This window comes from Peromyscus californicus, unplaced genomic scaffold (genome assembly GCF_007827085.1).
Source record: "Peromyscus californicus insignis strain IS unplaced genomic scaffold, ASM782708v3 Scaffold_11__1_contigs__length_118956290, whole genome shotgun sequence".
Lineage (NCBI taxonomy): Eukaryota > Metazoa > Chordata > Mammalia > Rodentia > Cricetidae > Peromyscus > Peromyscus californicus.
The window spans coordinates 73882154-74170511 of NW_026294402.1; the positions used below are offsets into that span (position 1 = coordinate 73882154).

The window sequence follows — 288358 nt, forward strand, 5'->3', positions numbered from 1 at the left end:
GAAAAAAAGGAGCTATGCAAGCATTTGGGCGTCTTCAATAGACTAAGTTGATATTTTATATCCAAGACTGAGTTTTTAAAATAGTTGATTTATCCTTTTCAAATTACTGGTGACCATAATAAAATAGGAGATTATTCTATTTTGGAAAAGTATTATGTGTTGGTCAGTATACTTTTAGTTGAAACTAACAGAAATATACATCCAAGCAGTACAAACTAGAAAGAAACTTTTGTGGATAAATACTAGGCATTTCACTGAATCCAAGATGACAGGACACAGGAGACTCATTCCACGAGTAGGTGTTGCTTTAGAGCCTTCATTACTGCATTTCCACTGGCCTAGCTAGGACATGGGATTATCCTAAAGCCACCAAAAATGTGACTGGTCTCTTACTGAGAGAAGTTAACTGTTTGCTGAGAAATGCCTAGGAGGTCTGTGCTACAGCATGTTTCTGAAAAAAAAAAAAAGTGAAATATAATGTCAAAATAGACAATCTTCCCATGACATTTCTTTAAAGGAAAATAATGCTCATTTAAAAATATTTTTAAATTAGAAAATTTATATTACATTTATGTTACCCCACTCCTGTGTATATGTGTGTGTAGTGTGTGTGTATATGTGAGTGTATATGTGGGCATATGTCCATTACAGTATGTGAGCAGGGGCCAGAGGACAATTCCAGGAGTTGATTCTCCCCTTCTGCCATTTGCATCCAAGGGTTCCATCTCAGGTCATTAACCTTGGCATTAAGCACCTTTATCTGGTGAGCCTTCCTATAGTCTCAAAATATTCATTTTTAATTGCATGTGTGTTGATTATATGCCATACAGTATTTGCAAAGTGGGGATACTTAACATTATTTCCACATTCCTGTATACTTCTTGATAAAACAAAAACAGCAACAAGATAACCAGAAAAGTGAAAATAATTCTAGATGCAGTTAACGTGTAGTTGATTCAAAATTTAAAGGACTCATTTGCTTCCTGACTAAAAACACTGAGGTTTTGACATGCTTTTTAAATAGGATACTTAATACTGTTAAAGCCAAAGAACTTAAAATTATTTGAATTTCAAATGTGGGCAAGAAAACCATGAGTGAAAAAGTCCTTATACTTGTGAAAACTCTGTTTCAACTTGGTCTTCCAGGTAGAATTTGGGCTAATGTAATACCTATAATAATTCACTCATGAACTTGCCTCTCCACATTTCAGTCTGTCCCCAAATTGCTTTTGGAAGCGTTGTAATCTCCTCTGGCTTGAGGAGCTGGCCGACAAGGTGGCATGGAGCTATTGGGGATTTGTATGCTGATTTTGAGCCAGAGCCCTTGCTTCTGTCTTGAATTAAGCTCACTGACAACATTCCATCCTTTCCCCTTTCCTCTTTTCTAGGATTTATTTTAGGACACTAAAGGTTCAGTTGGTTGGAATTAGCATAGGCTTGGGAAATGGTAAGGAGCTTGAGATCTGGGAGGATGAGTGAGAAGAGGAGAAACGCTAACAGAAATATAATAAGGTTTTGGATTTAGTTACCCTTTCCTTGCTCAGACAATGGCTGGGAAGTTTTAGTTCACAGGCTAGAAAGCTGTGAATGTATGTAGTTTGAAAGATACTTGAGTACTGCCATGCATGAGTAAGCAGATGATATTTTTCTTGCATGGCTTTCAGTGGCACTTAGGGTGTGCAAAGAAATAATAGTATATGAAGTTTCTGGCTAAAGCTACTAACTATAATTTGGAGATGTTCATTAAAACATATGTTTAACGGGTGAGCAGGACACTGAAAAAAATCAGTGGGCAGAGTTTTACAACTGCTGATTGTGCATACTGATTTAAGCCCTGGTTGCTATTGGAATAGCACACACAATTGATGGTGACAGCAGTACAGGGCACACTTCAGGAAGAGTTTTCTTACCAGGCATTTAAACAGAGAAGTGAACATTTGGAGACATCCAAGTAGTCCTGGAAGAATGACCACATCCACTGCTTTTCTTTAGGTTAGACCAAGAAGGAGAGATTTCAACAGTCTATTCCAGGATGTCATGGCCTTTGTCAATACTGCATGGGACTTCAGAACTTTACAGGATCATTTCCTTAAGTTCCCAAGTCTTTCTGGACAAAAGCTGAGCCTCTGTGGGATACCACTTGAAAACTGAGCTTGCTGACCTTTTGGTGTTTGATAACCAGTTGGTGTACTCTTCCTGCTCTCAGCGTTCCTTGGGTGCCTGTAGGTCTTTGTGAAGACACACATACAAGTAAACGTTATACAGATTGAGAAGGTTGCATTTATGTATTTAGGACTATGTATGTATGTATGTGTGTATGTATGTAAGCACAATTAATGAAAAAAGGACATGAATTTGAAAGAGAGTAAGAAGGGTTATATGGGGGGTTGGAGGGAGAAAAAGGAAGAAAGAAATGCTATAATATAATCCTCAAAAAAAAAGAAGTAGGCCGGGCGGTGGTGGCGCACGCCTTTAATCCCAGCACTCGGGAGGCAGAGCCAGGCGGATCTCTGAGTTCGAGGCCAGCCTGGTCTACAGCGCGAGATCCAGGAAAGGCGCAAAGCTACACAGAGAAACCCTGTCTCGAAAAACCAAAAAAAAAAAAAAAAAAAAAAAAAAGAAGTAATAAAAATAAATTAAAAAAATGAGCATGCTGAAATGAAATGATCAATAATCTTCAAACAGGATGCTTTCCAGACCAAGAGCATTTAAACATCTCTGAGCAGTGATTAGCCTGCCCACAAAGGTGTACCGACAGGACCCTTGATTTCCTCACATGTAGCTGGAGAAGCCCAGCATGCTACACGGAACCGTAACAGCTGACATAAGCAAGACAGCTCCGGCAAAGCAAAGGCCCTGGAAACTACAAAGCATCTCTTTGGTCTTTACCCTTGTGTTGTCTCTTGTTTTCATTACCCGTAAGCTTTTCTAATCTTGGGATTAACACAGACTGTGAACTTCTACTTTTCGTTTTGTTCAAGGCTTTCTTTGATACCAAGTTTATCCTGAGTTTGTTTAGATTTATAAAAGCCAATGTGAGCATTTTCTTAGAAAGAGTCGGTGATGAAAAAGTAATAGTTTTGGTTACTTCAGCAAATCCTTGTTTTTTCTCCTGCAACTGGTAAATTAGTTTAACCAGGTCTCTTTGGCACATAGTAAGTACTCTAAAATGACTGGCTGTAATAATAGACAAGAGAAGTAAGGCTTAGTATTTTATAGAAAAGTAGGATGTCAATTGTTAACAATAATTTGTTATCTATTTCAAATATCTAGAAGAGAGGATTTTGAATATTCCTAATATAAAGAAATATCTGACATGCTTTTCTGTGAAGCAGAGAATTTTGAAGGACTGTCCTGCCTTGTCTTTATAAAGTTCAGCAGTCACCTTGCTTACATCCTGTTGGTCTAGTTTCGACAGTAACTGTCAGCAACTGAGGCAAGGGCAGTTTCTTCGTCCACATGACTAGCTTTTTCCATAAAGAAAGCAAACTCCATATGGGGTTTCTTCGATGCCCATCATCTTCTCTGAAGTAAATTGTTGCTGCCAGGAACAGACATGTCTCACTGTCGAGAAAAGTCTAGGTGCTTAAAACATTTTAAATGCCATATTCTGTAGGTCTTTGAAGTATTTGAACACCATCTATCTATCTAAATATATGTTTAACCTTGGAAACATACCTAATATGACTCTCTAAGTTTGACTATTATAGATAGCTATTCATTTGTATTTCTTAATTATACATTAAAATTTTAAACAAGTTGTATAAACAGAATACTCCAAGCAAGAATAGAAATATACATACAGTATAACAAAATTAACTTTAAATGTGTATCAATATACCAATATCCATACCAATGTGAAATATTTAAGACAAGTAGTTGTTTTTTTGGTTTTTAAAGTAGATCCAATAATCTATCCTTTTATCCTATCATATCTATTGTCTTTTCAGAAGAAGATCCTTGAATCTAATCTCCTTTGTTCATCTTTTTTTCTAATCATTATCAATAATAAGTTGTAACTAACCCCCCTTAAGTGATAATAAATATCTATAACTCATCTTTTGGGAATGTGGGCATAGTCCTCTAGACTACTTTCTGTTGTTTGTGGGTGCTGTTATCTTTGAGGGATCCTGAGAAAATTTAGGATTATGGTCAAGTCCTAACTGGAGTATTTTGTGAGGCTGTATCATCTCAGCCAGCAGCCTTGAAGCTGTTCTGGATACAGAATTCTGAGGAGACTGTAACCTAGGCATTTTGAGATGCTGGATCACCTGCACCATCTGTTTTTATTGGTGTTTGATCCTCTTGCTCTAAAAATACATAAACGTTTAAAGGTAGCATACATATCTGTATTAATACAAGTATAGATGGTGCATTGTACATAAGTCAAGAAAAGATGATTTTTTTTTTATGTTTGAGCAGGTAAAATATACATCACATGTCTTGTAGTTCTTCTAGGTTTATTTCTTTATGTTTGTAGTCAGATTTTTCAGGGGGTCTTCCTCGATCAAACCTGATTTTCTTTAACTTGGAATGAATCCACAGCCTCTCATTTCCTGTAGAAATATAAGCATAATCTCTTCCTCAAAGAAACATATCTTTTGACTTAAATTTTGAAGTAAAGATATATTTAAAATATATAGATTGGTTGAATATAGTAGTTTTCATAATCCAGTGTCTCTTAGCAACCACAAAATTCAAAGACAACAAAATAACATACAGGATCCAGACTTACTGTGTTTTTTCAATCTGGCTCTCCCATCTAACTTTATCTTGTTCAGCCATTGGCCAGTCAGCTTCTTTAATAAAACCAATCACAGTGACACATCTTCACAGTGTACAAAAGGATTATTCCACAGCAGTCCACAGTTAGCTCCTCCTCCTCTTGTCCTCCTGCTCCCTCTTATTTTCCTTCCCCCCCATCTCCTTCCTTGTTCCATGGTACCATGCTTTCTCTTCTATTTTCCTGTTACTCCTAATGTTGTCCTCTTTTTTAAGGATTTGTAAAATGAAATTGATATTTAAAAACAATCTTTCTGTGTGTGTGTGTGTGTGTGTGTGTATGATGTGTATGTGTGTTCATATGAGTGATTTCATGTATGTGATGTGAGTGTGACATACACATAAAGAACAGAGGACAATCTCAGGTGCTGAGTCTCAAGTTCCTCCTTGTTTGGAATTTCCTGTCATTTGCACCATGCACACTAAGCTAGCCGGCCTGTATGCCTCCAGATCTTCTATTTTTACCTTCCCCTCTTGCTGTAGGACCACTAGGATTACAGATGCACACGACTATACCAGATCCACTTGGGTTCTAAACATAAGATTTCACATCTGTGTGGCAAATGCTTTACCCACTGTTACCCACTGGGCAATGGCTACAGCCTCCCCAAAGGCATTTTTGAAATATCTTTTGAAAATATTGGGGGGGAGCATGCTGGGAGGAGAGGAAGGAGGGGAAACAGTGGTTGGGTTATAAAATAAATAATTAAAAATATTTTTAGAAAAGATAAACATGGTATAGTATAAACTTTATAAAAGTAACATTTTTATTATCCTAACACCCTGATAAATAAAAATTTCTTGGCCATGAAAAAATGAAAGAAAATTTTACTTCTTCTAACAAGTATTAATTGAGTTTTGCTTTTTAAAATAGCATGTAATCAAAATAATCCCCAAGTAAAAACTTCTTTCCTAATATTTGACTTTTGAATTAGTTAAAATTTTAGTGTTGGCAAGTTAGAACTATTTAATTAGAATATATGTTATGGAGACTTTAACAATTATAATTATTACTCAGGAAAATGCCATAGAACAGATTCTTGAATCTAGGAGTATATAATTTGAGAACAAGAGATGCCTATGAAACTACCAACTATGCTAAAACTTTGTAAGTCATCTGTCTTAGGGTTTCTATTGCTGTGAAGAGACACCATGACCATGGCAACTCTTATAAAGGAAAACATTTAATGGAGTGGCGTACAGTTTCAGAGGTTTACTCCATTATCATCATGGTGGGAAACATAATGGCATGCAGGCAGGCACAGTGCTGGAGAAGGAGCTGAGAATCCTGCATCTTGTTCTGCAGGCAACAGGAAATGAACTGAGACACTGGGTATAGCTTGAGCATAGGAGACCTCAAAGCTCTCCCCCAACAGTGACACGATTCCTCCAAAAAGGCCATACCTCCTAATAATGCCACTCCCTATGAGCTTATGGGGGCCAATTACATTTAAAATACCACATCATCTAAGCTCTCAAGTTTCCAAGGTGTTTTATAGTGGAATAATGTTTAGTAAGTTTTTGACACTAGTTCAGATATAAATTGTAATTGATTAAATTATATTAAAATGTATCAATTGTAACTAAGTAAATCCATCACTGGCCAGAAATTACTTAGTATTGTTCTGTTATAAAATATCTTGGCAACTTTGGAGCTGAAGAGACTTATAAGGTCATTATTTCACTTTCTAATAGTAATTCTTAGTAAGTAGGAAACAAGAAATGTCAGTCAAGGAGAGAAGAAATACAGTGTATTCTTGGGTGCACATAAGGTTTGCTCCCTCAACTCAATACAGTGGCAATCCACATCTATATAGCCCTGGCTCCTAGGACTCCTGACCACCCATAGCCTACTGCAGAGGGAGGGTCAGGATTTTGCATGTTAAATTTTTCTCATGACTGATGAAATTCAGAACCTGTGACTAATAATTGTAGATTATATGGAGAGATAGAGCATGACTCTTTTTCTATACTACTTCCTGAAGTTAGACAGGAAATAATCATTTGTGGGGCAGGAATTCACTTTTTAAAAAGCAGTCCATCTTCTAAATGCTTGCCCCTTATATTCTGTTATGTAAAACTCTCTTCATTTTCTCTTACTGTTCTTTGTATTTTACAAATAAATTCATGTTGGCTTATGTGAATTTTAGTGTACACAGATCAATTAGCTTTCATTAAGATAAAATTCTCATTTGATAGTTGTTTGATTTTGTTAGTAATAGGATTAACTTCTTCCTACTAGATATGTGAGTATGTGATGAATTTTATACTCATTAAGTTACTGCAAGGATGCAGGGGACCAGGGATGAGATAAACAAGAGTGGTGGTATAGTGTAAGTTAGAAGCAGTTCTAAGCAATGCTGCTTGATAAGAGCTAGTGAAAACTTAAATGGTTAAATATTTCAATAAAATAAAAATCAAAGTTTTATGTGAAATCTATGAAATATCACTTAATATGATACTTAATTCTCTTAGAAGAGGAAAAAGTTAGAAGGGAAACATTTAGATGAAACCATTTCCTTTTTATGCTGGTGAAACCCTGCATATGTGAAATGAGTATTATCAAGGAATAATATTCCTGCATGGCTTTGTTTGGCAGTGATAAACTGAAGTGGATTTCTAAGGTATGATCATTTTCTAGGTTGTATGTGTGTCTGAAGGGGGTCAGGTTGATGTTGTTTTTCCTATTCATTGATATTATCTGAAATCTCCCTAGACTTTTTTTCATTCCATCATAAAAGCTGTTACTCTTACACAAAATTATGATTTTAATGAATAGGTATCAGGTGATAAAATAAATGGAGATAGTTAGAAGTTATAGATAGAAGTAAGTGGTTGTAGTTGAAAGAGTGATTTAGAATTCAGCTACAGTTAGTTAAATATTATGTGGAAAAACTTGTGCTTTAATGCATCCACACAAATTGTCCCATTAAGTACAAATGAATATTTGTATGAAGACATCATCCACTGTATTATTACTTTTACCCTATTTTTCAGATGGAGAAATTGAGCTATGAACTGGTTCAGTATCTTTCCTGAGGATACAGCTCCTAGACAATGGCCAGGATTGGAATCTCAGTACTGACATTTAACTAACATTTATACACTATAGATGAATATCATCACCCAACTAATTAAAACCTGATAACCTTGGAACTGTGATATCTCTTGTAAATACTTCTATTTCTGCTGAAATGTTGCCAGTGATTTGAACATGGCCTGTGAGAACTCTAAGCAGCAGTAGGGATAGGGAACAGCCAACCCTTCTCCTCTCTTCACTTCCTTACCCATCCTCTGTATCCTCTTATGTTTCTTGCCTCAAATGTTCTTTTACAATTTTTTATTTTCTCATTTTCCTCAACTTGTCTTACTCCCCTCCTTTTCTCTTGACTTCATTCCCCACTTCCGTTGATTCTACATAAAACGTATAATACTTTCTGAAGTATTTTACTTAGTAGCTTCACACTTATAATTTGACCAATACTCTCTTAGAGAGCAATGTAGACATGATTACAGGATATTTAGGATTTTCAAACTGAATTGCTCTTCTGTTTAACTAGATTCAATTACATTTGTTTGGAATATAAAAAAATTGAAATGTGAGCAATAATAAAGAGTTTGTCTTTTTTTTCCTGCTGCTTCTTATGTCTTTGGGAAGAAAGAGGATGTAATTTCGTGCAGTTGGTCTTGTGTTCTAGAAGGAGCTGGACTTGATTTGGATGAACAAGAGTGAAGTTAGTGAAGGGAAACACTGAAAATGACCTCCTCTGCCAGGTTAGGTATGTCCATTGTTAGGTTGCCACGGTCCATTGCTCTCCTCTCACCCTTCTCACTTTCCTAGTCTTGGTGAAAAGACAGGTTTCCTTGAGGGTTAACTACACTAGTTCTCCAAATAAGCTTTTTAAAAATGCAATGGAAATAACTCTGTTCATCAACAGAAGGTCAATAATTTTTTTTTTAAAGAAATTTTTTTTTACGTGGCGTGTGATGAAAAGAAGTTCTGGTGTTTTCCACCAGGTGGCAGCCATCCTTTGAACTTGGTGAGTGTCTGAGGGTTAAGGAAAACCACTCTCATTTCAGAAACAGGAGTGGCTGTGGAAAAGAATTCCAACTACTGGGATTGAGTTAATAGAAAACAACACGCCCAAACTGTTCTAAAATGAGTCCAAAGTAAAATTCATGGTCAAATACATTTACACTTAGAAAAGTAAAATCCATATGAATAAAGCTAATCATAGTTTAACTTACCTCTCTGGGTCCATAGGTACCTATTTTGAGGCTCTTGCTAGTCTTCAGATAGAATCGGTACATATTTAGCAACTGAGTGTCTTATAGTATGACTTGACCTATTTTGTAAATCAGTCATCAACTTGCTAGTTAAAGATTTCTAGTTAAGCACTTTAGTGCTTTGTCTCAAACTGTGGGATAAACATTGTAGACCTTCTGAGTTATGCAATGTGAGGCTAGTTCTGTTAGCCACATGCTTCCCCAGGCACATGGTACTTACTAAGCATGTGGCTGAACTATCACACCAACCTTGATGCACTTTTCAGTGGCCTTATCATGTGCATTAGGACATAACAGGCCTTACTAGATGTCACCTCAACAGTCAGGGGAAAAGCAACCCATTCACAGCTCAGTATTCATTAGTAATTAAGTTTCAAACTGAATGACGCCTCTGACTGCTTTTGGAGATTTATCTGCTAATAATACACAGCTCTGCTGAGAAACCAGAGAGTTCTGAAGAAACCAAAGAAACAAAAAGGAGAGAGGGAAATAAATGAAAGACATTTATCTAAAAATTTTCATTGAGGCTTCATGGCACAACTTCCTGGACCTCCCAATGCTAATATGTGATGAGTGTGCACCCTGACCTTAGCAATTTCCATACAGGTCATGAAGACAGTCAGAGGAAGAGATTACAGAGCCCATTGTAAGACTGGCTGGATTATCTGGAAACAAGAAGGGCTTTTAGAAGCAATTTCTATGAAGCTTGTTATACACTTGCTTAAAAATGTCATGGCTGGCCCTGTTTACCCCTATCAGGAAGGGACCCCCACCCTGCCTCTACCTGAAGACCACATGTCTTCTCCACATAGGGACTCACTACCCTGATGTGACTCTATTCCTATGTGAGAACATGGAGTCCTATGTACCTCCCCTAGGTAACACCATTAGCTTTTTCTATGAGGCATGTATGTTGTGGGATATTTGACTGAACTGTGAGAAGATGTATCTGTCCTTCCTCACTTGCCTAAGGCATCTTCTGATTGATTTAACATAAAGGGAAGAATGGCCAGTAGCTAGGCAGGAAAGGATAGGCATGAATTCCAGGGAGAGAGAGAGGAATTTGTGAGAAGAATCTGAGAGGAGGAGGTTCACCAACCAGACATGGACGAAATCAGATACACTGTACTGAGGAGAGGTAATGAGCCATATGGCAGAACATAGATTAATATAATCAGGTTATTTTAAGTTTTAAGATCTAGTTGGGAATAAGCCAAACTTTCAAAATTAATAAAATGTCTCTGTGTCATTATTCAAGAACTGGTGGTCCAAATTAAGTCTGACTACCTTTGGCATCCAACATGGAGGTTTGTAATATCCAAGCATAGGGCCTGTGACCGACTGGTACACTACCTGGCTGTAAACTAGATTTAAACGCTTGCCACAGTGCATTCCAGCAGCTTCCCAGAGCTCCCTGCTGATGCCTGCAGGCTTGAGGTTCATCTCTCATGGACCCAAGGTGGGCAGAACCAGGTGCCAGTGCCATGCGCTAGGCAGAGCTGCAAAAGGAGACAGCAGATTCACAGAAGGGCTTTTAAAAACATTTTTGCAATATTTTTCTGAAGCCACAGTGCATAGATGCCGCAGTCTGGAAAGCTTGTAAATCCTTGCTGCCTGCAACTGCCCCTTCCTGTCCAGCTGGTGTGGGTGGGTGGCCTGGCCCTTTAGGAATTGGTTCATGTGATCAGAGAAGGCTGTAGGTGCTCAGAACTCCAGGTTCAGACTGAAAAAGTCTCTGAACAGGTACACTATGCTTTAAATTGTCCTTAGGTGTGTAAAAAAAAAAAAAAAAGAAAAGAAAAGAAAAAAGGTGTAGACTGTCCTAAAAAAGTAAGTAAGTAGTTGAAAATAATAAAATGCTGTCTTCAAAAAGAGAGTAAAGTAATATAAAGAGAACAAGCCATATAAGGATGGGAAATACCATGACACAAGGCATCTGGATCCTATATAGTGCTTTATTAACTTTAAAATTTTTAAATGCTAATGAACAAAAAATGGCAGCTGCTGAGAGACATTGGATTGTGGAAAAAAAAAAAGCAAACCCCTGCTGAATCAAACCAGCCCATATATCTTAAGGTTTTCTTAATTTCAGAATGGAAGTCAGGAAATGTGTTATTTTGGGGGAGAGGTTATGCCTTTGATTCCACAGGAAATGAAAAGCTATGGATTCCTTCAAAATCAATGAAGATCAGTTGTGACTGGGGTAGACCTCCTGAAAGTCTTGGCTGCAGACATGAAGGAAGAAACCAAGAAAAACTATAAGGCAAGTGACATATATGCTGATCTCCTTACATGGGAGTAGCTCTGAGACTGTATGAGACATATAAATCTTGCTGGCTAGAGAGTCCTCATGACTTATTACATGCCATCCTTTCATATGTCATGGATGGAGATTTATACTATAGTTTGGTCATGCAGTACAAATGGATTATTATTTTACCTGCTTAAACATAGATCAGAAAATCATCTTTAGCTGACTTGTGCACACTGCATATTACATACTTGTGTTAATGCAGATATGTATGCTACCTTTAAAAGTTTGTATGCTTTCAGAACAAAAGGATCAGACACCAATGAAGACAAGTAGCCCAGGTGATCCAGCCTCTCAGAATGCCTCTGTTGCAGTTTCCTCAAAAATCTATATACAGGGCAGCTTCAAAGATGCTAGCTGAGATGGTCCAGCCTCACAGACTACTCTAGCCAGGACTTAAGTAAATCCTTGCACTTTCCCATCATACAGAGACTGGACAACAAATAATACAACTACTTCTCCCAGGACTTGACCATTGTTCCAATTTTCTCAGGGTCACCTAAAGATGTTGTCACTCCCAAGAGGTGGGATGGGTGTTTTTTGGTCCTTTGGTGGGTTATGGATATTTGTAATTATTTGAGGGGGTTAGTTACAAGTTGTTACTGGTCATAGTCAGGGAGGAAACTAAACAAAGGAGGTTAGATTAAGGAATTTCTTTCTTATTTACTTACTTATTTACATCTTTTTTTTTCTCACATTTATTCTTCTTTCTCTCCTATCTAGTGAAAAAAGGAAGGATATAGGAATGATAGGATAAAAAGGTAGATTGTTGAATCTATTTACTAAAAAGCAACTACTAGTCTCAACTATTTTACATTGGTATAGATTTTTGTATATTGATACAACTTTGTATATTTTTGTTACAGCATACTCTCTATATTTCTACTCCTGTTTAAGATATTGTGCTTATGCAACTCATTTAAAAATGTAATGTAAAGTTCTAGTCCTTGAAAGCTACTATTACAAACTGTTTAAGATAATTAAGAAATGCAGGTTAGTCATCTATAACAATCAAACGTAGTCATGTTAGGTATGTTTTCAAGGTTAAACAGCAATATTTTAGATAGATAGGTTATTGTATTGGATGTGGATTCATGTGGATCCATGGAGTGAAGACACAGAGGCACTTTAAGGATGATTTTTTTTAGCCTTTCCAGATGCAGAGGGGTCAGCCTCTGGTGAACTGACTCACTGTAGCTTAGCAAAGGTTTTTTTTTTATTGTTATACAATTCGTACCTTTAGCAAGTCAATTTCCATATATCAAAAACTCTTATCTAAGCTCCCCAAAGAGACAATGCAAATGCATATTCTCAGTTAAGAGACATCTTGATTTGCCAGTGCTCCTGCAACCAATTTTTGCATAGGCTTTTTTTTTTTTTTTTTTTTTTTGGTTTTTCGAGACAGGGTTTCTGTGTAGCTTTGCGCCTTTCCTGGAACTCGCTTTGGAGACCAGGCTGGCCTCGAACTCACAGAGATCTGCCTGGCTCTGCCTCCTGAGTGCTGGGATTAAAGGCGTGCACCACTAGGAAACTCTCAGATAAGATTTACATACTTCAAACAGAAGATACTGGGCACAAAAGGTAGTAGTCACAAAAGGCAAATCAAACCAAGTGCAGAATTCCGCAGGAATTCCTCTAGCATATCCCCCTTTTGTTTAATGTTATAATTAATTATGCTGAATATTTATGTAGCCTTACTGCAAATACAGCCTTTTTTCTACCTCTTTGTTTTACAATGTAAGTAAGTAAAATGACTTACTTATGTAAGTAAGTCATTTTAAAGCCAATAAGTTTACTATTGCTAGAAGATGAGTAACACTTGTTAAAACAAGAAATCTATTAAAGTGAGTCACAGGGTTGAATGAGGCTATAGTATCTGCAAGGCTTTCTGTAACTTCCATTCCTGTCATATCAGGTAACTTTTTGTAAAAGTTTTCTTAATTTCTTTCTGTAAATCATAAATCATTTGAGAAGAATTAGGGTGACCCATCAAATGCATCTTATCCTTTTCCTAGTCATACTTGCTATTACTGAATTTTAAAGATGTAATACAATAGGATGTAACACTCCAACCACACTTTGATTTTATCTACTTCTTTAATATTTCTAACGGATCTCCCTACATTATAGAAGCTTGTCTCAAATCAGCTACTTTATTAACCTCCTTATTATCTATTTTATCTTGTTGAGTCCAAAATTATATAGAATGCTTATGCCAGTCTCTAACAAACTCAGCAGTTTGAATTTCTTTATAAAGTGCCAGTCCAAGTTTTACATAGGCTTTGAACCCTTAGGAAACTCTCAGATAATATTTACATACTTCAAATGGAAGGTACTGGACACAAAATGTAGCAGTCACAAAAGACAGGTCAAAGCTAGGCACTAACACTCCAAAATCAAACCAGCTATGTGCAAGAGCTTCACTAACATAGGTGGTCTTCAAACACTTCAGAGACCTACAGAATATGACATTTAAGATGTTTTAATAACATAAGGCTTTTCATGATAGTGAGATACATCTGCTTCTGGCAGCACCAATCTATTTCAAAAAGGATGATGGGTATAAAAAAAACTTCCATATGGAGTTTGCTTTCAATGTGGCAAAGGTAGCCACTGGGCAAGAAACTGTCCTTACCTCGACTGCTAGTAGTATGCTGTCCAAATTGGACAAGCAGGATGCAAAGGAAGTCAGCTGACAAACTTTGCCAAGAGAAGGTAGGTCTGCCTTCCAAGATTCCTGCTTCATAGAAAAGACTGTCAGTTATTCTATGCCTATAGGCAAGAAATGGATGCTCCAATATTGCAGAGGAACCTTGGTTGACTGTCAAGGCAGCCAGATGTCTCTGTCATTTCTATAGTTTTGGAAGTTGCTTGCTCTGCACTTCTTATTCAGGTAAGATTTTTATCCTTCTCAGGTCTCTGATGGGGTTGAAAACTGGATAATTATAGGATTGCCATATTTCTTTGTTACCAATTTTAAAAAAGAAACTCATAAAAAACACATAAAGTTTGTAAAGGTTGAGAGACATAAAAACTTAAGGTCTTTATCTAAGAAAATGTTTTAAGTTCTAAAAGGATATTTTTAGGCTGGTAATACAAGTTATGATGGAAAGTGGTTTTAGGTATACAACTTTGAATTTACCTTTAGGAATTTGATGAGATTTTTAATCTCAGGGTCCTGGGTTTGTGCCCCACATTGGGCACTAGATGTAACTTGAATTCCTAAAGGTCTTCCTAAAGGAGAGCCAGATACTGGGGTAAATACTGAGAGATCAGAGAAAGACAAAGGAACAAGGCACTGCCATGTCTCACCTGGCCAACTCCACAACTCCTCTGACTGAATGTCTCTGAGTTCTCAGTCAAAAGGTTTCAGTCCTTAGCCAAAAGGGCCTCCAACCAAAAAGGGACTTCTAGCCAAAGAGGGCTTTAGTTCCTGTCTCCTCATGCCTTATATACATTTCTCTGCCCAGCCATATTACTTCCTTCCTAGTGGTAGAATTAAAGGCATATGTGCTTCCCAAATACTGTGACTAAAGGTGTGTGCCACTACTGCCTGGCTCTGTTTCTTTTCTAGACTGAATCAATCTCATGTAATCCAGGGTAGCTTTGAACTCACAGAGATCCAGATGGATCTTTGCCTCCTGAATGCTAGGATCTATGTTTAATCTAGTGGCTTGTTCTATTCTCTGATCTTCAGGCAAATTTTATTAGAGTATACAATATATCACCACATTTCCCCTTTTTTGTCTAAAATAATAAAAGAAAAACTATATACAATATATACAGTCAAGAATTACATTAACAATGTTCAGTCCATTAACATTTGACAGATTCAGAGAAAATAGTCCATTATTTATCCTATTTTGGTGAGTCCAAAATGTACCTAATTCACTTTCTATCCTAACTTATATTGCCAACTAAAAACTATATTTTAATGTCTTTCAAACTTATACATTTTACACCTCTTTAGTGAGTTTATTTTCTGAATTTTTTTAACAAGAAAAACTATAACTATCTAGTCTTCAACTTCCTCAGAGACACAAGAGGGAAATAAATATTACTGAGTAAGCAGGAAGTGCAAATAAACGACTTCCAAAAAATGTGAGAAGTGACAGAAATACCTGGCTGCTTGAATAGTCACTCAAGGTTCTTCTGCAACACTGGGGCATCCATCTTTGGCCTACAGGCTCAGCATATCTGACAGACTTATGTGTGAAGCAGGATTTTCTGAAGGGCTGTCCTACTTTGTTTTGGCAAAGTTTGGCAGTCCTTTCTTTTGTTTCTTGCTTGTCCCATTTGGACAGCATACTGTCAGCAGTCAAGGCAAAGACATATTCTTGTCCAGTGGCTAACTTGCCACAAAGAAATTAAACTATATAAGGAGTTTCTTTGATGCACATCATCTTATCTGAAGTAGATTAGTGCTGCCAGGAGTAGACATGTCTTGTCATTAAAAAAAATTAAGAGCCTATGTTATTAAAACATCTTAAATGCCATATTCTGCAGATCTCTGAAGTGTTTGAAGATGACCTTTCTATCAAAAATACAGCTGTTTGACCTTGAAAACATACCTAATATGACTACAAGTTTGATTATAATCACTAACTACTAATTTTCATTTCTTTATATCCTAATTAATTGGTAATAGTAAGTTCAAGGACTAGCAATTTGCATTACATTGTTAAATAAACTATATAGGTACAATACATTGAACAAGGGTAGAAATATACGTACAGTATGTTCCAACAAAAATAATCTCAAATTTGTATCAAAGTACATAATTTGTATACAACATATAGAAATCCAATCCAATGTAAAATATTTTAAACAAGTAGTTGCTTTTTAAAAGTAGGTTCAATAATCTACCTTTTTATCTTATCATTTCTATATCTCTTTTTTAGAGAAGATTCAATAATCTATTCTTATCCTATCATTTCTATATAATATATTTTATATCACATGTAGAAAACCAAATAGACAAGACCAGAAAACAGACTCCCTAAAACATGTCATATTCAAATTATTAAATGTTTTGAACAAAAGGAGGCTATTGAAAAATGAAAGAGAAAAGAACCAAGTCACATATGAAGGTAGGCGCATTAAAATTTCAGAAGTTCTGAAGGACCACAGATATTGACCCTGAGTAATATGCCCAGTGAAACTATCAGTTGTAATCTAAGGAGTAAGTAAAACTTTTGAATGAACATAACAGATTAAATTTATGATCACTAATATAGCTTTACATAGGATATTGGAAGGAGTACTTAGTTCTAAAGAGAAGGATATGCACCCAAGAAAGCACATAGAATAAACACACAACAACAAAACAGTTACTAAAAAGAGATCTTAAATTACAGGAATTAATACATTATTTGATGATAATAACTGTTAATATTAGTGATTTCTGTTCCCCAATAAAGACAGGCAGATGAGTAGATTGGATCAGAAGACAAAATTCATCTTTTTGCCACCTCTAAGAAACATACCTTACCACTTATGATAGATAAACCATCTTAGGGTAAATAGATGGAAAATAACATTCCAAGCAAATGAAATTAAAGATAAGAAGGTATAGGTATACTAATATTTAACAAAATAGACTACAATCCAAAACTAGTCAAAAAAGATAAAGAAGGACATTTCATTAAGATTAGCTGCTCATTAAGATTAAATCTACTAAGAAGGTATAATTCTAAACATATACGCATGAAACACAAGGGCACTCAATATCATAAAAAATACTATAATATCTTAAATTACAGATTAACTTCAGTGCCACACTGTTACCATTAGGTAGACTGCATAGAAAATAAACAAAAACAAACAAACAAACAAAAACTAAACAGAAATCATGGAAATAAGTCAAATGGACCCAATAGACATTTATAGACTATTCCACCCAAACTGTAAGGAATACAGCCCATGGGACTTTCTTCAAAGTTGATCATGTATTAGAGCTTAAAGCAAATCTCAACAAATATAGGAAAATTAAATTGCACCCTGAATTGTATCTCGCTACAATAGAATAAAGCTGGCTATCCTCAGCCATGGAAACTAGAAAATATACAAACTAACAGCATAATTACTACTGAAGCAAAATTCAACCAAGGAAGAAATCAAGAAGGGAAATTAAAGCCTTCCTAGAACTGAATGAAACTGATAACACAACATATCAAAATTTATGGGACATGATAAAGGCAGTCCTAATAGTTCACTAAGTGCATGAATCAAAAAATTTTCGGAGATCTCAAGTTAATAACATTATGATACACATGAAGATCTTGGAAAAACAAGAACAAACAATACCCAAAATGGTAAAGATGGAGTCTAGTAACCAAAATCAGGGTTGGAATTAATAAAATGGAAATAAAAAATTAAAAGAACCAATGAAACTCTGTTAGTTCTTTAGAAAGATTAGCAAGGCAGCCAAACCTTTAGACTAATGAGCAATAGAAAGAAAGAAGATCCAAATTAATTAAGTTAGAGGTAAAAAGGGAGTCATTACAATAGGCACAGAGAATTATGACTCAGAGAATCATAAGGACATATTTTCAATACCTAGGTGCTTCTAAACTTAACAATCTAAAAGAAATGAATGAATTTCTAGTTGTAGATTACCAACCGAAGTTAAATTAAGAGGAAATGAGCAATTTAAACAGACACATAATAACCAAATAAGTAGATGTAATAACTAAATATCTCCCAACTAAACAACAAAAAATACCAGGGTCAGATAAATTTGGCATAGAATTCTACCAGAGCTTCAAATAAGAACTAATTCCTATGCTCCTCTAATTCACCAAATATAAAAGGAAGGAATATTTCCAAATTATTTTTATGAATTCAGTATTACCCTGATATGAAAACCAAATAAAAACACAAAATAAAGAAAACAGTAGTAGAGTTTGTCTGATAAACACAAATACAAAAATTCTCAGTAAAATACTTGCAAACTAAATTAAGAAGTGCAACAAGACCATACAAAATAATGAAACAAGTTTATCCTGGCAGTTCAGAAATGATTCAACATCAATAAATGTAATCATCTTATTAGATGTAGAAAAAAGCCATTGACAACATTGAACTTCCCTTCAAGATAAAAGTTCTAGAGAGTTTAGGGATACAAGGAACATATTTAATCATAATAAAGGCAATATAAAATAATTACATAGCCAATATCATGCTCAAAGGAGAAAACCTCAAAACCTGTCCAGCAAAATTTGGAACATGAAAAGAAAGTCAACACTCTTCATTCCTTTTCAATATAGTACTTGGAGTGCAGAACAATGAGAGAAGTGAAGGAAATAAAGGGTATGGCAATAAGAAAAGAAGAAATCAATGTGTCTTTATTTTCAGATGACATAATTCTTTCTATAAAAGACCCTAAAGACTCTACCACAAACATATGACAAATATTGCTGTGGGATGGTCTGTATGTCAAATGTGTTGCTGATTGGTCAATAAACAAATCACTGATTGGCCAGTGGCCAGGCAGGAAGTATAGGCGGGACTAACAGAGAGGAGAATTGAGAGAACAGGAAGCTGGGTGAGAGAGACACTGCCAGCCGCCATCAGGACAAGGAAAATGTAAAGTACCTGTAAGCCACAAGCCACGTGGCAAGGTATAGATTTATAGAAATGGATTAATTTAAGCTGTAAGAACAGTTAGCAAGAAGCCTGCCATGGCCATACAGTTTGTAACTAATATAAGTCTCTGTGTTTACTTGGTCGGGTCTGAGCGGCTGTGGGTCTGGCAGGTGAGAGAGATTTGTCCTGAGGTGGGCCAGGCAGGAAAACTCTAGCTACAAAATATGCTAAGAGAGAAATCAGAGAAGCAATGTCATTCAAAGACCCTCCAAAATATATAAAGGAATAAATCTAACCAAAGAGCTCAATGATTTATACAATAAAAAGTTGGATATTGAAGAAAATTCCAGAAGATGGGATGATCTTCCATGCTCATGGATCTGTAGGATTAATATTGTGAAAATGACTATCCTATCAAAAGCAATCTGTAGGTTAAACGTAGATTCCTATCAGAATTCCAAATAATTATTCACAGAAATTAAAAAAAAACTTAATTTTAATATGGAGACATGAAAGATGCATGATAGTCACAGTAATCTTGGACAATAAAAAACTTGCTAGGGATATAATCATCCAAGATTTCAAGTTATACTTGAGAGCTAAAGTAATGAGAACAGCATAATACTGCTACAGAAAACAGACATACTAAATAGTGGAAGAAATCAAGGACCTGGATATAAACCCACTCTCCTAAAGCCATATGACTTTTGAGAAAGAGCCAATAATACACACTGGAGAAAAGAAAGCATTTTCAAGAGATGGTGCTGGTCAAACTGGATAGTTATATATAGAAACAGGAAACTAGATCCCTGTCTCACAGCATGCATAAACGTCAACTCCAAATCAATCAAAGACTTCAACGCAAAATCTGATAACTTAGATCTGTTAAAAGAGAAAGTAGGAAATATATTTGTACTTCCAGGCAGAGGAAAGAACTTTCTGAACAGGAATCCAGTAACATAAACATTAGCACCAATAATTGATAAATGGGACCTTATGAAACTAAAAAACTTCTGTGCAGCAAAGGACACCATCATTTATGTGCAGAACCAGACACGGAATGGGAAAACAATCTTTACAGCCAATCAATGGACACAAGGTTGGTGCCTGTCACGGACAAAGAACTCAAAAAACTAAACAGCCCAGTTAAGAACTGGGGCATGGAACTAAACAGAGAGTCCTCAGGAAAAAATACAAATGGCTGAAAAATACTTTTTTAAAATGTTCTATGCCCTTAGGCGTAAGAGAAACTGAAACTGAAACTATTTTGAGATTTTTATCTTCCCCAAGTTGGAATGTCTAAGATCAAGACCACCACCACCACCACCACCACCACCACCACCACCACCACCACCACCACCGACAACAACAACAACAACAACAACAACAACAAACAGCAGCTGCATAGTGTTAAGAAAATTTCCTAGTAACTTCTTTTAGAATTGTAGAGCTAAAGAGACTGAAAGCTATTGTGTGGTAGCTGGCCTCCCTGAAGATGGGTCTCCTAATAAGATCTATGTAGGGAGTGATTCCCCAAAGAACAGTTCACAGGGTTACATTCCATAACAGCCAATGAGCCTGGCTTGTAAGGTTTCTGACAAATTTCATTTCACTCTTTTCCAGCAGAAATCCGGGAAATCGCTCCATCTAGCATGATGATTATTTTGCCTTGCCCCACCCACTGTGACCATTCTTTGTAATGAGAAGCCACTCTTGAGAGTAGAAATGTGCCTTGTAGCTACAGAGTTTGTCTGAGAAAGGTTGTGACACAAACCATGTACCATTCCTTTCCTTATCAGCAGATAAAAATCATGGGTTCCAGGTATTCACTCAGAGGAAAGCTTACTTCTCATGTGTTTACTGTTTTGTTTTTTTAAAAATATTTTTTCATGTTTATGTGTGTGGTGTGTGTTCATGTGTTTAGATGTGTTTGCACATGTGTGGGATGCATATACCTGTAGAGGTCTGAAATCGATATGGGGAATCTTTGTTGACTACTCTTCTATCTTATTGTTTGGGTGGGGTCTCTCAATCAAGCCAAGACCTGGTAGGCTCCTTGTTCCAGTGATCTTTTTGTCTTTTCTGGTAGGCTAGAAGTACAGGGAGGGCACCCCCAATATTCAACATTTATGTAAGCTTCGTGGGTCTGAATTCCCATATTCTTGTTTGTGATACAAGTGCTTTAACTGTTGAGCTATTTCTCTAGTTCACATATATGTATTCCACCTAGGCTAACCCATAAACCTTATTTCAGAAATAGTAAAGATACTAATTGGGCATGAGAAAAAAGGAAAATTACCAGATTAAAATTTCCATTATAACACACTTGAAAATATTTGCCTTTAGTACATACATATTAAAACTCTTAGTTATATCAACAAGATGTTCAGCAGTAGGAGGTACAATGAACATAATAAAGACAACAAATCTGAAGTCTTAAGCCACCTGAGACTGCATTCTGACAGAGGAGTCTCACATATGCTTAAAAATCAGCTGAGTAAGATGCAAAGTAGTGATTGATGAAACACTGTAACCAGTGTAGCTTGAGTTTTCTTGCCTGGCCCACAGTCAGGACAAATCTCTCTCACCTGCCAGTCCCACAGCCACTCAGACCCAACCAAGTAAACACAGAGACTTATATTGGTTACAAACTGTATGGCCGTGGCAGGCTTCTTGCTAACTGTTCTTACAGCTTAAATTAATCCATTTCCATTAATCTATACCTTGCCACATGTCTCATGGCTTACCGGCATCTTTACATGCTGTTTCTCATCATGGCGGCTGGCAGTATCTCTCTGACTCAGCCTTCCACTTCCCAGCTCTATTCTCCTCTTTGTCCCGCCTATACTTCCTGCCTGGCCACGGGCCAATCAGTGATTTATTTATTGACCAATCAGCAACACATTTGACATACAGACCATCCCACAGCACTTCCCCTATTTCTAATTGTACTTATACCGTTCATTTAACAATGCAATTTTCTGATCCTTGAATGTTATTATTACCAACTATTAGGATATAAAGAAATGAAAGTTAGTAGTTAGACATTACAATAGAACTTGTAGTCATATTAGATATGTTTTAAAAATTGAGCAGATATATTTCAGACAGGTCATCTTCAAACCTTTCAGAGATCTACAGAATATGGCATTTAAAATGTTTTAATAACTTAGAAAATTTTTCTTTTTTGTTATGACTATGAGACATGTCGGCTCCTGGCAGTACCAATCTACTTCAGAGAAAATATGGGCATTGAAGAAACTGTGTATGGAGTTAACTTTCATTGTGGCAAAAGTTAGCCACTGGACAACAAAGTATCCTCGAATCAACTGCTGACAAAATGGACAGACAGGCCATGAAACAAAGGACTACTGATTCTTGCCAAAACAAGTGTGATCATGGCTTTATCAAAAGGCATCTTCTGAGGCCAGGACAATATGGCACCATCCCTGAAGTGGCCTTCGCAATTCAGAAAAGGTACAGTGCCCTTTTCTTCGAAGGCAGCTGAACAGGCAGTGGGCCGATGGCTTCTGATGTGCAATGGAACAGCAGCTGAAACAGTTATTCTTGAAGAGTAACTAAGCTCATGCCTCTCAATAGTAGACTGGCATTTGATAGAGGGATGTGGAGAAGAATGGAATGCTGAGATGAAGCCATATATACACAGCCAAAAAGAATGGACAGTTAAATTAAAAAACCATCCACAATTTCCAGAATTTAATATCCTGAATCATGACATGACACTAGTGGAATTCAGGTGTTTCTGGTACATGGACTGCTCTCACCCAATGTGAGGTTGAACTGTTGACCTTGTGTACATCCTACTTCACAAATTAGTCTGTCAGATATGCTAAGCCTGTAGGCTGAAGATGATGCCCCAGCATTGCGGAGAAACCTCAGGTGACTGTCTAGGCAGTTGGCTCTTTCTGTCAACTCACAAATTTTTTTTTGGAAGTTGCTTGTATGCACTTCCTGTTTTTATTTTTGTTAGCTAATATTATTTCCTTCTTGGGTCTCTGAGGGAGTTGAAGATTAGTTAGTTATTGTTGAAGGTTAGTTAGTTATAGTTGAAGCTTAATTAGGATAGAAAGTAAATTAGATACATTTTGGACTTAACAAAATAGGATAGATAATAAAATTATTTTCTCTGAATTTGTCAAATATAAATGGACTAGACATTGTTTAGACATTTATTACTTGTATATATTGTATATAGTTATTGTACTTTTGTATATAGTTTTTCTTTTGTTAGTTATAACCTTTTTCTTTTTTTTCCTTTTTATTAAAATAGAAAAGGGGAAATGTGGTGGTATTTTACTTGTACTGAAATGTGATTTAATTGTATATTAATAAATAAAGTTGCCTGTGGGTCAGAGCTATTAGAGCCATAGCAAGTGCGTGGCGGTGGTGGCGCACGCCTTTAAGGACCTGGAGGGCGGTACATACAGGCAGTGACGAGGCAGTCACATGTTTGGGTTTACAACCAATGAGAAGGCAGAACAGCTAGAGTATATAAAGACATACACACAGGAAGTAGGTCCCTTTCGGAGAGCTCTCTTGGCTGAAGAGGATCCCTGAATCAGGAAGGGTGAGGCTCTTAGCTCTGACCTCTTGACTTTCTTCTCTGAATCGGCTCTGTGTTTCTTATTTAATAAGACCGTTGGTTACATCTACAAACCAGGGCTGGTTATAGAAAGAACAAGTCCATCAGAAGAGTAAGACATCCACGTGGTTTTCAGTGCATCCTAAGAATGACTCCATTTAGATTAACAAAGGATACAAGAACCAGCATGACAGAAAGATGAGCAAGAGAAACCCCAAAGAGAAGATCCTTGATAGGGCAAAGGTGGGGATAAATTTATGTGAAGTGAATGATACAATGTTATGACACCTGTGGAGATTAAATGAAGAACACAGGGAGTTATTGTAAACTTTTGAATTATAAAATGACACAATGAATGTGTTCTGGCAACTATCTGCAAATTATACAACATAGAAATATTACTGTTGTAATTTAATTTGAGTTGGTTGTAGTCATTCACTGTAAATGTGAAAGATTTCTCCAGGCTTATATGTCACTGAGTATAAACACCACAATAATACACACAGATGCACACAATATGTATATATAGCATCGCCATTGCTCTCTGTTTCCTTATGAGAGAGTTTTCCTTTACTAACATGCAGGCCCCTGGAGCAACACACTGAGAATGAAATGAATTTCCCATCCTACCTCTGGTTTTTGTTATGACTTTCTAGGCTGAGCTGCACATTGTGTTCATTTTCTTTCTTGGTATTGCACTGTCACTATGCTACAAGAAGGGAAGGGTGGGAACAATAGTCTTCATAGCCAGGAAGACATTTTATAATTAAGATTCATGATTATAAATATATTAAAACCAGAAAGTGTGGTTTCTTTTTACCACACAATTAAAAGTCTTTCAAATAATGTCTTGGTGCTAAAGGGAACTCCAACATGAGCCAGTTCCAGAACAGTTTTTTAAGACCTCAGGAATGAGAAGTCATTTGTTATAGGCAAATGGAAAATAAGTTCTTAAAGAACACACATTACAAGGGAAAAGCACATAAATATAGATAGTATATTGTACAAAATAGAAAGTGTACTGTAAAAAATTATATAGGGATTCATACCTGGGGCCCATCCTCAGACCACAGCTCTCAAAGTAGGGATTCCTGAGTCATGCTGACATTTCCACCCACCCCCATAGCCAACCTGAGAACTATATGTCTTGTGTCCACTTTCCAGGTACCCTTTTGGTCGATCTTTCCAGGAAGAGGACCTAGGTTCATGTCAGCCCCCAGATGAGCTACACAAGCTATACCCTCCCCACTTTCTCTGCTCCCTTCTCTTCAGGGAGCCAAGACTCATTCAGTTAACCCTATCTGCCCTTGTCCATATTCAACAGATCTCACTATCTAGGTAAGGACCCCAGAGTCACATCACTAACTCCATTCATGGCCTGCCTAAGAAAAACATTTTCTTCTCCCCCACCCCTTATTCATCAGGTTGGGGTTTCAGACTCCTGTTGTCTACTATATCTACCCAAGGTGCCTGAGGAGAAGTCTTAAGTACCTCTGCCAGTCTCCCAAGGATTGGCTATGAGGTTTTTCTAGCTCTACAGAAGGTCTGCTCCTGGGCTTAGAAAAGTCACCTAGCTATGGATAAGAATTTCACAATCACTTGTTTTCTGTACTTTGGCCAGTTGTGGATCTCTGTGTTAATTGCTGTGAGAGCTTTGGCTAATCAAGGAGTCACTCTGCATGGCCTTAGTGCATACATAGATAATTCAAACATGAAGCTAATAAATCTTCTTCAGAAGAGATTTAACAATTACTCTGTTCTTGAACAACATTCTCTTTTATTCAGATTTATATTGGAGAGTGTGAGGAGGACCTTGAAGAATCAACTAGATAACCATTGGTGTTTCTACTACTCTAAAAATTGCTGTGAAGGAAAATTTGAAAATGATAGTAAAATGAATGCATTGGACTGAGGAATATTGTGTTATATGAAAGAAACCATACATGCAAATACAAATACTGCATGTTTTTGTCCATATCTGGATGTTAATGTCATTGAAGAGAGAAGATTGGTCATGGGACCTGAGAAGTGTAGGGAGAGAGAGGGAGATTGAATGATAAGGACAGTAGTGTTTATAGTTCATCAGAATGATCATAGCTTATGACAATTTACTACATATTTTATAAGGAACTAGAGGAATGAATTTGAAGAATTTAAATACATATAAATGATAAATGTTTATGGAAGTAAAAATGATAATTACTCAGAATGCACTGCATACATATATTAAATTATCACATCATATACCACTAATATGCACAACTATTCTATATTAATTAAAATAGCAAACATTGACTAATTTTTCATAAGTGGAAGGTAACAAAAGACATAGTCTGAGCTACAGTAGAGGCCCCAGGATGTTGAAGGTCCTGGGACTGTTGATATTTGCCAAAGAAAAGCTTCATGTAGGTAGTACAGCCAACCACACAGAGAGGCTACATGGGCTGGTGGCTTGCAAAATTCAAGAGTCAAGTCTTTTCAGACCACTGGAGCCCAGATATTATCATTAAAATCCCCAGATGCTGAATGTGGAGATGTAGGGATTAGTGCTTACTCTAATGGGCTTCAACTTTGCTTTGGTCTGATATTTCCTTGCTACTCTTCTTTTTTTTTTAAAAAAAATTTTAATTTATTTTGCAATACAATTCAGTTTTACATATCAGCCACGGATTCCCTTGTTCTCCCCCCTCCCATCCCCCTCACCTTCCCCCCAACCCCCCCCCCCCCCCCATTCCCATCTACTCCAGGGCAAAGCCTTCTCCACAGCCACAGACTGAGGTCAACCTGGTAGACTCAGTCCAGGTAGGTCTAGTCCCCTCCTCCCAGGCCGAGCCAAACAATCCTGCATAGGCCCCAGGTTTCAAACAGCCAACTCAAGCAATGAGCACAAGATCTGGTCCCACTGCCTGAATGCCTCCCAAACAGATCAAGCCAATCAACTGTCTCACCCATTCGGAGGGCCTGATCCAGTGGGGACCCCTCAGCCATTGGTTCATAGTTCATGTGTTTCCATTTATTCGGCTATTTGTCCCTGTGCTTTATCCAACCTTGGTCTCAACAATTCTCACTCATATAAACCCTCCTCATTCTCGGTAATTGGACTCCCAGAGATCCACCCAGGGCCTTGTCATGGATCTCTGCATCCAGATCCCTCAGTAGTTGGATGAGGTTTCTAGCACATCAATTAGGGTGTTTGGCCATCCCATCACCAGAGTAGGTCAGTTCGGGCTGTCTCTCGACCATTGCCAGCAGTCTGTTGTGTGGGTATCTTTGTGGATTTCTGTGGGCCTCTCTAGCACTTTGCTTCTTCCTATTCTCATGTGGTCTTCATTTACCATGGTCTCCTATTCCTTGTTCTCTCTCTCTGTTGTTGATCCAGCTGGGATCTCCCGCTCCCCCAAACTCTCTTTCCCACGACCCTCGCCTTTCATTACCCCCACTCATGTCCAGGCTGTTCATGTAGATCTCATTCCATTTCTCTGTCATTGGGCGATCCCTGTGTCTTTCTTGGGGTCCTGTTTTCCAGGTAGCCTCCCTGGTGATGTGAGTAGCAGACAAGTCATCCTTGTTTCATGTCTAGTATCCTGCTATGAGTGAGTACATACCATGTTTGTCTTTCTGAGTCTGGGTTACCTCACTCAGGATGATTTTTTCTAGATCCATCCATTTGTCTGCAAACCTCATGATGTCATTGTTTTTCTCTGCTGAGTAGTATTCCATTGTGTATATGTACCACATTTTGTTTATCCATTCTTCAGTTGAAGGGCATCTAGGTTGTTTCCATGTTCTGGCTATTACAAACAATGCTGATATGAACATAGCTGAACAAGTGCTCTTATGGTGTGGTTGAGCATTCCTTGGGTATATGCCCAAGAGTGGTATAGCTGGATCTTGGGGGAGATGGATTCCCAACTTTCTAAGAAAGCGCCATATTGATTTCCAAAATGGTTGTACAAGCTTGCATTCCCACCAGCAGTGGAGGAGAGTTCCCCTAGCTCCACATCCTCTCCAGCATAAGGTGTCTTCAGTGTTTTTGATCTTAGCCATTCTGACAGGCGTAAGGAGGTATCTCAGAGTTGTTTTGATTTGTATTTCCCTGATGATTAGGGATGTTGAGCAATTCCTTAAATGTCTTTCGGCCATTTGAGTTTCCTCTGTTGAGAATTCTCTGTTGAGTTCTATAGCCCATTTCTTAATTGGACTGTTGGACATTTTGATGTCTAATTTCTTGAGTTCCTTATATATTCTGGATATCAGTCCTCTGTCAGATGTGGGGTTGGTGAAGATCTTTTCCCATTCTGTAGGCTGTCGCTTTGCCTTGTTGACCGTATCCTTTGCTCTACAAAAGCTTCTCAGTTTCAAGAGGTCCCATTGATTGATTGTTTCTCTCAGAGTCTGTGCTACTGGTGTTCTATTTAGGAAGTGGTCTCCTACGCCAATGCATTCAAGACTACTTCCTACTTTCTCTTCTAGCAGGTTCAGAGTAGCTGGATTTATGTTGAGGTCCTTGATCCACTTGGACTTAAGTTTTGTGCACGGTGATAGATATGGATCTATTTGCAGCCTTCTACATGTTGATATCCAGTTTTGTCAGCACCATTTGTTGAAGATGCTTTCTTTTTTCCATTGTGCACTTTTGGCTTCTTTGTAAAAAATTATATGTTCATAGGTGTGCGGATTAATGTCAGGGTCTTCAATTCGATTCCATTGGTCCACATGTCGGTTTTTATGCCAGTACCAAGCTGTTTTTATTACTGTAGCTCTATAGTAGAGCTTGAAGTCAGGGATCGTGATGCCTCCAGAAGTTGTGTTATTGTACAGGATTCCTTTGGCTATCCTGGGTTTTTTGTTTTTCCATATGAAGTTGAGTATTATTCTTTCCAGGTCTGTGAAGAATTGTGTTGGTATTTTGATGGGGATTGCATTGAATCTGTAGATTGCTTTTGGTAAGATTGCCATTTTTACTATGTTAGTCCTGCCTATCCATGAGCATGGGAGATCTTTCCATTTTCTGACATCTTCTTCAATTTCTTTTTTCAGGGACTTAAAGTTCTTGTCATATAGGTCCTTCACTTGCTTGATTAGTGTTACCCCAAGATATTTTATGTCATTTGTGGCTATAGTAAAGGGTGATGTATCTCTGATTTCCTTCTCCGCTTCTTTGTCCATTGTATATAGGAGGGCTACTGATTTTTTTGAGTTGATCTTGTATCCTGCTATGTTGCTGAAGGTGTTTATAAGCTGTATCAGATCCTCGGTGGAATCTTTGGGGTTGCTCAAGTATACTATCATGTCATCTGCAAATAGGGAAAGCTTGACTTCTTCCTTTCCAATTTGTATCCCCTTAATCTCCTTATGTTGTCTTATTGCTCTGGCTAGAACTTCAAGTACTATATTGAATAAGTATGGGGAGAGCGGACAGCCTTGCCTCATTCCTGATTTTAGTGGAATTGCTTTGAGTTTCTCTCCATTTAATTTGATGTTGGCTGTTGGCTTGCTATAAATTGCCTTTATTATGTTTAGGTATGTTCCCTGTATTCCTGATCGCTCCAATACCTTTATCATGAAGGGGTGTTGGATTTTGTCAAATGCCTTTTCTGCATCCAGTGAGATGATCATATGGTTTTTTTCTTTGAGTTTGTTTATATGGTGTATTACATTGACAGACTTTCATATGTTGAACCACCCTTGCATCCCTGGAATGAATCCTACTTGATCATGGTGGATAATTGTTTTGATGTGTTCTTGGAGTCTGTTTGCCAGTATTTTATTGAGTATTTTTGCATCAATGTTCATGAGGGAGATCGGTCTGTAGTTCTCTTTCTTTGTTGTATCCTTGTTTGGTTTAGGAATTAGGGTAATTGTAGCCTCGTAGAAGGAGTTTGGTAATGTTCCTTCTGTTTCTATTGTGTGGAACAGTTTAGAGAGTATTGGTATTAACTCTTCTTTGAAGATCTGGTAGAATTCTGCGCTGAAACCATCTGGTCCTGGGCTTTTTTTGGTTGGGAGACTTTTAATGACTGTTTCTATTTCGTTAGGGATTATTGGACTATTTAAATAGTTTATCTGGTCTTGATTTAACTTAGGTATGTGGTACCTATCCAGAAAGTTATCCATTTCTTTTAGGTTTTCCAGTTTTGTCGAATAGAGGTTTTTGAAGTATGACCTGATGATTCTCTGGATTTCCTCAATGTCTGTTGTTATGTCCCCCTTTTCATTTCTGATTTTGTTGATTTGGATGCTCTCTCTCTGTCTTTTGGTTAGTTTGGATAAGGGCTTGTCTATCTTGTTGATTTTCTCAAAGAACCAACTCTTTGTTTCATTAATTTTTTGTATTGTTCTCTTTGTTTCTATTTTATTGATTTCAGCTCTCACTTTGATAATTTCCTGGCGTCTATTTTTCCTGGGAGACTGTGCTTCTTCTTGTTCTAGAGCTTTCAGGTATGCTGTTAAGTCTCTAGTGTGAGATTTTTCCAACTTATTTATGTGGGCATTTAGTGCTATGAATTTCCCTCTTAGTACTGCTTTCATAGTGTCCCATAAATTTGGATATGTGGTGTCTTCATTTTCATTGATCTCTAGGAAGTCTTTAATTTCTTTCTTTATTTCTTCTTTAACCCATTGGTGATTCAGTTGGGTATTATTCAGTTTCCATGAGATTGTAGGTTTTCTGTAGTTTTTGTTGTTGTTGAAATCCAACTTTAGACCATGTGGTCTGACAGAACACAGGAGGTTATTCCAATTGTTTTATATCTGTTTAGATTTGTTTTGTGGCCAAGTATGTGGTCAATTTTAGAGAAGGTTCCATGGGGTGCTGAGAAGAAGGTATATTCTTTTTTGTTAGGATGGAATGTTCTGTAGATATCGATTAAGTCCATTTGAGTTATGACATCAGTTAAGTCCTTTATTTCTCTGTTAAGTTTCAATTTGGGAGATCTGTCCAGTGGTGAAAGTGGGGTGTTGAGGTCTCCCACTATTAATGTGTGGGGTTTTATATGTGATTTAAGCTTTAGTAATATTTCTTTTACATATGTGGGTGCCCTTGTGTTTGGGGCATAAATATTCAGAATTGAGACTTCATCTTGGTGGATCTTTCCTGTGATGAGTATGTAATGCCCTTCTTGATCTCTTTTGATTGATTTTAGTTTGAAGTCTATTTTGCTGGATATCAGGATGGCTAAACCCGCTTGTTTCTTAAGACCGTTTGATTGGAAAGTCTTTTCCCAGCCTTTTATTTTTAGGTAGTGTCTATCTTTGAATTTGAGATGTGTTTCTTGTATGCAGCAGAAAGATGGGTCCTGCTTTCGTATCCATTCTGTAAGCCTATGTCTTTTTATAGGTGAATTAAGTCCATTGATATTGAGGGAAATTAATGACCAGTGATTGTTCATTCCTGTTATTTTTTGGTGGTGATGTGTGTGTACTTCTATACGTTGGGGTTTACTGCTGTGGCTTTATCTGTTGCCTGTGTTTTCGAGGGTGTATCTGACTTCCTTGGGTTGGAATTTTCCTTCTAGTCCTTTCTGTAGGGCTGGGTTTGTGGATAAGTATTGTTTAAATCTGGCTTTGTCATGGAATGTCTTGTTCACTCATCTATGGTGATTGAAAGTTTTGCTGGGTATATTAGTCTAGCCTGACATCCATGGTCTCTTAGTGTCTGCATTACATCTGTCCAGGTTCTTCTGGCTTTCAAAGTCTCCATTGAGAAATCGGGTGTTATTCTGATGGGTTTGCCTTTATATGTCACTTGGCCTTTTTCCTTTGCTGCTCTTAATATTCTTTCTTTATTCTGTACGTTTAGTTGTTTAACTATTATGTGGTGAGGGGACTTTTTTTGGGGGTCTAGTCTGTTTGGTGTTCTATAAGCTTCTTGTATCTTCATAGGCATTTCCTTCTTTAAGTTGGGAAAGTTTTCTTCTATGATCTTGTTGAATATATTTTCTGTGCCCTTGAGTTGGTATTCTTCTCCTTCTTCGACCCCTATTATTCTTAGGTTTGGTCTTTTCATGGTGTCCCAAATTTCTTGGACATTTTGGTTCATGACTTTGTTGGCTTTAGTGTTTTCTTTGACTGATGAATGTATTTCTTCTACTGTATCTTCAACGCTAGAGATCCTCTCTTCCATCTCTTGCATTCTGTTGATTATACTTGCATCTGAAGTTCTCAATCATTTTCTCAGATTTTCTATTTCCAGCATTCCCTCTGTTTGTGTCTTCTTCATTTTTTCTATTTCCCTTTTCAGGTCTTGGACTGTTTCCTTCATTTGTTTCATTGATTTTTCTTGATTTTCTCTCAGTACTTTATTGTTTTCTTCCAGGACTTTATTGATTTCTTCTAATTTGTTTGCCCTTTCCTCTAGTTGTTTACAGCGTTCTTCACATTTTTTTGTCTTTTCCTCTACACAAGCCTCTAGCTTCTTCATGATGTCATTCATAAGGCTGTTTTCTTCTTCTTCTTCCAATTTCTGATGTTCAGGTCTAGGTGTTGGAGGAGGGCTAGGGCCTGGTGATGCTGTATTGCTATTCATTTTGTTGTATATGTTTCTGCCTTGATGTCTGCCCATCTCCTTGTGGTTCGTTCTTGGCCTTATCCACACACTTGGTTCAGACAGACCAGTGTTCCAAAAGGGAAGTCTGGAGCAAGATGGGAGCTGGGGGCCGGCCTCTAAGTCTCAGGCAGAGGCTTGGGGCTCAGGCGGATGGGCGTGGGGGCAGGGCGTGGAGACTGCAGGGTCTGCCAGGGGTCTTGGAGAAGGGGATCCTTCCCGGTGGGGCTAGCAGGGAACCTGCCTGGTGGCCAGAACCTGGGGCCAAGTTGGGCAGGTCTTCCCTGGAGTGGCTGGTGCCCAGGGATGGGGTCCGGGGCAAGGAAGGCCACTCACCAGTGTTCCAAAAGGGAAGTCCGGAGCAAGATCCCTTGCTACTCTTCTGATCTTCTCTTTGAAATGGGAATGTGTTCTATATGTCATTATATATTGGAAGTATATAATTTGTATTTTAATCTTACAGGGTCTCACAATTAAGAGTTTGTCTTGAGTCTCAGAAGAGTCTGAGCTTTTGGATTAGTGTTGAAACTTTTAAAATAATGATAGTCTTGAAGTTGGACTGAATGTATTTTTCATTATGAAATGAACATGTAACTTCAAGGATTATGGGTTCAATGTAGTAATTTTAAAGTAGTGTGCTTACGTGTCAAATTGATAAGGCATGATTGTGATTGTTAGACTAGTTAGGGTTTGGAAGACACACATCTGCTCAGGTCTGTGAAGGTGTTTTCAAAGAGGTCTAATGAAATGAATATGAGCTATACTGTTGTATGGGCTGGGGCCGCAGATTGAATTAAGGAAGGGAGTGAGCCGACCATCAGTATTCATCTTTCTTTGCCTACTAACTATGGATGTGATGTGACCAAATAACTCGTGCTCTTGCTGCCATGCTCCCCACCATGATGGGCTGTACCATACGACCACAAGCTGAAGTAAACCCATCCTTCCTGAAGTTGCTCTTCTAAGTATTTTCTTAAAGTAACAAGGAAATTACCTAATACAGGAGCTAGCTCATTCATGAAGAAACTACTCCTGACTTAATATGTTCACTAATGCCTGATACACTCCACATTGATGGCTAGTTTTCAAATATGAATGTGAAGTATCACAAAAACTCAAGCCCTAGCTGAATGTTATCAATTTTACTGACATTGCACCTGAATTAAGTGGCATGCCTAAAAAATGGAACTGTTTGGTTTTACCTGAGGGATGTAGAGGAGGGATGGATTAGGAGAGGAGATTAAGTTGTTTAAGTGATGCTGACAGATGTTTATGATCTCAGGACTTGAGTTTTGAATGGCTAGAGGAGATGAGAGAGTGGGGGAGTTCAAAGATGACTTCCAAGTATGTGAAATGGATAATGCACAGAGCTGGGTGTAAAAATGGAGAGGTTCTGAATTGAACTTATCAGCTGCTTGAGAATAGCAGTACTGGAAAATAAATAAAAACTTTTATTTTCCCTGAAAAATTTTGGTGAAATAAGGTAAGTTCTGAATTGTAGTATTTGTGCTTCTCAAAATAAAAGAACATCTGTTTGTTTCTCAAAACAATTGATTCACTTATTTTTGCTTACTCCCATCTCCAAAACAAAAGACAAAAGAAGAGGTTGTACTGACCTAATATGAGAGAGATTCCAGTGTCAGAGTTAAGAGGAGTGAACAACAGAATTAATAATGCAGAATTGGCATTAAAAATGCAGAGAAAATATGTCTGTGGTGTGTTTAGTCATAAATGAAACATCTGTATTACACCTCCTACCAACAAGACTCAGAGACTACCTTGGAATAAGGGACAGATATTGTAATGGCCAGAGTTTGGGGAAGATATAAGTTGAACAGAATCTTCTAGACAAGAATGTCTGCTGAATTCAAGAATCCAGGGCAGCTGTGGTTGCCTGCACAAGTCCATCACAAAATCAAGCCAGTCAACAATCTGGTCTGGAGAAGAGAGATCACCATTCCTGCCTCTAAGGGAAGGAGCTATTGACAGTTGGTGGCTATTGGGGGAGGAAGAATCAACTTTTCTTAAGGGTGTGATCCCTGGGAGGTCAATCATGCCTAGTGAATGGTCCCATACCCATGAGAGTATGAACAGCTCTAATTTTAATATGTGGATTATAAAAAATATAGGACATGAAGTTGGGAAGTGTTGGAGGTAAATTTAGGAGGAGTTAGGGAAATAGTGGGGTGTGATTAAAATAAAGTACATTGAGTGTGTGTGTGTGTGTGTGTGTGTGTGTGTGTGTGTGTGTGTGTACATATACCTATATGAAAATTTTAAAGAATTGATAGAAATACATTTAAAAATAATGACTCTGGGCTCTGGATGACCAGCACAATTCTGCCTAGGTCCCTAGATGTGGAGCAGGAAGAATTCACCCAGGAATTGCTCTTTTCTCAAGAGTAGTGTTTAAAACAGGGAGAAATTGTTACTTTACAGTAAGAATGCAGTACAACTGATCTTATTCATGTGACTGAGACACCATGACCACTGATGAGTCATGTACTTCTGTTCGGATCTTATGAGAGGGACATTTTACTTTTAGGACAGAAGAGTCTCATAGATACAACAAGTATATGCAAAGTAAAATTCTGTGTTGGGTACTGAGGCAGAAATCTGCCATTAAAGACAAAGCTGGTGCAATCTGAATGAAGGCGAGGTTTAATGAATAGAAACATAGGTGTGTTGGTTTTTAGTCTTACAACTAATAAAGTCAAATGATGCACAGAAGAAAGGGGTACCTGCTGTGTAAGAATCGCCTGTACTGTCTTTATAATTCTGCAAATCAAAATTATTCTAAAATAACAAGTTATTTAAAGCCGGTTATAGTTTCAAGGAAATTCTTGTGTTCATGCAAGTGTCTGCAAGTGCATGTGTCTGTATGTTAATCTGTAGAGTGTGGCACGTGGTGGACAATTCCAATATTAAGTGACAACATTTTAGTTTAATGTTTCCATTAGATGCTGCCTACCTTTGTGTGTGTTCATAAACCCTCATGACTATCTAGGCACAGCATAGTTTTTGCATATACTACCATCTTTGTGTTTATTTTCATCCAGCTATAAAACACAAGTGTTTTAATTAACAACTCTTTTGAGCATTGAGGAGTTCACCACCCAGTGACATTAGCAAATGAGAAGCCGGTGCACGCATGCTTTAATTTCATACAGTGATGAATGCAAATCACTGTTCCAAAGCTCAAACCAGAGGCAGTTGTAATTAGTGCTCTACTGATGGGATGGCACTGGGTTTGTGGCATCAGCGAAGGAAGAAGTCTCAGATCAAAGAACTTAATTCCTCCCAAAGCCTCCAGACCACACGCAGATTAGGTGTGGTCTCTGGTGATGATTCAACCATAGAGTCATCATCATGGCCAATAGTAATCGCTTGCTCTATCAAAATTAACTTGGCATGTGTCACTTTATTGAATGATTAAGGGTTTTTTATGAAAGTAAGAGTGGCTGTTTAATGAAATGTATATAAGCTGTGTTTTTGCAAAGCTTTGAGGTTCATCAAGTTCAGTTTTGTATTCCTCGGAAGAAAGAAAAAGAAAGAATTAATGAAATTACCTAACATTAAACTTTAAATCTATCAGTAGCACCATTGACATGTGGCTTAATTTACATCTTTAATGCTAATCTGGCCTGATATGAGGAAGCTACTGATCCATTTTTCATGTCTAAATAATTCTAAAATGACTCAAGTTTTTTGTTTATATTCCAAGATTGTCTCAGTCAATTCCCTAGACTTTCAGACTGTGAGCAAAGGATGCCTATCCAACTAGTAAATTCAATGAAAAAAATACCTCCCCCCCAAAAAAAAACATATCCATCTTACTGTTGGGTGTTGTTGTGACAAAATGAATGTTGACTGATGATGGCTCTCACTTCATTCCACTGAAGTGCTGCACAGTCACAATTCTTCATTCTGCCAAATACAAGTTTGGGAAACTTTTTAAACTATGTTATTTGCCAGCATCATAATAACATTAAGCTTCTAGATAATTGTAGAAAAATTAACTTCCAGCTTTCTTGTATCTGAAAACATTTTGACAATTTGTTGTCTTTTTTTAACTTTAAATTCAATAGTTTCACACTGTTTGAATGGTTGTATATTTTAGTAAATGTAATTACATATATTAATGTTATATAAAATATAGCTGGCCTTGAATTAAACTAGACTTTTTGAGCTTGAATAATAAACTTGAAATCATTGAAGTAATAACATGTTGACAGCTTTTCATGCTGTAAAAATGAACCATTAAAACTAGAAAATAATTAAGATAATTATTTATAACTATTGCTCTTCAGATCCAAACAGGTTCCTGATAAAATTTTAAATTGGCAATTTTGGTTTCTTATTTGATATATGTATTTCCTTAGAAGATTACAAAAATCAAAGATAGTAAGATTTACCATAACTTATTATTTTTTAAAAAAACATTTTTGATGAAAAATGTTTTCTATGAAGAATAGTAATTTACTTCCTGAGGATGTGTTTATGCAACTTTTATTTATTGATTTTTTTTATTGCTTTCTTCTTTTTTCTTTTTCTGTATTCTTTTCTCATGGAATACATCCAAATCATAGCCTTCCCTCCCTCCCCTCCTCTCCTCCCAGCCCTCCCCCCACATCTCTCCTCTCACCCAGATCATTGACTTTACAATATGGTGAGGTTTTCTTCCTTCCTTCCTTCCTTCCTTCCTTCCTTCCTTCCTTCCTTCCTTCCTTCCTTCCTTCTATTCTTTCTCTCTCTTCTCTCTCTCTCTTTCTCTCCTTCCCTCCCTCTCTCTTTTTTGCCCTCTCTCTTTCTCTCTCTCCTTCCTTTCTCTTCTTCTTTCCTTCCTTTTTCTCCTCCTCCTCTTCTTCTGAGTTCTTATTTCTTTATCTACACTTCCAGAAGAAAAAGTCTGCTGAGCTAGGGTTCTCTTCATGATATTCTGGTGGAGAGGGGAAAGCCACTCATCTTAATCCAGTGGAACCAACTTTGGGGTATATAAACAAAGGAGAAGAGATAGAATGGAAATTTCCAAGAATTTATTAGCAATAAAAGGTTTTGACCAGGATGTTTTCCAAGTATCTGATTCTGGTTGTAGAAACTGTCTTACGGGATTCTGTGGAAAACAGTCAGCACCTTGTGTTCGTGGGCTCTGGGACGGAGGTGGTGAAATGTTCTTTCTCAGTCTCTTTTTTGTTCGTCCCAAGTGTAATCTTTAGTCAGAATTCTTGCCTCAACATTAACTCTGAGTCTCATTTGGATTGAATGTTTCATCTTGTAGCTGCATTTTTGAAAATTGGAGTTTCTGATGGTAAATACATTTTAAAAGCAGAAATTTAAAGAGTAAAACATCAGTTCTTAGTTTTATGTAAACAAGAAAATGCCTTTACTTTTTGCAGGCATTAGTCAGTATCAGCTCTAAACACACTGCAGACTTTTCTGGATATTTTAAAATAAAAATCTATCATGGTTGTTGGACAGTGGTGTCTGAGAACATCAGATGCAAGTGTCTCAGTCCTTGCTCCTTGGGAATATGAGTAAGAGAAAACAGAGAATGAGTCACTTCGACAGCAAAAGACTGAAATGTCCTGAGTATTTGTTAAATAGCAAATGCCATTACAATTTCTCAAAATATCTGACGGAATTTACATGTTGTGGTTTTCAACTTAATGTGCATGTTATGTATACATATTTAGAAAAAAGAAATATAAAAACAAAAACAAAAATTCTAGGGAAAAAAAAGCTTGACATTTTTCATTTTTCATTACTTTCTTTCACAGTTTTAATACTTATATATTAAAGATCCCAGAACAAAAATATTTTGGGGGAGTAATTTATTTTTTTGTTTTTTATTGAAAATTAAAATAAATGGTTTTTGTATTGCTAACTCTATTTTGTGGCTACCTTACAAATAAGGATTTTCAAATAATATTTTTGTTTATTTTTGAAAATTCAAAAAAATGTGTATAATGTATCTTGATCATATCCACCCCTCACTATCTCCTCCAAGTCCTTCTGTGCTTCCCATATAGGACACACCTGCCTCTCAACTTCCTGTCCTCTTTTTAAAATGGTTCTATTATGATCAATTGAGTTCAGTCTATGCCATCCACATGCACATGGGTGTGGGGCCATCCCCTGGGGTATGGGCAACCTACCAGTGACTACATCCCCAACCTCCCCTAGCAGCCATCAGCTGGCAAGAACTCAGCAGGAAGTGGGGCCTTGGTAACCTCTTCCACATCCATGCTGCACTTCTAAATGTGTACTTTTAACTTGTGGAGATGACCACAGATGCTGAGTTCATGCATCAACAGTCACATCATTTCAAAGCACCAATCCCCATTCCTCCAGCTCTTACGTTCTTCCCTCCTCCTCTTCGTTGATGTTCTCTGAGCCTTAGGCTGGGGTAGGTTGACACAGACATTCTATCTGTGGTTGAGCCTGACAGTGGCTTTAGTCTTTGTATTTTGAACAGTTATGAGTCAGTATGGTTAGAGTAAGCACTAAACACTACAAAAAGAAGCATCTCTGACGTTTAAAGAAAAAAAAAATCTAAACTTAAAAAAAAACTTTTTCAAATGTTATACATTAAAAGATTTGTATCCTGAAAAATGTAAAAACAAAACTACATAACTGAAACTAAAAACATAATCCAACTGAAATTGGAAGCCATTTTTTGAGTGACTACTTTTATCACGTAAGAGATCAAATGGCTAATAAACAAATTATCAGGTATATATAAGTCAAAGATAAGATACAATTTCATATCCATTGAAAGGTGATGATTTAAGAACTGGGACAAAACAGGTAAAACAGCCATAATTTTCTCAATAATGTAGAAAAATAGAACTCTCAAATATTGCTCACTAAATTGTAGAGGGATATCATTCCTCAGGAAAGGGTCTCAAAATGTGCAACATAGCATTTCCATAAGACTCAATAATTGTCCTCCTGTCTATACATCCAAGATTTGAAGCAATGGGTCTACAAAGAATAAATGTTTATAACAGAATTATTTGTATTATGTCAACACACAAATAAACAGTTACATAAACTTTTTAAAAGGTATGCAATGTCTTTGGATAGGGCATTGTAAATCTATCCAATCATTATCTTCAACCTAGAGCTAAAAAGACAAATTTCTCCGATATTCATCTTCTTAATAGTAGTAATACAACGATGAATCAAATTAAACACTTATATGAACTAGAGACAGAGTACTGAATAAATAATCTGTAGTCAAAAGTTATTTCATAGACTACTATTTTGCTTAAAATCAGCACAAATCTGAGACTTAACAGGATGATTCAAGACATTAGCTTCTTCACCATAAGTATGAAGAATGTTGATAGAGTTGACCCAAGGCTTCTACTCCTTTTTCTCTTGGACAGGTGAGGGACAAGTGGGAGGAGAGGCAAAGGGCCATGGAGTCCAGTACTTTGGTCAAGGTATCATTAACTTTCTCTGTGACCACAGATTGAACTTCTGATGCAGCCAAGTCTCTCCAAAGACTTGTTTTTAGTCACAAAGGGAAATGAAGAGGGTGCATGAGTCATTGAACATTCTTTACAGCTCTTTGCAAAACACTTTCCTGAGGGGTGAACAGCAGTGTCATCTTTGTCTTGGAAGCACATAGCACACATAGTTGAATAACGTGAAGAAACCATAATAATAGATGATGCAGGCATTTACATTTCATTGAATGTGATCAGTTTCGTAGCTAAGACCAGCATAGGAAAGGAGAATGTCTGCCCTTTACTGGAAACCTCTTGAGAAGAAAAGCTTCCCCGGGGCAGCTTGATTTTTTTTGTACTGGAGCACAGCTGCTAGCTGCCACCCTGAAGTAGAATTTTCTAGGGTGGAATTAGTTGAAAGAACACTACTTTGAGATGAGGGCCAGAAACTTTCTCTCAAAAAAAGATTTGCAAAAGTTGGGTCAGAGAGTAGTAGAATTTATTGGAAATGCTTCATCAAAAAGCTTGGTAAGTCAAGCCAAGCTGCTCCCTCATTTCTCTAAAGGAATGGCCCTCAAAGGAGAGGCGATCTTGTGGATTTTAGGAATGTCTCTTTTGAATTGGGCTCAGAACATACTGTGCAGGACATTCAACGAACAGCTTCCTTTTAAAAACTGTCACTTTTAGCTGGTGTAATTATTTATGTGACTTATCTATCTAACAAGTACCAGAACGTAATAAAAGTGTCAGAATATCACAAATTAAAGAATTAGATCCACTTCTGATTGTTTGTGTGTAAAGTAAAGATATGTAATTAAAAGAGGATAAAGCTAAAATGCTTTGTTTAAAGGCAGAGAATAAATTAAACTATCAGAGAATATCTGTTTGGATTTCCATTTAAATTAATATATAAAAATCAGAAATTCCATATCACAAGAAAGGGATTAGACCTTGGAATAAGATAATATTCATGGTGGCAAAATTTTAAAAGAAAGGAGGAAAAACAAAGCTGGTCTTTTTATCATATAAAATAAGCCCCCTCCCACCATTGTTTATATTTAGAAAATGTGAGAACTATTTTAAAATATGTTTAATTAAATTCTGCACAAATTTAATATCGGATCTTTTTCATACCAGACAACTGTTAGCCATTAAAATAATGGAGTTTGAACTCCAACCTTTAAAAATGTACATTTTTTATATAGTTTCAATTTAACTTTTCTCAACAGTATTTAACAAAAAATTAATCTTACTTAATTTGCATATTATTATAATATTGAACACACACACTTATATCGCATCCAGCCAATCTGAAGTAGCTGTAGATAATTCAGTAAAAGCTGATTGGTATGTATACAACTGTTTAATCTTTTGGAGTACATTTTTAACTGTACCTTCATTTATTCCTAAGTAATTATAAAGTGCTATGTCATTAACTGCAAACTTTACATTTTCTTTGAAATAAAAATTCTGTAAATCACCTTATTATCTTAATTTGACTTGGGAGGCAACAGAAATTGTCCATTGCTTTTTGTGTCATATGTTGATTAGTGTGTATCAGAATTGGGCTTGGAAAAATCATGAGCTGATTCTTGACTCTAAGTAGTTGAGGAAAAATTGCATCATAAATGTTATAATGACTTTCACAGGTTACCACGAGAGAGTAGGCATGAGAGACCAAATGTCTAGTGCAGCCTGAGCACATCCATAAGGACACACTTCTCAGACAAGTTAATAGTTAGCATTTGAAGGCTGAATTCAACTATTTGTCTTCTGGCCAAAAGTTAAACTCAAATTAATCATATGACAGAAGGATCATTCACACCTGTGCTTTGACCATTCCTGACTACCCTCCTTTGATTACTTTCCCTTATAAGCCTTCATTATATGATCATGGATTAAACAATATTTATTCATTTCATTACTAATAGATATTTTATCCACCATCTGTCTCAGTTGTTTTCCGATCTGAAAAACTGTAGCTAAGTTTCATTGCTATGACATACAGCAGACATTTTTTTTTCCCCAAACAGTCCTGGTGAGTGAGGCCTAAGGTTGGATGCCAGCTGGATGAAATTCTTACTAAGACTCTTCTCGGTTAGTGATGCCCATTGTCTTCATGTTTCTCCACATGGTGGAAAAAGAGCTGATTACCCACTGGCTACTTCTTATAAGGTTGCCAATCCTCAAAATGAAGGTCCTACCCTAATGACCTGAGTACCCTCAAATGCCCTACCTCCCAATTCCATCAACTGGGACTAGGGTTTTAGTGTGTGAATTGGGATGGGGCACACAGATATACACATCTGGGAATGTGTTAGAAATACAGATGCCTTTGACTTCAAACTGAGTTGAAATTGGTTGATAATAAGAAACCTGCATTTTCATGTCTCTCTAATGAGTCTGCTTATCAATGATACTTGAGCACCGCTGTCTCTGTCATTCTAGATTTTTGGAAGTTGCTTACAATGTACTTCCTGTTTACTTAGGTAATATCATATCCTTCTGGGGGTCTTTGATGTAGCTGAAGACTAGATATAATTTTCCTTGGTTAAAATAAAAGATAAATTAGATATGAAACTTTAGACTCACAAATATAGGGTAGATAGAATATTTTCTTTAATTTTGCCAAATACAAATAGACTAGATATTCTAACTGTAATTCTTGCTTGATAATTGTTCTATAATATGTAATTTTACTATGTTAAAGTTAAAACCTTCCTTTTTGATTAGACAGAAAAGGGGAAGTGCTGTGGGATGTTGTTCTGTATGCTGTGAATATATGTTGCTCTGATTGGTTGATAAATAAAATGCTGATTGGCCAGTAGCCAGGCAGGAAGTATAGGTGGGGTAAGCAGACGAGGAGAATTCTGGGAAGAGGAAGGGCTGAGAGAGGAGTCACCAGTCAGAAACAGAGGAAGCAAGATGTCAAGGCAGAACTGAGAAAAAGGTACCAAGCCATGTGACTAAACATAGATAAGAATTATGGGTTAATTTAAGTGTAAGAGCTAGTTAGTAATAAGCCTGAGCTAATGGCCAAGCAGTTATAATTAATATAAGCCTCTGAATGATTACTTTATAAGTGGGCCACGGGATTGCGGGTACCTGGTGGGACCTGAGAAACCTTCCTACTACACCCTGTGGGATTCACCCCCTCTGTGTCAGCATGTCTATTGGTGTTATATATTTTTGAGGTATCACGGAAGAAGGTTCCTTGTCATTTCTCGGATAACTAATCCCACAGGAGCTCTTTTGCTCCTCTGGCTCCTACAATCTTTCTGTCCCCTCTTCTGCGATGTTCTCTGAGCCTTAGGTGTAGAAATTGTTTTGTAGAGGAATCAATTGGGGCTGTAATGGTTCACCTTCAGTTGCAAAGAGAGGTTTCTTTGATGAGGAGTGAGAGTTACCCATCTATCTGTGGGTCTAAGAATAGATATTTAGAATGCAGTTAGGAATTATGCTTATTTAGTAAAGTGATGGCAATAGGGTCTCCTCTAAGATTCTTGCTAAGTTTCTGGTATCAGACATAATTTCCCTCCTGTTGAGAGGGTCCTAAGTCTAATAAGAGAGCTCTTAGTCATACCAAGATATTAATGCTACTTATCCAATCATGCTGTTCATCATATTGGTTCATAGACATCACATCTGGTTAGACCATTAGTTGATTCTCTCCTTTGGAAGCTTTCATAGCAACTTTGTGGAGTGCAAAAGCTAATTTTAGGGAAGAAGTGTTCAGGTCACATGCAGCTAAACTCCTCCAGGTCTTGTGTCTGAAGTGTATGGTGTCTTCAGTAATAGGAACTTACCTTCAACCTATGAAAGGAAACCAAGGGAAACAGGCATAGCCTATATTGTTTTGGAAGTCTCTTGGCACAAATTTTCTCATACATGTATTATGCCATGTACCAAAAGATAGCTTGCTTCTTTTATTTTTAAGATTTTATTATTATTATTATGATTATGATGATGATGATGATGATGATGATGATGATGATGGTTTACATGGCCTCATTCTGTAACACTAGCTGACCCAGAATTCACTGTGTAGACTAGGCTAGTCTCCAACTCACAAAGTTCCATTTTTCTTTGACTTCTGAGTGCTGGAAATTAAAGGTGTGCACCACCACATACTGTTTTTTTTTCTCATTATGATAGAAAAAAATGCATTTGAAGAAATCAGAGGCAGAAACATGGTTTGAATGTGTGTATTTTATCTGAGATCTTACTAGATTAAATTAAAAGTTTTAATATCAACCTTTCAGGGATAAAAGACACCTAATTTGTCTACGTATCTGGTCACCATAACCAAGGAATGTCATTTGGAGTATGGCAGGCAAACAAAACAAGCAACCATGTTTGTTGGGATTGTACAAAATGGGAACTTCAAATGAATGAATGACCCTTTAAGACTATGTTTATTCCTCCATAGTTCATTAATCAAATTGAACTAACTTTTTCAAATTGCATAGGTGTCAACCCTATCGGCAAAGTCAGCATGTCTAAACCATCCTTACAGGACATGAAGGACATGGTGACCATTTTTTCCCACTGTAGTTTGAAGTGCTGAGCATTTGATCATTGCAGCCACACAGCTTCATGTGGGTGTGCAACATGGTTAAAACAGTTGATGACTTGTTTTTCTTTGACCATTCAGTAAGCATTTTTAATGAATAAGGTTTGAATTACTTCTCATACCCACAAGCCATAATGAATTCATCATTACACAAAACAAAGTATTTTTATTTCTGAGACACTATGTTCTGAAGAGTCAACCCAAGCTGTCTACTGAATTACATCGAACTGGATTGGGACTTTATTCCTAGGCATTCATTCCATTAGCTCAGAGCTGATGTGACTGAGAGAACTGTGTTTGCTCAAATACCTTGGAAAGGAAAGAAAGAAATAACCACAAGGTGATGACATTGAAAATATCTCTCACTATTTTTTCCTGAAAGTGACAGAGATACTCCCCACCCCTCTAGTTATTTAATGAGAGGAAGTTTAAATATAGATGATACACAAGAACTAACATTTTGAGATTACTATATAGAGGGTAAAGTATACCATGCCATTTCAAGATCTGGTGTTTAAACCACAGCATATATGAAACTCAACTCCCCTCTATTCAGAGTCTGTGCTCTTCATCTTACCATGTAAAAATGTTATGAATATCAGATATCATATTTCCATGTCAAATTTTAGAATAAGGTATACTGTGTCATCTATATTTGGTAGCTAAGATGAATAACTTGAAGAACACTATGTATTTATGGGTAATATAACGCCTTATATATAAACTTAAAATACTGCCTGATAAGTGTGTGGTGATGAATATTGAAAAAACGACGGACGAATGTCACAGTGCCCCTCAGATAATAAGTTAGGAATAGATAATGATTCTCATAAATAGCCTTAAATAAATATTATTGCTGCCTCTATTTTACAAAGAACTTGACATAGAGATGAAATGATTTGTCAAAGTTGAAAAACTGACAGAACTGGTATTTGAACCTAAACCATAGGTTCCAGGCTCTGTGATCTTTAACACTGAAAGAATCACATTTGTAATTAATTCATTACAGGTGTGATCACATATGATCAGCTTCAATACATGTAAACTGATCTCAGTCTAATATGATTGAGGCTGAGAGTAGGAAAGTCCCTTATAAGGTATAAAGGTAAATTCTGCAGTTATATAATATGAACAAATTATTTTAGTGTTTGTCTTAGTGGTACTATGCCTGTTTCATGAGAAATTAATTGCTAATTTGCTCAAGTAGAAATTAACTACTAATTTGCTCAAGTAGGAAAGTGAATGTATTTAAAAAGAACAAAAATTACCTCTAAATTTGGATATAGAAAAGAAAACATCACATTTGAAATCAGGAATTGTGAACTCTGATCATCTTTGGCTGGATAGCTCTGTGGTCCTCTGCACCAAGCCCAGCAGACCTGGTAGTGAGCTCACAAATGCACTGGGACCGAGTTTCTTCAAGTTTTAGTGTGACCCTTGGCATTCACTGGATGTCCTCCAGTTACTAGCTCCAAGTAGCTTACGATTTTGATATTGACTCATACTGCATTCCCTTCAATTGTATCATAGTTTTAAAAGTTGTTTTTGATAGCTACTGTGATAAAAAATGGGGAGCACTTGAAAAATCAGTGTGGAAGAGGAAATGAGTGGGCAGTGTCCAGCGATTCTGGGACTTGGGATATCATGAGAATCTATAGGAGAGTGCACCTCTGATTAAACAATGATGGTTTTTCTTTGAGTATATGAATACATGCATACATACATATATATATATATATACATACATATATATGTAGTGTAAATTACATATACATGTAGTTTTCAAATGGTTACTATTTGAAAGGCATATTGGATAAATACTTTGATAAACATAATAATAAAATCTTTCACATTACTTGGATGTAGCTACTTAACGAAGGAAACTGTCAACTGTTTATTTTGTACTAGGAACATCCTGAAAACTAGGAGTATTGAGTATACATCAGGGGCCTGTGAAGAAAGAATGTTTAGGAAATCTTGGAATAGAAGATTAGTTTGGGGTACAGCAGGACATTTTTAACTCTAGTATTTATTTGATAACCATAAGAGATGCAGTAAAATTCTAATGTGACTCTAATAGTTAATGAGCCTCTGGCCAGGCAGGTAGTAATTAAGGTAACTTTCCACTATCACATATCTTTAACCGGTAGTACTTAAGTGTGTCTATCTATTTATTGATCCTCACATTTTAAACTAAAGTTCTAAACAAATTAATCATTAGCTATAAATGAGTCAATCATTAACAAGAGTTAATTTTTCTATTTTTGTTTATTTTTTATATTTTGTGGGACTCACAACTCATACCTTGCATATGCTAGATTTACTATTTACCAATGAGCTACACCTCCAAGGGAAATCAGCAGGCCACAACAGAAGGAGCAAGCCAAAGTCCCTGCTGCGTGGAAGACGTGGCTCTTGCGCAGCTTTCAGATAAAGGCATGACTCGTTTATAGAGTTGGCTCTTCTGCATGTATTCCACCTTTACACGTAGTCTTATGCACAACTTCATGTAGTGAATGTTTCTTTAACTTCTTAAATTGCTATCCAGGGATGTGAGTTTCCATATTCTAATAGACCCAGATAACTTTCAATTACCCTGGTGATTTTCTGGGCCACTGCAAGTGGTAGGGCTGGTTTTAGGTGATCTTGGTCCAGAATTTCCATCCTTCCCTTTTGCTGATTTCTTTTTCTCATACCTCATTTTTCAGTCTTCATGTGGGCTTTCAAATGCTCCCTCTCTGCCTTGTTTTCCTGCTTCATCTCCCCCTCAGTCCCAGAAGACTTTTGAGGAAGCAGAAGGACCAAGATTGATTTTGTGCAACTGCCTTCTGCTAATGAGGAATGAAGTCCCTTATTAGAGACGGGGAGTGAAACTCATTTCCTATCCTAGCTAACAGCCAGAGAAAAGGATTTAAATCCCCAGTAGTAGTGATTGGCTGCAATTCCTTCAGCATAAGGAGTTTATCCTGAAGTTGCTGTCTCCTAGAAGTCAATTCACAAGGGGTTTGAAATACAAGGTACAAACAAAAGTAACCTGATCACAACAATCAGTGGGTCCCCCAAAAGGCAAGAACCTGGGAAGCCACTGCCATGCACTACCCCAGGAAAGCCATTCTTGTATAGCTTGACCCCAGAAGTGAGGTTCTTGGTTATTTGTTTCCTAATACTTTTTTGGACTTGTTCCAACCTGTTGACAAAGAAATAGCATCCCTCTTTGAGCATTAGGCAGACAGGTACCTGTTGAACTGCTCTTAGTCTATTGTCTATCTTGTTTGAAAAACAACTGCTGCTAAGGAATATATTTGTTGTTTTAGGTCAGTCTTGCCTTTGTTATGGCACCTAGGCTATCTGCAAGTTCTAGGGACATATGCTAGTAAACTGCTGTGGTGGTCAGAGTTCCTCCTATTCCAATGCCCACACCATCAGATATCCCTAGACTAACCAGGAGGGGATGAGTTGGATGGCCATATCAGTAGATGTTTTATGGTAAATCTAAAGAGAGAGAGATAGAAATACAGTTGGAGAGAGAAAAACAGAGGTATAGGTCCCAGTCCAATAGGCAAGAAGGCAAAAATGACCACAGTAAAGATAACCCTAGGGATAGTCAATAATATTTTTAAAAGTAAATTGAAGTAGCAATAATAGTCATCTTGTTTTCCTTGTGAGTAATCTTTTCAAATATTATATGCATTTGTTTTGAGTGCTACAACATTAAATAATTAAGGATATTATTTTTCAGTTGTTGCAGCAATTATGATAAACTTAGTAGCTCAAATTTATGGAAATTTATCATCTTTTATTTACTGAACTGGGGAGATTGCTCAGTGAGTAAAAATACTTGCTATACAAGCTTGAGCACTTCAGTTCAAATCCCCAGCACCCATGTCAGAAATCTGGAAATAGTGACCCTGCCTGTAACTCAAGAATTGGAGGACAGAGACAAGTAGGTCCTGGGAATTTACTGGTTAACCAGCCTAGCCCAAATAAGAAGCTTCCAGTTCAGTGAGAAACAAGTGCATATGCATACAAATTTATGTGCATACAACACACACACACACACACACACACACACACACACACACATACACACACACAAAGGGGGGTGAGAGAGAAAAGAGAGAGAGATCACACATGTGTGTACTACAAACCCCTACCAAGCCGTATAAAGAATTTTGTGCCGGGCAGTGGTGGCACTTGGTAGGCAGAGTCAGGCAGGTCTCTGAGTTTGAGGCCACTCTGGTCTACAGAGTGAATTCTACAAGTGTATGGCAGGCATTAGAACTTCCTTGTCCTAAAAGCTAGTGATTGCTATTCATCCGATGTTTCCCATTTCTAACTACCACCCACTGGCTTTATGGAGTTCTGGTTCTGGCAATGTGCTAAATAAAATCAGGTATCCATCTCTTTTCCCTAACAAATTCATATGTTGAAGTTTTGAACACTCACACTGTTTTATTGGAGACAGAGACCCTAAGGCGATTAACTAAGGTCCTAAGAGCAGGCCCTACTCCAGTGTGTCTCTTGTTCTAGAAAAGGACATCAGGGCAGCACATGCAAGGGACAGAGAGCATGTGAGGACAGAGTGAGCAGGCAGCCATTGGAAACCCAGAGACACAAGATGCAGGACAAGAGAAGTTGTTGACATCTTAGTATTAGATTTCCAGACTACACAATTGTGAGAACATAATTTCTTTTGTTTAAACCAGCCAGTATTTTGTGTGAACTGGAGTTCCCAGAATAAGGCCACACCTTTGCTAAAAATTCTACTAGACCAATTGACTAAAAACTTCAGGATTGTGGACAGTTGGGGTGTATCACAGCTACAGAAAGATTATCTTGGGCTGTCTCTAGTACCCTTAATGGACATTTACTGCCTACAACTGTGTCTAATATAGTGTCCCTCCAATAAGTAGGGAACACATTTGGAATGTATTCACTGACCTCTGGCTTTCTCCAATTGAAAACTCCAAGATGTCATCAGTCACTATCTAGAACATATAACAGCATTTTTCTTGCTTTTAAGCAACTCATCGAAGTGGTTTTCTATCAGTGTATTTGGGAAATGCCTTGATTTATGTTTTTCTTTTGTTCTGTGACTATGGACTTTCATTTAAACCACTTCTATCTTGGAACATGTTATCATGGTATGATAGTTAGCTTTAACTGTCAATCTGACACAATCTAAACTCACCAGGGAAAAGGATCTCAATAAAGAAGTAGCTACATTGGGTTTTCTTGCAGGCATGTTTCTGGAGGATGATTTTCATTAAGTTACTTGATATAGGGAGATCTAGCCTGGTGTGGGTGGCACCACTCCCTAGGCAGGAAGTCCTGAACCATATTGTATGAGAGTAGGAAGATTGAGCTGAGCACAAGCAAGCAAACAAGTGCGTAATGATGCATTTGTTTCTCTCTGCTCTTATCTATGGATGTTAGGTAGTTCCCCTCTCTTGACTTCTCTGTTATGATGGGCTGTAACTTGTATATAAAATAAAACCTTCATTTTCTAATTTGCTTTTTTTCAGAATATTTTATTACAGAAAATTACATGAAACCAGAACAGTGAAACATAAGGAATTTTAAGAAAAAAAAGCCTCTGTATGGCTTTTGTAGCCTAATAGGCCAGGCTTGGCTACCTGTCCTAATATACCAAGTAAAGAGATAACTAATGAAATGAACAAAGAAAGGAACTTTGATTACTGTGGCTGTGTTAGGAAGGACAAATGAAGATGATCAGTAACTTTAAGTCCATTATAGTTATCAGCATCAGATTTAACTTTAGATATATTAAACAGAATAGAATGAAGAAAGGGATATACATAATTAAAAATCTTAGTCAAAGTATGATCCTGTTCACGGAGTTCTATTTCTTCAGGGTGGCAGTAAAAAGTCCTTATAGCTTGAATGGGTTATGGCTCATGCTCCACGTTGCATAATATGGGTTATTGCTCTCATCTAGGGGCGGTACTGCAGATTCACAGAATATAAGGTTACAAAAGGTTCAAGACAGTGACCTGTCTCCCTGTCTTCAGCCTTGAAGGGGCTTGAGACGAATGGAGTAGACAGATATGTTTTGAATAATTAATTTGCCTAAGTAGAGTCATGCAGGGGTGTGGCTCAGTGCAAAAGAGACAGACAGAATGAAGACAGAGATGCCAGACTTCCATTCTGCTTTGGTTTCTTTGTGGGCACAGATGAGAAGTTGGTGCTTTACCAAGGGCAGTTTCTAAATGCCTATTGTAATAAGACAAATCTTGAACAAATTAGCTAATTTAAATTTGCTGGTAAGAGAGAACTAAAATGGCTTCAGGACTGTTAACGTGTTGTGTCTGTGTTTCGTGTGTAACTTCCTGGGTCTTTATTAAAATATAAAAATCTATTTTATTTAGTTAATAAACTATATAAATAAAAAATTTATAAAGAAAAGTAAGATGGGAGTCATCAAACACAGAATACAAATAGTTGCAGAGACTGAATATGCTTTTAGTAAAGGAAGTTAAAGGAAACAAGGAAGTGCTTTTAGATGAGAAAAGGTTTTGTTTGTTAAAATGAGTTGCCCTAAGATAGAAGAATACATTTGAAATGAAAAAGGAAAGAAGCACAAAATATGTCACAGGAAGGCTTGTGAGAATCAAAACTTTAGAATGATGATACTGGTGTGACTATGGTGGCCCTAACAAAGTACATGAAAATTCCCCAAATCAAAATTTAGTACGCTGACTAGAACTGAAGCTTGGATCTCTGTTTACCCCAATAAGGGTTTCTAAGAACATTGACCTTCTTTTAGTAGATTTTATAAAAATCTGACTTAGCAAGAATTTTGTGTTTTCTCCCTTGACTGAAATGAGTCAGTCAATTTGACCTGATGATTAAATTTTATCTAACCCTCCAACATGAGGATCAAAACCTATCTCATTGCTGGTTGGGTGCTCTCATGCTTCGTTAAAGTCTTCCTTTGTCAGAAAGCCACTTAGCAGTAGGCAAAATTCTAATAGACAAAAATGATCCATATTTGAGGAATTCCTGATAAGTTACATAGTGACTGTGCAACTCAGTGGACACTTGTAAAACACTGGTGTGTTGAAGAAAATTTTCATTGTTCCTACAATCTTCAATCATCTAGATTTTTTGGTCAAAAGAATGTCATTGGATAATTCCTAAACCCCCCAGTAAAACTTTTCTCACTCATCTGGACACTGTCTTCTTGATGGTCTTATCACTGCATTAGAAGTTGTCTTCACTTATGACTTTGTTATGTTCATGCAATCACTTATATGTGGAATATACTATTGAGGGCAACATAGATCTGTTTTCTTGGCTATGATCACTACTGTTCCCTGTGAAGAAAGAGCCATTCTGCATTGGCATTTGTCATGGAAGCCTGAGTAGACTAATGTCCTATGTATTAGTTACTTTTGCTGGTCCTGTGACAAATTATCTGACCAAAACAACTTAAGGCATAAACAGTGTATTTTGGCTCACAGGTTAAGGCACATTCCAAACTCTATCCAAGTGGGAAAAACATGACAGTCGGAGTTTTATAAGGTTCATTACAAGAAGAAATAACAATAAACATATATATATATATATATATATATGTGTATATATATACATATATATCTTTTCAAAGATGCACATGTATGCACAGATATACAAAAATATGTACACATACATAAAAACATGCACACAAATACACATATATACACATAAACACATGTATATACACACACAAACACATATACTTTGGACATATGCATAGACACACATATATACACACAGAGACACACAAACATACACAGATAGGCAGACAGACACACACTCATGGTCACACACACACAGAGACACTTCTATAGACACAGACACAATCACATTTTCTTGCTCAGACAGCTGAGAGGGTTTAAAAGGAATGACACTTCGGTACCAGCAAGTACATCTTGGGCTCAGCTCTTAATTTCTAATGCCCCTTCCCCTTTTGTCTCTTCCTTTTCTTTTTCTCCCCTGCTTTCCTTTTTTTCTTTCCTCTTTTTTGCTCTTTTAGGAGAGTCTCATATTGTAGGATAGAATGGCTTCAGACTCACCATGTAGCTCAAGGTGGCAATTTTTTTTTGCTTCAGAATTCCAAGTGCTTGACTTATACCTAGCTCTTCTAAGTCTATATTCTAATTCAAGAAAACAAGGATCTTTGGAGAAGGTGAATGATTCTAGAATTAGACCAAAAATATTCACAATGATCCTAGAGCAAGTTAACAGTGTCAGAAACTAATACAGTACTAAAAAGAGATAAAGGAAGGAAGGAAGGGAGGGGAGAGGGAAATAGGGAAGGGAGACGTATTTCTACTCACTACCCATAACCCCAGTCTAAACAAAAATAAGAGAAAGAAAACATGAGGAGAATCCTATATTAAGCCTGAGCTCTTGTGCAAAACTTCCGCAGCCGAGAGGAACCCCAAAGTCGTAGAAATTAAGGTAATGTGGAATCTTGGATGGGATCCTAGAAGATGAAAGGACATTAGGTAGCAATCAAGGAACCATAAAAATCTTTAGACTTTAGTTACAATGATCAATAGTTAATAATGATCTACTAATTATAATGAACGAATATCTTTTTATTTTTAATCAGATTATAATTATATCACTTACCCCCTTCCCTTTCCTCCCTCCAATGGCCCCATGTCCCCTCTCTCCAACCCCTCCCATGTCCTCCCATTCACTCCCTCTCAAATTGATGGCCTTTTTTCTTTTATCTTATAAACACACACACACACACACACACACACACACACACACACACACACACACACACGCACACGCACACACATACACACATAAATGCAACCTATTGTGTCTGTTTTTGTTGTCTGTTTGCATATGATTTCAAAGCAACAATGACCAGCATGGCAAGACATCCTTAAAAGTACAACAGTAACACTTATATGTTGGTGGTAACCAACAGCTGTCTAAAATCTACTCAATTGGAGGGAAATCATGAGTGGTTCTAGAAGGGTAGCCATCTACCCAGGGATAGTGAAGTCATGGATCTGTCACTCTAGTCTAGCATGATCCCTAAACAGATTTTTAAAACTCACAGAGACCCACAACTATACAGTGCAGTGGTCAATGGGTGGTGGGTGACTCCATTAGATACATCTATAACACAACTCCTGCACCTAAGGCTCAGGAAACATCATGGAAGAGAAGGTGTAAAGATGGTAAGAACCAGAGGACCAAGAAATCTGGGGTGAGACTATCTCCTAGAAATGTCTCGCTAAACAAGATCTGAACAATGACAATATTAATAGACGTACTAACATAGAAAGAAGAAAATATCATGAGATTCCCACCCCTCGACAAAGAACTAAAGGTAACTGGAGTCTACTGAGGGATGGAGAATTAGCTCTCCCCTGCCTCCCTATTGGGATGAGTTTCCTAATTGGTTAAAATAAGTATCTTAATGTAAAATGCTAGCAATGGGGTCAAATTGTATCTCCTGTGTTGTCAATTCAAGTTTTCTTTTCATTTAAATATTTTAAAATGTGTATTAATAGTAAAATAATGATTGGGAGGGAGAATTTCTGTACTAATAATCTGAAGTGGAAGGTGCCAAGCCAGATCAAGCCAAATTAAAAAGTAAAACATAAGGTTTATTATTAGGTTTATTCTGAGCAACATAAGCGATCTTGTTTAGCGAGACATTTCAGATCTTGTTTAGCGAGACATTTCTAGGAGATAGTCTCACCCCAGATTTCTTGGTCCTCTGGTTCTTACCATCTTTACACCTTCTCTTCCATGATGTTTCCTGAGCCTTAGGTGCAGGAGTTGTGTTATAGATGTATCTAATGGAGTCACCCACCACCCATTGACCACTGCACTGTATAGTTGTGGGTCTCTGTGAGTTTTAGTTTATTCTGAGCGAAGCAATGCCCGTGTTTTGGCACCAAGCTAACAGGTTTTCTGTACCCTGATAATAGGTTTCTCAACTGATGCAGTAAGCCAGATCAAGCCTAATTAAAAAGTAAAAGACCAGGTTTGTTCTTAACAAAGTAACTTTCAGGTAACTCCTCCAGGCCCGAGATTGAGATAGGGGAAGGGCAGGAAAAAAAAATCACATGACTGATCTAAGGGAGGGAGCTTAAATATTCTGTAGAAGTCGGGTGATGACATGTCCACCACAAGCTGAGTTTGGGCCCAATTATGGTTCACTTTTAGGTGGTGTCTTGGGCCTCTGGCAACTTCAGTGGGGAGAGCTGCCAGTTGCCAAGAATGCAGAGCTGGGCTTTTTGGTGGTCTCTGGTTGGAGATTCTCTGAGATGGCCTGGTTTGGAAAGAGAGAAATGGAGGCTTTCACAGGCGCGAGCTGGAAATCCCAATCAAACAGAAGGTACTTCTGTTAATCTTAGCTAAGGGAATGTATCTGTACTCTAAGCAAATCTTCTAGAATGTTGCTAAAGGGGATATTTATGTTTGAGAACAAAATGCTATGTACTCAAAACTCTAGGATCCTTTATTCCTTTGCCAAGCGGCGAACTGATGTTGGTTTTGATAAGAATAGGTGAAACAATTTAATCTTTTCTGATGTTAAAATTATGAATTTTAATTACTTGCTAAATACATTAGAAACTTAATTCTGATACTGATTTAGTAAAATTAAATATTACCACGATGTGCCATGACATTTTGCTAAAGCTGATGCCAATTTTTTTAGACACCTGGTCTCAATCTGAATTTTATGTATCTTCAGTGCAGCATCAGTTGACGTCATAATTTTAGGGGCTCTAAGACTAGGATTAGCAGTGTTTCTGCTATCTCTCATGCCTAAAGAATAAATATTAACAAGGGATAAATGAATTCCCTTGGGCCATTCATGAGCTAGCTGTGCAAGTCAAAGTGCAAAACAAAAAACACCTGGCTAGCTTAACCTATGTGCAGATAAATTAATGTTTGGCAGCAGCCAAGCACTCACAGTATCTCTCAGAACACTAGTTACAAGTTATTAAACAGACATCCCGGTGAAAACGGTAGGCATGTAAGTTTGAAAAGAAAATACAGAATTAACCAAGGTAGATGAGAAATGTCTCTAAGATTCTTTATAACAGGCCAATGAATTTTGTGATTCCTTGAGTATTTATAATTTCCTGATCTCTTTTTAAAATCAAAAGTCTAAATTCACAAATGACGCATTCTCCCAAGAAATAAGTTTCGATAGAACTGAGTAAACATTGATGTGAATTCCTCAGAGTCTGGTCTGGTCATGTCACTGTTGTAAGTATTATTTATGACACTGTCAGAAACATCAGTTCCTGTATAGTACTCAAGACCCGCTGAGTCATAAACTCTTGGGTTAGAGGCCTGAAATCTGTATTGAGAAGCTCTTGCACATCTTTTTTTCTTTCTTTCTTTCTTTTTTTCTGGAGCTGAGGACCAAACCCAGGGCCTTGTGCTTGCTAGGCAAGCGCTCTACCACAGCTAAATCCCCATGTTTCTTCTGATGTGTGCTGTGGTTGGACCACCACCAACTAGGAGTTCCTGTGATCTTGGAGAACGATGTATCTGAGGCTTGGCTTTATGTTTACCGTGCTTGTCTTATTGGACCGATAGTTTCAAACAGGCTGAAAACCACTGCTCATCTAAGGAGCTCCACGTGCGTTCCTGGTACTCAGAATTACTCCTGTAGGATACATTGATTAAAAAGTCTAAGATGAGAAACAGAAGGGTTCTTTGATTCAACAAGTGTCTGGTTTGTGTTCCACTCGGTGTAATTGAGGAGTCCCTGTATCTTTAGAGAGCATAGGAAGTCAGGAAGCCATTACAGAAAAAGAGGCAGAAATACATTGTTGTGGACTACGAGAAACAGCTGCACTCCAGGACCCTGACTTAATAAATGTAATGGTGCTGCTGTAGGTTTTCAATGTGAAGCATGCAGTGAGGGAACATTTGTAGAGTTCTTAAGATCATGGATTCTGGATCCAGAGTACTTGAGTTATAACTTTAGCTTTCTGTTGGAAAGGATTCCTGTTTGAGTACTTCTGGCTCTTGCTTGTGAAATAGAGATTAAAAACGGTACGCACCTCATGGAAAACCAATCCAGTGAAACAAGTGAGTTAGTACTGCAGACATTTAAACCAGCATATACTTCAGAATACATGTTACATTAGTCAAATCCAAATATAAGTAGTGTTGATGCCACCCTTCTATCTGTGAAAACCTGATGGTGGTCTTGGTGATGACAATAAAAGTGAAATTTTAAAATGTCTGTTAATTTAATACATTGTACTTAAGCAATTGAGACAATATAATTTCATATTTTAAGCTAAGAGTTTCATTAATTCATCTCATATTAAGTTCTGTTTAAAGATTAGTTTTCTTCAACTTAAATTGATTAATTAAGACTGATTATTTTTTTTTTAAAGACAAGATCTCACTATGTATTACTGACTGGCTTTGAACTCTATATATACCAGGCTGGCCTTAAACTTATAGACCTAACTGTCTCTGCCTCCCAAGTGCTGAGATTAAAGGCATACATCACCACGCTCAGTCTGATTTTTTTTAATTAATTAGATCTAGATTTAATGCATTTATTTTTCTTCTTAGTCTTGTTTATTGTTATTGTGTGAAATCACAGAGGGGGTTATATTTCTTTAACTATATATGTTTTTGCATGCTTTGGTCAGAGAAGGACAAATTACTATTTTTTATTTATTTAAAAGAAATTTTTATTCATTTTACATACCAACCACAGATTCCCTCTCATCTCCCCTCCAGATCCCCCCAGCCACCCCCCTTACCCACTCCCTACACTCTCCTCCAAAAGGGTAAGGCCTCCCAAGGGGAGTCAGCAAAGTCTGGTACATTCAGTTGAAACAGGTCAGGCCCTCCCCCCTGCATCAAAGCTGAGCAAGGTGTCCCATCACAGGTAATGGGCTCCAGAAAGCCAGCTCATGCACCAGGGATAGATCTGGATCCCAGTGCCCGAGACCCCTCAAACAGACCAAGCTATACAACTATCTCCTGTATGCAGCGGGCCTATTCTGGTCCCATACAGGTTTCACAGCTGTTGGTCTAAGTTTCTGAGTTCCTACATGCTTGGTTTAGTTGTCTCTGTGGATTTTCTCATCATGATCTTGGCACTCCCCTGCTGTGGGATGTTCTGTATGGCAAATGTGTTGCTAATTAGTCAATAAATAAAACACTGATTGGCCATTGGCTAGGCAGGAAGTGTAGGCGGAACAAGGAGGAGAATAAAGCTGGGAAGTGGAAGGCTGAGTCAGAGAGACACTGCCAGCCGCCATGATGACAAACAGCAAGTGAAGATGCTGGTAAGCCACAAGCCACGTGGCAAGGTATAGATTAATAGAAATGGATTAATTTAAGCTGTAAGAACAGTTAGCAAGAAGCCTGCCACGGCCATACAGTTTGAAACCAATATAAGTCTCTGTGTTTACTTGGTCGGGTCTGAGCGGTTGTGGGACTGGCGGGTGGCAGAGATTTATCCTGACTGTGGGCCAGGCAGGAAAACTCTAGCTACACTCCCCAACCCCCACCCCGATCATATAATCCCTCTCTTCGACTGGACTCCCGAAGCATGGCCTGGTGCTTAGCTGTGGATCTCTGTATCTGCTTCCATCAGTTACTGGATGAAGGTTCTATGATGATAGTTAGGGTAGTGACCAATCTGATTACCAGGGTAGACCAGTTCAGGCCCCCTCTCTACTATTGCTAGTAGTCTAATTGGAGTTGTTCTTGTGGATTCCTGGGAATTTCCCTAGCACTGGGTTCTCCCTAACCCCATAATGTCTCTGTCTATCAAGATATCTCTTTCATTGTTCTCCCACTTCATTTTTCCTCCAGCTTGACCATCCCATTCCCTCATGTTCTCCTGCCCCATTCCCTTTCCTCTATTGCACCCTCTCATCCCCAGTTTACTCATAGAGATCTCATCTGATTCTTCTTCTCAAGACTATCCACGCATCCCTCTTAGGCCTAGTCCTCCTTGTTTCCTAGCTTCTCTGGAGCTGTGGGTTGTAGTCTGGTTATCCTTTGCTTTATATGTAGTATCCACTTATGAATGAGTACATACCATGTTTGTCTTTCTGAGTCTGGGTTACCTCACTCAGGATGATACTTTTTAGTTCCATTCACTTGCCTGCAAATTTCATGATGTCGTTGATTTTTACGGCTGAGTAGTACTCCATTGTGTATATGTGCCACATTTTCTTTATCCATTCTTTGGTTGAGGGGCATCTAGGTTGCTTCCAGGTTCTGGCTATTACAAACAATGCTGCTCTGAACATAGTTGATCAAGTGTCCTTGTGGTATGATTGGGGCATTCCTTGGGTATATGTCCAAGAGTGGTGTCATTGAGTCTTGAGGTAGATTGATTCCCAATTTTCTGAGAAGTTGGAAGGCCAAATTGTTAAGAAAATGTTGAAAAATACAGGGGGAAGTATGATGAATTGCAATTTAATAATCAATAGAGATGGCCACTAAATAATAATTGGAGAACAACCTCATTCTTGATCTGGAGCTCAAATTTAAAAGATACTTGGAGATACACACTTAGTTTGCTCATGCACCTTTAACTTAAAATTTGTATATCCACTATACAGCTAGTCACTTATTGAAATTTCTTTTTGAGTACAGGACTGGAAAATCCTAAAATGAAGCTGGTATAGTAAAGTAAATACAGCACACAAGTTATATATAGTTTTCATTAAATTTTAGTCTTTTATTGGGTTCTAAATTTAAATGTAAAATTTACAGATAAATGAACTAACTTTACATTCAATGGAAAACACATTTTACTTAACTAATGATTGAATCAAAGCAATGTAAAACCAAAGTGTATTTAATTTATTTAAATTTCTATTTTTATTTTTGGAATTTGACTAAAAGCTCATGATTTGCACATTGCCTGAGTAATAAGTCTGTTTACATTATTTCATTGGCCCACTCTATGCTTTTGGGTTCATGACTCTTAGTTTTTAATACCTTTATTCTTTTTACTTTAAAGATCCTAAAAACACCCTCATGTATTCCATGCTCCTTCACTGTTCGTAAGTAGTCCTGTACTCAGGTACTGTTGGCAGCGTTGGTTTCAGGTTCGTCTGTGTGGCAGCACAGACAAGGGACTAGTGAGTGCTGTGTCCAGTCTGGACTCCTGTGAACACATCTCTTCTCCATTCATTGCTATGTAATTGAATCTCCAGAGCTCTCTGCTCGTCCTTCATCTCCAAAGAGTGCATGCTCATCAAGCTCTTCATGAGACCAATGATTAGTATTTCCTGGCACAGTGTCTTCCAGAGACAGAGAATTGTTTCAGGTCTGTGTGCTTCACCTCCAAATGTGTTGCTGAGCTCCAGGTAGGCAGAGAGTTGTGCCATGTGCCTTGTCTCTGCAGGTGAGTTTTGTAGAATACATAGGCGGGCTAATGAACAGGAAAAATGCAACGACTCAAAGAAGTACTGAGCTGTGAGAGACTCATGACCTTTTATAATTTACATAGCAGCCCTCTTCCAAGGTTTTATGCTGCAGGCTTTTCTTAAGAATGTTCTGTTTGTTGCCTGTATCCCAGGTAGGGGAGAATTTCTAGCCCTTCTCTGCCAATTTCTTTCTTTTATATGTTAATCTTGAGAGAAATAATGGCTGCCAGAAGCTAGAAGAAAAAGTTAGAAATGAGAGTCTACTGTAGAGTCTTGATCATTCAAAGAATGAAGACATCCTAAGAAGGCTCTTCAAGATAGAATGTGGGGGATAAATGTCTAGGCACCACTTTCCCCTTCATCTTTTTCTGGTGGTTCCCATTGACTCAGCCCATAGGCAGGCAGTGGCAGCAGCAGAGTGGAGAGGCCATGTGGGTGGATCTGGAAGGGACAAGGAGATATCTAGCAGGAGATACCAGCATAATTTTTTTTTTACTGTTGCACTAGGATTAAGCAAAGTCTTTGTTTTTCCTTGTTTGATTTGCTAGGCTTGCCATTATCCCTGGGTTCTATTTTAGGAAAAGCAAACCAGTTCCCTCCTTATAGACCTTTCAGACCTATCTGTGGTTTTCCTTACATTCTAGGTGGGTTAAGAGGGATCCATACCTCTTAAAGACAAGCACACATCTAAAGCTCATTTACTCTGGTCCTTTCTCCTCACTGTGTATTTATACATTTTCATTTTTAGTCATTTATTACAAGGTTCTGATGGTTCTTTGAACAGTAGGCATGCATCAAAATTTTCTAGACGTATACATTGCAGTCACACCAGAGGACATGACAGAGTTGATAAAACAGACTATAGTGGTGACAGAGGTGGGAGCGCTAACTACAGGCTTCATGAGAAGCGGGACCTAGGCCAGAGCACTGAGGACCTGTACCCTGGCTCCGGCATTTGCCACCTGAGTTCAGGATGCTCAGCCTCAGCCCTGGCAACTTGAGTTTAAGCTAATATCCTATCCTTCATTTTTTTACTTTATTTTATTTTATTTTGCAGTACAATTCAGTTCTACATATCAGCCACGGATTCCCTTGTTCTCCCCCCTCCCGCCCCCCTCACCTTCCCCCCAACCCCCCCCCCCCCATTCCCATCTCCTCCAGGACAAAGCCTTCCCCACAGACTGAGGTCAACCTGGTAGACTCAGTCCAGGCAGGTCCAGTCACCTCCTCCCAGGCCAAGCCAAGTGACCCTGCATAGGCCCCAGGTTTCAAACAGCCAACTCATGCAATGAGCACAGGACCCGGTCCCACTGCCTGGATGCCTCCCAAACAGATCAAGCCAATTAACTGTCTCACCCATTCAGAGGGCCTGATCCAGTTGGGGACCCCTCAGCCATTGGTTCATAGTTTATGTGTTTTCATTCGTTTGGCTATTTGTCCCTGTGCTTTATCCAACCTTGGTCTCAACAATTCTCACTCATATAAACCCTCCTCTTTCTTGCTAACTGGACTCCCAGATACCACCTTACGCCTGTCAGAATGGCTAAGATCAAAAACACTATCCTTCATTTTTAATTCCTACTACTCTTTTATTTTTCATAGTGACCTCTCTTTTGATTGGTTGCAAAAACCATGTTACCTGTGTTTCAAACCCAGACTCTTGAATGTCTGATAGCAACAGAAAACTCAACAGGAGGGAGGACTCACTGGAGACGCCAAGACTTCAGGAATGAAGGTTTGTGTCATCCCATCGTCCAAAGAATCAAGTGCTGCATGCCATCTTGATGGTACAGAAAACCCAGAATGGACAATGAAGAGGAAAACCACAAATGTGAACAGCAGCTTTGTACTTTCCCACACCAGTTTCAATGTTCCTGCTTCATTGTACACAAGTGGAGTGTTGGGCAGAAGTGGCCGTAGCCATAGAGGCCAGAGCCTCTCTTCCCAGATCCTAAAAGTGAGCTGTTGAAAATACATTACTATCAAAAGTTTTTCCTAAGAACAGGAAAACTCTCATTTGTTTCTAGTTTTTTAAGGGATTTTTATAATGAATGAGTATGGAGTTTGGTAAAAAAAGAATTATTTATTTAAATATTTATTATTTTTTCTTAATTATTTGTATATGTGTACATCTCCATGTGGGTTTGTTTCCATGAATGCAGATTCCCACAGAGGCCAGGAAAGGTGTCAGATCCCCTACGGCTGGAGTTACAGATAGTTGTGAGTTGCCTGACATGGGTTCTGGAAACCAAAATGGTCCTCTGCAAGAGCCGTACATGTTCTTAACTGCTTAGCTGTCTTCCCAGGCCCTTGTCAAACATTTGAAAACATCACTCATTTTTTAAAAATGTTTGTACAGTAAATTATGTTGGGTGTTTTCTGAGTGTCAATCTATTTTTGAATTCCTGGGCTAATTCTTAGGTAGCTATAGCATGCATACTCTTTCTGTCTCTGTCTTTCTCTATATATACATGTATGTGTGTGTATACTTATGTAATGCAGATTTTGACTTGCTAATATTTTGCTTAGCATTTTACTGATGATGTTTATATTAAGAGATGAATATGAAACTTTTATATTGAATTTCTCACTGTGTTTTGGTATCAATATTATGGTAGGTTCATAAAATTGGTGGAAAATGTTTGTATTATTTCTGTTCTGTGACAATTCTGAAAGGTCATGAATGAGTGTTGTTTTTCCCTTTACATGAAAGAGATCTATGCTCAAACTTGTCAGTGATAGCACCTGGGTCTCAGGCATTTTAAGTATAGGCTCTGTTTTGAGGTGGTATTGTGTTCCCCAAAATATTGTGCACCCTAATAAACTTATCTGGGGTCAGAGACAGAACAGCCACAATATTAAACATAGAGGATAGGCAGTGGTAGCACATGCCTTTAATCCTAGCATTCCAGAGGCAGAAATCCATGTGTTCAAGGATACAGCCAAGCATGGTTACTCATGCCTTTAATCCCAGAAAGCGAGCCTTTAATCCCAGGGAGTGAGGCAGAAAGCTGAAAGATATATAAGGCATTTGGCCTGGTTAAGCATTTGGCTGGTTAAGCATTTGTCTGGTTAAGCATTTGGCTGGTTAAGCTTTTAGCTGGTTAAGCTTCAGGCTTTCAAGCAGCAGTTCAGCTGAGAGTCATTGGGATGAGGACATAGAAGCTTCCAGTCTGAGGAAACAAGACCAGCTGAGAAGTTGGCCAGGTGTGGCTTATTCTGCTTCTCTGACTTTCCAGCATTCACCCCAATAACTGGCCACAGGTTTGATTTTATTAATAAGACCTTCTAGGATTCCTGCTACACTGTTTCTTTACTCACTGTTGGACTAATCAACTATTTTAGTTTTACTTGCTTTGGAAATTTATATTTTAAAATAATTTTCCCATAGTATAAATTTTTACATTGGCACAAAGTTGTTCATGATATTTTCTAACCATTTTTAATTTCTGCATTATAAGCTCCTGGAATTTATGTTACATTTCTGTTTTTCCCAGTCAGTATTATTAATTTTTGAAAGAAAATTCTGAAAGTTTGGTTTATTTATACATTGATTCCCATTCTTATTTTATTGATTAGTTCTTCTTTGGATTTGGTGTAATGTTCTTTGGGAGAGTGTTTAATTGACATTAGACCTAAAGCAATGCATTTTTTTTCCAGCAATACTTTAGGGCCATCACAACATTTTTAGTGTAGTCTATTATCTTTATAATTAAATTCCAACTCTAGGTAAAGTTTTGCTTTTATATATTCATTTAAACAATGGTAATTTTTTATTAGTATTTAGTATTTTTTAAAAAGATTTGTTTTATTTTTAATTATGTGTATCTCTCTGTGTGGGTATGTGCACATGGATGCAGGTGCCTGCAGAGGCCGGAGGCATCAGATTTCCCTAGTGCTGGAGACATATAGGCAGTTGTGACCCACTCCATATGGGGGTTTGGAATCAAGCTCGGGTACTCTGCAAGAACAATATATATTTATTATTAAATGCTGAGCATCTCTCCAGTTCTATATTAGTGTTTCTTAACCACTGAACCATCTCTCCAGCCCTGCTCTTTATTAGTGTTTCTTGAAAGAATCGGTTATACATAATGCACGTTTTTCAAACATGTAAAGAATCTGCGCACTGCTAATATTAATTAATTATTCAGGCTTACATGGAAGTTAAATCTGTCACCAGTAGCAGCAATGTTCAAGGGATATAAACTAGGACAAAATCATATGAAGGCTGGAGAGGTGACTCAGTGGTTGAGTGTTGCACAATCCAGAATATAGACTTAGGATCCCCGTACCCATGATCATCCTGCAAACACTTGTAACTACAGCTTTGAGGGATGTAATGCCCTCTTCTGGCCTCTACTCACACAGCCCCTCTCCGCCCCCCCCCCCCATACACACCTCAGCTGAATGAAATAAGTCTTTTTTCCCCCCCAGTTTTTCTTAGTTTAAAAAACAATGATGCATTAAGACAATTACATGAAAACAATTACCATGAGGTTAAGGTGCAGCCAGACAATAAATAAAAAGATCAAGGTAAAACGTTTACGTCAAAGTTTACACTGAGGATCTGGACTCCATCATGGTGCGGAAGGCAGGGCGGGCGGCAGGAGCGGAGGCGGCTGGTCGGTCATATTTCGGGGCAGTGAGGAAGCAGAGTGAACCGGAAGTGGGGCTGGGCTACACAGCCTCAGTGCTTGCTTCCAATCAATCATTTCTCCTAACAGTGAGCGATGCTCTACCTTATGAAGTTTTCACAGCTTTCCCAAACAGAATCAGCACCCGGGAAACACATGTTCAAACACATGAGCCTAAGGGAGCCGAGACATTTCACATCTGAGCCACAACTTGTTTTCTGCTGTTTCCTTTTTTTGGTTTGGCAGTATGCATTCTTTTTTTTTTTTTTTTTTTCTTACTGTTAATCTACTACTGACATCCTTTTACTACTTTTTGTACTATTTTATATTAAATGATCACATTTCCATTTGCAAAATCATGTTAGAACCCCAAAACACGTTTTCTCCGTTGCTTTCCTGGCTCTGTGATTAAATACTGTGACAATATCAAATTGAGGAAGAAAGCTGAGTTTAGCTCACAGTTCCAGGCACAGTCCATCACGGAAGGCAAGTCACAGCAGCAGCAACTTGAAGCAGCGGGTCACAGAGTGTAAGCTGCTTCTCCATTTGTTTTCTCTATTTTATATAGTATAGGATTCTCTGCTTGGAGATTGAACTACTCTACAGTTAACATCCATTAATGTAATCAAGATAATCTCTCAAAGATTTGCCCAGACACCCATCCACCCATCTCCCAGGTGACACTAAATTCTCAAGCTGACAACTCAGAGTAAATATCACACACATCAGCTCCTTTTATGTCAATTCTGTTATTTGCATCATTAGTGGCATACCTCCCCCTTCTCTCTCTCTCTCTCTCTCTCTCTCTCTCTCTCTCTCTCTCTCTCACACACACACACACACACACACACACACACACACACACACACACTCACTCACACACACATACACACACACAAAGTATATTCAAGTACTTTGGGCATCATTATTCTATATTTTAAAAATCAAGGCCATTTATTTTAGCCCACACATTTATTCTTCCTCTTTTTATGATTCTTTCTTACAATCCTGTGTTAACTTCTCTTTAAAATGCTTCATTTAAGGATGGCAGATATAGCTCAGTTGCTGTAGTACTTGTACAGCACGGTTGCCCAGCACTGGATAATGCAGGCATAGTGGTGGCCACCCATAATCCCAGCAATAGGGAGATGAAGCTGGGAAGGTCAGAAGTTTAAGTTAATCCTTGGGCGCACAGAGAGCTTGAGGCAAGTCTGGGCCGTCAGCAACAATACAAACCATGAGCACCACCAAAGAAATTCGTCTAATACACCTTTTGATGTATGTCACCTGGAGACAAATTCTATTCGTTTTTGTTTGATGTAAAACATTGTCCATTTGTTTTCATTTTTTGATTTTTTTTTTAAAAACTGGAAATAGAATCAATATGTCAAGTTATTTTGTATCTATTTCTTAAGCACTTGCTTTCATTCCTTTCCTTCTCTGAACTTACTTGGAAATCATTTAATAACAATTTCATGCTTTTTCTTTGTTCATATGGCTTGATATTTTCCCTAATGTTTAGCCCTGGGGTCTTGGGGAATTTTTGGCATAATTATAAGTTTTGGTTGAATAATTCCATATGAAGTAAATGCAGTCAATGCAGTTTGTTTTAAGGAGGATTGCACCCCTCCACTGGGCAGACTGGGTGGGGTGTTGTGACCACCAGTAGGGAGTCTTTTCTTTGGAACATGGATCAAATTACCTTTTTTTCCCTCTCAGGACCAAGAGAGTGGAAGGCATTGCCATCTCTTCAGTACAGAGTTTAGCTTCATTATGTGACCTTTTAGATTATCTGGGTTCAAAATGCACCGTGTACATTTTAGGGAATACAGATCATATCTTGAGACATTAGAATTGTCCCCTTTTTTTTCTTTTCAATTCTCATTCCAAATGATTCATAAACATCTGCTGGTTTCCTTAGGCCCCACAGGAAAACTCCCTATTCTCAGGCTCTGTCTGCATTCAGAATCCTCAAGTAACCACAGCACAAAGGGCGATTGCTGTCAGCTCTCTGTTTCCCCAGGACTTTCTGGTTTATTTTTGCTTTACTCACAGGGCCCCTCCCTGCAGAATGTGTGTCTACTCAGAATGAGGGGAAAAATAAGGGGAAAAATACATTGAAACTTCAGCTTTATCAGATGTTTTGTGTTAGTCCTTTATCTTTCCATCCTTGGGTGCCTCAGCTCTGGAAAGTAGTTGTGAGGGGGGAAACCCTCTGAATACAGGCCCCAAAACTTGTTGATTTTGACTACATCAGAAGCACACCAGGAGCTCTGTTAGCTTCCTAGTCTGCACCTGAATTTCTCCCTAAACAGAAATGTTCAGACACAAACTGGTCTGTAGTTAGTATCTCTCTCCCTCAGATCCCTTCTGAGCCTACTTGCCTTTCTGACTTAAGAGTTCTTCTATTATAATGTTACACTCTTTGCAATTCCTTTCAAACACATGAATTCTGCATTTCATCCAGCTATTATTTGTTCTCTGTTGGCGATGTGAGTCTTCAACAAGCTGCTCTGAACTTAGCATTAGACATTTCCTTCATTGGATTTCTATTTTTACCCTGTAGCTATTAAACAGCATCCATTTTCAAGGAGTTTTCCAAATGACGGCTTCTTCTGGGTGGATATGAACATCTCAGCCAGTTTGCTACTCCATATATCTCTACCAGCTCTCTGGTCTGCAGGGATCACATGAAAAATACATGTGTTCATTGCAAGGTTTCCAATATGTCAGTCTACTAGAGTTTAAAAAGGTTTCCATACTAAATTAAAAAACCTCATTTATACTTCATCAGGTCAGAGGATCAAATCTTATCATCTGCCATGTAAATCAGATATGGATGGGGCTCCAGTTTCAATCCATCCTAAAGAGAGTTTTGTCTCTGTCTCTAAAATGAGAAAATAAGTCATTTACCCCAAAGGTACCACACTGAGATAAGAAACCAGCATTGGATAGTAGTTGCGGTTATTCCTGTTTAAAACAGAAAAGCATAAATGTTATTGAATTCATATTATCTTTCCCTACAATGTAGCAAAACTAGAAATCAAAAGGACACGTTTAGAACCATAAAACCACATTAAATGGAACAACTTACTTTCTTACTATTCACGATTGAATCAAGGCATGTCATTTGCTGAGTTGTATACTCGGCATGCCTCTTTTTATTTTGAGACCCAGGCTATTTGGATTTGCACACGTGGGTCTTGAATATCTGATCTTCCACCTCTGTAACACGAATCTTCAAAGGTCTTATTAAATAAAAAACCTAGAGCCAGATATTAGGGTTAAAACCTGAGAGATCAGAGGAATAGGAAAAGCCACAGCTAACCTCACCTCATCAACTCTGCAGCTTCCAAAAGAGACCTTTTTCCTGTATACCCATGCTTATATGCCTTTCTGTTCTGCCAACTCATTTCCTCTCCACCCAGCTACATCACTTCCTCTTCCAGCCCAGCTTTGTCACTTCCTGTCTGTCTATACAGACCTCCAGACTTTTATGGTTAACTACTGTTGGAATTTAAGGTGTGTGCCACCACTACTGGCTCTGTTCCCAGTGTGGCCTTGAACTCACAGAGATCCAGACGATCTGGAGCATGTGCTACCATTGCCTGACTTCTATTTTAATGTAGTGGATGGTTTTGTCCTCCGATCCTCAGATAAACTTTATTGGGGGACACAGATAAAGTATCACCACACACCTCAGCCTTCCTTCCAAGTAGCTGGAATTGCAGGCTTATGCAGGGAGGCCCTGCAAACAGTTTAACTTTTAATAACAAAGGAATCAAGGAAGAAACTGGGTGAAGACAGAGGTCATTATCTGTGGCAATCCTAATCTTTCCACAGAGTGTCCTGAGGGAATAAATGTTTTGATCTGTTGATCTGAGGCAATGGCAAAAGGTTTCACACCCTTGAGTTTCTCTGAAGATGCTTTCTTAACAACCTGTTCTTTGCATCTTTTGGCATCTGAACAGGCCAAGGAGTTCCTTATTATCAAGCTTAGCTTCACTTTTACTGAGGAGTTCTCCCCTCAGTCTACCTTTTTCTTCTCTTGTTTTATTGTTTGTGGAATGAAGAACCTGGACTCATCCACTAAAAGTTTACTTTCTACATAACTGCAAGAAAGAAGTCATGTGACATTTTCTACCCTGTACAATAAAGGCCCCAACCCCCCAGCTTCTGAGCAATGTTTTTTGTTTTCTTCTCAGTCTTCCCAGGAGATTTTGAGTGTTCCTATTTCTAGCTGCAGAGGAAATACGCAGGCATGTGGGATGATACAAGGTTTCTCTACCATGCACTTCACTTCATTCTGACTCTTCCCAGCCAGGCCTTTAACCAAGTCACTATGTGCTCAAAGCAAGCTCACATTTTTTGGGATTCTCACATTCTTGGCATTCTCCCAGCCTGCACCTGTTCCTCAATTTCAAAACCTCTCCTGCATATTTACGAATTTGTTATAGCAGTTCCTCTGCATTCATTATCAAAAATCGGTGTTATCTATTGCACTGACAATAAATTTAGTGGATTAAAATGACTTAGGTTTATTATCTGGGGGTACGGAGTCCAAAATGGATGAGTAGAGTTTCATTCCTTCTGGCGATTTTAGAAGATGATGTGTTTCTTTATCCTTTCCACCTTCCAGAGGCCACTTAAATTTAGAGTCTCCTAAAATGCTCTTCCAAGTTCTAAGTCAGAATCACAGCATCTTGAATCTCTGGTTCTGATCCTCAGTTTATGTCTTAAAATCTCCCCCTTTCTGGCTCTGATCCTCCTGTCTCCCCTTATTCACAAAGGTTTTGTTATTAAAGTATACCCATCAGAACAATCTTCCCATCTCAATATCAGTTTTTTGTCATAAAAAGGTAATACATTTGCAGATCCTGGGGATCACATACACATCTTTGGATGACTTTTATTCTGTCATATATACTTTACAGCCATAGATTTCAAGTCATTAATTCTGTAGGATTTTGGATTTCTAAATTATTTTCTCATTTACATATTATGTAAATATTACATATTACATATTACATTTATGGTCTCCAACACTAAATCATAGACTGACTATTTTCCTTAGTGTTTCTGTTGTGACATCCCTTGCTTTATGCAGAAATAGTAAGATGCCCCAGGTGTTAGAAGAGCCATGAAGTATAATGGACATGAGTATTAGACATATCTTTTGATTTTTTTAAAACACGTATCCCATTATATTTGTATTTTAAATATGCCACTCTTTCCAAACTACCTATTCTTTACTTTTTGTTATGGATAAGAGAAAAGACTTTAGAACATTGTTAGCTAAGCTAATAGAATATCACAGTAGGTTACTTTTTGTTAGATATCGAATGAAATGAAGAGAATTAATGGTGTCATTTAAGGGTGGCACTAGAACCTTGGAAAAACAACCTTTCAGGGCAAGTGAATCTCTGTGTAGTCTGCTCTGATGACATCCTTAAGATACACATGAAGCGTAACTTTGGGAGCTGATGTCTCCATTAACTTACATTACTATTGGTTAATAACTCAAGCTTTTATTTAGACTTCAGCCTGAAAAACTGGTTAAGATGCAATGAAGTTGTTTTTCCCATTCTAACAATTGCATTTGGATTTTTGGAAAACATAGTTTCTGGAAGAAATGTTCTCAACTAAAGAGAACTTCTTTGCAGCAAAATGAAAATAAAATGTGGACTTTTTTCTTCATTTAAGTTATTTAAAATGATTGTTTAAGAATGTTTTTGGGAAAAGTCAACTGGGTGAGGGTGTATATCTAAAAAAAAGTATTTTAGGCCATCTAGAGCTCATAGGGTTTGGCAAAGATGAAGATACACACACACACACACGCACACGCACACGCACACGCACACGCACACGCACACGCACACGCACACGCGCACACACACACACACACACACACACACACACACACACACACATTCCATGCCTATTTTGCTCTGTAATCCAGGGAACTGTGGGAGTTCTAAAGGTAGGCTTTACAGATTGCTGCAGAGGGAACAGGCCAGCAGGCAAGTGTTCAGTCCGTGCCTTCTCTTGGGTCTGGATATTGTGCTGGTTCTGCATATCCTTTGTTAGAACAGCTTCCACTCCCCTGCTGCCTCACCCCCTGCCCCCAATGCAGTTGGCTAGAAATTGCAACAGATAATTTGATGTAAGTTCCATTCAAAGAGACAAGGCCAGGACTAAATTACAGTCACTTCATATCTTTGCTTCAACCCCATCCACGATTCCTTATCAGTCTGAAAATAAAACTTTGATTATTTAACTGTTGCATGAACATTCTTCCTGAGCTGACTGGTGCTCATCCCTCCTGCTTCCTTCTTTCTTGTAGTATTCTCAGTGTCCTGAAGGTTCTTTCCATGAGTTTCCCTCCATGCTCACTCACCTGCCAATTTTCATAACTTGTTTATATGAATATCTTTAGAATGAAGGTCATCCATCATCACTTAACTCATTCCTTAAGCTTTCTGCTCTCTGGATCCTATGAAGATATTCCTTTGGGTGGCAAAATGAATAGTTTATAAAATAAAAAATGAAATGACATAACCTAGCTCATCAGAAATTACAGCTTACCAAAAGTTCTCATATAATTTTGACTGTGACCCATTTGAACCACGAGAATACTTCATTGGTTACCTAATCTTTTGATCTTATTTTCAAGTGAGGAAAAAAAAACTTGATAATAACACAGACTTTAATACAATGGAAGATGGTAAATATGAGGCCACATAAGTAGTATTCTACGATTCCTGTTTGCAATTAATAACTGCTGACAATAAGAAATATAATGAACCACCCACAGGAATACCCATTGCTTCTTTTTTTTGTCCCCCATCAATTCCACTTCTTTTTCATATTTTAAAAAAGAAAATGGCAGCTACTGGCTTTGGTCACTACATGTTTGTGGATTGTTTTGACTTCCCACAAGCTAGTTCACATGAGCATCATGCAGAATGTTACTCTGAATGGTGAGGAAGAGTACCTTCTGAAAGTGATCCATAAAACCGTTGCAAACTCTCTGGTAAGAGACATTCCTCGGGGAAACTGTCTGTTCTTTTCCCTTGAAAATGCCTCCCAAAGAATGTTGCTCTTCAGGTATGCCAAAATCCACTGACAAGCTCATATCCGAGATTCAAAGACTAAATCTAATTAATTTGGGTTAAAAATGTTACAATGCAGCAATTATACCTAACTCAATATAGGATGAAATAAATTTTTTGGTTTCTTTTCTGAAAGTTTTTTAATGACTAAGTTATGTGGACACTTGTTTCTATAAAGAAATATAATTCTATAAAATCATTTCAAATGTTTAGGCCATATGGATAGAAATAATAGCCTTGTTTCCTAGGGTCAGATTGAGTAGGACATATCACAGAGCAAGCTAAGTAGCAATAAGGAACACTTTATTTAGTTCCTCTTCTGACCTTACGAAGCACTGTAACTTCATCTCACGGGTAATTACTGCAGACACTGACTGCTGATTGCAGTCACTTGGTATCTATCCAAGTTCATACTGAGAACTTAAGAATAATATCCTGGCCATTTTGAATCATAGGAAACAACTCTGCTTCATAAAAATTATTAAATGTGGTCTTCTCAGGTTGAAAATGTATAGAAAGTTTCACATTGGCTAACATACACGCCACAAACTTTTCTTAAATGTCGCCAGTGTTTGTCTAAGATATTAGCATTTGAGTGTTCAAAGAGACTCTAGTAATCTGCTAGACCGCAGTCAGCAGCTCTGGCTTATTGAGAAGGCCAGAGGGGGTGTAGTATAGTCCAGGTCAGATTAGTTATGTGTCTGAAATGAAATTCTAGAATTGAGCACATAAAATGGGAATGCTTGCTCTAACTTGGGCATGGTAGGGCACAGCAGTAACTTTAATGCTCAGAGACAGAGGCAGGAGAATCCCAAGTTCAAGGTTATCCTTGTCTACATAGTGAGTTCAAACCTAGGCTAAGTGAGATCCTGTCTGAAAAAGAAAGATCCACCCCAACAATGATTAAATAAAATAAAAAAGTCCCAGTCTTTATCTGTGATGTGGGACAGGTGTATGAACAGTTAACCTTAAACAGCCATGATGAGAGCAAGGAAGCTTTATTAGGAGAGTGTGGAACTGGAGCCTGCTTACAGCTTTGGGAGAGTGGAAGTTGCTGTTCAGGAAAGAACATCTGGGAGATGTTCAGAACCTGAACTAGAGCTTGAAGCATTAACTGAGTGCAAAGAATAGAGTGGAAAAGGGCAAGGCAGGGCAGGATAGGAACCACATAGAGCATGAAATGAAAGTGTATTTAGAAAGTGAAGAGCAATTCTGTGCAGCTGAGCTATAGAATGCAATGGAAGGATGTGATGCAGGGTTCTCGGAATGCTGGGACCTTTCATGATCCAGTGGTATATGACCCCTTAGCTACTGGACACTCACAGTTATCAACAATAGATCCAGGAGAGCTGTTCTGAGTCCACTGTCTCACCATGAAGATTATGAGACACCCTTCTTGGGGTGTGCAAATCAGAAGCATACTTTTAAAGAAAGATTACAGAAAAGTGAGAAATAGAGGGAAACTGAGTGAAACTCTGAAGAATCAAGGAAAGTTGCTAAAAGAGGAAAAAGCTGCTGAATTTCCTTTGGAGTTTTTATAGGGCAAGACAGAAGTCATTTGTGTTTGGTTGTTGAAAATAGGAGGGAAATACTCATCTTGAAAGGAGATTCCAAGAAAGATAAGAATGTGGGAAAGGGGGAGATACAAAAACTGGGACATCAGAAAACGTCTCCCTAAAAGCCAAGCTCATCTGGATATTCTGTAGGGTGTTCCTCCAGACAATGCAGGACTACATGTAGACAAGTTTAAAAATAATTCCGTTAATTAAAGTGTTTAACATATATGTGTATATATAATCCATTCTGCAATATATTGTGGATAATATACATATATCTGAACTGAAAATCAAAAGATGTTAGAAAGGCTTATCTTTGTGTTATTTTCTGGAAATCTATAAATCTAATTTCATTTTGTGATTTTTTTCGTTACATGCTCCTTTGTTTTCTCTTTTGCCAGGTTACAATGTCTACATATTTCATTCTGTCACAATTACTTTTATTGTTTACTCATAGAGAGGTGTATAAAAGGAATATGGGCTAGCAAATAAAGACTGTTTCCCAGTGCATCAGGAGTGCTTGGGATGAACAGTGCCAGAATCAGGAAAGCAGCATTCACAGGCATGCTGCTGTCTTTTCAAAACTGGAATTACTAGAGTCTGAGTTTCAAAATTGATGTCTGACTGTTTTCTTTGTTTTTAATTAATAAAAGATCAAGAGAGATTTACTCTACTGTGTGTTAGTCTCTCTCTCTCTCTCTCTCTCTCTCTCTCTCTCTCTCTGTGTGTGTGTGTGTGTGTGTGTGTGTGTGTATGTGTGTAATACAGGGAATAGTGAACTTCTCTTTAACAATAAGCATATGAAGTCATTGTTGGTTGAACAGTGAGTAGTAAAGATGTATAAATAAATGAAGATATAAATTCCAGTTAGCTGGAAACGACTTGGCAATATGTTGAAAAGCACATTTTAAAAATGTTAATAAATGTTAATAAAGTTAATACATATGTCTTTTTCTTTTGGAAATATTCAAAATGTTGGGATATTGATTATAATATATAATCATCTTCCTTATAAAAATTAGGATAAGAAGTGGATTCTTTCATTCTCTTATATGAGAAAAAAATGAAATATCTACTATCTTCAGAAGTACTGACACACTGAAGACTAGCTGATATATCTTCTGTCCAGTAGAGAGCAGTCACAGTCCATGAAGAGATCTCAGAATTCAGGGCATGACTGAGCTCTGAACCTTATGTTCTGAGTCTGGACTTTGTAGAACACAACTAAGTATTCCCTCTTGTGTTCAGGATTCCTTCTCATATCTGTCCTTTATATTTAAGTGTTTACATATGAATTTATATGAACACCAACTTGTATACAAAGACTTGTGACTAGCTTGTGTTCACTTTAAGGTAAGTACTTTAAAAAAATCTGTAGGAACACACACTGTGTAGTAAGAAGAAATCGATAGACACTAATGTCAAGCATGAAGGTGGGGAAAGCTTAACATTCCTGGAAAGATGGACTTAATTTTCAGTAGGCAGGCAATCTTCGTAGTAACCAGCCCCAATGACTAGAGGACAACATCCTCAAGGAAACACAGTGAAATGTAAGGATGTGTGTGCGTGCGTGTGTGTTCATATGTGTTTAGGTATGTATGTGCATTTGCATGTGGTTGCCAGAGGTCAATATCCAGTGCTGTTCTTTGAGAGCTGTTCATCTCGTTTTTTGAAATAGGCTTTTACTAGGATTTAGGTTAATCAATCAGACTGAGGTGGCTGGCCAGCTGGCTCCAGGGATCCGCCTGTCTCCACTTCCCCAGTGCTGGGATTACAAACACCTATCACAACTTTCAGATTTTTTTAAATTGGAAATGGGGATTTAACTCAGGTCCTCACACTTTCATAGCAAACCCTTGACCAACTGAGCCATCTTCCCAGCTTTGGAATGTAAAGATTTTTAACTAGCAGGCAAATGAAATTGAAATAAGATTCACAAAGAGAACTTTAGATGACATAATAAAAGAATATGCAGCAAGGGCCATGAATTCAAATGTTATTGCTTGTTTCATATTTCTTTTTCACTGTTCTGAAATGTTTTGTGCTTGCATGAAGTACTATATGGTAATGATTCACACACACACACACACACACACACACACACACACACACACACACACACAATCTTTGGTGATCACTCTTTGGTAAGTTGCTTTTCCATCTCTTCTAACATTAATAATTTTTATATGTGGAGATCTTTTATACTCTTCCTGTTATCTTGAAGTATATCCTAGCTTGTTAAAGAAAATTGTTCTTGGAGTGTGGACGAGAAAGCCAGAACTAATTTCTCCTGCCTATCTGGGTTTTTCTTTCCCTTTATTCTGTGCCTTCTTAGATTCTAGTGACAAATATTCTACTCTGTTGTCCCATGAAACTGTATTTTGCATCAGTGAGTGAGGATGTGTGGTATTTGTCTTTCCATGCATGCTTCATTACATTTAACACTTCAGTCTTGTTGATAATAGCCATTCTTACTGAGGTGAGACAATATCTCACTGTGGTTCTGACTGTGGTTAATTTCTGTGATGATTAATGATGTCCTTTTTAAATTTACTTGTTGGCCATTTATATATTTCCTCTTGAGAAATATCTATTCCAACCTTTGGCCTATTTTAATTTTATTATTTGTTGGGTTTATGTGGAGATTTTTTTTGGTATTTTATATATTCTGAGTATTGGGTCCTTGCTGTAATTGTGATTTATAAATATTTTCTACAATTTTATAATCTGTCTCCTAACTGTTGGCTGTCAGAGCTTTTCGTTTGATAGATTGCCATTTACTTTTTATTTGCTGCCTGTATTTTGGGGATCCTGCTGGAACAGATCTTTCCCCACTGATACCTTGAAGTGATTTTATGGTTTTTAAGCCAAACATTTAGGTCTTTGATCTCTTTTGTGTTGTTTTTTGTGTATGGTGAGAGGTGTGGCTCTGGTTATTTTCTCAGCATACAAATGTGCCATCTTGTTTGGATTGATCTTTTAACATGCCAGAGGCAAGTAAAGCGTGGGAAGACAGTGTCTAGTTCTATGCTGGAAGGCCCATCTTGCCGTCTTCTTAGTTATCCATGGGCTTCGAATGCTATAATATGAAGTCTTTGAGTGTATGAAACTCTGCTTCTGTGTTATAGGATATTCCTGTAAAATAGGACTGAGGGATGAGGTGGCATCAGGAAAATGCACAGACTGTCCTGATCCTCTGTTTGGTCTTGTTCCCAGAAGTCAGTCTGCAGCTGAATAAATGTAATGGAAAATGAAGAGTAAGACCCACTGGGAAAGGTACAAAGTGAAGAGTGTTCGCAGGCCCTCATAAACAGTCATTTCTATGAATGTGCACTGACAGGAGGTTCATTTGGTACATTAAAATGCTACCTTCTTTTATGTGTTAATGACACACTGATTTATCATCAACCAGGCATAACTTAAGGTGGTTTTACCCGGTGGTGACATTACCAGAAGACAGCCACATTCTTTTTTTTGGCCATCCTCACAACCAAAGTCATACAATTTAATTGGTAGACAAGAGTTAGGTATGTAATTTGTGGCCCGGAAACTGACTGGAGCTCACTATCCCACAGGCAGTGGACTTGAATACCAGCCTGTGAGCTCCTCTCTTGCCTTCTGAGCTACTGAGCCTCACAGATTACTGCTGAAGTGGTATCATTTCAGTCTATTCATAGATTGTTATAATTTCCTGTAAAGTGCTTCTTTTCACTGAAGTTTAAATTATTGCTGAAGAGTACACAATATGCTTGAGTTAATTTCAATTTTTCCCTTAACTTACCAAGGCTTCTCAACAAACGAAATACCTGTTCTGAGCAAATCGATGGGTTTCCACCTATTGTGAAATGTACTTTCATAATTTATTGGACAGCATTATTTAGTTAAAAGTAGCTACTTTACGAATTATAGTTTAGTCACACTTTAGGATGATTGGTTACTCACTTTAGTTTTATGTTGGAAACAATATAGATACATGTCACCACATCTCCTAATATTTACACTGGGCTCTGGCCATGTACTATGGTATTTAGAACTTATACATCTAGAGCTAGAAGACATGCTTCTTAACCTCATCCTGTGACCTACAGGTCTCACACTGTGAACGTATCTTACTATTTATTCTACAAGGAAAAAGACCTTGGAAAACACACATTAAAAATAGCATCAACTGGGTCCTGAGTATCAGTAGCAGCAAGAGGTTTCCTGGTAGAACTTTGGCCCTCCATCCCCATTCAATGTCTATGAGTCCTTCAACACCCTCTTTTATTTAGATAAAAGAGATTTTCCCTAATGTTATTTGACATACTAAGCACATATATCAGCAAAAGTTCTCTGGCCACTTTATCCCTTCATATTGGTATCCTAGGCCATTTCTAGAGATAAACAGTTCTGAAGATAAAAATGATGAGAGAGTTTAGTAGGCAAGACCTTATTCTGAACCTTGTTGAAGGTTTAGAGGGTTTTGGTGAGATCAACCCGCCTCAAATGGGATGAGTGCACAGCCTTGATGAGAGGCGACTTGGAAGGAAGATTGGTGAGGGTTCTGGGAATCCGTTATCAGATAAGGCCTACAATCAAAGGTCTGGTGAGCTGAGTGGGATTTGTGCATGAGGACATGTGTCATAGAGACGGGAAACAGGAAAGAGCATTTCACATTCCTGCTCTGTGAGGAGATGAGTTTGCAAAGGAACAATAACTCTAACTGCATGCGTATCGAGGACTACGTCTTGTTCCATAGGATGTTCTTGAGAGATTTTTCAAGTATGGGTTGAAATTCAGGTCAGAGATTGTGTCTAAGTGCAGCTGGAAAGCAGTTCTGCTTTTCTTATCCTCTTTCTTACACTCACACTTGAAAGTCTTTTTTTTTTCTTTTTCTTTTTTCTTTTTTTTTAACTTTGACTGCACCAAGGGCTAGGATTTTAGCCATTACCTTTACTTCTATCTCTCACAAAGTTTTGATAATTATGAAGAGTCCACTATCTTCCCCACCCAAACAAGTGTAAGCCTACATCTGACTCAAGGAGCCATATTCCTACCGATTTCACAAAGACTATGCTGGCCTATACATCCCAAGAGTTCTTGCAAAATCTCATTACAAGTTTGACTGATTTTATAATTTTCAGAGGGAATAAAATATGGGAAAAAAGTAAAAAGACCAAACCCAAACCCAGTATTTTACATATTATATAGGCAAAACAAATAATTAAAAGCCATATATATATATGTGTGTGTGTGTGTGTGTGTGTGTGTGTGTGTGTGTGTGTGTGTGTGTGTGTGTTTGCAGCAGGAATTTATGCAGTAATTCAGTTTATAATTCATTTCCTCTGAGAGACTACATTTTGTTCATAAAAGATACAGGTATCCTAAAAAATATTTGATAGTCTCTTCTATGTTCTATGCAGTTCTCTAGGGAAATAACAGAAAAGAGTGGAAACTAAAGCTAATCCCCAATAGTATTCCAGGAAAGGAGACAGGCAAAACATGTCAACTAATACATGGACAACAGGTTTTAGAAGGTGAAGGCTATGAAAAATATACTAGGAGTTAAAGAGAGAAATCCATGGGAGTCTGCTTAAGGAGTATTAGAGAATTTATTAGGATATAAATTTAGGAAATACACTCATGAATACAGAACCTAGTAAACAGCTGAAGTCGTCTTCTGTTCTGACCGGGAGTGAATCCACCTAGCCTGGCCATTTGAACACACTAGGAAACAGGGTTAGGAGGTTAGGGGGTTGGGGGGAAGGGCCTTGAGACCCCTCTCCCTTTCTTTTTAAGAGGTCAGCAAGAAGCACCGCCTCCTTCGGACCATATACCCAAGGTCATGGGCGGAGCAAATGCCACTACAAGGAGTTATTTTAAATTAGGGTTTCAGAATATTAGATTCAATTTTGGGAAAGATTGTAAATAAACAAGTAAATTGTAAGTTGTAAATTGAGAGCTGAATAAGAATATGTTAGCAATGTTGAAATTCCAACTGTAAGGAAAGTGCAAAGAGGCCTCCAAGGCAGAGATAAAGTTGCTGCTCAAGGTGCGTAAAGGATAATTTTAATTGGAAGAAGAGTGAGGTGGACAATGTGATGGGAGAGTTTCCTGGAGACAAGTCAGGTAGAGGTCCTTGTGGGCCAACAAGGGTTATCTGGATTTTATTCCTAGTACAGTCGATTTATGCAGAGAAGACGATGCTAATTATTCACCCTTTGTGATAACATTTTTAGCTGTATCATCTGTGTTTCAATTTTAGAAGGCTCCAAAGCTTCCATATGATAATGTTTCTAGCATAGAAATAAACGTATACACTCCAGTGTGTTGAAATACATAGGTAAGAAAGTGAAATGGGCCCTATTGTTTGTCATGGTCAATGTAAGCTCCTGCTTCACTGTGTAACTGTTGACTCAGTGGGAGATCATTCTCCTCTGCCAGGCCAAGCCACACTACAGCACATGGACAAGTCAAGAAGAATGTGCTTTAACTGAACAATGAATTGCTGACAAACTCTTCACATGCATACATTTGAGGTTTAAAAATGGATATTTAAAAAACTGTAACATACAAGTGACTGTGGAACAAAATATGCTTTTTAATGTGAGCATCAGAAACTATAAAATTCCTCAGGATTTCCATTTGATTTCACTTCACTTTGATGGACTCTAGTACAATTTCCATCAAAATACACTCCGCCTTTTAACTAACATTTCTTTTGGGCACTGGGTGGGAGCTGACATCTGACAATATTAATTTTGGGGAATAAAGATTTTTGTTTCAAAGCCAAACTGTGTGCAGAGACTGAATTGTCTACTTTTGCGGGTTCCTTTGATGAGGGTGTGTGTGCTCCTGGGCTGCTGAGAGAAGTGCTATATAACTTCTGAGTAGGAAGGCTGTTCTATGCCCAGTTCTCTGATTTCTCACACTTAGTGAAATCAGGTGAAGGTCAACCCCTGGAAGATTTGTCTTCGTGACTTCTCCAGAACCCTGAGTTTAAAAGATTAAAGAACTGGGCGGTGGTGGTGCTCACCTTTAATCCCAGCACTCAGGAGGCAGAGCTAGGCGGATCTCTGTGAGTTTGAGGTTAGCCTGGGCTACCAAGTGAGTTCCAGGAAAGGTGCAAAGCTACACAGAGAAACCCTGTCTCAAAAAAAAAAAAAAAAAAAAAAAATTAAAGAAAGAAAGTGACTTTAAAAAAAAAAAAAAAAACTTCCACTTATTCTTAGCAGTGAACTCTAGTGGAATACTAAAGATTGAAAGTACACAATAAGGAATACGTTGTAAATAATCTTTCCTAAACTTCTCTACTTCTCTCTCTCTCTCTCTCTCTCTCTCTCTCTCTCTCTCTCTCTCTGTATGTGAATTTTAGTTATTGTTCTCACTGCTGTACCTGACAAAAACAACCATTAATGGGATTTATTTTGGTTTTTGTTTGAAAAAGTGATCCATTGTATCAGGGAAGGCAGGGGGATGGTACTCAGGTAGCATTGCGTATAAAGATAGGAGGCAGAAAGGTAGACGCTGGTGCTCACTTGCTTTGTCCTTTTGTCCTTTTTATTCAGTCTAGAAGCCCAGGACATAGAATGGTGCTACCAATATTCAGGGTGGATTTCCCCACCTTGGGTAAACCTCTCTGGAAACAGACTCACAGTTACACTTAATGAAGGCATGTCTCCTGGGTAATTCTAAATCTCATCAAGCCAACAATGAAGATTAACTACCACAAGTCTATCTCTTGCCGACACCAAAACACACCCATCCCTTTTAAGTTACGGCATCTCATTACTGACCCCCAAAGTCTCATGATCATCTCAGAGTAAAAAATGCATTCAGTTTACCTACAAAGCTCTACATAGTTTTAGTAGTTTCAACACTATTCAAAAACCAAAAATCACTACTGAGATCAGAAAGAAAACTCTTAACTTGTAAAATAACAAAAAAAGTCACACACTTCCAATGTACAATGACACAGAATAAGCATTCCTATTATCCAAGGGCTGGGAAATAATGAGGGAATGTTTGACCAAAGCAAGACAGAAACCCAGCAGGGCAGTTCACAAACACTGCAGCTCCATGTTTAGTGCTTGGAGCTTGTGGTAGCCTGTATCATCTGGACTCCAGTAGGCTCAGGCAGCCCTGCCCCTTTAGTTCTGCAACCTGCCACAAACACAGCCTCTCTCTTGGCTTGGCTTCACTCTACGCTTTCTTTTTACCGCTTCACCCATTCAATGATCCTAACTTCTGAAACATCCCGAGGTTGTCATGGTAACCTAGAGTTTACCTTCACAACTTTAAACAATAGCCTCTTGGGGCCTTCTTTCAGGGAACCCCAATCCTGACAAACATTCCCTGGACTCCGTGGTTTTCTGGAACCATGGTACAAGCTTTCATGCCTCCATATCTCTGCTATCCTTGCATTCTGCATGACTGCTCGATTACAGAGACAGTGCTACCAAGTTTTTCTTCCAGCTTGAGATACAGTATTGTCCCGTCTCCTACTTCTATTGGAAAAACACTCCTTTAGGTTGTTATGGAGCAGGGAACATTTTTAGTGGAACTCTCAGTTCAGGCTCTCTCATTTCCAGTGGTTTTGCATTATTGCAAGTTGGAACCTAGGATAGATAGGATTTTGTCCTCAGAGTTCTTCTCCTGTTGTCTTGGGGCAGAGCATGAGGTTCCCCTTAACACTAATAATTTTTTAAAACATGTATAGCTTTCTTTGTACTTGTTTTCTCTACAACACTTCAAATCCAGGTGCCCCTCCTCATTAAAATGCACAGTCTTTCATATACCTCTATTTCTGTTTTCTCTCATTCATGTTATTAAGATCAGTAGGAAATGATCACACTACAGCCTGGATGCTGTACTGTCTTGAAATTTCCTCCAGCAAACAACTGGATTATCCTTGAATTCAGCGTCACCTGGCTAACAACTGGATTATCCTTGAATTCAGCTTCACCTGGCTAACAACTGGATTATCCTTGTATTCAGCTTTACCTTACTAACAATTGGATTATCCTTGAATTTGGCTTCATCTTACTTCTCATGAAACAGACAGAAAACAGCTAGATTCTTCACTGGAATTCAGCATGAAGGGCCTGTAAGACCATTTCCCAATACATACCTTGTAATCAGACTTCATTGCCTGCATTTCTTTCAAAATATTGTCTTCCACACATCTATGAGAATGGCCCCTTGAACTCAGCTTACATTATGCTAGGGTTTTTGTAGCCTGCAGCTTAAAACTCTTCCATGTTACTCCCACAAATCAGTCTCAAAGGCCTACAAACCTCACGATGAGGCAATCAAAGCAACAGCCCTACTCACTACAAAGTTTCTGGATTTGTTGCTTTTCTGGTTGCTGTGACAAAACACCTAAGAACAGCAACTTGAAGAAGAGTTAACTTTGACATGGTTTAAGGGTACAGCCCAGCAAGACAGGGAAGTTACGGCAGTAGGAGGATGAGGTAGCAAGTCCCTCGGCATTAGTAGTCAGGAAGTAGAGAGAGATGGATGCTGCCACTCAGCTCGCTTTTTCTCCTTTCCTTTTTATTCAGTCTAGGGTGTCAGTGCATGGAATGGTGCAGCCTACGATCAAGGTAAGTCCTCTCTTCTCTATTAATCTTCTCTGGAAATACCTTCAGACAATCATGGAGGTATATATATGTCCTAGGTAATTCTAGACCTATTCAAGACAACAATGAAGATCAGCTCTTACAATTATATGGTCAATCTCCATGGATATTGGTTTTATTAAATTACCATATATACTGAATTAACAAACACTAAGCTGTTTATTCTTAGACAAATGTTGGGCTAGAGTCTCATAAGGCTTAGTTATAAAACTGGTTAGTCAATCAATGCATAATCTTGTTTTATGTTTGTATGCCTCATGTAAAATATGCTGTTGATTCATGAATAGTGAACTCGTGATCAACAGTGTTGAAAGTCCTGTTTGAAAGAAGGTGCTCTGATATATGTATCTACCTATGTATGGTGCAGTATAGCATTTTTTTCTACTTAGAAACAACAGGTAATATTTTGTCACTACTCATGGATTCTAATTTAAATAGTGAAATCATTTGGAGTCCCCCAAATGCAAAAAACAAACAAAAGCACTATCACAAAACAAAACAGAAAGACAAGAAAAAAATCAACAGTAGCAAACAAACCTCAAAAGAGAGTTGTTTACATTAAGAGCTAAAACAAGAATACTAAATAGTATTTTGCAAACCCCACTGGCAGCATAAATATGTAGGGATTTCATTTTCTACTACCTGCATGCCTGTGAATGAGCACCAACTGCCTTCACTGTTGATTTTGGAGTTAAAACAAAACTTTAATGAGTAGATGAGTTAAAATATAGAGAATCTGAATAATGATGGAAAGGATTTAAAATACACACACACACACACACACACACACACACACACACACACAGTTTTTTGCATCCAGTGAACCCATTAATGGCAGCAGGAAAAAACTTACCATTTTCAAAAAGTAATAATGATAATGATAGTGGCACACACATTCTGAGGCGAGTTTTAATCTGTAAGTGGGAAGTGGCATGTTACTACTGTCTTTAGCACATATGGAGATTGTCAAATGATTCATGAAGGGGGACCCACACAATGTCTGTTCTCATCAACAAATACTGAGAGCATGCAATCTTTTTCTCTCTTTTTTTTTCTGGGAGAAGTTCAGAAATGTCTCAAATAAATTTTATGACGGAAAATAGGAACATATTGATTTTTGAATCTTCAGACACAGATGTTGAGAACTGTAACAAATTGAAGAAAACTCATTTGTTTTACTTGGTGGTTATTTTACCTCTTGAAACATGGATATGACTTCATTCTCCATAAATCAATAAATCTTGAGTTGGTGATTTCTTTGTTTTGTAGAAAGGAAATTACATCATAATAGTAGTCTTGGGATAAATAAGATCAGCTCATTTCCTAATGTCAGCATTGAAACCACAAATTGAATGTCAAGACCCTAAATTGTTATTTTCATTTAATTTTAAAAGTATGGAAAAAATTCAAAATGATTCAAACCAAAAAGACAAAAACCTAAATCCAGAAAAATATATACTCAGTTATGCTTTCTTTCTTTTTCTTTTTCTTTTTTTAAATCAGGACAACACATGAGAAAATCCTTAGGAAGAAAGAAGTTGGCAGAAACACGTGATTTTTGACTTGTAAAATTGTGGAGTTCAACTAGCATACCGTTTAATATAGCTATCTCTGCTCTGAAGTTTCCTAAGTCTCCATTACAGAACACCTATGTTAGTTTGATTTTTCAGAACATATCTTAAGGGATTTTCTTGTGAACAGAAAGGAGTAGCAGAAAGTCCTCGAGCCAATAGTAGTGATGATGGAATTGATGCAATTCAACACAGAAGCAGGATAGGTTGGAGAACCAGAAATGTTCCCCCAAAAGGTAAATTCATAAAACATTTAAACACTGCTTATACAAATGTATGTACTTGTTTGTAATGTGCTGATGAACTCACACATTTTTTCTTTACAGAAAATATATTTATAAACAAAGTTTTGTTCAAAGTAATATTTTACATGAAGACAATGTCAAACAATTATTTTTGTATCTTTTACCTTTATTTTTAAATTTTGTAATATTTATTATAAAAAACTTGCAAATAAATAAAACACCACACCCCAAAATGAATCAAATCAAATTCTCTCCAGCTCTGTGAACTTCTAGGTTAGAATAGGCATCTGGAACAAAGGCACAGAGCTTTACAGTAAATTTTTTTTTTTTGAGACAGGGTTTCTCTGTGTAGTTTTGGTGCCTGTCCTGGATCTCGCTCTGTAGATCGACAGACAGAGATCCACCTGGCTCTGCCTCCAGAGTGCTGGGATTAAAGCATCCAGCCAGGATCTTTACTCACTGAACTATCTGGCCAGCTTTTATTTGCAATTTGTAAAATGCAAAATAGAAGCTACTTATCTACAGATAGCTCCTCAAATATTTGGTGTTTAATTTTATTTTAGACAAGTATTTTCTAAGAAAACAATTAAATTGTCTACTTATACCCCTTTTTATCTTTGCAAAATTTTGTTGCTGCAAGACTATAAAAACATAGTTTACCGACCTGAATATTTAAATGATTTCATGCCAAGACATTTTACAACAAATTATTAAATTTCTTACACTTTTGAGTTGTCACTATTTAATCTATACAAATTCTCCTCCGTTTTCTTGAGGAATAAATTTTGATATCTTTGACACTAGAAGCTTGGTTTTCAATAAATACAATGAATGAAAGCTTTAAATGCTATTTTTAAATATTTCATTTATTGAATAAGTAGATTAAATGTTGTCAACAAATTTTGAAAAAGTGGTAGACACATAAAGAATTCATTAATAATATATTCCATCTGAAATATAGTATAGTTTCATTGGTTTACAAAATAGTTCTTCAGTGATTTAAAAGTCTGATTAATTAAAAGCAAAATTTAGTGAAAGTATTTTTTTATTCTGAATATTTTTCATTTTGTACTCAAGAATTTCTTTGCTACAAATTTCCAAGGTACACTCTGAAAACACATGCAAATGCTGTAATTTTTATAAATGCAACCTCTATTTTGATTAAACATTTCATCTTGCTTGTATACAGCAGTGATTTATGCATGCTCTTCAATCAATTCCATGTATATTTTTATTTATTTATAGTAAAAGTACATAGTTCTTATACCACAATGCATTACTCTGACACAATTAATGCTAGTATTATCATTGAAAAAATTTATTTTGGGGTTGGGGATTTAGCTCAGTGGTAGAGCGCTTGCCTAGCAAACACAAGGCCCTGGGTTCAGTCCTCAGCTCCAAATTAAAAAAAAATATATTTTGTTAAGCCTTCTAATTCAATACATTTCATCAGTTACAATAATGTCAGATACTTTTCCTTCAATAGGATGTTTGCATATGCTCATACATTAGAAAAATGGCTAATTACTAATAGAATCGATACTCAATAACTATGTTTTTTAAAGAAAAAAATTCTGATTTATCTAAGAGTTTTTATTCTGTTATGATGTTGTTAAAAATTAAGAGCACTTGTTTAACTTTTTATATGTCCAAAGAATTCAATTTGGAACTTAAAATTCATAAATTTTATTTAGAAGTGAGTGAAAATCATACTTTAGAAAGCTATGTAAAGATATTTTATACAGTTACGAACTTCTGCTATGGTTATCCTTGTGCCCTTGAAAACACATTGCTACTTCTTTGGTGTTTTTTCTTCTTTTCTTTACTGAAGTTGTAATACTGTGCTTTCACACCAGACAATATCTGTCAATAAATATTTTATTATATGATATTCATAAAATGTCTTGAGAATATGAATGTCTACTTCCTTTTGTTAAGCTCATTGTTACAGAATAATTTATTAAAAATAAGTAAATGTTATCAAACTATGAAATAGTTTTAGATTTATACCACACAGTATATGAAGCAACATGGCTAAAACATTCCAAATACTCTTTCGTTTATGGAGAAGTCGGCTTTTTTTTTTGTGTGTGTGTGTGTGTGTAGTTAGGTATACATATCTTATAATTATCCTGTGGGTTCCCAGTGACATCTGTATAGCAGCCTGAGGAATTCATTCATCCCAAAAATTATTCTGCTAATCATGTCACACCTGATTGACACACCATATTGAACTCTTTACCATCATTGCCTGAGGTGAGGAGTGAGCAGTACCTCCGTACTCTTAATGCATTCATCTTCTATGTCAGCCTCCTGAAAACTGCCCTATAAAGAGAGCTGTTACTTACATAAGAAAATAGGTGATAAAAAGGATGGTGAACAAAGGTAGTCTTGGAGAAACCTGTGTATTCATGTGTATTGTATATACAGCAAGAGAAACCTCACAGAAGTGAGAACCAGTCAATAATAGGATGTATGTTCCCAATAAAGTTACTTCTAATGCAATTGCTAATGTAATTTTGTTGTTTTCAGTTATTAGACACACACACAGTATAGCTGTTTACCTGCATGTATGTCTGTACACCACTTGCATATCTGAGAGCAGAAGAGTGTGATGGATCCCTGGAAACTGAAGCTGTGGACAGTTATGAGTTGCCATATGGGTGCTGGGTATTGAACCTAGGTTCTCTGGAAGATTATCCAGTACTCTTAACCTCTAAGCCATATCTTCAGAGCCCTAAAAGCATATTCTTCCAAAAAACAAAAATGGAAAAAAGAAAATCTTTTATTTATTTGAGCCAGAATTTTTCTAGATTTTGAAAGTTATCAGCAATTAAATTATTTATACAAATAACATAAAATGATGATATCTTGGAAGCAAAACTGGATACTCAGCACAGTGCGGGAAGATTCTTTTTAGAAAGATCACACCTATTTCTTTTCAGAAACAATGTGACACACTAAATTAACAGTAAAAGCAGTCATAGCTGCTACTTTTCTATTTTCTTTTTTGTTTATTTTTGAAATTGTAATTTAATTATAACATTTACCCATTTCTTTACTTCTCTTCAAGCCCTCCCATATACCCTTCCTGCTCTCCTTCAAATCCATGGCCTCTTTTTACGTTAATTATTGTTGCATGAATCTATAAAGTGTATGTACATATATATCTTCATTATAGTATGTTGAGTCAATATAATGTTACTTGTATGTATGTTTTCAGGACTGATGGTTTTGTACGGTACAACCAATTGGTATGCTTTTCTTTGGGGAGGACCACTGCTATCACTCCCAGATTTCCTTAGTTTCCTATAGTTCTCTGTTAAGGATTGAGGACCTCATGGGCTCCTCCAACCCTATCCAGTTTGGCATGCTTATTGGTGTCCTGTGGTAACCAACAGCAGCTCACTAATTCTACTTAAGATTCACTGAACAAGAAGGACACCATGCCTGGGACTGGAACCCAGCCAGCTACTCAGTGCTAGTAAAATCATGGCTATTGGAGGAGAATCTACAACCACTAATTTACTAAACCGGCCCAATCCCTAACAACAGTCTGTAAACATTTGTCCTTAAACCCATAGATAAGTGCGGTTTTCACCAGTCATCAAGGAAATATCACTTTGCAATAGACAGAGGCCGTTACAGAAAATCACAACCAATCAAAATGCAGAGTTGTGGAGCCTGGTCCCAAAGGATACTTCTATAAAACACTCCGAAACCTAAGACTCAGGGAACATTACAGATAAGGGATGGAAATACTTAAGATACGGAGGATCAAGGACTTTGCTGTGAGATTGTGTCTCCTAGCAACATCATAAGATGTACCCATAAACTCTCACCAACATGACTGTTCAAAAGCTACTTCTTTTCAAATTGCTTCTTTTTCTGTTTACTATTTGCAGTAAAGACATTAGATTTTTAGTATAATAAATAGTTATTAAGCCAGTGTAAATTAAGGAAATTGAAAACATGCTTCCTTTTTTTAACAAAATGCATTTAATGTTTTTTTGAGAAAAAAAGTTCAGAATTTTATAGGACCAAAAATGCTTGGAAGATGTCTTAAATTGTTCCATAGATCACGTATTTGATTTCTACTTTCCTTTAGTGCATCCAAAGTACACAATATTTTCTAAATAACCAAGTAGTAATTTTTAGAATAAATGTATAAATAAGAATATTTTAAAGCTCTAGACCAAGGACTGATAAGAAGGGAGATAAAACATCAAATTTTGCTTTGCAATATACCCAAAACAATGACAACACACTAATCTTTTGTAAATTTTTTAAAGAAAAATATTTAGACTTGTTTTTAAATTATGTTTTTGGGAAAGAACTTCATAAATGAGTACTTTGTCAGCATCGTTCCTGTCCTCCTCCTTCTCAAGCTCCTTCCTTTTCCTCCCCTCCTTCCCAGATTCATGTCTTCTTTAATGATCACACACACACACACACACACACACACACACACACACACACACACACACACCCCATACTGAATCTTTTATAGTATTTCTGGTATGTATATGTTTCCAGAGGTGACCCCTTCAAATGGGACAGTGTCTATGAGAGCTCATCCCTGGAGAAAACTGGTTCTCCTGCTCAGCATCCATTGACTATGTGCAACCCTTCATTTATAGCAGTTGTTCTCAACCTGTGGGTCGAGAACCCTTTGGGGGTAATATCAGATATCATGCATATCAGATATTTACATTACAATTCATAACAGTAGCAAAATTACAGTTATGAAGTAGCAATGAAAATATTTACATAGTTGAAGGTCACCACAACGTAAGGAACTGTATTAAAGGGTTGATAACCACTGATCTAGAGGAAAGACCTTGTAGAATTTCTCCCACCCATATTGATATGACAACTGGAGTTGTGATTACAAAGGTCTTGTTCAGGTAGCCATATTGTTGAGAATTTATGGGTGCATTATCCCTTACCTAGAAGGAGATATCCTGGTCTTCTGGATCTTACAAACTCTCTGCTTATTCTTTTGTCATGTTTCCTGAGCACTGAAGATGATCATTTAGGGTTGGGCACCCCATGAACACTTACTACTGTCTGCATTTTGACTACTTATAGATCTCTGTATTAGTCTCCAACTCTTGAAAAAATAAACTTCTTTGATGAGAGGTGAAAACTACCCTTCTCTGTGGCTATAAAGATAAGTATTTAGAATAGAGTTGTAAATTACACTAGTTTAGGGAAATGACAGTATTAGGTTCTCCTCTAGCATCTAAATGACTGCAAGTAATTGGTTAGGTTTACAGCACAGGCATGAGTTTCTACCTGTTGAGTGTGTTTTAAGTCTAGTTAGATAGCTGTTGATTACCTCCAAGATAAAAGTAAAGTGAGAAATCCACGGAGTCTGCTTAAAAGGCAAAGGAATTTATTAGGGGAGAAAAACTCACAGTACAGAACAGAATTGTCACAGGTTCTAGAATGCTGGGGCACAGTCTCATGCTGTTCCAGCTGTCTCAGTCAGTCCTGCATCCAAGCCTACGAAGGAGAGAAGAGAGCTGCATATGTACATCTCAGGTCTTAAGGGGAGCAAGAGGCCATGCCCCAAGGGAATGTACTTCAAGGTCATAAGCAGGTAGAACAGTTACCTGCTACATCTTTTTTTTTTTTAATTTATTTTAATTTATTTTGCAATACAATTCAGTTCTACATATCAGTCACGGATTCCCTTGTTCTCCCCCCTCCTGTCCCCCTCACCTTCCCCCCAACGCCCCCCCCCCCATTCCCATCTCCTCCAGGGCAAAGCCTTCCCCACAGACTGAGGTCAACCTGGTAGACTCAGTCCAGGTAGGTCTAGTCCCCTCCTCCCAGGCCAAGCCAAACAATCCTGCATAGGCCCCAGGTTTCAAACAGCCAACTCATGCAATGAGCACAAGATCTGGTCCCACTGCCTGGATGCCTCCCAAACAGATCAAGCCAATCAACTGTCTCACCCATTCGGAGGGCCTGATCCAGTGTGGACCCCTCAGCCATTGGTTCATAGTTCATGTGTTTCCATTCATTTGGCTATTTGTCCCTGTGCTTTATCCAACCTTGGTCTCAACAATTCTCGCTCATATAAACCCTCCTCATTCTCGTTGATTGGACTCCCAGAGATCCACCCAGGGCCTAGTCATGGATCTCTGCATCCAGATCCCTCAGTAGTTGGATGAGGTTTCTAGCACAACAATTAGGGTGTTTGGCCATCCCATCACCAGAGTAGGTCAGTTCGGGCTGTCTCTCGACCATTGCCGGCAGTCTGTTGTGTGGGTATCTTTGTGGATTTCTGTGGGCCTCTCTAGCACTTTGCTTCTTCCTGTTCTCATGTGGTCTTCATTTACCATGGTCTCCTATTTCTTGTTCTCCCTCTCTGTTGTTGATCCAGCTGGGATCTCCCGCTCCCCCAAGCTCTCTTTCCCTCGACCCTCGCCTTTCATTACCCCCACTCATGTCCAGGCTGTTCATGTAGATCTCATTCCATTTCTCTGTCATTGGGCGATCCCTGTGTCTTTCTTGGGGTCCTGTTTTCCGGGTAGCCTCCCTGGTGATGTGAGTAGCAGACAATTCATCCTTGTTTCATGTCTAGTATCCTGCTATGAGTGAGTACATACCATGTTTGTCTTTCTGAGTCTGGGTTACCTCACTCCAAATCCAGCTACTCTGAACCTGCTAGAAGAGAAAGTAGGAAGTAGTCTTGAACGCATTGGCATTGGAGACTACTTCCTAAATAGAACACCAGTAGCACAGACTCTGAGAGAAACAATCAATCAATGGGACCTTTTGAAACTGAGAAGCTTTTGTAGAGCAAAGGATACGGTCAACAAGGCAAAGCGACAGCCTACAGAATGGGAAAAGATCTTCACCAACCCCACATCTGACAGAGGACTGATATCCAGAATATATAAGGAACTCAAGAAATTAGACATCAAAATGCCCAACAGTCCAATTAAGAAATGGGCTATAGAACTAAACAGAGAATTCTCAACAGAGGAAACTCAAATGGCCGAAAGACATTTAAGGAATTGCTCATCATCCCTAATCATCAGGGAAATGCAAATCAAAACAACTCTGAGATACCACCTTACGCCTGTCAGAATGGCTAAGATCAAAAACACTGAAGACACCTTATGCTGGAGAGGATGTGGAGCTAGGGGAACTCTCCTCCACTGCTGGTGGGAATGCAAGCTTGTACAACCACTTTGGAAATCAATATGGCGCTTTCTTAGAAAATTGGGAATCAATCTCCCCCAAGATCCAGCTATACCACTCTTGGGCATATACCCAAGAAATGCTCAACCACACCATAAGAGCACTTGTTCAGCTATGTTCATATCAGCATTGTTTGTAATAGCCAGAACATGGAAACAACCCAGATGCCCTTCAACTGAAGAATGGATAAACAAAATGTGGTACATATACACAATGGAATACTACTCAGCAGAAAAAAACAATGGCATCATGAGGTTTGCAGACAAATGGATGGATCTAGAAAAAATCTACCTGCTACATCTTTATGGCTGCACTTCAGAGTCTTAGAACAGATATCCACTACATCTCCCCCTTTTGTCTAAATAAGGAAGTTCTAACTTAATATAAAACTATATACAATAGGAATGATTATCATGTATTGTCCAAGAGAGGGGAAATGTAATAACTTAAACAAAAATAAAAATACAACCAGCAAGAACAACATTAACAAGAGACACATACTAAAATCCAGAGATATCCAGAATGTAGGTAAATGGCATGTTACAGAGATTACTTCAATAGCTGTCTTATTTTAAAAAATCTAACTTTAGTATCTGAAATGTTCTTAGCTAAGATATGGAGGATTATAACTATAATTATCTAGTATTCAACTCCATCAAAGACCTGATAAGGAACATGATGTAATACCTGAGAAAACAGGAAATGCAAGCAAGCAATTTCCGAAAAATTGCGAGAATACACAGAGATGGCAGGCAGCCTGGACAGTCACCTAAATTTTCTCAGCACCATTGGGGCATTCATTTTGGCTACAGGCCTAGAATATCTGACAGACCATTTTCAGAAGCAGGAATTTTGAAAGACCATCTTACCCTGTCATGGCAAGGTTCAGTAGTTGCTTTTCCTTGGGTTCTGCTTGTCTGTAAAGGACAGGATTCATACTCTTAGCAGCTGAGGCAGGGCTGTTCTTTGCCCAGGAGGCCAATTTGTGCCAAGAAGACAAACTTCCAAACAGAGTGTCTTGGAAGCCCAACATTCTCTCAGGAGCTGATCGATGCTGTCAGAAGCAATCGTGTCTCCTGTCAACAGAATTCTACGTTATCAAAACATTTAAATGCCATATTCTCTAGGTCTATGAAGTGTTTGAAGATTACCTATCCATATGACATATGTTTCTGTAAATATGGAAAGCCTAACTAACGTAACTATAGATATGACAAGCACGTGTGACTATTAATCTGTAAGTCTTATCTACCTAAACAATCTAAGGACTAAGGCTTCACATAAACAAGGTAAATAGTCTGTAAACAGATGTACAATGACCTCAAAACTGTGACAATATACAAAATATCTTAAATGGAGGTAGAAATGCACAGTGCAATATGATAACAATATCTTATATATGTATCAATTTACAAAATATCCTAAACAAAGGTAGAACATACATACAGTATGGTGAATGTAATAATACATTTGTATCAATATACAAAATATTTCAAATAGGAGTAGAGACATGTGTACAATATGACAACTATAGTTTTGAATTTGTATCAATACACAAGTTGTCTCAAGTAGGAGTAGAAAAATAGCTTGCATTTGTATCAATATATAAGAATCCACATCAGTGCAAATTATCTAGGCTATAGTTTGTTAAATTAGTTTACTAGTAGATACAGTAATCTACTTTAATATACTATACCTATTCATTCCCCTTTTTTCTTTTCTGAAAAAAAGAATCTTGAGTCTAAATTTTATTGTTCCACTCACAACCCTATAACAACTTATCCATAACCCTGAGAAAATTAAAACTTTTGGGAGAGGGGGTGTCATTTTCTTAAAATTGCTTCCTGCTGTTTGGGGGGTGGTGGTGACAGTATCTCTGTGGGATCCTATAAAAAAGCTAAGTGGTTAAGTCTCAATAGGACTAGCTGTAGTGTTTGTAGCTAGTCTCAAAGTAATGGGTAAAATTATCTGAAGTTCTGGCCAGAAGTGTAATATGATGGACCATCTCATCTTGGAACTATCTTGAAGAGTTTGCAGTCCAAAGCTGATCATTGAGTAGTGGTTTTAGCTTCAACGGCATCATTATGGACCAGGTAAGAGTCATTGTTGTGGGGCCCCATCTTCCTTCTGGAGACCTCAGAGACTGCTTTTGGAAAAACTCATTTTTCCATTGTGGAAAACTTGAACATTATTAATATCAAAATGGAAAGTTTGGATTTAGGGTGATTGGAGGCATGATTCCCAGAAATCAAGGATAAGCATGGAAAGAAATAGGATCTTGACAACAATGATCCCTAGATTATTGGTTTTCTTTTGTCCCATATCAGTTGGTTCTTCTGATATGAGACAGACTCTCCTAATTTTTCTTTTAGCAATATGCTTGGGTTTAGAGAAGGAGAGAGCCATATTCCAACTCCAAAGCCAGCTTGATTTATAATTGAGTTGGGACCATAATTATTCTAGAGGTAAAGAGATATTGATATTAGGCAATGAGATATTACCCTGTAGAGTATATTGTTACCAATAGGTCCTTCCCTTCTATTGTAGATGTCTAGGTGTCCAAAGCCTTATGATTTCTTGAAGATGTGTACTTCTATTATCCTGTAAAGTCAAAAAACGGAACCCTGCCCCAACCCTTATTTGTTGAGTTTTTCTTATAACTTGTAGAATTGTCACATCAGTGGATGAGCTGTTACTTCTCATCAAGGGGTTTCTCCTGTTCAAACTGAATTTTTATTAATTTTGTTGGTATCCATAGCTTTTCTTCTGCCGAAACAAAAGCAAAACCCCTTCCCCAGAATAGGACGTATCCTGAATTCCATTCCAAGGTCAACACATCTTTGGAGTCAACTGGTTGGTTTAGCTCAGGAGTTTTGTCTGTCGTCCAATGTCTCTCTGCAGCTGTTCCATTCTCATCAGCACTGAGAAAATTCAAGGTTAATAGAGCATTATGTAATTTATTTCTAGGGGTCATTGTTACCTCTTTTTGTTTATTTAGCATATCATTTAAAGTCTGATTAGATCTTTCTATGGCTGCTTGGCCTGTGGGATTGTGTGGTATACCTGTAATTTGCTTTATATTGTAATAAACAAAAACCCGTTTCATCTTATTTGAGACATCTGCTGGAGCATTGTCAGTCTTAATTTGCACAGGTATTCCCATGATGGCCATAATCTCTAATAGGTGTGCAATTACAGAATCAGCCTCTACAGATTTCATAGAAGTTGCCCATTGAAATACCAAATAGGTGCCAATGGTATGGTGTACATAATCAATCTTCCAAATCCTGTGAAATGAAATATATCCATCTGCCAGATTTTATTTCTTTGTATACCTTTAGGATTACTTCCTGCAGGTGATGGAGTTTGGTTATAGAAGGAATAAGTAGGACATATTTTTTTAATGATTTCCTTGGCTTCTTGTCAAGTGATGGAAAAGTCAAACCTTTGTTATTTACGTGGTGTCTCTTATGAAATTCTGAGACTTCTAGCACATTACCTATTAATAACTGATCTATCTCATTGTTATCTTGTGCTAGAAGATCTGGCAGAGCTGTATAGGATCTGATGTGTGTTATATATACAGGATGTTCCCTATTTCTGATGATTCCTATAATTGCATAAATAGTGGAGTTAATTCTGTATTAGCAGGAATAAATTCAGCAGTTTCAATATGTAAAAAAACTCTCTTTGCATATTGAGAGTCAGTAACTATATTGAGAGGTTCTGTGACGTCCATAAGTACCATAAGAATGGCATACAGTTCTGCCTTTTGTACAGAATTGTAAGGGCTTTGATCCATTTATTTAAATCTCCTGATTTATATCCTGCCTTTTCTGATTTATTTGCATCAGTATAGAATATAGGGACTCCAGAGATTGGTTTTTTGTCATACAATGTGAGGAAGAACCCATTCAGTTCTTTTTTTGAATTTTATTCTCTCGCTTTTGGGATAACAGTTGTTTATCTCTCCCAAAATTTACTGCAGGCTCTCTGCCAGTGTTCATTATCTTTCCATAAAGAGGAAGTTTCCTCATTAGTTAAAGGGACTAAAACTTTTGCTGGGTCCATTCCTGTCAATTGACAAAGTCTTAATTTTCCTTTTAGGATCAAATCAGAGATCTTTTCCATATATGTCTTTAATTTTTCATTCAGTTCATGTGGTAGAAATGTCTATTCCAATATAATATCTCCCCTCTGCAACAAAATTGCTGTGGGGGAGTGTCTGGAGGGTAATATGACCAGAATGCATTTAAGTTCTGGAATCATATGCTCCACATGTGCATCTCATATTTTCTTTTCTATTAGAGCCAATTCCTTCTCAGCTTCAGCTGATAATTCTCTTGGACTATTTAAGCCCTTGTCCCCTTTTAGGGTATTGGCCAAATTTGCTATTCCATCTCTAGATATTCCAATGATAGTCTGTAAGTTGGAAATGCTTCCTAACAATTTTTGAAAATCATTAAGTGTCCACAATCTATGTCTCCTGAGTTGTACCTTTTGGGGGTCTAATTTTTTGTAGATCTATCTTATATCTTAAGTAATTAATAGAGTCTCCTCTTTGTATTTTTTTTGAGAGCACTTTGTAATCCCCAGCAAGGCAAAAGTTTCTTTACTTCTACAAACATGCTTTCTAAAGTATCTGACTTCAGATCAGCTAATAAGATATCATCCATATAATGGTAAATTATAGACTGTGGAAATCGTGCACCAATTATTTCCAATGGTTTCTGCTTAAAATATTGGCACAGGGTGGGGCTCTTTGTGCCACTATCACATCACTGGGTATGATTTCTTGCCTAAATAGTCCTTGCTAATGTTCATAGGCCTTATAGCTGGGTAGGACTATTGATTACCTGCTTCTATGGCAGCTTGCATAGTACCTTCTGATATTATGAAAGCAAGTCTTTTGAGAGGCATTAATGCTGATTCCAGCTTAATGCTTTAAAGTCCTGTATCTGAAATGTGTGGTGTTACCAACAATTGAGTCTTACCTAACCAAGGTGGTTAAAGACCTCTATAATGAAAACCTCTGAAGAAAGAGATCGAAAAGGGCATTAGACCTCCTATGCTCATGGACTGGTGGAATTAATATTGTGAAAATAACCATCCTATCCAAAGCAATTTACAACTGATGCAGTGCAAACTAAAATACCCACAGCATTCTTCACAAAAATAGAAAATATTCTAAAACTTACTTAGAACCACAAAAGATCCCAGATATCAAAAACAATGTTGAGCAAAAGGGTCAATACTAGAGGAATTGACAGACCTAATTTCAAGCTACATTACAGAACTACAGTAGTAAAAACAGTATGGTACTGGCACAAAACAAACATGTAGACCAATGGAAACAAAATATAAAAACAAATTATGAGGACACAAATCACAGCCATCTGGTAATTTGACAAAGCTGCCAAAGATACACATTTTATATTTAGAATCTTAAATAAGTGGTGCTAGGGACCCTGGATGTTCCTATCTAGAAGAACGAAACCATATATATTGCCTCACACCAAAGTCAGCTCCAAATGAACCAAAGACCTCAATGTGAAACCATATCTATTGCCTCACACCAAAGTCAGCTCCAAATGAGCCAAAGATCTCAATATGAAACCTGAAATGCTAAGACTGCTAGAAGAAAATCCTACTCTGTATGCTACTAGGTACAAGTGCGGGAAAAGACTTGTTGAATAGGACTCCATTTTCTTAGGAATCAAAGCCAATGGTTGACTAATGTGACCTCAAAAACCTAAAAAGCTTCTGTATAGCAAAGGAAATAATCAGTTCAGTGAAGAGGAAACCCACAGAGTGGGGAAGAATCTTTCCAGACACACATCAGGTAGAGAATTTATAACCAGAATGTACAAAGAATTAAAAAAACCCAAAAGATTAAGAAAACAAACAACCTAGTTTAAAAATAGGCTATGAGGGAGCCAAGGGAGGGAAACAACTAAACTGTTCTACCTCACTGCAACATCTATGAACCACAGCTATTACCAGCATGGCAAGATATGCATAAGGGTGCAAGAAGTGGCACACATGCATTGGTGGCAACCAACAGCTATCTAATTGGAGTTAACAGGAGGAAAATCATGCCTGGTACTCATATCCTGGTCAGCTTCCCTGAGCCAGTGAGATCCTTAGAAAGGATCTACGACCATCACTTTCCTAGACCAGGATAGTTCCTAATAAATTCTAAATCTTATCCTTATGCCCAAGACAAAGGTAGCTACCAATCTTCATAAAGAAGCTTATCATTAGAGCAAATGGAAAGTATCACAGAAAACCACAGCTAGACACAATGCAGAGATCAATGGATGCTGGGGAGTCCAGCCTTGGTGTGTGTGTGTGTGTGTGTGTGTGTGTGTGTGTGTGTGTGTGTGTGTATGTGTGTGTGTGTGTGTGTGTGTGTGTGTGTGTGTGTGTGTGTGTGTGTGTGTGTTTTCAAGGCTGGCTATTTGGTATTATGCTAGGTTGTCCAAAAGAGTCTAAATCAGCCTGGGATAGAGTTATAGATTTCTTCATATTCATTTACCTTGAGCTTAATTCAACTCCTATCTTTAGTTTTATGAAATTGTTTTCATTCAATTTACTTTTCTCTTGATCTCATCACTTGGCTCCTTTTCTCCCCATACCTGTCCCTTTCACCTAGTTCATAGCCAGCAATTTTGAGTAAGTTATTGTGATGTTTAGCTTTAGATTTAACATTAAACTTTTCTTATTGGTGAGTCCAGTAAAATAGATTTGAAATATATAACATCAAATGTTACTTGGAGGAAATGAATCAATTAATGTTATTGAAGTACATGCTAGAAATATAACCCAATGATGGCTTCTTTGGGCTTAATGAGAAAAACAACCAGTCACTTGGATTTAAGTGAAGTAAAAATTTCAGAATGACACCTCCATAAATTCTGGACTAGTTAGCCTAGGAAAACATGTGTTAAATTTTCTCTGTTTAGATCTTGGCTGACAAGAATGTGTTGGTATTTAGGAAGGATCAAATCGGCTCCATCTTCTGCCATTAATTAGCTTTCACTTTTTGTAATTATGAAGACCAATAATGGGCCACTCAGTGAGATTATATACTGAATGAAAAACAGGGCTGCATCAGCACTCCAAATTTACTCCTGGGAAAGAGAAGCATGGATAACATTTTTGAGCATATACTAAACTAATACTTTTTTTATCCATCCTAACACATCTACAGCACCACTTTTTACAGTATTATTATAACTACTACTCCACAGTTCACACAAAGAGATGCCAGACAGCTTCCTTAAACCCTAGAAGTAGGAAGTGGAGTTAGACTTTCCTGTTTCAGCTTCTATAAACCACTTACCTCCCATTTGCTCTATAAGCAGCAAGCTCTGTTATCATGTTTGTTTGTGACTAATTATGTGACATCAAAAACTCAGTTAAGTTTAATTAAAAACAACTGATGAGATTTTAATGAAGATAGGAGAGTGTTCTTAAAAGTCATTGCTGTAATGTTCAGAAAGTAAGGCAGTATTTGTAAAGATGTTGAAAATAACTGTAAAAATGATACTAAATTGCTCAGGAAAAATGGTCAATTTGTGTGTTTTATATCCTAGACATCTTATTTTATGGTTCTAGGAATCAGAGCTAGAGCTGTGCACATGTTGACATTCTGTCACTATATCCCACCCAGCCCTACTACAGCATTTTATAAACTGACTACAGTGGCTTACAAACTGGACAGAGACATATCTCTTGGTGTGGAAAGCTAGAATATCTCATGAATAAGGAGTGTTTGCTGAAACGTGAATTTGGGCAAGATGATTTAAGCAAAGTGTAGGATTCTGCAGTGGTTACTGAGACTAGCTCACTTACATAAAATGTTCCTCTATCCAAAGCTGATTTCTTCTAAATAATGGGTCAGCCGGGTCTTGGCCAGACTTTTTTGTCCTTGAGTTAATTGATATGATGTAATTGATTTCTTCGCCAGAAGCCAAGATTATTTCCAAGTCAGAACAAAGACTCATGCTCTTTTCCAAAGCAATTTAAATTGTTTTAAGCTTTCTCAGTGTAGTATGGATTGAGAGCTTTGGGTTTCCTAGGTTAGCTTTGTAATTGTCTTCACTTTTACATCTAAAATATGTCATTCCTGCATCATAGGCTTTTCATTTCTAAAAACAACAACAACCCCCTTAAAACAAACAAACAAACAAACACAAAACACAAACAAAAAAACAAACAAAAACTCACAAAAATGAATTCACTCTCAAATGAATGCTTGTTTGATCTTTAAAACTATTGAATGAAGAATTGCTGAGGGAGTATTTGTGATACATGTACAGAAGAGAAAGAGGGAAGTAGTGGTGGCATGGAGAGAAAGAACTAAAGAGATGGAGGATTATTAGAAGGGGAGTAGCAGATAGGTTTCAAATCCGGTTTACCTATGAAACTAGGATGTTTTCCCCCCCAAAAAAACAAACACATAATCATTCTACTAAAATGCCAATTTTCCACAAAATAAAAATATTTTACTAATTTCAACAGCCACCATCAGAATGATGTGGCTTAACATTCACGGAAAATATTGTGTGCAGGGGCAGACAATATGGGAGTCAGTTTTACAACAAAACATTTGATTAGCCAAAGCCCAACTACCTAACGACCTCAAGTTTGTGTGTGTGTGTGTGTGTGTGTGTGTGTGTGTGTGTGTGTGTGTGTGTATACCTGTGTGGGTGCATGTCCAGGAATGCTTGCAGAGTCCAGAGAAGGATTATTGCATGTATTTTTTTTTCCGAGACAGGGTTTCTCTGTGTAGCTTTGTGCCTTTTCCTGGAACTCACTTGGTAGCCCAGGCTGGCCTCGAACTCAGAGAGATCCGCCTGGCTCTGCCTCTCGAGTGCTGGGATTAAAGGCGTGCGCCACCACCGCCCGGCCTGCATGTATTTTTTAAAATCACTCTTTGCCTTTATTTTTTTTTAGGCAGAGTCTCTCAATGTACCTTAATCAGCTTACTAGTTACACAAGGCAGGCAGTCCAGAAACCTCCCAGGGTCTAGCTGGTTATGTCTTCCTATTCTGTGGTTATAAGCACATGCCTAGCTTTTATGTGGGTGCTGGGGATTTCAACTCAAGTCCTCTAGCTTTTATAGCAAGTACTGTCTCTAATCCCAAGAGTCATCCCCCAAGGCATTACAAAAAACTCCTGGATGATTGTCCTTCTCACCATCATAGTCAGATTGAACCATAATCAATGAAGCTACCTAAGACTGTTTTCAATGTGACCTGCACCTTGGAGGGTATTCTGTAATAAAAATAAAAATAAAAATAAAAATAATAATAATAATAATAATAATAATAATAATAAAACCAGGAAGTGCTTGCAGCATCTGAACCAGAACTCACTTGAGTCTTATTTTCAGGTGTTCAAGAGGCCAATGTAATATGAGGATTATAAGAAATGGAAAAAGTGAAATGTGCCGCAGAGTTTTGGATGGACTTTTGGCATGTGATGGATGAATGGAGACGGGAAGCCAAGGAGCTCTTAAGTGAAAACTGGAACCTCAGCCAGGATCTTGGAAAGCCAATAAGTGAAAACATCAGCACATTTTGAAAAGATTAAAACAAATCACAGTGTAAAGATAACTGTGGTGATAAGATTTCACTGATAGCCAGTGAGAACACGGGTCAGACATGTTCTGAATGCCCAAATGAAGAGCAAGAAGGGAAATATTTGGAAATCCATTATTGTGCATTTGCTATAACACTGTAATTTTGTCATTAATATAAACCTCACTGTTTATCTCCTAAGGATCATGATTTCCTTTTCTTGTCTATTGTATTGAAGTAAAATCTTTAAAATGCAAATACACCCCATGTGATCTCTCTGGCAGTGACCTGCCTTCCAAGTACTCTCTGGTTAGCCATGACCCAGCCATTCTCCATTGTCTTCCTCAGTGCTCATTGTAGAAGGCTTGTCTTTGCCCAGCTCTCTGCACACTCTTGTGCACAGCAGTTCATGTATTTTCTGTCATTGACTATTTCTGTATTATTACTACACACCATTTGGGATCTCTTTCATGGAATTTCCCTTGATTCTTCCAAAACAAATGATCTCTTCTCCTCTATTTGGTTGCAAGATGCTGGATTCTGATTATAGCAGTTTTGAAATGATCCTGGCATAGCTCCCCCTGACAGATTTGCGCAGCTGTCAATTTCTTCAATTGGCTGTATTTTGCTTAAAGCATGAATTGCCTTGTTTATCTCTCCAGTCTCAAATTCTTAGCAAGCATGTCTCTCTAATTTTTATTTCATTTGATGTGGGAGATTTTTTGGTTTAGGGGATGACAATTTAAATTAAAAGAACAAGAAGCAATGGTTACTGTTATGACTTTATTTGTCATGGTATAAGATCAGCATGAGGCAGAGAATAAGCAGACATGATGATGCCAATGTTTCCAAAACTTTACAAGGCAAAATAGGGCATATGTATGCATAATTTTACAGTTATCTTAGCTCTTTATTTGACAACATTTTCTTCAATTAAAAACTGTAATTTAAAGAAAAGTTGAACATAACAGATTGACAAGAATGTTAGTCTTATGTCCATGTCTACTTTGACTGAATTTGGATAAGCTATTGATTTTTTCAATATTCAGTGTTTGCTGATTTCTAAGTTAGAACTCAGCTTTGTATCTCTGTGATTTTATTAAATCCTTTATTAATATGCACAGTGATTTAGATTTACATGCATCCTTTTGGTTTATGTATTATAAATACATTCATGTCTGACAGGTAGCCCAGATGAGAAGAGTTTGATGAATAAAATCAGTTGTGTGAACACCTTGAGACTAACAGTAAGGCCATGCACAGCTGTCTTTGAGTAAACAAGTGTTATATCCCATCCTCAAGTCAGTGGCTAATAGATATATTGAGAGTACTCAAAATGGCTGAGGGAAAATGCTTTGGAGCTAGCACCATGGGAAACCTAATCACCCTGTCTTAGCATAGACATCTGTAGCAAAATACCTCAGAATACTTACATAAACAATAGAGATCAGCATTTCATAATCTGACTTTGGGCTATTTTCAAACGGCATGGAGAAAAGGAGGGATGTGGGAGCATCCTTAAGACCTTATCTGAACCTACAAACTCCTTATTGATCTACCTGCAGATATTACTACCTTGAGGGCTAGAACTTCAATACATGCATTTTTGAGGAGAAACAAACGTTCTATCCATCACTTACCATGATTGCATCCACTGGGTAATTAAAATGATCTCAAGGCCAAGAATCTATAATTAAGCTAAATAAAATTACACCACTTAAGATGTTTTCTGGGATAGCAGGAATCCAGAACTAAGCTGTTGCTGTGCCTGCTCCAAGGGCTGCAATAGAGATGGAGGAGGCATTGTGATGTTATAGCTAGCCTCTGATAGTAGTGGGATTCTCTGCTCCAGGACACAGACAGAAAATCAACAGGCCAGGAATACAGAGGCTACATACAGTCTTGAGACTCTCTCTCCAACCTTCCCCATGAGAGCTAGAAAGATAGAATCTCAAGTCCTCAAATATTCAGAATCAGCAAACATGGAAGAAGGAGGTGGGCACAGAGTCCTACCATTAGCTGGGAAGCAATTGGTAATTAATAGCTGCTGAAAGAGCAAGAGTTAATTTTATTTAAGGGTGTGGTCCATAGAGTCTAATATGCCCCCCAAGAATGGCCACACACCCAAGGGTACATAGACAGCACTAATGGGACTCAATGGATTAAAAAAAAAAGGTAAGAATACAAATTAGATAAGTATGGAATGGGAGAAGGTAGTTCTTAGAGAAGAAGGTAAATGAGGGTATTATCAAAACACAACATATGAAATCATGAAATAATAAATAAAGATTCTTTTAAAATGGTGATTGGCAAAGTAAGAAAAAAATCAAACTTATTTTAAACTAAGTTAAGTAAATTTAATGGATTTTTCTTTGATATAATTCATCTTTTTGGTAGAATTTGGAGATAACTAAAAACAGCATAGAGATAATTTTGGAAAGATTATTTTTTTATTTTTATTTAAGTGTGTGTGTGGGGTGTGTGGGTGCATGTGTGTTCACGTGCATGTGGATGCCAGAGGAGGGCATTAGATCTTCTGGAGCGGCAGGTACAAGCAGATACTATCTGATGTGGATACTGGGAACCTAACTTGGGATCTCTGGAAGAAGCTTTCTTAACTATTGATCAATCTCTCAAGCTCCCATAGAGATGGCTTTAAGGATTATTCTAGCTTTATTTTCCTATACCATCAAATGGAAATATAAGGATTTTCAACTATAACTATTTCAAGAAAAAGTGGAAAGAGAAGTGGGCTTTAGCTGTGAAATTTTGTCTTTAGAAGTGGGCTGATGATGAGCATAAATTAAATGAGATTTTGTGTAATAGAGATACCATGCATGTTTCATCTTGATAGCTGACAGTTCCTTTACTCAGCACTACATAGTTACAGGGAAACACGAGTTTTACAAGACTATTTTTAAAAGAAGGAAAATCCTAGATTTATATCCTTGGGATATGAAAGCTTTTACTGTGGAGGACAAAAGTCTGAATGACTGAAAGATTTTATGTGTCCTTCCTGGACACCCAGAAGTTGTTCCATTTTCTATAGTCTGCATGCAAAATGTTATTTAAAGCCTATATTTTGTTTTAAATATTATACAGTGGTTTCTGTTATACACAAGCCAAATTTAAACAGAACTCTTTATACTTCTAGGCCTGGAAACTGTTTTAGCAAGCTCTATTTCTGTTTCCTCTTCCTGAAAAAGTTGTCTCTGCAGACAGAGGTTTGGCATCTGTCTTCCTTCTTTACATATTATGTATTACTGCGGGATCATTGGGAACCTGAAATACCTTGTGGATGGAAAACGTGGGATGGATGAGAATCCCTAGATGTATTCATTGATGTGTTTAATACTTTTCTACACATGAAGTTCAAATTTAGAAATGGAGACTTAAAACCAGTTATCATGTGAAGAGTTTGAAATTCTGGGAGATGGCCAAGTATGGGAAAATCAGCTCTCTCCTATATCCCCACACATCTGGAAGAAAACATTTGATCCACAACTTCAAGATGGTGTGAGAAGCATGAAAAGAAATGGAGGGTCAAAGCATACAACAGACTGTGGCTGGATAAAACACAGAAATGTGGAACGTTAGATTTACAAAAGACTCAGAATGTAACTAGTGCACCAAACACCACACTGGAGAAACCCCTTTTCACTCACTCCCCTTTACTGACTCTGTAAACAAAATAGGAAGGGGAACCATCTGGAAGCAAAGGCAGAAAAGCAAAATTTTGTATCACTGACCTACAGAGCTGCCCCTGTGTGAATCTGGGAAGCTAACAGTGCTGTTCTCCCACGCTGTATCATGGCATCACTGCTTGTTGTGCTGGGGCAAAGAATGGAGCTGACGTCAAGAGAATCTTTGCAATGAAGCTACTCTGAAGGAAAGAGTAGACAAATCTGGACAACCACTTCTCCATACTCCAAAGCCTCCTCCATGCACTGAGAACATCAGCCAGGGCAACCGAAGAGTCCATAAATTCCCAGGTAAGCTGATGTAAACTGAAACTCAGCAAGGGAAGCACACTCAAGCTAAGACTGCTGACACAAGGAAGTCTAAGTCCTGGAATAATGAGAATATTCAGCTGCACAGCAAATGCAAACTTGGACATAGCTGTAGAAGAGCCATAGACATGGAAATCTGTGCAGTGGGAAAGCTCAGCACCTGATGAAGACAGGAGATAGTATGCAGGATATTACACTGCGTGCTGAGGCCAGGGAAACTCCTATGGTATGACTGGCTTCCTCTGACACCTGGGCAGAAGTTCAACCCCACAGGCAACCTCTTTGGAAGCTACTAAGACACTGTATGCTGATCAATCTGGTCACATAGTTTTAAGCTGTAAGCACAGTTAGGCAGTTTTGTACTAATTTCAACTCCCACTTTAAATAACTAATATTCTAGTACACACAATACCATTCTCATTCTTTTATCCACAGAAGTTATTGAAGTTGAAGAGACAATTGTTTTTTTAATGTAATTATGACTATATTTTCACAGCAAGCCTATGAAGTAATTATGGTTGTTTCTTCAGTAATAGTATTTCTTTGGACTGATTGTAGAGATTGTGCGCAATGTCTTTAACAGGTACACTGAGGAATTGGCTACTGAACTGTATTAGCAGCACAGAGGTCAGGAATAAATGAACATCAAAAATGTTCCAACTGAAAAAATATATGTGATTAAAAGAATTAAACCAATGCCTAAAAACAGAAGTAAAGTCCTTATAAAAAACACAATAAACATAAAAAGGCAAAATTACTCTTATGAAAATAATTATTTCATTGTAGTATATTTCAATGAGAGTAAATTTTATGAAATTCCAAACAAAAATTTCAAAAGAACGCTAATAAGAATGTTTAATAAAAATCAAAGATGACACAAATAAAATCTTGAATGAATTCAAAGATAAATATGATTAAAAGTCTGATTGAGACAAAAATTTAATGCATAATATGAAAGAATTCAATGAAGATATAAAATTATTTTTAAAATATAAAACAAATTTTAGAAATAAAAAGATCAATAATAAAGCAGTTTGTGTGAAGCCTCACCAATGGAATTGATCATTGGTCATTGCTTAAAGACAAGGTAGACAGAGTTGAAGATGCAGACAGTAATAAAATTAAAAAAACAGAAAATATTAATGAAACCATGTGAGATCTATGGAATACCATTAAAACATGCACACACACACACACACACACACACACACACACACACAAACATACACACTCACTCTAAACTAAAGCAGTTTATGATCACTATTATAGAAGATAATTAAAGGAATCCTACACACTGAAGGGAGAGAAAAACACTTCATCTCTAGAATAATACTGACTGTACTATTATGAATGATTTTTTGATGTGTTCTTGAGCTTAGATTACAAATATTTCACTGAGAATTTTTAAGTCTATGTTTATTTGGGAAATTAGTTTAACATTTTCTCTACATTGAGTATCAGGATAATATTGTCTTCATAGTAAGATTTTTGGTATACTATCAGTTTTGATATATTGTTTTTTTTATTTAGTTTTAGAGATTTTTAATTTTCTTAATAATTGCTTCAGTGGCTCACTTATCATGCAATACTGTGATTTTCAATGTTCATGTGTTTATGCAAGTTCTTTAATTTCTCTTTCTGTTGATTTCTGTTTTTATTCTATTGTTATCAGATAGAGTATAAGAAATTATTTACTTTTTTATATTTGTTGATACTTGTTTTGTGTCCTAATATGTGATATATTTCAGTCAATGTCCATAGGTTGCTGAGAAGAGTGTGTATTCTTTAATATTTGTATAGAATGATCTATAACCAACTGGTAGGTCCATTTTATCTACAATTGCACTTAACTCTAGTGTTTCTGTTTGCTTTTTGTCTGGTTGCTCTGTCTAATGGTGAGGTGAGAAGAGAATGTTTTAGTCATCCACTATTCCTGTGTTGACATTGATTTGTGCCTTAATATCTAGCAATAGCATTTGTTTTGTGACATTGGCCTACCCTGTGCTATTTTGTATATATTCAGAATAATACTATCCTTTTATTAGTTATTCCCTTAATCATATGAGTGACCCTTTTCATCCACTCTGACTAGATCTGGTTTGAAGTCTATTTTGTCAGATGTCAGAGTAGCAAGGCTAGCTTCCTGCTTCCTTTGGCTTGGAATTCCTTTTTTCTTCTATCATTTCACTCTTTGAATGTGTTGACAACTGTTACTTATCTACTTGTTTTTGAGGCAGCTGAAAGAAAAATTTGTATTGTAATCCAACCTACTAGCCTGTGTCTTTTAATAGGGGATTTGAGGCCATTAACATGCAGACAGGACACATAGGTTCCTGTCATTTTTGTCCCACTAACCTCCAGTTTGCTCCCCACTTCTGTAGCCTCTACTGTGTGTTGTGGGACTCCACATGCTTGGGTTCCTTGCCCTCAGTCAGCTCTGGCCTCTCTTTTTTTTTTTTTTTTTTTTTTTTTTTGCTTTTTAGTTTGTCTCACTGTGTAGCCCAGGCTGTCCTGACTAGGACTACAGTCATGAACATCATGTCCGGCCTGCAATTGTACACTTTTACAATAGCTTCTCACACTTAAAGATTAACAGTCAAAAACTAATGAGACTATGAAATATTGAGATGTAGCTTAAAGGCACATAATTTGTAGAGTTGGTCACTTTTTTGGCAAGTGTAGAAATCATATAATCGGTGAGCTATCTTGACATGCTATTGCTATAGAACAATAGTAGGTTTGTCTACAAGTGAGCTTGCTTCTGTCAGTTTAGTGGAGCAATTTAGCCACACTTTAAAAAATTCATTAAGTTGTTAAGGTTAATAGATTACCAAGGATTTTAATTAAAATACTTTTTCTTGTGTAGATTATTTTAAATAATTAAGAGGCAACAACAAAGCTCAGTTGATTCTCATTATTCATGGCCATACTATGAATCTGTTGAAAATTAAACTGTTGAAAAAGTGTTTATTTTTCTATGGGTGTGTGCATTCATGTATGCACATGTACATGCAAGTACCTGTGGATTCTAGAAGAGGACATCAGATCCCCTGGAGTTGGAGTGACAGGCAGTTGTGTGCTTCTTGGAACAGAGCTTCAGTCCTCTGCAAGAGCTACAGGCACTCATGACTGAGCTATCTTTGTAACTGCAAGTGTGTTTCTCCTTAAAGACACAATTGATATCTATTGTTGACTCACTAACACGAGACACATGGCCATAAGCACTAAACTGGCACCCGAAGCACATCGAGATCACGTGTGTATTTCCATAGTCTTAGCACAGTCATCCTTTTTTCATAACACTAGACAGGACTTCAAGCACTGTGTTTGAGTGCATGTTAAACAGAAAACTAACCAAGGAGAGCAAAGAGTGGGGACAGTGTGGCACTAAGTAGAATGGGACTGAAATCTGGCTTTTTGTAGAAGGAGGAGTAAAAACCAGAAGGCAAAGCATGGCTTTCGTCTGCCTCACCTGGAACATATGGTAGATGGCTCCAAATTTTCCCTACTCTGTCACGTGTACTTTGAACAAATGAGTACACTAATACTGAGATACTATTTTGGAGTTAAACACGATTTTAGCAAATGGGTGAATTATCAAGTCTTATTTCCCCAAACAATGAAGACTGACTGCATTAGAGTTAAATGTAGGATCTCGAATACCACTGGAAACTAAAGGAAAATGCCACTAAGATACTTAAGAAATGCATATAATTGACACTAATGCCAGACTTGCATGATTATAATCGATTAATACATAGTAAAATAAGTTTAACAGTTAAGAACCTGGAATGTCTCTGTAATGTCTCCATTCAGTTTATCTGCTTTACAAAGAAAGAGCATGAGGAAAATGTTTTCTAGAGTGCAATGTCAGAGTTGGGAGCTATTTTAGATTTCTTCTAGATACTTCTTATGAATGTCAATAACAAAAGAGAGAAGACATAGATCATCTTCCTGTCTAGATAAGAATAAAGTGATTTTTAAGTGAAAAATAAAGTGAAAACAAGAAGGATGAATGTTCAGGAAGGAACCATACAAACAATGTACGCCTAAAGCCATCAGTGAGTAACAGGAAAAGGTCACAGTTTCTGGATACAGAAATTAACAAAAAGAGCCTCTGTTTACTAATGACAAGCAAGCTTGGCACTCAGTGCTAAATGTCATAGCCTTTGTTTCCTTTTCCTTCTTGTGCTAGTTTCAATTGGTACAGAATACCATTTGTAGGAAATACCAATGCAGTTGACTAAAAATAGGATTCTGAAAATGTTTAATCATGAATATAAACCTAAAAACACCCAGAACTGTAGCAAACTGAAGTCAGGGTCTTGGAAAGACTTACCTTCCTTAGAATTTTCTACACAATTAAATAATGAAACAAAATGTTGTCTTAAGTTATTTTTTTCATAATAGTAAAACTAGTCTATTTACTTGGAAAAGATGGACCAGGAAATGACTTGTGAAGAAGTCAAAGTACTATTGGATCTGGGCTAAACTTCTTAGTTTCATCTAAAAAGTATTTACTGAGTAATTACAAAGATGCCATTGTTATTATCAAATGCTAATGTGCAGAGGTTAAATAACACCCCATCATCACGTCTCATAACTGTGAAGAGGTAGAAGCTGGGCAGCAAGCTAAGAAGTATAATTCCAGAGCCCTTGCCCCACACCTTGGGTGTAGGATGAACTGCTCTCTGCTCTTGTCTGAATGGAAGGAAAGGAAGAAAAAAAAATAGTTCTGTATTGGTGAGTCATTACTTACAACGCAAAGAGCATGGAAGTTGAAGAAAGAAGGGGAAGTTATGGAGATTTCCCGGATTGCTCACTCCCTACACATATACACAGTGCTCTCATGTTGTCAATACTCCCCACCAGAGTTTCCTCCCACTGATATGTGTTCCTGGACCCATCAAAATCACAGAGGCCATAGTTACTTTAGGTGCTGTATATCCTATAAGTTCAGATATACGTTTAATGATGTGTTCATCCACTTATTGTTCGATATTTTTCATTTTCCAAAAGATAATTCTGTGCTCTATCATTTTTTAATTCTTCTACCATTCTGCCTTGCCAAACTCTGGCAAAAATCAGTCATTTTCCTTTTCTGGAATGTTGTATAGTTGGAATTACTCAGCATGTTTTCCACCCAGTTTGACTTACTAAAACTATTAATTTAAATTTAAGATCTATGTCATTTTAATGCTTCATAGAATAACTTTTTAGTAGTGAATAATACCTTATTGTCAAGTTGTGGTACATAGTGATCCATTCATCTGCTGAAGAATACTAGTTGCTTTCATGTTTGGTAATGATAAGTAAAGCTGCTAAAATGTCTATGTGTGCAGATTTTTTTTGTATGTATGTGAACATAAGGTTTCAAGTTTTTTGAGTAAACACCAAGAAGTGTAATTTTTGGATCACATAGCATCAGACCTTCTGAAGCTCACTCTCTTAATCTTAAGTCACTGTCCATTCTCAACAGTTGGAAACAGACCAGATGTTCATTGATTGATGGATAGATAATGAAAATGTGCTACATTTACACAAAGGAATTTTATTCCACCAAAAAGAAAACAAAATTATGAAAAATTTCTATTAAATAAATGGAACTTGAATAATTTATTCTAAGTGAACTAACTCAGACCCAGAAAGACAAATGCCACACATCCTTACTTATATGTGGATTTTAGCATAGAGTCTTTAGTTTTGTCTGCTTAACTTGGAGTAGCTGTAGAAGCCAGGAAACTAGAAAAGAGTGCCTAGGTTCAGAGTGAAGAAAGATTGTAAGAGTGGTAAGATAGTAGAACACAGTGGATCAGAAGGAGAAATGTACTTTGGTCACGTGATATGGAGAAAGCAAGCTAGCACTGACCCAGGAGCTTTCATCTTGGTGGCTAGCTTTCATAGTATCAGAGAGGGCTATGTAGGCTACAGAGTGAGAAATGTCATTGATAGTTATACCAAGCTATGAATGCTGTCAGCCAAAATAAAGACTGGTCTTGGAAAGATGTGCCCATGGGTGCAGTAGCGGTAGGAATGTTACCAGGGTAATCAGTCTCTTTGTTCTTGGCTTTAAGGCTCTTTCTTTCCTTAGGGCAAAAATGCATGTCTGCTACCTTAAATCTGACCATGAACTCATGGCTTGAGATGTCATAAATCCTGGACATGAACAGACTACCATAATTTTGCCAAATGAACAAAATGTCAAATTTCTCTCTAAAGACATGTATTTACCTATAGATTAGTGAAGCTTCCATCACTCAAGAGAGACTTTTCTTGGTGTAGTGAATGGCAATTAACATAGAAATTCACAACTGAACAAAGTGCAGAGAATAAGAGACTGTGGAATGCTCAGCAATAAATGGGATTTTTGTACCACTTACTTTGATGGCTAATTTTATATCAGCTTGACACAGGCTAGAGTCATCTAAGAGAAGAGAAGAGAACCCAATTGAGAAAATGCCTCCATAAGATCGGCTATAGCCAAGCCTATAGAGCTGTTTTTTAATTAGTGTTGATGGGAGAGGGGTCAGCCCTTTGTAGGCAATACCATGCCTGGGTAGGTGACCCTGGGTTCTATAAGAAATCAGGCTGAGCAAGCCACGAGGAGCAAGGTAGTAGGCAGCACTCATCCATGGCCTCTGCATTAGCTTCTGCCTCCAGGTTCCTGCTTTGTTTGAGTTCCTGCCCTGATTTCCCTAAGTGTTATCTGGAAGTAAAAGCTGAAATAAACCATTTACACTCAATTTGTTTTGGTCATGGCATTTCACCACAGCAATAGTAATCCTAACTAGGACATCACCCTCCCACCAGGCACAGAAAGCATCTTGGAAGGAAGAGTGGACAGATTCTAAGAGGCAGAGGTCAGGGAGCAGTACCAGGGCTAAACAGTGGCTTTGGGACATGATAAGGATGCTATACTCATGACCTCACAGCAGCTGTGGTTGACCACCTAAGACCTGTACAAGATCAAGCCAATCAATATTATGCATGGAGGTGGGATAGTGCTGTGGATGATTGTTTGATAAGTAAAACACTGATTGGCCAGTAGTCAGGCAGGAAGTATAGGCGGAACTAGAGAGAGGAAAAAGGAAAGGACAGGAAGGCAGGAGGGGGAGACACCAGCTGCCGTCCAGGGAGCATCATGTAGAGGCAACAGGTAAAGCCACAGAACACGTGGCGACATATAGATTAACAAAATTGGGCTTAGTATAAGAGTAAGATCTAGACAATGGTAAGCCTGAGCTAATGGCTGAGCAGTTTAAATAATATGAGTTGGTGTGTTTATTTTATAAGTGGGCTCCAGGACTGGCTGGGCTTGGTGGGAGCTGGAAAGAAACTCTTCAGCCACAGGATGGGATTATGGGTGCCCACCTCTGTCTGAGGATATATTAACCATTTATGGCTACTAGTTAAAGGAGAGTCAGTCTTTTCCTTAAGGATGTGGTCCTTTGCAGATCAACCATGGTCCAGTGGATGGCCCCATACCTATATGTATATAAGAGCAGTACAAACTGGACTCAGTGACATGTGAAAAATAAAGAGTGGGGAGTAGATATGTTCAAAATGTGTTGTATACAAGTATGAAATTCTTAAAGAATTGATAAAAATATTATTTATAAAATAATAGTGTCACATTTGAACCTATTTGGAATCTATACCGTTACCATTAGCCTATCTTGATGACCAGGTTTTGTTTGAGGATAAGAAAGCAATTGGAGAGTGGTCTGTTTTTTCATAAAAATGGACATGAGATTGATCCTGTTTACTTCCTGAAGTTCTGCTCTTTCAGGTGCTCCAAGAGACAGAAGAGATACATAAAAATTAAAAAGCATATGCTGAAATTGTTTAGAGCAGAAGCTACACTATCATCTTATCTGTCTGCTCTTGATCACGTCTACCAGGGTGGAGTTATCACAGTGCTGTTTCAAGAGAGTCAGTGAAATACATGCTCACAGCATTCTTTCAGCAACTCTGCTAGTGAATAATGAGAGTCTTCTTGTTTGTGAGGCCCCAAGAACTTACTTAGCTGGAGCTAAGAGTCTGTCAAAGACATTTTCGATGTTAAAGCCCATGTCTCACTGTGTCTCATTGCTATATTAAAAATGTTCCAAGGATTCCTTGTAAAAAATGGAATGCCATTATACATTGTACTGCTTTGTGATTATAAACAATGGAAAAACCTCCATCAGATGAATGAGACTCAAACTTATTTGAAAACTGCTAAGCAACAAAGATTTTAAAAACTAAATCTTACCAATGCTACACATGCTAGGAAATACTTCTTTTTTTGTTATAAAAACAAATACTGTGATAGTATTATTTTCACAGTTAAACAGCTTCAAAAATAACTAAAACAACACGAAATAATATAAGAATAATAGAAAACATGTGGGAAATAGGGATGATTTCATTTTTTTTTTTTGTTTTTTCGAGACAGGGTTTCTCTGTGTAGCTTTGCGCCTTTCCTGGAACTCACTTGGTAGCCCAGGCTGGCCTCAAACTCACAGAGATCTGCCTGCCTCTGCCTCCTGAGTGCTGGGATTAAAGACGTGTGCCACCACTGTGATTTCAATTTTAATCATCACAGAAAGTATAAATGCTCTGAGGAGTTCATATGACACAGAAAGTATGGGGTTTAGGATGATTTATATTTGATATATTAAAACAATTCATGTCTTTGAGGGATTGTGAATATATGAAACATAGAACTATGATCTTTATTAGCACAGGAACCTATAGACTATAATTGGTCTGCATAGTCCAGCCATATATGTCTTCAACTAAAACATTATATTATGATGACATCTTAGACACTAAAGAGTTGGCTATAAATAAAACAATGCTCTCTACAAACAATAAATTCCCATGCCTCCATGGATTCTAAAATGTATTTAAATTGCTATGACAATAAACTATCTCCATAAAAGCTGTTTGTAATCAGTTATTAAAAATTTCTTTGCACAAAATAAATAGCTAATAAGACCCCAGTTTCTAATTCAGTAAAAATAATTCAATTCTGGATTTCACCATAGTCATAGCACCCACTATGTGAAAGACACTTTTCTAGACTCACTGGGAGATACAGGGATAGCTAAAACACAACATTGATATGTTTAGGGCTTATTAATTTAGTATATAACAAAGGAGTATATATTGTAACTGGAGCTTGGTGACAGGGTTAAGAAGTAGTTTTCATGCCATCCTTTGGTTCTTTCTGTTTTCTCAGTCTGGTGCTCTTGTTTGCCAAAATCTTTTCAGATATATCTTTGAAGAATTCCTTTATCAACTCAAATACCTTATGAAGAAGTAGCTTCTTTAATAAGGGCTGAGCAATATACTGATCTATGAGTATAGCAGTATGTTATTAGGGGTTGTTTTATTACTACATTCACTTAGCACAATCATTGTAGTTGGTCTTTCCCTAGGGCCCATAATGATTTATCTAGTTCCAGATTCTTGGCCTCACTAACAGTGTCAGGTATGGATTCCATCTCATGGAGTAAGTCTTAAATCCAACAACAACAACAACAACAACAACAAAAAGTGGTTGGTTACTTTCATATATTTGTGCCACTATTGCATCAGTGTATCTTACAGGCAAGTTACTTTTATAGCTTTCATGGTTCACAGCTCGAGGAATGCTTTTCCCTCTCCAGTCACATGAATAATGCCTTCTGGTGCTATGAATGTAGTTCATTATGACTGAAGCTTCTAGTTGAGCTTCAGTTTTATTTCTCCATGTTAGATGACATAAGTATGTGTTATCTCCAGCATAGACTCTTACTATTGGGTCGTGGAAGGTAACCAATAGCATTGGCAATATCCTGTAATCTCTGGGGAGGTCTATGTAACCTCTTGGGTCAATGATTCAAAAAGATCTAACCCCTTCCTGGTATTGGGGTTTTGTTTGTGTGGTGGCTTGAATAGGTATGACCCTCAAAGACTAATGTATTTAAATGCTTGGCCCATAGGGAATGCCACTATTAGGAGGTTTGTGAATTTGTTGGAATAGGTGTGGACTTATTGGAGGAAGCATGTCACTCTGGAAGTGGGCTTTGAGGTCTCATATATGCTCAAGCCACACCCAGTGTGGTAGTCTCTCCCTGCTGCCTCTCAGCTCCTTCTCCAGCACCATGTCTGCCTGCTTTCTTACACTACCATGTTTCCCACCATGATGATAATGGACTCTACCTCTAAAATTGAAAGCCAGCCTTAATTAAATGTTTTCCTTTGTAAGAGTTGTCATGGTCATGGTGTCTTTTCACAGCAATAGAAACCCTAACTAAGACATATGATATTTAGTTGAGAAAGTCTCCCTCCTTGTATTGTTATTCCATTTAAATTCTGTATTATTAGGAAGCTTCCACAGAAGAGAAAAAACATGAAAGAAGAAATAAACTCAAAAATGGAGTGTAGATACCACTATGAAAATGAAACTTTCAGAAGAAAAAAAAATAATCAAAATTGTTTTGACCTTGTACTAGGAGGGAGTTTTTAGATATAGCGATTACTGTATTTATACATTGGAAAAACATAATAGATAAAAAAAATAAGTTTAAACTTCATAAAAATCTCTTTCTTCATTAACTATACTATAAAAGTGATTGAAATACATGCCATATTCTGGGATAAAATATTTTAAAAACATATATGTGACAAGTATATAATAAAACTCAATAAACAGTAGGAAAATGAACACAGTGATTGTAATATGCCTGAAGACTTGCAAGGGCAGTTTATTGAAGAGGACATACTAATGATAAATTAGTACATGAAAATAATGATCAACATTGTTATGCACTAAGGAACTGCAAATCAAAAACAACGTATGGTGCTGTTGCTGCCTGCTGCTGTTTGAGTGAGAAACACCCCTACAGGCTCATGCAATTGGTGGGTGGTGTTTGTGGAGATTATGGAAGCTTTAGTAGGTCCAGCCTTATTGTTGGAAGGCAAGATTCAGTCTTCAAAGGTGTGTAACTTCATTCACTTCCTGCTTGTGCTCACTGCTTCCTGTGTGAAGATTTGTGATCAGCCAGATTCCTCTTCTAGCTGGGTTCTTTCCCTGCCGTTATTTATTCTAGCTCACTGGAAACAATGCTAAAATAAACTTTTCTTTTATAAGTTGATTTGGGTCTTGGTATTTATTGCAACAGCAATAACTAATAAATAACTAGAAACTTTTCTATTTTTTTCAAATTATAACTAGAAAAACAATACACTACCCAACCAGAGTAGCTAAAGTTAAAGTAGTAACTATATCAAGTGCTGGAGACCAACTGGATATTTCATGCATTGTTGCTGAAAGTGTAAAATGAAACAGCTACTTGGGAAACATTTTTATCAGTTCTTTATAAAGCTAAACATATACATACCATATAATCTGGCAATTATACACATGTTCACACTGTTGGAGATCTCTGAAAAGATAAAGTCTTACACATAAGCAGTCTCAGAGATTCTAAACACACACACAAACACACACACACTATTAAAATTCATGCATGAATGTAGGGTACAAGTTTAACATACAAAACCAATTTGTTTCTTAATGCTTCCAATGAACAATCTGAAAAGATAGGAGAACATTCCACATGTAATAGCTCCTGTAAACACAAAGACATGTATGCTGAAAACAACATAATTTCTAAAATAAGCTACAGAAGGTTTAAATTAATGGGAAGATAACCACATGCATGGGTATAAAAACATACACTATTAATATGTCAATACCACTCAGTGTTCTACTAATACAGTACAAGGCCTATAATTCAACAATGATGACCATACAGTCAAACACTCTATTTGCAAAATGAGCAGTACATTTGAACAGATATTTTCCAAAGACAGCCAATAAGAATATGAAAGGAATCCAGCATTATTATAATTTGGAAAGATAAGTAAAAGCAAAATTAAGATATTCCTTCACATGTACTAGAGTCACAATCATTTAAAAATGAAAAGTAACAAATATTAGTGACATTATGGGAAACTGGAATATGGAGCATTGACAATGAGCATGTAACATGTTGGGAATCCTATGAAAATACAGCTGTCCCTCAATATTAAAAATAAAAATTAACACATGACCCAGTAGTTTCACACATGAATATATATTCACAGGAACTGAAAGCAGGAACTTAAATATGAGTACATCACTGTTCAAAACAACAGCCTTCATAATAAATCAAAGGTAGGAAAAAATGATTATCAACAGATTACTAGAAAAGCTGTGGTAGTTTGAATGAAAATGGTCCCATAGGCTCACAGCACAATTAGGAGGTGTGACCTTGCTGGAGTGGGTGTGGCTTTGTTGCAGGAAGTGGGTTATTAGGGTGGGCTTTGAGGTCTCAGAAGCTTAAGCCAGTCTAGTGGCACACAGATCTCTTCATGCTGTCTGCTGGTCCAGATGTAAAACTCAGCTCCTTTTCTAGCACCATGTCTGCTTGTATGCTGTCATGCATCAGCCATGCTTCCTGCCATGATGGTCATGGACTAAACCTCTGAAACTGCAAGCCAGCCCCCAATTAAACATTTTACTTTATAAGAGTTTCTGTGGTCATGGTATCTCTTCACAGCAATAAAAACCCTAACTGAGATACTTGGCAGTGATTGCCAAACCTTTTGGGTACAATGAATGATTGGAATTTGCTTGGGTTCTCTTTGGGATTTAAGGCGAATAGTTTTATAACTTAAAATTTTCAGAACTTATAAATAATAACTACAGTATCAATTTTATGACAGCAATAGTTCTATACACTAAAGAATTACAGTTGGGGGCTGGTGAGCTGGTGTAGGTGGTAAGGGCACTTGCTTGCCACCAAGCCTGGCAACCAGTGTCTAATCTCTGAAATCTATGTGGTGGAAGAAGAGAAACACAGAAGTTGTCCTCTGACCCTCAAACAGAGAAGTTCACACACACACACACATACACACACACACACACACACACTTAAATACATGTCAGAAAAAATACCCCAATAGTTGGGACAGACTAAACATACACTCGTGGAGTTACCTTGTACACAAAGGACAATTCTGTCCACTAACCATTAATTAAAGCTTTACAGCAATATTCCAATTATCTTTTCTTTCTTGTTCTTAATAGAGCTTTACCCTCTTTACTGCCGGGTTCCTCCCATCTTTCTGAAAACTCCTCTCTGTTTTCTTGTTCTTGTTTGTTTACCTTAGAGATGAACGTTTCCCCACATTTCCACATGCTTTCAATGAGTGACTGTGATGTCATTCAAACCAGATCTCAGCTCCTATTTTTGTGTCCATGCAACTGTCTATGTTTATAGTTGTGTTAACCATGCCAACATCACACCAGAATCCACAGGACTACTTGATTCAAAGTTATCTAAAATGTCATGTTTCTAAAAAACCTAGTAATTATCATTATATCCAGAATCATGTATTTCATTAGTTGGCCTTAATCTGCCAGAAATCATAGTTCACATTATCTATTAGTTTCATTTAATAGAAAGCGCCTTAAGGAAAATATCTAAGAGAATGATTACTTTGACCTGTTTATTCTGCCTAGATACTGGATACCATTTTCACTAAAGGAAAAAAAATATAGAACATAAACTAGTGTTATCAATAATTACTATAGTAATTGAATTTCAGTAAACCATAACAAACAATAAAACAACATTATTTATATATTCATGTGCCACATATTAAAGACAAAGTCCTTACATGACATTGGTCTTATAAGATTATATAACCTAGAGACGGGATAATGATGTTTGTGTCAGTATACTCTATCATGTTCACACAATATCAAAATCACCTGAAGACAAGTTTCTTAGAAATGTTTTTTTTTTCATTAAGTGATGCATGATTGCATATTTTCAATTTTGAGATAATTCTCTAGATAATGAACGTTAGTGCCATAGTTATTCTTTCTGGAAAGCTCTTAAGATATGGACCACTAAAACATAATTTGAATTCATCATTATTATGGCAGTAGTTAAAAGTATTTTCTTCTGAATTGAAGGCATCATTTGTATTCTTATATAACCAGTTCCATATTAAATCTTTTCAACCACATCTTAGATAATTCACTGGAATAAATTTATCTGAAAATAGGGAAACAATCTCTAATGAGTTCAAGATATTTCACCAAGAGTCAAAAGCAAGTTATATCAAGGAGTGTCAGCAGGAAAATAAGGTTTCATATGTTACTGATTACCCTTGCTGTGTTTCAACTCATGAAGAAGTTAGAAGGAACTTGTTGAAATGTATGAAATTTTAGTAATACAATTGTTGGTTTATATGGATTTGTTGAAGAGAGTAAGAAAAATTAACACATTAGTAAAAATCGTGAGATTTTAAGCGTTGAAAATATATACTTAGAATCATTTTAATAGACTGAAACAAAGCATACACAATTTTTTTACTGAATTTAGATTTCTATCAACCTATTTAAATCTAGTCACAGTTAATAGTAGCTATCCTTTGAAATGTGTAAGATTATATATGTATATTAATTAAAAAATATAGCCATGTCTTTAGGACAGCTGAGACAAATTTCAAAAACAAAGGCTCATGCTCTGTGCTGGGCACCATCTGTGGGGCTCAGTTCAACACCTAGAAAACCACAAAGCAGTGATGGAGACATCAGTTTCAAGCAGAGCTTTTAAAAGTCGCGCAGTGCTAAGTTGGAGAAGTAGAGAGAAAGCACGTGAACAAAGTGAAGACACTCTTCAGTCAAGGCAGACTGTGCTCTCCACTGATCTTTGGGAAGCTAGCTACTTTCTAATCCCACAAGTGGGACACACAATTGAAATATTTTATGAGCTATATATTTTGTTAACAACCAGCAAATCTGTAAAAACATTTTATTTCTAGTGAAAATGGCAATAGAATTTTGTGATGTGGGAATTTTCACCAATATTACAGATTTTTTTTTTTGACAGAGTGTCTCTGTATAGCTTTGGAGCCTTTCCTGGAACTCACTCTGTAGCCCAGGCTGGCCTCAAACTCACAGAGATCCACTTGCCTCTGCCTCCCGAGTGCTGGGATTAAAGGCATGCGCCACCATCACCTGGCAATAATATTGCAGATTTTATGAAATCCATGTTGTAACTGGATTGTATCTAGATATAGAAACCCATTAATCATTGAACAGGGATTGGTTTGTGAACTTAGCATTGTAGAAAGTAACTACATCATCAAAGAATGCTGAAAAGTCAAGAGGCAGTCAAGTTAGGACAGCAGCGATCTTGGGCAGAGCAGGGAGGACAAAGGGTGAAGAAGTGGCCCAGAGCCTGCAGCAGGAGGGAAGGGTGAACAGTTTCTCAACAGATATGATCTGGGGGTCAGGGGAAGCCTCCTATGCCTCTGACCAGAACTCTGAGAAAATAACGTTGGCTGCTCAGGGTCTCCCAAGGGAAGTGGTAAAAGGTATAAATTTAATTCTGGTATTGTGTCCAAAAAATTGCCTCACAGAGAATGAGAATACAACACTGGGGGCTACTCATTGGAAATACAGGAAAGGAAAACAGAAACATTTCCCTTCCTCCATGAAGATTCAAACGCTGATCTTACACCTCCTATTGGAATAATGTACTGAACAGAGAGTCCCATCTCCAGCATAAGAAAGCAGGGGTTAAAAATATCAGTTCAAATCCGAGACAATAAATTGCTAAGTTGTACTTAAAACAATAAAAACTGTTATTGGCAATTTTTAATTTTTTACTGACTTAATAGAATCTAATCCAGTGAAAAAAGTGATGTTTTTCTAGTGCTGTACCCTGAGTCTAGAATTCTCATCTTCATTTTCACATGTCTATATCTTCTCCATAATCGTGATCCAGCCTCAGGACACTAATAATCTCCTAGCATTAAGCCTTGTCTTCCTTCTGTGAACTACCATAGTATTTTTTTTTAACTTCTTATATAATAACACTTCCTACTGCATTTTATGGTTGCTAAAATGTCTTTAGAGCTCTTATAGGAAGGGACATTGATTGATTCTTCCTTTTCTGCATGCTGTCTAGAGAGCAGAATGTGTTGACTGAATGGCTGAATCTCCTATGCCCAGAAAAAAAAAGGAGCTGGGTTTCTGCAACTCAGCCCTCAACCTCACCACCCTGTGTGAGAAGATTACAGTTTCATGCTGTCTATTTTTTTCCCATTGGACCTGATAACTGGGAAGCAGTTATTCTGTTGGAGAAATTTCTTACTCCTGATTCACCCTATGAAAACTCTGGTATGAAAAAAACGGAAATTTGTAAGACTCATTCAATTTTATGTTCTTTTTGTTGAGATTATTGTTTTCTTAAGCAAAGTCTAAAGGAATAGGTGAGTGGAAAATATTTGCAGCACACGTGGAAAACACAGTCTCATCAAATACCAAGGAGCATTTGCATGTGAAATATGAAGAGTAGAAAGAGACAGCAATGCTGCTGTCACAACGTCACAGAGCACCAAGGCTTCTATGTTATAAGTCATTGAACTCACTTTCTCTCTACTATTTCCCATTCCTTTCAGAAGCATGAAAGCACCTCAATTTTTAGTGTAGTAGAGTCACCATACAGAAGAACTGATTCTATCATTTCTACAAATGTATGTTGAACTTTTTCTGGTTGGCAGAGTAATCTTTGGCAGTGGCAGAGCCCATAGCCATGCAAAGCTGACTCTAATAATGCCCAGAAAAAATGCTGACACTCACAGAATGTGTGGAAAGTAAAGCTTAGTTTCCCTAAGAGTACAGTAAACTTTCTGATGTGGGAGACAAGTGGATGAATATTCCACTTGACATGCATTGTTTATCAAGGGGAGGTAGGTAGGGATAGAGGTTTTCAGGCTTCTCATTAGGTAGATTGAGACAGAAATCAAGAATACTTCCCCATATTCAGGATTCTCAGAATAGGTGAAGAGCCAAGATCCCTGAGAGCGATATTTAATGTATATTTATGCCAAATAAAGGAACAATTCTGAGGTTGCACTAAGACCTATCCTATGTCCAATATTCATTGTGCTATAGAGAGGAAGCATGGGGCTGATTCGAACAGTTTGGCTTGGAATCCCTTTTCACCAGAAAACAAGGATGCTCTATGACACTTACTCTAGGTATTTCCATAAGAGTTTGTCCTTTGAAGAAACCAAAGCTGCAGTCAAAGTTACATGTTTCTCACAGAAGATGCTTGAATATTTGATATGTTCAAAGATACTCAATTTTGTCTGGGATAAGCTCCATGAAAGCCCGTGGCTATTTGATGTCTGTTTGTACACTGTTAGTTTTCACTTCACTGTGACAAAACACTTGTCAAAACACCCTGAAGAGAAGAAGTTGCTTATTTTTGACCACAGTTTTCCAGAATTTTGTCCATGGCTTTGGGGGCTTTGGACAGGACATCATGGCAGTTCAAGCATATGGCAGAGAGTCTTTTGTGAAGTGGATGAGCAGCAGAAAGAAGAGGGGCTAGAGGAGAGAGGCAGGGAAAGAGACACCTCTAAGGAATGCCCCTAGCGACCTGTTTACTCCAGACAGCCGTACCTCTTATTGTCTCCCAATAACACAGCCACTTTAGGGGAGCAGTGCTGACTAACCCAGAGCCCTCTGAATGCAATCATGTCCGGAAGCCCTCTCACAGGCTTCTGCAGATATATGCCACAGACCTAGGCATGATTTAATCCAGTCAAGTTGACAGTCAAAATTAACTGTCACTTGGCCTTTATTCTTTGCTCCTGGTTTTATCTCCTAATGATTTCTGCTGTTTATGATTTTTTTTTATTTAAGCACTTTATACGATTGCATTTTCTCTCTTTCACTAGAATATGATCTATTTTTAACTTTAAAGGGATTTTTATTAGAGCTTGAAAGCAGACAGCAAATCACACTCACTTTCCTGCTGCCTCACAGGCATGTAACTGACTCGAAGTACCAACTCCCTCTCCTATTGTTATTTCACTAGCCCCAGCCGATGGCTCCTGCAGCTTCTACTGTGCTCCTACAAGTCCTGACTCCTGGGTCCATAGCTCTTTCCAGTCTTCAGAGTTTGTCCTCATCTATGGAACCTTTAATTGTTCAACCTGTGGAGCCTTGGTTTCCTTGTTGAAGGATTGCCAATCATCTCTACTGCTGGGTTTTCATGTGAGAGCTGGGCAGGCTCACTGACTCCAGGTCCACGAATTCTAACACAAGAGCCCTAGTTTGCATTTGATAATTCACATTTACTTGGGAATGTCTCATTCACAAGGATGTTTTGTGCTTAGTAACTAATCAGAATTATCTATCTATCTATCTATTTATTTATTTATTTATTCATTTATTTGTTTGTTCATGAAGAATCATAGCTTTTGGCAAACAGTTACATTGTCGTTTAACATTTTGACTGTCAATCTGATCTATCTTTAGAGTAAGAAAAGACCACGCTTAAAGCATCAGGATTTCATAAAGACATTAGATGTGCCCATGAGTTCATAGAGAATCATAGAGGACAGTACTACATTGCAAGTGTCACTCAACAAATCAATGTTTTGTTCTAGATTTAGTTTTTTATTTTCTGTGTGTATGTGTGTGCGTGTGTGCATGCTCCCCCGTCTGTGTTGTTGTGGTGTTGTTGCTGTGTTGCTGTGGTGGTGGTGGTTTGCTACCTCGTAAGCTAGGCTAACGGATCAGGGAATTTTCCTGCCTCCAGCTCCCATCGTTTAGCAACCCTGGGATTACAGACACTTACTACCTTGTCCTACTGTATGTTGATTCTGGGGACTCAAATTCAGGTCCCTGAACGTGTCCAGCAAGTGTTTCATCCACTGGCCATCACCCCAGGCCTCCTTTTTCTCTTTACTCTTTAAGCACACATCTTTCCCCTACAAATTAGTTCAATGTCAAACCACATTGTTTCTTCATCAACATGTTTATAAACATGATTAATGGTGGGAGTTCCCTGATGAGATAAAAATAACAATTTTGAATACTTTCTGCATGTGATTTTGGGTTGTTCACTGATAGTTTTAAGATGTAGACTTTAGCAATTTATGGTTTTAATTGGAAATTGTGGCTCAGTAACTCAAAACAGGAAGTCTGTACATCTCTTTGAAACTAGTAACATACTCAACCCAGTGAGGTGTCTGATTCACGGAGGTCTGCAGACAGAGAGGGGTGTGATGGTCAGCCCCCTGGATTATACTTCTCTCCCAACCATGACAAAGTACTTGACACCAGCAATGTGTGAAAGGAAGGGTCTTTCTTGGGTCACAGTTTGAAGGTTCAGTCTGTCACTGTTGGTCTCGGCAACAGGAATATGGTGTGGCCGGGTGCCTGGGCTCATTGCATCCACAGTCAAAAAGCAGAAAGAGAAGAATACTGGTGTTTGCTGGCTTCCTTCCTTTAAAATTCAGTTCAGAACTTCAGGACACAGAACGGTGATGCTGACAACCAGAGTGTGCCTTCCTACTTCAACTAACTAAATCTGTAGATGTCCCTTAGCTTGCCCAGAGGTTTCTCTCTTAGGTAATGGTGTTTAAATATACTCATTTTATCATTCATTAAGAGAGGGATGGTATTTATGTCTTCCAAGTAAACTATATTCAAGGAACAAAGGTAAAGGCGATGTATAGAAAACAGAATTCAGAAATATCTGGTAATTCTAGAGGCATTAATTTTACCAGATAAAATATAGCAAAAATAAATTTTAAAATTTTAATTTATGAGTAATATATGAGCATTAGCACTGTAGAAAAAGTTTTAAGAAACAAAATGGAAGAGATCAAATACTTAACCAAACATGAAGCTTTTTCCTTTTAAAACAGAAGGAAATCTGGCAAGAGTGAAAATGGGGACCATTCTCCATGAGAGGAAAGAAATTCTGAACTTTTTATATTTAGTGACGTAGCATTCAATTTTTGTAAAGGAGAAGTTGACAAAAATAAAAGAAAAAAGAAAAAAGTCTCAAAAAAAAACATTCAGAGAAGGAAATTTTGTGCAGCTTTTATGAGGGCTTGGAAAAGAGGTTTATAGATCAGAATGTTCCACAAATGAACAAGAACATAGAGAAATGTAGATGCTTTGTTAAAAATCTTGATTTGTGGATAACAGCACAGATGTTTAAAAGTCTTAAGTAAAGAATCCTAGCTGTAATATGACATGAGAAGTTTGTCTTGAAAAGTGGCATTGATACATACATGTATCAATGATATGATATGTACAATCAAGGAATGATATGTATAAATCAGATGAGCTTAGGCACATTGAGATAATTGTAACTATTGATAAATGTTTTCTGCATTGTTTTCCTAGTGAATGGATGCTGTTAAAGGGAAAATATATCTAAAGAGCTGCCAGGATCTAGCTGTGGAGTGCTCTGGCTAGGATGACCTCTGGCTGGGGTGATCTCTGGCTGGAGTTGGCTTTGGCTGGGGTTGGTTTTGGCTGGGGTGACCTCTGGCTTAGGACGGCTCTGACTGGGATGGCCTCTGACCGGGAAGGACTCTGACCTGGGTGGTCTTTGTTTACAAAGACCTCTGGAGACAGTGCAGTGTTCAGTTGCCTGCGCGGCACTCTTCAGGCACCATAACTGGCCTTGAGACTTTGTTTGATGTCTTGTAACTGGAAGATTTCCTGTGTCCCAACCTACCAGTGGTTCGGACAAATATTTCCCACTCATGTCCCCCAAGTAAACACACAGAGGCTTATATTAATTATAACTGCATAGCCATGGCTCAAGCTTTTTAGCTAGCTAGTTCTATATCTTAAATTAGCCCATAACTATTAATCTATATATCGCCACATGTTCCATGGCTTTACCTGCATCCAATTACATATTGCTCCTTGAGCACCTTGCTGGTATCTCTCGTCAGTTCCGTTTTTCCTTCCCAGAAGTCTCCTTGTCTACTTATTCAACCTATACTTCCTGCCTGGCTACTGGGCAATCAGTGTTTTATTTATCAACCAATCAGAGCAACACATTCACAGCATACAGAACAAACATCCCACAAAAATGTCTTACATCGATCAATTCCTAAAACTTCTTCAATAGGTGCTACCTTGGTCAGGCACTTAGAACTTGGTAAACACAGTCCTCCAGGCTAACATCAAAGCTGATAAGGAATTGCTCTGGTGGGAAGTCAGTTAAAAAACTTTTGGAATGAGATCTACATGAACAGCCTGGACATGAGTGGCGGTAATGAAAGGCGAGGGTTGAGGGAAAGAGAGCTTGGGGGAGCGGGAGATCCCAGCTGGATCAACAACAGAGAGGGAGAACAAGGAATAGGAGACCATGGTAAATAAAGACCACATGAGAATAGGAAGAAGCAAAGTGCTAGAGAGGCCCACAGAAATCCACAAAGATACCCACACAACAGACTGCTGGCAGTGGTCGAGAGACAGCCCGAACTGACCTACTCTGGTGATGGGATGGCCAAACACCCTAATTGTTGTGCTAGAAACCTCATCCAACTACTGAGGGATCTGGATGCAGAGATCCATGACTAGGCCCCGGGTGGATCTCTGGGAGTCCAATTAGCGAGAATGAGGAGGGTTTATATGAGCGAGAATTGTTGAGACCAAGGTTGGATAAAGCACAGGGACAAATAGCCAAATGAATGGAAACACATGAACTATGAACCAATGGCTGAGGGGTCCCCACTGGATCAGGCCCTCTGAATGGATGAGACAGTTGATTGGCTTGATCTGTTTGGGAGGCATCCAGGCAGTGGGACCAGATCTGTGCTCATTGCATGAGTTGGCTGTTTGAAACCTGGGGCCTATGCAGGATTGTTTGGCTCGGCCTGGGAGGAGGGGACTAGACCTACCTGGACTGAGTCTACCAGGTTGACCTCAGTCTGTGGGGAAGGCTTTGCCCTGGAGGAGATGGGAATGGGGGGGGGGGTTGGGGGGAAGGTGAGGGGGACGGGAGGGGGGAGAACAAGGGAATCCGTGGTTGATATGTAGAACTGAATTGTATTGCAAAATAAATTAATAAAAAAAAAAAAGAAATAAAAAAAAAAAACTTTTAGTTCATAGAACTAAATGAGGGAAAAATATTTCAGACAGTGCCCTTTGACTTTGGTGCCCAGGAAATTACTCCTGATATGGCAAAGTGGAAGCAAAAAGTGTTGTTCCTTCTGATGTGATGTGGAAGGGACCTGACTAGGCTCTGGGGATATAGGTTCAAACATACCTGGCTGCTTGTCGGGGCTTGGTACTTCTGTTATCTTTGAGTCATAGCTACAGTCTCCACAGAACTTGACTATGTCCCCAGAAGCTTCTGCAGAACTTCCCTCCTACTGCCCCATTAAACCAGGAGGTGGGAGCGAGGCTGTGTTCCTTTTGACCTCACCTAAATGACAAGGAGATAGATCCTTCCATCTTCAATGGTTTCACAGTGTTCATCACTGGAAACAGTAAGTCAGATATCTATGAGGCCTTCTGCTGAACAGGGAGCAGGCTCCAAAGGCACCTCACGAACAGTAGTTAAAAAGGGAAGCCTTGGCCTCAGCTTTGACAAGAGGGAGAAAAAGGGAAGGGTGTCCTGTGGATGGAATTGTTGGAAATCCATCTAGTACTTGATTTTCACCAGGTGGAATCGAACTCCCAGCCAAGACTGTTGTTCCTGTGGTTAACAGGATTGGAAGCAAAAGGCAAGGTTTGGTTACTGCCAGGAAAGGATTGTATGGAGAGGATCAAGGCTGCTTCCTGCTCTCTGGGGACTGCTCATGCTTCAGTCAGTCTCACCTGAGACACATCAAGGTCTGGAAATATTTTGGAGCATCAGAACCAGTTTCCTACAATTCCTGTAGGGAGATAGGGCCGAAGGCCGATTGCCTCCTGCCTGCCTGCGCTTCAGCAATGGCTTTGCAGGGGGAGCTGGAAGATGGCAGGCACCATGCTCCATGACCAAGCTCTTTGTTATAGAGGAATACTTTGCTATTTGCAGCCAGGCTTTGTAAATGCATGAACTGTGGCTACTGGAAGAAGACCCTGCTGTGCAGCTATATAGATTGGGACATTCCAGGCCAGCAAGCCCTAGAAGGTCACCATAAAATGATGAGGATGCTGTTTTATGGAAGCCTATTTCAGGAGTAGCAACCACACCAGACACTGTGCTCATGGAATAGGTTGAAGGCAGTGGGGACCTGGCGTGTGTATGGATAGCAGTGTTGACTCGAAGATGGATTTGGGAACCTCAGCGAAACTGGAGAAGATGTCTTGATACCGCTCTAAAGAGCTCTACTGTTTTATTTTCCCAATGCCAGACAGAGAAGTGATTATTTATTGCCAGTGACTCATTTTGTCTGCGTTTTGCTACTACCCTGGATTCCTTTCCTAAAGTATCAGGTTCTCCCAGCCTTTTCCTGATTATAGACCCAAGGGATGAGCAGAGGAAAGAAGGAAGCAGTCCTTTCTCTTCTGTTCCCCACTCTGTACCAGCAGTTTCTTCAGACAGCACTCCTAATGCAAACCACGATGACGTGACGACTGGGAAATGATCCCAAGTTGTGAGTTAGGGTCCCCTCCACTTCAGGACCACCTGCAACTCAGGAGCTGAGATTATCTGGAATTTTAAAAATTTGTTCAATTTTTTGTTTGTTTGTATTGGGAAGCCTGTGTTCTGACAATAATCTGCATGCTTTCTTTATCTATTCCTGGTTTGTACTTTCAGTGTGTTTTTATTAATTAGTATATCACCCCCTCTAGGCTTTAGTTTGCTCTTTTGGAATTGCTTCTATTCTTAAATGCTTTGGTTACTACATTGACAAATAAAATCTACCCCTTCATGTGCCGTCTCCACTTCTACTAAAGTTGGTTTTCATTTTACAGTTTAAAGAAGCCTTTACAATTGTAGTTAAGATTTTTATTGTATTTGACTAAACATTTAAATATTTTGTTAACCAAAAACCAGTGATTATAAAAAAAATAGGCACCTATTTATACAACAAATGTTTTATTTTTAGAATGCATACTCTGTGTCTGGGACTGTATTGATTGCTGCAAGGGACATGGTGTGAGTATTCTTCAGAGTTTAAAATGTGATTCTGCTTCCCACCACTGTATTGACTAGCAGCTGAGACACAATGTAGTACATGGTAAAGCTGTATCTGCATGATACTGAGAGGGTATTCTTGGCAGAAGTGTGAAGGGAGGAAGAGGTTCTTAGAGAAGGTAACAAGTCACGTTAAGCCTTTACAAAAATGTATAATATTTAAAGAGAATCTGGAAAATAAACTTCAGACAAGAACAAGTCAGAATCAGGAAAAAACAGGGTTTGTCTAGGAGATATTTATACTTTTGCTTATTGTGGTTTGTGGTCAACATGGAACAGAAAGAAAATATAAGTTGAATCTGGATGAAAAACAGCATAGAAACAGAGAACTAAATAACTACATCATAATATACTGTTTAATAATATTATTATGTTTCAATGATGAAAATGCGACCACCTAATACTTTTAAATTGATTACATAATTCTAGCTAAAATAGTTTAATTCCCCAAATTCTACTCTGAGAAAATTGAGGAGGAGAAAGGAGTAAGATTTTTGTGGTATTTTGTTTTACTTTAGGGATTTTGTGTGAGGTCATTTAAATATCAATTCAAATAAATTTTGTAGATAATGCATATTCAACTTGGTCTAAGATCCTAACTTACACAATGTAGGAGGAAGAGAATCCTGTGGCTGGGTATTCTACATAACAATTTACTGACATTGGTTAGGACTTGCAAGATACACAGAACATGATCACCAACTGACTCACAAAGCTGTTTGGACCTCAGGTCTAGCAGAAGAACGTGTTTATTTTGTCCACTTTGTAAAAGTGAAAAAGGCACATTTTATCACGTGTTAGTGAATTTGATCATTCAAATTGCATGCTTCGCCTGGTTTACTTGTTAAAACTTCCCAGAAAGGCAGATGTTTATGTTTCCCATTGATCTTTCCCTAACACCCCAACTGTCTTAGGGCATGTTTACATATCCATTTGAAAGTCTTTATTTAATATTTTCATGTGCTAAATGAATATCTTAATCCCTGCCTGGCCACAGCAAAACATGGGACCTAGCCACTCATAAAGGAGTAATCCTTAAAGGAAAAGACCATAGAATTATAAGAAAACGCCTGTAAAAAGAGGCATAATAACTTTTATAAGAACTGATTAATTCTTATTAGTTTCTTATGCCATAATTTAGCAAGATTAATAATTAGATAGAAATATTCACTCATTCACATACACATACATCTGCAACTCCCCACATATTTATACTACTTTTTATTGAAGAAGTTAATATTTGTTCACTATTTTATTAAACACCTGTTGGATTAATCACTGTACTCAATTTGGATCCCACCTTTTCAGGTTTTTCAGGACCTCCTATAACAGGGCCACCAGTTGGTAAACACACCTTTCATTCATAAGCCTTTTGAAAGACACATTCAAACCATAACAATATTTAGAATGAATAATTAATTTAATATCAAGAAGTCAAATAATCTAAGTAGAAAATGGGCATATTATCTACATTAAGATTCGTCAAAGAAAGAGCAATGGTCAACAGGTATATAAAAGTGTGTGATTTCATTAATCAATAGGGAAATAAATTAAAATGAGGAATCACCTTATCGTGGCAGAGTGGATTTCATCAATAATGAATGTTAATCATTGGTAAGCATGTGTAGAAAAGAGGATTGGTCCTCATGGCTTCTTCAGACTGCTTTCTTATGGAACCCAGGACTACCAGCCCAAGGGGTGGCCCCACCCACTATGGGCTGGCTCATCCCCATTGATCACTAATTAATAAAATGCCCTACAGGCTTACCTGTATTGCAATCTTATGGAGGCGTTTTCTCAACTGAGACTCCTTCTTCTCTGCTGACTCTAGTTTGTGTCAAGTTGATGTAACACTAGCAAGCATAATGGTAAAAATTGTAGATACAATGTCTTAAAAAACAAAGGGAATTGTGGCGATATTTTATTTGTGCTGAAATGTGGTGATATTTTATTTGTGCGTTAATAAATAAAGCTTGCCTGGAGATCAGGGGGAAAAGGCCAGCCCTTTTAAGTAAACAAAGTCAGGCAGCACACGCCCTTAATCTCTTAGCAGGCAGGATCTCTGTGTTCAAGGCCACACTAGGGAACAGAGGGAAGCATGGTGATACACACCTTTAATCCCAGTACCAACCATAGAGACCTGGAGGTCTATACAGACATACAGACAGTGACAGAGCTGTGTAGGAAGAGGAAGCGAGGTAGCTGAGCTAAGAGAGCAATGAGAGGACAGAAAAGCAAGGCATATAAAGCCTGGGTAGACAGGAAGTCATACATTTTGGAAGCTGCAGAGTTGGTGAGGTAAGGTTGGCTGGTGGTTTTCCCTATTTCCCTGATCTAAGGCTTTCAGCCCTATATTTGGCTCTGTGTTTTTTATTTAATAAGACCATTTTAGAAATTCAGCTACAGGGAATCTTGTCATGTGTGACAACTTGATTTACCTTCAAGGATATTCTATCAAGTATAATAAATCAGGCACACACACAAAATATACTACATGATCTCACATGTAAAATCCAAGAAAATTGAGCACATAGAAACAGAGCAAAAGGGTGGTTATCAGAGAATGTGTTTGGAGGTTGAGGAGCTAGTGGTTAAAAGACATATTTTGCTTAGTTATGGTGGATATATATTATACAACATAGTGACTAGTTAATAACTACCGACCATGCCTTTGAAAATTCCAAAGTGCAGATTTTAAATGGTTTTGCCAAAAAAGTATGTGATGTGCATCTATTTTCAAACAATTCAATTTAACTATAAACATACTTACATGAAAAGTGCATACTTTATCAATAAATAAATCCAATAATTTTGGGGTTGGTATTATATAGAAGTACCGTTGGCTTCTCAGTTGATTCCCTTTGTTACCATTCTAAGCGTAATTATTTATTCTAGCACTGCATAGATTTGTTTTTGTTTAGAACCAATTCTGTCTCCAAAAAGTAAGAACATGATTAGAGACTTCTGCTATTCAGATTTATGCTTGGCTACTTTTCTTTCCAAAGTGTTTGATTTGCTTCCCATCTTAATGAGACCAGGAGGTTTCAGGATAGGTCCTGACATACTCTGTATATATCATATGCAAAACAGGGTACCTTCATATCTTCCTTTATTATGTATACATTTTTTGTTTCCTTCTCTTGTCTTGTTCCAACTGAGATTTCAAGTATTGTTTTGAGTAAGGGTGGAAAACATGGACACCCTTGTCTCATTCCATATTTTAATGGGAAGCCCTGAGTCTCTACCCATTTAGTACAATGTTAGGTACAGGCTTGTCAAAGATGGCTCTTATGATGCCAAGAAATATTCCTTCTTAGATCCAAACATGACTAGGAAAAATGTCAATGTAATGAAGCCTGATAATATTCTGCTATACTCATAGATCTAAGCCTAGCCCAATCATCACCAGAGAGGTTTCATCCAGCAACTGATGGGAACAGATGCAGAGACCCACAGCCAAACATTAGGCTGACCTGGGGAATCCTACAGAAGAAGGGAGGAAGGATTGTAGGAGTCAGAGGGGTCAAGGACACCACAAGAAAACCTACAGAATCAACTAACCTGGACTCACAGGGGCTCACAGAGACTGAATCAACAACCAGGAACCCTTTATGGGACTGACATAGGCCTTCTGTATATGTTAAAGTTGTGTAGCTTGATCTTCTTGTGGGACTCCTAACGGTGAGAGCAGGGGCTTTCTCTGACTCTTTTGCCAGCTTTTGGGACCTTATTCCTCATACTGGGTTGCCTTGTCCAGCCTTAAAATGATGGGAGGTACCTAGTCTTACTGCAACTTGATATGTTATGTTTGGTTGATATCCATGGGAGGCCTGCCATTTTCTGAAAAGAAATAGAGGAGGGGTGGATGGGGGTGGCAGAGAGGAGGTGTGGGGAGAGACCAGGGGGAAAGGAAGGAGAGGAAACTGTGATTGGGATGCAAAAAAATAATATAAAGAAATATTCCTTCTATGTATAGTTTGCTTGTCTGTTTATTTTTGAGACAAGTTCTTACGATGTGACCAAGGATGGCCTTGACTAATGATCTTCCTGCCAATACCTTTTCAGCTGCTAGGATAATGGACATGTATCATCATTCCTGTCTTGTTTGAATATTAACGTTGCTTGGTCTTAATATAAATATGTCTGCAGAAAATTTGAAAATAGTTAAACTGCTCTCTGGGGATATGTCTTATTCTATTATGTAAATTCCATTTTAAATTTATACTGAAAATGTGAAGACCAATTCTGTCATTTAGATTTCCAGTGATTCAGAATTGCCTTGAGTGAACTGATGAGTACAGAGATGATGATCTTTACTCATGAATGTAGTTTGTACATTGAATACCTATTCAGACTCATGAGTTAAAGGCTTGGTACCCAGGTGGTGGCACGAGACAGGAGACCAGACTGTGAAGGCTTCAATTTTTATCATTGTATTAGCTCATTGATGAGTTTGTAGCTGACTGGGCTCATAGGAGGTAGGCCTTGGAGGAAGAAATCAGTGGAGCTGTGTCTTTGAAATCAGTGTCTTGTAACCTAGATCATTATTTCTCTGCTTCCCAGCCACCAAGATATTCTATTTCATTTGTGTCCCAAAGAAATGAAGCCACCCTGCCATGAACCTCAGTCTTTTAAATTGGGAGCCAAAATAAATCCTTGTTTCCTTAAGTTGCTTTTCACAGGTGTTTCATCACAGAGAGAAATGAAGAGTAACACAGGGAGACTCTCACATAAATGTTTCTAAACTTATATTCTCCTTTTGCCTTCACACTGTGTTCATTAAATGAGTAAGATTATGATACTAGACAATGTGAACTTATGTTCATAATATATATTTGGGGTTAGAAGAACTGTATTCATTGCTATTTTTGCTCAAAGTAGTTTCTATATGCAACTCAAGGACTGACTTCACTCATTTAGAATGTTGAGGTTGAGTATGTTTTAGCCACTTTACCCAATAAGGTAAAGCATGCAGCTGGGGTCATTTAAACTTGAAGAATGATCTCAAATTGGGCTCATAGTGCTATGGGACTCTCAAACCACAAGTAAAACCTTGCAATCATCAATAACATGTTAAAGATCCAAGATGAAACCTGACCAGGATGTGTTTATCACTTCATAAGAAAAAGATGTAATAGAATTCAAATTATACTGTTCTGTAAGGAGCATCAAACTTGCCAAAGACGACATAAACTCTGAAGATGACTATAAGTTAGTGGTTCTTCTGGCCAATTAATCAATGGTAGACAACTTTAAATATTATTCTGTTGGCTTTGGGGAATGAAGGTTAAATTTGAACACAACTGTAAAAATAAGCTCTTAATTTAGCATTTTTTTGGTGAAAAAACCTATTTCAATAAATTCTGTCTTTGCACACTTTGTAGGACACACTGTGTTCTATGTGTTTTGCCTTACTTAGCTCAATTTCAGGTTTATAATAACTGTTCTGGAAATTAAATATATATATGTATGTATATAATTTCTATATAGTTTTATACTCTCTCGTCCTTTTTGTATTATTTTACATTTGCCTCTAAATATGCTGTAATGTCAATAATACATTGTTAAAAATTATGACTTCATATAATTTTGTATTTATTAAATAATATTAGAAAATATGGAAGAATTATGTGTTTATGTCTATTTTTTATTATTTCTGGCTCTACTGATTTTGTATTATGTATTGCATACTATCTGATATCATTTTCATATTGTGATACAACTTTGCTTCTATCTACTTCTTTTGCAATATTGAAATTAAGTGTATCTTAGCCAGTGTTCTACTACTGTGAAGAGACACCATGACCATGGCAACTATTTTAAAGGAAAACATTTAATTGGCACTGGTGTACAGTTCAGAGGTTTAGTTCATTGTCAATATGGTGGGAAGTAGGCAGACATGGTGCTAGAAAGTAGCTGAGAGTTCTACATCCAGATCCAAAGGTAGCAGAGAGACAGAGAGACAGGGTCTAACTTGAGCATTTGAAACCCCTAAGGCCACCCCCAGTGACACACTTCCTCTAATAAGACCACACCTTCTAATCCATGTCAAGTAGTGTCACTTCCTAATGACCAAGCATTCAAATATATGAGTCTATGGGGGGCATTCCTATTCAAACCACCAAAGTATATAATATGTCAGGATGGCATGGTGTTAATGGGTTAATTATTTATATACTAAGTTTTTGATGGAAGAAGGGTTCATTTGGGCTTACAATTTGAGTGGTAAATCTCACTGTGTTGGCAAAACCTGCAGCTGGTATTTTTCATTTCACATTTTTGTAGATGAGGAAGCAGAGAGTGACCAGGACATGTAACAAGGCTATGGAAACTTAATGCTAGCCGCAATGACCCTCTTCTTCCAGAGAGACTCCACTTAATGTCCTACAACCATCTCAGACAGCACTAGAAACTGGAGACAAATTATCTAGACACAGTGCATTTCATATTCAAACCACAAGATTCTGCTTCTGGCTATAAATCAATGGTTTTGAAGACCAAAAGATAAGAACCAAACCCATTAATAGAACTATTCTGACCTACTTCAGGCATATATACAATAGTCAGTGTGTATACACCTACTTCCAGCCACACCAATCAGAACACATGATGATGTGACATCTATACATACCCTTGCCACTTCTGAAATGTTTAAAATATTTAAAATCTCAGTGCTACACACTGTTGTTGTGCTTCATCAAGATGGTTATCCACTATGCATAAGACAAGAAATATAAATAATAAAGAGAAGAAATTCTACTTTAGTGGTAGAATCAAATATTCCCATAATAGACAAAGAACAGAAATGATGTAGTGCTATCTCAATTATGATCATTAATTCAATGAATGAATTTTATGTGTACAAAAACAATTGGTTTATTTGACTGTGAAGAGAATGTCAACATGTATTTAATCAGCTATAATGACACTAGAAAGTTTTGCACTCACTTTTTTTATATTGAAAATAACTATCAAGTCCTAGTCTAGAGTTGTCCATCTGCTATAATCGGATCCATTTATAAGGAAGCAGCATGGTTTTGAAGAGTTTTCTTACCACTTTTTGACTTGTTCACTAACACAAATTACCACCATCAGACACCTACACTGGATAAACCAAAATTATTCTTTGCAGGAAGTTTTAGAAAGTATATGTCTTAATTATTGTTTCTCATTATGATATTAAAATGCCTCTCATCAATGTCATTTGTGTATTCTCATAAGAATTATCTCATTTCTTTTTATAATTAAAGGTATTTTTGATGGAAATTATTTGAAGGATTGCCTTGTAATGCTAGAAGCTATAATCAAACCATCTTTCAGTTCTATAAACACTAGAATTTTAATTTTGGCAGAGACTGCAAAGTTCTGGGCAGACAGAGGATTTACTGACTGCCTGTGGACACAAAGTTGTTAAAACCTTCCCATGAAACCCAGCATGTTCTGCCTAACAGGGTTACAGTTATTCATCTTTTGAAATTTTGATGGAATCAGCAGCCAACCAGATTAAAATAACACTTAAAATACTGTTACTCCTTGGTTGCTAAGAATGGAGACACACAAACATGTTTTTGAACACAAATCAGATTTTAATGAAAGGGTTTAGACCTAACATTTTGATCACACATCACTTACATGAGTAGTAATTCATCAAAGATGTTCAGAACAAATTTTATGATTTTTAAATTCTTGAGGTAAATTCTGTTTTGCTCAGCTTCATCTGAGCTTTCGTTTAGTAAGCATAGTAGACTAAACTCTTTCAGCTGTATTCTCAGGTGCTAAATGTCCATCAATTCTTTCATTTGGACAAGAACCTCCCCAACCTTAGAGTGACTCTTTTTTTTTTTTTTGCTATACTATATGTATGCTTATTTTATTTTTTCTATACTATATGTATGTTTCTACTCTTATTTGGGATATTGTACTTATTTACGTAACTCCTTTAAAATTTAATGTAGAATTAAAAATACAGGTTAGTAGTTAGTCATCTATAGTAATCAAACTTGTAGTTATATTAGATATGTTTTCAAGGTTAAACAGATATATTTAGAGAGGTAGATGATATTCAAACACTTCAAAGACCTACAGAATATGGCATTTAATATAACCTAAGGCTTTTCATGACAGTGAGACTCATCTGCTTCTGACAGCACCAATTTGCTTCAAAAGAAGATGGTGGGCTTTGAAGAACCTCTGTATGGAGTTTGCTTTCTTTTAAGCTAGTCATTTGGACAAAAAAAAAATGCCCTTGCCTCAATTGCTGGCTGTATATTGTCCAAACTAGACCAGCAGGATGCAAAAAAAAAAAAAAAATGACTGCCAAACTTTGCCAAGACAAGGTAGGACAGTTCTTAAAAATTCTCCCATTCTCAAGTGTCTGTCAGATATACTAGGTCTGTAGGCCAAAGTCTGATGCCTCAAAATTGCAGAAGAATTTTGGGTGATTGTCCAGGCAGCCAGATGTCCCTGTCATTACGTGTCATTACACCCTTCTGGGGTCTTTGATAGAGTTAAAGACTAATCAGACTTAAAGATTTCCTTAGTTATGATAAAAGGTAAATTAGGTATACTGTCAGCAATCGAGGCAAGGGTAGTTTTTTTGGCTGAATGGCTAGCTTTCCCACCTAATCTCTTCCTGCCAGGTTACAGGCCAGTCAGCTCTTTATTAACCAATGAGAGTAATACATATTTACAGTGTACAACGATTGTTCCACAGCATTCATTATTCTGAGCAAGTGCCTTTACCCTCAATTTAGGCTTTCTCATAATTAGACTTGGGGTTTGGTCTTGAGGAGAGTGACTACAGAGATGTTATTCTACGCTCATCTCCCCATGATGGAGGGCCTGTAGCATCAGCATGGCTAACCCATCACTGGTGGAGTTAGCCTCTCTCCTGGCTGATGCTTTTGTCAGTATTTATTACTGCAAAGTTGTGAAACATCACATTTCTATGCTAAATCTTTACATGTTTTATGTATTAGCTAGCTGTCACTCTCTTGTGCTGCCCTATTATTTTCAGAATTTTCCTGTCCTATGAGATTTCTCAATTTGTGAATTCTTGTTTTACTGAAGCATGAGGCTGACACCCTTTCTCACACACCATGTTTATGAGAAAGGCACTTCAACCGCAGCCTTCAGTGACATCCTGTTTCCTATATCAAGGCAGCATTTTGTGAAGAAATGCCATACAACACCTTGAGGCAACATTGACAAGAACTGTCAATGCCTTAGGACCCCATCTCAACTTTCTCTAATACACAAAGCAGAATATATCGAACCACAGTGAGAATTCCTCTACAGCATTTATTTTCAACAATATATCCTAAAGTTTACAGATGACTTTTGTTAAAAAGCAATCTAAACAAAGTTAAATCAGAACTAGTGACTATGTTGTTTTTGTGCTTCTGTGTACAATACTTTCTCTTGATAAAGGAATGAGTGACTTTGCATCCAGCTCCCACAGGAGTGTGTAATATATGAGTCTTGTCTGTTGTGAATTGAAATGGAAATTATTTGAGATTGCAAGATTTTCCCTCTTTTAACTTTTAGTTTAACTAAAGTTTTAACTTTTAGTTTTTTATGATGCTAACTCAATAGACCTTCAAACCTTCACACCATGTTGATGCTTTCATCATCAAGTCATTGTTACCAACTAATGCTTTATACCCTTGTGCAATCTCACAGTCAGAATTAGACATATGCATTTCCATTTGCCATTGTCTATGTTGTACATAGATATTCATGATATATCAGCACATACAATGCTTGTTTCTTTTCGTTTCTTCTTCTTCTTCTTTTTTTACAACATTTAACACATTCTTTTCATCCTGAAATTAAGAGTTTAAAAAAACCTTTACTGAGAATAGTTGTACATATATGAACACTTCCAAAGCAATGTACAGGAAATACCAAGTGTTCTTCCTCATGTGCTCAGAGGTTAATCTCTTATACAACTGCTCAGAGAGGTATACCAGGAAACTGATATTGTTACACTCCACAGAGCATTTTCAGATTTTTTCAGTTACCTGTGCATATGTATTGGTAGAAATTTCTTAACATTTGGATAATTCTCTCTATTTATTATATCTTTAATAATGAGTAGCACTAAGTATTCTGAAAAACTAAACAACTTCACTGTCTTAATAAAATTATTTATATTTGTATATTAATGCATTCATACAGAGACAGTTTTACTCACACAAATATCCACGTTGGTAGTTTTGGCTATTGGTTGCCTCTGTTTAGTCTTTTGTAGATCTATTCTACCTAACTTGCAGGTCCATGCTCATTTGAATCCCAGAGCAAAGTCCATTCAGGGGACAAGTAGGGATGGAATGGGGATTGAGCATAGGACACTGTGAAAACAAAGACTGGCTGGCATGGTGTATGTACATCTATGGGTCACACTTCACTGGTCAAGGTTTGGGCACATGGCTACTATAACTTCAAAGGGAGTAGGGACACAGCCCAACTGTAGTATGAATCTTAAAGGTTCTTATTAAAAAAATCAAACCTGAGGCAGGTATTGGGGTGAATACTGGAAAATAAGAGAGACAGAACAAGCCACAGCTTCCTCACCTTGCCAGTTTCTCAGCTGATCCTGTTTCCTCAGACTGGAATCCTCTGAGTCCTCATCCAGAATGAATCTCAGCTGAACTGCTGCTCAAAATCCTAAAAGCTTAACCAGCCAAATACTTCTAGTTTCTGGTCCTCACGCCTTATATACCTTTCTGCTTTCTACCATCACTCTCTGGGATTAAAGGCGTGAGTCACCAGGCTTGGCTGTATCCTTGAACAGATGCATTTCTGCCTCTGGAATGCTAGGATTAAAGGCATGTGCGACCACTGCTTAACTTCTATGTTTAATATTGTGGCTGTTCTGTCTCTGACCCCAGATAAGTTTACTAGGGTGCACAATATTTTGGGGAACACAATACCACCACACCCAACTGTTTGTCAATGAGGAAAAGAACATAGATGTTGGATTCTGTCACACTTGGTTTCTTGAGTTTAAGAACCAAATTTTACACTTTATCATGTCTTATTGAGAAGAGTTGTTACTATTTTTAGTGTACTTTTTTCTATTATCTATTTTTAAATTTCTCCTCTCAATTTAGTTATAAAATGATTTCTTTGCCTTTTTTTTTAAATTTATTTTGCAATACAATTCAGTTCTACATATCAGCCACGGATTCCCTTGTTCCCCCCCTCCCGTCCCCCTCATCTTCCCCCCAACCCCCCCCCCCCATTCCCATCTCCTCCAGGGCAAAGCCTTCCACACAGACTGAGGTCAACCTGGTAGACTCAGTCCAGGTAGGACTAGTCCCCTCCTCCCAGGCCGAGCCAAACAATCCTGCATAGGCCCCAGGTTTCAAACAGCCAACTCATGCAATGAGCACAAGATCTGGTCCCACTGCCTGGATGCCTCCCAAACAGATCAAGCCAATCAGCTGTCTCACCCATTCAGAGGGCCTGATCCAGTGGGGACCCCTCAGCCATTGGTTCATAGTTCATGTGTTTCCATTCATTTGGCTATTTGTCCCTGTGCTTTATCCAACCTTGGTCTCAACAATTCTCGCTCATATAAACCCTTCTCATTCTCGCTAATTGGACTCCCAGAGATCCACCCGGGGCCTAGTCATGGATCTCTGCATCCAGATCCCTCAGTAGTTGGATGAGGTTTCTAGCACAACAATTAGGGTGTTTGGCCATCCCATCACCAGAGTAGGTCAGTTCGGGCTGTCTCTCGACCATTGCCAGCAGTCTGTTGTGTGGGTATCTTTGTGGATTTCTGTGGGCCTCTCTAGCACTTTGCTTCTTCCTATTCTCATGTGGTCTTCATTTACCATGGTCTCCTATTCCTTGTTCTCCCTTTCTGTTGTTGATCCAGCTGGGATCTCCCGCTCCCCCAAGCTCTCTTTCCCTCAACCCTCTCCTTTCATTACCCCCACTCATGTCCAGGCTGTTCATGTAGATCTCATTCCATTTCTCTGTCATTGGGTGATCCCTGTGTCTTTCTTGGGGTCCTGTTTTCCAGGTAGCCTCCCTGGTGATGTGAGTAGCAGACAAGTCATCCTTGTTTCATGTCTAGTATCCTGCTATGAGTGAGTACATACCATGTTTGTCTTTCTGAGTCTGGGTTACCTCACTCAGGATGATTTTTTCTAGATCCATCCATTTGTCTGCAAACCTCATGATGCCATTGTTTTTCTCTGCTGAGTAGTATTCCATTGTGTATATGTACCACATTTTGTTTATCCATTCTTCAGTTGAAGGGCATCTGGGTTGTTTCCATGTTCTGGCTATTACAAACAATGCTGATATGAACATAGCTGACAAGTGCTCTTATGGTGTGGTTGAGCATTTCTTGGGTATATGCCCAAGAGTGGTATAGCTGGATCCTGGGGGAGATTGATTCCCAATTTTCTAAGAAAGCGCCATATTGATTTCCAAAGTGGTTGTACAAGCTTGCATTCCCACCAGCAGTGGAGGAGAGTTCCCCTAGCTCCACATCCTCTCCAGCATAAGGTGTCTTCAGTGTTTTTGATCTTAGCCATTCTGACAGGCGTAAGGTGGTATCTCAGAGTTGTTTTGATTTGCATTTCCCTGATAATTAGGGATGTTGAGCAGTTCCTTAAATGTCTTTCGGCCATTTGAGTTTCCTCTGTTGAGAATTCTCTGTTTAGTTCTATAGCCCATTTCTTAATTGGACTGTTGGGCATTTTGATGTCTAATTTCTTGAATTCCTTATATATTCTGGATATCAGTCCTCTGTCAGATGTGGGGTTGGTGAAGATCTTTTCCCATTCTGTAGGCTGTCGCTTTGCCTTGTTGACCGTATCCTTTGCTCTACAAAAGCTTCTCAGTTTCAAGAGGTCCCATTGATTGATTGTTTCTCTCAGAGTCTGTGCTACTGGTGTTCTTTTTAGAAAGTGATCTCCTATGCCAATGCGTTCAAGACTACTTCCTACTTTCTCTTCTAGCAGGTTCAGAGTAGCTGGATTTATGTTGAGGTCCTTGATCCACTTGGACTTAAGTTTTGTGCACGGTGATAGATATGGATCTATTTGCAGCCTTCTACATGTTGATATCCAGTTTTGCCAGCACCATTTGTTGAAGATGCTTTCTTTTTTCCATTGTGCGCTTTTGGCTTCTTTGTCAAAAATTATATGTTCATAGGTGTGCGGATTAATGTCAGGGTCTTCAATTTGATTCCATTGGTCCACATGTCGGTTTTTATGCCAGTACCAAGCTGTTTTTATTACTGTAGCTCTATAGTAGAGCTTGAAGTCAGGGATCGTGATGCCTCCAGAAGTTGTGTTATTGTACAGGATTCCTTTGGCTATCCTGGGTTTTTTGTTTTTCCATATGAAGTTGAGTATTATTTTTTCCAGGTCTGTGAAGAATTGTGTTGGTATTTTGATGGGGATTGCATTGAATCTGTAGATTGCTTTTGGTAAGATTGCCATTTTTACTATGTTAGTCCTGCCTATCCATGAGCATGGGAGATCTTTCCATTTTCTGACATCTTCTTCAATTTCTTTTTTCAGGGACTTAAAGTTCTTGTCATATAGGTCCTTCACTTGCTTGGTTAGTGTTACCCCAAGGTATTTTATGTCATTTGTGGCTATAGTAAAGGGTGATGTATCTCTGATTTCCTTCTCCGCTTCTTTGTCCATTGTATATAGGAGGGCTACTGATTTTTTTGAGTTGATCTTGTATCCTGCTATGTTGCTGAAGGTGTTTATAAGCTGTATCAGTTCCTTGGTGGAATCTTTGGGGTCGCTCAAGTATACTATCATGTCATCTGCAAATAGGGAAAGCTTGACTTCTTCCTTTCCAATTTGTATCCCCTTAATCTCCTTATGTTGTCTTATTGCTCTGGCTAGAACTTCAAGTACTATATTGAATAAGTATGGGGAGAGCGGACAGCCTTGCCTCGTTCCTGATTTTAGTGGAATTGCTTTGAGTTTCTCTCCATTTAATTTGATGTTGGCTGTTGGCTTGCTGTAAATTGCCTTTATTATGTTTAGGTATGTTCCCTGTATTCCTGATCGCTCCAATACCTTTATCATGAAGGGGTGTTGGATTTTGTCAAATGCCTTTTCTGCATCCAGTGAGATGATCATATGGTTTTTTTCTTTGAGTTTGTTTATATGGTGTATTACATTGACGGACTTTCGTATGTTGAACCACCCTTGCATCCCTGGAATGAATCCTACTTGATCATGGTGGATAATTGTTTTGATGTGTTCTTGGAGTCTGTTTGCCAGTATTTTATTGAGTATTTTTGCATCAATGTTCATGAGGGAGATCGGTCTGTAGTTCTCTTTCTTTGTTGTATCCTTGTTTGGTTTAGGAATTAGGGTAATTGTAGCCTCGTAGAAGGAGTTTGGTAATGTTCCTTCTGTTTCTATTGTGTGGAACAATTTAGAGAGTATTGGTATTAACTCTTCTTTGAAGATCTGGTAGAATTCTGCGCTGAAACCATCTGGTCCTGGGCTTTTTTTGGTTGGGAGACTTTTAATGACTGTTTCTATTTCGTTAGGGGTTATTGGACTATTTAAATAGTTTATCTGGTCTTGATTTAACTTAGGTATGTGGTACCTATCCAGAAAGTTATCCATTTCTTTTAGGTTTTCCAGTTTTGTGGAATAGAGGTTTTTGAAGTATGACCTGATGATTCTTTGGATTTCCTCAATGTCTGTTGTTATGTCCCCCTTTTCATTTCTGATTTTGTTGATTTTTAATGCTCTCTCTCTGTCTTTTGGTTAGTTTGGATAAGGGCTTGTCTATCTTGTTGATTTTCTCAAAGAACCAACTCTTTGTTTCATTAATTTTTTGTATTGTTCTCTTTGTTTCTATTTTATTGATTTCAGCTCTCACTTTGATAATTTCCTGGCGTCTATTTTTCCTGGGAGACTGTGCTTCTTCTTGTTCTAGAGCTTTCAGGTATGCTGTTAAGTCTCTAGTGTGAGATTTCTCCAACTTATTTATGTGGGCATTTAGTGCTATGAATTTCCCTCTTAGTACTGCTTTCATAGTGTCCCATAAATTTGGATATGTGGTGTCTTCATTTTCATTGATCTCTAGGAAGTCTTTAATTTCTTTCTTTATTTCTTCCTTAACCCATTGGTGATTCAATTGGGTATTATTCAGTTTCCATGAGATTGCAGGTTTTCTGTAGTTTTTGTTGTTGTTGAAATCCAACTTTAGACCATGGTGGTCTGATAGAACACAGGAGGTTATTCCAATTGTTTTGTATCTGTTTAGATTTGTTTTGTGGCCAAGTATGTGGTCAATTTTAGAGAAGGTTCCATGGGGTGCTGAGAAGAAGGTATATTCTTTTTTGTTAGGATGGAATGTTCTGTAGATATCGATTAAGTCCATTTGAGTCATGACATCAGTTAAGTCCTTTATTTCTCTGTTAAGTTTCAATTTGGGAGATCTGTCCAGTGGTGAAAGTGGGGTGTTGAGGTCTCCCACTATTAATGTGTGAGGTTTTATAAGTGATTTAAGCTTTAGTAATGTTTCTTTTACATATGTGGGTGCCCTTGTGTTTGGGGCATAAATATTCAGAATTGAGACTTCATCTTGGTGGATCTTTCCTGTGATGAGTATGTAATGCCCTTCTTGATCTCTTTTGATTGATTTTAGTTTGAAGTCTATTTTGCTGGATATCAGGATGGCTACACCCGCTTGTTTCTTAAGACCGTTTGATTGGAAAGTCTTTTCCCAGCCTTTTATTTTTAGGTAGTGTCTATCTTTGAATTTGAGATGTGTTTCTTGTATGCAGCAGAAAGATGGGTCCTGCTTTCGTATCCATTCTGTAAGCCTATGTCTTTTTATAGGTGAATTAAGTCCATTGATATTGAGGGAAATTAATGACCAGTGATTGTTCATTCCTGTTATTTTTTGGTGGTGATGTGTGGGTACTTCTATATGTTGGGGTTTACTGCTGTGGCTTTATCTGTTGCCTGTGTTTTCGAGGGTGTATCTGACTTCCTTAGGTTGGAATTTTCCTTCTAGTGCTTTCTGTAGGGCTGGGTTTGTGGATAAGTATTGTTTAAATCTGTCTTTGTCATGGAATGTCTTGTTCACTCCATCTATGGTGATTGAAAGTTTTGCTGGGTATATTAGTCTAGGTTGACATCCATGGTCTCTTAGTGTCTGCATTATATCTGTCCAGGTTCTTCTGGCTTTCAAAGTCTCCATTGAGAAATCGGGTGTTATTCTGATGGGTTTGCCTTTATATGTCACTTGGCCTTTTTCCTTTGCTGCTCTTAATATTCTTTCTTTATTCTGTACGTTTAGTTGTTTAACTATTATGTGGCGAGGGGACTTTTTTTGGGGGTCTAGTCTGTTTGGTGTTCTATAAGCTTCTTGTATCTTCATAGGCATTTCCTTCTTTAAGTTGGGAAAGTTTTCTTCTATGATCTTGTTGAATATATTTTCTGTGCCCTTGAGTTGGTATTCTTCTCCTTCTTCGACCCCTATTATTCTTAGGTTTGGTCTTTTCATGGTGTCCCAAATTTCTTGGACATTTTGGTTCATGACTTTGTTGGCTTTAGTATTTTCTTTGACTGATGAATGTATTTCTTCTACTGTATCTTCAACGCTAGAGATCCTCTCTTCCATCTCTTGCATTCTGTTGATTATACTTGCATCTGAAGTTCCCAATCATTTTCTCAGATTTTCTATTTCCAGCATTCCCTCTGTTTGTGTCTTCTTCATTTTTTCTATTTCCCTTTTCAGGTCTTGGACTGTTTCCTTCATTTGTTTCATTGATTTTTCTTGATTTTCTCTCAGTACTTTATTGTTTTCTTCCAGGACTTTATTGATTTCTTCTAATTTGTTTGCCCTTTCCTCTAGTTGTTTACAGCGTTCTTCACATTTTTTTGTCTTTTCCTCTACACAAGCCTCTAGCTTCTTCATGATGTCATTCATAAGGCTGTTTTCTTCTGCTTCTTCCAATTTCTGATGTTCAGGTCTAGGTGTTGGAGGAGGGCTAGGGCCTGGTGATGCTGTATTGCTATTCATTTTGTTGTATATGTTTCTGCCTTGACGTCTGCCCATCTCCTTGTGGTTCGTTCTTGGCCTTCTCCGCACACTTGGTTGAGACAGACCAGTGTTCCAAAAGGGAAGTCAGTGTTCCGGAGCAAGATGGGAGCTGGGGGCCGGCCTCTAAGTCTCAGGAAGAGGCTTGTGGCTCAGGCGGATGGGCGTGGGGGCAGGGCGTGGAGACTGCAGGGTCTGCCAGGGGACTTGGAGAAGGGGATCCTTCCCGGTGGGGCTAGCAGGGAACCTGCCCGGTGGTCAGAACCAGTGTTGTAAAAGGGAAGTCCGGAGCAAGATGGGCGATTTCTTTGCCTTTTAACTAAGATCAAGTATAGTACTTGTTTTGTACCAGCCAACGTAATTATAAATTCTATGTGTTTGTTTTCATTACTTGATGTTTTTATTTTTGGTAAATGAATGGGAAATTAACACATTAATAAATTTTAAAAGACTGAAAAAGTTTATGCCATATTTCAGTTGCAAAAATTTGATATTATTTTCACTTCTTTACTTTTATCCAATGGGCTAAAATTAATAATCAGATTTTTGCTATGTCTACATGGATAAAAATATAATACAACTGAAAAGCTTTGTTAATGATCCACATATTAGCCAGGCACAGTGGTTCATGACTATAATCCCAGTACTTGGGAGGTGGAAGCTGGAATTTCTGGAGCTCCAGGACAGCCTTGGATAAATAGGGGGTTTGAGGCTATTGAAGGCTCCACGAGACCTGTCTCAAAAAGGCAAAATAACCAGCATCATCTAGATTTTAGGCTACAAAAATGTTAGTACAGAAACATTTAGAAATTTAAACATAATTTTACTTTCTTTCATGAGCATAGTCATTATCAATTACTTCCATATGAAATACTGATCATAATAGGAAAATTAATTTTTTATTATATTGTAAGCAGTAATTTTACTCAGAAATATTTGAAAATCTATTTCTAACTCAGATTCTAAAGTAATATTGAGAAAACAAAACAGATTTCTGATGCTACCTGATTGATCACTACAGCACTTCTGTAGTTGGAAGATTTCTCCAGTTCCACCAGGCCCCTGCAGTCCCATGGCCCACTTATAAAATAATCATTCAGAAGCTTACATTAATTATAACTGCTTAGCCATTAGCTCAGGCTTAATACTGACTAGCTCTTACACTTAATTTAACCCACAATTCTTATCTATTTTTAGCCATGTGGCTTGGTACCTTTTCTCAGTTTTGCCTTGTCATCTTGCTTCCTCTGTGTCTGGCCTCTAACTCCTGACTCAACCCCTCCTTTTCCTAGAATTATCCTCGTCTGCTAGCCCTGCCTATACTTCCTGCCTGGTTACTGGCCAGTCAGTGTTTTATTAATCCAGTGTTCAAGGACATTATCCCACAGCATTTCCCCTTTTCTGTCTAATTAAAAAGAAATGTTTTAAATTTAGCATAGTAAAATTACATGTAACACAACAGTTATCAAGCAAGAATTACAGTTACAATTGTGGTGATATTTTATTTGTGCTGAAATGTGGTGGTATTTTATTTGTATGTTAATAAATAAAGTTTGCCTGGAGATCAGAGGACATAGCCAGCCATAAATAAAAGTCAGGCAGCGGTAGCACACAGCCTTAATCTGATCCCATGGCAAGCAGAGTCTCTGTGTGTTCAAGGACACACTAGGGAACAACCAAGCATGGTGACACATGCCTTTAATCTGAATACCAACCATAGAGACCTGGAGGCCTGTACAGACAGGAAGTGAGGTAGCTGGGCTAAGAGCCAATGAGAAGACAGAACATCAAGGCAATAAAGGCACAGGTTAGACAGGTAAAAGCACTCTATTGGGAAGCTACAGCAGTGTGGTGAGCTAAGGTTAGCTGGTGGCTCTCACTATTTCTCTGGTCTCTACAACTTTCACCCCTGCATTTGGCTCTGTGTTTTTTATTTAATAAGACTGTTTAAAAATTTGTCTACATATAATATCTCGTCTATTTGTATTTGGCAAAATCAAAGAAAATATTCTATCTACCCTATATTTGAGAGTCTAAAGTTTTATATCTAATTTATCTTTTATCATAACCAAGGAAAATTATAATTATAACTATTTAGTCTTCAACTACATCAGAGACCCCAGAAGGATATAATATTACCTAAGTAAATGGGAAGAACATTGTAAGCAACTTCCAAAAATTCTGGAAATGACAGAGACAGCTGCCTGCCTGGACAGTCATCCAAAGTTTCTCTGCAATGTTGGGGCATCATCTTTAGCCTATAGGCTTAGAGTCTCTCAGTTGCTTCTCTCTGTGTCCTGTAGAATGCCTGGCAGTTTCCTCTGTGAAGCAGGAACCTGAAGGACCATCTTGCCTTGCAAAGTTCAGTGGTCACCTTCCTATGGGTCCTGAATTTCCAGTTTATACAACATTTTGTCAAGCAGTCCAGGCAAAAACAGTTTCTTGCCTACGTGAATATTTTGTGTCAAGAAGAAGATAAACTCTATATAGAGTGTCTTTGATGCCCATCCTCCTCTCTGAAGTAAATTGGTGCTGCCTGGAACAGGCATGTCTCACTGTCCAGAAAGTCTAAGTTTTTAAAACATTTTAAATGCCATATTCTGTAGGTCTTTGAAGTGTTTGAAGATTACCTACCTAATTGAATTATTTCTATGTATACCTAGAAAACTTAACTAACATGACTATAAGTTTGACTATCATAGAAGACTATTAATCCGTATTTCTTAATTATTCATTACAATTTCAAATGAGCTGCACAAACATAATACCTTAAACAAGAGTAGAAATATACATACAGTATAACAAAATTAACTTTAAATTTGCATCAATAAACTAAAATCTATAGTAATTTAAACCAAGTTGCTCTTTAAAAGTAGACTCAATAATCTACCCTTTCATCCTGTCATACCTATACACTTCAGTCTCCTAATTCCATCAAATTGTATGACTGTGTGCTTAAGTGAGTTCCCCTAGTCCAATATCTGTCTTTTGCCATACAATTTCTGATGAATGTATTGTAACTTGCCTCTGTATAAATCTGTAAAAGAGATTTCAGAAGCCCTAATGATTGCAGCATGCTACGGGAAAGGTCTGAGTGAGTTTAATCACAGTGAGGCTCCTTTCCAAACTGCAATTCTCCCATGAAAATATTTTATAATAGATGAGATAAGAACTTAATTTGAAAATCATTGTTCCATGGAAGTTATTACACAAAAAACACAAACATCAGCTCTACTCTTCAGTAAATTTTAATTATTGTCATTATTTACACCATAAATTTTGGCTTGATTTGAGCTGTTATGAAGAAAGGAAAGCATAAATCCAAGGAACTAGAACACAAATGGAGGGGTATGTGGCACTGCTTTTGGCAGATTCTAATTGAAAGTTTACACCAGTGTGTTTCTGTGGAACCACTGTCTTCCTGAGAAAAGAATAAAGAAAACTCCGAGTCTGGCTGCTCATGATTTCCTACATGTACACATAATTAAGGGAGACACTCAGTGACTTATCTGTGGGTGAGTTAATACCTGGGGCACGCATGATGTAAAAGACAAATTCCCACAGCACATCAGGCTTTCCTTCTCTGTTCCAGACATTCACATTCCTTTCTTCCTCCCTTTCATCCTTGTCTGGCATGGTAAGTATAGATGTGAATATGGAAATCATCCATGGAGTGTTCAGGAACAAGCATTTCAAGCTGTTTTCCAGAACAAAATCTTCCCATGTGATTTTTCTATACTCTAATACCATTTTCAAGTTTTTAAAAAACATTTTGTTAATATTCTCCTTCATAGTTTCCATTTTCATGTCAGAAGTTTGCCTGCAAGGATGCTTTAAAGAAAACTTAGGCAGTTCCCAGTCATCTGATATGAATTTGCCATGAGTTAATTTTCGATTAGTAGTTGGCAATGGGTAGCTAGTAAGCTTTGGAACTGTCATCTGATCAACCATTTCATGCTATGGAATATATGAGTCTTCAGGTATAAGAAAGTATACTCTGCTACTAGAGTTAATGATGGAGTTGCAGAATGAAAAATTTGCAATTTATATTCAAAGCTGACATTTTAAAAACTTTGTCAATTAACAGAAGTTAGTTTGCCTTCCTTTTGTGCTTTCTTTCTGCCCTGCCTGGAGTTCTGTTTCCCATGTTCATGACATGTTCAGTAGTTCCAGATTGCTCATCGTTTAAGCTTAAGGACACAGTAACTAAGAAGAATAATCTGCTTTTAAAATAGCACATACAATGAAGCCAAATAGGAATGGTTTGAGGATTTTTTTTTCATTTATAAATATCCCAGGCCATGACTACTCTTTAGTAGGACAACACATGGTTCATCGGCTGTGTGTACATTTGGACTCTTGCCACCTGGGAAGAACTAAAAATGATGTTATACCTATCCTGAAATCTACAGGATAAATTTGTTACTTTCCCTCTAACAAAGGGGCAATATAAAGATAAAACCTCAGTTACTTATAAAAAGATTGAGTATGCATCTATTCAGGTTCTTATTTTGTGAATGAATGATAGGGGTAACGTGTGATAATGATGGTCCTTAATACAAGGATTCTGATCTCAGAGGAAACTCTACGTGAGCTACATTTTTGATAGAATTATAGAATAAGTTTGGAAAAACACTTGAGATACTACAAGAAAAGGACATAGTCCCACAAAGACAGTGGTGGCACGAAGCAGCCCTTCTGTTTTAGAACTTCCTTTTCACACTGTGAGTAGAGATATAGACATAAATGGAAACTTCTATGACGCTTCCTTGCATGGCCAGATACTATTGTGACCTGCATTTCATACTGGCTTATTTATTAAGACACTCTTTACACTTTCAAAAAGGATTTCAGTAGGGTTGATGAACGACATCATCTTAGAAAGAGGAATTTTTGAAGCCGTGAGGTGCTGTTCCTCTGACCCCACCCCCAGCACTGGCGAGGCTGCCTCACTGTTCTTACAAATGTTAAAATTAGCTTTCTAGTTTTAGGTAATAAGACATTCATAGGCCATATCAGAGTGGGCTTTATATATCATCCTAAGGAAATTGAACATTTAAGTCTAAATTAGGGATACAACAAAGCTCTAAGAGGAAAATTTCATGCTAATATTTTTCTTTTAGGAATAGTATTGTCTTAGGGTTTCAATTGAAGTGAAGAAACACCATGACCACAGAAACTTTTATAAAGGAAAACTGTTGCAGGATATTTGATCACACTGTGAATAGTGAAATTGTGTTAATTAAAATCAACCTTGGATCAAGAAGCAGAGATAGCAACTAGTTGACAGGAACCACCCATAGAGAATAAGAGGGAGTCAGGAAAACAGATAGAGAAATGCATAGGGAATACTAAGGAGGGATTTTGAGTTTGGTGGGCTTTTTGATTTGGAACAGCAGAAGAGAAGCTCTTTTTGTCTGGGATGTAGGCTGAGGAGGAAGGTCAGCTGGTTGCTTCTAGGTCTCTATGAGCTAGCAGGCTTTCATCCCAGCATCTGACTTCTGAGGCTTTATTGGTAAAATCGTAAGACTGAGATTTAGTTTAAAAATATTTGGTGCCCAACTTAGGGCCTGAGAAAGCTGAAAAAAATTTCAGACATGGAGCTGGACATGGCTTCCTAGCAACCGCTGTCTCTGAGGCAGTCCCAGTGCTCCTGGAATACAGCTCTTTGAAGAAGCCCTGCTGCGCAGCTGAGCACTTAAGTGGAGCATGTGAACAGCAAGTGTGGTACTCAGCAGGAGACTAGGTAGAAATGCCTGCTGAAGTGCAGTTCCAACAACTTCCCAGAGTTGGGGCAGGTAAGCATGGCTCCTGGCTGGCGCCCATGGGGTGCTCTCACCAAAGGGCAAGCAGGGGCTGCAGCTCAAAGGTGTCTGAGCCAGCTGCCAGCACCATGTGCTAAGCAGAGCTGCAGAAGGATCCTAAGATGTGCAGAAGGGCAAAAGGAATATTTTCCCAAAGCCATGGAGTGCAGAAAGCCAGGTGAGATTTAGTTTTCTCAGTCTAGAGAAAACCTCTGAACAGGTACAGTATGCTTGAAAATGTGCTTAGGTGCTTAAGAAATAAAATAAAATGGGTATAAACAGTCATAGAAAAAGTAGTTTAAGAATAGTAGCCGGGCGGTGGCGGCGCACGCCTTTAATCCCAGCACTCGGGAGGTAGAGCCAGGCGGATCTCTGTGAGTTCGAGGCCAGCCTGGGCTACCAAGTGAGTCCCAGGAAAGGCGCAAAGCTACACAGAGAAACCCTGTCTCGAAAAACCAAAAAAAAAAAAAAAAAAAAAAAAAGTGAAATCTTTAAAGAGAGTAAAGTAATATAAAAAGAATGAGCATTGTAAGGATGGGGAATACCATAACGCAGGGCATTTGAACCCTATATAGAACTTTATTAATTTAATTTTTTAATGCTAATGAACAAAAACCAACAGCTACAGAGAGACATTGGATAGTATAGAAAAATAAAAACTGCCGAATCAAATCAGCCTGTATATTTTAAAGATGTGTTGACCTCAGAATGGAAACTGGGATGTGTTGCATGAGGGGAGAGGTTATGCCTTTGTTTCCACAGGAAACAAAACCCTGTGGATTCATTTAAAATTAATAAATATCAGATTTGACCAGGAGAGACATCCTGAAAATCTTGACTACAGACATGAAGGAACAAACCAAGAAAAACTGCAGGACAGGTAACATATATGATGATTCCTCTACATGGGAATAGCTCTGAGACTGGGTGAAACAGGATAAATTTTGTTGGCTACAGAGTCCTCATGACAGTTTGGTTATACAGCCCAATATTCTCAAACATAAAACAGAAAATCATCTTTACCTGATTTGTGCACACCACACATGTATTAATGGAGATATGCATGTTACTTTTAAAGTTGGTGTGTTTTCAAAACAAAAGGATCAGACACCAATGAAGACAATTAGCCCAAATGATCCAGCCTCACAGAACACCTCTATTGCTGTTTCTTCAAAAATCTACATCCCAAACAACTTTGAAGCAGCTAGCTAAGATGGTCCAGCCTCACAGACTACTCCAGCCAACACTTCAGTTAATTCCTGTATTTTCTCATCACACAGAGACTGGACAACAAATGATACAGCTAGTTCTCCCAGGATGTGACCATTAGCCCAGTTTTCTCAGGATCCCCTAAAGATGCCATCATCCCTAGACAGCAGAGAGCAATTTTAAGAATATGATGCCCACATTCCTGAGAGGTGGGGTGGGTGGTTTTAGGTCATTTGGTGTGTTATGGATGTTTGTCATCATTTAGGAGAGTTGGTTACAAGTTGTCATTGGCTATGGTCAGAAAGGAAACTAAGCAAAGGAGGTTAGATTCAGGGCTTTCTTTATTTTTCTTTCTTCTATCCTTCTTTCTCTTACATCTAGGGTTGGGGAAGAAAGGGGAGATAAGGGATGAAGAGAAAAAATAGGGGATATAGGAATGATAGGATAAAATGGTAGACTGTTGAATCTACTTTTACACAACAAAACAACTACTAGACTTAAATATTTGCATTAGTATGGATTTTTGTATATTGATACAAATTTAATGTTATTTTTGTTACAACATATTATATATATGCTTATACTCCTGTTTAAGGTATTGTACTTATGCAACTCATTAAAAAATGAAGTTCTAGTCCTTGAAAACTATTACTATAAGCTGTTTAGGATAAGAAATGCAGGTTAGTAGTTAGTTACCTATAGCAATCAATGTTGTAGTCATGTTGCGTATATTTTCAAGGTTTAACAAAGGTATATTTTAGATAGATAGATGGTCTTCAAACACTTCAGAGATGTACAGAACATGCAGTTAAGATGTTTTAATAACCTAAGGATTTTCATGACAGTGAGATATGTCTGCTTCTGGCAGCACCAAACTACTTCAAAGAAAATGATGGGCATCAAAGAACCTCCATACAGAGTTTGCTTCCAATGTGGCAAATCTAGCCACTGGGCAAGAAACTGCCCTTGCTTTGACTGCTGACAGTATGCTCTCCAAATTGGACAAGCAGGACACAAGGAACTTGACTGTCAAACTTTGCCAAGACAAGGTTGGTCAGTCCTTCAAAATTACTGTTTCACAGAAAGGTCTATCTGATATTCTGTGCTTGTAGGCTGAAGATGGATGCTCCAATGTTGCAGTGAAACCTCAGAAAACTGTCCAGGCAGCCAGATGTCTTTGTCATTTCTGTAGTTTTGGAAGTTGCTTGCTTTGCACTTCCTGTTTACCAAGGTAATAATTTGTCCTTCTTGAGTCTCTGTTGGGGTTGAAGACTAGATAGTTATAGTTTTACAGTTTTCCTTGTTACCAAATTTAGAAAAGAAACTCACAAAAGAGATGTAAATTTTATAAAGGTTGAGAGATGCAAAAGCTTAAGTTTCTTATCTACGAAAATGTTTTAAGGTCCAAAATGTTATTTTTAGGTTGGTAATACAAATTACGATAGAAAGTGATTCAGATACAAAACTTTGGATTCACCAAGATAGGATAGATAATAGAGTATTTTCTCAAAGAATGTGCCAAATAAATATGGACAGGACATTGTGAATATAATTCTTACCTGATAATTGTTCTTATTGTATATAGTTTTACTGGGTTATAGTAAAAACCTTTCTTTTTTATTTAGACAAAAAGGGGGAAATGTTGTGGGGCATTTGATTATATTGTGAACCCTGAGATTGTGTTAATTAAATAAAATCAACCTTGGGTCAAGATGTGGAACCAACAACTAGTTGACAGGAAGTAACCATAGAGAGTTAGAGGGAGTCAGGAAACAGAGAAACACACAGGAAGTAGTGAGGAGGGACTTTGAGTTTGGTGGCCTTTTTGGTTTGGGACGACAGAGGAGAAGCTTCTTTTTTTTCTTGGATGTCAGTTAAGGAGGAAGGTCAGCTGGTTGATCCTTGGCCTCTCTGAGCTAGCAGGTTTTTCACCCCAGCATCTGACTCTTGAGTCTTTATTGGTGAAATTGTAAGATTTAGATTTAGTTTAAAAACAACAGAAAACATTTAATTGGTGGCATACAGTTTCAGTCCATTATTGTCATGGTGGAAAACAAGGTGGTATGCAGACAGGCATGGTTCTGGAGAGGGAGCTGAGAGTTCTTCATGCTGATCCACAGGCAACAGAAAGTGAACCGTGACAGCTGGAACATAGGAAATCTCAAAGTTTACCCCCACAATGACACACTTCCTCCAACAAGGCCATACGTACTCCAACAAAGTCACAACTTCTTCCAAACCACTACAAATATAGTAGCAATGTGAAAAGTGACTTAGAAGCGTATAGGTATGGAGCAGGGCCAGCTGACATCCAGCACTAATGACCAATGGGAGAGTGTGGACTCTTTGCATCTCAATCCAGCAGCCCCTGTTTTAGTTGATTTCACCTGCCTGACTGACTGAGAAGGGGCTGGCAGAACAGCACCTGAGCCTACATGAAGATCCACAGAGTGATGAGAAAATAAAATGGTGTTTGTTTATAAGCTGTTTAGCTTTGAGTGGTATATATGTGTGTGTGTGTATGTATGTATGTATATATATGTATATATCAATAGTTAATTAGAACATGAGTCTAATTTTTTATGAGAGTCTCTAATAGGTCACACACACACACACACACACCAAAACAAAGGCCCAAGACTATAAATATGAAGAAAGCAAAAATAAACTTAATCAATAGAATGCTGCTGTTATTCATGATTCAAAACTCAACGAATTGTGTGAAGATAAACACTTTTATTACTCATGAAAAATTATACTTTTACAGTTATCAGTTTCATGCTTAAGGGTAAGACATTATAGGCCTTCTTATTAAAGTCAGAAGTAAGAATGGCTGCCAAATATTACTATTTAATATTTTTTATTAAGTTAAAGACAATAAAATAATGTATGAACTAGAAACATGAGTTCAGAGCATTTGTTACCATAATTTCTAGATATAATTAACTACTTAGCATTCTAAAAATATCTTAAGAAATATCTTGATTCCAAAGTGAGAAAATAGTCAAATGTAATATATATTGTGAACAATGTTTTCTAAGCAAGAATCAATTAGAAAATTTCAAGAAAATAATCTATATAATGAGATTAAATAAGAAGGAAACCAATAAAAAACTTATGTATGAGTAATTTACCAAAGATTAATATGAAGAAAGCTATAAAACTCTTTGAAATATTGCACAGGTGACGGCTGCCGCTGATTTACACAAAAGACTGATGATGTGCTAGATAATTTTAATTGTCAACTTGGCACAACCTAGAATCACCTGGGAATAGAGTCTCAATGAGAGATTGCCTAGATTATATTTGCTTATTGCCATGTCTATGGAGGACTCTCTTGATTGCCTTAATTGGTGTGGGGACACCCTGTATGAAGGTGGGCATCTCCTCTTCCTGGTTTTGGAGCCTGTAACTGTGTAAGATTAGAGCAAGCAAGTAGAATGCTAAGCATGCTTTCATGTTCTACCTGCTCTTTCCTGGGCATGTGACCAGCTGCCTGAAGCTCTTGCTATAGTAACTTCTTCACAATGATGGACTGTAACCTGGAACTGTGGACTGAAACAAATGCTTTCTCCATAAGTTGAATTTGTCAAGGTGTTTTCTTACAGAAATTAGAACAATTACAAATATGTTCCTTCTCAAAGTTTAGTTTGCAATCATTTTTGTAATTCATAAGGTATAAGATACACAAAAATGTGTGAATATAGACAAAAGTCCTAAGAAAGGAAATAAGCAGACCTGTCTTCTCAGATTCTCTAAGATGAAGGAAAGCTAGATGAAATTATGAGTGCTTATGAAAGTACTGATAAACTCACTGGAATAGAAAGCCAACAAACAGATCTTAGCATAAAGTTTCATAACAGATATAAAGTCACAATTCATGAGCAAAGTATTTTGTTTAAAAAATTGTCTTTACATATTTATCAAAATAAACTTCCCTTAAATCAAATATTAAAGAATTAAAAAATTAAATCTATGTTATATATTTTGTTTGGCATAAAGAATAATTTTTTGAGTAAATGGAGTGAGAAGAAATAGTAACGTTCCAATAAAGAGAAAAATTTACAATTCTCTACAAAACATGTTGAAAAAGTAACAGTGTTACATTTACATTTTTAAATGTTTCGTGCATGAAATTATAAAGAAATTATTATATATAACCTCAGAGAAAATTTGGAAAACCTGCATGGACTGAAAATTGTGAAATACAGAGACCAAATAAGGAAAACAATTTTAACAGATTCTCTGCCTATTAATATATAAAAAGTTCAATGAAACACTGAAAGATCACTTATACATAGAGAAAAAATTCTATATATAGAAAAAGTGATACAACAAAAATCAACAATGTTCAAAAGCATAATTTATAGTGTTGAATAAATATAAAAAATAAAAATAATAAATAAACATAAAACATAAAAAATAAAAAAACTCAATCTTGCCAAAATTATGTGAATAAAATTGTTGAAGATACTATTTATCACTTACCAATTGTTAAACTAAAAAACATTGTACCTGATATGGGAGTTCCTTTGAAATGGGGACTGAATGAATTTGGGATGAAAGCAAAAATATTTTAAAATCGTCATAGCATACACTTGATCAGTCTTGAAGCCATTTAGCCAACTATTTCTGTGTATTCTGAGGGGGGTTAAACTCCTATCCCGATCAGGAGGTCATCTTTTACGATGCATCATTCCCTCTTGCACAAAAATTCTCTTCTGCACATATTAATATCTTTATAAAATTTCAAGTTGCTTTCCATAAGTTTTTTCTCAGTTTATATGTTGATCAGGCATTTGAGTATATATTCTTATACACCAAACAACATTTATTATTAATTTTTATATTTTACCAATGTGCTGGTGAAAAATATTGTTAGGTTAATTTTCACTTTTGGCTATGAATAGAACTAGCTGTTTTTCTTTTGTGGACTGATTTATCATCTTCTTATATAGTCACACTCAATGTTTGAACCATTTGGTGAAAAAAGAGATTTAAATGATCTCTTTTCATCACATGTCTATACAAATTATTTTCATAATAGAAACTGGTCTTGCTTAGAACACACTGTTCTGAATGGAAAGCTCAAGAATGAAAGAACATACTATATTGCGTTTTGGCCAAGGACAAATCACTAGACTTAAAAGAGCATGCCTTAGAACAGAAGGGAGTGTGAGGACTGAAGTGGTGGTGTCATGGTTGCATTTCCTTCTGTATGCTTGCCCCGGGTGGCTCATTTATTGCCTCATTTTTCCTTTGGTCCCTGCCAACAGGGGACCACACAAGATCTTGAATGCATCTCTTTCTGCAGGATCTTGAGCAAAGCCTAAATTGCTGGGTGGAAGGTTAATTTGAAGCATGAATAATTTCTCTTCCATTGCTTTCTCTCTACTTAAGTTACCATGTGGAATGCCATTCTGGGTAGCTTGTATTCTATACTTGTATTATAAAGAGACCTAGATTTTTATGATGGAGAGAAAAAGTAAGAAATGAATTCAGGGATTGGCATAGTTATGTCATCCAAGTAGTTTGGATTTGAGGTTTCCTGAATCATTATCATGCAAAGGATCGGTAATGTGGTATTTTGAGGGCTGTTGACTAAGGGAAATGATTCAAGTTGTCTTGAGTAGGTTACAACCCATCTGCTTTTGTACTCCATCTTGAATGTAGAGGACAAAGTTGGTATCATGGTGTGTTGACAGCTACATTACTGACACTCATGGGAAACATCTTAGAGATACTTTCAGAACCACATTTTAGATGTGAAAAATAACTGGAATATTTATTCAAGGAGAATCACTGGTGAGATTAGACCACATTTTTTTTCAATAGTTATCTAATTCCTGAATACTGCTGCCTGATGTTCTAGAAGGCTTTGAAGCCATATTGGTAACAATAAAAACAGCTTTATCCTGCAGATAGGTCAGTACTGCAGAAGATGGTTAAGAAACCCGCTTGTCCTTTGTGTACTCTAGAAGCTGTTTCTCATCTTGTCTACATAAAAGTAGAATTTGTTGCCTAGATCATGTCTGACACAGAGGTTAGACTCAAGTGAGAGATTGAACATTTAAATGAGAAGGAACACCAAATCAAAAATACAATATACTATTAACAAGTGGCAAACATGGTACTATGAGATATAGACTTATAAATATTCTTTATGAAGTAACTGCTTCAGATGTCACAAATGACAGGTTGAGTCTCAGTCTCTTATAGGACAAATTATCATGAACTATCTGCATATGGTTGTGCTTTTAATACAAAAATTTAATTTTTAAGATGCTAGAATATGTTATCTTTATACCTTCATATAAGAAATGTTTTGGCCTTTTACTTTGCATATATTTTGTATCATTTTCTTTGAAAATATGAACTTATCCATGTTATAGAAAAACATAAAAATAAGAATTTTCACAAATAACCTCATATTCTAATGTTTTTAAGGGAGATTAGTACTACCTGAATCAAGAGAAAACGGTAAAAAAAAAAATTGTTCAGTGTTCATCCACCTCAAGAAGGTGCCACATAAGGAGTTAGAAGGTGGTGACTCTTAGTTTCACTTAGAGTTTATAATTTATAGGAACAGATCTTTCTCTGCTCCATAAGATTTCTGTAATTGTCTCCTTGGCTGTGGGAGAATCAGAGTTCAACAAAAGGTGACACACGTGTTTGTGATCCATGTTTGTGCCAAGAGTTTTGACAAATTATGTGTATATTCTAATATGTGACAACCTAGAAGTCCAACTGTAGGTTTTAAACCGCAGCTTTTCCTTGTGAGCTTCTCTTTTAACCAGCAAATGAGCAACCACACTCAGGATAACAGACAAGGTAAGAATATTAGTTTCCTTGCATGTAGAGATTAGATAATAACACTTGGCACAGAAAACTGTACAATGTTAGTCACTGAAGATTTTAGTATTATTTTAACCTATAAAACTGCAGATATTACAATTTATTGTAATGAACTCACAAATCAAAGATTGCACAGCTAGATTAAGGTAGCCACCCAAACACAGTTCTGATGATACCAAAAGAGTAGCTGATTCTCAGTTTCTAAGAGGATAAATTAGCATTAAATAGTCATATATTTTAGTATTTTTAATTTGAAAATTACCCTCTTAATCTATTGAGTTCATTTTAAGCTGCCATTTAACCTGATAAACATTTTAATTTTATTTTTGTGGCTCCTAGAAACACAAGACCTTTATTTTTCTTGAGACAATAAACACATTGATTTAAAGTTATATGAGTGCTTGGAATGGCATATAATTCTTGTATTAGTTATAAGCTTTTTTTTTAAATTTTAGACAAAAAGAGAGGAAATGTGGTGGTATTGTATTCCCCAAAATATTGTGCACCCTAATAAACTTACCTGGGGTCAGAGACAGAACAGCCATAATATTAAACATAGAAGTTAGGCAGTGGTAGCACACGCCTTTAATCTTAGCATTCCAGAGGCAGAAATCTATGAGTTCAAGGATACAGCCAAGCATGGTGACTCACGCCTTTAATCCCAGAAGGCGAGCCTTTAATCCAAGGGAGTGATGGTAGAAAGCAGAAAGGTATATAAGGCGTGAGGACCAGAAACTAGAGGCATTTGGCGTGGTTAAGCTTTTGGCTGGTTAAGCTTTCAGGCTTCTAGCAGCACAGTTCAGCTGAGAGCCATTCGGATATGAGGACACAGAGGCTTCCAGTCTGAGGAAACAAGACCAGCTGAGGAACTGGCAAGGTGAGATAGCTGTGGCTTGTTCTGCATCTGATCTACCAGCATTCACCCCAATAACTGGCCTCAGGTTTGATTTTATTAATAAGACTCTCTAAGATTCCTGCTACATATGATTTATTTCCTATTAAGGGAAGCTAGAATTTTGGAATAAAATATACAAATGCACATAAATACAACGTATGTTTGTATATACAGGTATCTCTGTTCATATACCTGCATGTAAACTTTGCATTACAAAATGTGACAGTAACTTTCAATAGCGCCTATGGATGGTGTAGGTCTTAGCTTTGACTCAGGCATTACAATACAAAATGCCCAATTTTAATGCCATTGTCTTGTTTGACATTCTATCTAAAGGGAATGATTTTATATTGTGCTCTGGCATGACTGGCTCAGAGACTCACTGGTTTGAATATCAAGAGTAAACAACAGGATTCTCAGGTTTTGTTTTTTTCTTGTAATAAAGTCAAATGGTTTAATAACAGATTTAGCATTCTGTCTCAGTTCACTTTATTCATACTTTGCAGAAAATGTTGCACAGTATATTGATGCTGAGACACATAGATTTTCTTCTAGGTTCTAAAAACAGATGTGATACAAGCTAATTTCCTTATATAATGAAGAAACCCTGTTCTTTATGTCTTACAAGTTGAGAAACCAGTGCACCGACAAGCGTCAAAACAAGCTAGTAGGGATTAATACTTCAGAATTGACAAACATAGAGCTAACAAAAATGGCAGTGAAGAATATCTAATATCAGATGATACTGACAATAGGCAATATGGCCCCAAAGGTAAAAGAAAACCCTGATCAATTTAGTCAATAAGAATGTTTAACCATTTTCACTGTGTTTAAATCAAAATGGCATATCTTGAATCCCAGATATTTATAGACTTTGTTTTCTAGTGTCTAAAACAGGCCTGAAAACATAAATGTGAGAATTTGTCTTACATTAACACTCAGTGAAGTTGGTCCTGTCAAGCCTCACAAACAGCCTATGCCTTCTGTTGTTTGAAGTTCTTGCTAATGAAGGTTGAATAGTACTTCTTTATCTCTCCATTTACATCTCATGCATATTGTTTTTGTATTGAAATACATACTGATCTATGTTGCATATGAGAAATTCAGATGTGACAAGTTTCTCAGATTGACATTTATGCATTTTTCATCTCACACATGATCATGGAGAAAGGAAGGAAGTCAATACTTGAGGTTATATTTGTGAGCTGGGTCCACCTCTACAAAGGACTTCTCTACATTCTTGCAGCTTGTCACAGTTTCATTGTTGCAGCTCACTGATTCATAAATGGGAACCGGGAAATGTGTATGTGTAACCAGGCATGGTTTTTTCCTTGGTTCTACAGAGGTGAGTTGATGTGGGTGTGCAATTGTCTTTGTAGTATGTTGACCCAGAGTCCCTTGGGAATACCCCCCAAATTGAGGTAGTTGGTAGTTTGTTTTAGTTTTTGAGAGAAATCTTCATAATTATTTTACAATGGCTGCATCAATTTAAATTTCTACCTGCAACAAAGGCCTGTTTTTTCTTCACAGCTTCACCACTATTTGTTTTCTTGAAGGTTGTATTCTGACTAGGGTAAGATAGAACCACAAAGCAGTAACTTACCCTCCTGACTATAGACATTACTGTGCTGGTTGTAGTCAACTGTCAAGATAATTTCCATGACTTCTATGTTATTATATATCCTTGACTGCAATTTGGAAATCATAGTTTAAAATATTTTGAAAAAAAATTAACTTTTGTATGGTCTACTGCTAAGAGTACATGTTTCGTAAGCATAAGGACCTGAATTTGAATCACAAGTACCCATGTGAAAAGCCAGGCACAGAGATTCACACATCTGTACACCCAGTGTTGTGGTGGAGTGAAACAAGAGGATCCTTAAGAACCTCTGCCTGCCAGCCTGGCTCCAGGTTCAGCGAGACTCTGTCTTAATAATGTGAAAATAAGGAATAAGGTGAAAAGTGATAGAAAAGGACACCAGACATCCTCTCCTGGTCTTCATTCACATGAACAGGATTGATTGTACATACTGCATACTGCATAACACACACAAGCATATGAGTGCCTCTATTTTTGCCAGAATAAAGAGCCCATATAGTCTTCCTGGTAAAGAATTAGGAGACAAGATTTAGAACTATTTCCTATCAGGGTCTTTCCATTGTTAAAAGAGTGGATACAATTTTGGTAAATTATGTACATGCAAGAAATTATCAAGTAATAAACGGAAAGATACCCTAAACATATCTTAAAATACCAATGCATGGCTTTTGTATGTTTATGTAAGTATCATTTATTCCTTCCATTGTTCAGCACATTGTTCACTGTCATCATTATATATGGAATGTAGACAAATGGATAACATATTCTACTGAGAAACACCCCCAAAAGCTAGTTACTGTGACCATCTGCTTTTAGGCTTGGAATTTTATGGGTCCACAATCATGGTGAATCTCAGTAGAGCCCTGTTTTTCTTAAGTATCAGAAAAAGAAAATGATTGTCAGTCACTCGGGTGCTTAAATGCTATGAAAATATAAGCTTCTTTAGAAAATGCATTTCATTATACAGAAAGCACAAACATTAACAAACAAACCGGTTTTTTGTTTTTTGTTTTTGTTTTTGCTTATGTCTTTGGACTAAAATCAGATATCTATTGGCGGAATATTTCACTTAAAATGCTCCCTCTGGGGTACAAAGGTTCAAAGAGAAAGATCAGACCAAGAATATATTTACAGGAGCAGAGTATATGTCACACTGATTTCAAAATATGAGTGACAGCCAGGTTTTGCCCTATTTCAGCAGCCTCATATGCAAATGTCCTCTTCTTGCATGGCACCTAATTGTAGTTTCCTTTTACTCAACACCTGCCCACTCTCAGAGCGACATTCGAGTCTCTTGAGAGAAATAAGGTTAACAGAAGGTGAAGAATTTCTCTAGACTACACAGAGCAATAGACAGGCATTCTTCAGTCACGGAAAATGAACAATCCATAAGATTAAAATGGGCAGTAGGTATCTGGCAGCTAGGACACACATGGAACTTTGCGAATCAGAGAATTCTTGAGAAGATGGACGATTCCTCTGCCCCCACTCCTCTGTTGTCATTTTACAGCACTGAAAAGGGAGAGATGAAAGGAAACATGAAATAAGAGTTTATTGATTATTAGAATCTGAGAAGCAGAAGTAAATTACCTATGAGAGCAGATTAACAACTAAATTTTTTCAGTATTTGTCTCTTCTTTTGGTGAATTCTTCTAATGATCAAGGATGGGAATCCTTTTGCTAAAAATAGTGTTGTGTTAAGTCTAGTACCTTTTTGCGGTCACACACAGTTTTAAAGTCTACAGAAGCACCCATCTAGAAATGGCATTGTTTAGTCACTGTATTATAACCTATCACTTTAAGAGAGCCAGAATCCATCTGGGGTGGATCCTAAATGCAAAGGTTGCTGCCTGAGTTGTGGTTTAAATTTTCAGAGAAGATCATCCATATCACCTTCCTAGAGGTAACATGGGCCAACACCTAGAATACCATCTATAGGGGAAGTCAAGGGCTCACAGAGACAGTGTATCAAAAAAGGAGACAATAGTAAATAAACTCCGGAAGTAGAACAAAAAGGAAGGCAGAGAGGCTAGTCAGAGCAGGCCTCTGAGGACCAGAAGAATAATGTGGGGTAAAGAGGGCAAAGGGCTTAGATGGCAATGCTTCATGAGAGCATGATTGGTGTTGGCTTTGTGGCCATGGTGTAGAGTGGTGAGACACATCTATGGGATTTCTATTTTATCACATAAAAATGTGTACTTCATGAGCAAAGAACAGGTCTTCATATTCTACCAGCTCCAAATGTAAATGTTAAGTAACCATCTAGGAATTCCAAAGTTTGTCATAAATGTCTTTCTGCACCAAATTTGATTATATCTTATAGTGTGAGAATATGTATTTTATTAGAATCAGTACAAAGAATAATCTAAAAGCCCATCAATTTTGAAAAAGAAAGTGGAAAGCTCTGAAGGAAAAATCTGTTATTTCCCTTAATCCCCTAATGGTAAGTTTTAAAGAGGCTCTCAGACGTTGATCGGAACCATCTGACAGTGGTAAGTGGGTCAAGGCTTAACTGCCCCACTTTGCTGTCAGTCCACACAGTGGAGCATGTGAATGAGTAATCCTGGGGGCGGGGGGCTCACTTTTAGAGTTCTTAAAAGACTCACCATAAGCATGGAGACAAGAACAGCTGATCCTTTCATATCCGGAAGGATCTGCTCCAACAGATGCAATAATGGGGGCCTTGTGATCGCCCAAGAACAAGTGCGAATAAAGCAGGAAGAGGATTTTCCTCCTTCTGTAAAGTCCTCTCTGGTTATTTAAGTGAGTTCTTCTGACTGTGATTCAGGGTTTTCTGGTGTTTTATTTAGAAATACCAGATGTTAGACTATCAGCAGCCATGGAAGAATGTGGGTGACTTTTACAGTGGAAAAGAATTCTTTTATCGAGAAAATGGATAAGCACTTGCTTAATAAAACTAGATAATTAAAAGCAGAGAAAATTTAACACCTTATTAGAATGAAATAAGATCATGCAATAAAAGCTGTTTATTTGGTAAGCATATAAAATTCCAAGTAGCAATAGGCTGACTATAATTTTCCATACCCGTGTTAGATCTTTCTGATGAGTGCAAATACACGCTAGATGGGTCTTAGTCAAATTGGAATGGTAGGTTTGTCCCTCTTGAGACTCTGCTTAGCATAATATATCTGAAGCCCGGTATGCATGCATTATTTTAAATTACTACTAACATTGAGCTTTGTAGAGTTAAGGTTTTTCTTTTCCTAAGTGCATATTTTATTATAATTTTTGTACTTTCTTGGACACATATAAAATCCATCCATCCACACAACTACATAAATCCATGAAGTATTTTGTATCAGTAAAAAGAATATGGAAAGGGCATTGCCATCTGTGCACAGGGTTTTAGACATGCTCTGCCAGGTTAATTGGGATTTTATATATGTATAGGTCTAAAAACCCACAGGGATTTCTAATTTATAGTCAATTATGTGTCTAGTACCCATCAGCTAGCATTACTCTGGCAGTTAGTGTGTGGTGTCTTCATAAGCGAGCTTTGAAGGAAGAAGCACACTTCAGGGACTGGATCCTTGGCAGGGTGTAGTAATTAAAGGACAGCTCATGAACCCTCCATCAGCTGCTATTTCACTGCTCTCTGAGCTGGACTGAGTGCCTACCTCCTTATCTGACTTATCTGTAACTGGAGTAACAGTGCCTCTCATGAACGATGTTTGTGTGTCTAAATAAGATAAAGTGGATGTGGTGGTTTGAATAAGAATAATCCCCATAAGCTCGTATATTAAAGTGCATAGTCACCATCGAGTGGAACTACTTGAAAGGATTAAAAGGATTAGAAGGTGTGGTCTTGGAGGAAGTGTGTCATTGGTGGGGGGCTTTGAAGTTACAGAAGCCCTTGCAAGACCCAGTATCTCTCTATCTTGGCCTGTGGGTCAGGATGCAGCTCTCAGCTACTGCTCGAGAGCCATGCTTGCCACCACGTGCCCTGCTACAATTACAATGGACTAACCCTCTGAAACTATAAGCAAGCTCCCAATTAAATGCTCTCTTTCATAAGAGTTGCTATAGTCATGGTGTTTCTTCACAGCAAAAGAATAGCGGCTATTGGCAAGGGCTAAGGGGTGGGGAGTGGGGAGAAGGTGGTCCAAGAATTCAGATTTACAGTTGTAAGAATACTAAGATCTGGAAAGATTAAAGCATGTGGTTATGGTTAATAATGTGGCACACACACACACACACACACACACACACACACACACACACACAGAGGGGAGGAAATTTGCATGCTGAATGGCTTATTAGTTTGATTATGGGAATCATTCCATATTATGCATGTGTACATGTGTATTAAATCAATCTCTATACCTTCAGTATATATAATTTTTAAAGATTTTAGTTTTTCTTGTTTTTAGTTGTATGTGACTATGTGTGTGTGTATGCACATCTACATGCATGTTAGCTGAAAGTACTCTTGAAGGTCAGAGACAATGTGTCCCCTGGCATGGGAGTGAACTATCCAATTGGGAACTGAACTTGGATCTTCAGGATGAGTAGTATATATTCTTAACCACTAAGAAATCTATGTGGCCTGAGTACATATAATTTTTATTTGTCAGTTACATATTAATTAATCTGAAGGACCTGTGTCTACAGCCTTAAACTTTGTCAGTATGGCAGAGAGAGGATGGTTGAAGAACCATTTATCTATCTATCTATTTATTTGTTTATTTATTATTTATTTATGGTTTTATTATTTTTATAATGTTTGACAGAGGAATTCTGTGGAAATATTGCCTAGAATGTGGATTTTTGTATGTTTTAGTGTAGCTAGAGTTTTCCTGCCTGGCCCACAGTCAGGACAAATCTCTCTCACCCACCAGTCCCACAGCCACTCAGACCCAACCAAGTAAACACAGAGACTTATATTGCTTACAAACTGTATGGCTGTGGCAGGCTTCTTGTTAACTGTTCTTATATCTTAAATTAATCCATTTCTGTAAATCTATACCTTGCCACGTGGCTCATAGCTTACCAGCATCTTCACATGCTGCTTGTCTCTGACTCAGCCTTCCACTGCTCAGAATTCTTCTCCTCCTTGTCCCGCCTATACTTCCTCCTGCCTGACTACTGGCCAATCAGTGTTTTATTTACTAACCAATCAGAGCAACACATTTGCCATACAGAACATCCCACAGCATTTTAGGTCTATAAACAATGAACATACAGTAGTCAGAATATATGAGCCTATTTATGATCATCCATATAATATTAACCACATATTTACCTATATTATCAGAATAACAAAGAATAGTTTTCATTCTATATGTGAAGCAGAATTTGGAGACTAAGAGAATGTAAACTTGACCTTGTGTTGCCACAAAACAGGCAGAAACCAGTATTTCAGATTACGTCATTTTTATATGCCATGCAGCAAACAGAAGACAAAATTTATCTTAAAGAATGGTTGTCTCCTGGAACTCATCCTCATTTTTATCCAAAAAGCATGCCTGGAACTATGTAAAATACCAGATATGATTGTTTTTATAAGAGTTCAAAAACATATCTGGATATGAGCTATCAAGAGTAGTGGTTTTCTTCTTCCACTCTGAATAATCCCAGGAGTACCACATCACTTAGGGAAATACATTCTGCCCACTTCTTGTGTATTCTGAGTATTCCTGAGTGAATAATTGTAGAGGAGTATGTTGCAGGATATTTGATCACATTGTGACCCCAAGATGGTGTTATTTACTAGAAAAACCTGTTTCTAGTTGTGGTGTGGCTCAGCCCTAGCACACACCTTTAATCCAAGAGCTTTCTGCTTGAATATTGTAAATAGTATTAAATAAAGTCAGGTTGAGAGATGGAGCAAGAAAAGTTGACAGGAAAAAACCATAGAGAGTAAGAGAGAGTCAGGAGGATGGATAGACAGACACACACACAGGAAGTAGAAGGGAGGGACTTTCAGTTTGAGACGTTTCTTTGAGATAGCATAGGAGAGAGCTCTTTCTGGGCTGCAGCAGAGAAGGTCAGCCGGGTGCTTTCTCTGCCTCTCTGAGCTAGGAGGGTTTTACCCCAGCATCTTGATCACAAGTCTTTATTGGTAAAATCAAATGATTGCAATTTTGATAAAAACAATATTTGATGCTCCATTGATTGGTATGACCACACAGAGAAATTACACCAGCTGCTGATGAACTGAGAAGATATTAAATTTGGTAAGATACCTGGGAAGTCCTTAAGGAGAGAGTTAAGTAATATTAAAAGGGAAAAAAAATCTTTCCCATGTTAAAGATGGGAAATATTACAATTCAGGGTGTTAGTTGCTACTTTAGATGGCTTGAAAATAAAGGCAGAAAATGAAAAAAATAAATGACTTAACTGAAATTGACATAATATTAATTATAATTACTATCAATCTGGTAATTCATATTTTATCCTTCCTTAATAACCATAGTGCTTTTTGTGCCAAACATCAAAAGTGGTTTGATAATTGTGCTAGATATGAAAAGTGAATTGATAAGATAAAAGCCTTAGAAAGACTTATAAATAAAAATAAGAAAAATACTCTGACACAGACAGAGGAATTTAGAAGAGAACCTATCACCCCACCACATGATGAAAAGTTCTAAGAAAACCAACCTTAGTTTATCCAGTTACTATGCAAGAACTACCAGCATATGCTAGGCATCCCCAAGGTTATAAGAGGTTAAATAGAATCCTATAGAAATATTTGATTTGAGGAGATTTAAGAAAGTAGTACTTTCATATGGCATGCATTCATCCTATGTGAAGCATATATTAAATTCATGGGCTATTCAGAACATAGTATTCCCCAAGATTGGAAAGATTTGGCAAAAGCAATATTGGAAACTGATCCTCAGTTATAATGGTGAACATGCTGGATAGAGAAAGCTGGGCCATAGAAAAACAAAGTAGGGCTAGAGGTATTAATATTTCCCAGTATCAATATCCAGGTAAAAGTCAATATGCTAAGTTATAAAGGCAGCTTGAATTATATGATCACACCTTGGGGCTATGTCATTTAGCAGCTTTAAATGCTTTGGACAAGATTGAAGAATCAGGAAAGAGGTCTGAATCACTTACTAAAATTATACAAGGCCCAAAAGGAGCCTTCACTGATTTTTTGAAAAGACTGACTTAAGCTGTAAATAGAATAGTATCAGATCCAGAAGTCAGACAAATTGAATCTTTGGCTTTTGAAAATGCTAATTCAGAATGAAAAATGGTGATTAGGCCTTGAAAGGCAAAATCAACACCAATAGATGAATGGATTAGAAATATGACTGATATTGGATCTCATGCTGAAAAGTAATTTCAAAGGGTTTTAAGAAAAAAATCAAAAGGTCAATGTTATAATTGTGTTAAGCAAGGTCATTTGAAAAGGGATTCTAGGCAAGGTGTTCCTTAGAAACTATGGTTTTGTTTTTTGTTTTTTGTTTTCCTAGAGATAGTCCAAACAGAAGGTCCCAGTCTTTCGGAGTATTTATAAGGTGCGGCAAAGGCCTCATCAGACTAACGAATGCAGATCAACTAGGGACAGGCAAGATAACCCACTGCCATTGGGAAACACCCTAAGGGGCCTCCTGCACACCCCAATATCAAATTTGATTCAACCATTCCTATCAGCATCAGGAAAAGTCATCAACAGAGCAATCAAAATCCCAAAACAACACCTGGTTAAAAACAAGCAATTTTAATGCCTGTTGCTAAAAACAACACTGCTATGAATGTAACAAAGGACAGAGTAACTTCAGTAGATAAAACAAAAAATTCAGAAGAGACTAGAAGAACAAATTTTTTGTCCAACAGCTATAAATGATCAGAGATCAAAGCTAAAATATAAATAAATGGCATTGAAGATTTAGTAGAGACAGGAACAGATGTAATAATTTCACTGAAATCTTGGCATCCAGATTGGCCTTTTCAGGCAGTAAATATTCAGCTTCTAGGGATTGGAATTTACCTCAGATAAAAAAAGTGCAAGATACAAAGGGTGTATAGGAACATAAAGACAAATAGGAAAATCAAAGCCAGATATGGCTAATATAGCCATGAATCTATGGGGATGTGATTTGTTGCAGCAATGAAAAACACAGATTAGCATTCCTCCAATATCATAAACAACCATAAAATAAAAAATGCTTCTGAGAAAAGTTGTTAAAAGTTATTCTCAAGAACAGTCACAGATCATTCAGGTTGTACATAAGCAGGACACAACAGCTGTTGGTCTTTCAAAGATACCAACCACCATACCTTTAAAATGGTTAACTGACAAATTTGTGTGGGTGAAACAATGACCTTTGACATCAGAAAAATTACAGGCACTGGAACAGCTGGTACAGGAGCAGATAAATGCTCAACATATTGAAGAATTGACATGTCCTTGGAATTCTCCTATATTTGTCATTAAAAAGAAATCTGGAAAACAGAGAATGTTAACAAATTTAAGAGCAATACATAAGATGATTTAGCCAATGGGCACTTTACAGCCTGGAATTCCCTTGCCTTTTTTATTACCTAAGGGATGGTCTATTATAGTGATTGATTTAAAAGACTGCTTTTTTAAAAACTATACCTTTACAAGAATAGGATAAAGAAAAATTTGCCTTCACAGTGCCTATTTATAATAGTGTTCAATCTGTTAAAAGATATCAGTGGAAAGTTCTTCCAGAAGGTATGTGGACAAAACTCAGAAACAGCTACTAATTGGTATATTTGCAGACTAGAAAAATCACATACCATATTTACAGATTATTATAAAAATCCACTACAGGGTTACTAGAAAGGCAGCTAATTTCCAATGGGGATGGAAAAACGAGTAACTTTTGTGACTGCCAGTAGCTCTTCTCTGTGCATGCAACCCTGACCAATATTTCCATGATGATATTACCAGATGATACCCTAATTATGAATATAATATTTATTGGTGAATTAGCAACTGAAGTTTCTTCATAAAGCAAAAAAGAGGTCACCAACATTTGCCTGTTGGCTTCTATTTCAAATGCTTTCCATATACAGAAAATAAATATTCTCTCTTTGAGAAACAAGTCTGGACATTTTATGAGGCATGGAAAACCTTATACTCAGTCATTGCAGACTATCTTATGGTCTTAAGGGTACCCTTACAATGATGGATTGGTTCCGTTCAAAGGTAGAGTCCTTCACAGGTTTAGCCATGGAAGGAAAGGTATACAAAGGAACTAGTACCTATCTGAATTCCTTCATGACCAGGATATGGTAGCAAAGGGGTGTGTGCCTTCTTGCACTGAGGAAATACTTCAGTTACCCATAATCCCCATCCCTAAACCATTCACAACCCCCACAAAAGAGGCACCTATTGAACTGTGGGGACCAATAGAATGATCATGACATTTGGCTAATGCAAGGTTTACTGATGGTTCATCAACCACTGATGGAACAAAACCTGGAAATGGAAAGCATCAGCCTATAGACCAGAAGATAAAACAGCTAATACTGAGGAAGGAACCACAAATTTACCAAAGCACTATATCACAAAAAACTAGCAAAGCAAAAGGAAAATCTCTATCTTCTCCAATTCATGTCGAATGTGCCACCATCTTGCCCAAGTGGCTGCCCCTTCCTGCTGGACAACCACCTGATGTTAACTGCTGGGTTCTACCTAGCCAGGATTGCCGCTAAGCTGACAACATCACCCAAATATTGGCTTTGGACTATGAACTACTCTGGACATTCAAATTGAGTTCATATGAGACTGACACAAACATTTTACAGAACTTTGAACTCTAAAATACTTACCCTAATGCTGCCAAATACAACCAAGCTGGACATTATAGAAAGTCTGGTAGAAATAGTTTTATTATTGTAAATAGTTTTACTGTGTTAGAGTTAAAACTTTTCCTTTTTATTTAGGCAAAAATGGGGAAATGTTGCAGAATATTTGATTATACTGTGACCTCTTAGATGGCATTATTTACTGTAAAAACCTGTTTCTAGTGGTGTGGCTCAGCCCTAGCACATACCTTTAATTCAAGAACTTTCTACTTGAATACTGTAAATAGTATTAAATAAAGTCAGGTTAAGAGAAGGAACTAGCAATCAGTTGACAAAACAAAAACAAAACAGAGAGGAAGAGAGTCAGTAGGATGGATAGATGGAGGGACTTTCAATTTGATGAGCTTTTGTTTGAGACAGCATAGGAGAGAGCTCCTTCTAAGATGTCAGCAGGGGGGGAAGGTCAGCCAGGTGGTTTCTCTGCCTCTCTGAGCTAGGAAGTTTTTACCCCAGCATCTGGCTCCCAAGTCTTTATTGGTAAAATCAAATGAATGAGATTTTGATAAAACAACAGGAGTGTCTTAGTGTTCCATTGCTGTGAGGAGATATCATGACCATGACAACTCTTATAAAAGAAAGTATTTAACTGGGGCTTGCTTATAGTTTCTGAGGTTTAGTCCATTTTTTTTTTTTTTTTTTTTCAGGGAGCATAGAAGTACACAGGCAGACACTGTGCTGGTGAAGTAGCTGAGAATTCTACATCTGGATCTGCAGGCAGCAGGAAGAGAAAGACACTGGGACCTGGCTTGTGCTTTTGAATCCACAAACTCACCCACACTTCCAATAAGGCCACACCTCCTAATCCTTTTAAATAGTGCCACTCCCTGTTGACTAATTATTCAAATATATGAGCCAATTTGGGCTGTTCTTATTGAAACCACCACAGGGAGGGATAAATAGCTTTTTAAGATTATTTTATGATGATGATGATGATGATGATGATGATTATGTTTACACTTATGCTAATGTGTTTGTGTATAACTATGTGTATGTGAGTGCAGATGACTAAAGAGGTCAGAAGAATTGCACTTCCTGTATCTGGAGCTACAGGTGGTTGTAAGAAACCTGATGATGTTGATCCTGTAAACTCATCTTGAGATCTCTGCAGGAAAGGTATACTTTAAAGTTTTTAAAGTTATTCTTTTAGTTTTGTGTTTGTGTTTTTTGATTGCATATATATATATATATATATATATAATATATATATATATATATATATGAACTACTTGAATGCAGTATACACAGAGGCTAGAAGAGAGTGGCAGATTCCCTGGAGCTGGAGTTACAGATGCTTCTGAGCTGCCATGTATGTGCTGGGAATAGAACCCACGTCTTCTGGAAGCACAGCTAGTACTCTTACCTCCTTCTCCAGCTTGAAGAACCATATACTTTTAACCATTAGCTACTTTATCCAGCCTCATAAATAGCATTTTAATGTCAGGCAAGGCACCTGTGCCTTTTCCATTTTCCAGGCATCCTTTTCTAGCAGCTTTCCAGCAATTTTACACAATCTCCAACAATCACACACAATGTAGATCAATTTTTGATCCCACCAATTATATATTATAGTCAAAATTATATTACATATGTGAATAATTAGAATATTGTAATTGCTTGGTGTTGTTGTTGCATGCCTTTAATCTCAGCAGTCAGGAGGCAGAGCCAGTTGAATCTCTTTGAGTTTGAAGACAGCCTAGGCTACAGAGTGAGATCCAGAACAGGCACCAAAACTACACAAGAGAAACCCTGTCTTGAAAAACAAAACAACAATAACAACAAAAAGACAATTGTAATCAAGTTTTTAGTACACAGTTTAAATGTTTCCAATACAGAATATGAAATATGTGTATGATATATAGTTATTGTAATCTGCTCTAATGATTATATATGTATATGTACATATTACAATTACTTATTGTTCCAATGAATAAAATAACGTAAGAGTAATATCACAAAAATTAGAAACAAGAGTGTTCTAAAACCCAGACCTAAAAATGCTCTAGGTATTTGTAAGCCTTTGAAAAGTTTAAATTGAGACCTACTTGTCTCTCTTGCCAATTTTGCTTAATATCTATTTTGTTTGGATACAAATATAGCTATTTTCTGCCTGGGTTCCATTTGCTTGTAATGATTTTCCATCTTCTTACTTTCAGCCTGTGTCTGTTCAGTAAGATGTGTTTCTTGTAAGCAGCAAACAGTTGGATTTATATTTTAGTAACGTTAGCCAACCTGTCTTTCAACTAGAGAATAAAGAATAGACCATTTAATCCAGGATACAATTGAAAACTATATACTAATTGGGCCATTTTATAGTTATGTAATATTTGACTCTTTGCTAACTCTTAGCTACTCAGTGGATTCATCCTTCTGTTGCTGTCATGGTTGTTTTCATTTTTCTTTCACTTTGTGGAATTTCTTCAATATATCCTGCAATGTTGGCTTAGTGGTCATGAATTCTTTTAGTTTTCACAGCTTTTGGAAGATCTTTATTTATTCTTTAACTCTAAGGTGTAACACTGCTGGATTTATTAATTCTGAATTAACCATTTTTAATATTAGGGCTTAAAATACATGTTTTGATGGTCTCTGTCTATAATATTTCTGCTAAGAAATACATTACTATCCTAATGGGATTGTCTTTCTAATGAGGTGTGCTTGTCATCAATAGTTACAGACTTTTGTCATGAAACTATGAAAAATTATTTATATAATTATTTATTATTACATAATAAATAATATAATAATATAATATCATTATATTTTATAGAAAGATTATTTTCTGGTTATGTCCATTTGGTGTTCCAAGTGCCTCTTATACTTAAATGACCACATTTGGTACAAGACTTGGAACATTTTTTGAACTGTTTTAATTGACAGGTCTTCTAGTGATTTGGTCTGTACCTTGATGCTATCTTCTACAGCAAAAACGTATATATATATATATGGTATCCTAATTATGTCCCGGAGATCTTCCATTCCCATTAATAATTAATTTTTAAAAATTTTACTATTGTAAAATTTAAGTGTCAGCAACACTTAACCTATCTGCCTTCTTAAATTTTCAAGTACAAACACTATGCTATTCAGTGACTCCACAGGGCTTTTCATATTGCATATTTAAAACTTCATTTGTTAAACAGAAACTTCCCATTTTCTTTTTCTTCCTACCCCTGGAAACTACCACTCTTCTTTTGGCCTGTTTGTTTTTGATTATTTTGTATACCTCAAAAGTGGCATCATGTGGTATTTGTCCTTCTGTGACTGGCAATTTCATTCAGGTTCAGGTAATCTGAGGGACATACATAATTGTCACATTTGGCAGATTTCCTTATTTTAAGGAGATATAATATTCTATTACATACATAAACTACATGTTCTTTATTTATAAATTTCTGGGCTTTTCATTTATTTCCATATATTAACTATTAAGAAACATCATACAATGAATATGGAAACACAAACATCTGCTTGAGATACTAATATGTCCTTTAATGTATAAAATATATTCTCACAAGTTGGGCTGCTGAGTCATATTCTAGCTGTGTTTAAACTTTTTTTTTTAAATATGTAATATCTATCGTTATTCCTAATTGTTATGCCATTTTACATCTTGCCAACAGTCTAAAAATGTTTCAGTTTATCTAGAAACTTGCTCAAATTATGATTTACTTAAAAAATAAATTAACATATAGGGTTTTAGATATCACCATGACATGGCATTTTCAAGCCAAATATGTATTAGTAGGGTCTCCTTCTTCCTCATCTCCCCTACCAAGAAGGAGTAAGATGGCATGGGGTAGGGGAGATGAGGAATATATCCATCCTTCTTTTCATAAGTACTTAATGTTTGGCTGTATTAGATAAATCAAGTACTTTGTGCCAACAGGGGCAGAAAGATAGACTTGGTGCCTTTCAATCTGAAGAATGAGTCAACAGAGGGATTGTGATTTTGAAATTGTTATTGGCAATGGTATGTTGGATCTGACTATTTATCTGTGAGGATGCTGTTAAATACTGAGGAATATTAAAAATTGGTGGTTAGATAGTCGGTAACTTGAAAGCATCAGTGACAAAAATATTTATGCTACAGGAGTCTGCAATCATTCTGAATCAGTTTGAGATTGCTTCTCAACTTGAAGATCTCTTCTATAATCATCTCTTTAAACAGTTATTGTTTCAAAACATGAAAACAGAATTACATTACAATATTATTTTAATGCTGATAATGTAAATAAAGTGATTTAAGTAGCATTTATAGGTGAAAAACCCGTGGCTTAAAACTTGAAATATCAAACAATGTGACTCACAGTCTCATACTCTAGTGCAGCATCTTCTCATACTGTGACCACTTCATGCAACTTGTTTTTCCTGGCTTACTCTCCACCAAAGTCTCCATCCTTCCAAGCTGATGTTAGACAGTTACAGTGTAATATTTCATGTCTTAGGAGAAATGTTTCTTTCTTTTATGCTCTGCATTTTCAATAGTCCCACTTCTTTGTTTCCCAGCTCTCCAGAAGGTACTGAACTTACACATTTTTTTTTCTTGAATCCTATAGAGGCAGCCTGTTCTCACAATCACTGCACAAACATCTTCTCATGAAGAGCAGCAAATATCAAGGATGACTTCCAGTCCTCGCCTTATTGGGCCTTGCAGTGGCATTTGTGGCCAAGCACAAAAGTTGCAATAATTTTTTGGAAAAATTATGTATACTTATGTAGCAAACGTTTCCTATTTCAGCTTACAAAATTCTGTGTGCAGGATGGATTTCTACCATACAAGTGCAATCCAATTTAACAACATAACAAAGTGTGTTAGGGTACTTGACACATCTTTTACTCTCTAAATACATTTTTATTTCAGATTCAGATATAACCACGGACTTACTTGACCTCAGGAAAATATTCCACTCCTTATTAGTCAAGAGCAGATCATCAGGTTGGTTGCTGTAGCAGGAAGCAGCTTCACTGCAGGATGCTCCACATAGTTCATGACTTCAAGAGAAAGTCTGGAAAGATAAAGCAAAGGAGTTTTTAGATGTTTGTTTTCCCAATGTGGAACTTTTTAAATATTTATCCTTCATTCTAGATATCAGCTGTTCTCACTGCATTTTTCACAAGATCATATTTGACTGGTAAATACCTCATGGGTAATTTATTTTGCCAATAGTTCATATTTTATACCTGTGACATGGTAACTAGTATTCATGTTATTTAGCTGACTAGGATAGAAGGCTAAACAAAAAATTCTACTTGACAATCTTCAATCTTCATTGCTTGTCAAGGTGTATTTAATGTATCAGATGCTAAAAGTAGAAATCATCTGCAAAAGGAATAGTAAATTCTGCTGGCTACTAAATTCCTTCTTCTTTTTTGAAGGTATCTTTTTAAAAAAGATTTATTTTATGTATATGAGTGCCCTATTTGCATGTACTTCTTTATGCCAGAAGAGGGTATCAGATCCCACTAGAGATGGTTGTGAGCCACCATGTAGTTGCTGGGAATTGAACAATGGTCCTCTGGAAGAGCAGCCAATGCTCTTAACTGCTGAGCCATCTCTCCAGCCCACCTACTAAATTCTTTAATCTAATGATGATGCTAATGTGTGTGTGTGTGTGTGTGTGTGTGTGTGTGTGTGTGTGTGTGTGTGTGTGTGTGTGTGTGTGAATGTCTATGTGTGTTATGTACACGTACACAGAGAGTAGGGGGCCAAAGATCAATTTTAGGATTTCTTGCTCTCTATCTTACTTTTTGTGACAGTTTATTTTTACTGAGTTTAGAACTTCCCAATGCAGCTAGGCAGGCTCATCAGAAGTTATGTGGATCCTCCTGTCTCTATCCAGATATTCTGCTGTTACAAATGTTCATGACCACACCCAACTTTTTATGTGGGTACTAGAGGGCTGAACTTAAGTCCTCCTGCTTATATGCCAATAACTTTAACCATTGAGCCACCTCCTCAGCTACCTAACACTATCTTTAAAATATTTCTTTAGATTTACTTATTTAGTGTGCATAAATGTTTTGTCTGCATGCATATATGTGCACCATGTGCAGGCCATGTTCCTGCAGAGATTAGAAGGCATCAGATTTCTTGGAAATGGAGTCACAGATTTTTGTGAGCAACCTATCATGTGGTCATTGGAACTAACCTGTGGTCCTTTGCAGGAAGAGTAAGTTCTCTTAATCACAGAGCCATTTCTCCAGACCTCTAGCTGTATCTTAATAAGCATTCTGTTGGCATGTCTACCTTTGAATATGTCAAAAAGTATGTAAACGTTGATGAAATAATCTCAGACAGTTTTGCTCTTGTAATTTACTTCAAAGAATCTTGACTTGCAATGGCCTTCAACAAAAAGCATTAAAATGTATTATTACAAAATTTCTTATCTAATCTTCACAACTTATGCTATAATGTTAAAAATTTTTGTTAGCTCTCAGAAAATAAGAGTTACAATGAATATTAAGGGCTTAAGGATATCATTGAGAATATAAGAATAATTTAAAAATACTAATGATAACTATGATTGACCTATTTATAACACACAGCAGGAACTCTTCCATGCTGTGTATTTTATGAAGATGTAAATCCTTTGATAAGGGATGTGACACAATATATGATTTAACATAAATATTTCTAAAGCCATACTGATGTGTGAATTAGAAGACAGTTTTTGGAAACACACTTTAGTCTGGGTACAGTGAATCCCATGATGGCTGTAAGGAGTGCTCTCCACCTCTTACTAGCACTCACATTTCCACTCCAGTTCTGACTGACTGTGGTGAAATCTTCTGTCACCACTGATGTTAAAATAACAAGTGTGCAATCAAGCCTCATATCTGTGAGAAACATCTAATCAACACAGAAAAATGTTGATATAGAGACAGTTTACAATATAGACTACAAAATACCATGTGTTACTCAAGGGCTGTTGTGAGACTTTTCCTCTGAGATGTGATTAATGTCTGTTTGCTCCAGAGTCCCGTGGATAGACTAAAGAAACAATTTCATCTAAGTCCAGCTTGGTGAACAAATGAGTTTAGGGAATTAATTACAATAATATGGACAAAGGTTACTAATAAGAGTATGGGTGACCCCAAACAGCTGCCCTGCAGAAATGTTCTACTCCACCGTGGGTGGGGAACTTTAAAACCAGAACAAATGGAATCACCTCTTCACTTAATCCTTTACCTCCTACACATTCTAGCACTTTCCAATATTATCAAGATCACAGGCAGCTGGGGCAGGGATACATGTATCTTGTTTGTTGGAAGCAGACTAGAATGAGGCTGTGACCTCAGGAGAGTGTCTGATAACCCTTCTCCCACTCCTCCTAGAGAAAGTTAATAGGCCTTTAGTTAATAAGCTAATAAGTTAATAGTTAATAATTGTAGAAGGATTTCACACAGGTAATCAAAGCTGGTCTGATTTAAAAATGTTAATAATGACCATGCACACCATAACTCAATGACTCCATTTTGCAACTATAAACTTTACCTGTTTTTTTTTTTTAAATTGTTGTTGTTGTTTTGTCATACTAACAGGAAGCAAACTTCAGGTATCCTCAGGACCAATTACTTATTTACAGCCTTTTAACTTGATATTGAAAGGACGTTTTGCTCTTAAAATTTACAAGGAAGATGACCATCATAATAATGCTACCATTGTAGCTTTTTAGGAAACTATAAATAAGGATATTTATGGGAAATACACTGATTTAAATCTTGACAGCTAATTTAAACCTCATGAATAATACTATAAATGTAAGAATATATCTTAGATACTATGCATTTCAGGTAGAAACATTTGGTCCGTGGAGAAAAATATTTTTAAACTATTTTAGTTCTAGAATATTACTTAGTATTTGGTAAATACTGAGAAAGGTTATAATAAACACCAGTCAAATTTAGAATACCAGGAAGCTGGTCCCTAGATTGAATGACCTTTCCTCCATTTTCAGTAAATATTCCTCAAGATGGATGATAGTAGGCTCTCAATTAGCTCACTGATGTAAACAAACGTAGTAGAGGGAAGCTTCCAGAGAAATGTTTGTGTGCCATAGAACTCTGTACTACATTTTCTAATAAATTAAAGCAAATTTTGTCATTATAGAGACAATAAACAGCATGTAGAAAAATATGAGCACTTCAAATGCAGTGTGACAAACGTCCTATAGGCCAGTGCATGTTGTAGAAGGTCATGGGATAGATGAAGAATAACTTGAAGACTGGCTCCATGAGGCCCGTCATTCTCTATTTACTATAAGAAGAGATAAACTAAAGGAAATAGTTCATTGCTATGAAAATATAATTTGGGAACCAATTTGTTCACCTTTAAAAACCATACCTCTATAATGTGCCCCTCTGAAGCAAGCAGAGGGCAGACTAGGAGGCAGAGACAGTCCAGCATCACTGTTGCTATCATTAATGTCTAGAACCAACTATGGTAAGATTTCTGCTTTCAGTTTGTCATGGACAATGTTGTGGGATAATCTTTTTGTACACTGTGAAGATGTGTCTCTGAAGAGGAATCTTCTGATTGGTTTAATAAAGAGATGAATGGTCATTAGCTAGGCAGGAGAGGATATATGGTGCTTTTGGGAAGAGAGAGGAACTTTGAGGAATAATCTGAGAGGCAGGGAATTAATCAATGAGACATGAGGGAAGTCAGATTACAGTGTAAGACAAATTGCTAAACGGTCTTATTAATAAAAAACCTGGACTCAGATATTGGGGTGAAAACCAAGCGATCAGAGGAATAAGACAAGCCACAGCCAACCTCAACTTACTGACTCCTCAACCTCCAAAGAGACGTACTTCCTGTATATCCATGCCTATATGCCTTTCTGTCCCTGCCCTCTTACTTCCTCTCCCTGCCCACCTACATCACTTCCTGTGTGTTTGTACAGACTTCCACACTTTATGGTTAACTAGTGTTGGAATTAAAGGTGTGTGCCACCATGCCTGGCTCTGTCCCCAGTGTGGCCATCTGGATGGATCTCTGCCTCCCAAATGCTAGGATTAAAGGTGTATACTATCATTGCCTGACTTCTATGTTTACTATAGTGGCTGGCTTTTCCCTCTGATCCTTAGATAAGCTTTATTGGGGTACACAGATAAAATATCACCACATTTACCCTTTTTTGTCTGCTATAAAAAAGTTATAACTAATATAAGAAAAACTATATAAAATAAGTACAATAGCTATATATAATATATACAAGCAATAAATACATCAACAATGTCTAGTCCATTTGCATTTGACAAATTCAGAGAAAATATTCCATTATTTATCATATTTTGGTGAGTCCAAAATGTACCTAATTCACTTTCTATCCTAACTTGTATTACCAACTGAAAATTATCTTTTGAAGTCTTTCAAACTTATATACTTTATACCTCTTTAATGAGTTTCCTTTCTGAATTTGTTAGCAAGGAAAACTCTAACTACCTAATCTTTTACTCCCTCAGAGACCCAAGAAGGAAATAATATTACCTAGTAAAACAGGAAGTGCAAACAAGCGACTTCCAAAAAAATTGAATTATGACAGAAACAGCTAGCTGCCTGGACAGTCACCTGAGGTTTCTCTGCAACATTGGGACATCCTATTTTGTTGGATGCCTACAGGCTTAGCATATCTGACAGACTCATCTGTGAGGCAGAATTTTCTAAAGAGTCTTCTTACATTGTCTTGGAAAGGATCCGCAGTCCTTTGTTTTGTGTCCTGCTTGTCCATTTTGGACAGCATACTGTCAGCAGTCACTATAAAGACACTTTCTTGCTCAGTGGCTAATTTTGCCACAGTGAAAGTTAACTACACATGGAGTTTCTTCAATGTCCATCATCTTCTCTGAAGTGGATTGTTGCTGCCAGAAGCAGACATGTCTCATAGTCATAAAAAAAGAAGAAAAAAATCTATGTTATTAAAACATCTTAAATGACATATTCTGTAGATCTCTGAAGTGTTTGAAGATGACTTGTCTATCTAAAATATATCTCTGCTTCACCTTGAAAACATACCTAATATGACTACAAGTTCGATTGTAATAACTAACTGCTAACTTTCATTTCTTTATGTCCTAATTAGTTGGCAATAATAACTTTCAAGGATTAGAAAATTACATTACATTGTTAAATGAACTGTATAGGTACAATATCTTGAACAAGATTAGAAATATATGTACAGTATTTTCTAACAAAATCAATCTCAAATTTGTATCAATATACATAATTTGTATAAATTTATATATAATATACGAAAATCCAATCCAATGTAAAATGTTTTAAAACTAGTAGTTGCCTTCTAAAAGTAGATTCAATAATCTACCTTTTAATCTCATCCTATATCCATGTTCTTTCTTTTTTCCTTTTTAGAGTAGTTCCAATAATCTACCCTTTATCCATCATTTCTATATTTTTTTCTTTTTTTGAGTAGATTCAAAAATCTACCTCTTATCTATATCCTCTTTTTTTCAAACAAGAACCTTAAATCTTATCTCCTATGTTTTGCCTTTTTTCTGACTATTACCGATAACAACTTGTAACCAACCATTCTAAACAATGACAATTATGCAAAACCCATTGAATGACCAAAAACACCCACCCCACCTCTTGGGAATGTGGGCATTATGTTCTTAAAATTAGTTACTCTGTCTGGGGGCAAAAGGCATCTTTAGGGGATCCTGAAAAGAAAAATTTTGGATTAATTGTCAAGTCCTGGGAGAGATAGCTGTATCATTTGTTGTCCAGTCTCTGCATAATGCCAAAATGACAGGCTTATCTCAAGTCCTTGCTCAATAGTCTGTGAGGCTGAATCATCTCAGCTAGCGATCTTGAAATTGTCCTGAGCAGTTTATAGTTCAAAGCTGATCTTTGGGTGTTGTTTGTCAGCTTAGTGGTATTTTCATCTTCCTCATGGAATCATCATTGTGGGGCCCAATCATCTTTCTGGAGACTTCAAATTTGCTGTTAGGTGTGGTCATGATTCCCTGCAGAAAACTCATAGAGACTCAAACACAAAAACATGTATAGGTAGCTAGATAAAGCCTTTTTTCTAGAATTAGTTAGTTCTCTATATGACCATTAATATCATGGCAAAAATTTAAAAAAGAATATATGTATAAATCTTATAAATTTTGATATAAAATTCATACCTTAAGAAAAATTTTAAAGCGGTATTTTAACCAAAGAAATATGAGATTAGTGGCAAGAGAATAGTCTCCTAATTTTGTTTTTTCTGCTGTCCCATATCAGGTGGCTTTTCTGACATGATACAGAGATTTTGCATTTTCTTTTAACAAGCATGCTTGGGTTTAGAGAAGAAGAGAGCCACACTCCAACTCTAAAATCAGCTTTAATTTTTAATTGAACTGGAACTACATAAAGACCATTTGTGTTAAGTATCTGTAGAGAACAGCAGAAACATTTAGGGAAGACTTATAAAGTTTTATATGTGATATATCAATAGGCCAATTTAATCTTTTTCTTGGGACATTATTTTCTGGATGATTTGTCCTCTATCTTCAGATGTCTCATTTGTCCAGTGTTCTTCAGATTCCTTAGCTGGATGCCTTCATTTTCCTGAAGGACAAAAACAAAAACCCTTCCCCATCCTTAACTTTGGGGAGGTTCCCTTTTGGCAAGTTATATCTGATTAAATGAAAAGCATTTGTTAGTGGTATAAGTTAGTTTAAATTGAATGGTCATGCTGGTTGATGAACTTTCACCTTTTCTAATAAAGCAGTCTCTCTTGTTCAAATCAAATCTTTGTCAGTTTTGTTGGTATCCATAGCTTTTCTTCTCCTCTAGAAACAAAAGCAAAACCTTGTCCCCAACATAGCATATCCTGGTTTTCACTCTGAGGTCAGCACATCTTTAAAATATTTAGGCTGATTTAATTCTGTAGTTTTCTTTTCTATTATCCAATGTCTCTCTGCAGCTGTTGTTCCTTTCTCATTAGCATTGAGAAAATTCAAAGTTAATAGAGCATTATAGCATAATAGCATAATCTATTTCTGGGGGGTTTTGTTACCCCTTTCTGTTTATTTAGCATATCCTTTAAAATCCGATTTGCTCTTTCTATGACTGCTTGGCCTGTAGCATTATGTGCTATACCTGTAATATGCTTTATATTGTAATAAGCAAAAAACTGTTTCATTTTACCAGAGACATTGTCAGTTTTAATTTGTGCAGGTATACCCATGATGGCCATAATTTTTTAGCAAAAGTGTGATTACAGAATCAGCTTTTTCAGAACTCAGAGCAGTTGCCCATTGAAAACCTGAATAGGTATCAATGGTGTGATGTACATATTTCAATTTTCCAAATTCTGCAAAGCGAAACGCATACATCTGCCAGATTTCATTCCTTTGAGCACTCTTTGGGTTACAACCTGTTGGTAGTGGAGTTTGATTATAAAAAGGACAAATAGGACATTTCCTTTTAATTTCCTTGGCTTGTTGCCAGGTTATGGAAAAATCCTTTTTAAAACCCTTACCATTGACATGGTTTTTTAAAATGGAATTCTGAGGCCTCCACACATTTACTATCAATAGTTTATCAATCTCCTCATTAACTTGTGCTAGATAGAGGTCCTTGCAGACTCATATGGGATCAGATGTGATTTATATATAAGGGATGATTTCTATTCCTGATTATATCTTGTAACTGAATAAATAATGAAGGTAATTCTGACTCATCAGGGATAAATTCTGCTGTTTCAATATGTAAAACCACTCTTTCAGCATACTGAGTATCAGTAACTATGTTCAGAGGTTCTAAAAAGTTTATCATTATCACCAGAATAGCATACAATTCTGATTTTTGAACTGAATTATAAGGACTTTGAACCACTTCACTTATATTTTCTGATTTGTAACCTGCCTTTCCTTGTTTGTTTGCATCTGTATACAATGTAGAGCCTCCAGATATTGGTGTTTCCCATACAATTCGAGGTAGGATCCAGGTAGCTTTCTTTATAAGTTGAATTCTGTCACTTTTGGGATATTTGTTGTTAATCTCTCCCCAAAAAAATTACTGCAAGCTCTTTGCCAAGGTTCACTTTCTGCCCATAATTTGTCAATTTAATCATTAGTTAAAGGTAACACAATTTCTGCTGGGTCTATTTCTATTAATTGACGAAGTCTTGATTTTCCTTTTAAAATCAATCTGAGATCTTTTCTACATAAGTTTTTAATTTTTTAACTCCGTTTATTTGGTAGAAATATGGAGGAAAGGTAACAAGCCATGTGGCAGAATGTAGATTAATATAAGCATGTTAATTTAAGTTATAAGAGCTAGTTGGGAACAAGCCTAAGCTGGGACCAAGCTTTTATGATGAATAAGAAATCTCCATGTCATTATTTGGGAGCCGGCAGTTCAAAGAAAGTCTGACTACACTTGGTGTCCAACATGAGGCTCAAAAACTTCCCAGAGCTGGGGTAGGTAAATTTGGCACCTGACTGGTGAACATGGGCATGAGCCTCGGCTCTTACAGGAAGAAAAAAAGTGGTTGTAGCTCAAAACCAGTGCGTTAGCCTGCTGGACTGACCCTAGAGGGGGCAGAGCCAGCCACCAGCACCATGTGATAAGCAGAGCCATCTGGCAGGTGGCCTGGCCATTTAAAGTTTGGCTCACACAATCACAACAGGCTGCAGGTGTGCAAAAGGCCAGATCCAGACCAAAAATACCTCTTGACAGGTAGTGTGCTTGAAAATGTGCTTAGATGCTGAAGAAAGAAAGAAAATGGGTATAGGCAGTCACAAAAATTAGAAATAGCTAAAAAAACAAAAACCAAAAACCAAAATGTAGTCTTTAAAGAAAGAGTCAAGTAATATAAAAAGAATAAGTCATGTATGGATGAGAACTACACAAGGTCTCTGGCCCTATAGAGTGCTTTCTTTTTTTTATTTATTTTTTTTTATTTTTATTTTGCAATACAATTCAGTTCTACGTATCAGCCACGGATTCCCTTGTTCTCCCCACTCCCGCCCCCCCTCACCTTCCCCCCAGCCCACCCCCCATTCCCACCTCCTCCAGGGCAAAGCCTTCCCCGTAGACAGTAGAGTGCTTTCTTAACTTTAAATTTTTTAAATGCTAATGAACAAAAAGCAACAGCTACTGAGAGGCATTGGATTGTGGAAAAAACTGCTAAATTAAATCATCCTATATATTTTAAGGATTTTTTTTTAACTTCAGAATGGAAGTCAGGAAATGTGCTGCAACCTCTTTAGAGGTATTTTTGGTCTGAAGGCCTCTGCATCAGCTCCTGCCTCCAGGTTTTTTACTGTTTTGTTCCTGTCCTGACTTCTTTAAATGATGATCAGTGATATGGAACTGTAAGTCAAATAAACCCTTTCCTCCCCAAGTTGCTTTGGTCATGTAACACGAATCTTAAAGGGTTTTATTAATTAAAAAAAAAAAACCCTTGGGAGCCAGGTATTGGGGTAAATTCTGAAAGATCAGAGAGACAGAACAAGCCATAGCTAACCTCACCTTGCTAACTTCTCAGCTGATCCTGTTTCTCAAACTGGAAACCTCTGAGTCCTAAAGGAATGGATCTCAGGTGAACTGCTGCTAAAAGCCTAAAAGCTTAAAAGCCTAAGAAGCCTCTAGTTTCTGGTCTTCATGCCTTATATACCTTTCTGCTTCCTGCCATCACCTCCTGGGATTAAAGGCATGTATATTTCCCAAGCAAGACATGAGATCTCAAGTGCTGGGATTAAAACTGTGTGTCACCATGACTGGCTCTTTCCAGTGTGGCCTTGAACTCACAGAGATCCGGATGGATCTCTGCATCTGGAATGCTAGGATTAAAAGCATGTACTACCACTTTCTAGCCTCTATGTCTATCTAGTGACTGTTCTGTTCTCTGACCCCAGATAAGTTTATTAGGGTGCACAATATATCAACCACACATGGTATTTCATCACAGCAATAGTATCTCTAACTAAGAGTCAATATCCTTTCTTCTAACTTTTAATAATGTACAGTAAATTGTTATTATCTACATTCACCCTCCTATGCAATGACATGCTTGTCACTACATTTTCCACCTTATTTACTTATACTGAATCAGATAACTGACTATGATTTGTATTTATATGTGACTTGTTTTTGACAGAGCTTTGTTTCTCCATAATTTGAGCAGCATTGGTCTGATGATATCATAACATTTGATAACACAAAAGCTCTCCAAAAAATGAAGATTAAATGAATACTAAAAAAGTTAAATAGTGCACAAACTACATCATTGTACTAAAATATGGTGTATCATGCTGAAATAGCTGAGAATTTCCTGCCAACCAAGGCAGACCCTGACAAATGGTGCATAGCCAGAAAGGTTTTGTATGCTCAAAGATTCACTGGACTGGAAAGTTTGTGTGACCTTTAACACTGGGTTTCAGCTTGTTGTGAAAGGCCGTGTAAAGTGATCTTCTGCACCCCAGATTTTCACAATATTTGTCGAATATGATTTGAAAATTGGCCCATTCTAATGCTCCTTAGTCATCCACAGCTATCAGCAGACTAAACAATCAAGTAGTGAATGTCATTAACATGAAGAAGAGCTTCTGAATGAAAGCAGTTTTGAATTTGGGGCTTACTAACTAAACTGGACATTTGGAAATTACCCATAAAGGTCAATTTACCATTAGCTTAGAAATCTGGATATAATTAATTAAGAGCCTGTTAAACATGTGTGATTTTTCTATGATATGTATTTTTTACAAAATACCATGATGGGTTTACACCAGGGTTGGAAAAACTGCATGCCACACATTTTACCTCCTGTTGTATCTTCTGTTTTTGTAAATAAAATTTATTGGAATATAGGTTCTTACATTCATTTCTTTATTATTTATGGTTACATTTTTCCTACAACAATAAAACTGCATATTTGCTACAGAAATAATACAATCTGATAAATCTAAAATATTTATAGTCTTGCACTTTATAGGAAAAGTTGGTCAGCTCCTGCTTTAGTCTCTGTGACTGATCATACAGACAGATTTGGGAGTTATATACATTTATTATCTGCCATGGTTTGCCATAGAAAATATCCATGCTGCTTCTATCTCAGTCCTATAAAAAGTTGTTATTCTCATTAATTATATAAGAGATGAGAGGACTGGAAATTTAAATGTTACTCATAAAGACAGTGAGCCTGAATGTAGCCTCAGGTTTAGCCCATGAGATTCCTTTTCTTCCTATTCAATTCACATCTTTCCAGTAAGTCCATAGTCTTCCTCTTTCAGGCAACTCTTGGGATTTGAAGCTATTAGAAGGAGCACCCATGAAACAAGTTAAGTGTTATAGCTACCTGGATGTAAAGTTGATACATAACTTTATACGTTATATTTCTATTGAAGTCTATATTTTATCCGAACACACAGAAGTGCCCTGGCATAGTTTGTTTTTAAATTTTTGCATAAGCCTTGATCTGGCCATTACAATATTTACTCATTAATCAGTGAGGGTTGTTTGTTTGTTTGGTTGGTTGGTTTTGGCAAACTACGTACACCAGTGAGTGTCCACTCGTCATGTCTTCGTGTTTAAATAAGAAATGGAAGACTTGGAACATCAATAGGTTATCACTGGAACATGTGTGCTCAGTCCTGTCTGACCACCTTGACCCGCTAAGTGTTCTGAAAAGAGAAAAGCTTTATAGAAAGAAGATAGGCAGAACAGTCTGACGTGGCTTTTGGTGGAGGATTTTCTTGTCCTTAGGGATCCATACTTTGAGTAATATGATCCAGAAGACTGGTCACAAATGACCCAATGTCAAGGTAGCCCCTTGTGACCTAGCTGATGTTTCTCTCTTGAAACAGGAATGCCATGGCTATTCTTCAAGTAATTTCTCAATCCTTCTAGGAATCATTAAGCAAACATCTAGACGTGATCTTTCACTTCCAGTCAAGAACTATAGCCTTAACTCAGAATTTCCCCTCCTGGGCTGTTGACACAGCAGGTAGTTTTTTGTTTGTCTGTTTTTTGGGTGGGTTGCTTGCTTGTTTGCAAAGATTTGAGAGTGTTTCAAGAATACACATCAAATTAACTAGCAGACCTTCGTACCCAATAAAGTGAATTGATTCCATTCTGGTGATTTCAAACACCGAATGATTCTCTGGAGATTGATTCAATCCTCAGTGCAGAAGAACAGAGAAGGCAAGGACATATCACTACACTGTCACTAAGCAGTAGAATTTCAAAGGAAAATAATATTTTTAAATGTTTTAAAAGACATATAGTTCAAATCCTTAATTTTACCGACTATTAAGTGAAGTCTCACCTTTCTGCCTGTTGATCCAGGGACTGTCATTCACCTGACCATGGTGGAAAGTACCCCAGACATCCCTGGTAAGATGTCAGGATCTCCTACTCATCTAAGGACTCTAGAATCTTCACATGATGCAAGTTAAGAGCATATTTTGATTTACCAAGGATACTTAAGATCCTCAATAACAAAATGATGTTGAAAGAGCTACAATTATCATGTCCTTCGAGGTATATGATTTATAACTTAAAGTACTCTGTTTTTACCCTCCCCCAAATAACTTTAGTAGTGATGAGAAAAGGAATTAATTGTGGAAATTTGACATTAAAATATTTTAATAAAATATTAAAAATATAAATATGTTGAATAAATAATCATATAAACCAGTTTTTAAATCATGAGTTTTTCCCCCCTAGTTGTAAAGTCTATCTCAGGAAGCAATTTTTATCTGCCAATTAAAAAAACTTATACAAACAATGTTTTGTATGAAAACTGATTCTTCATCTTTCTTCACTTGTCCCTCAACCCCAAGCACTCTTGCCTTTCCCTGCCCCTAGTCCCTTTGTGTCCCCACCCTGCCTGGAACTGTTGCTTCTGAAGCATGAAAAGGAGAGGCTGAGATCAAGGGGTTTCTGAAACTATTGAGTTTCTATGCCGGAGTGGAAACAGTGGCATGAGTTCAAATACTCAATGATACATTCAGTATTACATCGACAGAACTCAAGGGCCTATTTTCACTAATGAAAAGCACAGGCCTCTTAAGTACGCATTTCTTCATTTGGTTTCATTCCTTACAGCAAGTTCTCTTTTTCCCCTCCAATATCTAAATATGCACAGAGTGTCTAGCCAAACTTTGACACCCCCACATCCGCATTCATTCAACAAATTAAGCCATTGTGGACACTCTCATACTCATACTCATCATTTATATGTTCTTATGGTATTGTGTTTGATTGTGGAAAATATTATCTGCACATTATTCTGGTTGCTTTGGCAAAACGAACTCTTCTTAATAGTATTCTATTTCACACACTATGTGAGACCAAGAGACTTGCAGACTTTTTCCCCCATCCTCCCTGAGTCATCTTGTCTGGCATTTCAAAATACATTCCAAGGCAAGACAGGAGACTAACCACAACAGTAGTGGAGACAATTGCTGAGAGGAAATGCTTTTATTTGAGGGAAGGGGAAGAAAAAGGAGAAAAAAAGAAAAGGAGATAGAGAGATGCAAATCAGCCATGTCAGGGTCAAAGACAATGTAGAATACTGGTTGCTCTTTGTCCTGTCCTTGTGTGGCTCTTCCAGCGACTCAATGAGTGGGACAGTCGAAGAGAGTGATACAGAGAGGTGAAGAAAAGGAATGACAAGGAGATACTTAGGTCCTGATTTCCATCTTGGTCTGTCTTGTTCCAACAGGGTTCCATTCTGGTGAAGACTAGGGAGACTTTGAACTTGATTGCTTTGTCCACCGAAGACAGCACGTGAGTTTCCAGATGTGAGCTTCAGTCTTTGATAGTGAAAACAAATACTTTATGTAAGGTTTTCCTACTGTGTTAGTACACTTTCCTCTCTAAATTCATCTTCATATGTGGAGAGCAGTGTCAAGTTTTCTGCTTGAAAGAAAGCACACAAAAGCTCAGAATGAGTTCCACATCATCAGCCTTGAAGGTCACGATGCCTTGAACTCCAAAGAGTGGGGTTTGGAAGAAGAGAGAAAGTCATTTATTGCCTTATATGGAATATTCAGTGCTGGCAGCTTCAGGCCACTCAGTCATAGTAATAGAATGTAGTTACTTTGTAATAGTTTCCCAAACGTAAGAAATCTGGGTCTGAAGGTCTCGGTAGCAATAGGATATACTAACGTAGATAGGCAGAAAAGAAGTGAAGATGTTGCATGCTGAATTGTAAACTGTACTGAATTTTCTTATAGAGTCGTGTGTTGCAGCTGTGTAACACTGTGCCCATCAGTGATAGATGGCATATAGGATGGGAGCCCCATAAAATCATAGTGGAACTGAAAAGACGCTATTGCCTAAAGCCACCACAGCCACTCATTACCTTTGTAAGTGTCATCATATAATGCACACAAACATTGTGCTGTCAGTCATGGAAAAGCACAGCAGTGCAATTATGCACAGTATGCTTTACTTGGTAATGATTGACTTACTAGTTCATCTGTTTCTATAGTATAGTCTTCTTGTCATTTTAAAGGGGATTCCTAGTAGCTTAAGAGGAAGTTTACTGTAGAACAATATGCTTTATTACATTAACAGAACCTTGAGACTCCCCAGGCTTACCATGCCTCTAAGCATTTTCTGCCATGAGGACTAAATAAAAGAATTGATAGACCATAAAGATTAATTGTGAAACATATGTATCTACTATACTCCAGTTCACTGTAGTGTCGACTGAAGTTTCTCCCTCTTGCTTGGTCCTGCCTTGGCTGCAGCTGTTTTTATAAAATAATCACTCAGAAGCTTAATGTTAATTACAAATTGTTTAATCGATGGCTCAGGATTATTGCTAGCTAGCTCTTACATCTTAAATTAATCCATTTCTATTAATCTATATTTTACCATGAGGCTGTGGCATTACCGGTGTGCTGGCATCTTGTTCCTTGGGCAGCTGGAAGGTATCTCCCAGACCCTGCCCTTCTCCTGTATCTCTGCTTGGATTTCCTGCCTGGCTCTTATCCCTTCATACCATAGGCCAACACAGCTTTATTTATTAACCAATGGGAGCAACATATATTCACAGCATACAGAAAGACCATCCCACAGCACTATAGGTTGAATGATAGATTTAAAATTTCAAGCTCTTTGACAGCTATCTTAGTGACAAATGTGTAAATGACAGAGTATCTTAGCTAGGATTATCATTTCTGTGATGAAGCACCATGACCAGAAGCAACTTCAGGAAGAGAGGGTTGTTTGGCTTCCATATCCTGAATCACAGGTGTGCTGGATATTTTTATGTCAACTTGACACAAACTAAAGTCAGCTGAGAAGAAGTAACCTCAATTGAGAAAATGCCTCCAGAAGGTCCATTCTTAAGTTATTTCTGCCCTGCTTGAGTTCCTGTTCTGATTTCCTTGGATAATGAATAGTGCTGTGGACGTGTAGTCCAAATAAATCCTTTCCTCACCAAGTTGCTTTGGTCATTGTCTTTCATCACAGAAATAGAAACCCCAAGACAACAATGATTCATTGAGAAATGCCAAGGCAGAAACTCACACAGGATAGGAATCCATAGGCAGAACCTGATACAGAGGCCATAAAGGGATGCTGCTTCCCAGCTTGCTCCTCACGGCTTGCTCTGCCTGCCTTCTTATAGAACCTAGGATCACCACCCTAGAGGTGGCACTACTCACAATGGGCTGGGTCCTCCCCAGTCAGTCATCAATTAAAAAAATGCCCTACAGGTCTGCCTACCAGATACTATGAAAGCATTTTCTCCACTGAAGTTCCCTTCCTCTCACATGACTTCAGCTTGTTTCAAGTTTACATAAAACTAGTCAGAACATAAATCATGGCACAAATCCTCCTGTTGAAACTACATTGGTCAGCCTTTCCTGAATCCCAGCAACTGTAATACAGTCACGTATCATTTAGTGATGGTGACACCTTCTGATTAATGCATCATTAGGTGATTTTGTGCATGGTGTGTCACCATCATAGAATACTACATACTTCTGGTATGTGGAAGACACACAGACACAGACTACACACACACACACACACTCTAGCCAGTTGCTCTTTTTTTTTTTTTTTTTTTTTTTTTTTTTTTTGGTTTTTTGAGACAGGGTTTCTCTGTGTAGCTTTGCACCTTTCCTGGAACTCACTTGGTAGCCCAAGCTGGCCTCGAACTCATAGAGATCTGCCTGGCTCTGCCTCCCCAGTGCTGGGATTAAAGGCGTGCACCACCACTGCCCAGTCTTAGGTTGTGATAAACATGTAAACACAAGAAAAATCAAACACTAGAGAAAATGATTAAAAATAAACAACAACAAAAACTAGGTAAACACAAGATGTAGAGGAATGTTGTTAACCTTGTTTAAATGAGTTCCCAACATTCAAACAATCTTGTGGGCAGCACTTAATCGCTCAGCACAGAACTCAACATTACCATTGGCTATTCTGATTCATATATAAAGTTTGGAGGCTCTTGGATAGAAGGAATAAGCCAGGAAGGTCAGTATGAAATCATTTTATAGGGTAATTGGCAAGTTACCAGCACCTTGGCAGTAGTTTAGGGAAGGAAAGAGACCCGTGTTCGTTTGTTAGCACCTACTATGTATCTATGACATTAGGCTATTAGTTTTGTCATAACTTTTATGATGCTTAGGTGCAATTATCTACACTTTACAAATGAAAAAGCTAATACTGTTAATTTGTTAAAATAACAGTGCTAGCAAATATTCCAGTTGTCTATTCCAGTTCCAAAGCTCACACTCTGCATCACTGCAGTTTATACCCACACTAGCTTCTTCATGTATGAGTCATCTTCTGTCAGTTTTTTCCCCTGAGGAATTCCTTGAGGAACAATGAGCTGTGAAAATAAGCATCTGTTAGGAAAAAAAAAAGGCCAGAAACTTTAAGACCTTGGAAATTTCATTTTTCTGGCCTACCCTCCCTTCCCAGTTGTCTACGAATGGTTTTAGGCTGTAGAAGAAGAACATATGCCATGGCCTAACCCATAGCACAAAAGGGACAATTTCCAGATAAATCAGAATTGACAGATTCATGTTGGCTCTAGAGCCTCATTGGATGATGCATGACTGTAACCCTACCTGGGATACCTAAGCCCATTGAGCCTACACATAAAACAAAATACTCATTAGCAATGGCTTCTAAGTGACTGGTCAGTTATGGTCTCTGTCAATTTTGTCACTTGCTCTGTGAAAAAACTAATAGTTTCTCACTTGGATTCCTGGTGTTGCCTCTTAATAGGGCTTCTTTTGTATATTCTTTTCCCCCAGATTCATTCTCTATACTGGATTGAACATAATCTTTCAAAAGAGTGACTTTATAAATAACTCTCTTGCTGTAGATGCTTCAGGATTAATCTGAATCCTTTTATACATCTATAAAGTACTTTATGAGTAGCCACATGTCTACCATCCCTTCAACCTTGATGGAAGGGAATAACAAATGAAGCCTAGGTTAATTTTGAACAGTAAAGGACAAAAGCAAGTTAAAGTAATTAGTATATATTTTTTCCTTGGCACTCTTAAAATCTTGATGAGTCATCATCTTCTTCTTGATTTTTTTTTTTCAACACACATTGTCTATGAACCACTGATAAAGAGGGAATATGCGGGATCTAAGGGTGAGACAAAGTCTACCTAAAGAGACAGATGATTTCTCTCTTGAGAGAATGTCAACAAGTAAACACGGACCCCATGAACAGACAGGACAGCAGAAAAGGAAAGTTAACAAGCCAAAGAGTCTCTGAAACACAGAGAGAAGGTGGCTTGCGTTTGCTGTCTTATGTAGAGTAGTGAGGAACAGAAACGAAGCCCTGTTTTTGCTGTCCATGTCACCATCATGTCTGTGAATGGGGCTTATGTTTACTTGTTGGCATTCGCTCATTAGAGAAATAGTATTTAAATTTAGGCAGACTTTATCTCACTTTCTATTTTTCTGCTTCACTATAATCAGCAAGCTCTAGCTTCCTCTCATTGCTGCAAACTGTTGCCATCAAATATTCAATTAAAGTAGGATCCAAAGAAATGGTTTAAGAAGTGGTTCTAAGGCCTTTTCCTTTATAGGGTTCTTCCTGTTGCCAGGGGAGAACATCTTTCCTAGATGCCCACTTGAAGTTTTTTTCATGTATGGCAAGCAGGATAAGTTCACATTTGTTATAGAGGCCTGTTTGCTTATACTTCCCAAGCATGGATCTTAACACCTAGCATAGGCTGTGACACATAATTCTTGCTGCAAGAAATGAACTCTTAGTACATCTTATTCTATTTTTGCAACAGACCGTGATGCTGAAAAAATGGGAGTTTCATGAAAATGCCACCCCTTTCAGAAACAAAAGAGTTCTGACCAGAAACAATCAAAAGAATTTCTGAGCCATATTGTGATCCAGTTTGTGTCAGAGACTAGGAAGATAATCCAGTTTTTACTTTAGAGTTTCCAAATCAAAGAAATCACAAATCCCAGAAAGGTTGAAATTAAGTTCACACTATCTAAAGTCATGGAATTTGAACATACTTTGAATATTTCCTACACCCTGGTTTTGGTTCATTAATAATGATCTTTTCTAAAAAAATCGTTTCTGGATTCTATTGACCTGAGAGAGGGAGAATCAGCATTGTTCAAGGATGAATTCCCAGATAGGTTATACAATCTCAAGCAGACGTGTGTGTGTGTGTGTGTGTGTGTGTGTGTGTGTGTGTGTGTGTATAACAATAATTAAAAAGGAGGTTGTGAATTTAGAGAAATTAAGAAATTAAGGGGAAGCATAGGAGAGTGTCAATGAAAGAGAGATTGGTGGAAATGATGTTGATACAGTACTTATATGTGAAGTTGTCAAAAATATTAAACTGGAAAACAAAGGAATCTAATGAAGCATAGGATTTTAAAGATATACAAAATCCAGGGGTTGTTTGATGGCTCAGCATTTAAAAGTGCTTGCTGTTCACTTGTGAGGACAAAAGGTAAGATTTCAGCTCCCACATCAGAAGGCTTGTAAGCACAATTAATTCCTGCTCCAAGGGATTCAACACTCTCTTTTAGTCTCTACCGGCATCTGCACACACATAAGTACATACTCTTACACAGACATAGAAATACATGCATGCATACATACATACATACATACATACATAAACATACACATAATGACATAAAGTAAATGTTTAAAAGTGGTGGTCTTCAGAATAATTGCCAATAATTCATAAAGCAATTTTGAACAGTTGTCTTTAAATGCATGTTGTACATTTTTGACATAAGTATAAAGTTTCAACAATTTAAAATAAATTGTAAATGTTCAAAAGTGATATAAATTGTAAATCTCATTTAGGGCTGAGCATCACAAAGTCTCTTATTGTCTGATCACTGGTCAGTTGCGGGTTTCTGTGCTAGTTACCATCTACTGAAGAAAAAGCTTCTCAGATGAGGGTTTAAGAGTCACTTCTGTGATGATTGTAATACGTTTCTCCTACAGTAGCCACTTCCAGCACTATGGACCTCAGCCAACATGGGTGAAGTGTCCACTTGAATACCAGCTAGATGTCTCCATGTTCTATGAAATAAGTATGGCGTCTTTAGCAATAGAGTCTTAATATCATGTTATATAGGGTAACCAATAACACAGGTAATATCTGTAATTATTTGGGAGTTTCTGAGATCCATTTGGAAAATTAAAAATAGGCAATTCATTCCTGGTACTGGGCGTTTATTTGGTAGGATATGGGATATTGTTTCCCCAATTATATGATAATTTCATGTGAACTAGTTTTAGGAAGCTTCTGCACTAGTTACTTTTCATATGTCTTTTCAAAAGGCCTTTAGTGTAAGTTACCCTGACTTACCCATTTAATCCTCTTGTTATGATTTCACTTTTATCCCTCAATAAAATTGTGTTCTGTTTCTCCTTATTTGGAAGACAACTCCCCAGTCTCTTACTAGCTACCAAAAATTTGTGATTATCTCAAGTGAAATACATATATCAAAAGCATAAAGGATAATATCCATATAGGAGAGAAACATTCAATGTTTGTCTTTCTGTGTCTGAGTTACCAAAGTATGGTTCTTTGTAGCATGAATCTTAAAGGTCTTATTAAAAATCAAACCCAGAGCCAGGTATTGGAGTGAACGCTGAAAGACCAGAGAGACAGACACAAGCCATAGATGACCTCACCTTACCAACTTCTCAGCTGATCCTGTTTCCTCAAACTGGAAGCTTCTGAGTCCTTATCCAAATGGATCTCAGTTAAACTGCTGCTAGAAGCCTAAAGATTAACCAGGCTAGCTCCCGGTCCTCATACCTTATATACCTTTCTGCTTCCTGCCATCACTTCCTGAGATTAAAGCTGTGTGTCACCATGCCTGGCTGTTTCCAGTGTGGCTTTGAATTCACAGAGATCCAGACAGATCTCTGCCTTTGGAATGCTAGGATTAAAGGTGTGTGTGCCACCATTTTCTGGCCTCTATATCTAGTGGCTGTTCTGTTCTCTGACCCCAGATAAGTTTATTAGGGTGTACAGTATTTAGGGGGAACATAATATCACCACAGTTGTTTTTTACTCAACCCATTTACCTACAAATTTCATAATTGCATTCTTTTTAAAGCTGAATAGTATTCCATTGTGTAAATGTCCCATATTCATTATCCATTGATCAGCTGATAGACATCTAAACTATTTGTATTTTGACTATTATGAGTAGAGCAGCAATGAACATGGATGAACAAATAACTTTGCCATAAGATGTATAGTCTTTTGGGTCTGTGCCCGAGTGGTATAGATCTATTTTCATCTTTTTGGTGGGAAGACTTCCACACTGATTTCTATCATGGCTATGTCAGTTTACACTCTCATCAGCAATGAATATGTATTCCCCTTTCTCCACATCCTCACCAGCATCTATTGTCATTTTTTTTAATTAATCTTGGCCATTCTAACTGGAGTTGGATGAAATCTCAAAGTAGTTTGAATTTGAATTTCCATGATGGATAACATTCTATTTTTCCTTTATTTAACATAGTTTTTTTCATAAAATACGTTCTGATTATAGTTCCCCTCCCTCAACTCCTCCCAGATTCTCCTTACCTCTCCTTCCATTCAAATGCCCACACTTTCTCTTGGTAGAAAAAAGGCATCTAAAGAATAGTAATAAAACAAAATAAGGTAAAACAAACTGGAATAAGACAAAACAAACAGAAGAAAAAGACTCAAAGAAAAAAAGCACAAGAAACACATAGATACACATGTTCATATATGCAGAAATCCCACAAAAACACAAAACAAGAAATCACTATACACACACACACACACACACACACACACACAGGACCTTAATGTAATAAAAATGATGCCCTGAAAAAGCAATGTGAGAGGGAAACCTCAAAATACTACTGAGTTCATTTTGTGTTGACTATCTACTGCTATAAGTTACCAATTGAAGACAGTTTTGGGGTTAGGGTTGGGGGCTATGTCCACTTTCCCCCTCAGCACTGAGAAAGCGTCTGACCCAGACCCATACAGGCTTGTGCATGCAGCCATAGTCTCTGTAAGTTTATATTGTGCTGTGTTTAGAAGGCCTTATTTCCTTGGTGCTTGGTGTCCTCCATACCCTCTGAATTTTTTTCTTTTATTGAAAATAGATTCTTTGAGCTCTTCTTGTGTTCAAGGTGCCCGTGTGCTGGCATTGAAGATGTTGTACCTCTCCTCAACAGCCAAGCCTTCCAATCTCAAGAACCCATGGGTCTTCTTTGACATGGACATTAGCCAGGAGTGAGTTGGCAGAATCATTTTAGAATTGCTCGCACATATTGTTCCTAAAACTGCAGAAAATTTTCATGCATTGTATACAGGAGAAAGGGCACTGGATCCACAACTGGGAAACCTCTCCATGTATAAAGGATGCCCTTTCAACTGAATTATTAAGAAATTCATGATTCAGGGTGGACACTTGCCAAATCAGAAGGGCATGGGTGGAGAAAGTATTTGTAATGAAAAGTTTGAAGATGAAAATTTTCATTATTAGCCTGATCTGGAGGGTTTGCTGAACATGGCAAATGCAGGCTCCAATACAAATGATTCTCAGTTCTTTATCACAATGATTCCAACTCTAAATTTGGATGGGAAATGTAGTATTTAGACAAGTAGTTAAAGGACCAGGTGTGGCATGGATTCTTGAAAATATAGAAGTAAAAAACCTGCCAAACTGTTGTCACTGACTGTGGAGAATTGAAAGAAGGGGATGACTGAGGACATTCCCCAAAGATGGCTCTGGTGACAGTCATCCAAATTTCCTCAAGGATGCAGATATAGATTTAAAAGATGTAGATACAATTTTATTAGTAACAGAAAACTTAACAATATTAGAACTACCTTTTTCAAATCTTAGAGTTGGGAGATAGCTATTAAAAATACCCAAAGGTTTTAACATACATGGGAAGTTCAAAGGCTGTTATTGACAAAGCAGATAAATCCAGACTGCAACCTATAGCCTTAAGCTGTGTACTGATTATTGATGCTTGCAACTGAAGATGTCAAATTGGCAGGGAGCAACTGGCAGTTGTTTGGAGGCTCTTGAAATGGACCTGTCAAATACCATAGCACTATACTGCAAAACGCAAGGATGGCAAAGATGAAAAGAATATGACCCAGCATCGTTCACAGGAGATAAATCTATCTAGGCAGAATTGTTTAAAGTTAAACAAATGATAAGAGCACAGAAAGATAAAGAGAAGGCAGTGTATGCAAAAGTGTTTGCTTAATAAGGAATAAACTTTGCTTAAATATTACATGTTGATTATATAAAGAATATGTTACTATCTACATATGATCCCTGGTGTATTTCCTTTGATTTTTTGTCATCATTGTTTATATAGAAGCACTAATGTAGGTTCCTTCTTAATAAAGTGTTATGGAGTATAAAAAAATAAGAAAGAAAAGGAAAATAGATTCTTTTCTCATACAACATATCATGATTGTAGTTTTATCTCCTTTTACTCCTCTCAGTTCCTCCCCACCTCTGTCCCCTCTGGATCCAGTCTCTTTCATCTCTTGTTATAAAATAACAGGTTTCTAAGAGAGAACAATTAAACACGACAAAATAAAATATAATAAGATGAAACAAAAACTATCATATCAAGTTGGACATGACAACTCAACAGGAGGAAATAGGTCCTAAGAGCAGGCAGAAGAGTCAGAGACCCACTCATTCTCACAGTCAGGAGTCCCACAAAAATACTAAGCTAATAGGTATAATATATATGCAGAGGACCTGGTGTAGATCCTTGTAGTACCTGTGTTTGTTGCTTCATTCTCTGCGTGCTCATATGAGCCTTGCTTAGTAAATTCAGAGGGCCTTGTTCTCCTGGCATCCCCTATCCCCTCTGGCTTTTTCAATCTTTTCACCTCTGCTTCTGGGGGATTCTCTGAGCTCTGAGGGGTGGGATTTGATGGAGACTTTCTATTTAGAGTCTCTCTCTTCAGCATAATTTCTGGTTGTGGGTCTCTCAATCTGTTCCCATCTGCTGCCAGAGGAAGTCTCTCTGATGATGACTGCATAAGGCACTGATCTATAAGTATAGCAGAATATCAGTATGAGTCATTTTATTGATTTTTTTTTGTTTTACACCAATAGTGCTTGGTTTTACTTTAGGTTTCTGGGCTATCTAGTCTTTTGTTCTTGGTTACCAAAGCAGTTTCTGATATCAGTTCTCTCTCATGCAGCCTTAACTCAAACCAGATATTTGTTGACTACTTCCACAAGTTCTGTACCACCATTGCCTTAGCATAATTTGCAGACACGACAGATTGTAGGCTAAGATTTTGTGGGTGTGTTGGTGTCCACGTTTCTCTTTCAGTAGCCTGCACAGTACCTTCCTGCACCAAAGAGACTAGAGGGTAGGGATAGGGATGAGGACTCCATGTAGGCACCAGCTCCACTTCTCCATGTTCAATGAGTTGTGTGAATATTGTTCTCAGTGATGGGGACCTGCTGTCAGTTTGGGGAGAGCAATCTTTTGTCTTAGCAACAGCCTGGGTTATTTGGGGATTTCCATGGGACCCCCTTGACCAACAACTCAGTTGAATGCAACCCAGTACCACCACTGGAAGTCTTGCATGATGACAAGAGATGGCCAGTTGAGACTATGTATCCCCCATTACCTAGGAGTCCTCATCAGGATCATCTTAATAGATTCCAGGAAGTTTCCACTGCACTAGATTTCCACATCACCCTCCAATTGCTCTCCAATTCCATCTATCTCTCCCAACACTCTCTCCCTCCACTGTATCCCCTCCCCAACATCTGATGCCCTGCTCCTACATCCTACAGCCCCCTAGTCTGCTTCTAAAATGTATTCTTTTCCTCCTCCCAGGGAGATCCCTGCATCTCCTCTAGACCCCTCACCGTTTTTTTTCATTTTTCTTTATTAAGAAATTTTCTACTCACTTCACATACTACCTACAGATCCCCCTCCTCCCTCTTTACATCTCCCCCAACCCTCTCTCCCAAGCCACCCTGCATCCCCACATTCCCCCAAATCAAGGTCTCCCATTGGGAGTCAGCAGAACCCAGAACACTGAGCCTAGGCAGGTCCAAGCCCCTTCCCACTGCACCAAGGTGTCACACCACAGGCACCAGATTCCCAGAAACCTGCCCACACACCAGGGACAGATCCCAATCCCCCTGCCTGGGTGCCCCCCAAACAGTTTGAGCCAAACAACTGTCTTCCATATCCAGAGGGCCTAGTCCAGTCCCATGGGGGCTCCACAGCCACCAGTCCACAGTTCATGGGCTTCCATTAGTGTGGCTGTAGACTCCTCACCTTTACTTAACCTCTTTGGGTTATGAATTGTAGCTTGGTTATCATTTACATAATGGCTAATATACACTTATAAGTGAATACATACTATATTTGTCTTTCTAGGTCTGGGTTACCTCACTCAGGATGACTTTTTCTAGTCTATCCATTTGTTTGAAAATTTCATGATGACTAACATCAATAACACAAGTGACAGTTCATGCTAGCAAGGATGTTGAGCAAGTGGAATGCTCCTCCATTGCTAGTGTGAGTGCAAACTTGTATAGCCACTATGGAAATCAAGATGGAAGCTCCTCAGGAAGATGAGTGTCAATCTACTTCAAAACCCAGCTATACCACTCTTGAGCATATATCTAAAGGATGATACATTCTGCCACAAGAACACTTACTCAATCATGTTCATTGTGGCTTTATTCTTAATAGACAGAAACTGGAAACAACCTAGATACACCTCAATAGAAGGAAAGATAAAGAAAATATAGTACATTTACACAGTGGAGTATTATGAAGTTGTTAAATGATGGCATTTTTAAGTGTTTCTCAGCTATTTGTGATTGTTCATTTAAAAACTTTCTGTTAAGTTCTATGACCCACTTTTAAAATGAGCTATTTTTGATGTTCTTTGTTTGTTTAGTTCTTTGTATATTCTACAGACTAACCCTCTGTCAGATGTACAGTTAAAAAGATGTTTCCCATTCTGTAGACTGTTTCTTCACTTGGTTAATGGTGGTCTTTTGTAGATGTAACGGTCTTATTAAATAAGAAACACAGAGCCAAATGCAGTGTTAAAAGCCCAAGATGTCAGAGCAGTAGCTAAGAGCTGAGAGACTAAAATCGCCTTTTTATCACCTGCTGCCACTGTCCTTCCCCTCAGAAAGAGACCTACTTCCTGTGTATCTGTCTTGTTGTTGACTTTCTGTTCTGCCTTCTCATTGGTTGTAAACCCAACCACATGACCTCCTCGTTACTGCCTGTCTATACAGACCTCCAGGTCTTCTATGGTTGGTATTGAGATTAAAGGCATGTGTCTCCATGCTGGTGGTGTCCTTGAACACACAGAGATCTGCCTGTCATGTGATCAGGAATAAGGGCTTGTGCTAACACTGCCAGGCTTCTGCTATGGCTTGCTATTAGCTCTGACCCCCAGGCAACTTTATTAACATACAAAAAGAATCACACTTACGTTATGGCATTCAATTCTATTCTATTGAACAATTTTGTCTGTTTTATGCCAATGTCATGTGGATTTTTATCACTATAGCTATATGATCTATCTTGAAATCTGGAATGGTAATATAGTGGTAAGTTTCTCTGGTCCTGCCTGGCCCTGTGGTCCCACCCAGCCACACAGTCCTCACTCAGAGGCTTAATATTATTTACAAACTGTATGGTCTATGGCAGGCTTCTTGCTAGTTAGCTCCTTCATCTTAAATTAACCCATTTCTATTGATCTATGTTTTGCTACATGGCCATGGTATTACCGATCTGTTGGCATCTTGCTGTTCCTTGGGCGGTGGCCAGGTGTCTCTCCCTACTCTCCTTTTTTTTTCTCTCTCTCTCTGCTTGGATTTCTCGCCTGCCTTTAAGCTGCCTTGCCATAGGCCAAAAACAGCTTTATTTATTAGCCAATGGGAGCAACACATATTCACAGCATATAGAAAGACATCCCACAGCATGGTAAACACCCCCCCCTCCCCGTCAATGTTCTCTTGCCTCAGGATTGTTTTGGCTATCCAGGGTCTTTTGTGGTTACATATGAAGTTAAACATTATCTTTCAATTTCTGTTTTAAAAAGGTGTTGGGATTTTAAATTGTGTTGGGACATTGAATCTGCAGATTGTTCTAGTTGGGATGTTCATTTTCACAATCTTAATTCTACCAATCTAGGAGCATAGGAGGTCTTTTTATCTTTCGATGTCTTCTGCAATTCTTTCTTCAAGTCTTTTACTTCTTTAGTTAGAGTTATTCCGAGAGGCCACTGTGGAAGATATTGTTTCTACAATTTCTCACTCGGTATATCTATTTGTGTATTTGTATACAGGAACGCTACTGATTTTTTTTGCTAACTGTATACTCTGCTATTTTGCTAAATGTATTTAATAGATGTAGAAATTTCCTGGTGGATTCTTTAGGGTTTTGGATGTATAAAATCACATTGTTGGGAAACTGGAAACCATTGGTCTGTCAAAATTTTTTACACACAGTGGAGGTGTTCCTTTTGTTAGCAATCTGTGAACAAAGGTATTAACATGATCTAATCAATAACTTATGACTGTTATTTATTTAAAGGAACTAAATTTTATACAATTACACAGTGTATTCAAAAATATTTTGGGAAATATAAATGTTAATAATGTTAGAAAAATGTTTTGTCAAAAGTTTTTTATATATATAAAATGCCAAATTTTCCGAAGGAACTCTGATAATTTATTTTTACATTTTATTTGTGTGTGCATATGTGTGTGTGTGTGTGTGTGTTTGTGTGTGCGTGCGTGAGAGAGAGAGAGAGAGAGAGAGAGAGAGAGAGAGAGAGAGAGAGAGAGAGAGAGAGAGGTGGAGGTCAGAGGACAATTAGTAGAATTTGATTCTCTTCTTCCACTGTTTGCGTTTTGAAAAGTAAACTCAGATCCTCAAGCTTTGTGACAGGCACCTGTACCTTCTGTTCTATCTCACTGCACCCTGGAGATTTTATTTAATATTTCATCTCCACATAAAACCCATCTTAATTCTGAGTTTAGAACTGTAAGACAGCTAAGAAGCTTGGTGAGAGCAGATAAGTGCAAGTGGTAAAGATCTGTGCCTTGTCCAAAATCTGTGACCCAGATGGAACTGGGAGCTGTTTCTCTACTGTTTGCTTGCCTTGCCCACATGTGGCCCTCCCTCCACAAGTCTGCATTCTTTCAAGGTGATTTGAGGACAAAATCAGTGAAGCCAAGAATAAAATGTCTCAGTCCTTTAGGAATTCTGAGTATTTATACAAATGACACAATCCCAAATGACTAAAATCAAAACTTAACCCTAAAGAAATCTGTAGAGGAAAACAAGATACTCTTCCTTGGATTCAATCAATATTTTTTAACTATCTCCTAATTTGTAGCCAATTGTTTTTGACATCCTCCACTCCCTCCTTCATGCAACCAGTGAATTGTGTTTCAGGAATTGTGATAAGTGTGTGGAACAACTTTCTTTTCTGAAGTGGAAAATGAGCCTTTGGGGAAGGAATTAAGAAAAACAAGAGTCATGCTTGAACATAGAGTCCCTATATGATTTGAGGGGCCCAAGTTGAAACCTAAGGATCCTTGTCAAAATAATTAAGAATCTCTTAACCCAGCAAAAGAAGAATAAGGCCAGAAGCAACAAAATAAAAGATGAACATGGCAACCAATGAAATTCCAAAATTTATTTTTTGGAAATTCTTAAAACCTTAAAACCATACGTTAAAAACACACTCTATTAAATTGGAAAATACAAAATATATGGATGATTTCTAGATTAATATGTCTTACCAAACTTAAATCATAAAGAGATAATTTAAACAGATCTATACCAAATGAAGAAACTGACACAGTAATTAAAAAGTCTCCCAAATAAAAGGAGCCCAGGCCCAGACAAATTTATTGAAGGATTCTACCTGCTCATCAAAGAAGAATTCATATCAATACTTCTCAGATCATTCCATAAACTTGAGAAGGAAGGAAAGCCCCAAAACTCCTTTTAGAAATCTAATATTATCCTGATATCCAAAAAACATTAAAAGGAAATAATAAAACAATCTCCCTGATGAACCTAGACACAAAAATTCTCAGTAGAATACCTGCAGTCAAAATACAAGTGCATGTCAAAAAATCATTCTTATTGACCAAATTGGTTTCATTCTAGAGAATCAAGAATGATTCAGCATTATAAATAAGAATATAATTCATCATATAGATGGACTTGAGGAAAAAAATTATACAATCATTTCCATGGATGAAGTAAAGAATTTGATGAAATTCAATATCCCTTATGACAAAAGTCCTGAAGAGACCAGGAATAAAACCAATTGTCCAATAAAGGCAATATGTAATAAACCTATATTTAATACTGTGCTAAGTGGAGAGAAACTCAAAGCTTTCACACTAAGATCATGATCAAGACAAAAATGTCCAATTTTTCCACATCTGTTTAATGTAGTGCTTGGTCTTATCTAGAGAAATAGGACTAGATAAGCAAGTAAAATGGATTACATAGAAAAGAAAGAAAGAAATGTGTCCCTATTTGAAGATGATGTGATTCTATATGTAAAAGATGCTAAAGACACATTATAAAACTCCTGGAACTAATATACACTTTCAGCAAAGTGACAGTACACAAAATTAATATACTAGCACCAGTAGACTTCCTATATACTAATGACAAACATACAGAGAAAGAAATCAGGGAAACAAAACCATTTGCAGTAGCCAAAACCAGTGACATGATAACAACAACAACAACAAAACAAATCTGAAAACAAAAGCCTTGAGATAAACCTAAATAAGAAATGATGGGGAAATCTACAGAGACAACTGAACCAAGCTAATGGGAACTCATGAACCTTAGACCAACAGCTGTGGAACCTACATGGGACCGAACTAGACCCTCTGCACACGGGAAAGAGGTGTGTGGCTTGGTCTGTTTGAGGGTGCCCTGGCAGTGGAATCAGGATCTATCTCTGGCACATGGGCTGGCTTTCTGGAGCCAATTACCTATGGTCGGATGCCTTGCTCACCCTTGATGCGGGGTGGGGGGGCTTGGACCTGCCTCAACTGAATGTACCAGGCTTTGCTGACTCCCCATGGAAGGCCTTACCCTTTTGGAGGAGGGGATGGTGGGGAGAAGGCTGTGGGGGTGCGGTAGGAGGGATGAGAGGGGGATCTGTAGTTGGTATGTAAAGTGAATAATTTTTTTTTTTTTTTTTTTTTTTGGTTTTTCGAGACAGGGTTTCTCTGTGTAGCTTTGCGCCTTTCCTGGAACTCGCTTTGGAGACCAGGCTGGCCTCGAACTCGAATAATTTTTTTTTAAATACAAAAAGAAAAGAAAAATTTAAACAATAAAAACTTTAAATCTTTTTTGTCTTCTTCTTCTGTGAGGTTTCCTGAGCTCTGAGGGAAAGGATTTGATGGAAACATCCCAATTAGGGCTTGATGTTTTTTGATAATGGCCAACCAAGGCACTGAACTATGACTATAGCAGCAGTATATCATTAGGAGTCATTTTATCACTACTTTGTTTTTTTAGACCAGTATTATTTGGTTTTACCTTAGGTCTCTGAGATATCTAGTCTCTGGTTCTTGGTCAACCAAACACTATCACTATCATCTCATCGAGTGAGGCATAAGTCAAATCAGATATTGGTTAGTTACTCTCACAATCTTTGTGCCAACATTGCTCTAGTATGTCTTGTAAGCAGGACACCACTGTAGAGCAAAGGTTTTTGTGGATGGCTTGGTGTTTAGAGTTTTTTTTTTTTGGTTTTTCGAGACAGGGTTTCTCTGTGTAGCTTTGCGCCTTTCCTGGAACTCGCTTTGGAGACCAGGCTGGCCTCGAACTCACAGAGATCCGCCTGGCTCTGCCTCCCGAGTGCTGGGATTAAAGGCGTGTGCCACCACTGCCCGGCTTAACACTTTTTTTTTTTTTTTGGTAGAGTTTTTTTTTGTAGTGTGCAGAGTACCTTCCTGTACCAAAGACACTAGCACATAGTAGTAAAGGTTCTATGTAGGCACCAACTCAACTTTTCCATGTTCAATGAGTTGTGTAGGTATGCTGACCTTCACTAAAAGGATTCTTAAAGAAAAGGAAGATCACTTCTCTTCTTACATTTACTCTTACATATTGTTAAAATTATCTTGTTTTATATATGAAATCCAAGTAACCCAAACCATGTATATATTCAGCAAAATATGGACATGAAGCACCATTTTTTAAACTTTTTATGTCTACTTAAAAAATGCCCCCAAAAGCAAGATCAATTATTAAACAAATTCTGAATCCATCAGGTACTTCTTGACCATGGGCCTGATCCTAGACAGGGTTTCCTTTACTGTGGCCTCTATTTCTGATCATTCACTGAAGGGGTTCATGCCACATTCCTTTTAACCTACTTGCTATTTCTTCCTAAGACTTGGCAGCCAGGATTTGGCTTGCCTGGATGCCTAAGGGCACTGGAAAGACTGCCATTTGGAAGCCAAATAGGAATGTGAAAGGAAGGTTTTGGTGATTCTCTGGTCACACTAGGTGTAACCATTTCGAACATAAGCAGGTCCCTTGTTGGGAAGGAAGGGAGAAACAAGAGCATGTTGTTACCCTCTACAAACCTAATATATATAATCTAATTAACCCTATGAATGACCGTCTCATGCTGCAAACAGAACTTGGATATTTCAAGTGGGCCAGAAAGAATTCTTCCTTCATCAGATTAAATGTTTTTCAAACTGTGTAAATAATAATAATTTAAAAAACAAAACAAAAACAAAAAATATTTCAAGGAAAACAAAAATGAAAAATACATATTCTTTGTAATTCCCATCTTTGGAACATTGTAAAACTTTGATTTTCATTCACACAGCTTTAATGATTTCCCTTAGGATGCCAAGCTGTTATTGAGTGATCCTGCCTGTTTGTAAGTAGACAGCCCCTTGTATAACCTGGGTGTAGGAAATCATTAAAGCTGTAAATGCTTGCTTTAAAAAGTTTCTATGTGTGAGATGACACTACTAGAGTAAGCTAAGGTGAATAAAACATACTTGACCTTGAAGCCTCTCAAAATTGCTTCTATTCATTCTGCTCAAATGTCTGAAATCTAAATCTAAATCTTCCTGAAATCTAAAGGGTAGAATTATTTTTTAAAGGAAATCAATGTACATGGGAAAATATATAAAGGAATGAAGATAACTTGTCCTAGAAATGTCTTTCTATAAAACGACCAATCAGAAACAGATTTAACAATCAACCACTAATGGAAAAGCTAATAAAGTAAACAGGTACTGTACACACTGTTGTGGAAGTACAAAAGATTTAGTTGTGTTTTTTTATGGAAACATACATTATTTCTATGACAGTTTGTTATTTGCTAATCTCCACATCTTATACTTTATTTGAGTCTTATAACGAAGTTTTCATTTGGATTAAGAGTAGCTAACTATTGATACAAATTTTACTGGAATTGTTTTCATTATTCAACTTCAGTATTACTCTTTAATAACATAACTTTTAGTTCATTTTTAAAAATTCAGTCTACTAGGAGGTGGAGAGACTGTGCATCAGTTAAGAGTGCCTACTTTTGTTCCAGAGTACTTGAGTTTATTTCCCAGGCTCACAACTGCCTAAAACTCCAGTCTTAGTCTCAGGGTATCTGAGATCTCCATGGGCACCTATAGTCACATGCAGATACCCATACATAGACACCCACACATGCACATAATTAAAAATGATACACACATATCTTTTAAAAATAGTTTACTAACCAAATTGCTATATGTTGTATACTTTTAATGAATAAGTCACCATGTGGGTAAACACATATAAGATTTAGTCTTATGTAACAAAGAAAAAAACTAACATACAATATAAAACCATGAGATTTTTTTAAAGTTTAAATGCTCGTTTAGTGAGTGTCAGATACTCAAAGAATACATATACATATGAAGTTATCACCTGAGTTAATGAAGATGAGGTATCTGCAGTTAAAGATGTACAATGTGCATGTTTTATAATTTACATGCCAAGACAGATGAATTTGAAAATTTAACACTTATAAAATCAACACGCAGGGGACCTTTGGCTCCCATTCTCAGATGGCATATATGAATGAGTTGGAGAGAAAGCAGCTTTATTCAGAGGAGGAAAGGTATATCCTACACCCAGGTTATACAAGGGGCTGTCTACTTACAAACAGGCAGGATCATTCAATAACAGCTTGGCATCCATATTCTGTTTACAATCTCTGCCTTAAGTTACTGACTTTCTGTAGAAATTTTGGAGGGATGCTTGAGACCTGAGGTCCCAGAGAAGATAGAAATACACAGTAAAAAGTTTCACAGAATAAGGAGAGGGGTAGCATGGACCAAACACCAGCAGGGACATTTAATAAGAATAAGGGAAATCCAGTTAGCTGTATGTCAGTGCTCAGTATAGCAGTCAAAGGATCTTGGGGAGGGTATCCTTTCACTCCTATTATAACCTGTCCCTAATTTGTCAGCCTTGCTGTTTCTCAGGCAGGACATGCCTTTTTAGGATATACTTAAACAGTGAAAGTATTAGTCCTCTAAGAATTCTCCTCCCGGCTAATCTATCCATAGCAGATTTGATCTTTCTGACATTGTTAGAGACCAGTGGTCAGAATCACTGTAGAGAAAGGTGCACAGGCAAATGGAAGAAAATAAAAACAAAAAACAAGACTAAAAACAAAACACCTATATTTTTATGTGGCTGCTTCTGTAAACCTTTTGGATAAATGGGTATCAAGTATTTCTGCTCTAAAATTGAAGAAGTGTTTTTTGTAGATTATATGAAGTTAAGAACACTGTAACTTATATCCTGATTTTTTGTTTATTTAAAGTGCATGAAGAGATGATGAGACATGGAAAATGGAATATATGTGAGTAGTGTTAAGTGAGCTTAACTATTTACACTTCTCTGAATGTTTATTACATTAACTAAATAAAATATTAATTTCCATGAAACTCAGGGATTGATCAGAGTAAAGAAAACAAAAACACAAAATGCTCCTTATTTTGTGTAGAGATGCCAGTCCTTGCTGAACAGAACACATCAAAGCATCCCAAAGAATGTATAAAGACACTGATTGCTATTAAACTTACCCAGATTTGGAATTATGTCAATCTACAAAAATGAATTGCTTCACTTTCATGGTAGTTCACTTGCCATGTGTAATTGCAGGGACTATAATGTCGTACTAATTGACATTAGTCTTTGTGGAAAAATGTTCAGTGTTCACTTTGGAATGTCCTACGTCTCCTACTCTTGAAACTTCATCTGGTCCCAATTACCAGCTGCTCCTAATTTGATTCAGTGGCAAAGAACAAGCTGGCTTCTGTGCTTAAGCTGAAGCAAGTCTTCTCCATCAGTATTGAGCTGTCCCTTTTCTGTTAGCTGAAGCTAATAGAAAACATTATATAACTCGAACAACTTTATGACATTTTATTTAAAGTACAGAGAGAGGAATTTAAGTAACACATATCTAATGTCTTAGTTTGTTCATTTGAATAAAGCTTTATACGATTTTCTAGCTAAAGCACAAGTAAAAGTTTCCACACTACTGCTCATCATTTTAGTTTATCCCTTATTTAGAATTATTATTGCAAAGTGATTGAATTTGTTCATTTATAATAGATTAGGTATATTTTTGGAAGCTTCCCTCCAGTGCTGACAACCCCTACCTTCTTCAGTTTTATTTATCCAGCATGTAAAAGTTGCTTGTACATGCCCAGAGTTGTGTTAAGCACTGGGTTGTAATATATGACTGTCAGTTTTGACCTTCCTAATTGTGTAGGTCATTAGAAAAGGCAGATGTTAACTTTCATGTGAAAACCCAGAAGTCAGTTTTTAGAGTTTAATTTTTTTAAGTGTGTGCTGCTATCCTGTACCCACAGAGTCCTTGGGTACTAGTCAAAACAAAACTGGGTGTGATCAGCCCTGGCTGTACTCACCACAAACACTAAGATGTGGCATGATTCTCCCCAGGCAAATATTCTGGTTCCTCATCCAGTTTTTCCATCCAGACAAAAAGCCATCTATCCAACCTAAGGCAGGGGTTGACAACCCTTGGCTTATAGGACAGATTGGGTCTATTTCAGATATAGTCTGTGAGCTAAACTGGTTGGTTTCACTCTTGTCAATGATTCAGACAAAAAAAAATCAAATGAAGAGTATATTGTAACTCCGAAAGAGTATATGAAAATGAAGCATCAATACCTGTTAACAAATTTGACCTGAGTTCTCTGAGTTTGTTAGCATTGGCACACATTATCCAGTCATGCTCAGGATGCTGGCACATTAAGGGCAAATGCCTCATCATTCCAAAGGCAGATGGATCTCTGAGTTTGAGACTAGCCTGGTGTACAGAGCAAATTCTAGGATAGCCACATCTACACAGAGAAACCCTGTCTCAGGAAAAAAGATATATATACATACATATATATATATCATATCATATCATATCATATCATAGTCACAGTTTTCACTTGCACCTCCCAAACTCTTACTAGATCTTGTCCATTTGCCCAAATCCACATTATTTCTTTCTCTTTCATTAGAATATAAACAGGCAACATAAAAATAATAATACAAAACAAAACAAATAGGAATAAGACAAAACAAACAGAAGAAGAAAAAAAGAATCCAAGAAAAAGCACAAGAATCATATATACTCACACACACGTTCGCATACACATATCTCATAAAAACACAAAATTGGAAACCATAGTGTATAAGTTAAAGATAGGTAAGGTAAAGAAAAATGCCCAGGCAAAGCATTATGAGACAAAGTACCTCTAAAGATACCATTGAACTTTTTTTTTTTCTGTTGGCCATCTAATGCTGGGCATGGGGCCTTTCCTTAATTGTGGTTTGTATACCCAGTAAGACTCTGTTGGAGAAAACTGATTTTTCTGAGTGGCTGCCAATTGAAGAGAGCTTTTGGTTTATGGATGGAGGCTTGTGTTCACTTCCCCTCTCAGGGCTAGGACCCCATCTGGCTTAGACCTATGCAGGTCTGTGCATGCTGCCATAGTCTATGAGTTCATGTGCATGTCAGCTCTGTTGTGTCTATCCAAACTTGTTTCCTTGGTTGTTTCCATCCCCACTGCTCTTAAAATCTTCCTGCCTCAGTGTCTGCAAAGTTCTTTATATATTCTTTTTTTTTTAAATTGGAAATAGATTCTCCTCTCATACTACACATCCTGACCAGTTTCCCTTCCCTCCCTTCCTCCTAGCTCACTCCCACCTCTCTTCTTCCCCAGATTCACTTGACCCTGTCTCCCATCAGAAAAGGGCAGGCCTCCAAGAGACAGCAACCAAACACAACAAAACAAAACACAATAAGGCAAGGCAAGAACCCTCACACTGAATCTGGCAAGGCAACCTAACAGGAGGAAAACACTCCTAAGAGCAGGCAAATGAGTCCCACAAAACACCAAGTTAACAACCACAACCTATAAGCAGAGGACCTGGTGCAGACCCATGCTTGCCATGCCCGTCTCCGTGAGCCCTGCTTAGTTGATTCAGTGGCTCGTGTTCTCCTGGTGTCCTCCATTCCCTCTGACTTCTAGAACTCTTCTGCTTCCTCTTCTGCAGGATTCCCTGAACTCTGAGCAGAAGGACATGAGGGCCTTAACCCGCTCTCTTCAAATAATGTCTGACTGTGGGTTTCTGTACCTGCTCCCATTTGCTGCTGGAGGAGCCTCTCTGATGACACCTGGATAAGGCACCCATCTATGAGTATAACAGAATATCATTAGGAATCATTGCATTGATTTTTTTTAAAGACAAATAGTTTGTGTGTTTTGTTCTACCCCAGGTCTCTGGGCTACCCAGTCTCCAGTTTCAGCTATCCAAGCATTGTTGGATGTGAGCTTTCTCATGGGGAGGGGGCCTCAAGTTAAATCAGACATCGATTGGCCATTCCCACAAGTTCTGCGTCACCATTGCCCCAGCACATCTTACAGGCTGGACAAATTGTTGGCCAAAGGTTTTGTGGCTGGGTTGGTGTCCAGGTTTCTCTTTCAGTACCCTGCAGAGTACCTTCCTGCACCAAAGAGACTAGAACATAGGTCAGAAGGCTCCATGCAGGGACTAGCTCAACCTCTCCATCTTCAATGAGCTGTGCCAATGTTTTCCTCAGCAATGCCTCATCCCCTGTCAGTTTATCAAGGGCAATCCTCTATCCGAGCATCAGCCTTGGTTGTTTGGGGGCTCTCACAGGACCCCCTTAGAGGCCAACAACTCAACCAAATACAACCCAATCCCACCACTGGAAGCCTTGCCTGGTTACAAGAAATGGCCAGCTGGAACTCCATGTGTCCTCCATTACTAGGGGTCCTCACTAGGATCACCTCATAGATCCCAGGAAGTTTTTTTAAATATGAGAATTCTGTTAAGTTTGGTAGACATCTAAAATTTCCTACAAAATTAAGATTTACCTATCAAATTACATAATTCTTAAATGACCTTGTTTACAGGCTTACTTTATAGCATTTTTTTACTGTTATTTCTTTTTTTTTAAATTCTCTCATATGATGCATCCTGACCACAGCCTCCCTTCCTCCCCTCCGCCCAGGTCCTCCAACCCCCCCCTGCTTCCAGACCTACTCCTCCTCCATTCCCCTTGAGAAAAGAGCAGGCCTCCTGGTGAGATCAACTGAACATGGTATAACAAAATGCAATACTATACATATTTTTTAGTTATTAATTTTTTTAAAAAGATAAGCTAGTTCTTGCTATGCAGTCCAGGTGGGCATTAACTCAGAATAATGGGAGTATAGGTACAGAGCACTAAGTCTGGCCTCCTCTAAAGTTCCCATACTTTAAGAATTCCTTGGGGATGAAAAGTTTGCACGCTGTGCTTAACTCCTGCACTTACTAAACAAATTATCTAATTATCCCATGTTCCTACCAAAATTCTCCCAAATCTGATGTGGATAATTGACCTATCACAGCAGAGCATCTTATCTGAATTGATTTTTTTTTGTCTTTAATATCTATCTTCAGACAACACATATTACTGGTCATTCAACATTTTACATTTTACTTTTTTTCTTATGTTGAAAATCACTGGCAATACTTTTTTTTCTCACATGGTATTAAAATGATGATTTTTAAGTATAATGATAATTTTATTTAGCTCTTTTAATCCCAGATAATATTACCACATGCTAAATGCTTCTAAAGCGTTTTTATTAGATACTTAATTCTGAAAAATAAGATTTCATCATGAAGCAATATAGTTTTTGGCCAAGGGAAAATTATTATATTTAACCTAATTCTTTGAAGAATTTCCAAATGCTTTCAGTACCTTCAAAGACACTTCTCCATTTGTTATTAATCTTGAATACAGTCATATATTTAAATAATACATGGGAGCAACCGGCATCCAGTATTTTGCTGATGTGGAAAGAAAAATGTTGAGCTATAAAAGTGTTTTTCAAAAGATTAAGAGGCAAAGTCACAGGTCTTGGTATTTTTCTCAGCGCAGACACTCAGCAGGGGCTGGGTAGAGGCCTGTTGAAACTCAAGCATAGTTCTAAGATGAACTGGAGGAATCGCTGTGTAACACTGGGCATGTTATTCAACCTCCCTGACACACATTTAAGTATAAAATGAAAATGATAAGACTGTGCACTAGGTAAATATGTAATAAGTAAAATTTGGGATGAGCAGTTTATAATATTTAAAGCTCTTGACTATATGGCCAACACAAAGGGAACAGTCCACCTCATTTACGCTCCCTTCTTCCTTTTATCTCCATGTTCTCCTCTGTCTTCCTATGGATTGCTAGTCTCCTGTCATGTGTCATTGTTTGTTTGTTGTTATGAGGGACTATCAGCACCACTAGAAACACTTGGTATGTAAATCAGTACACAAAGCTATGCCAAACCTCTCCTGCAACCCTTTCTAAGCTTCTTTTACAAACAACTTTGGTGTTTGTGTGGAACTATAAGTGAAATGTTTGTCATGTTTTTCATCAGTGAACTCCCTTCACGGCAGGCTCCCTTCAGTTTCCAAGAGGAACAAAGTGGGCTTTCTGTGGCTTAGATTAAAATGAGCTAGTACGTATAAAAATGATTAAATTGTGGTTTAAGTATTTGAAGAAGGAAGGCCTACATACAACTAGTTAACCAAAATATTTTATATGGGAATCCATTACTACTCAGGAAGACACTGGAAAACAAAGGCAAGATCAAAAAAAAAAATTCTGAGCAACAGTTTAAGCATATGCATTATATAATAATATGTAACTATACTCAAAATGATGGCAAACAATCAAAAAACCTGGCTGACCCAAGGACTAAGATCCACAGATTATCAACCCACCTGTCAGGATGATTGGCACTGTGACTTTATACTTTATTGTACTGGAACTATAGCTTCCAGCAAATATCTTATAAAACCAGTGCCAACATGCTAAAAGGCAGAGCTGTGATCTGTGCTCTGACAGGAAGTTCCTGAGATGGTGGTGGGCAGGGAAAATGGTGGTCCATATTGGTGAGGGAGGCTGATCTTCTCTGGAGTAGGATTGATGCCAGCATGCAACAGGGAAGGAAATTGAAACCCAAGAATTTATTTGCTTTCCTCAGAGTCTGTGGTTAATCAGCATCATATGTGAATCTTAGGGAATCTTCTTGTGCTAAACCTGGGCCCAGACCAAGCGGATACAGAGCACAACACTTTGACCATCTTGACCAGAACCGCAAAAGACAGGAAATTTCTCAGAAATAGATGTTCTCAACTGACTTCCAAACCTTAGGTATGTCCTCTTAGGTAAGTGTTAGGAAAAATACGATGCCTCTGGAACCAGCTTCCAAGCCACAGAAAGCTTCATAGGATCTAGTTGTCTGCTCTTTGAAGCTTTGAAAAATACATTTTCTTTGTCTTTGTGTTTCTCAGGAACTTCATATTCAAACTCTCTAGACAGCAACATTAGATACTCCAGTAGTTTCTTGAAGTTTTTATATCATATAATGTAAGTAATAACAGCCTTGCTCAATTCCAGTGTTCAATATCTTTTTAAATGGCTTTTAATCACCAGCATTATCTTTCTATAGCAGGCTACTGAAGCTAAATTTAATTTTATGAGTAACTATAAAATCAGTTAGATTCAACAGGCATTTATTCACTGCCTAATATTTTCCATATATTGAAAAGAATGAAGTATGCTTTGTTCACAGCCTCTGCTCAACAAAGCGTTACAGTTAAAAAAACAAATTCTTGAGTAAATGTTTTCAGTATTGTATAGTATGGTTCAACTAGGAAGCAGGGAGACATGGGAGAGATGCTTAGTCCCTTTACTCTAGTATGGAGAAAGCTCCATGAAGAAGTTTTCATACTGTTGGCTTTTATCAACCTGTGCAGATAGATGTGTCTGTGAGACCTGGGATCTGAGGACCTAAAAGAATGGAGCAGATTACAGTCTAATGCTGTAGACAATCTTACTAGTTTTAGTGTACTTTTATACATGAAATAACAAAGAAAGCAATGATCCAAGGAGATTTGTTTGAGTTTAGAAAAACGTGATCAGAAAAACATATAAATAAGTGCCAGTGAGCACATACTAAATATTGACAGAGTAGCCCTTTCCCAGAACTTTCTCAGGATAGACCAACTTAAACACAGTGCCTGGTACATACTACAGATTATATCCAGGAAAGCACAAAAACAAGGCTAAAGCCATGTCCAGATTCAGGGTACATTGGCCAGATAGGGTTCTATAGCTGTGTTCTGATATCCAACAAGAATAAACATGTCTTATAAATTAAATGTAAATGTTCAACACAGGAGGCATGAAACCATGTCCATGAGCAATCAAGGAACAAAATGCACCCAGGGTAAAAAGCCCTCTGCCTTTTTTTCCCCCAGGAGTCTCTCTCACAGTTCCCCAAAGCATTGTTCACCATACGTTATTCTTTTGATGGTGTTCCAACACCCTACTTTTAAGTTTCAGTAGACATAAACTTATTCAGAACATATTTGGCATAATATATGAAATTGCCTAGTCTGTACGCTCTACGGTGCACAGCAAAGATGGGAGGGGTAAGAGAATGCTGAGGAGATGATCAGGGAGGATCATAGAGGGATTCTCTGAGGCCACACCAAGGAACCTGAGTTTATAGACACTATTAAAAGAAAGTTACACGGCTCACACCTTCACCTGAAATGGCTTTCCTAGACTGTGATCGAGTGCGATGTAAATAGGAAAGAACTAGAGAGCGACACAGTTGGAGGCTGTTGCAGCCCAGACATGAGCGGAAGGAGCCTGATTTAAGCCATTTGAACTGATGGCAGGAAAGAAGATGGAAAGAGTAAGATGTGAGAAATACTTGGGAATTAAAATTCCTGGATTGATAGATTATACTTGACACTACTGATGGAGACTGAAAGTCTAGGGCTAGACTCCAACTGAAGAAACAGTTAGAGAGTTGATACCCAGGCATCAGGTTGTAATACAAGAAAAGATTTGAGGACTCGGATATAGACAAGCAATAAATGTGTTGGAAATGTACGTGCATAGCAAACATTATTCACAATTTGGGATGTTTACTTTTATCAATATTGTAATTTATACATAAGTTCATGTCTATTTAAAATGATTTCTTCTGCCTTTCATTTGAGACATCATTTCTTTAAGAACTATTTCCTGAGCCATCAATGAAGAAAGTGTGCTATGGATGTATCCATTGGGACTGGACTCCCTATGATCTGTCAATTTCTGCATTCTATGACAATCTGCAAAAGGAGGCTTCTCTGATAAGGAGTGGAAGTCACACTTATCTTTGAGTGTACGGATATGATCTATAATTTAGCAAAGAATTAAATTGGTCTAGCAAAATGGCAGTAATAGCTTCTTTTCTTAGGTCCATGACCTCACCAGCCCTAGAAGGCTGGTTAGGGTTCCAAGACCAGGCACAGTTTCCCTCCTTTTGAGTGAACCTTAAGTCCAATAAGACGGCTGGTGGTTGCCACCAATATGTCAGTATCACTTGTTGCACTTTTTAAAATAGGAAACCCCATTTAATACAATCCATGTATTCACATCATGTCTAATCTATGCTTAAGCAGAAATTTATAGTGCACGATTATGCATTCTTTGCTTTTTCCAGTAGGACAATGAGAAGTTTCCACTTTCCAACTTAACCTTCCATATTATCAATCTTCTTGGAAGAAAATAGAATGTTTCTTTTTAATGGAGAGAACAAACAATGGAAGCCCAAAGGTAAATGGAAACTGAGCAGCGAGAGTCCTTAAATGATGTCCTAGAGCAGAGAGGCATCAGAGACAGTTAGGCTCCAGACCCCATTGCTTAGGACCTTGGCTGTGAGGCTCCTTGATGCAATAACTTGTTGCACTTTTTTTTTTTTTTTTTTGGTTTTTCGAGACAGAGTTTCTCTGTGTAGCTTTGCGCCTTTCCTGGAACTCACTCTGTAGCCCAGGCTGGCCTCGAACTCACAGAGATCCGCCTGGCTCTGCCTCCCGAGTGCTGGGATTAAAGGCGTGCGCCACCACCGCCCGGCTAACTTGTTGCACTTTTATTCATAACTTGCCATGCTGATACTTGTAATGGCTCACAGGTATTGCAGCTGGATAGGACTGCTTAATTTCTTCTCTTCCATAGGACCACCATGCATCGTTTTTCTAGAACCATAGAAGCTAGAATACAGGAAAGGGGCTTTCAGGTCAGATCCAACTTGAGTGACCCAAGTCTTATATTCTAAGTGTGTGGTGTCTTTAACAATAGGGCCAACACTCAACACCTGAGAGGAAAATAAGGACTACACTTATGATCTATGTTGTTTGGGAGTCGCTTGGACTATGCTGACCAGTCATTTTAAAGGAAGTTTTTCATGTCTGGTACTAGGGGTTTTGTTAGTCTATGTGGCTTAATTTATATATATTACACACACACACACACACACATATATATATATATATGTGTGTGTGTGTGTGTGTGTGTGTGTGTGTGTGTATATATATAAATTACATGTATTGTGTAAAATTTTAGGTGACTATAAGATAATATCATTCCTTGAGACTTTCTCAAACAACTTCAGTGTCATTTGTCCCTTGTTCTTCCTTCTCCTTCAAAAGATATATCTACACCACAGCTCCTGCATCTGTAGATCAGGGAACATTGAGGAAGATGGGGGAGAAAGTTTGTATGAACCAGAATACAAGGAAGTCTACTGTGAAAACAGTCTTTCCTTAAAAAAAATATGGCTGCATAAACAAGACTGGATCAATGGCAATACAGCAGACAAGTTAACAAGGAAGGGGAAATATTTCATGAATTCCCACACCTAGAAAAAGAACCAAAGGCAGCTTATGACTGCTGGAAGAGGGATAATTTGACTCTCCCAAGGATGAGCTACCTTATTGATTGTCCAATTCAGTGGTCAACCCTGAAACCATGAACATACAAACAACAAAGACCGACTCAGCAGGTTGTCTTTATATATTTGTGAATATACACATAATAATAATAATTAAAGAAAAAGAGGCTATCAACTTGATGGTTCCTGGAAATAGATGTAATTCTATTTTAATTATTTTTTAAACTTGCAAAAGAAAAAATTATCTCATATCATACTAAAGATTCTTTTAAAAACTTGAGTTTTTAGATTCATTCATTTTACTTTCTGTAAATGAGTGTTTTGATTGCATGTATGTATGTGCTTGGTGCCCAAAGATATCAGAAAAGGGCGCCAGATCCGGTGGAGCTGGAGTTACTATGGATGTTTGTGAGCCACTGTGTGGATGCTGGAAGATGACCTGGCTCTTCTGCCAGAGCAACAAGTGCTCTTAACCGCTGATCCACTTCTTCAGCCTTAAAAAGTATTTTTGAATGCTGGGCGGTGGTGGCGCATGCCTTTAATCCCAGCACTCGGGAGGCAGAGCCAGGCGGATCTCTGTGAGTTCGAGGCCAGACTGGGCTACCAAGTGAGTTCCAGGAAAAGGTGCAAAGCTACACAGAGAAACCCTGTCTCGAAGAAACCAAAAAAAAAAAAAAGTATTTTTGAATGATTACAAAATATTTCAGTCCATAATTTACCATTTTTTACTGTTTACATCCATTTAGTAAAACACTGTTTTAAATGGATAAGAACTACTTGTAAAATTGTTATTTATTAGTCAATATATAGTGACTTCATTGAATGCTTCTTAACGATTTTGTTGGAGTGAATTAGCTCATCAAAATATTCTACATGGCTACAGTGGGACTCTGTCTAAACAAACAAACAAACAGACAGACAGACAAAAACATAAATGCTCCAAAGTTGCATTTCTTTCAATCAGATATTTCTTTCAGTAGTAAGTTGTTCAAAGGAATCTATCAAATACATGTTGAGATAAAAATACACAACATTTTTCTATTGTTTTATTCAAAATATCAAAATTTGCCATTTGTACTAACACCATAGAAACATTGCACTCTTTTTAGACTAGGCCTTGGAGTTAAAAAGTGTGTGTGTGTGTGTGTGTGTGTGTGTGTGTGTGTGTGTGTGTGTGCAGGCTTACATGTGCATATGTGTCTCATTAATGAAACACATACGATTTGCACTCAGGTTTTTTTCTTTTCTCTTGAGCTCTGACTCAGAGGTTCTAAGTCTGCAGATAAAATTTTCATTTCACCAGAGCTGACCTTAAGCAAATTCACACTGTCAATCACAAAGAAGTTCCCTGGTGTTTTTAAAAATAATAAATGAAAGAAAAGGAATGAATATAACCAAGTATTTATAATTCTGACTTATTAGTTCACATAATCAAGAATTTATGATCCAGTCAGACTTAATATTTCTGTTGCCATTGAATCTCTTCTCTTTTTCCATCTTTTCAACAGGGAATTTCAGTATACATTTTTGCCTTTGGCTTCATCTTTTGAGAGCTCATGAAAAATGATACATAGGTGGTTTATACTCAGTGCCAGAGTCAACACTCTTTCTTTTCCCAAAAAGCTAAGGACATGAATATGTTTCTTCTTCTCATAAGGACTTACTCAAGTATTTATATGTCCTGTAATATTTGGCACTGGTAATATTGTTCCTTCATATTTGGGGATATTTTTACTTAAAATAACATATTTCACAACTAAAAGCAAAGTGCCTTTAAAGGAATGAGTACAACTTTGTTTCCAATTATTTTCCTTCTTGTCACAGTGGAAATGCATTTGGAAGCATCTTGTGCATGTGCCCTAGTTCCTTCAAGCAGAAATCCTAGTACTTCAAGGGAAACATTATTGTGTATTCAGAACCTTGTAGTCCTCCTGATTCATGAAGTCCAATTCAAAGAATGGTCTTCCTCTACACAGTCTGCCTTTAATCACTTGGGTGTTAAAATTTATAACAGAAAATAGACTGTTACCAGTAGACATGTCAGGTAATTTTATGCAAAAAAGAAGGAAAGAGACAGAATGAGAGAGGGAAGAAGTGTATGTGTGTGTGTGTGTGTGAGTGTGTGTGTGTGTGTGTGTGTGTGTGTGTGTGTGTATGAGAGAGAGAAAAAGAAAGAGAGAGAGAATATAGAATTTTTAGTTACTCAAAGACAATGCTTAGAAGTAAAGCAGAACACTTCATCTTTCTAGAAGTCTCAGTAAATATTTGATGTTTTATGATCAAGACTTTTTTTTTTTTTTTTTTTTTTTTGGTTTTTCGAGACAGGGTTTTTCTGTGTAGCTTTGCGCCTTTCCTGGAACTCGCTTTGGAGACCAGGCTGGCCTCTAATCCCAGCACTCGGGAGGCAGAGCCAGGTGATCAAGACATTTTTATGCAAAGATGCTGCTCAATAGAAAAGATGCTGTTCATTTTTTGTTACATGGTATTTTCTGAACACCAGGTTAGTACCAAGCATTTGAAATGAGGTTCTAGTAAGAACTTTTCATGCAGACATATTAACATGATTGGAGCACATTCAAACTGTATTTTTAAAATAATATTTTTACTACAAAATGACAACCACAAGGCAATGAAAACAAGTAAATTTTCTTTAATTACTGTGAATCAAATATGTGAAGAAGATTGATTACTTAGAACCAGAGTAAGGTCTGTGGGGATTGCACAAATCTCATTGTTGTGTCTATGAGATCATGCATTGTTGATATACACTGAAATATCATGACATTCAGTCTAATGACTGAGAAGGCTATTAAGTAACTAATGAACATGAAGTATATTACGTGTATATAACCATGAATCAAATCCACAATAAGATTTCATTAGACTACTAAGGTCAGCATGCAACTGAAAACTATCAGATTATTTCTGGAATTTTCTGTTAAAATATTTTTCAATAGCTGAATCACTGATAACTGAACAGAAGAAAAAGAAATAAAAGTCAAGAAAACTAATATATCTTAAAACATTTCTTTTTCCAAGAGAACAATTTGTGTGTCTTCTTAGTCAATATTGTATAAGCATCATCTTGGAGACATTTATTAAAGAAAATGAATCAATTATTTATGACAGTTCCAACAAAAATCTAAGTTAGACCACAAATTTCAGAAACACCTAGTGTTCCCTCAAGCAGTAATGGAATGTGTTGAGGCCCCATGGTCACATATTTTATTTCAAAATGAATGAGAGGGTGAAGCTTGAATTCAACTCTAAACCCGATGCAAACAGGAGATTCTACTTCCTGGGTGTGATGAAAAACCTCACATCTCAAGCCCATGAAGCAAACCATAAGGCACAATAGGTATCACAGCTGCTCTACTTCTGAAGTTGTGGTTATGCTTAAGGAAGCTAATCTATACTCAAAAGTACGTTTTTAATTATTGTACATTTCAGGAAACACAAACTTTTTTATTCAAACTAAAGATAACTCACAACCTTGAGAACAGCACTAAAATTATTAAATCAAGTTAGTATGCTTTGAATGTCTGTAAGTGAAGGTATTCTAATAGAGACTACTCTATGAGAACATGGCTACTGGATAAGATGTTATTTAAATCCAAATGTTAGAAGCAAGAATTTCCTAAATTTGTGAGCAAAAGACACTTAAAGAAGGTTTTATTACATACATTTATTATTTAATTAGTGTATTGTGTCAGTTGGTGGAGTGGATGAGTGAGTACGCATGGGCATGTGGAGGGGTCAAAGGACAACTTGTGACCATTGGTTCCCTCCTTTCACCATTACAGTCCTGGGATTTGAACTAAAGTTATCAGGCTTGACCAGCAAGGGCCTTTACCTGCTGAGTCATCTTGTCATCCCAAGCAAAAAGACTTGAGTACCAGGAATGGTGGTCATCTTCTGAGAAAGATAAAAGAAACTTATTTACAACATAATTGTGATGACTACTATGCACTGTTAATTTGAGGAAATTACAATCTCTGGAAAATCCCTGGGTGTGTCTGTAGGATATTTACAGAAATGTCTACATAAGGAATGAAGTCACACCCTGATTCCAGGTGGCGCCAGCTGATGGCTCCGGGTCCTACTCTCAAGAAAAGAGAAACAGAGCTGAGCAGCAACATGAATCTCAGCTTTCTGTGAAGCAGTACTGCTGGTAGCCTCATGCTCCTCCTGCTAGGTTTCCTCTGCTATGATGGGTTGTATCCACTCAAACTGTAAGACAAAACTCTGAGTATCTTTCTCCAGTTGCTTCTGGTCAGGTATTTGATAAGAGCAAAGAGAAAAGCAACTGATAAAATAATCTGTCCTATTGGTTGTTTCAGGCTTTACATTGAAATTTTACACTGATTTGAAGTTAACTTTTGGCCAGGGTAATAGCTAAGGTTCTCATTTCATTCTTTTACATGTGGATATGCAATATTCAGCACCATTTGTTGAAAATGCTGTCTCCAGTGTATTTTTTGGAATTTTTGTCAAATATCAGATGTCTGTAGTTATGGGTGCTTGTGTTTGGGTGTTTTACTTTGTTTCATTGATAAACATGTCTGTTTTTGTTCTAGTACCATACTGTGTTATTACTATATGTGTTAGTTACTGTTCTGTGAGGAGAAGAGACACCATGGCCAATTGTTAGGAAATAAAGCATTTAATTTAGGGGCTTGCTTACAGTTTCAGAGGTTTAGTCCATCATCATCATGGCAGGGGCATGGTAGCATGGAGGCAGACATTGGAGTAGCAGTTAAGAGCTATATCCTGATCTGTAGGCAGAGAAGGGAGGGGGACTGGCATGAGTTTTTTGAAAACTCAAAGCTTACCCTTAGAGACACACTTCCTCCAACAAGGCCACACCTCCAGATCATTCTAATCCTATCAATGAGTTCCACTCTCTGGTGACTAAGCATTCAAATATTGAGCCCATGGGTGATATTCTTATTCAAACCACCACAATATAGCTATTCTGGATAGTTTATGTCAACTTGACACAAACTAAAGTCATCTGAGAGGAAGTAACCTCAATTAAGAAAATGCCTCTATAAGATGGGCCATTGGGTATTTTCTTAATTAGTGATTGATGGAAGAGGGCCCAGCCCATTGTGGATGGTGTCATCCCTGGGTTGGTGGTCCTGGGTTCTATAAGAAGGCAGGATGAGCAAGTCAGTAATTAGCACTCCTGCATGACCTTTGTCTATATCAGCTCCTGCTGCCAGGTTCCTGCCCTGTTTGAGTTCCTGCCATAACTTCCTGCAATGATGAAGCATGATATGGAAGTGTAAATCAAGTAGACCCTTTTCTCCCCAACTTTCTTTTGGTCATGGTGTTCATCATACCTATAGCAACCCTAACTAAGACAATAACTTAGTCTTATAATATACCTTGAAATCTGGAATGGTAATCCCTCTGGCTTTCTTCGTTTTGCTCAGGATTGCTTTAAATATCTAGGGCCTTCTGTGGTTCCAAAAGATTGTAGAATATTTTTATTCTTTCTGTGGAAAATGCTGTATGATTTTAATTGGGATTGCACTGAATCTGTAAGTTGCTTACTGTAGAATGTTCATTTTCATAATATTAATCTACCAACCTATACCCATCAATATTGGAGACCTTTCCATCCATTAATGTCTTCCTCAATTTCTTTCTTCAGAGATTTAAAGTTTTCATTATTGAAGTTTTCACCTCCTTGATTAGGTTTATTCCTAAATATGTTATTTTCTGTGAGGCTATTTTGAATAGAAGTGTGTTCATGTTCTCTTTATGTGTTTGGTTTTGATGTATAGAAAAGCTACAGATAATTGTAAGCTGATTTTGTATACTACTGTGTTTCTGAAATTATTCTTCAGTTCTAGAAGAACAGGTAGAAGTCCTGGTAGAAACTAAAATGATTCTCTGTACCTAAAGAAAACAATCAGTCAAGTGAAGAGGAAGTCCACAGTGTGGTAGAGCATCTTCACCAGCTATACATCTGACAGAGAACTAATATCTAGAATATATAAAGAACTCAAAAACAAAGAGTCAAGAAAACTAATGACTCACTCAAAAAATGGCTATGGATCTGAACAGATCATTTTCAAAAGAAAAAAATGCTTAAGAGTTACCTCAAAAAGTATTAATTATCCTTATAAGCTATGGAAATGCAAGTTTAACCAGCTTTGAGATTTCAGCTTAATGACTCCAGTTGGAATGGTTAAATTAAATAGGATAATCTACAACACGTGCTGTTGGTGAGGACACAGGAGAAGTGGAACCCTCATTCACTGTTGATAGGACTGCAAACTGAAGTAGCCATCTGGGAAAGAAGTGTAGCAAATTCTCAAAAAGCTATCAGTAAATCTGCCATGTGACCTAGATAATACTACTCCTTGTAATAAGCCTAAAGGACACAGCATCCTACACCATAGATACTACTTAGCCATGTTCAAGATACATTGCATGAATTTTTTTTAAAAAAAATCATAAAATTAAATTATTAATACAAACAAATGGTAGATTTAAAATTTAAATCATAAAATTTGCAGGTAAATATATAGAACTAGAAAATATTTTATTGGGTGAGGTAGCCTAGACCCAGATGATAATGTTACAAGTTGTCTCTCATCTGTGGTTCCTGGTTTCAAATATTCAGAAGTAACCACAGAAACCAGGATAGTGAAAAATAGACATGGGGTCAGGGGTCTTTAGAGAGGAGAACAGTAGGACACAAGTGATATAAAGAGGAAAATATTAAAAATGAGGTGAAAATCTTTAATTAGAGAAGGGGGAAGGAGAATAATACAGAATGTGAGAGAAGGAGGAGGGATAAATAGTATATGAAAGATGTTTGAAAAAATCATAGAGGGAATCATATTATTTTATATTTGCCTAAAATCACAAGTAATATATGTGGTTATATATGTATATACACAGCTATATATGTATATATAGCTTAAATCAATTTGAGATGATAATGTTTTCCAACAGAACCATAGACTACCTAATAAAAGGTTTAGCACCAGGAAATGTCCCCTTGAGTGAGGCTTCCAAATACAAGACCAGATAAGAGCAGGAAGGTAACACCACAGAATTGGCACTCACAGTCACCTACCAGAAATGGCTGGGGAAGCCTTGAAACTATCAGCTTGAATTCTCGACTGAGAGTTCTGGGCAGAGAAACCTCTGTTTGAGTTGTTGGTCAGATGAGTCCAAGAAACTCCCCACTATAGGCTGTCTCTTGTTGTCCTTGGCCACCTCCAAGAAGTTAAAGGTATGCCCCTATTGCAGAAGACAACACATATTGTGCACACAGGGCAGGGAGGAATCCATCTAGAACTGACCCCAAAGCTTTCTCCCAGAAGACTAGTTTTCATAGTACTTCGAAGGTGCTTTGCAAGCTGCAAGAAGGAAAGCATTAATAGTCTTGACAGCTGTGATGCCTTCTAGCCACAGTAATGGCCAACAGGGCAAGATATCTTTAACTGTACAATAGTGGCACTCATATCTTGATGGTAACTAATAGATCTCTAATTAGATTTAAGTCCTACACAACAGGTGGGAAATCATGCCTAGTACTACCAACATAGTCAGCTGCTCTTGGCTAGTGAGGTCATGAATCTTAGAGAAGAACTCATTACTGCCACTTTTGTAAACCAGAGTAATTCCTAACTGCATTCTAAATGCTTAGGTTTATACCTACAGATAGATAAATGTAACTCTTACTCCTCATCCAAGAAGTTTGTTTTTGCAGAAGATGGAGACCACTAAAGAAAGCCAAATGAGGTCAAAATACAGAGAACAACTGAATGCATGGTGTCAAACCTCATTATGTACATCTACAACACAACCCTTGTACCCAAGGCTCAAAAAATGTGTAAATGGGTACAGAAAGATTGTAAGAACCAGAGAACTCAGAGATTCTATCTTCTAGGTATGACAGAGTACCTACATCCACAGAATCTCAATAATATGTCTGCCTAAACAAGATCTGAACAGTGATAGACATGGCAACATCCATGGGGAAAATCTCATGGGGCCCTGACCCTGGATGAAGAGCTAGAGACAACTAAAACCTGCTGAGAAAGAGAGAATTAGTTTTCCCCAGGGATCAATCCCTTAATTGATACAACAAACAATGCACTCATTAGGTTATATATACATATATTATTACATATATGTAATAATAATAAAGAAAGAATAAGAGGCCATGGGTTTGAGAGGAGGCAGTAGGAGCATAGGAGGGAAGGAAGAGAGGGAGGAAGAATGTTATACCTATATTAAATTAAATACATAATATTAAAACAAAAATAATCTATGCTGATAATATTAAAGGAGTGATTGTGTCAATGATAACTCAAATGTAAGTATGCAAAAAATCTCTCCCACTTAAAAAAGAATCTCTCCCATGGCACACTGGCCTCACTCCTGTCTCTTACTATCTACATTTGTTACTCTTTACATTAAGCATTACAAGCTCTTTGAAAAGAATAGGAGAAGACAATAGGCAAATGGTAAGGGATGTTCACAGTGTGCTAAGGAGTTTGAACCACACTAAGGTAATAAAAAGATTGTTATCAGGTAAGTCCGAACATCCAAGCAAGTTTTTAAAGTAAATTGTTACGAAAGCAAAGTAGATGAGGAGAAAGGAATAATAGGATTGTGGGTTAAACAACCAAGAGACTCAGCTTACTACTTATCACTGTGGTAAACTACCCAGCAGGAGTTTGTAACTGTTACTTCTCACATGTTGGTGAATCAGACAGCATAGTAAGACAAGAATAGAGGCAGGAATGACCTACAAAGGCCTGATCCTAGTGACCTATATCAACCATCAAGACCCTCATTTCCTAAGATTCTGTCACCTCCCAAAGTAGTGCCATCAACTGAGAACCAAGTGCTCAAAATGAAAGCCTACAGGAGACACTCCAGTTTGAAATCATAACTGACACTTTGACTTATACATGTGTAGGTAATAAAGATCAAGGCTATGCTGATGGCAATGGAAATGAAAAGGTAGGAAAGGAAATACAATAGGAATGATGAAGAGAGATAGAATTGTCAGGGGCAGATGTTTGTTGGGAAAGAATCATTATGGTCAAAGAAGGGTGAATGTCCAGAAGGGAGGAGGAATTCAAAACTTGAAATACTTCACAGTAATAGAATTTTTACTATGAACCATCCACTGATTCAACCCAAAATAGAACATGTCACTGTTTTTCTTTGTTTATGTTGAATGCCTGCTGTATCCCAGAGATTGTATTATGTGCTATTGAAGTATTGACATGAATTGAGTCAGTTCATGTTACTCACCCAGAGAAAGCATCATTGAGAGATATAATGGCACTTCTTTACCTCTGTGGAAGAATCATGCTTCTGCTTTTGTTAGGGCATGTGCCTGCATTTTCTTCAAGTACAGACAGCTCACACTGTGTTCTTCCACCTTATGATTGGTCCAAGATAATGTAGCATTCATGGGGATCAATATAAGCCTGAGACCTCATTCTGTTTTTGTTTCAGCACATATAGAAACAGATACTCTTTCTTGCATGGTGGGGGCCTAGAAGTGGGAAGCACTTGCAATGTGGCAGCCACTTTACCACCATGAAGTCATCCTTGTCTGAGAACGAAGCATAATTCTCTGCAACAAGTCAGAGTCAGAACCAAGGGTTAGGAAAGCAAACCATGTCCTGATGATATCGTTTGAACTTGGTCATTTAAATTCTCTCTGACCAAAGCTTTATTCCTAGACTTGGTTAAGTAAGGCAATAAATTCTATTTTGGGTCAAGCTAGTTTGGTTTGGATTTTTATGCACTTATAATCAAAAGTAATCCCATCATAGCAACTATGTCGCAAAAGAAAAGTCTTCTTTCTCCAGACAGCAGATAATTTTGAAATAAGTTTCCTGTAAATGTTTTATTGCAAAACTATGGTATATCACAAAATTTAAAGCATCTGACATCTGAAAAGAATGGCATGTCTGTGAAAATATTAAACGACTATCTATGGAAAATTATAGTACCTTCCAATCTGTTTTAAATCATGATATAAAGTTTACAGCTGTATACTTTTCAATTACCAGAAACTTGAGAAGTCTGTTCTTTAAACCAATGCTAACTTTTATTATTTCAACTTTGAGATAGCACAAGCATTAGTAAGTGATTATTTTACTTAAAAAGTAATTGTCGTTAACTGTTAATTCCAGGTGAAAAATGTTTTTAAAATTATGTACATTTGTTTGTGAGAATATTTCTTTTATCTGAGAAGATGACCACACAGACCACTGAAATTATGTCCTGAAATCAGTACATACTGCCTGATGTTTGACTAACTTTGTATCATTACTCATGGGCATGCATTTACAGTCTGTATGTGAAGTTGTGAAAGCACTCTTGTGATCTTCTTAGCAACTCCTTGGCACTGCTTAATGGACATTGTTTAAATTTAACATGAACTTCTATTTTAGGAGTAAGTCAGACTTTCAGGCTCAAATAATTGTTCTGTGCTCTTCTAGCCTATAATACTGTCCCACCATCCAGGCATCATAACTTATGTAATCCTAACTGTATGTCACTTGAGCAACAATAGGTACTCCATGCCACTTCTGCTTTCTACATTAATGTTGGAAATTGGAGACGAATCTGGTACATGGTTACAGGGCAAGAATCTATGGTTCTAGAGATTTATTTTCCTATTGAGTATCTATAAGCACCAAGTCTTCTACTATTCCTATTTTTCACACATCACTCAAGTATTTACACAGCTTTTGTCATAGCCTTATATCCACAACTGAACAGAAATTGAACTATTTAACAGTGATTAAAGATATTAAAAATAAAAACAGAAACCTGCTACTATAGAAGCTTCCACATATCTATTTATCTACTTGGGCTGTTCTTGGCTAGCAAGGTCATGTAGAATGCTAAACATTGCATCAAGCTTGTAACGATCTAGAAGCTGGGGGAAGTGCTAGGTGCTATGCAAGCTACTGGAGGAGAAAAGAAATCATTAATCATACCAGCTGTGAACTCTGCAATCTACAATAATGACTGGTCTGGCAAGATATGTCTACTGGTATCCTCCTATATCATAATTGTTTTCATGATGGAAAAGCATTGTTTAAAACAGCATTGGTGCTAATTCATATGAGGAGGTTTAGAAGAATTGAACTGGAACACATTTCATGTATTGGTAGCTATATGACAACTCTCCCTTTAACCATTCTATTGTCTATCAGGAATACTCACTCCTAGAAGACAAGGGGAAAATAGGCTGAGAGCATTTCTCTAAAAAACAGTGAACCGTGAGAGACAATGAAGCATGATATGAGAATCTTGGTATAATGGCAATTTATTCCCTGCAGATTAATCTCTCTGACTCCCTCTGCCAAGAGGCTGATTTTTATCTTTGGACTCTTAACGGCCTTCTTGGCTGGGTCACTGAACTGGAAGCAGAGGTGCATTAGTAGACTTTTACTCATTTTTTTTTCTGGAATGCAATTGGGAGGTCTGTATTCATTCACATCAGAAAAAAATGTTCCCTTTAAGTTCGCCTGTCTTAACCCTTCAAAACAAGCCAGACTTCATGACTGCACAGCACTTTAAAAGGGACTGGTTGACTTACAGTAGCTCACATGTTGTCAAAATTCAACCAAACACACATTTTTAATGTACACATAAATTTAGTGAGTGTTACAAGTGTGAAGTATAAGGTGAGATTTCCATCCAGTTTCTTGAGCCCTGATCCCTGGATTATGAGATTTGTGGGAAAGCTGGGATTTCAGACTGTTAACTTAGATCAGAAAACTCTATGAACATGGCTGCGAAGAGCAGATGTTAGCAGAGCTTATGTTTTCTCCACTTCATGTGAGCTCCAACAGGCCCATCATTCATTCACTTAGTCAACAACCCTATACTTGCTTCTCTTCTGTAAGCCAACCATCCTGAAGATCCTGAATACAACGCTGGGTTAATTTATATCTAATTGGTATCTCCTTCCAATTACACAACTATTTATAAACTTTGAATTGAACTAAAAACCATATTAGTTTATTCATGTCAACATTTTTTAAATCTTGTGTCCCTGGCTGTCTGTCATCTGTCTGTCTGTCTGTCATCTGTCTGTCTGTCTGTCAGATCTATAATTATAATACATGATTTACTTTTGGGCTTCATGATAGCTGCTGTTGTTAGCTTGATAGCATCTACAATCATGAGGGAGATAAGCCACTGGTCATTTCTGTGACTGATTGCTTCAACTGAGGTAGGAAGACCTACCCACTGTGGGTGCTGCTATTCACTAGGTGGATGAATCTAGCAGCTGCTTCAAGCTCCTGTTGCCTTGACTTCTCTGCCACAACAGAGCTGGAAGTGTGAGCTAAAATAAACCTTTTCTTCTTCAAGTTGCTTTTGTCCATGTATTTTATTATAACAACAAGAAAAGAAACTAAGACATGTTCCTTTCTTTTTCATGAAATAGATAAAGATTATTTTGAGGAAGTAAGAAAGATTTGTTCCCAGAGCTCTGTGAGGACTGATGCTATGTTACATCATTTTAATCAGCAGAGCAGCAATTTGCAAATAAAGGATTTGCTTGACCTTTGGATAGAACCACCTTGATCATTCATCATAGTACCTCTTTACATATCACCGACGACTTTCAACTCAATTTACCATATTCTCTCATCAGTTATCTAACCAGGAGCCAGATGTGGAGGCATGTTGTGGTTTGAATGTGTAATGGCTCCCATAGGCTCATATGTTTGAACACTTGGTCCCCAGGGATAGTGCTGCTTGAGAATGTATCAGACTTGACGATGTGTGCCTGCTTTCCAGCTACTCAAGAGAAAAGGTGGGGAGGAACTTTCGTGCCCAAGAGACCAAGACCAGACTGAGCAACACAGTGGGACACAGTCCAAAGAACAAAAAATTAAAACTACAATAAATTTCAATGATACTTTGGTTAACCATTTCTTTCCAACACAGATCACTAAACATAATGGCTTAAAATGGCAATAAAATAAAAAATGAGATTAACCCTTTCCTCCTTTTTAGCCACTCATGACTTTGTGCTCTACTAGGCAACTTCTCTGCACTGTATTCATTCAGTATCCGGGACCATTCATCGAGGGCTTTGAATCTTCAGGGTTATGTGTGTGACTCCTGGGACTCAGTATCTGAACTTCGTAGAGCACAGCAGCTGTGTTTTAGATAGGAAAAAACAGAAGTAGCCTGTTTCTTAAGGCCTGACCTTAGAAATCATAAACTATTACTTCCATCATACCCTATGACAAGAAGGCTAGGAAAACAGCTTCAACCACTTGATGTAAGAGACTGTATAAGGTATGGGCAGGATCATTGGTATATGTAACTAGAAACCACTTACTACCAATAATTAAATGTTAGTTATCATGTTTCTAACACCACATCTACCATGTCACCTGTGTCTGTACTCACAATCTCAAGCTCCCTGGGTTATTATTGATAACTGGTCTCACACCTAGGAGAGTTCAATATTCTTTTAACTTAGAATCTATCCACTTTCACCTGCCCAAGATCATTCATTTTTCTCTTCTTTATACCACTATTTTTCCATCTCTATTGTGTAATTGCATACACACATATTATATATATATATATTCCTTTCTCCTTCAAAAACAGGTAAAGAAATTGATTATCCAATACTAGTGCTTGGATGCGAAATCATATACATGTAAGTATCTTTATTTAAGAATATATATACACATGTATGTAACAACAACTAAAGAAACAGAGGTCATGAATTTAAGAGAGAGTAAGGAGGTACACGGGAGGGTTGGAGTGATGAAAATAGGAGGAAATATATTGATATATTAATTTAAAATTTTAAGTGTAATATTAAAAACATATGTATAAACAAAAATTCCTATCCTGAAACTATTCTATCTCTTGGACGCTTTACATTTCTCTGTACCACTTTACAGTTAAAGCCCTCGAAAATTATTTATGTGTACTATTTTTAAGTCTTTTGAACATACCATCTTTCACTCAGACAGGATTTCTATTTCTATGGCTCATCCAAATATCCCTTCGCCCTATCACCACATCCTCTGCTCTTCAATGCAGAATCTAACTCTGCTTTTACCTTTCTGCACCTGTCAGGACCTGGAAGCTCTTGTCTTTCTGCACCTGTCAGGACCTGGAAGCTTGTTCGACAGGACTAGAAGAATGGCTTCCTACTACTTCTCACCAGACACTTTCCTTTGTAACTGTTGGCTGCAAAGACAATATACTCAGCTGATTCTCCCCTCCCTTTGCAGGGACTCTCCATTTTCCTCCCTGTTTTCTCAATGTGGACTGCAAGGTCCAGCCCTCAGTTCTGTTTCAATCTTTATTTACACTCACTTTTTACAATCTTAAAACTTTCTATATTCTGAAACTCCAGTACTACTTCTAATTTCAACCCAAACTCTGCTGCACCTAATGGTCCACTTGATATCACCACTTGGAGATTAAATCACAATCCCAAGCTAACATGTCCCAAAATGAACTGCTAATCTTACCCCAAATGTTCCTCCTACAGATTTCCCATCCCCAAAAATGATATCTCCATCTTTCCAGTGTCTCTGGCCAAAACCTTAGCATTATCTCAGGCTCCCAAATGACTCTAAATACTTGCTGATTTTTGTCCTCACTTTCCACTGGAGCATCTTCTAGTGCACTCATTATCTGAGTTCTTACCAACATCTCTTACTTAGATTATTCTAATAACACCCACTTTTGTTTCCTTGGTGGTCTGTTCTCACCACAGTGGACATCAGGAGTGAAGAATATTTTAAATGTAAGCCAAATTATCTCAATCATTTATTTAAAACCTTGAAGTAACTTCTGATTCACTTGGAATAAAAGTATATGTTCACATACTGAACCTCCCCCAAGTGACCTATAGTCTGCTCTCATCTAATACATTCTGTGCCTATAATCTTATCCTTCACTGTAGCTGGAGTTTTCCTGCCTGACCCACGGTCAGGACAAATCTCTGTCAACTGCCAGTCCCACAGCCGCTCAGACCCAACCAAGTAAACACAGAGACTTATATTGCTTACAAACTGTATGGCCGTGGCAGGCTTCTTGCTAACTGTTCTTCTATCTTAAATTAATCCATTTCTATAAATCTATACCTTGCCATGTGGCTTGTGGCTTACCGGCATCTTCACATGCTGCTTGTCATGGTGGCAGCTGGCAGTGTCTCCCTGACTCAGCCTTCCACTTCCCAGAATTCTCTCTCCTTGTCCTGCCTATACTTCCTGCCTGGCCACTGGCCAATCAGTGTTTTATTTACTAACCATTCAGAGCAACACATTTGCCATACAGAACATCCCACAGCACTTCACTGTCCTGATACTGTTCACCCCAGCTACCTTGAAGTCCTGTCTGTGCCTGCCATCTGTGCACATTCTCGGGTCACATGTTTTTTAAAAGAGCCTTTAAAAACCTATAAATGCCTTCTGTCCTCCATTCTCTTCCGTCCTGTCCTCAAGGACAAAGTTTTGATCTGACTGTCCATTTGTTTACTGCATGTGTTGTCTCAACTCTGTAATCTCTGTGATTGCAGGAGATTTTGTGAGTGTTGATTGTCAGTAGTGGCATATATCCTAAGGACTCTGTAAACACGTGTTGAATTAGTGACTCCCATTTTCTCTCTCTCTTTGTTTCTTTTTCTTCCCAGCATAGTTATCTCTCTATTCCTTTGAGCTGCATTTATTTTGTGACAAGCAGTGTTATCTACTTGTCTTTAGACATTTCCCGTGATCACAATTTTGAATGAGGAGGGGTTGTGATGCTTTTGAGGTTCTACATTAGTATCATTTAGCACTAGCGCCTGTCTTTCTCTTGTGCTCCTCTTCTTTTCAAATGCCAAAAGACAGAGATAGTCACTCCCTTTTCTTCTAAATCCCCAACTTCTCATCCTTCCCTGTTTATTCTTGAACATTCAAGTCCGTCCATATATGCTACCATCATCATGTGCGCCACCCTGCCAGATTGTGACAAGAAGCAGCACCTTAGACAGCTATGGCAGATCTCTCCTCATGCAGTAGAATGCTTTTAGATTTGTCCTGAGGATTTGGGGATTTCTGGCATGATGTTAGGCCTTGATGTAGATCTTGCTATTACTTCAGCCCTAATCTACATGTGCTCTGTGCATCAAGCTTTGTTTTTGTGCATACTTTCTAATTTGGTCCATTATCTGCCTTTGGTGTTTGCTACTGTCTGGAGCAAAGTTTTGCCCTGTTTTGACAGCATCTGCACATTCCTCTCTAAAAACTCAACACTTGAGCAATGGTGATGGCTTCTGGACATATTATTGAGAAATGCTGAAAAACTTGAGCTTCTCAGATGAACTGTGGTGGATTTTTTGTTTACTTTATTTTGTTTTTTTTTTTTATTTGTATGTGTGTTTAACATGTTTTGTTTTTGGAATTTTGTTAACATTGTATTATCTTGTAATTCTGGTGTATTATTGATGTCTTTTTAAAATAAGAACGTTTTATGTTTTGCAATTGACATTCTCTGGTAAGTGCTCTTACAGTGTTGTTTTTGTTAACTTGGTACCATGTTTCTAATTAAGGGTAAGGTTAGGAATTTGAATATTCATTGCTATTGTAAATTAGGGCTATTTTATTGCACTTATATGTGACATTTGGGACAGCATATTTCGCAGTTGGAGAATCTTAAGACATATTTATTTAGCATCTGCCTTAGTTTATTTTCCTGTAGCTCTGATAAAATACCATGACAAAAGCAACTTAAGAGACAAAGGGCTTACTTTGGTTCACAGTTGAAAGTATAGTCCATCATGCTGGGGAAGCCAAGGCAGCAAGAACTTGAAGTAGATGCTCACTTACACCCACAATGGGAAATCAGAGGGTAATTAATATAAAAGTGAATGTGAATGTGAGCTGCTTGATCATCTGACTCTATTTGTATAGCTCATTATGTCAGCCAGGGAATGGTGCCACCCACAGTGGGTAAGTCTTGACACTTCAATGAAGATAGTCAAGAAAACTCCTACAGGCATGCCCAGAGGACCAGGTGTCAAGTGATTCTAGATTCCGTCAAGGTGATAAATGGCACTATCGGAGTATCACGGTATCTTTCCTAGTTCCACACTTCAAGAAAATTACAATTAATTTATCATGATTAAAATAGATATCATTATGTTATCTCTGACTATATTTCTTCATCATATTTGTTATTTAAGATAGTCTGTTCATAAAAAGTCTATAAACAAGAATAACATAGGCTCATTAATTTTAAGTATATGTTTTAGTAGTACATGTTTTTGGGTAAAGTGCTTAAGGAAAAAGGCAAATGTGTTTGCACATGCTTGAAATCCCAGAAGTGGGAAGGAGAAGGCAGAAGGGTCCTTGGAGCTCTCTGGCCAGCCAGACTAGCCTAGTCTAGACTGCAAGCTCCAGGTCTAGTGAGAGAGCCTGTCTCAAAAAAAAAAAAAAAAAAAAACACACACACAGACACTCACAAACACAACACAACAAAACAAAATCAACAACAACAAGGTGAGCATCTGATGAGGAATACCCATGATTGCCCTCTGGCTTGTACACATATGTAATACATGTTCTAATAACTGTATTCTTTGCACGTGTATTTGTCGGTGTGTTACACACACCTTATTCATGTTATTCTATCAGCTCCCTGGAATGCTGCATATTATATCTATACAAGACCTTAAATCAGAAATTTTCATTACAGATGACATGATGGGGACTGTAATTGGTATAAAATCTCTTTTCCTCATTAGTGTTTTCTTTCATCAATGTTTCCACTACATTTTTTTTTTTCATGGAGTCATTGGTTCTGTGCTCTGAGGGAAACCCAAGAAGGCTTCTTTGAGATAGCTCATAAAAAATTTAACTAGCATGAATATGCTTCCCTGAAGTTGAAAGCTTCTCTGACTTTGTATGACAATATGCAAACAATACAAATTAGTAGAAGAAAAGCAGCTAGATTCCGAGACTTGTACTTGCCCTTCACCAAAAGTTATTAGGGATTATTTAGTGCTGTTGAACATAAACTCATAAGCAAAATGCCCAGAATAGAAATAGGGCTGTGAGGAGAGCAAGCCAACTAAGGAAACATTGAATTCCCACATTAAACTCTTAGCACCAATCTATGAGCACTGTTTGTTAAGTATGTACACAAGGCCTGAGAGGAAGACTCATGATAGGAAGCAGCCCCGGATAGGGCAAACATAAAAGAAAACAAGAAAAAGCAGCACAGTTACTCTGCCTTTACTGAGTGGCAAAAGTGCTTCTTTTTAGTGTGTGTCACTTAACAATGGAGCCAGATGTCCAAAGCTTGTGGAGCTGGAGAAGGCTGCAGACCCGGGGTTAAAGCTAGCAAGGGAGATATAAACAAAAACTAAGCATTTAAGTGTAACTGGTCAGTATTCTACTGTTGCCATTCTATTAAGCAGACAGATGTGAGAAAGCTGTTGATACCACGGTAACAACATTTACAAAAACCCTTTGCTTCTCATGACCTTCTGTATTAATCAATTGGTAGCATGAAATCAAGTCACCTACACACATGATCCCCCCCTTCTCACAGTTCTACTGATGTGGCTAAACCTCTGTTCTCCAAAGGCTACATAATATCATACACAATTAATCAGTCATACTTTAATTACTCTGTCACTGCGAAAGTAGTCATTTTGCATCGTTCAATATAGCTTTGGTTTGGGGAGGATACGTGGAGGGTTTCTTTTGGAGGACATGTACAAAGGTAGGCTTTAAGAACGATGTTCGTTTTAAGATTTTAAGGAAAACTATTAAAAAATTACAATATAATGATCAGCTGACATATCATTTTGTCTCAATCAGTGGATGTGCAGGAGCACTGGCTCCTGTCTTCCAAAGCTGCAGACCCTTGGTGTCACCCTTGTTGCCTGCATGTACATCTGCTGAGCCAGCATGCTCTGCCACTTCGACTCAACACGGTCCTCCATATCCAGGCATTAAGTCACTACACTGGACACGCACCGCTGGAATGCTGTGACCTACATACGGTGTATGTGGTTTACATTTTCAGTAACTGGGAGGCAATTTAATTGTCTGACTCAATTACAGTAAGTGAGAGTCAGACTGCCAACTCTTCATTCACCTCATTGTAAACGGACCCCTCAAAGTCAAGCCAGCTTCGTGATGGAGAAGCTGGGTCAGCAAAGCTGCCGGGGAAGCATGAATGTTCCAGTCTTTATTTTGAGTGAGCTGTTGGTTTTCCTTGATCCTTTGTTTCCAGCTCTGGCTTTTTAAAACTGGTCAAACTCTAGGACCCAGAGTGCAATTGAGTTTGACTCACTACAGAGTAGGGATCCTATTTTGGGCAACTGTTCCTTACGGTAAAGCCAAAAAGAAATACTGCCCAGCTGTAGGAATCCTGCTCTAGCTGTTTTGTCCTGTTGTTTGCTTTATTAAGTTGAAAAGCATGGTTTCTATATGGAACTCACATGCTTTGATTCTACGCTTGTCTCAATCTCAGCTACAGGGGATTAGCTTGGATTCCTGAGACTAGACCATTTGACATCCTCTTTAGTCCTTTGCAGACTGGTTTGCCAAGTGACTCCTTTGACTTGCCAAATCTGGCTTCTGACCAAAGAGTGCAAAACAGGCCTAGCCAGAGACCTGTCAATCATCAAGAAGCATCCCAGTATCCATGGAGAAGAAACCAGTCTCACTCGCACTCTCTGTGCCTAATGAGCCAAGGGAATGTGCTCATTCTTTTTTATTTGGACCTAGCCAAGCAGTAGGTGTTAGATTTTTAAGTCTTTTCATCTTTGGAAATTATGGTAGGAGATAATGGAAGGAATTTTAGGCAAGGTTAATGATTGAGCCTGGCAGTTACCATGATAAGTCTTTGAAAAATGCAGGCAAAGTAATTCTAGTGAGAACAGGAAAATACAGTGAGAGGACATCCGGGATTTTATTCATTGGCACTAAAAGCAACTAATATTTATAGTTACTATAAAAACTCCAACAGCTTGATATAGGTAGACAGCCATTGACACTTCTTAGACTCTGTAATAACCACAATAGAAACCTTTTTATCCCGTAAGCTAAGCTTAATTCAGCAAAAGAAAGGCTCAGAGTGCAGCAGAAAAGGTTAAAAGAGGAAGATCTGACCTGAAGTCATGCTTTGTTTTTTTTTTTTTTAATTTGGTAAAAGACATGAGATATAATTTACCTTCTGAATTCTTTCTTTTGAAAATATTTTAATTTTTTATTTATGTATATGTGTCTATCTGTATGTATGTATGTACACCACATGCATGTCTGCTGCCTGTAGAGGCCAGAAGAGGTCATTGGATCCTCTGGAACTGGAGTTACACATGTTTGTGAGCTGCCACCATGTGGTTGAGGTGAACTGAACTGGGCTCCTCTGCAAGAGCAGCCATGCTCCTAACCACTGAGCTATCACAGACTCACCTTGAGTATTTCTAATTATTAACCACTGAGCTATCACAGATCAACCTTCATTATTTTTAAGGATGAATCTAAACACCATTAACCACGTTCACTTTTTCCTTCTCTGAATATGATATTATATGTTATATGCTCCAGCTTACATTTTACAGTCGGTGGAAGACTTTGGTGCCCCATAAACTTTATTTGTTCACATACCAGTAGACTGACACATCAGTTAACAAAATAAATTTCCATTGCCACTAAAAGCATTATATCAAAATCATGTTTGTAAATACTTTTTTGGGAGGTCACTTAGAAGGGAGTTCTCAGAACCCCGTGTATGCTTTGTTTCTAAATTCATGGTTACTCATTTGAAGAAACTGTGACACAATGTGTGGCTTTCCTGGTGAGGAAGAAATGAAATTCCACATCCTGGTTTCCTGTATGTCTCTGTATCAAAATCCTTAGGGTTTTATTGACTCTGTCTGGTCAGATGGGTTGGGACATGCTTATGACACACAAGAACTATCCAAGAGTCCATTTGCTTACACTGATGTGAATTGGCTTTTCTCTGGGAGGCAGGGAGCAATAGTTTCAATACACTACAGGCCAGGCAGCATACACCCAAAGAATCTGTAGACCATCTCATTGCACAGGCCTAGACAAAGGCAGCATAGCTTCCAAGGAGGAAGAAATTTAATATCAGCATTTTTCAGGTTCTGAAAAGTCACAGTTGGATTCTATGGTAAAGAACATTTCATCAGCTTTTCTATGACCACAGCATAATTTCTGGGACTTCTTTTCTGGTTCCTGCAGACCTCTGCTTCCCTGGCCACTTCCTCCCAAGAATTCCTTCTTCCTATGAGACCTGCTCTGAGTACAAAGAATACAATCATTCCCATAAAACATTCCCCAGTATGGGAAATTTATCTAAAAATCCCCATTTAAAGTGAGTGAATATCGGCCGGGCGGGGTGGTGGCGCACGCCTTTAATCCCAGCACTCGGGAGGCAGAGCCAGGCGGATCTCTGTGAGTTCGAGGCCAGCCTGGACTACCAAGTGAGTTCTAGGAAAGGCGCAAAGCTACACAGAGAAACCCTGTCTCGAAAAACCAAAAAAAAAAAAAAAATAAATAAATAAAAAAATAAAGTGAGTGAATATCATGCCTTATCAACTTGAAACAAAACTTCAGACTTAATTTCTAGAAATTTGGGAAGGCAATGAAGAAAAATGGAGGCAGTTCAAAGTAAAAAAAAAAAAAACGTTCATACAAAGTTCTTGAAGGGGGATGTCTCTCTGTTTTATTGAAATTTACAGAGTTACAAAAGCCAACATTGGATACCTTATGGGCCTGTTCTGTCTGTTCCTCACTTCTCCAAGACTTTTATCACAAAAGCATGTCAACTCTAGCAAATGCCTCTTGCTGTTTATTGAGATGATTGTGTGATTTCTACCTTTAAGTATAGTTCTATTGTGTATTGTGTTTTTATTGGTTTGCTTGTATCAGATCAACACTCCATCCCTGGGATAAAATGAAGTTGATCATATTATATGTTCTTCTTAATGTGTTGCTAAGTTTGGATTGCAAGTATTTTGTTGAGAATATTTGAATCCATGCTCATCATGGAAATTAGTCAGTAATTTGTGTGTGTATGTGTTTGTAAGTTTTGCTATCAAAATAATACTGGATTTGTTGAGTAAATTTAGTGCTATAGGATATTAGTCAAAGATGTGTTACATTTGTTTATGCTATGGGACATTTGTTTAATGATGCAAAAGTGTGTTGCATTCTTTTATGTTGCATTTGTTTAACTCTGTGAAGCTGTGTTATTTTGCCTGTCTAAAACACATGATTGACCTAATAAAGAGCTGAACGGCCAATAGCAAGGTAGGAGAAAGGATAGGCAGGGCTGGCAGGCAGAGAGAATAAATAGGAGGAGAAATCTTGGAGAAAGAGATTGAGGAACAAGAAAAGGAGAGGAGGACATCAGGGGTCAGCCACCCAGATACACAGCCAGACATGGAGTAAGACATAAAGAAAAGATATATAGACATAGAAAAAGGTAAAAAACCTCAAAGGCAAAAGGTAGATGGAATAATTTAAGAAAAGTTGGCTAGAAATAAGCCAAGTGAAGACTGGGCATTTAAGTAAGAATGTGTCTCTATGTTTATTTATTTGGGAGCTGGTTGGTGGGCCCCCCCAAAAAGCCAAAAGATTAAAAACAACTACAATTTAGTAGTAATCATTCACCTGTTTTGTGGATCAGTTTGAAAAGTGTTGGTATTAGATCTTTGCAAAAACTATTTCTTTATATTTATTTATTCTGGAGCACCCCCCACAGTCCATGTTTAGAGACCAGAGGACAACTTGTAGGAGATAGTTCCCTTGTTCCACCATGTGAGTCCTGAGCCTTGGATCAAGCTCAGGCCTTTGGGTTTGTTAGCAAGTTCCTTTACCTGCTGCACCACTAAACCAGAGCTTTCTTAACAGTTTAATAGAACTCGGCAGTGAGACCATCTCACACTGGGCTGTTTCTCTGTGGAGAAATTTTTCACTTCTTCAATTGTATTGCTTGCTATGATCTGTTTGCTCATATCTTCTGGCCTTAATTTTAGTAGGTCATACCCACTTAGAAATTTACTCATTCCTTCTACATTTTATAGATTTTTGGAATATAAGTCTTCAAAATATTCCTTAAATCTTCTGAATTTCATTGGAACTTTTTGTAACAACTCCCTTTTTAAATCTAATTTATTTATTTAAATTTTTCTTTCTTTCATTAGCTTTCCTAGAAGTATTTCAACTTTGTTTATATTTTCAAAGAATCAACTCTTGAAGTGATTCTATGTATCATTTTAAATTTTCTATTTCATTAACTTCAACTCTAATGTTTATTATTTCTTGATATTTGCTGTGTTTGTGATTGGCTTCCTGATTTTTAAAAAAAGCCTTAAAGTGTTTCATTAAGTTAGCTTACTTATTTGATATTCTCTGATTTATTTATTTATTTTTTTTTTAGTGTGAGCACATATCAATATGAACTTTCCTCTTAGGACTGAATTCCAGTAGACAAAGCTAAGCATGCTATCATTTATTTCTAAGAATTTTAAATTTTCATTTCTGATTTCTTCTATGACCAACTGTTCCAAAATGTACACTTAAGTCTCCAGATATTTGTGCAATTTCTAAAGTTTTTCTTGTTGTCTATGTCTAGTTTTATTCCATTTTATTCTAATATGAATTATCTTAATTTTGTCTATTTGTTAATGCTTACTTTGTGGTTTGTGATGTGGTTTGTGATGCGCTTACTTTAATTTTAGAGAAAGTTTCATGGGGTGCTGAAAAAAATGTGCATTCCCTATCTGTTCAATAGAATATTCTGTAGATATCTGTCAAAGCCAGTTGAACTATGGTGTAATTTAACGCCGAAGGATCTTTTCTGGTTTTTAGTTTGGAAGACTTATTGTGTTACTGTGATATGAAGTCTCCCATTATTAATATGTTAGGTCCTACATGATCTTTTATGACTTTTGGTGTTTGTTCTATGAAATTGATAGTTCCACTATTTAGTATGCTAGTGTTTACAATGATTCTTTCTTTTCTAATTTAAATTTTTAATTTTTAAAATTTTATAGTTAATTTAATTTTACATATCAGCCATGGATTCCCCTGTCCTCCCTCCTCCCACCCCATCCCCACCCTCCCCCCAATCCACCCCCCATTCCCACCTCTTCCAAGGCAAGGACTCCCCTGGGGATTCAGCTCAGCCTAGTAAATTCAGTTGAGGCAGGTCCAGTCCCCTCCTCCCTTCACTCAGGCTGAGCAAAGTGTCCCTGCATAGGCCCCAGGCTCCAAAAAACCAGCTCATGCACTAAGGACAGGTCCCAGTCCCACTGCCTAGGGGCCTTCTAAATAGTTCAAGCTAATCGACTGTCTCACTTATTCAGAGGGCCTGGTCCAGTTCCATGGGGGCTCCTCAGCTATTGGTTCATAGTTCATGTGTTTCCACTAATTTGGCTATTTGTCCCTGTGCTTTTTCCAATCATGGTCTCAATATCTCTTGCTCATATAAGGAAGTCAGTTACACCCCCGAAAACACAGGCAACAGATAACACCACAGCAGTAATTTAAATATTTTTAAAAATGTGAGTGTACAGCAGTTTTGCCTACATGTGTGTCTGTGCAACATGTGTATACAGTGCCCACAGAGGCCAGAAGAGGGCATTTTGGATCCCCTGAAACTGTAATTACAGGAGGTTTGGAGTTGCCATGTGGGTGCGGGATGTGGCACCTGGGTCCTCTGAAGAAGCAGCTGGTGCTCTAAACCACCAACCCATTGCTACAGTCCATGTTATATCTTCTTCATGAGTTATCCCTTTATCAATAAGTCTACTTTATCAGATAAAATAATTATACCTGCTTGTTGATGACTTCCATTTGCTTGTTAGGTGACCCTATCCTTTGACAGTCACGTATTTTACATCTTTGCTATCCGTGTACAGTTTTAGAGGTAATAGGTCGTTGGTTTTATATGGAAGGGGATGTACTTCAAGCATAGAAAGAAGAAAATTGAACACACTTCCATTTGTTTTCCTTAAGAAGAGCTTTGACATCTATCATGACAAAGTACAGAGTTCTCCAGGACTTGATAAATTTAGAAAGTTATGAAACTTTAAAAATTCCATCTTCTTCATTTATGTAAAATACAGACTTCCCTAAGTTGACTGTACATTTCATATTCTACTTACATTTTCTACCGACTTATTGCATGGAAATCTGAAGTTATCCTACTTCCTTTTGGGAAAGGTATGCAATCATCAATCCATTATGTCTTAATATAAAACAAAGCTTATTATTCAAAGTTTCAAAGCATATCCTGTGTTTAAATTCTACAATCGGTCTTTAAAACAAACAGTATTTGACTATAATCAAAAGTCATATTTAAGATAAATATTACTCTGTAACATAGTCAATTTTAATTTCTTAAACTTATTTTTCCTATTGTCACTTGTTCTTGTTTTAAACAATTTCCTAATCTTTCTCAGCCCCCAAAACATATTCCTGGAGCTCAAGAGATGACTCAGCAGTTAAGCGCATGTACTGCTCTTGTGAAGTACCCGAGTTTGGTCCCTAGTACCAAACTCAGGGAGTTCATAACCACCTGTGGCTGTAGCTCCAGGACATCCAAAGCTCTCTTCCTGACTCCATGGGCCCCATGTTCATGTGCACATACCTACACATAGACACTCACATATATGCATAATTAAATTAAAAAGAAAGTCTAAAATATTGCATTCCCTAGTATGTTCCAAAATCCAATTACAACTTTAGTGGGTTTCCCTCTAATGTGCCATACATTTCTTGTACATCCCTTTTCATTCTCAAGCGAATCCATCTGTTGAATGAAAGAACAAAGATGCATTATAACATTCATGATGTGGATCTAATTAGAGATGAATTAAAAATACTATTTTGAAAATGAAACAACTTTTCAAGATTTTTTCTTTCATTTGTAATGCAATTTATGTAATGAGTTTTTTTTTTGTAAATTATTTGGAATTGCAAGTTCTAAAAAGCTCCATGTCACTTTTTGCACCTACTAAAAATGTTAATGTTGCCATCAGAACTGAGCACAGCCTTTGAGGCTTTTTAGTCAGTAGAAGTTAATGCAAACAGATGAGAATCTTTCAGACAATATCTAAGTTTATAAAAGATCTGTAATTGTTGAATTGTGACTAAAGTGGCTATTATACTCTCTTAAAAAACTATATGTGAATTTGAGGCTTAGAAATGAGCATACACTTAAGTAGTTTATAAAAAATTACTACAGAAATACAAACATGAAAAACTACTTAAGTGGGATCTTTGGATCACAGAGAGTACATGGGGTAGGCAGTCTAATATAAACAACTTTTTTCTTTTTCCATTAGTAGCAATGTTGCATAGGATTTTGCTTTTATTTTCTATAATAACAAAGGATCAGACATGGGGCTTGCATATCCTAAGAAAGTGCTATACCACTGTGATGTATCCACAGCCATGGAAAGAGATAACAGGAAATAGGTACAGCTGGTGTTGGCAAAGTGGCAAGCTCTGATCCTTGGAACATCTAGTCGGTTATTATGAAAAAAATCCAATATTTACACATTTATTCGTATGTTTTTCCTTACATAAATAAACCAGGATGTATGTAACTTAAAAGTTCTCCAGTTACCACAATCAATTTAAATTAATAATGCAAATAATTTACATTGCAAACTATAGGCAGCCCTCTTCTGAATTTTTGATATTTGTGTAATACATATGTGAAATAATAGTTACTACAATGTTCAGAAATGATGACATATAAATTCATGTAAAATACATACATGTTTACAAGTATAAAACAAATGTGATATGCATATGTCAATACATAAATATAAATAATGTGATAATATTATAGCTAGGTATTTTATTGTGGTAACAAGAACTCCTTAAATGCCAATGAGTGTTTTGTTTTTATTTTATCACTTCCTCGTAAGAACACTAAAAAAATTATATGAGTAGGTTAATGACTGAGTAGGCAGCTCCTAAAAGAAGAAACACAAACATCTAACAAATTTTAAAAGATGTTCAACATCCTTAACCACCAGAGAAATACAAATTCAAGTTACTTTGAGATTGCATCTCATTCCAGTTGGCAGGGTCAACATCAAGCAAAAACTTAAGTGGATGTGGACATGGAGAAACAGGAACACTTTGTACACTGATGGTGGGAAAGTAAAGTGGTATAAACACTATAGAGATCTGTGTGGAGCTTCCATGGAAAGAAAAAGAAAGATGCAAAGGACTCTAAGGACAGATACAAAGGACTCTAAGGACAGATTCAAAGGACTCTAAGAAGGACAGATACAAAGGATTCTAAGAAGGACAGATGCAAAGGACTCTCAGCTATCACAGCAGGAAGGCACTTGTGATCCATGTTTATAGCTCTACTAATCACAGCAGCTAACAAATAAAAGAGTCTAAATGCCTACCAACAGGTGAATTAGTAAGAGAAATGAAATATGTGTGTGTATACATATATATATTATATATGTAATATATATATATATACACACACACAATAGAATTTTATTCTGTCAAAAAATGATCACAACATTTGCAGATGGATGGAACTGAAAATTATTATAGTAAGTAAAATAAGCCAGACGAAGAAAGATGAATACTGTGTGCTTTCTCTCACATGCAGATCCTAAATTTTAATTTATATTTGATGTGTGGGTGTACATCATGAAACTAGAGCAGGACCATGAGAAAGGAGAAGAGATCATAAGAAGGGGTGTAGAGAAGAGGTGATAAAGTACAAGTGCTATGAAAGCACATGGGAGTAGCAAGGCTGGAAGGAAAGGAATGGGGAGTTGAGGGGGAAGATCAATAGGAACAAAGAATGCATGAAAACACGCTGACAGAACCATTGCCTTGTGTGCTGATACTCAGAATTAATAAAAGCAAAGAAAAAAATCTAAGAAAATATTGTTCGTTGTATGGAAGAAATCATTGAAGTTCCTCAAATTTAATTAACTTCTTTCAACCAAAAAGAGAGAGTAAGAAGAGCAAGAACATGAGAGTGCATCGTGACTTTGGCATCCGTACACTAAGACACTAAGCATGATGTCAATCTGCAGTCATTGTGAGAGGATTGAGAAACATCTAGGGGACACCATCCTGGCATGTCCTTGCAGGTGTCTCCAAAGGTGTGATTAATCAAAGGAGGAAGAGTCATCCCAAATGTGAGTGGTGCCATTCCACGGCTTAGAGTCTTCGATTAAATAACAAGGTAGCATGGAGGAAGCCAGCAGAGCCTCAGCATTCATCTCTCTCAGCTTTCCACTGACAGCTGCAGAGTGGTCAGCTGCCTTACATTCTTGCCTGCTACATACTTCTTCTCCTGGGATGGACTGTATCACTGCAAACTGTGTGTATGTTCCCTTATTGAAACTCATAGTGTTAAGACTGACTAAAGGCATGAAATTACACCAGATAGAAAGAATACACATGTTATATACATATAACATACATGTATTATATATCTATCACATATCATATATATTAAGCAGTTTACTTAATTTTAAAGGACACTGCACCAAGAGAAGCTACCCAGACTTGGAAATAAAAGTGTTTCAATATCTCTATCATATGTAGAATTGTCTTTATAACTAAAGCTCAATTTACAGAGCTAGTACAACAGTCATAACTACAGGGGAAGGGAAAGTGGAGAGAGGAAATGGGGGCCTACATCTCAAGGCACACCAAAGAGTACGTTTATGAAGTGAACAAGGTTAGAAACATCATACTGAGTGTGAGACCTAAGATTAATGAAATTGTGTCAGGGATTTTGGTTAAATAAATAAAAATGTATTTCCATAAGACAACAGATGTTAACCTGTTTCACTCTGGTACTATTTTCTGTCTGCATCCTATATCATCATTTTGTCAAATTAAATTGTATATAATAAAATGGGCTTCAAAATAGAATTCCACAGTCTCCATTTCCCAAAAGTTTTTTTTTTTACAATAATTCACTATTGAGAATTTTCAAAAAGACATCCCATTGCAAGTATCTACTGAGCAAAACATTCAAAACATTGGACATTTTTCAAGGAATAGAAATTTAGTGATCCATACGGGCATGCTTTTCCTGTAAATGGCACATTTTGGCTCAGAGCTCTGCCATGCGGCAGAGCTGGGCAGGCTCAAGCACAAGTCTCTGAGCCATTCGAGGGTTATTTTAGCAGGAGGCAGCAGCACTTGAGCAGAGTGAGGCCAGGTATTTAGACAAATGGGTGATGGCTTCTGTGAGCAGCGGAAGGAAGACAAAATTCAGGTGCCTCCTCTGGGAGAATGTCACGGTGCGTAAGTCACATGCACATATATGAGCTGTTGAATAGATGGTGATGCAAATTTTTAAGAAGAGCAAAATCAGACAGTGTTACCGTATGTACAGGAAGTGGTGTGAGCTTGATTTTCCCATATCTTACTGTAGCAAATGTTTTCTTTTTTATTTTATAATTTAATTTAATTTTACATATCAGCCACGGATTCCCTTGTTGTCCCCCCTCCCATGCCCACCCCTACCCCCGCCTTCCCACCAGCCCACCCCCCATTCCCATCTCCTCCAGGGCAAAGACTCCCCTGGGAATTGAGTTCAACAACCTGGTAGATTCAGTCCAGGCAGGTCCAGTCCCCTCCTCCTAGGCTGAGCCAAGTGTCCCTGCGTAAGCCCCAGGTTCCAAACAGCCAGCTCATGCACTGAGGACAGGTCCTGGTCCCACTGCCTGGATGCTGCATGCCACATTCCTTCCACTCTTCACATCCACTACTCTGCAGTCTCCTGCTTAACTATGTTTTTACACTTACCCATAGCACCACCTTTTAACTTATTTGTATACATTTACTATTTTTATGGTTTAGTTCTATTATTTGATGGTTTGTTGTGTTCCCTAGTAGAAGCTCTCTGTCTACTCTATTTTTATTAAAGGACTCTTCACATTTACTGATCTGGACAAACTCCTTTCTCTGTGCAGCCTTGGCCACCAGTTAGTTCTGCCCCTCAGTGGGTGTCTAAATACAAGCCTTGGGCAATGTACTCATGCTTTTCGCTGCATGTGCCAGCACAATCATTCAAGTGGTTGTGCAGTGTGAACTCTCTCAACAAATACCATTTGCTCACCAGTGCTGCATCATTCATTGGTAATTTTCTCACTGAAAGAACAGTATGTCCATCCAATTGAACACTGACTTACTAATGTAGAGAATAGTATCTGGCTATAGAATAATTTTTTTTGCTTCTTCCAAGATAATGTTTCCAGGTATCCAGTAGAATAGAAACTCAATTATAAGGAGAGAGTGAAAAATCATCAGGGTAAGCTCAGACTTTGCACCAGTGATATTTAGTGTAGAATACAACATAAACAATGTCAACAAAATATCACAAGACAGAAAAAAAGAAGACCCAAATCATGCATGCTGTTTTCATGATGTTGTTCAGGAAAAAAGGGGGACAAAAGGTAAACAATTTTACATATTGAAAGAATATTAGACAAAGCTTCTTTTGCATCTTCTTATGGAGGAAATAAGTACAATGAAGTTGAATTAGACCAATCATGAAAGAGGAAATCATGGTAAAGGACAGAGAAGACATTCACCATCATGGAGCATGACCATATCAACTTCCACACTTGGAGACATTATTCTTCTATTAAGAAAACAGTAGGTGCACATTCCCAAGCCTGTAGATACTCATGAGGAACAAAACCTCTTTTCAAAATGATGAAATTAAATTCATTTAGATTACCATTTAGACAGATATTTTAAAAACCTCAGAAACTCTGTAAATTAGTGCAGAGAATTCACAAAGCTAAAATTAGATATACCCCATGATTGGGCTACATCATTCCTCGGCTTATGCCCATAGTACTTAACATCCTACCTCACAGATATCTGCTTGGCCATTCTCATTGTCATTCTATCTTAATAGCTAGGAAGCAACCTAGATGTCCTTCAAACTGATGAATGGATAATGAAAATGTGGTACATATGCACAATGGAATACTCCGGCTGTAAAGAAAAGAAAAATCATAAAATTTGCAGGTAAATGGATGGAAATAGAAAATATATTGAGTGATGAATACTCAGAACCATAATGATAAATGCCATGTGTTCTCTCATATTTGTGGACTTTAGCTCCAAACCTTTAGGTGTGAGTATATAGCCTGGAGTAACTGAGAATGCAGGAACGTTTTAAAAAAAAAAAAAGGAACGGAGGAGGGAGCTCTAGAGAGGAGAATAGCAGGACACAAGTACTCTGAAGAGGGAAATGGGAAAAACAAGGGTGTGTGTTTTAATTAGGAAGGGCAATACAGAGGAAGAAGGAGGGAGGGTGGATAAATAACATGAAGGGTGTTTTAAAAAGCCACAGGAAATAATATATTTTGTACTTACATACAGTTTTTTAAAATGAAGTTATGCCACTTGGAGACCCATAGACTAAGAAAAACTCCAGTACCAAGCACAAGAAACATCCTTTTGATTTGCTGGTTAGGGGAATCTAAGAGACCTCAAAAAGTGAATATAGGCTACTGCCATTGCCCTTGGTACCTTTCTAGAATTTGAAGATAAGTCCCTGTTTCTGAAGACACCACACACCTCAGACATAGGACTTTGAGGAATCCAGATGGAACTGACATGGATGTCCCCTCCCTGAGGACTAGCTCTCGTAGACCTGGTAACTGCTATATAAGCTGCCAAGGGAGAAAAGCAACCAATAGTCCTGCTTTGTTCTTATGTCTCTGAAACACAAGGACCAGCATGACAAGATAGCCCCAAAAGTGTAACAACAGCATCACAACTTGGTAGTAACCCACAGCAGTCTAATTGAACTTAAGCCTTATTCAATATGAGGGAACTCATTCCTGGTACTGTAAATGTAGTCACGTAATTATGGTTCATGAGGTCATCCTTGATACCTAGAAAAGAACTTACTACTGCTACTTTCCTAAAAAAATATAATCTTTAATTCCATTTGAAACAGTTACCTTTATTCCTATAGAAGAGTGTAGCTCTCACCTCTATCAAAGAAATTTCTTTTTGGAGTAGGCAGAGCCATAACAGAAATATACAACTAGTTAAAATACAATTATCAACTGACCATGAAGTACCATACCCAGCCCCAATTTATACATATGTAACACAACTCTTACACTCAAAGCTCAGGAAACATCATAGAAGGTAGAGCAGAAATATTGCAAGACCCAGGGAATCACTAACTTTGCTGTGAGATTGTGATTTCTTACGTCAATAAAATTGCACCCATGAAATCTCAAACTTATAGTTTCCCCAGCAAGATTTAAGCAATGACAATATCAGCTGACATGCCATTGTGGATGGGAGGTATTTCAAAGAGTCCCACTACTAGATGAATTACTATAGGTAATTAATAACTGCTGAGAGGCAGATAATAATCAGTCTTCACAGGGGTTGAGCCCTCTAATTGTTTATCCAAGAGCGAGCAAGTGGTCAGCCCTAAAAACGTATACATATAAGCATCACTAAGTGGACTTAGCAGGTTATATTTATTATGTATGTGCGTGCATACATGTAGCAATGATAATTAAAGAAAAATAGAAAAAGATGGTGGGGGAAGTGTGGGTAGATCTGGAAGGAATTAGGGGAAGGAGCTGAGTAAGGGATGAATATGATCAAAACATTGCATGAAATTCTCAAAGAACTAATAATATCACATCAAGAAATCAAAAGAAATTCCACAGGAGACCAAATACATTGAAAACAATCAATACATAACAGAAGGCGATCTTATTATGTCCTTTATGACCTTAAAAATAAATAACAAACATGACTGACAGAAAATAGTCAATGAAATGATTCCTAATGATATTCTGCTCTACTCATAGATTATTGCCTAGCCCAATTGTCATCAAAGTGGCTTCACCCAGCAATTGATGGAAACAGATGCAGAGACTCACAGCCAAACACTCGGCAGACTCCAGGGAATCCTGTGAAAGGGGGAGGGAAGGATTGTGGGAGCCAGAGGAGCCAAGGACATCATAAGAAAACCCACAGAATCAACTAACCTGGGCTCATAGGGGCTCACAGAGACTGAACTTCCAACAATGGGGCTTGCATGGGACTGACCTAGGTCTACACATATGCTATAAATGTGTAGTTTGATCTTCTTGTGGGACTCCTAACAGTAGGAGTAGGGGCTGTTTCTGACTCTGTTACCTGCTTTTAGAACCCTTTCCTCCTACTGGGTTGCCTTGTCCAGCCTCAGTAGGAGAAGAGGTGCCTAGTCTTACTTGATATACCATAGCTGACTAATATACATGGGAGGAATGCCTTTTTCTGAAGAGAAGGGGAGAGGAGTAGATGGGGGGTGGGAAGAGGGGAAGTTGAGGGGAGAGACTGGGAGGAGAGGAAGGACAGGGGAAACAGTGATTGGTCTGAATAATTAATTAATTAATTAATTAAAATCAATAAGTACATAACAAAATTTAAGTTTAGGTAAATTTAAGTAAAATATACCTACTTCATTATATTCGGAACTGGTAGTCAACTCATTCGATACAAGTAAAAAGAAATTTAAGTTTTATACTTTCAATAACCTGTTTCTACTTTGATGACCTGTCAGAGATTAGCATCTCTGTGCAGGACATTTATCTGAAGATATACCATGCTTTAATTCCCTGTTCTGTCATATACACTTGAATGTAGTGATGTGTATCTTTATAATAGTGTGAGAGACAAGGTCCAGATCTTACACATGTACTCATCTTTCTGTGTAGATATGTAGGTATGCATCTAGAATTGTGTTCATGTTTATAAGAATGATGACAGCATTATTTATTAAATATTTACAAAAGAACAGGGGAAGAGAATCAATGGGAATCAGCAATAACATTAAACCAAATGTCCCCAACACTGACAGGCCATTTAAACTTAATGATGTTTGATTTACTTAGGAATTTATTCAGTCTTGGCAAAATAAAATTCAGGTTGATTCCTGTCACCCAGAGAAATGTTGTCAAATAGTCCCACCAATATCATACCTAAAGTATTTTTTATATATACAAATATGTCCTTTCTGTTTGACTAGTCTAGCCTAATTAATATTTTATTTGATAATTCATACCCAAAGAAAGTTCATTTAGTCTTTCAGTGAATATCTTCAAGCAGTTACAAATGTGAAATCCTAAGTTATCAATCTTCTCTGGAAAATAACATTTTTATAGGCCACGAGGCTCATTGATTATTTGCCTGGTAATTGAGAAACTAATATATTTTCTAAATGGGACTACCATATTCTTAGACCCAGAGAATGTACCTTTGAATACAAGGCCAGCTGGATATGATGTGATTCCTTAAAAATATGTTGGGATGTTTCGATTTAGAAATATGCTGGTAGATGAATAAGTTTTACAGTATGCATTATTTATATTCTTGTTGGCCAAACCAAAAAAAAATTAATAATAGTGGTTGCAGTTTAGCATATGGTATTTAGAGTCTTTATTACTATTCATGTTCAATACCAGCCTATTTTTACATGGATCATCCATTAGAAGTGTAAACTAGTGTTGAGTGGAATTAATGCATGAAGTTAAGGTCAACACTATGACCATTGATCCAGCTCTCATGTGTGTCTTTATGGTTACATCATCATGATGTATTGTAGTGACCAAAGAGGGCAGCAACCTTATAAAACTAAAAACCTTTAATCTCTTTAAAATTACTTTCATACACTTATATGAGTTATGTGTTACAAGAACCCATTATATCAGAAACAATGGACTGTTTCTTTGTTACTTTAAGGATAAACTATGTTATCATGATTTTTAAAAGATTTATTTATTTTTATATCATGTGCATGCTTGCATATTTGAGCATATGCTTGTGGCTGTCCAAAGGCCAGAAGAAGGTATCCAATCACCTGGAGTTGTAGCTGCAGGTGGTGTGAACCACTCAACATGGGTGCTGAGAACTGAACTCCAGTCCTCTCTGCACTGAGCTATCTCTCCACCCACCGCCAACATTATAATTAAGGCCCTCTGGATAGGCGAGACAGTTGTTTAGCTTGAACTGGTTAGGGGGGCCCAGGCAGTGGGATTGGGACCCATCCCTTGTGCATGAGCGGGCTTTTTGGAGCCCAGTGTGCTGTGGGATGGTCTGTATGTCAAATGTGTTGCTGATTGGTCAATAAATAAATCACTGATTGGCCCGTGGCCAGGCAGGAAGTATAGGCGGGACAAGGACGAGAATAGAGCTGGGAAGTGGAAGGCTGAGTCGGAGAGACACTGCCAGCCGCCATCAGGATAAGGAAGATGTAAAGTACCAGTAAGCCACAAGCCACGTGGCAAGGTATAGATTAATAGAAATGGTTTAATTTAAGCTGTAAGAACAGTTAGCAAGAAGCCTGCCATGGCCATACAGTTTGTAACCAATATAAGTCTCTGTGTTTACTTGATCGGGTTTGAGCGGCTTGGGACTGGCGGGTGAGAGAGATTTGCCCTGACTGTGGGCCAGGCAGAAAAACTCTAGCAACACCAGTGCCTAAGGTGGGACACCTTGTGCACCCTTGGTGCAGGGGGGAGCGCCATGGACCTGCCTTAACTGAATGTACCAGGCTCCCCATGGGAGACCTTGCCTTTGAGGAGGTGGGAATGGGGAGTGGGTTGTGGGGGAAAACTGGGGAATAGGAGAAGGGAGAAGAGGGGATCTGTGGTTGGAAGGTAAAATGAATAGAAAATTTCTTAATAATAAAAATAAAATATCAATCTATATATGTAATGAACTAAGAATTGTGCATATATATTTTCTTAGGAAATAAAATATTCAAATCTTTAAATACATAGTCATCAGAGAGGCTTCATCTAACTACTGATGGAAACAGATGCAGAGACCCACAGTCAAGCATCAGGCCAAGCTCAGGAAATCCTGGTAAAGAGAGGGAGGAAGGATTGTAGGAGCCAGAGGGGTCAAGGACATCACAAGAAAACCCACAGAATCAACTAACCTGGGCTCATAGTGGCTCACAGTGACTGAACCAACAACCAGGGAGCCTCCATGGGACTGACCTGGGCACTCTGCATCTGCATATATGTGACAGTTGTATACCTTGGTCTTCTTGTGTGATTCCTAACAGTAGGAGTCTCTGACTCTTTTGCTGGCTTTTGGGACCCTACTCCTCATACTGGGCCACCTTGCCCAGCCTCAATACAAGGCAAGGTGCCTAGCCTAACTACAACTTGGTAATGCCATGCTTTGTCGATATCCATGGGAGGCCTGCCCTTTTCTGAATAGAGATGGGGGAGTGGATGGGGGGGCACAGAAGGGAGGTGGGGAGAGGGAATGAGAAGAGAGGAGGGAGGGGAAACTGCAGTTGGGATGTAAAATTAATTAATTGAAATATCTTTAAATGCTAAATTTACATTAAATATATTTATTTTGATACATTTGTCCAAAACTACTTATGATCTTTATACTCTGCAAAGGATAAACATGGATTGTACGTGGCTTCTGGCTCTCTTTGTGCCTCCCATCACCAGGTAATAAGCATTTTCAGTTTTGTGGACTGTCACCAACTTGGTTGGTTCTTCCTTTATCCTTCTTCTTTTCTACCACTCTACATTCCTCCTTTCCTCACTCTCTCTTTCTTTAAAATTTATATATTTATTTATATATGTTTGTGTTCATGAACTGCTATGGCACACATGAGGAGTTCAGAGGACAATTTTCAAAGTCAGTTTTCTCTTTCTACCCTGTGGGTTATTAGAATTGGACTCAGTTTTTTAAGCTTCAGGACAAGCACCTTTTCTAACAAAACCATTTCACTGGAACATCTCTAGTTATTTGTTTGTTATTTTTATTAATTCTCTGTGGATTTCACATCACACATCCCAATCTCATTCACCTCCCCATCCCTTCATATCTACCCTATGCCTTTGCAACCTTCCACTCAAAATAAAAGAAAAGAAAACGGGAAAAAAAATCTCATCGTGGAAGCTGTAGTGTGATACAGTGAGTCCTTATGTCTTTACTTGCAAGTGTTCATTGCAATGAATCATTGGTCTGGTTTGAGGCCTCTCACTTCTGCTAGGCACTCACTGGGACACCTCATGGATACCCTATTGTTGTCCTGTGTCATGGGACATCCTGCAGCTTTGGATCTGTGGGTCTGGTCCCTTCATGTGCTCCAGCAGATCATGATGGGGTAGATGTTGGGATGGACCAACTCAGCCCTGGTTCAGGGTCTGGGTGGTAGCTGGGTTGGTCAGCCTGCCAGCTCTCCCTCATTCTCATTACCAGAGTGAGCTCTCTAGCACTACCCTGGATAGCTCACCCAGTGCAGCAGACAGCAAGGTTGGTTCCCTTGCTCTCATGCCCTTGGGGTTGGCTCAACTACACCTAAACCACCAGGGCCAGCTCTACTGTGATGCCCAGGTGATGTGCAGGGGCCACATGCTGCAGCTGGTCAGGGGCAGGACAAGTTCTCCCACGCTCATGCCCCCAAGGCCTGCTCTCCTGCCTGCCCTGCTGCGGGTGGTGAGGGATGAGGGAGGAGGGCATCTTCCCCTCACACATGCCACCACCTCGAAGACAAGAGAGGTAAGGGTTAGCTCTTCCACTGTCATGCCCCCAAGGGGCTACTTATCAATGCCTCCACCAACAGGGTCAGGTCTACTATTCTGCCCAGGCTAGGTACAAGATCTGCTTTCCTGAGTGCTTCAGCCAGTGAGAGGCAAGGCAGTTCTCCTGCTCTCTTTTTCCCAAGGCCAACTTCCCCACCTCATCAGGCAGCAAAGAGAAAGGGGAAAGGGGTGAGGGAGGGCATCACTCACATGCCACCACATAACAGACATTAGTGAGGTCAATTCTCCCAAGCTCATGTTCTCAAGGCAGGTTCACCTGTGCCTTGTTGACAGGGTCAGCTCTACTCTGCTGCCCAGGTGAGGTGCAGGGCCTGCTCTCCCGAGTGCTGCAGCCGGTGAGGGGAGGGGCCACCTCTGTGCAGCCCTATTCTCTTGGCCTTCAGTGGTAATGGGAGCCATAGACATCAACACAGACCACAGCTGCAGCCGGGTCATGGACCCAAACACAGCCCTTGGCAGCAGCCTATACCCAGATGTCACCATGGCCCAGGGTGGCAAGCAGACCACCCACCTCAGCCCCCTCCTCACCACCTTCATTTCTTCAGATCTGCCTCTCTCCACAGGACATGAACCATTCTCCCCCCCCTCCCCTTATCCCACCTTAGATTTGCTCACCACAATGGAGCCCACCACTCAGGGCAGGCCTCTTGTTCTCTCCTTCTTATCTAGTTCTTTTAATACAAGAAAACTTACATACATGCCTTAAACTTGATTACAAAGCCAAGAGACTTGAGGGAAGAATAATTACATTAGGGTCAGGAAATAATGACCATGGTTACACAATAGGCAAAAATCCATCTCACAGACTAATTTTGTAAAATCTGCCAAATAGTGCTTACATATTAAAAATGAAGAAAGACTCAAAATAATAATTGATATAAACCAGTTAATAGCTACAGAGTAAAATTAACAAAAACTCTCCCAGATTTCTAAAAGTATGCTGAAATCTTCACTTCATATCCCAGGTAGCTGTACTGTGTAGACGAAATTCTAAATGGTTTTATTAAATAAGAAACACAGAGCCAAATACAGTTAAAAGCCCAAGAGGTCAGAGCACTAGCAAATAGCCTTTAGCTTACCACTTGCTGCCGTTGCTTCCCCAGAGAGAGACCTTCTTCCTGTGTGACTATCTTTTTATTGCCTTTCTGTTCTGCTCTCTCATTGGCTCTAAACCCAACCACATGATTTCCTCATCACTGCTTGTCTGTACAGACCTCCAGGTCTCTATGGTTGGTACTGGGATTAAAGGTTCGGTCATCATGCTTGGCTGTGTTCTTGACCACACAGAGATGCTGCTTGCCATGTGATTGGATTAAGGGCATGTGCCTCCACCGCCGGACTTCTGCTAAATGGCTTGCTTTGAGCTCTGATCCCCAGGTAACTTTATTTATTAACATACAAATAAAAATCACATTTCAGCACAAATAAAATATCACCATAGCACTGTCTCCTGTTCGAATGTGAACAATCAACCCTACCCAAATAAGAAGTGACAGGAAGGTCTCTCTACAGATTATCCTGTCTCAACATGTTTCTTGTTTCATGATACCCTGCCTCTCTTACTTCCACAGCCAATGGAAGAAAAGGGCAAAAATTTATAACATATTTCATTATAAAATTAATCTTGGCTCTTAGAGCTACTGGGCATATTCCAAATGGCTATCAAACTGTCCTTCTGGTAGTGGAGGAATGTGTCCCCAGAACATGACCTTTAATGCCACTGTGTGTATGGCATGATAAGTTCTACTTCACAGAAACCATGGGCTCAAAAGTTTTAGATTTTCTCTCCATTTTTTCCTCTTTTTGAGTCTTTCTCTCTTCATCTTAAACGTGTACACACTCTTTGGAAGGCTTTACAAAGAGGGCCTGAGATGATTTTTGCCTGTTGCATGACTATGGCCGTCATTTCCTGACCCTAATGTAAGTCATAGCTTGTTCAACTGTACATTGCTACTCCAGACCCCTGAATTTCAAGAGGACCCTAAACAACAATACTTCCATAAGAATTCTTCGCCAGTGGCAAAATTGCCAACCAGGGCATTGACTTAAAGTGACTAATTTCTTTTTTTTCTTTTTCTTTATTATTTTTATTCTTCATAATTTTTTTATTTTTATTTTGCAATACAATTCAGTTCTACATATCAGCCATGGATTAAATCCACCAATGATTAAAATTTAAAAGATAAATAATTCTTTGTTTTATTTTTTTCCAAAAATGACAGTAGAAATGGGTGCCTGTTGCAAAGATAACCTCTTTATCATACCACTAACTTAGAATGCAGATACTGGAAGGGAGAAGGCTTTTACATGGGTTTCTGCAAAGCGTCTTTATATTCCGTCATGTGGGCAGATGCAGTAGCAATGGGGTGAAATGCAAACGAAGCTGGGAACCTCTTTGCTTTCCAGTTATAGCCAGTCATAGCCCCAGACAATGAAGTCCTCCCATATTTGGTGACAAATATGATTTATAGCTTACCAAATGTTAATGCAAAATGTAGAAAGAAAACTATTTCTAAGACAAAAGTGCAATCTATTTTAATAATCTTTGCCTGCTTTCCCACCATTTATATTCAAGTCCAGACAGTGTTTCCTTGTTTGATCTGATTCCAAGCATGGGAAACACTTGTGATTAATCCATATCATTCGGTTATTCATCTTAACACTTTCTTAGTAGTCGCCGTTCCTTTCCCACCGATTTACTGTGCCTGTTGCAATCATGCACTCTCACCCGGCTGCACTAAGTTTCTCCCTGCACAACAGCAAGTTAACTCTGCTTCCTACTCTGTCTCTACTTGCTGCCATGGAATTCAGTGGATGAGAAGTCAAGGCTGAGAAAGGATTCAGAAGTCAGTGTAGGGCACATCTCATAATAAATAGCAGACTTGAGGGGGTCATTGTCTGGAGAAGTTTTGAAAACTCAGAGAAGAAAAAAGTAGAAAAAAGCAAAGAATCTAAGCAAAAACCAAGAAATAAAGAGAATGAAAAACTGAGATGAGAGGCTGGAATGATGGCTCAGTGACTAAGAGCCTTACTGCTCTTGCAGAGGACCTAGGTTCAGTTCCACATCAGATAGCTGCTGTCTGAGCTTCAGACCTCAGTCCTCCAGCACCTGCAGGTACCCACACACAGATGTGCATACCCTACACATTCATACATATAATTATAAAATAATAAAAGTCAATGTTTATAAGTCAGAAGTGAGGACTGAGAAGAGTTGTCATGGGCTCTTCTCCCTTGATAGCCCTACCAGTGACTTATAGGGAGCAACACTTCTGACCTTTCTTTTTCTATTAAGCCTTTAAACATTGTGAAAAATAAGTATTATGGTCTTGTACAGTATGAAGTACACTGCATTATTTGTCCTAAGTTTTGAAAAAAATTGTATAAAAAGACTTTCTTTTTTAAATGAAAGGATACCATTAAAGTCAAATTATTTACTAAACTTATATACATTCACAATAATTTGTACACTAGAAAACTGTAACTAAAAGTAAGAGAGAACATAACTGACTAGGACCAAAAACTCATATGTAATTGTGTATTTGAAGTTGAGTGAGTCAACATTTGCTCTTCAATGGGAAGTTTTCTCATAAAACAGCAACTTTGTAATCAGTTCCAAATCTAAACTCTTAGATACTGAGGCAGGAACACCCTGTACCAATTAGATTAAAATATGGATAGTCACATACATACACGCATCTGTACACACATGAAACACCAGCTTTTGCTTTAGAAACTCAATTAAGGATTTTATTGTTCTGTTACCATGTAAACACATATAAACATATTTCTTTAATTGTGTCAGTTGCTTTACATAAGTTATTGCTTTATACTCACTGGAGATTTAAATTTCAAAGCTCTCAGTACATGCAAGAATAGAGTGAATGGACACAATGACTGGGCATGGTGTTTTGGAAAGAGAATATTCAATGAAAAGAAAATTAAACACCAAATTAAGTCTCAACAATTCACCATTTTATAGAGGATATAGTGAAAATAGAATTACTCAGAAGTTCGGGTCAGGCTTAGTATGTTTGTTTGTGCATGAGTGCCGTGTGTGTGTGTGTGTGTGTGTGTGTGTGTGTGTGTGTGTGTGTGTTTGTTTGTTGGTTTTGGTTGTTTTTTCTTGCTTGTTTGATCAAGGGTCTCACTATGTAGACAAGGCTGGCCTCAAACTCATTGAGCTACTCCTGCCTTTACATCTAGTGTGGAGGAGTGCTGGGAACAAAGTGCATGCCCCTGCCCAGTCTACTCAGTAAGTGATAAAAGGATTAGCCTAAGAATCAGCAGGGACATTGAGTGTGTTCATTAGCAATTACCACAACACAAGCATTTTTTTTTTTTTTTTTGGTTTTTCTAGACAGGGTTTCTCTGTGTAGCTTTGTGCCTTTCCTGGAACTCACTTGGTAGCCCAGGCTGGCCTCGAACTCACAGAGATCCGCCTGGCTCTGCCTCCCGAGTGCTGAACACAAGCATTTTAAAGCTCATTATAAACTACTTTCATCATTTGCCAATGCTCTGAACTTTATCAACTTGTAGTAGTACCTTTATTTGCAAGTGATGTCTCCATGTGATGAGAAGAGCTTGACCCTTGCTTTGGGCTTGTGGCACTATCAGAAGGAAGTGGAAACTTTAGGAGGTAGACTCTACTTGGAGGTTCTAGGTCACTGGGAGTACTCTTGAAGGGTATGAGTCTCTACTCATTCTCTTTCTCCCTCCTTCTCTCTCTCTGACACAATGTTCTACCTTGCCACTACCCTAGAAACCACAGAGCTATGTGTTCAGACTCTCTCAAACTGAGCCAAAGCAATCCTTTCCTCCTTTGATTTTCTCAGGTCTTTATCACAGTGACTAAAAGTTGACTCAATGAAGCGTTCGAATATAAGAATATTTCCCCTTACAGTTGATCTGAAAGTTGTCTTTAATTTAATGTAAAGCACTGGCAATTCTATAGTAATTGTAAACATATATGTATTCACCTGATGGAGAAGTGAGTTAGGAAAAATGCACTCAGTTGTAACAGTGACTGATTCTTTTCTCCTACAACCATTTCCTTCTCCTGGAAGAATGGAGATTCCAGAATTTTATATGGAAACACAGTTCCCAGAATAGACTACATTGTCTGACTTCCGAGTATCTTCACATTACCATCTGGCCAACATCTGGCCAGGGGAGTAGAAATGTACGAAATTCCCAGGATATTTCTTTAGATGGGTGGGGTTCGTGCTGTGCTTCTCATGTAGACATGAAGCATTGAAGTCTCAGTGTGGAGTACAGACTTAACTCATGATGGAAGAAAGAAGAGCTGTGTGCATCCAACTGTGACCTCTATGATAGAGCTGAAACTTCCAGAGAAACCAGAGCTACAACATCCTGTCCCCTGGATAAAGGCTCCAGGGACACTGAATCATGTAGCCCCTTGACAGTCTGTGATGCTGGAGGAGTTCTTTAATTTCTCTGAGCCACTAGTTATTTTTTATAATAAATATTAAGAGAAACTTCAATTAAATGAAATTACACATAATTACCTGATCTAATATGATTCTTAGAAGACTATGTATATTACTGTTTCCTCAGATCTTCTGTCAACCATTCAAGAAGAAAGCTCATCACATTGCTCTTCTGACAAGTATTAATCTATCATGCAGAAACTTGGCCACTGATTTAGAAGCTAGTTAACATTTACCAAATATGCTTTGAAGATAAATCATCTCGATGTGCTCTGCCTCACATCTAGAATGAACAGAATGGCCGTATGGAGAAGGTATGCTGATTCAAGCATCTCATAATCATTCCTTTATCTGTGGTATTGTTGAATGCATTATACAGCTACACAGTATATTCAAACACTGTACTCCTCTAACAAATGATACCGTGTGGACTTCCTATCCAATGGCTTTCACAGTGAGGCTGAGTCTATCATTCAGAGGTAGTTATTAAAAACAAGTTGATAAAGCTACATTTTATTATTTTCTCATTGAAATATAAATTGGTAGAAAACTGGAAAGAGTGGTACTGCAGTCTACACAGAAGCATGCATTTTTCTAAGAGCAGCATGGAGAAAAAATATATTATCCTGATTTTATCATTTAAAGTAGAAAGTTTTATAACAAAAGTTTTCTAAATTTTTGACATGATTTTGGGGGTACAGCTCAGGGAGGGAGTACCTACCTTTCCCCCAGCTGTTTGGAGTGTTTCTTTTCTGAAGCTGTTCCCAGCTTTCCTCAGAATGTTCCCTGGAGACTCTGGCCCACCTTTCCTCCATGCTTTCTGCTATCTTGGGTCCTCTTCAAAAATGCCAAACTATTTTCTTAGTAAAGTTGTCAAAAGTAAATTTGCTAGTCAACTTTATGATAGATTTCTAAATAATAAGAGTCTGGATGTGAGTTCTTGACTCCCAGTGTCCTGACAGTAAATGACTGTTACAGTACAATGTCTTACCGTTGGACAAAGCCTGTATTCTATGCAATGTCACAACCTAGCGCAGTAATTCACATATAGTTACCAGGTATTTTCTGTCACAATTACTCCCTGGAAGGGAATAAAAATGGAAAGGCTGCTAAGATATCTCCTAATATTCTATGTCAGTGTTTATCACATTTACCTCAGTATGGCAATCCAGGTTGGCTACTAAATTCTGAGAATAAAACGACTCATTTTGCACACTTTAGGTTTTTCCTGGATCTTCCCACAAAAGAAAGACATAATTCAGTAACTCTAGTGATATTACATCAGAAAACAACTTAGCTATAGCTAGAGTTTTCCTGCCTGGCCCACAGTCAGGACAAATCTCTCTCACCTGCCAGTCCCACAGCCGCTCAGACCCGACCAAGTAAACACAGAGACTTATATTGGTTACAAACTGTATGGCCGTGGCAGGCTTCTTGCTAACTGTTCTTACAGCTTAAATTAATCCATTTCCATTAATCTATACCTTGCCACGTGGCTTGTGGCTTACCGGCATCTTCACATGCTGTTTGTCATCGTGGCAGCTGGCAGTGTCTCTGACTCAGCCTTCCACTTCCCAGCTTTATTCTCCTCCTTGTCCCGCCTATACTTCCTGCCTAGCCACTGGCCAATCAGTGTTTTATTTATTGACCAATCAGCAACACATTTGCCATACAGAACATCTCACAGCACTTAGCAGTTACAGTCATCATTAAAATACACATGTGTCTGTGTATGTGAGCATGTGTATATGTGTGCATGTGTGTATGTGTATGTGTGTTTCATAGCCTATAATTTAGGTTGCTACTGTGGGAAACAAAAACATACATACTATTGTATATTATCTTATTTTGAATTAGCCTTTCAACATAATTTTTTATATTACAGGTAAGATGTCTATCAAGAAAAATGTTTCACATTAATGTGAGTATAATAATAAGCTAAATATATAGCCTTTGCCCCATTATGACAGTAATGACTTGAGTATGTCAGGTACAGTGGCTCATATCTCTATTCTCATGTTAGGATACTGAGGCAGGAGGATCAAGAATTCAAGATTGGCCAGGTGGTGGTGGCGCACGCCTTTAATCCCAGCATTCAGGGGGCAGAGCCAGGCAGATCTCTGTGAGTTCCAGGCCAGCTTGGTGTAGTGGGTAGCCATTCCAGCTTTGATCTGGAAGTTCCAACCCCCAGTGAGACTTCGGCAACTGTCACGCCTACAAGGCGGGGCCAAGGGAGGCGCCTGGAGACTCGAGATCTGGATGGGCCAGTGCTCTCTCTCTGTTCTGGACCATGGACGGTGGAGGTTGGCCAAGCAGAGCTCCAGGGAACACCACTGGACTGCGATACACTTTCCCCAGACCCCGTGACCTACCTATCCCTTAATTTGTAATTTGCGCCATTAAATAAATCTCCTTTTAACTACGTGGAGTGGCCTTAATAATTTCACCAATAGCCTGGTCTACAGAGCAAGATCCAGAACAGGCACCAAAACTACACGGAGAAACCCTGTCTCGAAAAACCAAAAAAAAAAAAAAGAAAGAAAGAATTCAAGATTGACCAGGGATACATAGCAAGGTCCTATCCAAATTGCCTGATTTCCAGAAAAGATTCTATTACCTATACGATGGGATCTACACAGGACATTTACTTTCATATTCCATTTTTGTCTCATCAGCATATTTTTTTATTCTATAAAAATAAAACGACACTAAGAATTTCTCAAATTTAGCAACCTGCCATCTTTAATTTGTCCTACTCATTATTCTCTTGCTCTGCAGGATGACATCTTTTAAAACTCTTGTGCTTTTCTTCTACACTTGTTTCTGATTTTAAAATATGTACAGCAAACATGTATGAATCAATATTTGCATTGCGCATATAAACACAGATGGTATACATACGTGTGCACAGATAACATTTTTCCTGGCTTCATTTTTGTCACCAGAGTCTTTTCTCATCATCTAGATGTGTAATGGGTTGCTCCTGAGCTAAGTGACTGTGAGTCACCTCTGTGTGACTTACATTCTTTTTCTTGGATTTGCCCACTGCTCCACCACTTTCTCAGAGAGTGCTTTTCCATTGCATTGCTCAGAATACTGCAACCACGTCCACCACGTGGCTGCATGAAACTGTTTTTCTCACTTTTCCTTTCTTACTTCTTCCTCATTTTGCTAGATTTGAATCCCAGAGACAGTTTGAGGCCCTTTTGCTTATTCTACCTTTATCATTGCTCAGTGGTCTCACAAGGTTTAGCATTCCTGGTTTTAAATTTTCTCTTTGAAGTTTGTAGGCATCACCTTCACCTTCCAGCTCTCTGCATTCTGTGCAGTGAGGGAGCCAGCATTCCTGCCGTGATTAATCTAAGCTTGTCAGAAAAGAAGACATCTGCTTCCAGCTCCCATCAATACAGGGGTTTCAGCACTGGTCTTGTAAATTCACATCTTTTCTATATTTTCACTTGTTCTTCCTAAGCTATTTGTCCCCCTGAGCCCTTCCACTTTCATTATTGAAGCTGGTGTGTGACATTTGTAACTTCAGTGAAGTCCTGCTTACTGTCTGATAGATATTTTATATTCAATTGTCTAGAAGCTAGCTCTGGGGCACTCTGACCTGCAAGAGATGTAGCTTTTTTTTCTTTTTCATTCCAAGAAGGGAGTGACCTGCTAAAATCCAACATTATGAACATTCTGTTACTAAGAAAGAGAAGTACGATGTAGTTGGTCACTACAGGCTCCTAATGCAATCTCCAGACAACTAGCTTAATATCAGACAAAATGGTACTTTACTTTTTCATCTCTGTGACTAAATGCCTGACAGGAACAACTTAGAGGATGGATAAATTTAGTTTGGCTCATGATTTCACAGACTTCAGTCCATACTTACTTAGTCCCATATTCACAGGCAGAACACCATAGTACCAGATCCCTATGTCAGAGGACAAGTGCTTATACATGAAAAAACCAGGAACTACAGCATTACAAATCCATGGGCTGAGTATATACTTCAAAAGGCCACCCTTAGTGACTTACTTTTTCCAGCTGGCCCATGTCCCAAAGGTTCCATAGTTCTCAAAACAGTTTCACATGCTGAGTACCAGGTGTTTAAAAAAAAAAAAGAGTTTGTAAAAGTAAGGCATAGATCACATTCAAAACACAATAAATGCCAATGAAATTAAGACATTATCTATCTGTTTTCTTTTTATCTAAATGCTTTCCTAGTATGAAACAGAATAAATGGTGGATAGTAATAACCAGAGAAAATTGGTGTATATAGAATGATTACTTGAGAACAGTTTTGAGCAAAATATCACTCTGATTTCTAAATTCACAATTAAGCTTCACTCATAGTTGATCAATCTAATTTTGACCTTTCTTTTCTCTTTTGAGAAAGGGTCATAGGTATTTCAACCTGACTTCAAACTCCCTATGTAGCCAAGGATGACCTTGAACTCCTTATCCTCCTGCTTCTATGGTCCCAGAATCGCAGGCAATTGCCATCTGGATTTCATGCTGTTGTATTCAGGGTGTCAGGCATGCAAGACAAACCACTCCAACAATTAAGCTACATTCTGGGTCCCTCATACCTTTTAAAGTATGTAAAATATGATAGTAAGACTAAATTGCCACCAGAAGTCTTATTTTTCACTTAAAGATTATGGTAGAGTGTTTGAGTAACTTTGTCTACTTGCAGAAGCCTGGATTATTTGTTACAGAAAGAGTGACACCCTTTGGCTACTCTGGTTTTAGGAAGACACACTTGTGGGGCTGAGGAAGGGAGGATAAGTTTTGACTTTATCGACATCCACCCTCATCCACATGGCCATGGATGTCACAGTCCCTTCATCCTCATCACCCACGAATTTTTTTCAGATTGCATTTCCATCCTTTATTTGGTCAGCAAAGCTAAAGCAGTAGAAATCTTAAAATAATTTATATTTACTTGACTATTTGCTGTAGGACAATGAAACCACCCTTTTGCTCTAGAAATCAAACATCTGAAGACAGAAAACATTGCTGGAAGGTCCAAGGAGAAGCACCATTGGAAATCTCTCTGAATGTGAAACTCACTTTGAAATATTAAGAGATTTCCTAATGATTCCAGTTGCTTCAACTCCATTGAGTTAATGCTAATATTTCTAGCCATTACAGTATTTAAGTTAGAAAAGAATTATTGAAAACTAAAACTTACAGAAACTTAAAAGGAAATTGATTAGAATGCTCTCAATAGGTTTCTTCTTACACTTATTAGATTAGTCAAGATCAATAAAACAAGTGACAGCTCATGCTGGCAGGGATGTAGAATAAGGGGACACTCATCCATTGCTGATGGGAGTCCAAACTTATAAAGCCAGTACATAAATCAATATGATGGTTCCTCAAGATCCAGGTATACCACTCTTGGGCATATAATCAAAGAATGCTTTATCCTACCATGGAGAAAGTTGCTCAACCATGTTCATTGCTGCTCTATGCATAATAGCCAGAATTGGAAACAATTTACATGTTACTCAACCAAGGAATGGATTAAGAAAATGTGGTACATGTACACAATGGAATGTAACTCAGCAGTCTAAACAATGAAATCATTAAATCCACAGGTAAATGGATGAAACTAGAAAAAAACATCCTAAGTGAGATAAACCAAACCAGGAAAGACAAATATGGTATATATGCACTTATATGTGGTTATTAGCTGTTAGGTCAATGATAACCAAGCTACAGTCCATAGAACCCAAAAATTAGGTATAAAATAAGGTACTGGGACAGGCAGATAAATCTCCCTAGGAAAGGGAAATAGAACAGATAGTTTTGAGTGGATTTGGGGGAATGGGGACTGGAATGGGAAGATCAAGTGTGGAAGGGGAGGGGAAAAAGGGACAAGGGAGGGAAAGACAGGGATAAACAGCTAAAATTAAGGGGCATTTGAGAGGCAGAAGCTTTCTAAAGTATATACATAATGAAGGCAACCCTAATGGAGTCCGTAAATAATGGGGGAGATGGAGTCTCAGCTGGCCATCCCTTGTAACCAAGTGAAACTTTCTGTACAGCAACTGGGTTATATCCAATTGAGTTGTTGGCCTAAGGGGTCCTGTGGGAACTCCCAAACAATCAAGCTGTTGTAAAGGCTGTAGGTTGACCTCTACAAACTGACAGTAAGGCCCTATTGTTGAAGACAACACCTACACAGATAAAGGAACATGTAAAAGTCAAGTTGGTGCCTACATAAAGCCTTGACCCCTATTTGTTAGCATTTTTGGTACAGGAAGGTACTCTGCCCACTACCAAAGGAGAAACATAAACACCAACCCAGCCATAAACCCTTTGAACTATAATAGCGTACTGTCTACAAGATATGCTAGGGTAATGGTGCCACAAACTTTGTGGGAGTGACTAATCAATATCTGATTTCACTAAGGTCAATTCCATGAGATGCAACCCATATTCAAAACTACTTGGGTGACCAAGAATCAAAGACTAGATAGTCAAGGGATCTAGGGTGAAACCAAATACTACTTGTCTAAAAAATGAAGAAAACTTGTAGTGATAAAAAGACTTCTAATGATATTCTGTTATACTTATAGGTCAATGCCTTGTTCAGCCATCATCAGAGAAGCTTTCTCCTACAGTAGATGGGAAAAAATACAGAGAACCATAGCCAGAAATTACACAGAGAGTGAGAGACCTTGGAACACTTGGCCCTCAATGGGATGTCTCCATCAAATCCTTCCCCTCAGAGCCCAGAGATGAAAGGGATGTTAAGAGCCAGAGGTGGTGGAGAACACTAATAAAATAAATCTAAACTTGACCTCTAAATCAACATGATCAAAGCTCATATGAACTCACAGAGCCTGTCACAGAAACTGAAGCAGCAAGCACAGGGCCTACACAGGTCCGACCAGGTCCTCTGCATATATATTATGACTTCCATTTTAGTGTGTTACTCAGTTCCTGAGGGAGAAGGAAAAGGGGGATGAGGAAGGAATACAGTGAGAGACAGCTAAAATTAAGGGCCATTTGAGTGGTAGCATGAAAACCTAATACAGTAGAAGATTTCTAAAATGCACACAAAGATGAAGGAAGGCATTCTAGATGAAATCATCAAAGAACTGAGGAGACAGAGCCCCCATGGGGCATCTCTTTTTACCAAATGAAGCTTCCAGTACCAGGAATGGGTTATGCCTAATTGAGTTGTTGGCTGAAGAGGTCCCATAGGAATCCCCAAACAAACTAGGCTGATGGCAGGGCTGTAGGTTGCCTGCCAGAAACTGATGGTAAGGCCCTATTGCTGAAGATGAGACCTACGCAACTCATTGAACACGGAGAAGTTGAGCTGGTGCCTATCCATAGCATTCACCTCTATAAGACAGTGTTCTTGGAACTGGAGTCAGAGTTATAGGTGATTGTGAATCACCTAACATGGGTGCTGGGATTGGGTGCTGGGTTTCAAACTTAAGTCCCCTGGAAGAACAATCCACACTCTGTTAACACATTAAGCCATCTCGCCCATCCATAATGAAGTATTGTTTTTCTTTAAAACAAAGTACAAATGTAAAAATTAAAAATGGCAAAGTACCTGGAAAAAATATTTTATTTTTCTCCTGTGAGGAAGAGTAAGAATTATTGGGCTAGAAAGGGTTAAAATACAAAATTTCCTGCAAATAAAAGTGTAGAGAGGGGTGTGGTAGGAGAACAAAAGTTGGATAAAAGAGAAAAACAATCAGAAAACACTTTTTTCCTGCACATTATTTTAAAAATAAATTGGTGTCACCATAAGAATGAGTATTTTCTAGAAATTAATATAAAGCATTTTGCTGTGACTTAATATCTGTAGAGACAAAGAATATGATATAAACGGAACTCTAATACCTTTCCAAACTTCGAAGCTGAAAAGAAATTTTCGCAATCATTTTAAAATAAATCATTCAATTAGCAGCTTCCTTTTTCTTCTCCCCTTCCACCTGGGTGCAATAGAATTTTTTGGCTTTAGACTCCGATTCCTGTAATCCCACATTTCTGGAATGAATGAACCATGTCAGGTTGAGCCACATAGACCATAAATCTTTCACCTTTAAAAATAAAATGAAGCATGGCCCTTAGCTCTTCTCCATAAACTTAAAACTTGATTATTTCTGGAAATCACAAATACTGGCTTTAATTGTGATGCCAGAAACAACAGCTTCCAGTACCATGAACACTCTACTCAGTTTTGGTGCTCATCCTGATGGATTCTGATGTCTCAGAAAGATTGAGCAGATCTATATGTCTGCATTTCTGTGTCTTTCATATTTGCATCATTCTATCTGTAAGGAAATAGATGAGAACTTTAATACACAATGGCATCTACACAGACATACTTTAAATGCATGTGAGAGCTATAATGTTGCAAATATCCAGTGCTGCAATAACTGAGGCAGGCAAACGGAAGTTTAGTAACCTCCAACTATCTGGTTTGCCTTATACTGCTACACAACTTCTAGCAATGAACTTGGCAGCCTAGCTCCCTTACCTATGTATACCACGCACACACACCCCTCTCTGAAGGATATGCCTAGCAACCTCAGACCCCCACCTACATCAGGCTAACAGAAACTCCTCACTGAACAATGGGATGGTTCTCCTTCCCTGCCAACAGTCAAACTGAAACAGTTTTTATTCAGATATATTCCCAATGTAGTCAATATGAGGAATGGAAAGGCTGATACAGCCTGGAGTGGTTTGGAGTACATGCTCCCTAAGATAGAATTGTGTCCTGAAGTGAACTTTCAGGGAAAATCCCTGTTTACCATCTTATGCCTATGCATAATTGGGCATGCACAGGATTAAGACTAATGCATTATGGGAAAGGATATCCACAGTAGAAAAATGTGATTATTTGACCTAATCTATCAATCAAAACATCAAACTACCCTCACTGTGCCTCTTAGCAACTTTGCAAACTCTTTCCCTTGAACTCCATAAGAGAAAACCCTAAACAATGATCAGTGCTCTTGATTATCTACATTCAAGTGGTCCTCAGCTCCCTTAAAGTGTATTTTGACGTATTCTGATTTTTACTATTGCTTTGCTTTAAATAAAGTTTTCTTGCTACTTTTGAATAAGAGGCCACTAACTTGGGAATATCCCATGCAGACCTCAACTACAAGCAACAAAACTTTATGAACAGAATTTCTAATGTTTATAATTTGAGAGAAAGAACACAAGTTTAAATATAACAATGACAAATATAAAATAAACATTAAGGACATTTTTTCCATTTTATTGAACATAGATATTTTATCTCATGTAATATATACTAATTATGGGCCCCTCTCCCTCTCCCTCTACTCCTATCAGTTCCTCCCCTCTTCCCCTCGAATCCTGATCTACCCCCTTTCTGTTTCTCATCAGAAACAGAGTTCTAATATAAAACAAAAACCAGCACATTGGACTGGGACAAAACAAACAAACAGAAGGAAAAGAGCCCAAGAGAAGGCACAAGAAACAGATATAGATACAGAGACCAATTTGTTTGGTAATCCCATAAAAACACTAAACTGGAAGCCATAAAATATACACAAAGGACCTTGGGGTAAAAAGAGAGAAGAAAAAAACATATAAATAACTAAAAACAAATGAGATAATTCTTTAAAGGAAAAGCCTGGAGCTGACCTTATGAGATGAGGACACTCCAAAGATGCTATTGAATGTGTTTTCTGTTGGTATGCTACCTCAGTCTCTCTCAGTTCATACGAGTTACATTCATTTTGATTTAGAAGACCTTGTTTCCTTGGAGTCTTCCATCTCCTCTGGCTCTTACACTCTGCTTCCTCTTCCATGGGGTTCCCTGACCCCTGCAGAGAGGGATTTGATGGAGATATCCCATTTAGTGCTGAGTGTTCTAAGGTCTCTCTCTTTGCACATGGTCTGGCTGTGGGTCTCTGTATTTTTTCCATCTGCTGTAGGAGGAAGCTTCTCTGATGATGGCTGAGCAAATCACAGATTTATGAGTATAGTAGAATATCATTAGGAGTCATTTTATCACTACAATTTTTTTCTTCTTTTCTTTTTTTTAGACCAGTAGTATTTGGTTTTACCTTGGGTCTCTGGGCTATCTAGTCTTTAATTCTTGGTTATCCAAGCAGTGTCAGGTATGGATTCCATCTCGTGGGGTGTGCCTTAAGTTAAATCAGGTATTGGATAGTTGCTCCCACATGCTTTGTGGCACCATCACCCTAGCATATCTTTCAGGCAGTACACCATTGTAGATCAATGTGGCTGGCTTGGTGCCATGTCAGAACATGGTCCAAGAATGGAGTCATGTGAAGAACCTTTGAGTGTTTGTGAGAAAACTCCAAGAAACCAAAACAAGAGTCTTGTGACCTCAGTTTATTTAAAAACACATAATTGTTCTTGGATTATGCTTTTTTGTATACCACCCGCCCCCAAGTATAGCAGAGAGGAGTGAGTTTACTTCAGATTATTCATTACAATTGTTATTTGTTTATATGCCTCTATGGCAAACCATGTTTTTGTAGCATGTGGCTTGCCCACCACATATGACTTGCCATTGTGTACACTTCACTCATGTGACTCTTTTAAACCTTCAGAGCATAAATTGTCAGATGCTCTGAATAAAGTTGGCTATTGCATGAGACTTTAGTCTTTCTCATTTATTGCTGCATTCTCCCAGGTCCCATTCCCTCTAGAGCAGTAAACAGTGCCATGATTTAATTTTTTAATGGCTGACTGATATTCCATTGTGTAAATGTGCCACATTTTCTTTATCCATTCATCAATTGATGAAGAACTAGGTCTTTCTAATTTCTCGCTATTATTAATAGAGCAGCAATAAACATGGTAGTGTGTCTCTGTGGTAGAATGAAGTGCCCTATGGGCATATGCCCCAGAGTGGAATAACTGGATCTTGAGATAGATACACTCCAATCTTTCTGAGGAATTCCTACACTGATATCCATAGTGGCTGTACAAATTTGCACTCCCACCAGCAATGGATGAGTGTTCTCCTTACCCCACACCTTCCCCAGCATTTGAAGTTAATTTACTTTATTTTATATATATGAGTGCTTTGTCTGCACGTATGTCTGTGCCCCACGTGTGTGTACCTATTGCTAGTGGAGTTCAGAAGACACTGAATCTCTAAGAACTGGAGTTATGCATGATTGTGAGGCATAATGTGGGTGCTGGGAATCGAATATTAGTCCTCAGCAAGAACAAGGGCTGATGATCTCTTCTGGTCCCCATTTTTCACATCCTTTACTACTTGTTAATGGCCCCTATAAGGATTATGTCCTTATTATGTCACCAGCCTGCGATGGTGTCCTAGCCTAAACATCAGGTGTTTCCTCTCTATGCCCTCTCTTTCTGCACTCTCTCTCCTTCCGTATTCTCTTCCCTCTGCATGATCTCTCTGTGTCTCTGTCTCTGTCTCTCTTCTCTCTTTCCCTCTCTCTCCCAATAAAGCTCTAGAAAGGTAACCATGGCTCGTGATTCTTCTGCCACCACAACATCCGTCGGCATGGCCCCTGCAGGCGGCGGCCAGCCACGAGTGCTGCCACTTAACCAACAGCCCCCTCATTTTGATCCATCTAAAATAAGCAAAGAGAGGAAAGAAAGACACTGACACAATCCTGCTGCTACTTACAGAAGACTGACTAGCGGGATAGAGGTGAACATTTCAATCTCCCCAAGGACAAAGTGTATGCTGTCTCCCTGGACTAGTGTTTAACTTCTGAGAGCGATCAATATCAGCCCCCAAGAACCATCTGCAAGAATCACTCTGCCTTATTATACTGACGTTAGGGTTAGCGGGAAGGGTGCCTAAGGAGACCTGTTTTCTTAGAAAGAAGAGAAACCTAAAACGACCAGCTTGAGTTTTCCACCACTCTAGTCTTGGTGGTGGTGGTGATGGTAGAGTTACCTGTTCCAGGGTGATGGTGATGGCTGACAACTCAGGGGCAGCACCCTCCAATTCTTTCAGAGTTTGTCTTGGTTTATACTAACTGTAAGGAGTCAGTGGTCCTCAGAAGAAATTCCAGAGGAGCTTTCCTCCCCACTCCCCAAATTGTTGCTGCCTGCAGGTCTTCATTAGGTTTATTTTAGCCAATTAAAGAATTAAAAGTCAGGAAAAAGTCTCCAGCCAGTGGGCAGCAGCAGGCAACAAGCTATTAGAAGTGAAAAACTGCTCACAGAGAAAGATCCTAAAGAGCAGAGGCAGGATCAAATCCATTTCCCACCCCCATGGGAGTCGGGGAAGAGTTTTAAGCATTTTGGATTGGTCAGCTTAGACAAAGAGTGGGAATCTCATAGGTCCACAGCTTCAGGTAAACATATTCAGGGTTGGCCTTGAAAATACAAGACCAGTCTGAGCGAAGCAGTCAGAAAGGGAGCCCTGATACTGGGTTAAATGTTTATTAAGCCCTTGACTCAGGTCAGGAGGGGGAGGAAGAAGCTGAACGTTTTGTTACTTATCTGTGACTCATATTCCTCTCTATCTGTCTGGCTCCTAGTCCTTGAGACGACCCTCTCTGGAAAAGCTTTCAGGAAACCTGAAAGGGAAGGATACAGCTTTTACAACTGTCACCACCAGTGTGTGATTCCCGATGCTGCTGCTATCTTTGAATCATTCATGTTCTTTAAGTAACTCTTTATCCATGTTCCTGTAGAAAACCCAAATAAACGTGTTGGTCTACCAAGTCTAGCTTGGGTGGAAGTGTTTATTTGGCCTATCAGTGCCTGATCTGGGTTCAACAGATGTTTGGTCACATCCCCCAGAAGGCCACATGGTGGTGGCAAAGGCAGATAATGCCAGTGTTTCCGCATCAGCCTTGTGAACGTTTGCTGCAGAAGTTCCGTGTCCTCAAAGACATACATTAAGCCATCCAATCATCTTTTAATGGTCTGTTACAAACCTTAGGTTACTCCGGAATAAGTATTTTCAGTTACAATAAAAAGGTGGGAAACTGTATCTGTGGCTGTGTGCCATGTATTTACTGAAATTATTATTAGAGATGGGAAGGATTCTAAAAATATCCTAATGAAAGTATCTTATTTCAACTCTAGTTTCATTTAATGGACTGAAATAAAACACCCTGACCAAAACCAACTTAGGGGAGGAAAGGATTTATTTTAGATTGCATGTTGCAGTCCTTCACTGAAGGAACTAAGCCAAGAGCTTGAAGGCAGCCTTGCTTGCTTATCCAGACAGCATTATGTCTGATCAAAGAACCCACTTCATAGCCAAAGAAGAACCTATGGAATACACTGCTAGCAAGCTAGGTCTCAAGCTAGTTTTTATTCAGCTGACTTTCTTGTACAGTTCCAAACTACCTATCTAGGGATGGTACAGCCTACAGTGAGCTGGTTTCTCCTCCAACAATTACAAACACTCTCTCACAGATGGGCTCATAGGCCAACCTGATTTAGGCGGTTTTTCAATTGAGACTCTTCTGTCCTGACTCTAGGCTGTGTTGAGTGGATAGTAAAAGCTAATTAGAACATTTCCCACATGATTCTTTAGAAAACGGCACTAACATATAGACAAAACAATACGGTCAAGTATCCTAAATTCTCACTGAAAGTTTACTTAGAAGCCATGAATATAATCCATAAGAAAAAAATCTGAATGCCTTTACAGTTTTAAGGCATCAAAATTACTCATGAAAAAATTAAGTCTGTTCTCTTTACTTTTTTCCTATTTCAATGGTTTGTTGAAACTGGATTTTTTTCCTGCACAATTTCAAGAAATATTTAGTACTGGAGAGAAAACAGGAAGAAAGTGGTGGTGTGGGAATTTTCATAAAATGGAAAAGATGGTTTAATACTCCACATTTTCCTTTTCTTTCCCCTCCCTCTCTTCCTTCCCTCCTTTCCTTTTCTCCTTTTTCTCCCTTCCTCCCTCCCTCCCTCCCTTCCTTCCTTCTTTCTTTCCTTCCTATTAATTAACTTGCTTCTGAAAAGAAGCTGGTCATTGAATCGTTCACAGTTGCAGAGAGTTGTTTCAAATTTAATCCTTCAGTTTTTTAAGATGAATCTCACAATGAATGATCAGATTTTAAATTGTGGTAGTTTGAATGAAAATGGCTCCTATAGGCTCATAGAGAGTAGCCCTATTAGGAAGTGTGGCCTTATTAGAGTGGGTGTGGTCTTCTTGGAGGAAGTGTCTCACTAGGGATGGGCTTTGAGGTTTCAAATGCTGAAGCCAGGCCCAGAGTCACTTTTTCTTCCTACTGCCCGAAGATCCAGATATATACTAAGCTACTTCTCCAGCACCATGTCTGCCTGTGTGTCACCATGCTTCCTGTCATGATGATAATGGAGTAACCTTTGAACTATAAACCAGCTCCGACTAAATGTTTTCTTTTATAACAGTTACTGTGGTCATGGTGTCACTTCATAGCAATCAAATCACAACTAAGATATGAATAAAACATAGCTTTTAATCTGTTTAAATTTATATAACCACATGAAAGCTTGATTAAATGGTCTTATGTCCACCATGCTTATTTTTCTCTCAAGAAGTTAGAATAATATAGGGACTAATACATAGAAAATTCAAAGTGGAGAAAGTTTATCCAGGATTTTATACCAGAGTTTTCAGGATATTTTAAATCTAACTGAACTGTTTTTGTCATCAATGCTATTTCCTTAAAAATAATGAAAATGTGGATAACTCATGCAGACAAACATTTCGTTTTAATCATGCCATATGTTTTTAGAATTAGAAATGGTTCACTTCAGATACAGCCATCTCAAATACACAAAAGCATTTCCTAGAGTATTTGCCACGGGCGACCTATTCTCAACATTGCTGCTTACTTATGATTGATTAATTTTTCCTCCATCTATTCCATCTACTTTATATTTCATCAGATACACAATTGTTGCATGAGAAAAATGTTTTAAATCATTAAGAAACAGAGTATCAACCTATTATATCTGCCTTTCTGACGTCCACAATTAGGAGCAGAAAGTGGAAACATTTGGCAACATCTTTAAATGCTCAGAATTATCCGCTTCCACTCCAACATGCCTATTGGAGTCATCCCTGTGCAGTTCATGCTTAGGCAGCCATGTTGGTGGGACTTCAGGGGTGCAGCTTTCCTGACATTTCTAGGAGACATCCTATTACAGCAGACATCCTATTCTTCTGGTCCTTACAACTTTCTGTCCCTCTTCCACAATGTTTCGTGAGCCTTAGGTGCATGACTTTTGTTATAGATATATCATTTTGGAACTGGGTCTCCATAAGATCACTTGTTCTCCACACTTTGATTTTGTGAGGCCTTGACAATAGACAAAGAACTACAGATAAGGAAGAAATGCCAAGAACAGGAGAAAATATTCTTCCCCAGGGAAGAGTCCTCCAATTGATTTATACGATACCAAGGGGTAAGGCTTGAATCGTATCTATACTTGTAATTTCATATAGGCTGAGCATGTTGTATTTATATATTTAGGAATATATACAAAGGATACTAGAAGCTGCAAGTCTGAGAGAGAGAGCTGGGGGAAGTACTGGATGGGTTGCAAGGAGGAAAGAGAAAGGAGGAAATGATGTAATATTTTAATTTCAAATAAAAAATCAAAACGAAATACCTCCACTAAGACACGAAAAATGCTCAGAATTATATCCCTATGTTTTACTAGTTATTCTAACATTGAACTTTATTTTATAACAAATATCATTATCAAATTCTTCACCCATTCATTTAGAAATACACAAATCTGATATATGCCTTAGACAACCTTGATTCTAAAATTGAAATTTAAAAGGTTTAGAGGACATCACAAGCGTAAGTTTCTGTGAAGTTGTAAAATTTTGTGCTTCGTAAGGAACTTACACTGTCTGTTGAACAAAATGAAGTGTTCACTAGAGTGACTCTGTAGCGTTTCTGCCACCAGACACTGTGAACATGCTATTTCCCATGCAAAACCTATAAGCTGAGGAACTTTCTTGGAAAAAAGTTGACTTTTTGATTCTGATAATAATGTAGAGAGTAAAAATTATGATGTAAATTAAAATTTATTTATCTTCAGAATGAACTTTATATATGTTTTGATCATTTTTGGTTTTTAGTTCACCCCCTCTTCCATATACACCCACTTTGTGCCCCAACCTTTCTTAAAATATTACAAGATCATTTTTGTGCTGTCCAAATATTCTTGCATATCTGAGCTTCCACTGAAGAGTGGTCAGTTTACCAGGGGCTACACTTTTAGAGAGAACTGTCTCTCCTCCCAGCAGCTAACCATTGGCAATAGCTCCATGGATTGGGGTGGGACTACATGCTCAAATCCCCTCTCCATGCTGAGATTTGGCCTGACTTGGTCTTTACACAGGTTTTATCCATGCTGTCACAACCAATGTGAGTTCGTGTGCAGTTTCTAAATGTAATTGAATCTTCTCTGTAAGTGAGACAAGGGTTAGTCCTTGTAAAGACAATCGTATTTTAAACAGAGGAATCCAGTCTATAACCATGAGACTTCAAACACCAGTCACCAAGAAAGGGAAATCTTGGAAGGGTAATATTGACTTGGACTCAGCCTGCTGGATCCTGGGAGGCCAGGCCCCTTTGTACCCAGCAGTCTCCAGCTTTGGGTATTATAATAAGTGTGTGGTTCTCAACTTCACTAACCATGCACAAAAATGTCACTTTTCCACAGCTTCTTCAGCAAAATAAGCTATGAAATTTGGTGCTCCCAACTTTTGCTTGAAGTGGTAAATAGTATCTTAGTGTACTTTTCAAATTCATCTTTTTATGATAGAGTTTCAATTTCTTTTCCAAATGATTGAAATATTCATATTTTCAATGAAGTGGGTATTTTTTCCTTTTCTCAGTTTTCTTGTTTTTTTTTCTCATTTTTTCCCTTAAATATTTTAGAGTAAATGTATTTACAACCTTTTCATGAAATAATATTTTTATTTCATTACCATGATTTTATTACATGGTGAGTGTTGATCAGCAACTGTATAAGGCCCTGGAAAATCTGCCCAGTGATTTAATTTTGCTTGTTAAATGAAGTTGTTGATTCAAAAAAAACCTGCAGTGATACATGGGAAAGTTTAGAGTTATTTACTGGTCATCATCAAAAGTCCATATCTCTGTAAGAAAACCAGTTTCAATAAAATAATCCCATAAGATAAATTTAATATAAGACATTGATTTTGATCAAGATAGTTTGACTTCCCCTTCATCACCGCTACAATAGTGACAGCATGACAGTCACATCACACTATACGTAGGTACAGCTTCACTCTTGGGAGTTCTCCAGCTGATGACTAGAAGTCCCAGCCTCACGTCATGTTGAGAAACTGTTTTCTCCAATTTTGGTTTCAAAACTTTCCAGAAGGAGGAAAAGGATGGTTAATCTTCAACAAGAGTTCTGGTAAGACTGAAATGTGTACAACTTCTTCTACACACACCCCAAGGCCATAAGAGTGCCAAGGAGGCCCACAGATAGTCTTCCTATTTGCCTTGAGAAATGAAAATGAAATGAATTTTTTTATGAACATGTAGTATTGCCCTGTCAATAAGCAGTTGATTGGAACAAGATCTCTTTATGGTTATAACATTATTTCCTGTGGTGGTATTGTGTTCCCCAAAATATTGTACACCCTAATAAACTTATCTGGGGTCAGAGACAGAACAGCCCCTAGATACAAAGGCTAGAAAATGGTGGCACTCATACCTTTAATCCTAGCACTCCAGAGGTAGAAATCCGTCTGGATCTCTGTGAGTTCAAGGCCACATTGGAAACAGCCAGGCATGGTGACACACGCCTTTAATCCCAGAAAGCGAGCCTTTAATCCCAGGGAGTGGTGGTAGAAAGCAGAAAGGTATACAAGGCCTGAGGACCAGAAACTAGAAGCATTTGGCTGACTAAGCTTTCAGGCTTCTAGCAGCAGTTCAGCTGAGAGCCATTCGGATATGAGGACACAGAGGTTTCCAGTCTGAGGAAACAAGATCAGCTTAGAAGTTGGCCAGGTGAGGTAGCTGTGGCTTGTTCTGTCTCTCTGATCTTCCAGTGTTTACCCCAATACCTGGCTTCAAGTTTGTTCTTTATTAATAAGAACTTTTAAGATTCATGCTACATCTTCCATTGGCTTTCATGAAGTAAGAATGAAAGACATGCAACATATAATCTTTGTAGGTATTTCCCAAATAATTATAAATTAAAAAATGGAAAATGTCCTGGACTTATCCTGGGTGCATGAAATCGCTTTTTGGAATACATTCCCTAGGGTGGAATACCTTGTTCAGTCTTGACATGGGGCAGTGGGAGGTGGAGTAGAGGGGAGGGAGGAGGAGGGGCTTGGTCTTGCCTCAAGTTAGTATGCTAGACTTTGTTAACACCCCAAGGGAGGCCTCATACTCTCTGCGGAGTGGATGGGGGGGGTTAGGTGGGGAGAGGTGGGGGGCAGGAGAAGGGGAGGGAGGAGGAACTGGGATTGGTAGGCAAAATTAAAAAATCTTTAAAAAAAAATAAAAAATGGAAAAAGAAAAAAATTACAATGTACTTTTTTCACAGTCTCCACATCTGACTACATTTTGTTTATTTGAAGGAATGAGTATCAAGCCATCTCCCCATTGTTCAGAAGTGACATAAGGTTCTGTGCTCCAAATGGGATGTAGCTGTTTCCAGTTAGTATATAGTGTCAGACTTTATGAGTTTGAGCTGTACTTTATTCAATAATCTCCATCTGTTTAAGAGTATTACTAATATCTATCTTCACTTTTAAATCATAATTTCCATTTGTGGAAATAGTCATTCATTTACTTATCTATTGCTACACCCATCCTAAAATGTGTGACTAGAAAGCCAAAGAGAACGCCAGAGGTTTGCAGGGTTTGGATGACATTTATCAGAGTTGATGTCAAGGTGCCCCTAAACAAGGGGGCCTCCTTCATGACAACCCAGAGCAATAGGCTGACTGGCAGCAGGAGGAATACCATGACTCTCTCCAAATACTTCCCCTTGGTTTCACATTCAGTGAGTCAGTTTGTACATTACATGGTTTTACATCACTATAAAGGTCACAAAAAAAGATTCCTCAAACTTATTATTGAATACTTCGCCTTGTGAACATATGCTTTTCTTCTGCAAACCTCAAGTCCATCTGTGTTTTCTGGATGCTTCTCCAACATTTTTTGTTGGACCTTCTTTTAGGACTAACATCCCCCAAATAATAACGTGGAGACTTACTATTAACTATGAAAGCTTGGCCTTTAGCTTATGCTTGTTCCCAGCTAGTTCTTATGACTTAACTTGCTTCTTTTAGTTTACATTCTGCCAAATGGTTCTTTACCTCCCTTCCATTCTCCGACTCCCTCAATGTCTTGCTGGCATCTCTTCTACACCTAGATTCATTTTCAGTTCCTCTCTCTTCCTGGGAAGCTCACCTATTCTCGCCTGCCTAGCTATTGACCATTCAGTTCTCTATTGAACGAATCAGAAAGTGCATTTCACACAGTGTTGATGGGGGATATCTTTCTGTATGCTGTGAATATGTGTTGCTCTGATTGGTTGATAAATAAAATGCTCATTGGCCAATAGCTCAGCAGGAAGTATAGGCAGAGCAAGCACAGAGAATTCCGGGAAGAGGAAGGTTGAGTCAGGAGATACCAGGCAGACACATAATAATTAATAACTCATAGACAGTCTGATTTCCTTCACATCTATGTCCTTCACCCTCAGCCCAGATATTTCTAAAGCAGATCCCCTATGCCATATCATTTCATATACACATATACACGCTCATGTATATTTTTATGGGCATGTATATCTATATAACTGTAGCACGAATCTTAGAAGGTCTTATTAATAAGATCAAACCTGAAGCCAGGTTTTGGGGTGAATGCTGGAAGATCAGAGAAGCAGAACAAGCCACAGCTACCTCAACTCACCAGTTCCTTAGCTGATCCTGTTTCCTCAGACTGGAAGCCTCTGAGTCCTTATCCAAATGAATCTCAGCTGAACTGCTGCTCGAAAGCCTGAAAGCTTAACCAGCCAAACGCTTCTAGTTCCTGGTCTTCATGCCTTATATACCTTTCTGCTTTCTGCCATCACTCCCTGGGATTAAAGGCTCACTTTCTGGGATTAAAGGTGTGAGTCACCATGTTTGGCTGTATCCTTGAACACACAAAGATCCAGGTATATCTCTGCCTCTGGAATGTTAGGATTAAAGGCGTGAGTGCCACCATTTTCTAGCCTCTGTATCTAGTGGCTGTTCTGTTCTCTGACTGCAGATAAGTTTATTAGGGTGCACAATACTTTGGGGAACACAATACCACCACATTTCCCCTATTTTGTCTAAAATTTAAAAAAGCTCATAACTAATACAAGAAAAATTATATCCAATAAGTATATACAATATATACACAGTCAAGAATTACATTAACGATGTCTAGTCCATTAACATTTGACAGATTCAGACAAAAAACTCAATTATATATATTAACAATGTCCAGTCCAGTAACATTTGATAAACTCAGACCAAAAATTTTATTACTTATCCTATTTAAAACAAGTAGTTCCTTTTTAAAAGTGGATTCAATAATCTCCCTTTTATCTTATCATATCTATATTCTCTTTTTTCTTTTCATATTAGATTCAATAATCTACCTTTTGTCATTTTTATATCTTCCCCTTTTTCTTTTTAGAGTAGATTCAATGATCTAACCATTTATCCTATTATTTCTTTATCTTTTTTCTCAGAGTAGAGTCAATGATATACCTCATATCTATATTCTTGTTTTTTTCCTTTTTTTAAAATAAAACCTCTGAATCTAATCTCCATGTTCAGCTTTTTTTCTGACCATTAACAATTAACAACTTGTAACTAACCATTGTAAACAATGACAATATCCAAAACTCATTAAACGACCAAAAACCTCCCTTCCCACCTCTTGGGAATGTGAGCGTCGTTTTCTTAAAATTACTTTCTGCTTTCTGGGGGTGAAGACATCTTTAGGGGATCCTGAAAAGAAAATTTTTGGTTTAATTGTCAAGTCCTGTATCATTTGTCCAGTTGCTGCATAATGAGAAAGTCCAGGGCTTGTTTCAAGTCCTTGTTCAAGTAGCCTGTCAGGCTGGATCATCTCAGCTAGTCATCTCAAAATTGTCCTGAGTAGTTTGTAGTCCAGATTTGATCTTTCTGTGGTGTTAATCAGCTTAATGGCTTTACCATAGTCCATGTGGAATCATCTTTGTGGGCTCCTGTCATTTTTGAATATTTCAATGTTGCTATTAGGGGTGGTCATGGTTCCCTGCAGATTTTTTTTGTGTGTGCCTTCTCTGTGGTTTGAAGCAATCACAGTCTGATAAATGTCTGTCTCTTGGAACCATGAATGTTCTTCCCTAGAAGAGAAAATCTTCACAGCAATTTCTCCCCACCATTTGTCTTACCAAAATTTTCCAAACTGACCTTGTAACACAATGGTCCTGGCAATTCTTCTCTGAACATGCAGCAGTAAACCCTTTGTGCCAGGTAGCAGCATCACCGCAGTCACCAACACGATGAGAAGCAGCCAGCAACTTGGAGCAGCAGCCACTGCCTCCATGGTGCCACCATTGTTTATGGCTCGGCCCCGGCCGAATCTTCTCCTAGGTTGGCCTCAAACTTGGGATCCTCCTGCCTCTGCCTTCTTCAGTAAATCCAACCAGTGTGCCACGACAACTGGCTGAGTGTAGCTTGGGTCTGAGCTGGGGCCCACAAGGCCACAGGCAAGAGCCTTTTTCGTGACTTCGTATCACGAACAATGGGCACCAGATGTAGCATGAATCTTAAAGAGTCTTATTAATAAAAACAAACCTGGAGCCAGGTATTGGGGTGAATGCTAGAAGATCAGAGAACAGAACAGCCACTAGATACAGAGGCTAGAAAATGGTGGCACTCACGCCTTTAATCCTAGCATTCCAGAGGCAAAAATCCTTCTGGATCTCTGTGAGTTCAAGGCCACATTGGAAACAGCCAGGGATGGTGACACATGCCTTTAATCCCAGAAAGTAAGCCTTTAATCCCAGGAAGTGAGGGCAGGAAGCAGAAAGGTATATAAGGCGTGAAAACCAGGAACTAGAAGCGTTTGGCTGGTTAAGCTTTCAGGCTTTCGAGAAGCATTTCAGCTGAGATTCATTTGGATAAGGACTCAGAGGCTTCCAGTCTGAGGAAACAGGATCAGCTAAGGAACTGGTGAGTTGAGGTAGCTGTGGCTTGTTCTGCTTCTCTGATCTTCCAGCATTCACCCCAAAACCTGGCTCCAGGTTTGTTTTTATTAATAAGACTCTTTAAGATTCATGCTACATACAACATCACACAATTCAGTTATGTTCAATGTATAGCCACAGTGTTAAATAGCTGAAGAAAAGGAAGAACATGTGTGAGAGGTAAGCTGACCCCACCTGACCCTTACTCTAGGTATACCATAGGCTGTACCTACTTCCTATTTCTCTCTTCCTACTCAGAGTATAAGATGAAGGCCACCTTATTTGAATGTAATTCTTCAATAAAAGAGGATAAATATATCCACATCATCTCCATGTGAATGAGGAGAAATGTTTCCACATTTCACTTAAAAATGACTCAGAACTCTCAATGCTTGCAGATTTGAACACACCCTCCTATTAGAAGTTCTTTGAACTCTGTGCTTTAGGAAGCCTTTCCTGAGGAAAAGAAAATTCAGAATTCACCTGATAATGGCAATCTTGCAGAATCCTAATTCGTAGTTGAGGTCCACTCCCTATGTATTGCCAAGTTTAGCAAGTAAACACATGGACCCTATCTGTTTACCCAGAACAATTATTTGTTGCTTAATTGAAATTTAAATTTACTAATAACATGCATTTTGTGTGACATTACTACCTGCTGATGTTCAAGAATCAAGTCACTCCAGTGCACTTCAGACAGTTTTTATTACAAAGTCTCGAACAGAAACTCAGGAAGTTCCTTTCTAGTCATCCATCTTTCCAAATCACCCTTAAAATGCCCATGATGGCCAGGTAAATATCACCAAGATCCTTGTGAGTTACTATTTATGACAACTTCCCTGTCCTGCAATCAAAATTATCTAGACTGTTCAGAATCTGACAGTGAGATTTGGTTTCATCTTTTGCTGATTTTAGCACTAAGATCTTTATTTATTTATAGCTTATTTTTATAATCCATAATAATTGTTTCAATTTTGAAAATCAGATAAAAATTTCACAAGACATCCTAGAAACTGAAAAAGTGTGTCTTTGCAGTTGGGATTTAATGATCTTTAATTTATGACATCACTTGAGCCATGTTGAACAGTGATGGCAGTGTGATGAACCTTGACTCACAGTTTTCTCCTCTGAGGTTCATTGTTTGTGTCATGTGCTTGTTATCTTGGTCCATAAAGTAGGAGCTGAGCCTCCTAGCTCATACATTCAGGGGTCAATTGTTTACAAATTGTTTGCCAGAGGGCTCAAAAGAAGGGATGGAGGTGATAGATTAAATGCATTACCATATATAATTTGCTGGTGCATCAATGATGGAAACACCGCAAGAAGTAATACCTGGAAATAAATAGACAGTTTATGAAAAATTAACCTAGACACTTGGAAGGTTTGATGCTTAAGATATTTTCTGATCTCTAAAGTCAAGGTGCATGAAACTAATTACTGAACTACAGAGATGGATTTAATAAACTTACCTCCGTCCAGCTTCAATAGCCCAGAAACCTGAGAAAACTTCAGGAGTTGATTTCTCAGAACTTTCATGACCTCTTGGAACTTCCCATTAGAGAAAAGTCAAGCTTAGGAAATGCCAACTTTTCATGATGAATAGACTCCTTCAGTAGCGTCAGAATAGTCTGACATTTTTATTTCAAAAGGCCCAAATGTTCTTCAGGGTTTTACAGTTTCTTTCATAGCCTTGGAGACTGTTCTCACTTCTCAAGGTTCATACTCTGGGTGTACTGAAAGATACATTAAAAGTCTTTCTCCCTCTTTAGCAGAGCCTTCTGTTGAATGGAAATATGATATTATGCCAAGGTGATTTCTTTGCTGTGTCCAAAGTAGGACTTGGAATCCACCCAAATCCATAAGGTCTCACAGAATGACTGTTGTTGAAATTCTCAGTTAACATTTAGCTTTACAACCTTATTGAAACTTTAGCTAATACTGGCTGCCTTCTCTCACTTCTCACCCTAAGCTGTTCAACTCCTACAGCAGAGAACATTGCCACTTTTCTAGAAAAAGTCTCTCAGACTTGCCTTTAAGCTACAAAGTATACCAAGGATGTGATCTCTCCAGCAACTCTTAGAACTCGGGAGCTGAGAGCTGAAGCATGCCTCAGGATGTATGAAATGCAAACTAGAATTTCCTTTGAGTCCTTCAATGTCAGGTGTGTGCCAGCTTATGCGAGCTTACTGCTGTCATTGGATCTCCTTGACCAGTGCTTGAGCTATTCAGTCTCCAATTATTTTTGAAGATTTAAATTATTTCTTCTAAATAGTATTCAATAATAATTAGTGATAATACCTTTGAAGAAAATATTTTAATATAGTAATGAACAAATAGGAAACTACAATGAAACAGTCTGAGCTTGTAGCCTACATTTGTTAGAAAGTAGCCAGAGAAAATAATATTGCTCAATATATTCCTATCAAATGAACCACAAATTTATGGATAGCAGAAATGAGAAGTGGGCTTAATCTTTTCCTAACTGTATATGGGATTAATTTTAATTTTCTTAATAATTAAATTTCAATTGCTTCTTATTTTAAAAGCATGCTTATATCCAGGCAGTGGTGGTGCATGCCTTTAATCCCAGCACTCAGGAGGCAGAGCCAGGCAGATCTCTATGAGCTGGAGGCCAGCCTGGATTACAGAGTGAGTTCCAGGAAAGGCACCAAAGCTACACAGAGAAACCCTGTCTCAAAAAACAAAAAAGCATGTTTATATTAAGATATTCATTCCAAAAATGCATAAATATTCTATAAATCGATATCTTGAGTGATTCACTAAGAAACACCCAATACTACCACCAATGCTACTTGCTTGCTTGTGGCATAAGGAAAAGTACAGTATCTT

General features: G+C 37.8%; 1 pseudogene; it reads left to right on the forward strand.

The window, feature by feature from the left end:
• Nucleotides 1–199000: 199000 nt before the first annotated feature.
• On the forward strand, nucleotides 199001–200069 carry LOC128104518 (peptidyl-prolyl cis-trans isomerase D-like; annotated as a pseudogene).
• Nucleotides 200070–288358: the final 88289 nt, after the last annotated feature.